At 41.9% G+C, this 254624-nt stretch overlaps 1 protein-coding gene, 1 long non-coding RNA gene and 1 other non-coding gene across 3 annotated transcripts; 2 read left to right on the top strand and 1 right to left on the bottom strand.

Annotated features, from left to right (window-relative positions):
• The first annotated feature begins 13697 nt into the window (after positions 1-13697).
• TRNAC-ACA (transfer RNA cysteine (anticodon ACA)) lies at positions 13698-13769 on the top strand. The gene has a single exon. It is a non-coding gene; the product is annotated as a tRNA-Cys (tRNA).
• A 56320-nt stretch (positions 13770-70089) lies between these two features.
• Positions 70090-240619, bottom strand: LOC132343205 (uncharacterized). Its single transcript, XR_009491914.1, has 3 exons — positions 240374-240619; positions 90958-91071; positions 70090-75282 (listed from the first exon to the last, which is right to left on the bottom strand). It is a non-coding gene; the product is annotated as an uncharacterized lncRNA (long non-coding RNA).
• Positions 230178-230657, top strand: H2BL1 (H2B.L histone variant 1). Its single transcript, NM_205774.3, is given in 1 exon segment — positions 230178-230657. A coding segment is annotated over 1 exon segment (369 nt). The 5' UTR covers positions 230178-230222; the 3' UTR covers positions 230592-230657.
• Positions 240620-254624: the final 14005 nt, after the last annotated feature.

Raw genomic sequence — 254624 nt, 5'->3', positions numbered from 1 at the left:
GAGCTTGCAGCCTGGCATCTAGTTTGCAGAAAAGACACAACGAAAGGGGAACAAATCCGTCTCGTCCACTCTGATGGAGGGAAAGTTCGGTCTGTCATGCTAACCAAGGCAAACCCGCAGCCTGTGAGGCCGGGCATGCACAGGTCAGCCCGAATGTGTGGCTCTCTCTGGGCTCTGTGAAACATCAGCATTGCTGCAAGTCTTCAGCCTGACTCTAGAGCTTTCCGTTCTTCCAGGACCAAACAATAGATGTATGCATTGGTCGCTGAGCCTCGTGCAGAGGACCAAGATTTCATCTTTGCTGATGGATGAAAAACAGCAGCAGCAACTCACCACACTGCTGCTGGACATAGTTATCTCAGAACTGTTGTTCACATCGTCATGTCCTCATGTCCTTTACTTTCCTAGCGCTCTTTGGATTTAGTCACCTCTGGAAAAACCAGAAGGTGATTTCTAATTTGTTTTCAGAATATTGTACAGGCCTTAGGTAAGTCATCCACAAAGTTTGAAAAGGAATGGGAGGTTGACTACAAGGAGCTAGATAATGGTGGGACTATTCTTTACCCAGTTAGGGGGTCCTAGGAGTGCAAAGGGAGTGCAAGCTCTGTTTAGGGTGTGTTTCACTCAGGAATAAGCCTGGTTTACAGTTCTGATTTGTGCTGTGTATCCCATGCCCTTCAATCATCTGGTTAAGATCGTTTTTTTGCCACAAGCAGGAACCAGCCGCAGATCGTTGTGGCGGCAAAAAAAAAAAACAAAACAAAACCAGCTTTAAGTGCTTCCTTATTTCAATCAATGGTGAAAAACTGGGGTGGAGCGCCACACCTGAACACAAGGAGCAGGTCAAGTGAATTCAAGGAAAGGATGAATCTGGTTCATTCTCTCTGCAAGATTTTATTGGATTCAGTGGACTATAAGATCCTTCATTTATCCAGTTTTCTCCCCCCAGTAATTATCTATCAATTTATCTCTCTATCTGAATATATGTGTGTGTGTGTGTCATAAAGAATATGACATTACTCAGTAAGTTTGTAAAAGCCAGGACAGACTTATTCTTTGCATCCTCATGGCACCAATACCGACACAACATGTGGCATTGGGTTTCTGCCCTGGGGGCACCCAACTCCGTCTGCAGATGACAACACTGGTGCCCAGACAAGAATGTACTGTTTGCCCAAAGTCATACACATCAGTGACCAAACCCACACAGCTCCTCTGTCTCCTGATTCAGCTCTGGTGCTCTTTGCCCTCTGCTGGCCTTCCTCTCTCTCCTGCCTTTGTAGACACGGGAAGGAACACAAGCAGGAGAATCTGAGAAAGCGAGAGAGGAGCATGAGAGAATGGGAGGGATAGGAACTGACTCCTGTAGAGCAGTAACAATACTGGGGAACAAACTCTGGGTGACTGTGAGGTTTAAGAAGCGCTCTGCTCTCCAATAACATGTGGAAGTAAGCGGGAGGGAGTGAGGAGCGGGTGAGTGAGGAGAAAGAGGGAAAGGCCAGGCTGGGTTTCTGAGGCTCCAGTCAGCAGAGGCCACGGGGGATGAGAAGAACAAAGGCGTTCAGGCTGCAGCTCTCTCTGGTCCCTGGAGAAGCAATGGCAGCACCACGCAGCCTCTCCAGGCTCTCTTCCCACGGCAGCCTCAGGGCTGGGCCGGGGCTGAGCCCCAGGAGCGCTGTCAGAATCCAGAGGATTTCCCTCTCAGGTCTGCAGCATGTGAGGACTGTCACGTGGAGGAGTGCTGTTTTCTCCAAGCCAGCTGACCTGCCACAGACAGCGTGGATGGGGCCTGTGCAGTCATGGTTTTTCAAGAGGATTCTCAGTCCTGCCTGTGCCAAGCTGTTCTATTCAGGTACCTCGTTGTCACCTCCTGTGAGACTGGGCCTCTCTCTCTTTCCCTGCTCTGTCAATCATATGAAGATGATCCTCGAATACTTGTAACATCACCCACTGGGTGTCTAGAAGCTGAAACTCCTAAGTCCGTCCCATCAAGTTTCACGGGAGAGATTTCTCATCAGGTCACTCAGGCTGGTGAAGCTTCCTTTCCAGCCACCTCAGGATTTATTTAGACTCAGAAGGGGAGTGAAAGGAATGGATGTTTGTATTGCAGACACCTGAGGAAAGGCATGTGTAGAAAGTGGACTATGGGCTGGCCTCTGACCCAGCAGGTGAGCTCACATTGCATTGGCTATTACAGAGATCATTCGATTAGAGAGGACTATAACATCAGGGATAAACACCAAGGTTAAAATTCAGTGAGACAAAACCAGTGACCCAAGACTCAGAACCAGCGCTGCAGAAACACAAGCTCTACTCAAAGTGGCTTCCCACTTCTGAAGCATCCTAACTGGTACTTTCCCAGCTGCTGGTTATCCAGAGCTCTAGGGCTATCTATTTACCCCAAGACTCATTCAACCCCTGGCCATAGAGGGTGGGAAAATGAAGAATGATTTGAAATATAAGAAAAGTTCAGAATGGGCTTTCCCGATGACTCATTAGGTAAAGAATCTGCCTGCAACACAGGAGGCTCAGGAGACATGGGTTCGATCCATGGGTAGGGAAGACCCCCTGGAGGATTGCATGGCAACCCACTCCAGTATTCTTGCCTGGGAAATTCCATGGACAGAGGAGCCTGGCAAAGAGTCACAAAAAGTCCATGGGGTCACAAAGAGTAGGACACAACTCAAGGGACTGAGCCCACACACGTATATTCAGAACAGTATGCAAAAAAGTAAGCATACACGTCAGTGAAATTTTATAAAACAAACGCATCTGATTAAGAGAAACCTAATATGAGATCCCTGTGATCCTCCACTCCTCTACTTCTCCTCAAGGGTCACACAGTCCTCAGTTCTCAAACCTGACATAGATACATATTACATGGTTTGCATAACAAATGGCATTGAACTGTGTCTTCTGTTTTGTATTACATTTGTGAGATTCACCCCTATTGTTGAGTGTGGCTCAGTCCCTGTCTTGCTGGAGAGTACTTCACTCTGTGACGGTGCCACACTTTATATATCCACTCTACTGAAGATGACATTTGGGTTGTTTCTATTTTGGGGCCATTACCAGCAGGCTGCCAGGAATATTCCTGTCCCTGCCAGATGTCTTTTTAAAGCCTGGTGCAGGACTCCCCTCTCTCCAGGAAGAATGTCCACTCCAGTGATTCACAGCCCTTTGTTTGGCTTCTTTATACCCACTTCCTCTCACATGGGACACATGGCATGGATTTTTCTCTTGAATTCAAGTGGACTCAGTTTGAGGACATGGTGATGTCTTTGGAGATGCTGGCAGAGCTCCGGAGGAGCTTCGGAACAGGTTGGGAGTCATGGTTCTCACTTCCTGCTACAACCTGGAGATGCTAGTTCCTGTTGCTCTGAGTCATGTTCCATGTTCTCGCCATTCCCCTCCAGATTCTATGGCCACCGAGTCTGCCCTCCCTCGTGCCGGCTTCTCACGTGTTAGATTAACGTGCAAAAGAGGGAGCCAAGGCCCGCGCCTGAAGCTGCTTTGAAACTTCCTTTGTTCCTTTGATTTATTTTCTTGGTCTTGCCAAGCCCTAATATCCTCCAAGCCCCAACTCCCCAAACTTGAGAGCATTTGTTTCTTTCTTTCTTTCTAGTTTCTCTGTAGCATGAAATGATGCTATTAAGGACTATAAACAAGCTGCTAAAAAAAAAGTCTGTGAACTGGACATGGAACAACAGACTGGTTCCAAATAGGAAAAGGAGTATGTCAAGGCTGTATACTGTCACCCTGCTTATTTAACTTATATGCAGAGTACATTATGAGAAATGCTGGGCTGGATGAAGCACAAGCTGGAATCAAGATTGCCACGAGAAATATCAATAACCTCATATATGCAGATGACACCACCCTTATGGCAGAAAGTGAAGAGAAACTAAAAAGCCTCTTGATGAAAGTGAAAGTGGAGAGTGAAAAAGTTGGCTTAAAGCTCAACATTCAGGAAATGAAGATCATGGCATCTGGTCCCATCACTTCATGGGAAATAGACAGGGAAACAGTGGAAATAGTGTCAGACTTTATTTTGGGGGGCTCCAAAATCACTGCAGATGGTGACTGCAGCCATGAAATTAAAAGACGCTTACTCCTTGGAAGGAAAGTTATGACCAACCTAGATAGCATATTGAAAAGCAGAGACATTACTTTGCCAACAAAGTTCGTCGAGTCAAGGCTATGGTTTTTCCTGTGGTCATGTATGGATATGAGAGTTGGACTGTGAAGAAGGCTGAGCGCCAAAGAATTGATGGCTTTTGAACTGTGTTGTAGGAGAAGACTCTTGAGAGTCCCTTGGACTGCAAGGAGATCCAACCAGTCCATTCTGAAGGAGATCAGCCCTGGGATTTCTTTGGAATGATGCTAAGGCTAAAACTCCAGTACCTTGGCCACCACATGCGAAGAGTTGACTTATTGGAAAAGACTCTGATGCTTGGAGGGATTGGGGGCAGGAGGAGAAGGGGACGACAGAGGATGAGATGGCTGGATGGCATCACTGACTCGATGGACGTGAGTCTGATTGAACTCCAGGAGTTGGTGATGGACAGGGAGGCCTGGCGTGCTGCGATTCATGGGGTCGCAAAGAGTTGGACACGACTGAGCGACTGAACTGAACTGAACTGATGGATCTAGTGTCCTCATTTGAGAAGTAGGGACACGGATATAACACCCGTTTTTCATAGTCTTAGGAGTGAAGAAGAGGAGCTAAAGTCTTTCCAACACATACCACGTGCCAAGTCTTTCCTAAGCAACTACGTGTCACAACTTATTTACTCATCACAACAGCCCACTGAAGTCGCTGCTGTTTTGCCCTTTATCTCCTCCTCCTGTTTAATAGATGAGGAAACTGAAGCGGGGAGACATTACACTACTTTCCAGTATCACATAATTAGTAAGATTTCAAACCCAGGGAATTCTGGCTCAGAGCCCTATTTCAACAAAAGGTAACTTACCCTGCCCTCTAAATAAACACTGCCTGTCACATAGTAAAACTTGGTCTCTCGAACTGGAGAACATGCTGTATAGTAGAAAAGGCAAAAACGTATGGCACAAAGGCGCATTCTCCACTATTTAGTGAGCCTGTCTTGTGAACCAGAGGCCCCCTGCCAGGTATGGGCAATGTACATGTGAATTTTACTTCCTGGCAGAGGAGAGACACTTTTAATTTAGTAAAACACACTTGGATATCTAAACAATTAAAATTGCAGTCCATGCTCTGAAGAGGAAATCTAAGAGCTAGGAGAACTTGTAGTCAGGTACCAAATCTGGACAAAAGGTCAGGGAAAGTTTCCCTAAGAAAATGAAAGATATATGGAGGCCTGAAGAAGGAGTAGGCGCGCGTCAGGCAAAGCTGGGGAGGCAACAGTCTTGCAAGGGACAGCCAGGGGGTCCGAGTTCAGATTCTGGACTTGATCCTCAGAGGGATGGGAAGCATGAAATATTTCACATGGGAGAGGGACATACTCAGATTGCATTTCAGAAAGCCTATGTGGGTCACTGCAAAGACTGGTTCGCGGAGGGCAAGAGTGGAAGCAGGTGGAGAGTGGTAAAGTCTAGTCTAAATGCGGCTGGGACAGAAGGGCTGTCAGGAGCTGCAGGTGGCTGTGTTAGTGTCTAGAGAGGTTTGAGAGCCACGCTGATATGCTGGGTGACAAGAGTTTATTGGGGAGTGAATACAGGCATGGCCTGGCACACGAACAGCTGGCTTATGAAAGATCCACACTTGTGAACAGCAGCACCCTCTCCCGTGCCCCACTCCACCCCTTATCTCCAGAGCCTCCGTCGCTGAGTACCTACCTGCCTTTGCTCCACCCGGCCTCCTGTCTGCTTGCCTTGGTGTCACTGTCCTCATGTGTAGCCCCGTGCCTGCGTTTCCTAATATTCGCCCAACAGAATTTCCTTTCCTCTAGCACGGGGGTCTTTAACCCTAGGCCATGGACCAGATGTCTGCTGCCCATTAGGAACCAGGCCCCACAGCAGGAGGCGAGCAGAGGGTGCGAGCGAAGCTTCACCTGCTGCTCCCAAGATCACTCCCCATCGCTTGCATTACTGCCTGAACCACCTACCCACCCCCCACCCCCCGCCCTGCCATCCATAGAAAAATCGTTTCCTACAAAACCTCTCCCTGGTGCCAAAAAGGTTGGTGACAGGCGCTCTAGCACACCCAGTGCTGCTACTGAAAAGCTGGGGGCACTCTCAAAGCTGGCCCAGGAGGGGTGACTCTGACAGATGCAGCAGAACTCAGCGTTTGAGCTACTAGGGCTGGGGGAAAATGTACTCTAGGTATTCCACGTTAGGACTCAGGCTGAAATTCCCTAAGGAAAGTCTGTGAAGCAGAGTAGATGGGTAGTGTTATGAGTTAGTTACAGGACTAAATCTTAAGAGCTGGCCTGTGGACTTAAGGAACACATGGTTTCTACAGAAAAATGAGTTCTGAGCTCCAAATGTTTGATATCAGCAAATGAGTATTTTTAAGTTGGAGCTTCCCAGGTGACTCAGTGATATCCCCCTGCCAATGCAGGAGACAAGAAACAGGGGTTCCATCCCTGGTTCAGGAAGATCCCCTGGTGTAGAAAATGGTAACCCACTCCATATTCTTGCCTGGAAAATCCCATGGTCAGAGGAGCTTGGTGGGCTACAGTCCGTGGGGTCGCAAGAGTCAGACGCGACTGTGCGTGCATACACATAATCATTTTTAAGTTGGGGAGTGGCAGTAGTTGTGTTAAAAAGCACCTGTGGTTTCTTGTTAGGCTGGAGGTAAGCAACCACCCTCCTCCAATACTCACTTCCATTGTTCAGTAGGGCTCATTTTTCCACAATCTTCCTCCAGAGTGATCATATAGGTCTATTCTTCTACTGACAGGCTCTCTCCAAGTGCCTTGAGATCCTATGTTTCAGGAGCACACAAGAGACAAGAAACAACTTCATTTTTATACATTACATTAAGCATGATTAGAGTTCCCTTTCCTTGATAAAGTTGGCTAAAGTTCTGTCATTATTTTCCATGGTCCTCACACCCTTCCTTTGGTTGTACCAGACCCAGGACTTTCACAGCCCTAAGAAAATAGCACTAAGCCCTGGTGTGTGTTGGCTGATTCATGGTCCCCTCTGATGTGCCTGGTTCTGCTGGTGCCTCTACACCCTCAGTGCCAAATGCTGTCAAAGGAAAGCCCACCCAGGCTTTTAAGACCATACTAACCAGATCTCTATGGTTATCCTTGTCATCTCTACAGCACTACATAGGTGAGACCCAAGGTTTCTGTAGCCTGTCTTCTTTCTTAATCTTCAGGGATCCAACTCACACTGGGGGTCAGGCTTCTCCCTTCTTCATCCCCATTGCCACATCTTTCAGCCTCCTTGGACCAGACCACGGATAAACTCAAATATTAAATGAACCGAACAAGTTCATTTAACCAGTACCCCATGTGTAACATAATAGGGTGTGTTGGGAATCATGGAAAAATAGTCCATGACATATAAAGTGGCTTGTGACCATGTAAGAACAGAAGCCTAATGTGACCAGATAATCTAATTTTTTAAAAATAATAAGCTGAAAATATGAATTTTAAAGTGAAATTTCTTGATTTAAACATTTTAGAACTAAAAACAGACTATTTTTAAAAGATATTAAAGAATCATCAGTCTTTGGGGTGTGACAATGGTGCGGTGGTTTACTTTTAAAATATATAGTGAAATGTGATTTATTTAAGAGTCTACATGAAAAAGTAAAATTTAAATGTGAAGGGACCTTGGCAAACGGTCATCCAGCCCAGTCAAGCCTTCAGAAGACTGAAGCCTCTGCCATGGCAACCTCATGAGAGATCCTGAGCCAAACCATCCAGCTAAGCTGTCCCTAAACTCCTGGAGAAGGAAATGGCAACCCACTCCAGTATTCTTGCCTGGAGAATCCCATAGACAGAAGAGCCTGGCAGGTTACAGTCCATGGGGTCGCAAGAGTCAGACACGACTTAGTGCACAGTCTGTCTCTCAAACTCCTGACACCATACAAACTGTGAGGTAACATTTGCTTTTTAAGCCACTAAGTTTTGGGGTGGCTGCCCTGGTGGAACTGCAGAAGATGCAGGTTTGATCCCTGGGTCAGGAAGATCCCCTGGAGAAGGAAAGGACAACCCACTCCCAATATTCTTGTCTGGGAAATCCCATCGACAGAGGAGCCTGCTGGGCTACAGTCCAAGGGGTTGCAAAAGAGTCAGACATGACTTAGCAATTAAACAGCAACAGGCTTTGGGGTAATTTGTTATACCTCAAAAGATAATTAGTAATAATACACTAGCAGGGAAGGCTGCTATTTACAACTTTAGGCCTTAACTTTTCAAACCAAAATTCCCACATGGGAATATTTGCTGGTGGCTATCCCACTTTGAAACTCATCAAAGCTGTTAACTGATTGCTATACTCACCTCCACCCACCACCAAAGTGGGCGGCGTTAAAAGACCACATGCCTATCATATGCTACATGGAATTCCTGGGAAGTGAATATACCCGTGACCCATGGTAGTCATATAATGGACTATTAGTGTTTGCCTCACCATCCATACCATCAATTTGTATCTTTATTTCTCTCTCACTTTCATCAGTGAGTGATACTCTCTGGGCAAGTTCTCTTTTTAGGAGTGTTTTCTTGGGAGATTTTAAATTGTTAGAGGCTGGAATATCAGCAGCTAATTTTTTTTATGTAGTAGCACAATCTCTACTTAATGTTGTGAGTGTCAGACGAGTCCAGTTAATGCTTCAAAAGCTAGATATTGGAAAGATTTTTATTCTATTTGAAAGAAAAAAACGGATAGAATCCTTTGACTGAAAAGTAATCTTACTTAGAAACTAACACAGAAAACAAAATGTAAGTTTCGTGAAAACCTAGACTTTGCTGGTTCCTTGCTGTATCTCCAGTGTCTGGAAGTCACTGGCGCATGGAAGCTGCTCAATAGACACTAGCTGAATGAATGAATGAGTGAATGAATGAATGAGAGCAATGAGAAGACACTCCATTGAGGAGGAGGGTGGGATTCCATCCATTAAGCATTCTCCTCCCTCCCTCCCTCCCATCTCAGATGTCACCATCGCTGAGGCACTTTGGAGGCAGGCTGACTCCTTGAGAAACACAGTTTTAAGCTCAAGGACTGGAAAGAGCCCCACGGGTCTACACACAAGCAGACCCGCCTCTCGTCCTTCCACTTAACTGGCCACAAGGCCTGGCAGTGGTTTCCCCAGCTCTCCTCTTTGGTCATGATTTTTTCTGCAAAATGAGATAGAATCTCCCAGCCTTAATTCCAGTGGTGTCATGAGTTTGTACAGGCTTCCCCTTCTTTTAACATCCAACCCAAAGGAGGCAAATTACCACGTGTGGGGCACTTTGAAGCTGTCAAACTGGAGGCCTCAGAGCTGTGTGACCAGAGGCTCACAGCTTGGCAGTTGACCTGATGTGACTGATGTTCAAAGCAACTGCCGGGGAATAGAAGGCGCCGGGCACCAAAGAGCTAGCCAAAAATAATGAGGGAGGTGAAGAGAAAAATAATAAAAGAAAGAAAGAAAAAACACGCAGGGCAGGGTTTGGGGTCACTTGGCTTTCCTCTGGTCTCATGTCTCCTCTCTCCTCCTCCACCCAGTCCTCAGACAACCGTCTTCTGTCTCCTCCAAAAGAAAAGTTAAAAGCTTTCTTTTGGGAAAAGAGCCGTTTGCTTAGACCGCTGCTGTTTACCTTTGGTAGGATAGCCATTGGTGGTGAGTTTAAACACAGGAAAAGGCCTTTTGGTTACAGGAAGAGCTGCAGACAGGTCTGGAAGACTTGCCGTGATGCAGTGGAGATGCACCTTCCCCTCCATGAGCAGCCCCGGGACCAACACTGAGTCGTTGCCTCCGCGTCAGGCAAACAGCCTTCAACTCTTTCTTGGACTTCATCGGCTCTTCCTTTCCTTAAGGATGTTGCTTCCTAAAACACGAAGATGATGAGGGATGGCTGGTATGACTGAGAAGGGAAACAAAAGGAGGAAAAGAGGCTTACATCACAAACAAAAGATCGTGACTTTGTTTCCAGTCTAATAAGGAAAATACTAGCAGCAAATGACAAGCAGCAAGCCTTGGGTTAACCTTTGGTGGTCTCATTCATTTTCAGTCATTAAAATCATCCTTCAGTAACTAAAGAGGCCCCATTTGCCCTGAAAATGGAATTCTCTATAACTACCTCCAGAACCGTGTGATTTGTTTGTAAAAGGGGAAAGAAAGAATTAGCCTTCATATTTTTCCAAGCGCTTTCTCATGAGACCTACCCACCCCAAGAAAGGTTAGACTAAATTGTGAGAGAAAGGAAGAAAATAACGGTAAGGAAATAAATGTTGTCAAATAATCAAAATCTTCTGGGTCTTTCCCATTTCCCCCAAATTTCTTTCCTCTAATTCCACTTCAAAAATCCCCCTGGCTTCAAGAAGCACTAGACTTTTTGGTCAGACCATTCTCAAGTTTACCATGAGGATCTCACTTCTCTTTCCCTGATTTCAGAGTCATTTGGGTCAAAATCTTTATGTCTTCCAGAGAGCCTGTGGCATACTTCTCCCTCCAGAAGACTTTACCCAACCATGACTGAAATGAAGGGCTGCTAATCTTTCCATCCACCAGCCTCCATCTATCTAACCCTCACGATATCAATGAGCTTCTCACATAAAGGATGTGCTATAGAGAAAAGCAGCAATTTCTTCTCCACGGAAAAGTTTCCCCCAGTACTCCAAGTCCACTAAAATTTAACTGAAGTATTTTACCCGGGGTGGAATGAGTGAGTCTATAACAAAATCATTTGGGTTCTTTCAGGAATTTTCTCCTTAACTTCAGTTTTTAGCCATTTGACTAAATGTCAAATGACATATGTCTGGGCATATGTGTGTGTGTTTTAAAATCTATTCTATGAGGGGTTTGCGCTCCTTCTTAAGTCTGTAGGCTCATCTCTTTCTCCATACTTGTAAATTTTCAATCTATTCTCTTTTTTTTCAAATATTCTTTGCTGCACCATTTTTTCCTCTTCTCCCTTAGTGACTCCAATTGCACATATACTAGGCCTTTTGATAATGTCTACAGGTCCCTACAGATCTGCTCTTTTTCTTCTTCTTTTTTTAATCTCTCTTCTCTCTGTTCTTCATATTGGATCATTTCTACTGAACTATTTTAAAGTTCACTAATTACTTTTTTTTTTCCTATTCTTTCTATTACTGTAAAGCCCAAACAGTATTTTTTTTTTTGATATGGCAATTTTCAGTTCTAGAATTCTCTCCTTTTTTGTTATTAAAATAGTTGGTTTTTTTTTTTTAGAATCACTTTCTAATCTATCACTACACTCATCTGTGAAACATACATATGATGAATGGTGGGATAATTCTCTTGGTCTGATTTTTATATCTAGAAGAATAAAAACTTGAGAGGTTAAGCAGATTTATCAAGATTGGAGGGGTAGTGAAGAATATAGCCAGGATATATAATATATAGTGTGTAAGATAGTGGACAGTGATGGAGAGAAGAGGACAGCAGGAGATTAAGAAGTATGGGAATAAGGGGGAGTTTGCAATTTCAAATAGGATCTTTAGGGAAGGCCTTGTTGACATGGTGAAGATAGAGGAAACACTTGAAAGAGACAAGAAAAGAGGGAAAGGCTTTCAGTCAGTGGGAAAAGAAATTGCCTGTAATAAGTTTATGGTATTTTGTATGTATGTTATATATAGGTCAATGGATCTTCCATTATTTTCTTATGAGTTGTTGCAGCAAGTTTATCAGACTGAATTTCAAAGACCAGAGGAAGTCATGACTTCAAATTGTCTTATGGACCATTTCATATCGTATTATATTGGGTTCTTCGAAAGGATGAGTACTACAAAGTAGTTTTGGTTCTATAGGATATAGCACATCTTTGTCATGTATAAAGTGCTTTATAGGAACTAACAAACTGATAAGTGTGAATTAGAAATAGAAGACTGAACATTTTTCTTTCCTCTGATAAATAAAAAAATATATAACTTTTACTCCCTGTAATTGATGACCAGGGAATTTGGGTCAACCCTCCCACTAAAGAAACCTTAAAAACTGTATGAAATATAAAAACATTTTCTTAAAAGCATCAAAATGTTGACAAAATAGTGAGGAGTTTAAAGTCAAAATCAAGAAGAAAAGAACCCGGAGAACAAGACTGATATTCAAATCTGATTTTTCTCTCAGAGCATTTGGAAGTCCTAAAGAAATAGCTGCAAAACTGAGCTGCACTTTTGACAAATTTCTGGGGCCAGGAAGCAAAATGTGAGACTTGCAACATAACAAGGGTAGAAATTCTAATAAACTGCCTCCACTTAAACTGGGGTCCCAAAGAATTGCAGCTTCAGGTAAGGTGAATCATGAGTAAACCAATCTCTGCACTGATTTTCCTTCTGCCTGTATGTTATCTGGGTGAGCCCTGGAAGCTCAAGCCTTGAACTTGGTTTGAGATGGATCCAGACTGGTAGGACATCAGGTGTCTGGCAGAGGCAAATGAAAATTCTCTTTGGAAGAAGATGCTATCATGCTAAGCCTCAAATTATTCTTACAAATAGTTTTTGAAATATAATGTCCAACACACTGTCAAAAATCACGAGTCATACAGGGAAACAAAACACATTGAGCATGAGCCAGCAAAAACAACAGAAATTTTAAAATAGGCTCATAAGCACTGGAGTTAATATCTGCTGAGATCATTAGCCATGAACTATAAAACCACCTTGCTATGTTTGAAGAAGAAAGCAAGAGAGAGACTCTTGTTTGAGTAAGATTTTATTTTTGAGGAAGAGAGAGAGCCAAAGGTAATAGTTTTTTAAGATATAATAGCTGAGGATATTCAGAACTAATGGAAGACATCAGTCCATAGATTCAAGAAGCCTAATTGTTTCTATACAGTATATGCACTCAGATACATAAAATCATAGTAAGTCAAAGAAACAACTCTATATATACTGTATATTAAGAGCAACCAGACTTCCGCCCTGGGTGCACCGCGGGGCTCTGGGTGCGCCGCGGGCTCAGGCTGCCCGCGCCGCCGGTGCGTCCGGGTCCTGTATCGCGGGGAGCTGGACTCAGCAAGGTTTTTGTTTTGTTTTGTTTTGTTTTTTTTTAAAAAAAAAAAGAGCAACCATAGGGAAAAGGGCATGGTACCAAAGATATAAAGTTAAATTGATAGTTGACTTCTAAAAATCAATAATGGAAATCACAAGACAGTAAAATGGTATTATCAACATGCAGAAAGAAAGCAACTGCCTGCTTAGAATTCTGTTTCTAGTCTGAGTGTGTGTGTATATATATATATATATACACATATATACAGAGAGAGAGAGAGCACTTGCTCAATAATAAAAATGAATGAATACTTTATTAAACGAGAGAGTTTGGGAGATTCTAAAAGATGTATGTCAAAATAAAGTAAAATAATCCAGATGTAAAGTTTGGGATAAAGGAAAATATGAAAAGCAAAAACCAAAGTATCTATGGAATTTTAAAATTATATAGAATTTAAAATTTTGACAACAATAGCAAATGAATTGAGATGTGGTTAAATGAGATTAAAGTGTTCTTATATTTCTGAATTGCATAGGCCAATGGCAAAGATCAATATATACAAAAAAATTTTTTATACTAGACTTAGAGAAGTTGGATTTCCCTGGTGGCTCAGATGGTAAAGCATTTGCCTACAATGCAGGAGACCCAGGTTCGATCCCTGGGTTGGGAAGATCCTCCGGAGAAGGGAAATGGCAACATACTTCAATACTCTTGCCTGGAAAATCCCATGGATGGAGGAGCATGGTAGGCTACAGTCCATGGGGTTGCAAAGAGTCAGACATGACTGAGCGACTTGACTTTCACTTTGGTCTTCCTTGGTGGCTCAGATGGTAAAGCGTCTGCCTACAGTGTGAGAGACCTGGGTTCAATCCCTGGGTCAGGAAGATCCTCTGGAGAAGGAAATGGCAACCCACTCCAGTACTCTTGCCTGGAAAATCCCATGGACGGAGGAGCGTAGTATGCTACAGTCCATGGGGTCACAAAGAGTCAGACATGACTGAGCGACTTCACTTCACTTAGAGAAGTTAATCCAAAGTTAAAAACAAAGTACTAAATATTAAGAAAATAGTTTTTAATCTAACACTGGAAGAAGAGACAGGAGAAAAAAATTATCCAAAGGAAGTCAGAAAACAAAGAATCACAGAAGATGGACTTCCTTGGTAGTCCAATGGTTAGGAATCTGCCTGCCAATGCAGGGGACGTGGGTTTGATCCCTGATCCAGGAAAATCCCACATGCTTTGGGGCAGCTGGGCCCATATGCCGCAGCTACGGAACCTGAGCTCTAGAGCCTGTGCTCTGCAGAAAGAGAAGCTACTACAATGAGAAGTCTGCACACCCCAGTGAAGAGTAGCCCCCAGTCGCAGCAACTAGAGAAAGCTGGCTCATACCTAGAGGACCAAGTGCAGCCACAAAGTTTAAAAATTAGAAAAGAATCATAGAAGAGGTTGGACATACTGAAATCATGAAATAAGATGATAGATTAAAACTCAACTATATCAATAATCACGTTATGTAAAAATGGGCTAGTGTTACTATTGCTTAACAAGCACACATCAGAGGGCTGTGAGGAATATTCGAGAGTGTACTGGACAGAGGGTGGCAGGCCTGAATTCAGGTGTGGGTTTAGTCATCAGCCAGTCATGTAGTTCTGAGCAGTTCTCTGGACTTCAGTCCCCGCAGGAAATGAATAATGAGTGAACTTCATTCAGCCCTTACAGATACACAGACTGCTCTCATGGCCTCTTTTCATAGGTCCCAGGTCTGAAGACAGCCTCTTGTTGCTAAGGGCTTGCTACAGTCCTAGAAGGAAGGGACGCCCTCTACTGAGACAAAATTGAATTCTCTTAAGCCTTTGGCAGCTACTGGGCAAGAAGATACCTGAGATGGCATACAGAAATGGTATATTTATAGGTGAAAAGGACTTAGTTAAACATCGCATAAAAACCAACTCAAAGGACGTAAGTTTCAGCAAACTCTGGGAGATAGTGAAGGACAGGAAAACCCGGTGTGCTGCAGTTCATGGGGTCGCAAAGAGTCAGACATGACTTAGCGACTGAACAACAACAAACATCCTTTAAACAACCATTCATACTCCCACCAGAATCTCCAACTTGAATTAGCAAATGAAAAAGTACAACCCACTGGTCTCTAAAGAAGGCTGGGTAGAACTTTCAAAGATATTTCTATTTATCCTCTTCCATAAGAAATGTATATTTATCAACATTTAATATACCTAATGACACTGGTGCTCTTACCTGGTCCATATATAAGATGGTCATACAGCACAGAGCTGAAATTATCCTGAGGGAAAACTGGGAATTCCACAATGGGAAGGGGTTCACCCTTACACCATCCTGCCTTCATTTTCTTTCAGTACATTGTAACATTGTACAGCTTGTATGCTGCCAACTAACAATTTAAACAATTGGCTTAAAAATATTCCTGCCAAAAAACTACAAATTAAATAGAATATTAATAGTGCAAGCTTAAGCAAAGAACAAGAAGATGGAAGAGCTGACATTTTCCCTACACTTTCATCCATATTACAAAGTAAAAACAAAATAATCAGATCTGCAAAGAAATCTGCCAAAAATACTAAAAGACTGAATCTGTATTTTTGAAATATGCTATGTCATCAATGAAAGTGAAGTCAAGTGGGCCTTAGGAAGCATCTCTATGAACAAAGCTAATGGAGGTGATGGAATTCCAGTTGAGCTATTTCAAATCCTGAAAGATGATGTTGTGAAAGTGCTGCACTCAATATGCCAGCAAATTTGGAAAACTCAGCAGTGGCCACAGGACTGGAAAAGGTCAGTTTTCATTCCAATCCCAAAGAAAGGCAATGCCACAGAATGCTCAAACTACCGCAAAATTGCACTCATCTCACACACCAGTAAAGTAATGCTCAAAATTCTCCAAGCCAGGCTTCAGCAATACGTGAACCATGAACTTCCAGATGTTCAAGCTGGTTTTAGAAAAGGCAGAGGAACCAGAGATCAAATTGCCAACATCTGCTGGATCATGGAAAAAGCAAGAGAGTTCCAGAAGAACATTTATTTCTGCTTTATTGACTATGCCAAAGCCTTTGACTGTGTGGATCACAATAAACTGTGGAAAATTCTGAAAGAGATGGGAATACCAGACCACCTGACTTGCCTCCTGAGAAACCTGTATGCAGGTCAGGAAGCAACAGTTAGAACTGGACATGGAACAACACACTGGTTCCAAATAGGAAAAGGAGTACGTCAAGGCTGTATATTGTCACCCTGCTTATTTAACTTATATGCAGAGTACATCATGAGAAATGCTGGGCTGGATGAAGCACAAGCTGGAATCAAGATTGCCGGGAGAAATATCAATAACCTCAGATATGCAGATGACACCACCCTTATGGTAGAAAGTGAAGAAGAACTAAAGAGCCTCTTGATAAAAGTGAAAAAGGAGAGTGAAAAAGTTGGCTTAAAACTCAACATTCAGAAAACAAAGATCATGGCATCTGGTCCCATCAACTTCATGGCAAATAGATGGAGAAACAGTGGAAACAGTGGCAGATTTTATTTTGGGGGGCTCCAAAATCATGGCAGATGGTGACTGCAGCCATGAAATTAAAAGACGCTCACTCCTTGGAAGGAAAGATATAACCAACCTAGACAGCATATTCAAAAGAAGAGACACTACTCTGCCAACAAAGGTCCATCTAGTCAAGGCTACGGTTTTTCCAGTAGTCATGTATGGATGTGAGAGTTGGACTATAAAGAAAGCTGAGCGCTGATGAATTGATGCTTCTGAACTGTGGTGTTGGAGAAGACTCTTGAGAGTCCATTGGACTGCAAGGAGATCCAACCAGTCCATCCTAAAGAAAATCAGTCCTGAATATTCACTGGAAGGACTGATGTTGAAGCTGAAACTCCAATATTTTGGCCACTTGATGCCAAGAACTGACTCATTTGAAAAGACCATTATGCTGGGAAAGATTGAAGGCAGGAGGAGAAGGTGAGGACAGAGGTTGAGATGGTTGGATGGCATCACCAATTCAATGGACATGAGTTTGAGTAAACTCTGGGAGTTGGTGATGACAGGGAGGCCTGGCATGCTGCAGTCCATGGGGTTGCAAAGAGTCAGACACAACTGAGCGACTGAACTGAAGTCAACATCAATGAAAACCTCAATTAATATCAGTTGATGTCTACTCATGATCAAATAGGGTCATTATATTAGCACGAAACCTTAAAGCATGGTTTATTACATTTTTCTCTATCCTTAAAAAATTTCTTTTGCATATGTTTTATAGTGAATTGATATGATTGCTTGCTTGTATAATTAGACAGACATTTTGGAGATATATGCTCAAATGGTGGGGTGGGTGTAGGGAGTGGGCACTACACAAAAAAAATCTGGAGACCCTAGGCCTACTTAAAGCCCCAAATCCCTGGGGCTGACCTTGAGAATGACATGAATCCTAGGACTACCTGGGAACTGAATGGCCACAGGTCCTTTGATCAGAATGGTTGAGTATTACCATGTAGTGGCTCTTACCTTAGACAGACTCCAGTTCTAGTCTGTGCCCCTCTGGGCAAGTGGAACCTGTCTGGCCATTGCTGGATGGTCAGCTGAGTTATTTCAGTCCCAGTTCCCTTGTGGAGGTACTGCCCCAGCACCCTGCTTAACTCAGAAAACTTGGTCCACCATGATGCACAGTTCACTTAGCCCCATTTACAAAGGAACTTTGACAGAATCTACTTTCCACGTGCCCCATAACTTCAACTTTCCAAACATTTGCTATTTTTAATTTTAGAAAGAGATTTTTCCTTTAGTTTCTGAGTATCAGTGATACTGTGCTTTGTAATAAGAAATACGTACATTTGGTCTTTCAACACTGTTTCTGACACAGAGCTCCTAAAACCATTGGAATTTCAGAAGAGATGTGAGTCAAAAGGAGTCTTTTGTTATGTTAAAGATTTGACTTTAGAGGCACCTAAGGCTGGGGGCTGGTTGCCAGTGAAGCCAACCATGTGATTAGAGGGCTGGAAATTTCAGTGCCACTCTCTAACCCACCCTCGTCCCCCAGAGGAGTGGAGACTACGGAGGTTGAATCAAGAGACTAACGTTGACATATATACACTACTCTGTGTAAAACAGATAATGCTAACCTGCGATATAACACAGGGAGCACCACTGGGTGCTCTGTGAGGACCTAGAGGGGGATATGGGGCTGGGGGATGGAGGTTCGAGGGCAGGGGGGATGTAGGCATGCCTATAGCTGATTCACATTGTTGTATAGCTGAAACTAACACAGCATTGTAAAGTAATTGCATGCATCCTAAGTCACTTCAGTTGTGTCTGACTCTTTGGGACCCCATCAACTGTAGCCCTCTAGGCTCTTCTGTCCATGGGATTCTCCAGGCAAGAATACTGGAGTGGGTTGCTATTTCCTTCTCCATTGTAAAGTAATTATCCTCCAATTTAAAAAAATTGTCTTTGTTTTTTCCTCAAAAAAAAAAAAAAGGCCAATGGCCAATGACTTAAACAATCCTACCTAGGTAATAAAGTCTTCATAAAACCCCAGAAGGCTGGGGTTCGGAGAACTCCTAGATTGAGGAACACATGGAGATTCAGGGAAGGTCCTCAGCATTTCCCCATAACTTTGCCCTATGTATCTCTTCAATCTGGCTGTTTCTGAGATTTATTTTATTATTTTGTTTTATTTTTGCCACATCAAGCAGCATGTGGGATCTTAGTTCCCCAACCAAGGATGGAACCCATGCTCTATGCAATGGGAGCTCAGAGTCTTAACCACTGGGCCACCAGGGAAGTCCCAGATCCTTTTATAATAAACCAGTAACCTAGTAAGTAAACTGGTTTCCTCCTGAATTCTGTGAGTCACTCTAGCAAATCAATTGAACCTGAATAGGGGGTCAAGGGAACCTCTGAGCCTTAAGCAGCAGCTTCCGAGCCAGACGCACAGGTGACAACTTGGACTTTCAGTTGTTATCTGACACCAATGTGGGGGCAGTCTTGTGGGACGGAGCCTGAGCCCCTAACTGGTGGGATCTGACACTATCTTCTAGTTCACAGTGTCAGAATTAAGTTGCAGGACGCTAAGCTGGTGTTCCCAAAATTGCTGCATGGTGTGGAAACCAACCTCCACCCCATTTCCCCCTCCATATTAAAATGTCCTGAACCCTTTGGTATGGCATTTTTTTTAATGTTTTGTTTTCCATTCATAGGGCTTTCCTGATAGCTCAGTTGGTAAAGAATCCACCTGCAATGCAGGAGACCCTGGTTTGATTCCTGGGTCAGGAAGATCCACTGGAGAAGGGATAGGCTAGGCTACCCACGCTAGTATTCTTGGGCTTCCCTTGTGGCTCAGCTGGTAAAAGAATCTGCCTGCCATGCAGGAGACCTAGGTTCGATCCCAGGGTTGGGAAGATCCTCTGGAGAAGGGAAAGGCTACCCACTTCAGTATTCTGACCTGGAGAATTCCACAGACTATATAGTCCATGGAGTTGCAAAGAGTTGGACACGACTGAGTGACTTTCACTTGATGAAGATACAGTGTTTTCTCCATGTCACCACATTGAGCTATGAGATTTTATTTGCTTTGTTGGTATATTTATGTAAACATACTTATTAAACTTCAGTAGCCTGAGGATACAAATAAAACAGCAGCTGTATCATGTTTCAAACTAAATCAGCTCAGCTGGAATAGCAGAATGTATAAAGACCCTTGTGAGAAATGTGCCCTCTCTCTGAATTGTCCAAGAATGTCAGGGCTTCTTATTTAGTCCAAAATAGCCATTCTTCCTGTCCTGGTCCTGGTTCTCTTTCCAACAGATGTCTCAGCCCACATTACTTCAAGCCATGAAGTATCCAGTTACTTAGCTGGTGAGTGGCTCAGCATGAACTGTGTTACCCAATTCTGGTCCATCGGACATAAGAGCGTGGCAGAGGTGGGAAGGGAGGGCACGTCTGGAGAAGACTTCCTCACGCCTAAGAAGAGAGATAAGACAAGTCACCACTCCCTCCCCTTTATTTCCTCTGGACATTAAAACTGTGTGCATGTGACTTTGGGGACCACCACAGATACATATTCTCCTTGAGCTGAGCCAGATCAAAGTAAAGTGGAAAAGTGCGAAGCCCCCAGTCCTAATGAAGCCGCTGGACCACTGTGTTAACAACCCCAGCACTTGTAGCCTCAGACTGTTTCCTCATTATTATTTACACCACTTGAGTTGAGGTTTCTCTCATAAGAACACTGAAGCATCCTAGTGGATAGTCCTTGCTTCCAAATGACTCCAGACTTGAGAATGGGAATAGAAATACAACACAATACCACATCTACTGAGCCCTCTATGTTCTAGGGGCCCACGAGCCACAACCCCTAAGCCCACATGCTGTAGCTACTGAAGTCCATGTGCCTAGAGCCTGTGCTCTGCAACAAAAGAAGCCACCACAGTGAGAAGCCCACTCACCGCAACTAGAGAAAGCCCACACGCAGCAACAAAGACCCAATGCAACCAAAAACAATTAATTAACTAAATTAAAAAATTTTTTTAAAAGAAATACAATGCAAGCTAAAAATATGGGCCATGTATGTGACTGAACATTTTTTAGTGGCCACATTAGGAAGAAATTAATTTCAATAATGTATTTTTAGGCCTTCCCTAGTAGCTCAGTGGTAAAGAATACATCTGCCAATGTGGGAGACATCGGTTTGATCCCTGATCCAGGAAGATCCCACATGACTCAGAGCAACTAAGCCCATGCACCACAACTACTGAGCCTGTGCTCTAGAGTCTGGCAGCCACAACTGCCGAGCCCACCGTGCCACGGCTGCTGAAGCCCGAGTGCCCTAGAGTCTGTGCTCCACAACAAGAGAAGCCATCACAGCGAAAAGTCCGTGTACTGCAACTAGAGAGTGGTCCTCCACTCAATGAAACTAGAGAAAAGCCCATGCAGAAGTGAAGACCCAGCACACCCAAAACTAAAAAATAAATAAATAGATAAAGTTGTGACAATAATGGCTCAGATCATGAACTCCTTATTGCCAAATTCAGACTTAAATTGAAGAAAGTGGGGAAAACCACTAGACATTCAGGTATGACCTAAATCAAATTCCTTATGATTATACAGTGGAAGTGAGAAATAGATTTAAGGGACTAGATCTGATAGACAGAGTGCCTGATGAACTATGGACAGAGGTTCATGACATTGTACAGGAGACAGGGATCAAGACCATCCCCATGGAAAAGAAATGCAAAAAAAGCAAAATGGCTGTCTGGGGAGGCCTTACAAATAGCTGTGAAAAGAAGAGAAGTGAAAAGCAAAGGAGAAAAGGAAAGATACAAGCATCTGAATGCAGAGTTCCAAAGAATAGCAAGGAGAGATAAGAAAGCCTTCCTCAGCGATCAACGCAAAGAAATAGAGGACAACAATAGACTGGGAAAGACTAGAGATCTCTTCAAGAAAATTAAGAGATACGAAGGGAACATTTCATGCAAAGATGGGCTCAATAAAGGACAGAAATGGTATAGACCAAACAGAAGCAGAAGATATTAAGAAGAGGTGGCAAGAATACACAGAAGAACTATACAAAAAAGATCTTCACAACCCAGATAATTACAATGGTGTGATCACTCACCTAGAGCCAGACATCCTGGAATATGAAGTCAAGTGGGCCTTAGGAAGCATCACTACGAACAAAGCTAGTAGAGGTGATGGAATTCCAGTTGAGCTATTTCAAATCCTGAAAGATGATGCTGTGAAAGTGCTGCACTCAATATGCCAGCAAATTTGGAAAACTCAGCAGTGGCCACAGGACTGGAAAAGGTCAGTTTTCATTCCAATCCCAAAGAAAGGCAATGCCAAAGAATGCTCAAACTACCGCACAATTGCACTCATCTCACATGCTAGTAAAGTAATGCTCAAAATTCTCCAAGCCAGGCTTCAGCAATACGTGAACCATGAACTTCCAGATGTTCAAGCTGGTTTTAGAAAAGGCAGAGGAACCAGAGGTCAAATTGCCAACACCCCTGGATCATGGGAAAAGCAAGAGAGTTCCAGAAAAGCATCTACTTCTGCTTTATTGACTATGCCAAAGCCTTTGACTGTGTGGATCACAATAAACTGTGGAAAATTCTGAAAGAGATGGGAATACCAGACCACCTGACTGCCTCTTGAGAAATCTGTATGCAGGTCAGGAAGCAACAGTTAGAACTGGACATGGAACAACAGACTAGTTCCAAATAGGAAAAGGAGTACGTCAAGGCTGTATATTGTCACCCTGCTTATTTAACTTATATGCAGAGTACATCATGAGAAATGCTGGGCTGGATGAAGCACAAGCTGGAATCAAGATTGCTGGGAGAAATATCAATAACCTCAGATATGCAGATGACACCACCCTTATGGTAGAAAGTGAAGAAGAACTAAAGAGCCTCTTGATGAAAGTGAAAGAGGAGAGTGAAAAAGTTGGCTTAAAACTCAACATTCAGAAAACAAAGATCATGGCATCCAGTCCCATCACTTCATGGGAAATAGATGGGGAAATAGTGGCTGACTTTATTTTTGGGGGCTCCAAAATCACAGCAGATGGTGATTGCAGCCATGAAATTAAAAGGTGCTTACTCCTTGGAAGGAAATCATGACCAAACTAGACAGCATATTCAAAAGCAGAGACATTACTTTGCCAACAAAGGTCCATCTAGTCAAGGCTATGGTTTTTCCAGCAGTCATGTATGGATGTGAGAGTTGGACTATAAAGAAAGCTGAGTGCCAAAGAATTGATGCTTTTGAACTGTGGTGTTGGAGAAGACTCTTGAGAGTTCCTTGGACTGCAAGGAGATCCAACCAGTCCATCCTAAAGGAGATCAGTCCTGGGAGTTCATTGGAAGGACTGATGTTGAAGCTGAAACTCCAATACTTTGGCCACATGATGCGAAGAGCTGACTCATTTGAAAAGACCATTATGCTGGGAAAGATTGAGGGCAGGAGGAGAAGGGAACGACAGAGGATGAGATGGTTGGATGGCATCACTGACTCAATGGACATGAGTTTGGGTAAACTCCAGGAGTTGGTGATGGACAGGGAGGCCTGGAGTGCTGTGGTTCATGGGGTCGCAAAGAGTCGGATGCGACTGAACTGAACCTGGTGCATGTAAAAAGTTGTCATTTCTACATGTAGTCAACATAAAAATTATTGAGATATCTCACAATCTTTTTTTTATTGTCTTCAAAGTCCAGTTTACATTTTACACTTACAGCACATATCTTGATTTAGAGCTCAAAAGCCATCATAATGGAAAAGGATATGAAAAAAGAATGTGTATATGTGTGTAACTGCATCACTTTGCTGTGCAGCAGTAATTAACACAACGTTGTAAATCAACTATACTTCAGTAGAAAACATTTTTTATTCTCTGTGTGACTACTAGCTGCTGATTTAAGTTCTCCAGCAGGCTGCTTTGGGGACTGGGTTGCCCCTCTCACGCAGGCGACACGCAGGGCTGGAAATGGGCCAACTAGGGCCCCCTGCTGGGGCTCCTAAGATAAGCATTTTGATTGAGCCTCTTACACTTGGCAAGTTGGAGATGTGTTCTAGCTACAACCGTGGGCTGACCTGAACCAGGTCTCTTCACAGGACATCCAGGCCTGTTACTCAGCCCAGATCACCAGCCAGACCCTCCTCCTTCCCCGTGGGTTTTCTTGAGAGAGCCCTCCATGTCTTTTCCTGTTGGCGCATACTTCAGTCAGAATCACACCAGACTTTAAAACATAAGAGAATTTCTATCTCTCGTCCCAGAAAGTTTCTTCATCTCCCTCCCTACAACTTTTTTTTTAAACTCTATGGACCACCTCTTCATAACAAAGGGGCTTCCCTGGTGGCTCAGATGGTAAGGAATCTGCCTGTAATGTAGATCTGGGTTCAATCCCTGGGTCGGGAAGATCCCCTGGAGAAGGGCATGGCAACCCACTTTCAGTATTCTTGCTTGGAGAATTCCATGGACAGAGGAGCCTGGTGGGCTACAGTCCATGGGGCTGCAAAGAGTCGAACATGACTGAGTGACACTACTTCATAACATGGACCACTGCGATGGGCAAAAAACTTCTTTTTTTAGGTCATAAATGTCATTCTACCTTCCAGGGCATTAAGTGTCAATTCATCTTATGCTTGGATAATTGAGAGGGGACACTTAAGTCCCAGGCAGGCAAAGATATCAGTAGCTACTTTTAAAAGGAAGCATTTCTGGCTCAAGTTCCATCTAACCAGCTAACAAAACAAAACTGAAAAAACAAACCAAAGAAAAAAGCCTTTCATGTTTTCTTTCAGTTGGAGATTTGGAAGTATAGATAAACAGACATGGCAGGTGCCTGGTGAAGTACAACTTTATTATTTTTCTAGTAAGTGAAGAGCTATTGCTGGTTGCTTCCAGCAAAGCCGTCCCTGTGGCCACAGCCCACCGTAAGTAAGGGTCATGTGTCAGTGTGGCAGGAACAGATGGAGGGCCTACCGGAGGAGGGAGTAGATTCTACACCTCTTTCTCTGTGAGATGCTTAGAAGCAGAACTGGCCCTTAGAACTGAGTAAACTGCAAGTAATTGACCTTGGACAACTCCAAGATCAAAATGAGGGGGAGGTCCGGAGAGGGATGCAGGGCTTTCTGTGAATTAGCGCTGGTTAGGTTGGGGGACTGACCGACTTCACTTTCACTTTTCACTTTCATGCACTGGAGAAGGAAATGGCAACCCACTCCAGTGTTCTTGCCTGGAGAATCCCAGGGACAGGGGACCCTGGTGGGCTGCCGTCTATGGGGTCACACAGAGTCAGACATGACTGAAGCGACTTAGCAGCAGCAGCAGCAGCAGGTTGGGGGATGGGGTGGGAGGACTCACATGATGATTCTGAACACTAAAATTGAGTTTTAACCTTGTTGGTACACATGAGAGGCCATACAATTATCACGGATAAAAAACACGAGATATTGATCATCCTGTACTTACTGACACTAGCTTTTAATAGCAACTACATATCTAGTTTTGTTTTCTATGTGGAATGTGTAAAATAATTTACTATGATGATGTTCCTCAAAGTTTCCTATTTTTAGAGCCACCTGGAGAGCTTTTAAAAGTCCCCATGTCTAAGCTGTGCCCCAGACCAATTAACCCAGAATCTCTGGAAGAAGGACCCCAACATCAACATTTTCAAAATTTCCCTTACGTGATTGCTACGTGCAGCCCCAATTCATGGAGTTTTCTGCTAGTGGGAATGTAAAATAGTACAACTACTTTGGAAAGTAGTTTAGCATTTTCTCACAAAGGCAGTGAAAGGGTTAGTCCCTCAGTTTGTCCCACTCTTTGCGACCCCATGGACTGTGGCCTGCCAGGCTCCTCAGTCCATGGGATTTTCCAGGCAAGAATTCTTGCCATTCTCTTCTCCAGGGGATCTTCCCAACCCAGGGATCTAACCTGGGTGTCCTGCATTACAGGCAGACAAAGGTAAATGTACACCTGTGAACATGAGCCAGCCACTCTAATCCTTGGTATTTACCAAAGAGAAATGAAAGCCCATGCACACACTAAGAACTGTAAACAAATGTAAAACAAAATATAAGTTTGTAATAGCTCAAAACTTAAAATAACCCCAAATATTGATTACTAGGTAAATAGATGAAAAAAGTTGGGGTTATCCAAAAGCAGAGTAAGACTCAACAATAAAAGGAACAAATTACACAATGCACAAACAAATACACACAATAACAATAAATGATTGGAAAGGAAGAGGTAAACCTGCCTTTACATTCAGCAAACATAGCTATAAACATAGAAAATGCTAAGAAGTCTACAAATGAGTAAGTGACTTTAACAAGGCCATATGGTATATGGTTTACAAAATCATCTTACTCAAATACATTACAATGAAAAAATAATTAAAACTTTAAAATTCAATATATAAGTGCATTTAAAGACATGAAATACATTGGGATACATTTAAGAACGTTTTTGCAATTCTTCTACACTGAAATCTAGAAAATATTGCTGAGAAAAATTAAAGACCTAAATATATGCAGCAATATGCTATGCTCAATATTGGGAAACTAGAAAATGTAAGATGTGAATTCTCCTCAAATTGATATATAGAGTCAATGAAATTCTTACTATTTGGCAAGAGAAGCAGACACACCCAAGTAAATAAAGAAATAATAATATAATTACAAGTAATGCTACAAAGAAAAGAAGCAATAGAGATGAATGGTGTGGAATGGAAGGCTAGATAGAGCAGTTAGCCTTTTTTTTTTTTGGATAGAAATCAACAAGCTGATTCTGTAATTTATAAGAGAATAAAAAGAACCTAGATAAGCCAAAACAATTTTGAAAAAGAAGAACACAGCTGGAGAATTTACATTGTGTATTTCAAGACTCATAATAACACTACAGTAATCAAGACTGTCTGGTGTCATTGGAACAATAGGCATATAGATCAAAGGAGAGTCCAGATATAGGCCTACATGAAGATGGTAAATAAAATTTGTTTTTTCCCCCACAGCAATTTGATGGGGAAAGGATAATCTTTTCAACAAACGTTGAAGAAACAATTAGATATTCCTAGGCAAAAGATAAACTTCAACGCTTCCCTCACATGACACACAAAAATTAACTCAAAATGGAACATAGATTTAAACATAAGAGCTAAAACCGTAAAACTTGAATAAAATACAGGAGAAAGCCTTGACAATCTTGGTGAGTAAAGACTCCTCAGGACACAAAAAGCACAAACCATAAGGGAAAATTTATCAAATTGGACTTCATCAAAATTGAAAGTTTATGTTCTTTGGAAAATACCACTAAAAAATGAAAAGAATACAGACTGGGAGAAAATATTTATAATATATATTTCTGATGAAGTACCAGAATATACAGAGAACTCTTACAATTCAATAATGAGTAATCAATGAAAAATGGGCAGATTTGGGCATTCACTTTACAAAAGACATACAAATGGCAAAAAAAAAAAAAAAACCACATGAAAAGATGCTCAACATCACTGATCATCAGAAATGCCACAGTGAGATACAACTACAAAACCTCTGTGCTATGTACTTAGTCACGCAGTTGTGTCCAACTCTCGGTGACCCCATGGACTGTAGCCCACCAGGCTTCTCTGTCCATGGGGATTCTCCAGGCAAGAATACTGGAATAGGTTGCCCCGCTCTTCTCCAGGGGATCGTCCCAACCCAGGGATCAAACTCAGGTCTCCCACTTTGCAGGCAGATTCTTTACCGTCTGAGTCACCAGGGAAGCCCACAAATAGCCAAAATGAAGAAGAGGATTGGTAAGCATATAGTGCAACTAAAACTTTGACATCTTGCTGGTGGGTGCATTTAATTATATGCAAAATTTCTCTCAAAAAATCTTAAAAAGTTTAAGCCAATAAAGTTACAAAACAATGGCAAATGATTTACAAGAAAAGCAAAAAGAAAAAATTACAAAGGAGTAATGAAGTAACTTCTAATGTCTTAAGAGGTCCTATGCTCAATCTTTGCTATATGTTTCCTCATTCAATCTTGAGAAAGAACCTATAAGGTAAGCATAATTATTCTCTCCATTTTAAACTTGGGCAAATTGAAACTTACAGAGCTTCAATGGTGAAGTCTGGATAGGCTGATGACAGTATCTAAACTCTTAAGCATTAAGCAAAATAACCTAAAATAACCACCTTGCTGGACTTCTTTAAGGATGGTCATAAAATTGAAAGGTCATAATTCTCAAGAAAATATGCTAAATTTACTTTAAGCTAGCCTCCAGTTTTATACACAGCACTGGATGTAGTAAGATCTTTACAGGATAAAAATGATTTGGAAGCCTTTTGCTCTAGTTCAGGCTCTACACACATCATAGCCTAAACACGTGGAAATTCCTTCCCCTTGGTTTCCTCAGTTGTGAAATGGGGATCTAATCCCTGCCATCTCTACTCAAAAGTCTACTGTAAGGACATAGACATCATATTTGAAGGCACTTTATAAACTATACAGCTCAGTTCAGTCACTCAGTCATGTCTGACTCTTTGAGACCTTGTGGATTGCAGCATGCCAGGCTTCCCTGTACATCACCAACTCCCGAAGCTTGCTCAAACTCATGTCCATTGAGTCGGGGATGGCATCCAACCACCTCATCCCTCTGTCATTCCCTTCTCCTCCTGCCTTCAATCTTTCCCAGCATCAGGGTCTTTTCATAAACTGTACAGCCCGTGGTGGTTGGTGGTTTAGTCACTATGTCATGTCTGACCCTTGTGACCGCATGTACTGTAACCTGCCAGGCTCCTCTGTCCATGGGATTCTCCAAGAATTCTCGCAAGAATACTGGAGTGGGTTGCCATTTCCTTCTCCAGGGGATCTTCCTGACCCAGGAATCGAACCAGGGTCTCCTGCCATTCAGGCAGATTCTTTACCCAGTGAGCCATGAGGGAAGATCCATACAGCCTGACATAGTTGCAAAAATCATCTGAATAAGTGAGAAACTTACGGTGAAGGTGACCTATGACTTAGGTTCCCTTCTTTGGGTTATTTAAATTTAAAGGACTTGCAGCAGGTATATATATATATATATGTACTTTCAGAGCTTGCATGAGTGTACCAGGCAACTGTGAAAGTGAAAGTGGAGTCGCTCAGTCGTGTCCGACTCTTTGCCACCCGATGGACTGTAGCCCACCAGGCTCCTCCGTCCATGGGATTCTCCAGGCAAGAGTACTGGAGTGGGTTGCCATTTCCTTTGCCAGGGGATCTTCCTGACCCAGGGATCGAACCCGGGTCTCCAGCATTGCACGCAGACGCTTTACCGATCTGAGCACCAGGGAAGCCAGCGTTTGTTAACTAGTATTTGTTTATTCTTACTGTGTGACCAGTGCTGAACTACGGTAATTATCAGAAGATGCCTCAGTTCTCGCCTTCAATTGCTGGCAGTATAGCTAAAGAAAAAAAGAACTAGACAACACTACAGAGGACTGAATTTCTTAACCCAAACCAGCAAGACCACACTTCCTTGCTCATCTTGCCAACTTTATCTCTCAGTGCCTAGTGCCACCTCTCGCATGAAGCCTTTTGCATCTGTTCCAGGATGGATTCCTAATAGGCCTTCATTTAATACCCATTTATTTTCACTCAGTTGAATTTCATTTACTTGTTAACTCAACATCTTCCTACATGTTGAGTTTTATACATGAAATATACTCACTTCGTTTCTGTGGCTCTAATTTCTCTCAAATTACTAACCCCTCCAAAAGGGGTTCATCTTGTTCTTTGGTATTTGCCACACCACTAGCACATGACCAGGAACAAAATGAATTAAAACTAAATTAAGGGCTTGACTGCAGCCATGGAATTAAAAGACACTTTCTCCTTGGAAGAAAAACTATGACTAACCTAGACAGCATATTGAAAAGCAGAGACATTACTTTGCCAACAAACGTCTGTCTAGTCAAAGCTATGGTTTTTCCAGTAGCCATGTATGGATGTGAGAGTTGGACTATAAAGAAAGCTGAGAGCCAAAGAATTGATGCTTTTGAACTGTGGTGTTGGAGAAGACTCTTGAGAGTCCCTTGGACTGCAAGGAGATCCAACCAGTCCATCCTAAAGAAGATCAGTCCTGAATATTCATTGGAAGGACTGATGCTAAAGCTGAAACTCCAATACTCTGGCCACCTGTGAAGAACTGACTCATTGGAAAAGACCCTGATGCTGGGAAAGATTGAGGGCAGGAGGAGAAGGGGATGGCAGAGGATAAGTTGGTTGGATGGCATCACTGCTCAATGGACATCAGTTTGGGACAGGAGTTGGTGATGGACAGGGAGGCCTGGCGTGCTGCAGTCCATGGGGTCGCAAAGTGCTGAACATGACTGAGCAACTGAACTGACTAAGGGCTTCCCTGGGCTTCTCTTGTGGCTCAGCTGGTAAACCATCCACCTGCAATGCAGGCAACCTGGGTTCGATCCCTGGGTTGGGAAGATCCCCTGGAGAAGGGAAAGGCTACACACTCCAGTATTCTGGCCTGGAGAATTCCACAGACCATATAGTCCATGGGGTCACAAAGAGTCAGACAAGACTGAGAGACTTTCACTTACATGAAGGGCTTCCCTGGTGGCTCAGTGGTAAAGAATCCACCTGCAAATGCAGGAAAATCCCTGGTCAGGGAGGATCCCACATGTCACGAAACAACTAAGCCTGCGCACCACAGCTATTGAGCCTGTGCTCTAGAGGCTGGGAACCACAACCACGGAAGCCCGTGTGCCCTAAAGCGGCGCTCCGCAGCAAGGGAAGCCACTGCAACGAGAGGCCCGCACAGCGCAACTAGAGAAAAGCCCCCACAGCAACAAAGACCCAACACGGCCAAAAATAAATAAACTAATGAATGCATTAATTTTTAAAAGCCAAATTAAATGTGGTGGGGAAAGATGGCAGAGATGTGGTTTAACAAGACCACGGAACAGTGGCTTCAGAGTGTGGGTTATAATTCTGGCTTTGGTTCTATAGCTGCTGAATATCCTCTTCATGTTTCTTCATTTGTTAAGAGAATAAAATATCTCCTTAGAGATTTATGTTCAGGATCAAATAAATTAACATATATAAAGTGCCTTGCACACAGCAGGCACTGAGATATATTTATTTTCTTCTCCTTCCTAATGCAAAGCAACATAGTTCATATTCTGATAGAAATTTAATCCTTAGGTCATACTGAAGTATTGAGTCCAGCATAAACTTCAGAGTCTTTGGCTTGTATTTTGAATATTCATACAGAAATCCCCATTTATATTCCTCCCCTCTTATCCAACAAAACCCCATCTCCATGTAAATTGTTCAGAAAGTGAGAAACATTTATTCTCACTTATCCTTGATGCTTGAAGGTAATCAAAACATGCTCACATCATTACCAGGGTGTGGGCACAAATATAAGAAGAATCTGGGTTTGCTTAATCAAAAGAAGACTGTCCCTTTGAACATAAGGGTTAGTGGGAGCTATAAGATACAAAGAAGTGGGTTAAGCGGTTTCTGCAAAAAGTCAGACATAATCCAATGCTCTTCCCTAGTACAATTCTATCTCCAGCTCTTCCAGGCTCAGCTCTGTAAACCTCTGGTTTGCTTTATCTACTTCATCTCTCTGGATTTGGCTGTCATGTTCTTGTCTACCCTGAGGTAAGGACAAAGACCATTTTCGCCACTGAGAGGATCCAGCAATTATGTGGACATCTGTGGCAGCAAAAGAAAAGCTTTGAATCGTCTCCATTTCACCAAATTTTCAAAAATAAAATGAGGTGTTAAATTATACCTGACAACAAGAAGCTACTATGATCCAGTCCCTGGGGGGGAGGGGGGGTGGTGGCACGCTTGTCAGAAAGAATGTAATGTTATTCAGTAAGTTTGTAAAAGCCAGGACAGTTTTATTCTTTGCATTCTCATGGCACCAATACCGACACAACATGTGGCATTGGGTTTCTGCCCTGGGGGCACCCAACTCCGTCTGCAGATGACAACACCGGTGCCCAGACAAGAATCTGTACTGTTTGCCCAAAGTCATACACATCAGTGACCAAACCCACACAGCTCCTCTGTCTCCTGATTCAGCTCTGGTGCTCTTTGCCCTCTGCTGGCCTTCCTCTCTCTCCTGCCTTTGTAGACACGGGAAGGAACACAGCAGGAGAATCTGAGAAAGCGAGAGAGGAGCATGAGAGAATGGGAGGGATAGGAACTGATTCCTGTAGAGCAGTAACAATACTGGGGAACAAACTCTGGGTGACTGTGAGGTTTAAGAAGCGCTCTGCTCTCCAATAACATGTGGAAGTAAGCGGGAGGGAGTGAGGAGCGGGTGAGTGAGGAGAAAGAGGGAAAGGCCAGGCTGGGTTTCTGAGGCCCCAGTCAAAGGAGGCCATGGGGGGATGAGAAGAACAAAGGCGTTCAGGCTGCAGCTCTCTCTGGTCCCTGGAGAAGCAATGGCAGCACCACGCAGCCTCTCCAGGCTCTCTTCCCACGGCAGCCTCAGGGCTGGGCTGGGGCTGGGCCCCAGGAGCGCTGTCAGAATCCAGAGGATTTCCCTCTCAGGTCTGCAGCATGTGAGGACTGTCACGTGGAGGAGTGCTGTTTTCTCCAAGCCAGCTGACCTGCCACAGACAGCCTGGACAGGGCCACGTGCCATCCGAGCTGGATGGCTTTGATGTCATGGAGCTGCACCCAGTCGGGAGTGGGCCATGTCATCTCTGGGAAAACTTGAAAGCGATTTCTAGTGTTTCCAAAGTACTGTAAAGCAGTGTCGGTCTTAGGTAAGTCAGCCTCGGTTTTTCAAGAGGGATTCTCAGCCCTGCCTGTGCCAAGCTGTTTCATTCAGATAGCTCGTTGTCACCTCCTGTGAGATTCATAGAATGGGCCTCTCTCTCTTTCCCTGCTCTGTCAATCATATGAAGATGATCCTCGAATATTTGTAACATCACCCACTGGGTGTCTAGAAGCTGAAACTCCTAAGTCCTTCCCCTCAGCTTTCACAGGAAGAGATTTCTCATCAGGTCACTCAGGCTGGTGAAGCTTCCTCTCCAGCCACCTCAGGATGTATTCAGACACAGAAGGGGAGTGAAGGGAATGGATATTTGTATTGCAGACACCTGAGGAAAGGCATGTGTAGAAAGTGGACTATGGGCTGGCCTCTGACCCAGCAGGTGAGCTCACATTGTGTAAGATTTACAGTTTAAATAAGAGCCAGAGGTCTGAGAGCCCTTGAGGTCAGGTGTGATAAAGATGAGAACTCTGGTTTACAACTGATGGGGTAGAAACAATACCACAGAACTCTGAATATCCATTCCCAAATCCTCAACTCATTCAAATCGCTTCCCACCACCTGAAACATCTTTATTCATATTTCCTACTTCAAGTCCAATTAATCAGAGTAGCAAATCTGTCCATTTGATCCCAAACTGATTTAACACCAGACTACTGTTGTCTTTGTTTTATTTATTTCATTTTTTAAGTGTAATATTTATACATAAAAATAAACAAATCATAGGTGGTCAGCTTTATACCCAGCCAGGCCCAGAAATGGAATCCAGTCTGCATCCAGAAGCCTCCTCAAGTCCCTTTCAGCAACTGCCTCCTCAGGAATAACTCTGATCCTGGCTACCTTCTGACCCGAGGATTTGCTTCTCCTGTTTCTGAACCTAGAGTCATACCCTGCGTCCTCTTCTGTGTCTTTTTTGTTACTCAACTTTATGTTTGTGAGATTCGACCGTACTGTGTGTAGCTGTAGTTTGTCGATTCTTGAGATGCTTGTAAAAGTATTCGGCTGCTTAAATGTACAGGCTGTGTGTGTCCGCGGACACTTGGCTTTGTCTGGTTTGCCATGATGTGCAGGGCGCTGCCATGAACGTCCCGCAAACGCCAGATATTGTTCTAATAGTTTGATGCTCTGATCCACTCTACCAGGAAGACAGTTCACTTGCAAGACTCACAACATTTTTGGAGTTATGATACCCTATTTTTATTTCATTAGGGCACCTACTACCTCCCTCGCCCAAAGGTGTATTGCATAGACTTTCGTTTTTTCTTTTTTTGCATAGACTTTTTAAAAATAAAAATTAACCTAGTTTAAAGACATGGAAATACCATCAGCATTCACTCACTTCTGTGGGCCCATTACACCTTGTCCTGTGCAGAGCAAGTGATTGTAACATTTGTTTGATTGCACTGAATTGTTGGAACACAATCTCCACACACACCAGCAGGAAGTCTCACCTCTCTTCATCTTCTCTAAATAAAACATCATTGCTCCCTTAACAATTTTCTTCACCAATTGTATTCTCCTCTTTGGTTCTGATATTCCCAGGGCAAAATATTTTTGGAAAACTCTATACCCATTAACACATTTTTAAGCTGGCATCGAAAAATTTTATCATCAGTGTAAATAAATGCAAAGAGTGGAATTTCCACTGTGTTTTAAATCAATACAGTACTTTAATTTTTTTAAACTTGAAAACTACAAACTTAGCTCATACAATTTATAGAAAATGGTCCACCATGTTACATAATTGTCAAAACTGTTCTCATGGAAAATATGGCTTTCTGTTTTTTTATTTTTATCACCTCAAATAAACATGTTAATACACGTGCCTTGGCAAAAATTACATCTAAACTTTAATTCCAAGCTACATATATGGATGGATGGTAGAAGGGATGGAGGGAGGATTGGAGGAAGGGATGGAGGCCTGGGTGGAGGCTTGGAAACTCACCATGACCTTTTCCCCTGAAGGAAACCAAGCGCCACACCTTCAATATTTCCTCCCAACGCTTCCTTTGCTTTGCTTTCATGTGACTCTCTCAGAAGGGATGCATTCCTGGAGTGTTTATTTGTTTGGTGCTCAGAAGTCTTTTACACTCCAGGGTAATAAGGCTCCACAGGAAGACTGGGGTGGGGGGTGGCGGGGATGAGAAGCCTATTCTTCTACATTTTAAGGTGGGACAAGGGAAAAGGGGGAAAGCTGTACTCTGAACCAATTTACTTCATATTTTCTCTCTGTAACCATACAGAGGAGAAAGCGGTGTTTTAAACATGTTGGGTCACTTTACTTTCTCCTGTTATTAGGCCAATGTGATCTCTGTTTCCAGCTGTACCTAAGAGGTAAAAGACCCATGGGACTCCAGAAACTAGACAAAGAATAGGTTTCCCAATCTCTTAAGAAAGTGGACTGTAAGAGATTTCCCGATTGGACATTCGCTTACTATGCTCAAGCATTATCTAGATAGCATTAAAATCAGCACTATCATCAGTTTTTAATTATATAACACATTTATTTTGTTCATTACCCCCTGAGGTCAATTTTTAATTCAGGTTGACTTTTTCCTGAAATTTAGCATAACAAACACCTTGGCTCATTTGCCCCCTACAGCTCAGCTAGTTTGAGCTGGTGGAATGCAAGCTAATTTTAAAATAAGCAAAAGACTCCAAAGGCAAGACTTTGCTGATAATAATAATAATAACGCACTAAAAGTCAAGTGATATTACTCAGACATCTGACACCCCTTATCCTCCACAACATCTGCAAACCTGAAAATATTCCCCAAGGCCTCTGGGAGAGAAGACTCTGGGCAGATTCAAACCCTAAAGGTTACAGAAGACATAAGGCAATCAGTTCTTCCCTCAGACAAAAGAGCACATCTGGGAGAGCAGGACCTCTGAAAGTTATAGAAGTCAGTCATGGAGATGTCAAAAACTCAGAAGCCCAGGAGGATTAAGTGGGAGAAAAACAGAAGCAGCAGAAAAAAGTGATGAAAAATGAAAAGCAAGTGGCAAGAGAAGCCAGAGCAAAGCTAGAAATGTTGATGATTTGGGAAGAAAGAGAGTCCTCAAGAGTGAAGAGAAGGGACTTAAGGGAAACCCAGAAGACAACCTAGGAAAAATAGCAGCAGGCCAGAGTGCTGAGCAGACTGGAAGCCTTCAGTGTTGGCCCCCATGCCCTGGCCACCTTAGACTTCTGGTGGTCTATATGTGGTATTCAGGTAATGGGTCCTTGCTCCATTTCTGTCCTTTGAGCATTAAGGAACAGAGATCTACTCATGAGAAAAGGGAAGTTACCGAAAGAATCCTTGTATATATCACAACAGAATTCAGAACTGGAAAGCTATCAGGATAAGATGGCTCAAGGAGTCAGCTATTCCCTCCTCCTTGTGCATCAGAGTCCCCAGAAACCCTGCCTCTCTCTGCATACAGGCTCCTCCACCTTCCCTCAGTTAACTTTTCATCTGCTCCCTCAGAACTGAGCTTGCTTACAGGCCTTCATGGAGTCTTCAGCTCCAACTTTTATGTCACTCAGTTTGCCAAAGATCAGTTTGCCAAGCATAGGTCTGTTCCCACATCTGCCTATACCAGGAGTGTTATTACTATAATTACATAACTTAATCAATTCATAGGTAAACTCAAAGCATGTAAATAGAAAAAAAGAGAACTGTTTCTATAAAAACTCATTTGAATGCTTTGAAAAGACTTATAAAGTTGAATCTCACACACACAGAAACCTCGCTGTCAAATTAGATGTGATAAAAACAACTCTAAAAGATTAGGGAGAAATAGCCCCCAAATCTAGAAGTATTCTGTACTCAGTTTACTTGAAAATTGTTTTTAGGTTGTTGATTCACTTGAAAGAAACCCGAATTGGAAATAGTTGGTGACTCACTAGGGGTGTGATTTATTCCAGAAAGGCAATACAGAACTCCCATCAGCCAAGCCATAATTAGAGCAAAAGGGTAGCCTTACATGAAAAGATGGCAAGTGAATTTACAGGTATTTGATGAATTCACGTGTGTACCTACTAATTTACATGTTTATATACAATTAAAACTAAAATTTGTGTAGTATCGTTTTTCAGTTATTCTCCACAGTAACTGCCAACATCACTGTAGTCAGATGGAGTAGGAGGTTTTCTGCTGCAGTGTTCGACCCTCCTGATGCTCCCCACTCAGGGACTTGCTTCGCACCAAGTATAAGACAGGCACTAGTGAACTCTGGTCCCTTGACAACCTCAGAGGCAGTAAACAGGTCAGACAGTGATAACAGCAACCCTGCTCCCAAATTATCTTGAGGAGGCCCAAAACTCCTCAAGCAATGAGCCAATGATAAGTTATAGTGAATTCAACCCAGTTCACTGTTCCAAGAAATAAAATAACATGGTCTCTTGCTTTGAATTCATTGTTAAAGGACTTGCATGCTTTTATTAGAGAGGCCCCTAGAGAGCAAGGAAACTGCCCTAAATATTGCCCTACACCTGGAGGTGGGGCAAGAAGGACAGTGGAGGTGATGCAACATAATGACATATGCTTTCTTTCCTCCCAGCTACTGTGACAGGTAAAGGCACAGCTCTGGAGTCCAGAGCTCCTTGGCATTTACTTGCCATAAGGTCCTGGCAACTACTAAACTTTTCTGTCTCAGTTTCCTCTTCTGTAAAATAGGTTGCTGTAAGCACTAAATGAGGTAATGGATAAATGGTAAGATATGGTTTTTTTCTCCCCCCATCCTCTCCTTTATGACCAGGTGTGTTTGCCAGATGTGCAGCTTGCCAAACATTGAGAAGCTGAGTTTTCAGACAAGAAAGTGTTTACTCACAAGGCAGCCAAGTGAGAAAATACGGGAACAGTTCTCAGATCTGCCTTCCTGAGGTTGAGAGGGTTGGGGTATTTATGGGATAAGTTGGGGGGGCTGGTTCTTGGGCACTGAGAAAGGGTGGAGATTGCTAAAAAGTGTGGCAATTGGTGAACTGTGTAAACACATCCAAGTTACATACTCATAATGATCGGAGGGTGGAGTTTTCCAGCCCTCTGACGTCAAAAGGCCATTCACGGGACACCTGCACAGGCCTAGTTGTAGGGTGGGTGGTCCCAACCAGCCTTAACCAGCTCACACTGGGCAGGAGCTGACTCCAAATTCTTTGTAAAACAACTGGGCTATTTGAAGCTGGGAGGGGATGCAGTTAGAGAAAGAAAAACAAAATAACTTGGGCGAGCTTAATCAGTGAGGCCGGTTACAAGCAGAAGGGTTTTAACAAACTATTCTTTTCTTTGTTGCTCTGTAAGACAAGCTCAAGAATTCCTGTAAGCCATCAGTTTCTGTTTCTCTAGGGGGCATGGTTTCAGTTTCATCTTTTCCTCCTCTACCCACCCATCCACCACCTGGGAGGGGAAAGTGGTAACATTGTAAGGAGAAGAAAAAGGACTCTAAGAAGGCCTGGTGTCATTGGCAGAACAGTTAGCTGTAAGAATAAAGAGGTATGTCATTATGTTTGCCACACTCTGAAGACCATAAAGGGCCTAAAACCTCCTCAACCTCTCACTGTAAGGCCTGCAGCAGGAGCACCAAGCAATCACTCATTCATGGATGGAGAGCGCCGGTCATGTGCTAGGCACTGTTCCAGGCACAGCAGCGAACAGAGCAAGTCCTCTCATGGAGCTTACCTGAAGCACCAGTAGAAGAAAAGCCAGAGTCTAAGAGGTTGATTAGGGGTGAAACCTGTGCACAATGCCATAGTAAGCACACAATGAACACCAGCTATTTTAACTACTGTTGTTATTTTTAGCCCTAATTTAGTGTTATTAAAGTATATTCTTTGACATTATGCCATATATAGCTGTTTTCTGCACTAAAGCTGGACCCATCTCACACTAACTTTCCCAGAAGAAACCTCCCACCCTTGTGCCCATCAGAACACAAAATTCCTTGCATTTTATCATCTTTCCCCTCTCCTAGCTTCCTACCTGTTTTCGAGAATCATAACCCTTTCCCCAGTTCTCCAGAGGTTAGGAATGGAAGTCAGAGCTATAATGCTTTATTTGCTCTACTAAAATATGAATTATTGATGCTTCACTTCCCATCCTATTCTAGGAAAGAAAGGTAGCCAGCCTCTTCCAGGGTCTCTCTCTATGCAAATCTGTGAACACAAAGAAGCATTCCTAAGGGACTGCCCTAGGGCAGGGGTAACTAATCTGCAGATGGTCTCATTCCTGCCTGGCACTTTCCATTGTGTGGTCCTACCCAGGTTTACCTAGGCCACTTGACTTTAAATAGGAACCCACCATGCTCTTGATTCCCCGCTTACTGTGATTTATGGTTTTAAATACCTTGGAACATGTAATTCACTTATTTATTAGATATGTCCTTTATTTTCCTTTTCTTCCCTGAGAATGTAAATTCTTTGGCTGGCAAAGATGTTAGGTTTTTTCATTGGAAGGATGCCTGGCACTCAGTAAATATTTGTGGAATGAATGAATGAAAAAAGCTTTCTATCTATACTGGAAGGACCATGCGGCCCTTAGCTAGTGCTTCAAAAGGCAAAATCAACCAAAACTTGGGCAACTGACTTAGACCCTATTTTTCTTGCAAACTATAAAGGGTGGGTTGGAGCAAGAGTGGTTCCCCCCAGTTCCTCTGGCCTTCTCCCTTGCAGAGGAGGTGGAGGCACCAGCGAAGGAAGGGCAAGGTCCCTGCCACCTTCTGGAACAGTGGCTGTGTGACCTGCTTGTCTTGCTCCCATTCTTCGGACAGTCCTATTCCTGGATTTTACAGTGTGCGCCTGTTCTTTCCACATCATGGTTACTGTGAATAAATACATTGAAGAAGCATCCAGGTACATTTTTCTTTCCCCTCTGCACCATGACTAGCAGTTAGTTGGATTCGGCAGACAGGAAACACAAATACACTGAAACAGATTTGAAAGCTGCATCTGGAGTTGCAGGATCTCATTTTTAAGAGGAGGGATTGCGGGGTGGAGGCCGTTGGGAATGCGAGCAGGGCTGCGGGGCCAGGAGTGTGGGGGAGAAGAGGGGAGCGCCGGCTCCGCCCGTGTCCCCACCCCCAGCTAGCTGGAAAAAAGCTGGGTGTGCTGCATCTTCCGCAGTGTCGTCACGGTTGAAGCGGCTGCAGGCGACCAAGGAAGCGAGTGGAGAGGCCGCGAGGAGCCAGCCTCCCGCAGCCCCGGGGATAAGGGATGGCGAAACCGCTCCCTAACCGGGCTCTCTCTGCAGAGCCGTCTCCACGGCTTTCCCCGGCGTTGCTCCGGGACCCAGAGCTGCAGGGGGCACGCGGGCTCCGGGACCCAGAGCTGCAGGGGGCACGCGGGCTCCCTTTCCTGGGCTGTGCCGCAGCGGGCCCGCCGCGTTCCGGCTGGTCTCCGCGCCCCGGCCGGCTGCCCGGCCCCTCGGCGGCCTCTCCACTCCGCCAGAAGCCTGTCTGCCCACCCCGCTCTTCGTGGCTCGCCCGCCCCTGAGTCCCTGCAGCGCTTTCACAGTTCACACGGTCACTCTTGGTGTGTTCTGTGTCTCCCCGGTTATAAAATACATAAAGATCCATATGCTCTTTTTTTCTTAAGCTTCTTCTTTTTTTTTTCCTTCGAATTATAAACGGCTTCTGTAGTTCCTGTTGTGTTCAACTCAAAGCAATGAGCCTTACAGGCCTCTAATTACACGACTTCAGGAAAATCCTTCTGGAATGGCTTTCTCACATGCAAAATGAGAGTTTTAAGGTCCTTCCAGCTTTAAATTCACGGCCTTCCCAACGAGAACTGGAGTTAGTTTGCTGGATAAAGCTGCTCTGGCTGCAGTGGTTCAGTGGTTCGTGGAATAAATGTTTTGTTTCTGGAGGTTATAGGTGGGTGGTCTCTGTGAGCGCCCACCCAGAAGGGGAGCCCACAGTGACCCCTGGTTTCTTCTCTCCTGGACACTCACTGCCTACCTAGCTCTTCTAAAACCAGGTCTCCAGGCCACAGACATGTGACCACTTTGACACTGACTGACGGGTAGGGGAAAATCCCTTCTCCTTCAAGTTCTGTGTTGAAAAGGAAGAAATTTTTCAGAAAGACTGTATTGCTAGGAAATTATGAACTACAAAAACAAAAAACCATGGAAACATCCAGTCAGAGCACACATTCTTTGAATAACTCGAAAAGAAAGCACACATTTGTTGGCAAATTTTAGGCAAACTTGAGCCCCCAGTCGTTGCCCTCAGCCGAACCATGAAGGAGAAGAATGCCCAGTCAAATGTATTCAGACTTCCCCTACACAGCCTCTGCGGCCCCTTTCCAGGCTCTGTACAGAGGAATAGGCATGGGCTCTGCGATCATTCACATGGGAACTTGACTTCAGTTTTGCCCCTTTTGTGGCTATCTGGCTTTCGTGAAACATCTTAACTTTTCTAAATCTCACTTTTTTTTTTTTATTCAGTAGGAATAATATTATCTGTCTTGTTGACTTGAATGAATCTTATATAAGATTGTTTGTGTATCATTCAGAGTTCTTTGAAACTGGACTTATTCCAATTGGCTTAATAACAACAGCAGTATATTTGGTGGCTCAGCCAGTAGAGTCTGCCTGCAATGTGGGAGACCTGGGCTCGATCCCTGAGTCCGGAAGATTCCCTGGAGAAGGAAATGGCAACCCACTCCAGTGTTCTTGCCTGGAAAATTGCACAGATGGAGAAACCTGGAGGGCTACAGTCCATAGGGTCGCAAAGAGTCGGACACGACTGAGCAACTAACACTTTCAAGAGGTGCAGAGGGGCCACAATCCCTAAGAAGGCCAGGGAAATCAGATCTGGAGGCAGTGAAACCAGGAAGTCTTCCCAACTGCCCCCTGCCACCCTGCAAGCAGCTGCACAGGCCCCAGTGGCTTACTTGACTAGTCCTAGGCCTGCAGGGCCTCAATAGGGCTTCTGCCATTGCTGCTTCTGAGAGCTGCACTTCTCAGGATACTGCCTTCGTTTGCAGCCTTGCCTTCCAAACCAAAGTCTCTGGTTCCCTCTGTTATCATCCCTGAGGATCTTTCTCTCTAGCCCTGACAAGACACACCCTTTCCAACCCATTTTCCTACGTCTTGTTTGATTTACTTGAGACAGTCATCTGCCCATTTTTAAGGCTGATTCTACCCTTGGGTTGGAGAAGGCAATGGCACCCCCCTCCCAGGGGGGTATCCTGGGAGTATCCGAGGGACGGGAGAGCCTGGTAGGCTGCAGTCCATGGGGTCGCTAGAGTCGGACAGGACTGAGCGACTTCACTTTCACTTCTCACTTTCATGCATTGGAGAAGGAAATGGCAACCCACTCCAGTGTTCTTGCCTGGAATATCCCAGGGACAGGGGAGCCTGGTGGGGTCGCACAGAGTCGGACACGACTGAAGTGACTTAGCAGCAGCAGCAGCTACCCTTGGGTGGAATTCAGCTTTTTAACTCTTCTTCAAGAATAGAACAGCGTGACCTTGGCAGGAGGCACCAATTTTCCCTACCGCCTCACCTCTTTACCTTCTCACAGCCCTGTGTTAATATTTACCTCTTCCTGCTGTAAAGCCTAGGCTATCTTTAGACTACTTGATACTTTGCCTTGTCTCATCTGAGTCAAGTTCAGCTACCAGCTGAGCCACCACCTGGATGTTTTTTGATTTCAATATCCAAATGCTTCCAAGGCCTAGACCAGTGGTTTTCAGCCCCTGGCTGCAGAATGAAGGAGGGTGGGGGGCTGAGCCTTGGAGAGTCTGACTTAATTGGTTGTGGGTGAGCTCAGATGTAGGCATTTTTAACAGCTCCCCAGTTTATTTCAGCAGGGGAACTATCTTTAAAATCTCATCAAGGTTTTGCTTAACAACACTGAAAGATTTAAGCAAGAAGTAAAAATTGCAAACATCAGATCAAACAAGAGTGAAGAGGGTAATATACTCGCAATCTTTAATAAGTATCTGCAAATATTAACTTCTGAGTTAACAATTTTGCAAGTAGGGTCAATGAATTAGCCTTTTTAGGCCATTTCAGCGTATAGGTCTGAAAGTCATGTGAATTCCTCTTGGCCATTGTGTACCTATTAATATTGAATTTAAATAGAAAGTGGGTGGGGGGAGAGAAGAAATCTTTACAGGATGTAACATAATGGCTGGTTGTCTAGTCTCTAAGATAAGTGAGGAATGGCAGATGGTAAATTCTGTTTATCTCGAATGTTTGGTTCATTCAATAATGAGTCATCTTTTGACAAAGTGCTTGAGGTAAATATATTGACAGCTATGAGGATACCAGGGTGTTCGTTATTCATCCCTGACTTCACCTGTCAGTTTTCAATGTATTTCCCTGTATATTCTCCATTCTGAACTGTCAAATATAGTGATAAGAAAGGAGCAGGAGGAGGGAATCAATATTCCTTCAATGATGGGATAGGTAAAATGCCATAGAACAATAGAAATAACATCTCAACATGGCTCACATTATGTACCTGAATCACCAGTGTTGTGAAGGTGAGGTGTAGATAACTAGTGTGGATAATTATGAGAACAGTTGTATTCTACTGCTGCTGCCATTGTGGAAAAACCATGAGAAGACTTACCCCAAACTGCTGTTTGGTACACAACGAGGCAGAAGAGCTAAAGAACAGGAGGACCCACCAGCTGTGGACACTTGTCATTCTTTTACAGCCAATTAACATTTGAAATCCATGTCCTGTGGTTGGGAGTCGCCCATCTCCCACTATAGAAATCGAGCATGTCAGGCACTTACTTTGCTTGTTTCCATTGTAACTAGAAGAGGTGTCAGGAATACACAGGAAAACTGTACAAAAAAGGTCTTAATGATCTGGATAACCACGATGGTGTGAGCACTCACCTAGAGCTAGACTTCCTGAAATGTGAAGTCAAGTGGGCCTTAGAAGCAGTACTACCAACGAAGCTAGTGGAGGTGATGGAATTCCAGCTGAGCTATCTAAAATCCTGAAAGACGATGCTGTGAAAGTGCTGCACTCAATATGCCAGCAAATTTGGAAAACTCAGCAGTGGCCACAGGACTGGAAAAGGTCAGTTTTCATTACAATCCCAAAGAACGGTAATGCCAAACTACCGCAAACTGCACTCATTTCACATGCTATTAAGGTAATGCTCAAAATCTTTTAAGATAGGCTTTAACAGTACGTGAACTGAGAACTTCCAGATGTGCAAGTTGGTTTAGAAAAAGCAGGGGAACCAGAGATCAAATTGCCAACATCTGTTGGATCACAGAAAAAGCAAGGGAATTCCAGAAAACCCTCTACTTCTGCTTTATTGACTATGCTAAAGTCTTTGACTGTGTGGATAACAACAAACTGTGGAAAATTCTTCAAGACATGAAAATACCAGACCACCTTTCATCCCTCTTGAAAAGCCTGTATGCAGGTCAAGAAGCAACACTTAGAACCAGACAGCGAAAAATGGACTAGTTCAAAATTTGGAAAGGGGTACGTCAAGGCTGTATATTCTCACCCTGCTTATTTAACTTGTATGCAGAGTGCATCATGTGAAATGCCAGGCTGGATGAAGCATAAGCTGGAATCAAGATTGCCAGGAGAAATATAAATAATCTCAGATATGCAGATGACACCACCCTAATGGCAGAATGTTGGGCTTCCCTTGTGGCTCAGCTGGTAAAGAATCCACCTGCAATGCAGGAGATGTGGGTTCAATCCCTGGGTTGGGAAGATCCCCTGGAGAAGGGAAAGGCTATCCACTCCAGTATTAACATGGAAAAAAATGTTCCAAACATGATCTGGGACAAAACTGTTTGGTGCTTCCCTTGTAGCTCAATTGGTAAAGAATCTGCCTACAATGCAGGAGACTCCGGTTTGATTCCTGGATTGGGAAGATCCCCTGGAGAAGGAAATGGCAACCCAATACAGTATTCTTGTCTGGAAAATCCCAGGGACAGACGAACCTGGCAGGCTACAGTCCATGGGGTCATAAGAGTCGGACACGACTTAGCCACTAAACTACCACCACCAATGGCAGAAATCGAAGAGGAACTTAAGAGCCTCCTGATGAAAGTGAAAGAAGAGAGTGAAAAAGCTGGCTTACAACTCAACATTCAAAATACTAAGATCGTTGGCATTCGGTCCCATGCTGCTGCTACTGCTAAGTCGCTTCAGTCGTGTCCGACTCTGCGCAAATAGACTGGCTTAAAAATGGAAACAGTACAGACTTTATTTTCTTGGGCTCCAAAATCATTGCAGACAGTGACTGCAGCCATGAAATTAAAAGGCACTTGCTCCTTGGAAGAAAACCTATGACAAACCTAGACAGCATATTAAAAAGCAGAGACATTACTTTACCAACAAAGATCCATCTGGTGAAAACTATGGTTTTTCCAGTAGTCAAGTATGGATGTGAGAATTGGACCATAAAGAAAGCTGAGTGCCAAAGAATTGATGCTTTCAAATTGTAGTGTTGGAGAAGACCCTTGACGGCCCCTTGGACAGCAAGGAGATCAAACCAGTCAACCCTCAGGAAATCAACCCTGAATATTCACTGGGAGGACTGATGCTGAAGCTGAAGCTCCAATACTTTGGCCACTTGATGGGAAGAGACAACTCTTTGGAAAAGACCCTGATGCTGGGAAAGATTGAAGGCAGGAGGAGAAGGGGACAACAGAGGATGAGATGGTTGGATGGCATCTTGGACTTAATGGATATGAGTTTGAGCAACTCTGAGAGATAGTGAAGGACAGGGAAGCCTGGCATGCTGCAGTCCATAAGGTCACAATGAGTTGGACACAACTGAGTGACTGAACAACAAATTGTAGCTAGAGCATGGGCATAGCTACCTGATCCAAGAGTAATAGCTCCAGACATAGAATCAGAAGCCCAATGATCAGAAGTGACAGAGGATGACATTAGACAGTGGTTCTAGTAGACGGGTCTGGCATCAGTGGCATCTGGAGTGCAGGCTACAGCATTCAGGGTGCAGTGCTGGCCGTGGAGGGACATCACAGGGCCACTTCTACAGTGTGACAGAGCTGGCTTTCAGACCTCTCATATTTGATGAGCTACCCAATATTATTTTAATAAAAATTTTCTTTTCTCCTTAGTCACCTTGCATCGTTGCAGTCATGCAATTGCCCCTATACTTCAGTATAGATTATACTGAAGTATAATCTATAATCTTTATAATCTATTCTCAATGGAGGAACTAGAGTGTTGTCATGAAAACGTCAGTCATAACATAACATTTCTCAGCTCTGATGGCATCCCTTGTCACTCAGAGTAAAAGCCAAAGACTTAGAGTGACCTAAAAGTCTACATGGTTCCTCTGAGTTTGCTACCAATACCATCTCTCCCCCTCAAATATGCTTGCCTCAAGACTATTTACTTGCTAAAATCTTCCCTGCAAAGTTCTTCCCCCAGAAATCCACATGACTTACTCCCTCACCTCCCTTAAGCCTTAGTTGAAATATTACTTTCTTGGTGAAGGTTTACTTGAAAACACTCTTCAAAATTGCCATTGCACTCCCTGGCATTCTTAATACCCTTTCCCTACTTTAGGATCCTCCATAGAACTTATCATCATCTAATAGATTTTATACTTGCCTTGTTTATGTTAAGCTCCAAGAGGGGAGGGATCTTTTTTTTTTTTCACTGCTGCATCCACAGTGCCTGGAAGAGTGTGTGGCACCGAATACGTCTTCAACAATTATTTTATAGATGGATGGATGGATAGATGGGGAGGATGTTAATGATTAGTGAAAAGTAAGTTTACCTAACAAAGGAAAAACAGCAGGAATGAGAAGATGAACTTGCAAATGCACAAGTAGAGCTCGAGTCGCCCCTGGAGGGTTCTGAGATGAGAAATGTTACGCCATGATTGCTATCTTGTGAGGGCTGGTCAAAGATATCTGAGGACTCTTTGCTTTTGCTTTTTACAGAGTAGGCTGATTTTTGCCAGTACAAGAGGGTCAAGAGGAAACCAGCATTATTCTTGGTTGTCATAAATTCTGATCATGGGACAATTGTCCAAATTAATTTGAGGAAGAATTGGACAGCATAATGGCATAACAGCTTTCATTCATTGAGTGTTTACTGAATGTGGGATACTTCTTTAAATACTTTATGTAGACTATCTCACTTAATCCTTACAATAAGTTTATGAGGTAGGCACTACTTTTTTCCAATTTTGCAAAGAAGATAATAAAAGGCTAAACAATTTGTCAAAGGCCAGATGTCTGGAAAGATTTCATTTAAATATCTGGCTACGCTTTGAGATGAGACAAGAAAAAAAAATCAAGATTGATCTGGCTACCCAGAATTGAAAAATGACCCTGCAGAATGACGGATACCAGGTATGATGTTGTGGAACATGAACAGACAGATGGAGTTTGAATGTCAGTTCTGCAACTCACTGTCTGCATGGCTTTAGACAAGTTACTTTTCTCTCTGCGTTGATTTCCTCATTTGTAAAATGTAAAATCATATGCTCCTTGCAGAATTATCAAGATTAAATAAAATTACATATCGAAACATCTACAGTTCAGTTCAGTCGCTCAGTCATGTCCGACTCTTTGTGACCCCATGAATCGCAGCACGCCAGGCCTCCCCGTCCATCACCAACTCCCGGAGTTCAATCAGACTCACGTCCATTGAGTCAGTGATGCCATCCAGCCATCTCATCCTCTGTCATCCCCTTCTCCTCCTGCCTCCAATCCCTCCCAGCATCAGAGTCTTTTCCAATGAGTCAACTCTTTGCATGAGGTGGCCAAAGTACTGGAGTTTCAGCCTTAGCATCATTCCTTCCAAAGAAATCCCAGGGCTGATCTCCTTCAGAATGGACTGGTTGGATCTCCTTGCAGGCCAAGGGACTCTCAAGAGTCTTCTCCAACACCACAGTTCAAAAGCATCAATTCTTTCCTCGCTCAGCCTTCTTCACAGTCCAACTCTCACATCCATATATGACCACAGGAAAAACCATAGCCTTGACTAGACGGACCTTTGTTGGCAAAGTAATGTCTCTGCTTTTTTATATTCTGTCTAGGTTGGTCATAACTTTCCTTCCAAGGAGTAAGCGTCTTTTAATTTCATGGCTGCAGTCACCATCTGCAGTGATTTTGGAGCCCAAAAAAAGAAAGTCTGACACTGTTTCCACTGTTTCCCCATCTATTTCCCATGAAGTGATGGGACCAGATGCCATGATCTTCGTTTTCTGAATGTTGAGCTTTAAGCCAACTTTTTCACTCTCCACTTTCACTTTCATCAAGAGGCTTTTTAGTTCCTCTTCACTTTCTGCCATAAGGGTGGTGTCATCTGCATATCTGAGGTTATTGATATTTCTCCCGGAAATCTTGATTCCAGCTTGTGCTTCTTCCAGTCCAGCGTTTCTCATGATGTACTCTGCATAGAAGTTAAATAAGCAGGGTGACAATATACAGCCTTGACTGTACTCCTTTTCCTATTTGGAACCAGTCTGTTGTTCCATGTCCAGTTCTAACTGTTGCTTCCTGACCTGCATACAGATTTCTCAAGAGGCAGGTCAGGTGGTCTGGTATTCCCATCTCTTTCAGAATTTTCCACAGTTTATTGTGATCCACACAGTCAAAGGCTTTGGCATAGTCAATAAAGCAGAAGTAGATGCTTTTCTGGAACTCTCTTGCTTTTCCCATGATCCAGCGGGTGTTGGCAATTTGACCTCTGATTCGTCTGCCTTTTCTAAAACCAGCTTGAACATCTGGAAGTTCATGGTTCACGTATTGCTGAAGCCTGGCTTGGAGAATTTTGAGCATTACTTTACTAGCATGTGAGATGAGTGCAATTGTGCGGTAGTTTGAGCATTCTCTGGCATTGCCTTTCTTTGGGATTGGAATGAAAACTGACCTTTTCCAGTCCTGTGGCCACTGCTGAGTTTTCCAAATTTGCTGGCATATTGAGTGCAGCACTTTCACAGCATCATCTTTCAGGATTTGAAATAGCTCAACTGGAATTCCATCACCTCCTCTGGCTTTGTTTGTAGTGATGCTTTCTAAGGCCCACTTGACTTCACATTCCAGATGTCTGGCTCTAGGTGAGTGATCACACCATCGTGATTATCTGGGTCGTGAAGATCTTTTTTGTACATTCTTCTGTGTATTCTTGCCATCTCTTCTTAATATCTTCTGCTTCTGTTAGGTCCATACCATTTCTGTCCTTTATCGAGCCCATCTTTGCATGAAATGTTCCCTTGGTATCTCTAATTTTCTTGAAGAGCTCTCTAGACTTTCCCATTCTGTTGTTTTCCTCTATTTCTTTGCATTGATTGCTGAGGAAGGCTTTCTTAACTCTTCTTGCTATTCTTTGGAACTCTGCATTCAGATGCTTATATCTCTCCTTTTCTCCTTTGCTTTTCACTTCTCTTCTTTTCACAGCTATTTGTAAGGCCTCCCCAGACAGCCATTTTGCTTTTTTGCATTTCTTTTCCATGGGGATGGTCTTGATCCCTGTCTCTTGTACAATGTCACGAACCTCATTCCATAGTTCATCAGGCACTCTATCAGATCTAGTCCCTTAAATCTATTTCTCACTTCCACTGTATAATCATAAGGGATTTGATTTAGGTCATACCTGAATGGTCTAGTGGTTTTCTCTACTTTCTTCAATTTAAGTCTGAATTTGGCAATAAGGAGTTCATGGTCTGAGCCACAGTCAGCTCCTGGTCTTGTTTTTGCTGACTGTATAGAGCTTCTCCATCTTTGGCTGCAAAGAATATAATCAATCTGATTTCAGTGTTGACCATCTGGTGATGTCCATGTGTAGAGTCTTCTCTTGTGTTGTTGGAAGAGGGTGTTTGCTATGACCAGTGCATTTTCTTGGCAAAACTCTATTAGTCTTTGCCCTGCTTCATTCCATATCCCAAGGCCAAATTTGCCTGTTACTCCAGGTGTTTCTTGACTTCCTAGTTTTGCATTCCAGTCCCCTATAATGAAAAGGACATCTTTTTGAGGTGTTAGTTCTAAAAGGTCTTGTAGGTCTTCATAGAACCATTCAACTTCAGCTTCTTCAGCATTAGTCATTGGGGCATAGACTTGGATTACTGTGATATTGAATAGTTTGCCTTGGAAACGAACAGAGATCATTCTGTCATTTTTGAGATTGCATCCAACTACTGCATTACGGACTCTTTTGTTGACCATGATGGCTACTCCATTTCTTCTGAGGGATTCCTGTCCACAGTAGTAGATATAATGGTCATCTGAGTTAAATTCACCCATTCCAGTCCATTTCAGTTCGCTGATTCCTAGAATGTCGACATTCGCTCTTGCTATCTCTTATTTGACCACTTCCAATTTGCCTTGATTCATGGACCTGACATTCCAGGTTCCTATGCAATATTGCTCTTTACAGCATCGGATCTTGCTTCTATCATCAGTCACATCCACAGCTGGGCATTGTTTTTGCTTTGGCTCCATCCCTTCATTCTTTCTGGAGTTATTTCTGCACTGATCTCCAGTAGCATATTGGGCACCTACTGACCTGGGGAGTTCCCCTTTTAGTGTCATATCATTTTGCCTTTTTATACTGTTCATGGGATTCTCAAGGCAAGAATACTGAAGTGGTTTGCCATTCCCTTCTCCAGTGGACCACATTCTGTCAGATCTCTCCACCATGACCCGCCCATCCTGGGTTGTCCCACGGGCATGGTTTAGTTTCATTGAGTTAGACAAGGCTGTGGTCCTAGTGTGATTAGATTGACTAGTTTCCTGTGAGTATGGTTTCAGTGTGTCTGCCCTCTGATGCCCTCTTGCAACACCTACTGTCTTACTTGGGTTTCTCTTACCTTGGGTGTGGGGTATCTCTTCACAAAACATCTAATATAATGTCCAAAACGACAGAATGAACTCTGTTCATTTTCAAGGAAAACCATTCAATATCACAGTAACCCAAATCTATACCCCAGCCATTAATGCTGAAGAAGTTGAAGTTGAATGGTTCCATGAAGACCTATAAAACCTAAAACTAACCCCCCAAAAGATATCCTTTTCATCACAGGGGACTGGAATGAAAAAGTAGGAAGTCAAGAGATACCTGGAGTAACAGGCAAATTTGGCCTTGGAGTACAAAATGAAGCAGGGCAAAGGCTAACAGAGTTTTGTCAAGAAAACACACTGGTCATAGCAAACACCCACTTCCAACAACACAAGAGACAACTCTACACATGGACATCACCAGATGGTCAATACCAAAATCAGATTGATTATGTTCTCTGCAGCCAAAAATGGAGAAGCTCTATACAGTCAGCAAACACAAGACCAGGAGTTGACTATGGCTCAGATCATGAACTCCTTATTGCCAAATTCAGACTTAAATTGAAGAAAGTAGGGATTTAGGTCAGATATGACCTAAATCAAATCCTGTACAATTATACAGTGGAAGTGACAAATAGATTCAAGGGATTAGATCTGATAGAGTGCCTTAATAACTATGGACAGAGGTTCGTAACTTAGTACAGGAGACAGTGATCAAGACTATCCCCAGGAAAAAGAAATGCAAAATGTCAAAATGGTTGTCTGAGGAGGCCTTACACATAGCTGAGAAAAGAAGAGAAGCTAAACGCAAAGGAGAAAAGGAAAGCTATACCCATTTGAATGCAGAGTTCCAAAGAATAGCAAGGAGAGATAAGAAAGACTTCTTCAGTGATCAGTGCAAAGAAATAAAAGAAAAAAATACAATGGGAAAGACTAGAGATCTCTTCAAGAAAATTAGAGATACCAAGGGAATATTTTATGCAAAGATGGGCACAATAAAGGACAGAAATGGTATGGACCTAATAGAAGCAGAAGATATTAAGAAGAGGTGGCAAGAATACACAGAAGAACTATACAAAAAAGGACTTAATGACCCAGATAACCACAATGGTGTGATTACTCATCTAGAGCCAGACATCCTGGAGTATGAAGTCAAGTGGGCCTTAGGAAGCATCACTATGCACAAAGCTAGTGGAAGTGATGGAATTCCAGTTGAGCTATTTCAAATCCTGAAAGATGATGCTATGAAAGTGCTTCACTCAATGTGCCAGCAAATCTGGAAAACTCAGCAGTGGCCACAGGACTGGAAAAGGTCAGTTTTCATTCCAATCCCAAAGAAAGACAATGCTGAAGAATGTTCAAACTACCACACAATTGCACTCATCTCATGGATTTTCCAGTAGTCATGTATTCATGTGAGAGTTACACCGTAAAGGAAGCTGAGCACCAAAGAATTGATGCTTTTGAACTGTGTTGTTGGGGAAGACTCTTGAGAGTCCCTTGGACAGCAAGGAGATCCAACCAGTCCATCCTAAAGGAAATCAGTCTTGAATATTCATTGGAAGGACTGATGCTGAAGCTGAAGCTCCAATACTTTGGCCACCTGATGGGAAAAGCCAACTCACTGGAAGACACCTTGATCCTAGGAAAGATTGAAGGCAGGAGAAGAAGGGGACAACAGAGGATGAGATGGTTGGATGGCTCAAACTCGATGGACATGAGTTTGTTTGAGCAAGCTCTGGGAGTTGGTGAAGGACAAGGAAGCCTGGCATGCTGCAGACCATGGGGTCGCAAAGAGTTGGACAAAACTGACCAACTGAACTGAACAGAATATAATGTCTGACCCAGAAAAGGCACTCAAGAAATGATATTGCTACTATTACTACTACTACTACTACTACTGTTATTATTGAAGGAATTCAGAGTCCATCCAGCCTCTTTGCTCCATACTTGTGAATGCCCTGTGTGTACTTTTCAAACATTAGCCAATAGCATTTAGAATCAACTAGACAACTCATGCATTGGAGAAGGAAATGGCAACCCACTCCAGTATTCTTGCCTGGAGAATCCCAGGGATGGGGGAGCCTGGTGGGCTGCCGTCTATGGGATCGCATAGAGTCGGACACAACTGAAGAGACTTAGCAGCAGCAGCAGCAGCAGACAACAATCTAAAAATGCAAATTCCTGAGTTCCACAAATCTCACCCATGGATGGAATATTGACATTTCTTAAAGAAGTCTAGAAACAGAGAAACTTCGCACCTTCTTACTAATGTTGTATAAGCTGAATTCCTTATGGGAAACTGATGCCTCAAGCAGTGTGACCTAATGGTTAAGTGAACAGGGTCTGGGGTCCTACAGCCTTGGGGTCTTAGCAGATGGACTTCTCTGTAGTTGCTTTTATGTGTAAAACTGGCATAATGATAACTCTCACCTCATAAAGATGAAGTTTAAAATAAACATGTAAAACAATTTCTCAGAGCTTGGCAAAGATTAGGTTCAATAAGGGCTAACTTATCATTCGAATTCATTTTCCGTTATTTGGGCTTCCACTGATGGAATGATGTTTGTTTTTTTTTTTTTAAAGGGGAGATTTTTCCAGTCCCAAACTTTGCAAACAAGTACACCTGTAGGTCTTCACGTGGAAAGTGACAACACAGCAAGCTCATTTCTGACAGGTCCTGGACTGAAGAGGGGCAGGCCTGTGAGCGGTTCCAGCTCGTCTTGAGAGCCTTTGCCAATGTTTCATACTAATATTGTAGACTTAGGAAGGTTTTCCTGATAGCTAAACTAAATCTTACAAATTAAAATCCCACATACGACAGTGTGTAGAAAAGAGCACATGCATTCATCTTTCCAGTTCTCTGCTGCTGCTGCTGCTGCTGCTAAGTCACTTCAGTCGTGTCCGACTCTGTGCGACCCCACAGACGGCAGCCCACCAGGCTCCCCCGTCCCTGGGATTCTCCAGGCAAGAATACTGGAGTGGGTTGCCATTTCCTTCTCCAGTGCATGAAAGTGAAAAGTCAAAGTGAAGTCGCTCAGTCGTGTCGGATCAACTCCTTTCACTGGTTACTCTTACCTGTCAGATGCCACAGCAGTTCTGCTCTGCCTAGAGTCAGGGCTGCACTCTTGGCATAGCTGCTTTGCCTGAAAAGTTTTAGAGGAAATGTGGCCACTGCAAAGACACCTCTGCCCACACACCAGAGTTCCCCTCACCTCTGCCCCACACCCAGAGGGCTTCACCTTCACCCAGTCATTTCCCCTCTCTCAGCTCTTTGTCCACTTCACAGCTCTCATCACAGTACATAACTTCATAACTTATTTTCTGCTTTCTTGTTTCAGGCTGTGCCCCTCCGTGTGCACACCTGTCCGTAGCTACCAAGAAGACAGAGATCTCATCTGTTTTGTTTTCCTCTTTGTCACCAGCGTCTGTCTCAGTGCTAGATCTCAACACACAGCGGCTCTTAACAAATATTGGATAAATAGTGAGTGACTCCAAAGAGGCATTCCCTTGGGACTCTTCTATCTGGAAGAAAAGGTGAGGGTTGGATCTGAATAAGCAATAAAGGAACAAAAACATTAGACACAACCTCTGTAATTTCCAGGAGTGTGGCCATGGGCCAGCTTCATACCACTACTTTTAAGATCATTAAATGAAGATCTTCCACCTTAAATGTGAAAACCAGCAGCTACACTGAGGCTGGTGAAGTATTGAAGTCATTGGAAGTGATTATGAGTAAAACACAGTATAATCTTTTTTTGAGAGAGAGAGAAAAAAAGAAAAAACTTTGATGAAATCAGATCTAAAATCTTCTGATATTTCTGAGAGAAGAGAAACTGGGTCCTTTCTTCTCTTTACCATTTTTGCCATTTTGATGTTTAAAGTGAAACTGTCCCCTTAGCATCCAGTTGAGCTGGTCTCCATGCCCTGGGTGCCCCCATCCCTCTACCCAACCTGTATGAATGAGTATTAGACTTGGAGGGACTTTGAAAACGATCTTGTCCCCATTTTTTCTTGAAGAGGAAAGAAAAGACCAAGCCACACTGTGAGAGGGTCTCAGGGCCCAGAAAAGGTCTCAGGCCCCTCGACTCCCCTGCTCACCCTCCCCTCCTCCATGTCAGTTTCACCTCACTTTGGACTTCTCCCCCTCTGAGTCTCCAGGGCCTGATCTACTTTTCAGCCCCAGTGCAATCATTCAGGAGGCAGGTAGTCGATATCCTGTCTGTTCTGAGGACAAGAACAACCCTGCAGATGTCATCCAGGCCTTTCTTTTCTGGGAGCACTAAATGAGCCTTCCTTTCTCCAATCAGCAAGTCCAGCCACAACATTTCCAGCCAGGAAGAATCCTGTCGCTGAAGACAGTTCTTTCACTCCTTAATCAATCTGGGCTCACTCTGTAAGTCTGAAAGGTAGTAGGAAGCCCCACATTCCACTGCATCCTAATCATCAGGAAGCTTTGATTTTCTCTCCCTCGATGCCAAGGCCAGAACATTCTCAGTTGTCCTTTGCCATATCCCCAACCCAGAGGGTGAGAGGACTCTCCCAAATACTTGGGTGAAGAAAACACCAGAAAATGCTTAGGTGTGAGTCCCGACAGACCACTGAGGACCTGAGGAAAGACAGTCCTCATCCACAGCCAGTCTGGGGAGGTGCTCAGGACTCACACAGACCCGGGAGTTTGGGGGACAGAGTTGAGTTGCTTGGTTCTGCCTTCCCCTCCTCTCCATCCACCTCTGTGGCAGAAACTGAGATGGGCTGAGAAATCCTCTGCCAGGATCCTTACTCCCTAGAAACTCTGTTCACTCAACCCGTGGGCAGTTCACTTTTTTCACATGCTTTCATATATTGCCTAGTCCCCGTCTATTCATGATTTTTTTCTTGGTTGGTTTGGGATTTCTGGCCAGTGTGTTGGGAGGAGGCAAGGAGGATTTGACGATTTTTAAGACAAAGTGGCTTACCCTCACCTCAGTCTCTGCAACTGTCTTTGAGCTCATGTTCCCTTCATCACTTGAGTCATCCATTCACCAATATCGGAATGTTGGTTGTTTTTTTATTTTATTGTTATTATTGTTTATGGGTTTTGTTTTTGCTTTGTTAATATAAGAGAGTTATTGATTTTAAAATAAGGAGACCTTGGTCATCAAAACTGTCTATGCCTGAAGTTAGAGTCTTCACAATACTCTTTATATACCTTCTCTGGCATCAATGTCATGTCCCTTCAACGTGTGAGTTAAGGTTGCCTCTATCTCTTTCTTATTTTCTCTGTTTGGTCACCTGTTATTCTTAAAAGAGTTTCTCATATGAACTTAATTTTGATAACTTCCAACCTTGTATTACACATAAATTTTAGAAATTAGTGACATGAACTCTAGTTGAGATGGTGTGGTGAACTAAAATTTGAGGCTTTGCTTTATACTAAAAGCACTGCTGTGATATACAAAAAAGAAGATAAAAAAACATGACCATGTTCAAACAAGATAAATATCCGTAAGTACTATAATCAGAAAAGAAAAAGTAGAAAGAGGAACCATAGAGGTCTGAGCCGTAAGTGAGCAGAAGTGGCCAGGAGTTCTAGCTCCTGTGGAATTATGGGAACCAAAATACTCCTGAGCGCACAGGAACATGGGGACAGAAGTGAGATGCCTGCTGGTTCCCCAGTCACAGCCCTTCTAGAGGAACAGCACTAGGAAGTCATGCATACATACACGCTAAGCTGCTTCAGTTGTGTCCAACTTTTTGCAACCCTATCGACCGTAGCCTGCCAGGCTTCTCTGTTTATGGGATTCTCCAGGCAAGAAGACTGGAGTGGTTTGCCATGCCCTACTCCAAGGGATCTTCCTGACCCAGTGATCGAATCTGTGTCTCTTGCAACTCCTGCATTAGAGACATTCTTTACCACTGACCCACCAGTGAAGCCCCTAGGAAGCCATATTTTGGACCACATCATCCTGCCCTACTCCTTCCAAAACTGCTGACTGGACCAAGGGTGAGCTCCTTACTCAAAAGCATCCAAGCCATAGGGCTCCTATGAGGGACCATAAGGCTCCTAGGAGGGCCCTGGAATAAAGAGCTTCACCAAACGAAAAAGAACTGATCTCATAAGATTCTTGTTCCAATGAAATTAGATTGGGAAATATATGAAGAAGTAAACAATTTTCAGTGTGAACTAAAGCTGAAAGATCCTGAGATGGAGAGGAGGCAAAAGGGATGGATCACAATGTCTCCTGTTCAGCTTTTCATCTTTCTTTCCACTTGTAATTAGTTTTCTTTATTAAGTTTCAGTGGGCTGCCGTCTATGGGGTCGCACAGAGTTGGACACGACTGAAGCGACTTAGCAGCAGCAGCAGCAGTAACTGACATGGCTCTGTTTTCCTGAAGGGAACCTGACTGATAGAGCAGTCACTGAGTGGCTGAGTGAAGAGTTGAGCTTTAATCCATTTGATTTCAGAACCTGCACTCTGAAGAACACATTATATTGAAAGTTAATGACAGATTTCTCAGAACTTCAAATATGAAGTAGTGAGGTTTCCTCCAGAGCAAGCCCTCATAGAAAGGGCTTCTCACTTTGTGTTTTCACTACTCACAGTCATTTGCTAACTTTACAATGCCACCGACCCAAAGATCAAAATGTGGCCAGACGAGTTCACTTCTAAGGGCTGCCTCTGGAAACTCTTGACCCTGTTCTGTTCCATCTCTGTTCCCTAAACCCTCAGGGCCAATCTAATAGTGCTGGATTTGTGCCAGAACAGGAGTTCTCACAACACCATGTGTGCACCTTTGGGGCAGGCTGAAGTCTCATGATGTTCTATAGGTCTGTGCTGCTTCAGAGCAATACAGTTTCTTTCTAACACTCTTGGTTTCTTGCCCCTCCCCTAAGCTTCAACCCTGGGAGACCCTATCCTTTCTTGATAATCCATCCTACTTACACTCCTAGGACTAAGTATTTTGTTTCTTTTCATTCTTTCTTTCTCTCTATTGCTCTCTGCTGCTGCTGCCGCTGCTGCCCAGTCGCTTCAGTCGTGTCCAACTCTGTGCGACCCAATGGACGGCAGCCCACCAGGCTCCCCCGTCCCTGGGATTCTCCAGGCAAGAACACTGAAGTGCGTTGCCATTTCCTTCTCCTAGAATCCTGGATTTCTGACCATCTAATCTCCCAGGCCAGAACATGCCTGTTAAAGTAAAATCATATATCAAAAGTCCTCCGTTGGTCTGTCATCAAGAGCCAGGTTACTCCAGACAAGCCACCACCGTCTGTTCAATGTTGCAATAAGGTCTGCCTTACTACACTGTGTTGCATTTAGGGGAGCCTTGAAGGAGGCGAATATCAAATTTCTCAAAACTAGATGCTCTGCCAGAGGGAGCAGAATGTTCAGATCATTTTCTCTGAAAATTGCAAAAAAAAAAGATCAAAGAAAGAATCCTCAACATTATGGTCTTCAAATAAACTCACAATTGCTTCCCTAATTGTGAATGCCTCCTGCATCTGGTTTCAATCCTTTAAACCCTAAATTTAGTCCATTCATTGGTGAAGGTGAATAATTTCAGCATTCAAGTAACAAGTGTCTGATGGAAAATATGCTGAACTCCTGAGGTTTGTACTACACAATATCCTCTGACTACTGATGAGTGATGATAAGTGACAGTCTCTGTTTCCCAGACCACAGTTGAACAGTCTGTACGATCATTTGTAAAAATAACGAAGTCTTATAAAAATGGGTGTTATCTTTGGCATCTCCCTCTTTTCTCTCTGCAGCTACCACCTCCCACATCCCAGCTGTCTCCTAATCCTATGAGGCTTTTTGTTTCCCCAAAAAGCTTCAGTGGCGCTTCTCTGTTCTTTCTTTTTCCCTCTCTAAGGAAATCGCAGTATTACCAGGGACGAAAATGGATGGCCATATGTCACAGAGACTGAAATATATTTTCCTAGCCCGTGTCTTCTAAGCTGACCTAGAAGCCTGGGAGCCATTTCACTGAGACAGAAGAATGGACCACATGACCTAAGGAAGGCTCCTTATGCCACCCCGCCCCCAACAGCAGGTAGCTAACTCCTACTCACTAATCAGGCCTTGAGCAAAAAAGTGACATCCTTGATAAAAATATTCTCCAACTTCCAGCCCAAGTCAGGGTCTTAAGAGTAATTATCTCAGTTTGTAAATATATCTTCATCTATATCATCTGGATAATGACTGTCTATCCTAGTGATCTGCAAGAACCATGAATATTTATGTCCCAAATTATCTTTCATGAAATTGGTATTAGTGGGAGAGTCTGTGGCAAGTAAAATTGGAAAAAGTCAAACTAAGCAAATTTCTGTACTGAAGGACTTCTTGGAGTCTTTAAAATGTTAATGTGTGTAATAATGACCAGTGTTTCACAAACCATTATTAACCATGGCCTTTGTTCATAACACATGTTAACACCTGGATGAACTAGTGTTTTGGGGAATATAGTCTGAGAAAAGCCAATACAAAATGAATTATAATTTCTGCCTTTGCTGTAACATTACGGCAGATGCCAATTGTTATGAGCGCACAGGTTTCAAATGACCTTGGAAGCTGCAGTGGAAAACTGTGGCACAACTTCAGAGTGAAATAGTCACAGAGAAAAAGATTGTTGGGCTAAAGATAAATTTGAGGAAGGTACCCACAAAAGGAAATAATGAAGTTTCAATTGAAGAAAAAATCATGTCAACGAGCTGAGTAAAAACAGAACTGACAAGATTCTCCTCATACTTGATGCTGCTGAGTGAGAACCAGTAAGGCAGCTGCTGCTGGCGCATGGCGATAGGGAAAGGTGTAGGGACCTTGGGTTTTCTGGCTGGTCTTCATATGTATGGTCAACTTGTTCATGATAGTGTAAATTTCAGGTTCCACGGGGTTACATTAGTCAGGAACACAGAAATGTACAAAGTTGAAGTTGATTGTTTTGTGTGAGTGCTTGCGTGCTAACTTGCTTCAGTCATGTCTAACGACTGTAGCCCGCCAGGCTCCTCTGCCCATGCGATTCTCCAGGCAAGAATACTGGAGGGGGTTGCCATTTCCTTCTCGACCCAGGGATTGAACCTGCATCTCCTGAATTGGCAGGTGGGTTATTTACCACTAGCTAATATAAAATATATAAAAACATATCATGTTTAAGCTTTTGACAAAATCATTTAAACACGTTAAAAAGGAAAATATATAAGTACAACTGTGAACTATTGTATGTGTAAGCTGGAGATAGATGTTTATTGATATTCCAAAGGGTTACTTCAGATCCTTTATGGAAAGAGAGGTGTAGACCAAATAAATAAATGCAGAAACAATTATTCCAAGTTTTGTGGCCAATAAAGTGATTTCTAGGAGGCTACTATGGCTCTACATTATCTTTTAGAGTTAATTCAGTGAGTAGTGATTTTCTTTTTGAATACAGTTTTATAGCAATGCACATGAACACATGTGAACCAAGGGGACTCAAAATCTTGTTTTGAAAATCAACTAACATTTACTTTTACACTTAAGCCAGTCAACTGAGATGACAGTTCTTATGATGAGGACTCAAAACAGTATCAAGTTAAATTTACTTTTTTATGTATAGATAGCACAAAGAAAGTAGAAATTAGTTGTTGGAGAGTCTGAAGACTTTCAAACATTTGCATTATTGCTGAAAACAAACAATCCATAATTTAACATAGACTATTTCTGTATATGTAAACGCACATATATAGTGCAAAGGCAAAAATGGGAAGCGGACTTTGGAAAATGATAAACAATGGGGATTAAGCTTTTCTTTGGCTGTCTTTTATGTTGACCCTGGAATCTATCTTCAGTTTAAAAGAGTACTATTAAGAGATGTCTAATTCCAAAGGATGGCTACCTTTTAAAAGGGTTCTTAGGTCTTGACACTGGGAAGCAAAAGCAGAATTTGCAGTCAGGACAAAACAATGGTTAAAAAAGATTGTTTAAAGCTCCTGTGTTCCTGAAATTATGGCCATTTCATTAAGTTCTGAAATAAGGAGACAGAATGCTGGGTGAGAGGTCAGAGAAAGGCTGTTGATGATGTGGCCAAGTCTGTATGGGGAGGAGGGATGGTTGGCTAGTAATCAAGTGCAAATTCACTGCACTTTCTCATGATGCAGTCCCCTGTCTGCTTATTCTCCATCTTCTCAGGCTCAGGGAGTTCCCTCAGCAATCCCTTTTGGGTCCAGCCACTTTTTGGGGTTGGCCAAAATGTTCATTTGGGTTTTTCCATAACATCCTATGGGAAAACCCGAGCAAACATTTTGCTTACTGACTCAGGATCTATCCTCCATCAACCCTAACCCCTCCAGAGGGCCTACCAGTTTAAATTTCCTCAAGGGGCTTGAAAACATGAAAGCTCTTTGCTTCCTATCCCAGAGGTACATCTGCATGTGCCTGTGTACGTTGGATGGGGTGGAGCAGGGGGATCTTTCAGCACAGACTGGTATGTGAGGGCTTTTCAGACTTTCGAGACATGGTGCTGGCCTCTGTTTCCTGAGGGGTGGGTAAAGAGACACGAGACTGGTAAGGCTTCTCCTCAACACCTCACTTTACTGTATGAGGAATAAGCTCTTGCTGTTTGTTTGGTCCCTAGTTTTTAACCAGACTGCCTGTCCACTTAGCTGGACTCTTGGGAACTTGCCAAGCCAGCCTGCTGTCCCAGTGCCTGCTCCAGTGCAGACGGCTCACACTTTTTCCTCTTGCCCCCTCCATCTTTTGGACATTGCCAGCCTGCTCCCTATATACCTTAGGCCTGCTTGCTCTGAATTTGTCCACATGTACTTCTCTAGCCCTACTACCAGAATTCCAACTCTAACACAGTGCCAGAGGTCTTTCAAGTGCCAGGAACAAACAGCCACCCTGGCAGATTCTGCTTCTTTTTGCAGAGGTGCCTTTTCCCTGTATCTTCAGGGAAAAAAATCTCTCCATGAGGGTGACAGATGCATGAATAATTTGATTTGTAGCCCTAGTATCAGTTCCAGAGCATCCTGAGGACTTACTACAGTCACCAAACTTAGGCCTCCTAATACACTGCCGCCTGCTTTGGAGAAAGGTAAGCTTCTCTCTTCCCTGTTAGGCTCAGCCTGACTCACTTCAGTTGCGTTCAGTCGCTCAGTCGTGTCCAACTCTTTGTGACCCCATAGACTGCAGCACGCCAGGCCTCCCTGTCCAGCCTGTCCCTCTCTGTCCCTCCCAGAGTTTACTCAAACTCATGTCCGTCGAGTCGGTGATGCCATCCAACCATCTCATCCTCTGTTGTCCCCTTCTTTTGCCTTCAATCTTTCCCAATATCAAGGTCTTTTCAAATGAGTCAGTTCTTCGAATCAGGTGGCCAAAGTATGGGAGTTTCAGTTTCAGCATCAGTCCTTCCAAAGAATATTCAGGACTGACTTCCTTTAGGATGGACTGGTTGGATCTCCTCACTGTCCTAGGGATTCTCAAGTGTCTTCTCCAACACAGTTCAAAAGCATCAATTCTTCGGCGCTCAGCCTTCTTCACAGTCCAACTCTCACATCCATACATGACTATTTGAAAAACCATAGCTTTGACTAGACAGACCTTTGTTGGCAAAGTAATGTCTCTGCTTTTTAATATGCTGTCTAGGTTGGTCATAGCTTTCCTTCCAAGGAGTAAGTGTCTTTTAATTTCATGGCTGCAGTCACCATCTGCAGTGATTTTGGAGTCCCAAAAAATAAAGTCTGTCACTGTTTCCCCATCTATTTTCCATGAAGTGATGGGACTGGATGCCATGATCTCAGTTTTCCGAATGCTGAATTTTAAGCCAACTTTTTCACTCTCCTCTTTCACTTTCATCAAGAGGCTCTTTAGTTCTTCTTCACTTTCTGCCATAAGGGTGGTGTCATCTGCATATCTGAGGTTATTGATATTTCTCCCAGCAATCTTGATTCCAACCTGTGCTGCATTTCTCATGATGTACTCTGCATATAAGTTAAATAAGCAGGGTGACAATATACAGCCTTGATGTACTCCTTTCCCGATTTAGAACTAGTCTGTTGTTCCATGTCCAGTTCTAACTTGCTTCTTGACCTCATACAGATTTCTCAGGAGGCAGATCAGGTGGTCTGGTGTTCCCATCTCTTTAAGAATTTTCCACAGTTTGTTGTGATCCACACATCAAAAGGTAATCACCCCAAAAGGGGAAACAGGGGTTGAGGCCAGAGGGCTTGAATGCAGCTAGGGGTTCTCCCTCTCATTTTCTCTTTCTCACCCAAACCAGAAGGCACCCACCAGTTGTGAACACTGCCCCAGCAGTCTCCAATATGCCTTTCTAGTCATAGCTTGGGTTCAGCATTTCTTTGTGTAGGACACATCACCATAGCAGAGTCCCTTCAGCTCAGCTGACAGTCATTTTACACACACTGGACACAAGCTCTCACTGAGGATGAAACTGGGATCTCCACCAGCCCTCCATCTAGGTCAGGGATGGGCCTGAGCACCTTCCCTGCCACGGACAGATGCCCAAGACAGGCAGGTAACCTTATGCCCCACATCAGCCCCAGGGCATTGTGAATTTCCTTACTCATCTTCTGGGCCTTTTTTTCCCTCCCAGGCTGAGCAATAGTTTTATCTGTTTGAAGTTCAGGTCAGGAAAGTTATATTAACACTATATCTTTACAACCTACATTCTATTTCATTCAAAGTGAGCTTGACTTCGTGGATTCCTGTGTGAGTGTGTACTCTTTCAACTTAGTTTATATTAATAAATAGGATAAAGCCAAAGAAAAATTGGCATGGCCTTTTAGACACCAAAGGTTAATATTCACAAGCTTGAGAAGCAGTGGTATGGAGGCAGCCTTCAGATCTTTCATTCTGAAAGGGACTGTGGGCACCATGGAATAAACAATGGGGCACTCTCTCCCTGTGTGCTGCCCACCTCTGGCCTGGCCCAGGGACGATAAAGCTAGATCTCACCTGGTTTCCAACCCCCTACTCTGGCCATGTTTTCCTTCTGTACATCTCCAATCCCTGAGGCATGTTGAGGGTGACTTTGAGAGTCAGATACAGGCCCCCCAGGACACCTGGATTTGGGGCCAGGCCTGGTTACTTCCATTATTTATGGGCCTGGAACAGAAGCAGCACAGTTGCCGTTGAAGACCAGAAAGAAATATGTTACCAGGGAGAACGTCATCCTCCCTCTGTCCCTGGAGGACCTACTGTGCACAGAATTAGGCGACCCAGTGAGCAGAGGGAATGAGTCCTCCAAAGTGAGATTGCTGCTGCTGCTGCGAAGCCGCTTCAGTCGTGTCTGACTCTGTGCAACCCCATAGACAGCAGCACACCAGGCTCCGCCATCCCTGAGATTCTCCAGGCAAGAACACTGGAGTGGGTTGCCATTTCCTTCACCAACGCATGAAAGTGAAAAGTGAAAGGGAAGTCACTCAGTCGTGTTCGACGCTTCACGACCCCATGGACTGTAGCCCACCAGGCTCCTCTGTCCGTGGGATTTGCCAGGCAAGAGTACCAGAGTGGGTTGCCATTTCCTTCTCCACAAAGTGAGATTGCTGGAGGTAATCTGACTTTTCCACTTAGTGCTAAGTGTGAAGTCACTTCAGTCATGTCCAACTCTGTACAACCCTATGGACTGTAGCCCACCAGGCTCCACTGTCCATGGGATTCTCCAGGCAAGAGTATTGGAGTGGGGTGCCATTTCCCACATAATCCTCAAACTATCTTAATAAGTTTTCCAATGTTTCAATTCATTTCATTTATCTTCTTAAGATAAGATGGAAAAAAGTTTTAAAATTACCTCAAGGCTGCATGCATCAACTAGATAAATGGTGGGGTCTGCAAGAGGTTAATGCCTTATAGCATAATCTCACTCTGGAATCCCATCAGGGCAGTTTCGACTTGTTTAACATCAACAGGATGACTACAGGTCTCCTGGAAGGAGTTATCAACTAATTTCAGAATAGAGATAAAAGCCTGTGAAATATGCAAACGCTCCTTTCTAATTAAATGATTCACTGAACAAATTTTGTTAAAATTTAGTTTCCCCATTTAGAACAAGTGCCATTCAACACCCCAAGGAGATGGGAAGGGGGGTGACGATGGAGGATTTGGTGAACAAATTTGGTGATTATCTGCTCACAGATGGTGTGGCAATCATCTGCAGGATTATTGATAGAGGACTTAATCATTTTTGATCAGTGTTTTGGTCTCTGCCCTATCCATTCCATAAGCCCTTTAAAAAGAATTGACCCTCAACCATACCAGGGTAGTAAGAGGCTCTGGCTGCTCCCACTGTGATCCAAGCTACCAGATAACCTTCCCAGATTACTGGAATAACCTTTTAAAGGGATTCCCTTCTTCTTTCCTTGTCTCCCTACAGTCTGTTCTCAACACAACAATCAAAGTAATCTTGTTAAAATAGGAGTCAGAACAGAGAATTCCTTTGCTCAAAATTCTGCATCTCACCCCAAGTAAAAGCCAAAACCTTCATGGCCCTCAGGGCCTTCCTAACCTGCATTCTGTGTGGACTCTCCATTCTCCTTCTGATGTCTATGTCAGAAGCTTTCTCTGCCCTTCTTCACTGTAATAAAACTTCTGCTGCACAAAAGCTCTGAGTGATCAAGCCTGGTCCCTGATCCTGAAGCTAAATCTTCTGCAGAGATCACGAATCTGACATCTTGGGGGCTAGTCCGGGATCTTCAAGACAAGTAGGTCAACCAGAGGCCCCTCGACATGGTGGCTACTAATGGACTCTCCCCACAGTGCTTCCTCATACCATGTGGACTCCTGCAAGGACAATGAGCATCACAACTTCCCTTGAACTTGATCTGATGGGCCTGATAATCTATGTGAGCCTGCTTCTGCTGACTCCAAAAATCCTGAGTCTGCCGTTTGATCCTCAAGAAAATGCCTTCCTGTCCTGAGCTCACCCCTATGCTGCATTCCACAATCAGTCTAACTGCTGAGACTGCGGAGTGCTCCTCTCTTCATTGTGGAAGGCTTCCCATGGTGCGCATCTCCACTTCAAGGAAAGGACTTTCTCCAAGTCTGCGAATACCTTCGACAACAACAATCATATATGATGTCTCTTCTTAGTCTGATGACATCTAACAATCCTAAAAATGGACTGGTGCAACATTTTGTACCCTAACTATGGACATAATGTGACTTTTAACTTTGCTGGTTGTTCCCTTTTTGCTGTGTGCTCCCTGCATCTGTAACTGTGTGACTGGATTTGTTTCTAGCCACATGAAGGCTTTTAAGTTACAAATGGTTGCTCAAACTCCTGCCACTGTGGCAGCTGCCTCCAACTACTACTTGGGGCCCCTGGATGAGAGACCCTTAATATGAGGGTTAGGAGAATATGTTACCTCACCAATTTAGGGACCATGCCCCTTATCAGCTCAGAAGCAGTTACAAAATGAAAACGACGCCTCTGTCCCTAGGCAACATAATTCTCCTAAAAGAAAAGGAGGGAATGAGAGGGTAACAGGCAGGAAGGCTGCTGCTGCTGCTAAGTCACTTCAGTCGTGTCCGACTCTGTGCGACCCCATAGACGCCAGCCCATCAGGCTCCCCCATCCCTGGGATTCTCCAGGCAAGAACACTGGAGTGGGTTGCCATTTTCTTCTCCAATGCATGAAGGTGAAAAGTGAAAGTGAAGCCGCTCAGTCATGTCCGACTCTTAGTGACCCCATGGAATGCAGCCTACCAGGCTGCTCCCGTCCATGAGATTTTCCAGGCAAGAGTACTGGAGTGGGGTGCCATTGCCTTTGGAAGGCTGCTGCGGCTACTGCTAAGTCGTTTCAGTCGTGTCCAACTCTGTGCGACCCCATAGATGCCAGCCCACCAGGCTCTGCCGTCCCTGGGATTCTCCAGGCAAGAACACTGGAGTGGGTTGCCATTGCCTTCTCCATTGTGTGAAAGTGAAAAGTGAAAGTGAAGTCGCTCAGTCGTGTCCGACTCTTAGCGACCCCATGGACTGCAGCCTACCAGGCTCCTCCATCCATGGGATTTTCTAGGCAATACTGGAGTGGCTTGCCATTGCCTTCTCCGCACTTTGGAAGGCTAGGGGGTCTCCAAATGTAGGAAATAGGCTGCAATTGTCAGACATTTTTTCTCTCTCTCTTAATTAAGTGGCAGGAGGAAACAAACTACAAGTGTCAGATTTTTGGCTTCCCTGGTAGCTCAGTTGGTAAAGAATCCCCCTGCAATGCAGGAGACCCTGGTTCGATTCCTGGGTCAGGAAGATCCCCTGGAAAAGGGATAGGCTACCCACCCCAATATTCTCGGGCTTCCCTTATGGCTCACCTGGTAAAGAATCTGCCTGCCATGCGGGAGACCTGGGTTCGATCCCTGGGTTGGGAAGATCCCCTGGAGAATACTCCAGTATTCTGGCTTGGAGAATTCCATGGACTGTATAGTCCATGGGGCTGCAAAGAGTCGGACACAACTGAGCGACTTTAAATGTAAAAAAATGAATGTGTGGTTAAATGGCTTTCGTCATGTCGATTCTGTGTGATGCTATGGACTGTAGCCTGGCAGGCTCCTCTGTCCATGGGATTCTTCAGGCAAGAATACTGGCGTGGGTTGCCACACCCTCCTCCAGGGCATCTTCTTGACCTCAGGGAGCAAACCCCACACGTCAGGTCTCCTTCATTGGCAGGTGCGACCTTTACCAGCAGTGCCGCCCAGGAAGCCCAGTCTGCATCCTGCCCCGCAGCAATCTGACCTCAGCCCTACCCCTCCCCAGCCACTTTTCTCTCTTTGCTCATTTCCTCCCTTTGTTCTGATTTTTCTAACCGTCATCTCAATGAGCCCCTCCTCTACCCCCTGTTCAGTATCATGTCTCTCCATTCTTCTTCCCTGTTGTAGTTCCTCTGAAACACTTTTAGCCCTGTGATGTAATATATACTCTGTATATAAATCTTATTTTATATTTTTCCCCATCCCTACCCCACACCCCCACTAGATCATAAGCTCTAGAAAGACAATCCCTTTTGTTGGTTTCTTTACTGTTTTATCCGAAGGTCCTAGATCCGTGCCTGCCAACGTGTTAGGCACTGAGGGCTACTGAATAGCAGGATGACTTGCACCATCCAGACTGGCATTGGATGAAATGCCTGGGCACCAGAGCCTAGTCAAGTGGACAAAGAAAATTATCACAGAGCCCACAGGCCCTGCACAAGTAGGGAAATAGAACTGACTCCATGGATAAAGCTGGAAGTTGAGAAAATCTTTGTCTGCAGTTCAAGGATTTGGCTCGGAAGCAAGTTCTAATCCCTGTTAGGGGCAGAAGAGTCAGCCCCAGATGGTTGTGCGTCCAGCTGTACAGCCATCCCCTTGCTCTGTGTACACACACAGAGACGCACGCAGGCACAGGGAGAGGCGCACCGAGTTGGGAAACTGGCAAAGGCCCGAGGACCCTGCCGGAGGCGATAACAGACTGGAGCTGAAAGGCTGTCTCTATGACCCAGGTATGCACACACACGTGCATGCATAGGACACTGAAGCAGGTGATTTCCACCGCACGTGAGCGGAAGCAAATAAGGAAATGCGGCTTGATCAGAGATAATCAACGGTGCAAAAATAGGAGAAATTAGACCCAGAGAACTACAAATATTAGATTACTCTGAAAGTGATCTTAAAACAAATACATTTAAAATATTCATCAAGAGGAGAAAAGAAATAGAATTCATGAAGCAAAATGGGGCATTTTGAAGAAAAGCACACAGAGATTTGAAAGGGAACCAAATAGAAAGGCAAATAATGAAAAAATATTTTTTAAAAGAGAATCTCCCCAGGCTGGCACTCTGTGATGACCTAGAAGGGGAGGAGGGAGTAGGGAAGGAGGGAAGGAATATATTATATAATTATGACTGATTCACGTTGTACAGCAGAAACCAACATGAAATTGTAAAGCCATTTTCCACCAATTTAAAGATAAATTTTAAAAAATTTTAGGAAGTAACAACAACAAAAATATAATCTCTCTGATGGAGAAAGCAACAGCAGCTAGACAGGCTCTAAGTGCCACCAAAACAATAAACTACCAATTATTGATACAACTGGACTACTGAGGAGAAAGCTCACTGAGGTATAAACATTAATTTTTTTAGTTTTCCTAATTACTCCTAAATAGGCTCTCTTGATACCCTCCTTTCCTGTTTATAGTAACTAGTCCACAAACACTCCTTTGCCAGCTTCTTTCTGTGAATACGCTTAACCACCTAAGTTGGAACCATCTCAGTTTGATATTTAAGTCTCAATCTCATTTTAAAACTTGATTCCAGTTTCAACTCTTCCCCTTCCCTTAGCTCTGGGACGAGAGTAAATGAAATGTACTCTTCACACTGTTTTCCCTTTGTTTCTACCTTTGAAACTTCTCCTTCTCCACACAACCGACTCTGAGCCAAAGTCTTGCTTACTGCTGGTGGCCTCTACTAGTGGGTATTCTACGCATGGATGGCACTCCACGTTTTCCTAGGGTGGGGTTCAGCTTCACTCCAGCCCCTCCACTATTGAACCCCTCTCCCCAAAGAGGCATCTGTATCTCCCTTGGGGCCCACACACTGTATTTTTCTGCTGAGTTGGGCATCCCATCCTGTAACTCTGAGGCCACTGGGCCGCCCCACACCACCCACCTCTCCACTGCCCTCTGAGCTCCTTATGGGCACCAGGGTCCACTTCCACATCCTCTGAGGGCCATAGATGGGGTGGAAGTGCCTTCTCTTTTCTTCCCAAGCATACTAGCTGTTCATGGAACTTCAAATGCAGAGTGCTTATGTTGACTGTGCTCTCTTTTGCTTTCTCCACAATTCTGGGACAACTGGAGAAGTCCCATGCAGCCTCCCGAGCTCCCACACTGTGCCATATCCTGCACTGGCAGAAAACCAGGGCTCAGGGAGGTTAAATAACCTGCCAAACTAGTCACCTGGGGAATGTGGATCTTTCTGACTCTAACGCCAACCCTCTCCAGTATGTTTTGCTGTAAACGAAAATATTCAAAGTCTAGAAAAAAAGGTGGGGGAAATTAAACAACTTCCTACCCTGGGAGAGTTACCACAAGACTGCAGTAGGAGTAAAGCATTAGTGGAAAAAGCAGAGGGCATTCAAGTCTTGGTCCACTGTGGTACCCAAGCTTCACACCGGAAGTCCTCTGTTCTGAGGGGTTTGGAGCAGTGAGATGATGTTAAGCTTGAGGCACCAGGGGCTCCTGGGAGAACAGGAACAGGGGAAAGAGGAGAGGACTGTCTTTTGTGCTTTTGAGGAGAGGAGGCATGGAACCCTGTCCTCCTGCTGTCTCTAAGAAACCTCCAGTTTCTTCCAGGTTGTCTGCGTAGCTCAGAGTACCAAGATTGGGAGGAGTGGGCAGCCAGGATGGTCACTCTGCCCAGGAGTAAATACTGGACCTCTGACTGGCATTTCCTTTAAACGTTCATTAGAAAGCTGAGCATGGCAAACTGGTTGCAGGAAGGCAAGGAATGACAGAGCCCTTAGCCCATGGGTAGAATGGGTGTTTCTATCCACAATTTTCAGTGGAGGGAATCCAGGCTCAGAGAGCGAGTGTGACCTGCCCAAAGACACATGGAGTGAAGACTGAATCCCGGTCTCCAGGACAAGAGTTTCACCCACTTTTCCAGGCTGGCTGCTTTCACTGCTTTACCTTCCTTCCTGAGTCCCTCTCAGGTTTTATTTCTTAGCAAAGGAGATGGGGGCATAAGGAAACAAGTGATACTCTATGGAAATAAAATATGTAAAAGCACCCTGAAAACTGTGATGCAAAGAGCCAACGCGGATGCAAGGAAGAAGCAGCACCCTGAAAACTGTGATGCAAAGAGGCAACGCGGATGCAAGGAAGAAGCATTGCTATTAAGTATGGGAATGGTTTATAACATTTTTCCTTCCCCGTGTTGACTAATAATTTTAATTCCCTATCTTCCCTGAGAACTGAACATTAAAGATAGGACAAATGTGACTTGGGCTGGACAGAGGAATGTTGAAATTGGAACATGATAAAGAAAGATTTTAGAGACCTCTGGCAAAGAAACTGGGGAAGGAGCCCATCCTTCTGGGTGACTTCTCCTGAAAGCAAAACAGGTCACAAAAACAGCTTGGGGAAGAAATTCGGATCATTCAACGACCATGCAGTGGAGCTCTCAAAAACAGTTTTCCATGAAGGCAACTGATTTTTTAAAAGAGACCTACTTGGGGGTACCACTCACCAAGCCAAGAAAGAGTAAAGATAAGGAAAAATATGAAAGCTTCAGGAAGAATGTATCTGCCCCATGAATGAACAATAGCCCTGATTTGGGGTCTTGTGTAAAAGAGAGAAAATAGCATGAACCCAAAGAGAAAGGCCTGAATCAGAGAAAGTTCCTCACTTTCCCCCAGAATCCTCAGCCCACGAGAAAGGGAAACAGCACAATGCCAACTGAGAACACTTTAAGAGATAAACGAGGCCCATCATCACCTAGCTGTGGAGAGCCACCTATTGAGGGAAACGGGCATGTTTACCAGACCCAGACAGATGTGCTTGAGTGGTTATCTAAATGTGACCCCTAGTGTCCAACTTTCATGGCACTCACAGAGGAAATAGAGGGGCTGTGATAGGCTGGAAGTCATAGATGAAATGAAACATTAGAGCTAGAAGCATTAGCGAGCATCCGATCCAGTTTCCTATTTTAAAACAGTGATTAAGGCCCAGCAGTGATTACGTGACTTTCCCAGAGTGAGACAGACTGTGGCAGAGCTGGAGTGGAGCCCAGGTCTTCTAAGTCCTGGTCCAATACTATTTCCTGTACCTTTGAGAATACTTCCCAAAAACTGCTGCTGGCTTTAAGTATTTCATTATAGGATCTATGGAAGATTATAAAAAAACTTAGTGTTTATTTCCTATGAGCTGAATTATAAAGAGGATATTGACATTATTTACTTGATCTGAAGCAGTGCTAATCAGTGACTGAATCTTAATTTGTTCATGTTAAGAATTGTTAAAAAGATTTAAACCCTTTTCCAACTTTTTTCCCATTGCACACCACACGTTTAAATGACTGATTATGCCATTTCTTCTCAGCCTAAAGGTTTATAGTGATTTGCAAAGGAAAGAAAACAACACACCGTGTAAAAGGAACAATCAGTCAGGGTGGAAATCAGATGGACCTGTTCTCCCGAGATTCTCCATCACGGCCATTTGTATCAACAGCTGTTATTTTCTATCCATGTTCTGTCCTTCTGCCCACAGCCTGCTGAGTGAAGCCAGAGGGCATCATGCCACTGTGCACGTTGGTTCTCCTAGAGACCCAAATGACCCAACCTCAGCTGGCTACTTACTACCACCCAGGAGTATTGGGGTCACTCCCTCTCAAACTCCTTCCAACAGCTCTTCCCCTTTCCAGTGTTCTTATACTTCTATCCCCTCTCCATGCCCTCAGTTTAACGAACGATCTCGTCTCAACTTCACTGAAAAACACTCAAGGCCATTCCACATGACCTAACAAAACTTCCCTTTCTGTCAGTTTATAATGCCTGTTTATCTTCCATCCTTTCTCAAAGGAAGCAATATCCCTTTTCTTTTCCAAGTCTAGTCCTCTGTTTGTGCTATGAATCCTCCCTAGGACAATGTTCCAAATTATCAAAGTTCCTATCTTTATCCATTTTCCTTTCTCTGCTTTCTGACTTCTCTCTTGCCTAGAAAATTGCCCAAATTTCCTTTAAACATAGAATGCAACATTTTGGCCATCTCTTCTTAAACTCAACCCCATCTCTACCCTTCTTTTATTGATAAATTCGATCTACTGTCATCACCTCCTTAACCCCTTATAATCTCAATTTTTTTCCAGTAGACTCCTGAAATCACTTTTCTAAATAATTAAAACAATAGAGATTTAATGATTAGGACCCAATGGCCTATTCTTAGTTTTTAGTTTTCCTTGACCTTGCTACAGGGTTTTGTTCACTCAAGAAATATTTACTAAACATCTATTTGGCAAGGCCCTGAGCTGAGCCCTGTGGGGGATCAAGATGAGTGAGGCCCTGCCAGGAACTTAAAAGCTAGTAGAAGAAATAAATACAGAAATGCATTAAGGAAATAATTTTTTCTTACAGACCCAACAATTTGATTACAAAAGTCAATGATATTTTTTTCACATTATTTTGTGTATATGTCTAATCAACTGAGTTAGAATGAAAATTCCTTGAGGAAAGAGACCTTTTTCTGCTGTCTCCAGTTGAGTCCTTCATAGAACCTTGGTCCTGAAAAGTGTTTGTGGTGGTCAGCTTCTCTGACGGCCCCAAAGATCCTCACATTCTGGTAGCCATGCCATCGTGTAGTCTCTTCCCATATTGAAGAGAGCTGGCCTACGCCACCAAAAGGATACTGAAGAAATTATGGTTTGTGACTTTTGAGACTTGGTCATGAAAGGCAGTATGGCTTTGCCTTGCTTTCTCTTGCAAGATCATTCACTCTAGGAGGAGCCTGCTGCCGTGTCATAAGAATACTCAAGCAGTCCTATGACTGAATAGCAGTGACCTGTCTTAGAAATGGATCCTCTAGTTCCAGTCAAGGCCTCGATGACTGCAGCCCTAGCTGACCTCCTGACTGCAATATTATGAGAGAACCTGAGTCATAACCTCTCAGCTGTTACCAAATCCCTACCCACAGAAACTGTGTGCAATAATCCATGGTTTTTGTTTTAAGATGTTAAGTTTTTGAGTAATTGTTATACAACAATAGATAGTTAATTCAGATTTTAGTACCCGTAGGTGTAATATTACTGCTTTAATAAAAGTCTGAAACATGGGAATGGCTTTGAAATTGGGAAGCAGGCAGAAGTTGAACAGATTTAGAAGAAAACTATTAGAAAATTTTACAGGTGCTGACAGTAGAAGCTTGATAGCCTTTGAGGAGGCTGCAGGTAAGGCTTAAAAGAAAGGAAGGAAAAAGCTATTGGAAATTAAGAAGCCAGTTGATTCTTCTTATGAGGTAACAAAATGTTCAGCAACATAGTATTTATTAGAAAATATACCTGATGAACGGACTGATCAAAGGAGATTTCCAGTTAGCGTTGAGGAAGCCACTTGGTTTCTTCTTGTTGCTTATGGTAAGATTTAAGAGGAGAGAGAGAAGCTGCAGGAAGAACTGATAAACACAGAGAGCCCAGGAAGTGTTATATTTAAATTTCCCCAGTTTGCCTTTCTAGCAGATGTTTTTGAGGATACTCTCAGAAAAATATGGTCTAAAGATGAAGCCAAGGAATTGACCATTAAATCCTTTAGGGTCTCAGAAAGATCCCAGGTTGTGCTTAGAGAGCTATTAAATCAACAGGGCAGCTAAGAAGTTTAAAGATGTTGGCCCTTTGCAGTCTAAGAAAAACTCAAGAAGAGAAGGGCTTATCTTAAAGCAGTTTGTGGATGTTGCTAATGGAGTGAACCCCAATAGAACTGCAAACCTACAAAGTTTTATCAGACCCACAGACTATGTTTTCAAAAATATAGCCAGCTAGTGTTAAAAGGGACAGAGATACTACAAAAAAGCAAAAGCAGCCTCTTGACTCAAACTCCTACAGGAAGAAACAAGCTGAGAAAACAATACAGCTACCTTTGTTGAGCTACCTTTGATGGAAAAGGAAAGATGACTCAGAGAGTGAAGCTAAGAGTCGCTGAGGACCATGCTGGGGAGGAGCGGCATGCGTGGTGAGGTCTCCTGTGAACAGTCTGTGATGAACCGAGGCCTCCTGCCAGCAGTCATGTGGAGTGAGCAATCTTGGAAGTGGACCCTTCAGCCTCTGTCAAGCCTTGGATGACTGCAGTCATCCCACTGATGTCTTGACACTCAAACATTGTGTGAGATAATAAATACTTATTTTTTTCTCAAGTTTTAAGTGTGAGGGTCTTGTGCAATGGAGTGATAGGTAACAAATTTATGTTCGATAAATATTTGTTGAGGAAATTAAATAAATAATATCTCAAGAAGGAATATACTCAAATCACCAGTATGTTTCATAATTGTCTTTAAAAATTTCCTAAAAGGTATATGACTAGGCCATCGGCAGGGAGAGAAATTGAGTCTTGGCCCTGTTTCTTCCGTGTGGACACCCAGTACAAAGCAGAGGCACACAGAGGCATCACGATCCGCTTTTCCACTTGGCCACTGTTGTCCTGCTACTTGGCTGCTCAAGGGGTGTCCCATGTGTCTGTGGAGGGGCGTGACAAAGAGATTGTGGCCTAGGAGATCATAGCATACAGGGGCGAATGCTCGCTGCCCTCTCTTTCTCCCTCTCGCCATCCTCCCTTTGTGCTCTGAATTTGTGTTTTTCCTCATTGCTCTCTTTTCTGAGATAACATAAAGAATCCAAGCGTGGCAGGTGAAAGTGATACAACCAGGAAACCCTATCTTATCTTTATACCTTTAGAAGTATTCCTTAGAGCAGGAAGGGTTTTAATACTTGATCCCAAGACAGCAAACATAGATGTATCATTACAAGAAGTCAGCAAAGAAGAAATAATCCCACTTCTCAAATCAGTTCCCTGGAATTGATGGAACGTTATCTCAGAAGAAGAGAATGATCATCAGATTGAGAGGTTGAAGGACTCAATGAGAACAGTGCTTTCACTGGGCCTGTATTCATGTGTCTAGCCCAGAGCTCTCCAGAATTCATGCCACTGTCTGAAAATTCCTAATGTAAATTGGTACCTTGAAGAATACGATGTTGTTGTTGTTTTTTACTTCTACTAAACCCAACAGTGAAAGTGAAAGTCAAGTCACTCAGTTGTGTCCAACTCTTTTCGACCCAAGGACCGTAGCCTACCAGGCTCCACAGTCCATGGGATTTTCCAGGCAAGAATACTGGAGTGGGCTGCCATTTCCTTCTCCAGGGGATCTTCCCAACCCAGGGATCGAACCAGGGTCTCTTGCATTGCAGACAGACGCTTTACCGTCTGAGCCACTAACTGTAACCCAACAGTACTGATGTGGAATTACCTTACGAGCTGAAAGATCCTAAAATTAGGCTTATATTTTGACTGAAAACAACAAAAGCCCTGCAGAAAATGGCTTAAACAGGTAGGAGCTCTCTCAAGTGAGAGCACCCAGGCCTGAGCAGCCCGGGCTCCTTTGGGCCTCCGGTTCTGCCATTCTTCAAACACGCTGCTCCAGGTGGGCGTCCCGGTCACCTTCCAAGCAGAAGAAAGGGCACAAAAGACAGAACGGGCAAGTTAGTCACACCTGTCCCTTCTGAAAAGCTTCCCCAGAACCCATATCCACAATTCCATCCACTTTTCAGTGGCTGAACTGGGTCACATGATCATTCCTACCTGTAAAGGAGTCTAAAAGGTGAAGTTTTGGTTTTCTTGCCTCTTCAACAGAGAACAGGAAGAAGGGAGTTGTGAGTCTGCCACACCTCAGGTTGAAAGAGATCTTGGGTAATTTGGTGACTCTGTCCTTCTGCCTCACACGAGATTGATTATTCCCTAAACCTAGTTCTCTCCATTAGAGTATGTAGTGAATGTTGAAATACAGAAAAGTGTCTCTTGCCCTTCACAGCAGAACAAAGCAGCAAGAGTTGTCTTTTAGAAAACAGATGCCTTGGGAGTTACCTCACTGGGGGTCAAACCTGTCCTCTCAGCAGCAAAGGTGATTATTTTTCTTAATTACCATTGCTTCACATCTTGTTATGTGAGCTGTCGGCATCTTAATTTAGCTGATGACTTTCCACAATCATTTTAGATTTATTTGGGACCTAATTTACTTAACATAGCTTTTGCTGTGAAAGTTAATCAGGGGCCCCAAAACTCTTAATTAGCTCAATATTTTACAGTGAACACTACCCTGAGGAATGCTTTACAAAAATGATGACAAGGCACAGGGTCTGTAGCTTTCAGAATCAATAAGTTCCCAACTAATGAATTAAGAAGGTCTTGAACTTACACTTCACTACCGGGTTCATGCAGCAGATGCACAAATGAGCGTTTGTAAAGGTAGCTGGTTCTTCATAGAAATTTTCCATTAACCCAGCAGCTCTCTGTAGTCTTATAAATAATGATTAAAGAATGTACACCACTCAATAATTAAATTGATCTTGTTTTTGCAACCATTTAACTATTTCTTTTGAGACAAACTGTTTTGCTTTGTTTTCATGTTTCTACCAGCCTGATATTAGTAGAAATCATTGAAGTAAACAAAAACTCTCTGTTGAAGTATCTCTGTATATACATCAACTAGAGATAAATTCAAAATGGATCAATGGAACAGAATAGAGAGCCTCGAAATAAACCCATACACCTCCGGTCAATTAATCTTCAACAAAGCAGGCAAGAATATACAATGGGGAAAAGAAAATCTCTTCAGCAAGTGGTGTGGGGAATGTTGAATAACTGCATACAAATCAATGAAGTTAGAACACTCCCTCATACCACACACAAAAATAAATTTTAAATGGCTTAAAGACTTAAGTATAAGACATAATACCATAGAACTCTGGGAAGAGAACATAGGCAAAACATTCTCTGAGATAAATTGTACCATTGTCTTCTTAGATCAGTCTTTCAAGGCAATAGAAATAAAAGCAAAAATAAACAAATGGGACCTAATCAAACTGATAAGCCTTTGCACAGCGAAAGAAACAATAAACTCAATGAAAAGACAACCTGCAGACTGGAAGAAAATATTTTCAAATGTTGAGACAGACATGGGTTTAATTTCCAAAATAAACAAGCAACTCTGACAATTCAATACAACAAAAAACCCAATTGAAAAATGGATAGAAGACCTAAATAGACTTTTCTCCAAAGAAGACATGCAGATAGCCAACAGGCATATGAAGATACTCATCATCACTAATTATTGAGACATGCAGATCAGAACTGCAATGAGGTACCATCTCACATCAGTCAGAATGGCCGTGATTAAAAAGTCTACAAATAATAAATATTGGAGAAGATGTGAAGAAAAGGGTACTCTCTTACACTGTTAGTAGGAATGTAATTGGTGCGGCCCCTATGGAATTCAGTATGGAAATTCCTCAAAAAACTAAAAATAGAACCACCATAAGGCCCAGCAATCCCACTCCTGGTCATATACCCCGAGAAAACCATAATTCAAAGAGATACATGCACCCCAAAGTTCATTACAGCACTATTTACAATAGTCAGAGCATGAAAGCAACCTAAACGTCCATCGACAGAGGTATGGATAAAGAAGATGTGGTACATATACACAATGGAATATTGCTCAGTCATAAAAAAGGATGAAATAACACCATTTGCAGCAAAATGAATGGACTAGAGACTGTCATACTGAGTGAAGTGCATCATACATAGAAAAACAAACATCGTATGACATCACTTATGTGTGGTTTCTAAAAGGGGGTGTACAATGAATTTACAAAACAGAAGGAGAGTCACAGATGTAGAAAACAACTTTATTACCAGGTGATGGAGAGGGGAGGATAAACTGGGAGATTGGGATTGACGTATACACACTGCTATATATAAAATAGATAACTAATAAGAACCTGCCATATAGCACAGGGAACTCTATTGGAATGATATCACTTATACCTGGAACCTAAAACACGACACAAATGAACATATATACAAAATAGAAACAGACTCCCAGACATAGAGAACAGACTTCTGGTTGCCGTGGGGAAAGGAGGGCGCTGAGGGAAGGATTGGGAGTTTGGGATTAGCAAAGACATACTATTATATATAGGACATATATACAAGCTATATAGGATGGATAAACACCGAAGTCCTATTGGATAGCACAGAGAACTATATTCAGTGTACTGTGATAAACCATAATGCAAAAGAATATGAAGAGTTTACATATATATATATATATAACTGAGTCACTTTGCTGTTCAGCAGAAATTGACACAACATTGTAAGTCAACTATACATCAATAAAATTTTTTTTAAATGCAAGGACCCATTCTCATGTAATTTATAATCTAAGACTGAAAATACAAATGTAGAGGAACAAGGTGAAGTCATAAAATAGATACAATACTTAAAAATGCAAATATAGTCGCCCCACCAACTATGAGCATCTTGCATGTACCTGCCACCTTCACTACTAGATATTTAAATAGTGCCCTGAAAAAGTAGAAACTCAAGGAATACTTGCTCACTAAATGATTTTCATAGTGATACAGAGTACAAAGGAAGGCAGGAAGAATGAGAGTATGCAGAATATCTGGCCTAGGGTAGGCAGGGAATATAAGCTTGCAGAAAGACTGAGATTTTTCATTTTCTCCCAGATAGAGAATTGCAGAAAACCTGAGACTTAAAGGAGCAAGAGAGAACATATGTCTTGGGCAGGGAGCGGAGTCTGAGAGATGAGGGAGATCAATCCAGGCTTCCAGGTTTTAACCTGGAAGGTGCAGAGGATGACGTGTGGACTTCAGGAGAAACAGAGAGAGAAGTTAGGGAGCAGGGAGAGGTCAAAAGAAGGGAAACATTCTTGGACTCTGATCTCAGTTCCCTTACCCCTAAAATAAGAATCATACTTTTTCTGCCTGTTTCAAAGTGGTATTATAAGGATTAAATGAAATGTTGTGTGAAAAGTGTTTTCAAAACTTAAAAACACTGTATCAATATAACGAGTCCTTTTAAAGCTATTTTTGGCACTGGAACGAGTAAGCAGGTGCCACCACAATGGGAAATGCAGTGAGTGGCATTACGAAGGGATTGCAGCCCTCAGGAATAAATGAAGTGGCTCACAGGCACTTTAAAGGGTCACAGTAGGAATCTCAGATAGCCTGTATTTTTAGGGCCCCAAACTTCCTGAAATGTTTTACATAAACTGTGTTTATCACTGGTGAGACCTTACAGGGAATAAGGAGCCTGAGACTCCAGAAATTAATGGGTTTATCAAGTACACACAACTGGTTAACAGCAAAGTTAGGACTAAGCTCAAGCTTCCTGGATCATCATTGAAAGCTCAGGCCACTTCAGGAAAACCCTCCTATATGATTTAAAAAACCATCAGCATCAGTTTCCTTTGTTTCAAGGTACAATTTAATGAGCAAGAACAAGAAGAGATGATATTACTTCCCTGGACTTCTGATATCTCATCTAAGAACAATTTTCACAGGGAAAGTAATGGGCACCATGATTTATCTAAATTGGTTTCCATTTTGCAGGGCCAAATCTATTTTCCGGGGAGGAAACTAGCTGCTTATGGCCTCCCTGTGAAGTTCTGCACATGGATTTGACAAGATGACAGCATCCTAATGGGCAGCCTGTCCAGGCTTCATAATGAAACAGCTAGACCTGTATTAGACTATAGAGGGGTTCCATCTGTTCAAGAGTTTCTCTGCTTTGAGCTCGACTTCTTTATCTTGCAACTGGGCAAAACAATGACTTAGGTTGTCAGGCTCAAGAGTTTGTCTTAATCAGTTCAGACTGCTATAAGAAAAATATCACAGACTGGGTGGCTTAAACAACAAACATTTATTTCTCTCAGTTCTGGAGGCTGGGAAGTCCAAGATCAAGACACCAAAGGGCCTGATATATTTTGAGGGTCTGCTTCCTGGCTTCTAGGTAACTTCTCCTGCATCCTCCTGTGGCTGAGAGAGGTCTTCTCTCTCCCGTCTCTTCCTATAAGCACACTAATCTCTTTCACGAGAGCTTCACTCTTATGACCTATTAATAATTACCCCCCTAAGGTCCAACTTTCAAATACCAACACACTGGAGACCAGTCTTCAGGATACGAGTTGGGGGCGTGTGTAGTGCCAGCATGCAGTTCATAATACAGGCATGCGTGGTTTTTCTTCCTTACCTTGCCTATGTGACCTGACACTGACTTTGTCTGATTTATATCCCTCCAAGAAGTATAGGCAATGGCCCGTTTTTTATTTCTATTACAGAGATCATTTTCCTTCCTACTGAGATAAGAGTAGGATGAATATGCAATAAAAATAAGTAGTTTTGTGAAGTAAGCACTCAAACTAATCAAGGCTTGTTGCCTGATAGAGGTGACCTTCTTCCTGCTTCACTGTATAAATAACTAATTTTACCCTGGCAAAACCATATTATAAACTTTTTATCAAGGAATTACACATGCATAATTAAATTGTACACATATTTGCAGATTTTTGTGAACCTTAGAAAACCAACTTGGAAAGAGATTTCATATTGCTTTTATGATCTGCATCACATAATTAAGGCCTTAATTATGCACTAGTTCTTTTCATGTCTAAGGGTTTTGAAAACCCTTAGAGTTGACGACCATAAATAGCTGATGAGGTAAGGAGAGCCCAGTTGATGAAGAGCTATAAATGTCAGGTAAAAGTAGATGATACCTGCAGGGAAATATTCTGGAAGCTGCTGAAATGGTCCAGGTGGAGAAATGTCTGAATAATGGCAAAGACAAGGATCAAGGGAAAGACAAGAATCTAGAGATACGTAAAAAAAAAATACCATCAGTGGGAATCTCACTGGAATGGAGAAGGGAAAATACAATGATTCCTAGGTTTCAGGCATGGATAGTTGCATCATTATCCAAAATGAGAAATGCAGCATGATACAGAGATTTGATGTGGGAAGAAGTAAAGAATTTCATGTCGGATATTTTGAGTTTGGGGGAATCTAGAAAAAGTGTCCAGTTAGAAGTTACAAATGTATGGGCCAGTCCACAAGAGAAGAGGGAAGTTTGGAGTAGGGGTTTAGACTTTGGGGTTGTAAGAGCACAGATGGTAGTTGAAGGCACAGATGTCATTGATAATACCCAAGAAAGGATATCGAGGGAATGAATAGAGGAGGATGTTAAGATCTAAGGCAGGCCCATGAAAGAACTTGAGAAAAAGCTACCATAAGCTTAACAGGTAAACCAGGGTGATACTCTGAGGCCTGTGGAGGTGGGAACACAAGATGGTGACTGTAGTCAGTAAAACCAATAGCCCAAAGCCTCAAAGAGATCAAAAAGTTGGGGGAGAAAAGGACATCAAAAGGATGACTGGTGATTCGGACTCAAGGAAAGCCAATGTCAAATGGGTGACGGTGTCCAGGCTGCAGCCACCGGAGACGCTTGTCCCAGTTGGATCCTGAAACCTCATTTCTGCAACATCACCTTTCACCTGAGTCTCAACTTCCTCTTTTTTAAATTCCTACCTTCTTCCGCTTCCATAATCTCATAATTCAACCACAGTTTAACTCACTGCTACATACTCTCTGTTTATCAGTTCCTAACATAGGTTCTGTTGTTTGTTTCGACTGGGCTGATGAAGCAGTCTTTATTGGCCCAAAGGAAAAAAAATGAGGCTATCTGACCAAAATATAAAGCTGGTTTTCTGCAGACCAAGCAGAAACTGTGGGGTATAGCCTGATTTTCCAGTCTTTTTGTGTTTTAATTTGATGCCATTTACAGATGATAATTGCTGTGTGAGTGATAACAAAGAAAGTTAAAAGGATACACTTCATGGAACAACATCATGCTGCACGTCAGTGTAGGGAGGACAGGATGCTGGCCACACCACATTTGCACAGGTCAGGTGATAGATGGGATGGAAACTTTACCATGCATGCTGGGAGGAATGGATATTTAGCTGGAAAAGAAAGGAAGCCAGAGGCACAAATAATTGACAAAGTACATTAATATTGCTGCAGTTAAAAAACAGTAATAATGACTGATATTGATGGAGCCTGCATCGGGCACTGAACTCTACATAAGCTTTACATGTATTATCTTGTTTAATACCTAAACACATTTAAGAGATAAATCCTTCAAGCTAGGTTTTATTAGCATACGAACTGGGAACTTCCACATGTTCAAGCTAGATTTAGAAAAGGCAGAGGAACCAAAGATCAAATTGCAACATCTGATGGATCATTGAAAAAGCAAGAGAATCCCAGAAAAACATCTACTTCTGCATCATTAACCAACTAAAGACTTTGCCTGTGTGGATCACAGCAAACTGTGGAAAATTCTTAAACAGATGGAAAAACCAGACCACTTTGTCTCCTAAGAAACCTGTATGCAGGTCAAGAAGCAACAGTTAGACCTGGACGTGGAACAACAGACTGGTTCAAAATTGGGAAAGGAGTACATCAAAGCTGTATATTGTCACCCTGCTTATTTTAACTTATATTATGTGAAATGCTGGGCTAGATGAATCACAAGCTGGAATCAAGATTTTGGGGAGAAATATCAACAACCTCAGAGATGCAGATGATACTACTCAAATGTCAGAAAGCAAAGAGGAACTAAAGAGCTTGTTGATAAGAGTGAGAGAGGAAAGGAAAAAGCTGGCTTAAAACTCAACATTCAAAAAACTAAGATCATGGTCCCATCTGGTCCCATCACTTCATGGCAAACAGACGAGGGAAAAGTGGAAATGGTGACAGATTTTCTTTTCTTGGACTCCAAACTCACTGTGAACACTGTGAAAAAAATCACTGCAGCCATGAAATTAGAAGACACTAGCTCCCTGGAAGAAAAGCTAGACAGCATATTAAAAAGCAGAGACATTACTTGCTGACAAAGGTCCATATAGTCAAAGCTATGGTTTCTCCAGTAGTCATGTACTGGATGTGAGAGTTGGACTCTAAAGAAGGCTGAGCACCAAAGAACCAATGCTTTCAAATTGTGGTGTTGGAGAAGACTCTTGAGAGTCCTTTGGACGGCAAGGAGATAAAAGCAGTCAATCCTAAAGGAAATCAGTCCTGAATATTTATTGGAAGGACTGATGCTGAAGCTGAAGCTCCAATACTTTGGCCACCTGATGCTTAGAGCAGACTCATTGGAAAAGACCCTGATGTTGGGAAAGATTGAAGGCAGGAGGAGAAGTGGACGACAGAGGATGAGATGGTTGGGTGGCATCACCAACTTGATAGACGTGAGTTTAAGCAACCTACAGGAGATGGTGAAGGACAGGGAAGCCTTTCATGTTGCAGTCCACGGGGTCACAAAGAGTCAGAAATGAATTAGCAACTGAAAACAATAACAAAGAGATAAAATAATAACTAACACAAAAGTCACTTATTAAGTGCTTCACAACAATGTTATGAGTTGGGTATTATTATCCTCACTATGCAGATCAGAAAACAGAGGTATGAGAGGAACCCGTTCCAAGTCAAGCTAGTAAATGGTAGAGCCTGAATTTGAATGATGCGGTTGAAAGGCAGAGTCCAGGTCTTATGCAGTGTTATCATAGGCACTTTACAGGTGAGGATGATAACACACAGAAACTGTGAGCCACCGAACCACAGTTAACAGAGATGAAGTGTCATTTGAAGCCATTGGAAACTAATGAGCAATTAGGAGGCAAATTGTGATTCAATATAATAGTTATGACTTGTCTAACTACCAAAGTTTCATAACAACAGGCACCTCAGTGGGGTTCTGAATCACCTGTGCCCAGGAACACCCAGGAAAAGAAGTAATAATACAATAACATCTTTGGTTTACATCCACTTTATGCTTTCCAAGGTGCTTTATAGGGAGCCTCCCTTTCTTTTGGACTTGATGGCCCTGCTGCTTGTTTCCCACCTACTCTGGTCAAGGACTTCAAACCGCAAGCAGATTATCTTGCCCTGCCCACTAATATCCACTGTCACTGACACATGAGCTGGTTTCAAATGGTTGCAAAAGGTTTTTGACAACTGAGCAGCATTTGATGAACCATTAAGCTGTATTTGTGCATATGTGCTCTTCGTTTATCCATCTGCTCATTCAACTAGTGGTTATTGAACATCCATGATGTGCCAAGCGCTGCCTGGGTGCTAAGGATACAGCAAGGAAGAAGGCACAGCCTATGTAGCCACAGTTGTCCACAGCCCACTCATAGTCTACACATCCTGGAGGTCACCTCCAGACAGGTCACATCCAGGCCAATGGCTTTCAGCCACTCTGTGCCTCAGGGTTTTCTCTGGCCCTGGCATCCTTGGCCACTGCAGAGGAGCATCCCTCAGCCCAGGGGAGGAGGAAGCTAGTGGATATGTGCCCCAGCTTCCTTGCCCTTAGGAGGGACAAGGTGATGTACGCCCTTTATAGACTATTCACGCCTCGCCCCCAACAGAACTGAGCCCTAGTTCTAGAATCCAAATCTGAAATGTCATTCATGCTCTGTCCATTGTCTCTCCATTCCCTGTCTCACTTCCTCACTTGCTCACTGTGCTTCTTAGGATCATTTCCTAAATAAACTAATTACACCCAAATCCTTGTCTCAGAATATACTTTGGTGGGGAACCTGCCCCCCAGGGACTTTTGACTTAGTGGTTAGGACATGTGTATTATTATAAGGATGCAGATTCACTTGAGTGACCACAATGAGAAAATCAGAGGTGCCTTCCTTAGGAAGGACAGATGCTGAGTAGCTGTCCCTTTCAGCACCTTTAGGTCAGAATTTAACGTGGAAATTAATGCCCAAGGACACCTGCAGGGCAAAGCCATGCTAGAGCACCCTACTGAGAAGCCATGCTCTGGCACATGGAGATGGCATGTCCAAGTGCCCTGGAGGCACCATCATCCATCACCCGCACAAGAGGAGAGAGGGAGGGGCACAGGAGCAAAAAGAGAGGTCGTGGTACATGATCTATAAAGGCCCGATTTAGCCACTGACTGTCCATGTCTTCAGTGGGAAGCACACTCTGATGCAGCTGGACACGCTGCCCCTGGACACAAGGTCACTCCTGCAGCAGCTTTGGTTGTTGGCTGCTTAAATCACTCAACCAATGGGAAAGTTAAGAAATCTGGGACTTCATGTCCCCAAAAGAGAAGCATCAGGAGAAAAGAGAAATAGCATCTGACAAGCAGCCTAGTGTCCTTTTATACCAATGTCCTTGAAATACAGATTTAAGCAGATGGAGATCACAACCATAGCCTTCTCTAAGACCAACTGGTGTCCCCTTGTCAGCTGTGATTTATACTGAGCTATTGCAGGGTAAGCTGGAGGGGCTACTCCCCACTGAATTTCAGTTAAGTTTAAGCATGTCTAGCAAACTGTTGGAGAAGGTTCAAAACGAGTCCATATCATAAGCTGATTTACATGAAGGTTTTTATTGTTATAGGGAGGAAGCTTTGAGCTCTGCTCTCCAGGTAAAAGAAAGCAGACATGGGTTGTCTGCCCCTGTCAGGCCCCCATTTAAGTACTATGGGGAGGGCTTCAGAAAGAGGCAGAAGGCACCATGGCCTGAAGCATGCAGTGGCTTGTGGAGGGCCCTGTGTTAGCAGTGGGGCAGAGTGCATGAAGGATGATCCTCTCCATTCAGCCCTGGAGCATGGCAAGGTGGTGAAGCTGGAGGAAATGTGGGACCATGAAGTCATCTCCTGGGACTTTGGGTGCAAGGAACCAGTAGCCAGACCCGCTTGGCTCGCAGACTGTGTTGGAGCAGCCGAGTCTCCTCACATGGGTGATGGCTGCGGATCACTCTGTGGGGATGGAAGAGGAGGCCCAATACAATTCTGAAGCTCCTCTAAAACACCTTCAAAGATCCCAGAAGTAGCTAGCAGATGTTTTTTTATAGAGGCAGAGAAAGAATTTGACCTCTTTTACATGGAATGAGAACTAAATTTGCAATTTTCTAAATCAAAGTTTGGGAAAACTGGCCCAAACTTGTACTGGTACATCAAGGAGAGGCTGACCCAATCGAGAGCTGCCCAGAAGCTCCTGGGAAATGACAGGCAGGTCCGCGTGGTCTTCAAGGGCCCCAGACTTCAGTCAGACCCTGACTCAGTGGAACCTGCCGCCTCTGGTGTGGACAGTGAACTTCTTTCCAAAGGCCAGTTATTCAAAATTTGACTTTAAAGATTTCCAGCTCATTTTAGGGGGTCTTAACTCTTATTATGCAGAGTACATCATGAGAAATGCTGGGCTGGATGAAGCATAAGCTGGAATCAAGATTGCCACGAGAAATATCAATAACCTCAGATATGCAGATGACACCACCATTATGGCAGAAAGTGAAGACGAACTAAAAAGCCTCTTGATGAAAGTGAAAGAGGAGAGTGAAAAAGTTGGCTTACAACTCAACATTCAGGAAACTAAGATCATGGCATCTGGTCCCATCACTTCATGGGAAATAGATGGGGAAACAGTGGAAACAGTGGCTGACTTTATTTTGGGGGGCTCCAAAATCACTGCAGATGGTGATTGCAGCCATGAAATTAAAAGACGCTTACTCCTTGGAAGGAAAGTTATGACCAACATAGACAGAATATTAAAAAGCAGAGACATTACTTTGCCAACAAAGGTCCGTCTGGTCAAGGCTATGGTTTTTCCAGCAGTCATGTATGGATGTGAGAGTTGGGCTATGAAGAAAGCTGAGCGCCGAAGAATTGATGCTTTTGAACCGTGGTGTTGGAGAAGACTCTTGAGAGTCCCTTGGACTGCAAGGAGATCCAACCAGTCCATCCTAAAGGAGATCAGTCCTGGGTGTTCAGGACTGATGCTGAGGCTGAAACTCCAGTACTTTGGCCACCTCACGCGAAGAATTGAGTCATTGGAAAAGCCCCTGATGCTGGGAGGGATTGGGGGCAGGAGGAGAAGGGACGACAGAGGATGAGATGGCTGGATGGCATTGCCAACTCGATGGACATGAGTTTGGGTAAACTCCGGGAGTTGGTGATGGACAGGGAGGCCTGGCGTGCTGCAACTCATGGGGTCACAAAGAGTCGGACACGACTGAGCAACTGAGCGACCTTTGTGGTTACCTATTCTATAACTAGCATAGGTGCAAAAATAAGGATCTTTGTTGCTCTAAACTTGAGTTTCCAGATTTAGAAGATAAAATACAGGATATCTAGGTAAATTTGAATTTCAGATACAATAAATAATATTCAGTATAAAAATTAGTATGCAATATACTAAAAATTATTCATTATTTAGAAAAAAAATTCAAGCTTCACTGAGTGCCCTGTGTTTTCTCTGGCAACCTTATTCTGAAAAGATCTTTCTCTAGAGAGCAGAGCAGCAAAACATCTGGAATAAAGGAAAAGTTCTGTGGTCCTTTTTCCTACTAAGTAAAACTGTAGTGGCCAACTAATCGGGTCTTTCTTGAAATGTACTCCCCCTTCACTTCCCAAAAGGATTAAAATGTAAAAAGCACAGACAAGCAACCCATTAAAATAGAAATAGAAATTCAAAAGAAATAGAAAGCGATGAGGAAGTTTGAACTCCAAAAGCCATATGGCTGTGGTTGATCTTTACTTTGCTTCTCAACTTCTTGGTGGCCCAAAGCCCAAAGAAAACTTGATCTGATACAAGGACCCAGGCAACCAAGGCTTTTGTTTGGTCCCAGTTCTTGGAGGCCTTTATCATAAGGGTCATTATACAAAAAACAGCCTGCTAGCCAGTGTGGTCCCAAGGGAAGGAGCTTAGGGAGCCCAAACACCCGGAACACCTGGCCTGAGGCTCAGCTTGGCCTCACCCTGTCACTTCCACTCTATCTCCTCATTTATTCATCTAGAATGTGACTTGCCACACTAAACACATTACAAATATCAGATACTACCACTAGAGCTAGGACTAAGGACACCGAGACCAGGACACCATGCATTCTGCAAGGGTTTCATGAAACACACATCAGCACTCTTCAAATGACTGTTATTACATTCCTCCTTGATTTAAAAGACTAGGACACAACATTAAAATGTTATTCAACAAAGGCCTTTTTGGCAAGGTAGGTCAAAAAACGAAAGCCATCCTGGCTGACCACCTGTCTCTTGAACTTCTCAAACACACGATGCTCGGGCTGCGGCATCACAGAACACAGGGATGTCAGTGAGTCTTGCCTTTACCGTTGCTAATAATCTCTGCAGCCTGGCGCCTGAGAATAAGTTATCTTGACCTAAAAGCAAGCCACAAGCAAATGGGAGTGCCCGTCCAAACCCAAGGCAGAACTGCAGGCCGAACTTCTTTCTTTTCTTTTTTTAAATTTTGATCTTAGTTCCCTGACCAGGGATTGGACCCACACTCACTGCAGTGGAAGCTCAGAGTCTTAATCACTGGACCGCCAGGGAAGTCGCTAAACTTCTTTCAAGGAATTGGCAATGGTTGGCCAGAGTGGTAAGAGAAGGAAAGATACGTGTCTGTGTATACCACTGGATTTGCAGATAGGCTATGGAATGCAAATGCTTAGTCACTGCGAATTGGCTGCCAGGAGCCGATGGTGTATCAGTGTAACTATCATGAGGTCCTTTCTGCATCAGCCACATTTATATGGGGCCCTCTTCCCTTTCGAAGCAGACAGTCACCTTTTGCTCACAGAGTTCCTAGAAAAAATGTTTCCTTTTAGAAATAACTACTAATAACAATTATTATCACAGATGTAATCATTACATACTGTGCTGTTTTTATATGCCTATTTCATTAAACCCTTGTAAAAAATATGCTCTATTATTACTTCCATTTTACTGTGAGAAAATCAGTTGAAGATGATCCTTTCTACCTGGTAAGTAGGGGTAAAAAGACCCTGGGACTCTGGAAAAGAACACTGTTCAATTTTCTATTCTTATTGATTTACAAATCTGGTTTACTTTAACAAGAAGAGGTACGAGGCCTGAGGACTGACTGATTATTCACAAATATAAATAGTGATTGAGTATCTGCTAAGAGAAGAGTTTTAAACTAATCACATAAGGAATGTGCAGACAGCTGCTGTCCACACAGGCTTGCAATCTAGTCTGGTCTACAAATTAACCAAGATAGCATATCTATGCCCTCAGGAAGGTGTGACCTTGGGTCACCTCCCTCTGACCAACAGCCTTTGTGGTGGTGATTTAAATATCAAAGGCAGCCCTAGGTGCCTGATGGGGGAGCTTGCATTGTACCCGATTGAGTCCCCCAGGTCCATCTAGGTCCCCAGGCCAACAAAGGTCCGTCTAATCAAAGCTATGGTCTTTCCAGTAGTCATGCATGGATGTGAGAGTTGGACTATAAAGAAAGCTGAGCTCTGAAGAATTGATGCTTTTGAACTGTGGTGTTGGAGAAGACTCTTGAGAGTCCCTTGGACTGCAAGGAGATCAAACTAGTCCATCCTAAAGGAAATTAGTCCTGAATATTCATTGGAAGGACTGATGCTGAAGTTGAAACTCCAATACTTTGGCCACCTGATGTGAAGAACTGACTCATTGGAAAAGACCCCGAGGCTGGGAAAGATTGAATGAGGGAGGAGAAGGGGATGACAGAGGGTGAAATGGTTGGATGGCATCACTGACTCAATGGACGTGAGTTTGAGTAAACTCCAGGAGTTGGTGATGGACAGGGAAGCCTGGTGTGCTGCAGTCTGTGGGGTCGCAAAGAGTCACACACAACTGAGCGACTGAACTGAACTGAACTGAGTGCCCCAGGAGAAGGAGGGTTTAGAGGCCAAATGTAACTCTCAGGGCCTCAGATAGTTTGGTCCAGCTGGCAGGCTGTTTTGCTGGCACTTTCAAATGAGGTTCCTGATCCTTCCAGCTATATGCAGGCCCTTCAGACTTCAGAAGTTCTGAGTGATCCCGTCACTGAAGGGATCACTGGCTGGCCCTATTTTGCAACAAAAACAGTGACTGTCACCACTTGGGCAGAGAACGGAGGAGCAAGTGTGAGGGTGGGCTCCGTAACTCATTCTGAAAATGGACAGCGTCAGTCAGTGGAATGAGGGTGGAGGCCGCAAAGTGGGGTGGCACTTCTGTCTTGACAGAGGGCATCCCTGAGGCAGATCTCGGAGCCAGGGATCACCACCAGGAGCCCTCTGAGGGGAAGACCAGTAGGCCCTCCCTGGGACCACAGAGCCCTACTACTGGGATTTGGGGCAACCTGAAACTTCCTCAGAGGGGACACCCTGGTTCTCCCTGTTTCCCCAGCCAGTGGCCTGCCCTCCAGAGCGTTCTCCCTTTGCTTTGTGTATGTCTTGCATTTTTAAACAGCACTTTCTCAGAACAGATGCTTCTTCCCTCCTTCCTGGTGGCCTTTCTGCACAAACAGCAGATTGCCTGCTTCTGTCATCTTAATGGAGGGAAGGAGAGAAACATGCTAATCATGTTATTTTTCTCTTCCTTCTGCCTGCAATAGCTACATGAGCCAAGGGTCCTCTCTCCTCTTCAGTCTCTCTCTGTGTTTAACTCCCCGAGTAGGAGATGTCCCTTGGGACATCCCACCAAGCCTGCTTCCACTTTGGCCAGTGGGGTTCTTTTTTAACAGATACCCTTTTACCCTAGATCTCTGCTTCCTTTGACTTCCTAAGAGTCAGGTTGCCTTGCAGTCACTGATAATGCCTTTATTTCAGATTCCCCCGTAGATTAAAGACTGAGTTGAAATGGAGGCCACCAGCACCAGAGAAGAGTGAATCACCGTAAGACAGCATCTAAAGTTAGGCTAGCGCCTCCTTCTCCCAGGGCTGCTGCAGCACACGACTCCGGGGGCATCTTTCACACAGGGATGTGTACCTATCTGATAGTCTTACAGTGTCTTGCACAGATGTCCTAGAAAACAAGCACAATACTCAGTCATAAAACAAACATAACGCAACAAAATTCTAGGGACTTTTGCTCATTGTGACGACTTTAACAGTTTTGAAATATCATATGGATTACCCTCCATTGGTCTCTGTTTGGTGCCATAAACTCACAGGTAGCCCACCCACTGAGGGATCCAGCACTGAGCAAACCTGCCAGAAGGTTACGTGCCCCCATGAGAATGAGAGCGGGCACAACCCTGAGAAACAGAAGAGGGAGAAGAGCACCGAGATCTCCCTTCTAGAAGAGCGACTCACTGGAGGACCGCATCTGAGAGAATCTGAAATGGAAACAGGATAGATTCCAACACTTCTGCCAGCCTTGCCCAGTTGTTAAGTGATGCCACACACCATGGTCATGGGGATTCTCCACCTCTTAAATACATAATTTGCCCCCCAGACCTACCTTTGTGGGGCAGTGCTGAGTATGGCCAGGCAGGTCTCCTCCCGCTTCCCGGCAAAGCAGAAAGGTGGACGACAGCAGGGGTCCTGTGTCAGAGGCAGGCGTGTCAGCTGGTGCCTAGCCAAGGAAACCAAAGCACACAAGTACTTAAAGCAGAGAGGATTCAATACAGGAAATCAGTTACACAGGTTTCTTGGCTGCGGTCCCAGGAGAGTCAGAAACAAGGATTCCAGTGCAAGCAGTTTCACAGAGAGGTGACCCCAGGGAATACAAGTGGAGAAGTAATGGGATGGGCAAGAGAAGGAAACCAGTTTGAAGCGGTTTCAATATTAACAAACATATTCCCAGTGTGGAGAGAGAGCCCAATCCCAGGGAACCCTGGAAGCCAGTGTAGCCTCAGGGTTAGCCCAGCCCCCATGGAGAGGGGGAGATGGGGTGTTTCTGCATCAAACTCCTGAATGAGTGTTGAGTTGTGGCTACTTCTGGGAATATTCATTCTCCAGCTCGCGCTAGACATAGGTTGAGCTTGTTAAAGTGGTTAGTGAGTCTCAGAAGTTCCAGTAAGTAGCCTTGGGTTACTTAGAGGATAAGTGTAGGGCGCCTTAGTGTCTGCTTTGGCAGGTGATAGAAGAGTTCAGAAGTCAAAGGAAAGACAGTGAGCAAGAGCCTAAAGGGTCTACTACTTCTAGGCTGGAAAGACAACAGTGGGAAGCCAGTTTCCTGGATCCAGGGGTTAGGATCATGGCTAGCAAATGGAACCAAGAAGAGACAGATGGTCTTGCAGGAGCAGAAAAATGCAGAAGATGCAGCAACTGCCAGAGACACTGCCCAAGACAGGAGTAGGAGGAAAATAACCTTGGCTCTTCTCTTCCTCCCTTTAGTTTCTCACCGGAGATCAAACCTAGCAGGGAGCCAGCTAACAGGGGAGCTGGAAAGTGGAGTCTGCAAGGGCTGGTGCCCACCCGCTCACCCTCCACCTTCTAAAGCCCCTCACCTCCACCTGTGATACAGAGCAAAGCAGCGGAAGAGCAAGGAAAAGAATTAAATGTAAACTGGCCTAGGATGGCACTGGAGGGCATGAAATCAGTTTCCCTTACCACCTCCTCTCTGCACGCACTCCTACACTAGCAGAATGAAGAAGAGCTCCAGATAAGGATCTATCAGTCCCCAGGGACCACAGACTCCTTGGAATGTGAGTGATCAGGCCTCCGTCCTCAGTGGGTAACAAGGTAGTAACGCCAGGGTTCATGAACGACAGGATCCATTCGGGTTGACCCCAAATCCCTAAGAGTGGGCAGAGGAGCACACGGGATCTGGAGGAGGGCAGCTTCGATTTCCACTGTAGGGACTGGGGGCCTCAGAAGTGCTGAGGGAACAGTACAAAGACTGCTGTGGTAAAGATGCAGTGTTACCACAAGTCCATCCATGGTTCGGCTGCATTTTCTAAACTATATCCTGCCGCTGCTGCTGCTGCTAAGTCGCTTCAGTCGTGTCCGACTCTGTGCGACCCCATAGACTGCAGCCTACCAGGCTCCCCCGTCCCTGGGATTCTCCAGGCAAGAACACTGGAGTGGGTTGCCATTTCCTTCTCCAATGTGTGAAAGTGAAAAGTGAAAGTGAAGTCACTCAGTCGTGTCCGACACTCAGCAACCCCATGGACTGCAGCCTTCCAGGCTCTTCTGTCCATGGGATTTTCCAGGCAGGAGTACTGGAGTGGGGTGCCATAAATATAATAACTGAATATCTGTTCTGATAGATTCAAAATGCGTGCTGGCATATTAAAACCTGAGAAGCCCTAAGACATTTCTCAAAACTTCCTTCAGTCTGCGATGCCACCCCTTCCCATTTTTCTCAATGTGGGGTACCTTTTACAATCTCAAGGGAAAAATATTCCATAGCACAAAGTTTAAGAAATACTAATGAATCCTCAGTAAGAAGAGTATTGATATGTCTAGGACAGGGACTTTATACAGTTTCTGGTAGGGTCGTGAACTAAAAAAAGTATGATAAGCAACTAAATATCAGAAAAACTGCCAGAGTGCTGAGGCCAGCCTGCACTGGCTTGTGAGAACCAGTGTTAAATTTCCTAGAATTTTAAGAGCTGGTTGATAAAAAAGCCATTATTAAAAATAAAATCATATGTGCTTATAATTAAATATGTTTTATTAAAAACAGAGGTAATAAATACTCAAAACTCATTATTGTGTAATTATTTTACTATTATCTGGTCCGTGGATGATTTATGTCCATTGTCAGTACAGAGGAAATGCTGTATAGTGGTGAGATATTGTGCTTCTCTCCCCAGCTTCCTGTTCAGTCAAGTCCCACTGGTAGCTTAAAATCAGTCAGGAGTACTTATACTACAGAAATCAGAAAATGCTATAGTTCAAGGTTTGACTTATCATTTTATCATTTGTCTAGACTGACACAAAAGATTAAATGTTAATGTAGATTAAACTTAAAAGCTGTTGTTCTATAGACAATGCTCTATGAATAACATACACACATAAAATGAGGAAATATTCTTCCAATATGCAAAAACTATAATCTGATTCGGCAAAGGAATTGCTAACATCACTGATGAGTAAGTGAGGTTCTGACATGCACAGTACCAAAGCTGAAAGAGGCTTCAGTTTACTGGATATAATCTGTACAGGGGAAAGAAATCATTTAACAATAGATTACATATCAGAGAAATGATGATAAATTGATCGGGGAAAGAGAAGACTGGATGCAGCTCCATTTGTTAAATCATGGTTCAGTTGCAACCATAGCTTGGCTGCAGATACAAGAGCTCAGCAAAAATCGACTAAAGCATTTCATGAGAATCAATTGGTTATATGGAATTTACAGTAAGGAGTATTATATATTTTATTATTATTTGTAAATTGTGTGCTGCACATCCTTTACATCAGTAACATTTATAATAAACTTACAGACATACATATTGAATGGTTCCTTTTCCCCTAGAGAGCTGGTTGTTAAACCTTTAACAGGACACTGCAGATGAAGTACATTCATTTAAAGGTGATTCTGCCCCATAGATTATACTGTATTGAGACACTGAAGATGTCATCTGATACAGATATCTCTGGGCTTCCCAGTGGTGCTGGTGGTAAAGAGTCATCTGTCAGTGCAGGAGATGTAAGAAATGTGGGTTTGATCCCTGGGTTAGGAACATCCCCAGGATGAAGGCATGGAAACCCATTCCAGTATTCATGCCTGACAGACTATGGGTCCCCAGGGTTGCAAAGCACATGACTGAAGCAGCGTAGCATGCACGCACAGATAGCTCTACATAGTAATGTACTGTCTCTCATCCAAAGAATCACATGCCAGTGTTTCTTTCAATTCAATCCATTAAGTATTTCTTGAGCATCTATTGTGTGCTAGAGAGGTTTCAGTAAATTATGAAGTCTTAGAATTTGAGCTTAACTTTCTCATTTTTCAATTTGAGCTAAAACAGAATATAAAGTTCATCATTTAAAGTGTACAATTCAGCGGGGTTTCTTTTAGTATATTCACAATGTTACGCAACTGTCACTCCTATCTAGTTTCAGAACATTTTTATCATCCTTCCAAAAGAATCCACCTGCAAAGCAGAAGACGCAGGAGACACGGCTTCTATCCCTGGATTGGGGAGGTCACCTGGAGAAGGAAATGGCAACCCACTCCAGTATTCTTAGCTGGAAAACCCCATGGACAGAGGAGCCTGGTGGGCTACAGTCCATGGGGTTGCAAAGAGTCCAGCACAACTGGGCACGCACTTAACTCAAAGAAATCCTGTACCAATTAAGTAGTTACTCCACATTTCTCCCTCCCCCTAGCCCCTGTCAAACACTCACCTACCTTGTCTCTCCATAGATTTGCCAGCTCTAGACGTTTCATGTAAATAAAAAATGTCATTTACCTTGAAATACTACAATATTGAGAGAGCCAGAACTACAATCAAATCACCTGTGTACGCTTGGTGCCCCTTTTACCAGCGGCCCACTCAAAGGCCAATACAAGATGCTCTTTCTTCTGTATAACTTAGGACAGGAAAGTAGTCATTGTAGGAAAAAACTTTTCAATATTGATGAAAACAAAAAGGATGAGTTTTCAGGTAAGCTGAGCTCACTATAAAATTAAATTAATCAGAATCCCCACCTTGTTTCCCTTACTAACACCTGCCATCTCGCTTCACCCTCACTGACCCAACTTCTCAAAGTTCTGCTCTGTAAATGTCAACTCTCCAATAACACACCAATAACTTTCCAATAACACTCAGGATCAACACCCCAAACCGTAAGATCATTGTTAGCACCCACATTTAAGGTACTTTTCTGAAAGCTAAGCCCTAAGTCTTTATCCTTCTTTTAGTCCTTGTTTTGTCATTCTGTTCCCAGGCTCTTATGAAAGCAGCTTCTCGGGTCTCGGGGCTTCCTCAGTGCTGATATCCATATCCTATCAGTCCCCAGACAACTACTCAAACAAAGACTAGTCACATGGTTCTCCAGTTGTAAATAACACCAAGCATTTCTCAGGGTTCAAACCCTTCCTGACTTAGGCTCCTCCTCCCTTTCCAGTTAATATCTACACTCAGTCACTCAGTTAGCGCTCAAGCCAGACCAAAAGAACTGAAATCTGTCAACATGTCCAGCGTCTTCATGCTTTAAAGATTCTTTAAAATCATAGTTAATCCAAAAAAACAAGTGTCAGTTCTGGTATTCAAATTAACACATTTCCTGCTTTCAAAGATCAAACTCACAGCTCTCATTGTAGGTGAAACTCTCATTAAACAGATTATAACAATAGAAGCTGATAAAGAAAACAATAGATTTGCAAAGTGCATAAGTAGAGCAAAATGGGAAATTATTAACTCTCTCTAGGAGTAGTGCATAAAAAGCTTCACAGAGGATGTAATAAAGACTTTGAAGGATGAAGAGAAGTCTACTGAGTAAGCACGGAGGAAAAACAGTCCAGGCAGAAGGAAACAGCCATTGAAAAGGCAGAGTGGCAAAAACAGAAAGACATGTGAGAGCAGTTCTGGAGAGCTGGGCAGAGAGAGACAGGCTGGAGAATAACAGGAATTGGCCCTGGTCCGTGGGTGAGGGATAAAGGCCCTGTGCGCTAACTAAAGAGTGTGCACTTGGCTTTAAGCAGAGGACGTGTAGTTGGTGTTTAGCTAGCTAGCTTGGGGATCATGTTAGAAGTGGATTTGAAGTGCCCCAAAGAATGGAGTTTTCCAAATTTGCTGGCATATTGAGTGCAGCACTTTCACAGCATTATCTTTTAGGATTTGAAATAGCTCACCTGGGATTCCATCACCTCCACTAGCTTTGTTCGTAGTGATGCTTTCTAAGGCCCACTTGACTTCACATTCCAGGATGTCTGGCTCTAGGTCAGTGATCACACCATCGTGATTAGCTGGGTTGTGAAGATCTTTTTTTGTACGTTCTTCTGTGTATTCTTGCCACCTCTTCTTAAAATCTTCTGCTTCTGTTAGATCCATACCATTTCTGTCCTTTATCGAGCCCATCTTTGCATGAAATGTTCCCTTGGTATCTCTAATTTTCTTGAAGAGATCTCTAGTCTTTCCCATTCTGTTGTTTTCCTCTATTTCTTTGCATTGATTGCTGAGGAAGGCTTTCTTATCTCTCCTTGCTATTCTTTGGAACTCTGCATTCAGATGCTTATATCTTTCCTTTTCTACTTTGCTTTTCACTTCTCTTCTTTTCACAGCTATTTGTAAGGCCTCCTCAGACAGCCATTTTGCTTTTTTGCATTTCTTTTTCTTGGGGATGGTCTTGATCCCTGTCTCCTGCACAATGTCATGAACCTCCATCCATAGTTCATCAGGCACTCTGTCTATCAGATCTAGTCCCTTAAATCTATTTCTCACTTCCACTGTATATTTATAAGGGATTTGATTTAGGTCATACCTGAATGGTCTAGTGGATTTCCCTGCTGCTGCTGCTGCTAAGTCACTTCAGTCGTGTCCAACTTTGTGCGACCCCATAGACAGCAGCCCACCAGGCTCCCCATCCCTGGGATTCTCCAGGCAAGAACACTGGAGTGGGTTGCCATTTCCTTCTCCAATGCATGAAAAAGAAAAGTGAAAGTGAAGTTGCTCAGTCGTGTCCAACCCTCAGCGACCTCATGAACTGCAGCCTTCCAGGCTCCTCCGATCATGGGATTTTCCAGGCAAGAGTACTGGAGTGGGGTGCCATTGCCTTCTCCAGTGGATTTCCCTACTTTCTTTAATTTAAGTCTGAATTTGGCAATAAGGAGTTCATGATCTGAGCCACAGTCAGCTCCTGGTCTTGTTTTTGTTGACTGTATAGAGCTTCTCCATCTTTGGCTGCAAAGAATATAATCAATCTGATTTCGGTGTTGACCATCTGGGGAATGTCCATGTGTAGAGTCTTCTCTTGTGTTGTTGGAAGAGGGTGTTTGCTATGACCAGTGCATTGTCTTGACAAAACTCTATTAGCCTTTGCCCTGCTTCATTCTGTACTCCAAGGCCAAATTTGCCTGTTACTCCAGGTGTTTCTTGACTTCCTACTTTTGCATTCCAGTCCCCATGATGAAAAGGACATCTTTTTGAGGTGTTAGTTCTAAAAGGTCTTGTAGGTCTTCATAGAACTGTTCTACTTCAGCTTCTGCAGCAGAGTACATCATGAGAAATGCTGGGCTGGAAGAAGCACAAATTGGAATCAAGATTTCCAGGAGAAATATCAATAACCACAGATATGCAGATGATACCACTGTTATGGCAGAAAGTGAAGAGAAACTAAAAAGGCTCTTGATGAAAGTGAAAGAGGAGAGTGAAAAAGTTGGTTTAAAGCTCAACATTCAGAAAATTAAGCTCATGGCATCTGGTCCCATCACTTCATAGCAAATAGATGGGGAAACAATGGAAACAGTGGCCGACTTTATTTTTGGGGGCTCCAAAATCACTGCAGATGGTGATTGCAGCCATGAAATTAAAAGACACTTACTCCTTGGAAGGAAAGTTATGACCAACCTAGATAGCATAGTAAAAAGCAGAGACATTACTTTGCCAACAAAGGTCCATCTAGTCAAGGCTATGGTTTTTCCAGTGGTCATGTATGGATGTGAGAGTTGGACTGTGAAGAAAGCTGAGTGCCGAAGAATTGATGCTTTTGAACTGTGGTGTTGGAGAAGACTCTTGAGAGTCCCTTGGACTGCAAGGAGATCCAACCAGTCCATCCTAAAGGAGATCAGTCCTGGGTGTTCATTGGAAGGACTGATGCTAAAGCTGAAACTCCAATACTTTGGCCACCTCATGCGAAGAGTTGACTCATTGGAAAAGACCCTGATGCTGGGAGGGATTGGGGGCAGGAGGAGAAGGGGATGACAGAGGATGAGATGGCTGGATGGCATCACTGACTTGATGGACATGAGTTTGAGTGAACTCCAGGAGTTGGTGATGGACAGGGAGGCCTGGTGTGCTGTGATTCATGGGGTCGCAAAGAGTCAGACATGACTGAGCGACTGAATTGAACTGAAAGAATGGAGGCAAGAAGATTCATACTGCAGTCCAAGTAAGAGATGTTAGATTAGGTTAGTGAAGTCACTCAGTTGTGTCTGACTCTTTGCGACCCCATGGACTGTAGCCTACCAGGCTACTCCATCCATGGCATTTTCCAGGCAAAAGTACTGGAGTGGGTTGCCATTTCCTTCTCCAGAGGATCTTCCCAACCCAGGGATCGAACCCAGGTATCCCAAATTGTAGGCAGACACTTTACTGTCTGAGCCACCAGGGAAGTCTAAGTAAGAGACGATGATGGGCTAAGGCAGCGGGAGATCTACTACCACTCCTCCACCTGACAAGCTCCTGGCAGAATGAACCACTGCCTCTCCTGTTACCCAGGCTTTGTACAGACCTCTCCCACAGCACTCCCCTTAAGGAAGTTCTCTGTAATGCATCATCTTCAGTCCACCTCCAAACCACAGCTCTGAGAAGGCAGCACCCAGACACCCTGTATCCCCAGCATTCACTATCCTCTCACTTCCTACAGGGCTTCTCAAACTTTCATTAGGGTGCAGAATTGGGTCAGTAGGTTCTTGCGTGGAGGTGAGTATTTGCATATCTAGTGAGCTCCCAGCTGCGTGCCAGCAAGGGCTTAGCACGCAGACTTGTTGACTGAACAAGAACTGTTCCTGGAACCTAGGCTTACAGAGCACATCCCTGCCCTGCTTCCTGGCCTTCGAAAAAGGGCTTCACACCACATGCCGCTGGATCCTCAGACAAGGGAGAAATATTCTGGTGAAACTTCTCTCTAACCAAACCCCTTATCTTTACTAGAAATGCACTCCATTGTTGAGTCAGAATGGTGGGCAAGCCCAGATCCTTTGGATGGACACAAGTAACAGGGGAAAGAACCAATTGGCCCTCAATATACTAATGAACGTCCTTGGTCGGCAGAGGGCTCTTGAATAATTGATGAAGGGGACTGTTCTGTGTTTGCTGCGGCTCTGGCTGACATTGCTCATTATGGGCGATGATTCACTCTCTTCTACGGAACAAATTGTTCCAAGGTCTCACTCCATTTCCCTTGTCTTTTTTAAAAAAATATAAAGCATGCACCTGTGGAATCCAAATGCATGCAATTGTGTCTAGAATAGGAATAAGAGAATTAATTCATGTCCTACAGCCCATAATAGAAGAGCCTCAGAGGACTCTGCCAGGGGGCTGAACTTTAGGAAAGACTTCTTCTCTCAGAGAAGAGGAAAGATATAGATGTGTCAAATTTCTGCTGGCTGCAAAGATTTCAAGAGCAGCATGAATTGAAATGAGGCCATTTTCCCCAAGAACTCTTGTTATTTACTAGGTTTGGCAAGGGGACAATTAGTATTCAAATTGTATGCCTATATTTTAGATCGTGCATCTGGAAGCTAATTCAGTGTGTCCAGTTCTTATTGGCCAAGTGTCTCTTAATGCTTAGGGTTGCCTTGTAAATTGGGACAGGGAACAGTTCAATATTGCTCTCAAAGACTGATGGTTTAGCAAGCACATATCAAGGTGCTATGTCTCCCCTATATCCCTTCTCTGTCCCCCAAGTTTGGAAATTTCTACTTTATCTTTCCAATTTACCATTTTGATGAAAATATGCCAATCTGTTTTGTAAAATTAAGTAAAACCAACAATTTCACCAGATACGCTTCTGTGGTGATTCACATGTGTGCAGATTCAGCCCTGGTGAAACCCTTAACCAGAGAAGAAGGTAATGGCCTGGTACCCTGGGGTACATGGTCTCTTCTTTATACAACCAGAAAGACATCAAAACTGAGAGGGTCAGGCGGTTCAGCAAAGCCTGACTGTGCTGTGGTCCAAGCATAAGCCCTGGAAAACATCATCCACCCCTTTCTCGTCCCAAATCCTGCTCAAATGTGCAGATGTTAATATGGCTCAACCCAGTCCCCAGAGTGTAATCTGAATCGGGTTGGGCTCAAAAGCTGGACCCAGCTGTGGCTCTCTCCTGATCGTCATGGCCTTGAACTGACCTGGGCTCTGGGACACTATACAAGAGACAGATGTCCCTGCCAAACTGGAACAAACCAACCCCAAGAATCCCAGAGACCCAGAATGACCAACACTTGGTGGAGCTGGATCGCCAGAGGAAAAAAAGCAGGCTTCTTTACTTTGATTCTGGCCACATTCTTAGGATATAATGAGTCAGTGGCCCTTTGAAGGTAGAAGATCTTTGCTTTAGAACCTTTGTCCCACTACTTTCCTATGAGATTTACAGTAGTTGACTACACATAGAAGCTAGAGACACAGTGGAAAGGCAGAGATCCTCAGTCTGTTCTCTCTCATTCTTTGGCCTCGCCATCATTTACTGTCTATTGATGACATTTGGACTGGCTGGAAAGCTCCATGAAGTTCATTTGGAAGAAGCAGTGTCTGCACAGCATTCCTTTGTCTTATGACCAATTCTAAAGCAACTGAGGATGTTGGTCCAGATTCTCACACCCTCAGTTTATCCGGGGAGCTCCTGCATTCAGCCTCCAGGGCATCTGCTTGGACATTTCAGGCCTCATCCCTAACCTAGCCTCTGGCTTCTAATTTCTTTTTGATGAGACCTTAAGGGGTCTGCTCTTCCTTCACTCCCATCTCCATTGTGGTTTTCAAGCCCAGGTTCCCTTTAACATCCAGAGGTATCCTGTGTACCACAGAGATGGCGTGGACAAGAACAAGATGAGAGCACATTCTGGGGAAGGAGGCCATGCCAGACAATGCTGCCGCCTGCTCCTCTGCAGTCCCCTCTCAGCAGCAAGGCCTGCTGCTGCTGAGGAGCCTTCCTCAGACTGAGCACTTCTGGGGACTCAGAAAAGTGGATTCCAGATGCCAGTGTTGGGGTAGAACCTACAACCTACAGGTCAGGAAGTCCCCATCTACCTGATACTTGACTCCCACTTTCACTATCCTTCCCTATAGCCATGTAGGAGGTTCCTGAATAGCTTGTATTAGATTGGATATTCTGAGAAGCAAATGTCAAGCAAGGATTAAAGCCATAAGGATTTTTATTAGTGGAGGTGCCTGAATGAAAAAAAATACGTCGGGAACCAGAGAAAGCTAGGAGAATACCAACAAAATGCAATTCTGACCCTAAATAACAGACAAAAGAAGTAGATTGGGTGAAAGCATCCTAGACTGCCATGCGATTCAAGAAGTTTCAGCAAAACCTTTGGGAGGTTCTTGGCCCCAAAGTCAGCTGGCAAAGTAGTCCCATATTTCCCTGGACTGAGTCTGCTTTAGCGCCCCCGCCACAGGTGGTCACTGGCAGGGAGCAGCCTATGGGAGGCACCCCCTCAGTGCAGACACAATGGTGGTGTCTGTTCTTCCCACCAGGTCTCTGTGAGCTCAGCAATTTAAACTACCCTGTCTCAGCCTAGCACACCCACAGAACAGGAGAGAAAGGACAACCAGACATCTGAGTGGAGCCAGGCCAGAACAGAAAGAAGCCACACCTGGAAAGCAGGAAGAAGCAGAAACTCAAACCTGCCTCCTGTGGGCACCTGGGACAGCCATTTGACCAGTGCTCCCGACTGAAGCGACTTAGCAGCAGCAGCAGCAGCAGCGGCAAGGCTCCAGCTAGTCCTAGATGAAAGGAGAGGGCTATGTGCTGTGTCTGTAGCATTTTATTTTAACCTAAAACTGTAGCTCTATTGATATTAAAAACCCAATCAATATAAGCACTCAGAAATTCTTCCCCGACAGCAAGGAGATCAAACTAGTCAATCATCTACTTCTGGTTCATTGACTACACTAAAGCCTTTGACTGTGTGGATCACAACAAACAGTGGAAAATTCTTTGAGAAATAGGAATACCAGACCACCTTACCTGCCTCCTGAGAAATTTGTATGCAGGTCAAGAAGCAACAATTAGAACCGGACATGGAACAATGGGCTGGCTCCAAATCGGGAAAGGATGTCAAGGCTGTATACTGTCATCTTGCTTATTTAATTTAATGCAGAGTACATCATGAGACATGCCGGGCTGGATGAAGCACAAGCTAGAATCAAGATTGCAGGGAGAAATATCGATAAACTCGAATATGCAGATGACACCACCTTCATGGCAGAAAGTGAAGAGGAACTAAAGAGCCTCTTGATGGAAGAGAAAGAGTGAAAAAGATGGAGGAGAGTGAAAAAGCTGGCTTAAAACTCAACATTCAAAAAACTAAGACCATGACATCCGGTCCCATCATTTCATGGCAAATAGATGAGGAAACAATGGAAACAGTGACAGACTTTATTTTCTTGGGCCTTAAAATCACTGTAGATGGTGACCACAGCCATGAAATTAAAAGATGCTTTCTCCCTGGAAGTAAAGCTAAGTCTAGGACAGCATATTAAAAAGCAGGGACATTACTTTGCTGTCAAGTCTGTCTAGTCAAAGCTATGGTTTTTCCAGTAGTCATGTATGGATGTGACAGTTGGACCATAAAGAAGGCTGAGCACCGAAGAATTGATGCTTTTGAACTGTGGTGTTGGGGAAGACTCTTGAGAGTCCCTTGGACTGCAAGGAGATCAAAGCAGTCAATCCTAAAGGAAATGAGTCCTGAATGTTCATTGGAAGGACTGAGGCTGAAGCTGAAGTTCCAATACTTTGGCCACCTGATGCGAAGAACTGACCCATTAGAAAAGACCCTGATGCAGGGAAAGATCGAAGGCAGGAGGAGAAGGGGACAACAGAGGAGGAGATGGTTGGATGGCATCACCAACTCAATGGACATGAGTTTGAGCAAACTCCAGGAGATAGTGAAGGCCAGGGTAGCCTGGCATGCTGCAGTCCATGGGATCACAAAGTCAGACATGACTTAGCAACTGAACAACAACAACATTTTCCCCTGAAATCTATTCCCAGTTTTAACTAACTCCAAGTAATACATTTAAATAAATGTTGATCAAAATTTAGGGAGGTGGCTTCCCACCAGGAACAGATGATTTGAAGTGCCCACTGGTTCAATGTCCCATTGTTTCCCTTTTTATTGGTAAAAACAGGAACAGTTCTAAGACAGTTGGAAATGACTGTTTTGGAAAGCCCCAAGGAAATGACTTAAAAATACCACATAAATGGTATAAAAGTGTCATAGAAGTTCTTAGTGACAATGTACAGCATCATGGCCACCAAACTCCTCAGTTTATCTGGGAAGTGCCTGCATTCAGCCCTGGGGCCTCTGCTTGGATAGAACAGGCCTTCATCCCTACCCTCTGGCATCTAACGTCTTTATGGTGAGACTAGGGTGTTGCCATGGAAAACACTCCCAGCTGGTGGATCAAAGTCAGGCTGCTTTGAGGTTTGAGTCTGGCTGGTACATATGACCTCATGGCCAGGCTTTGTTGTGGCCATATTCTGAGATTCACAACACACATACGCACATACACACATCAAGAAAATAGAAGTCAAATGGGGGAACGCTGTACGATGATATTCCATGATTTTTTTTTCCCACCCAATTCTCATTTTGGAAAATGTGAGATCTGAAATTTAGAAACACTTAAGAATCATAGAATCTTCTGCTTCTCTTACATCCTATGTGCCGTGTGTCCTTCTTTACATTGAGCAACTAGAGGAAGAAAATAAGAGGAGTTTTAAAGAAAGAAAACCGTTCTATTCCAGTAATGGATCAAAGATCTGTACAAGGACATAGAAAATAGATTTATAAGAAAACAATGATTTTTAAATAGTGTCTTTTGCAACAACATGGATAAAGTTCAAAAATATTAAGTTGAGCAAAAGAAGCCCCAAAGAAACAAAAGAATATTCTCTATAGCTTCATTTATATGAAGTTAAAAACTAATTTTTGGCAATAAAAGGCAGAATTGTGGGTTTTCTAGGGAAAAGCAAGTAATAGATTAACTGGAAGGGACTATGAGGGCATCTCCTGGATAAAGAAAAGTTCTGCATTTTGATGTGGGTGCTGGTTACACTGTTGAATACATCCGGCAGTGGGCTAAGTCTGGTTCTCCCTGGTGGGTTTCCCTGGTGGCTCAGATGGTAAAGAATTTGCCTGCAATGCTGGAGACCTGGGTTCGATCCCTGAGTCTGGAATATCCCCTGGAGAAGGAAACAGCAACCCACTCCGGTATTCTTGCCTGGAGAATTCCATGGGCAGAGGACCCTGGAAGTCCATGGGGTCTCAAAGAGTCAGACACGACTGAGCTACTAACACACACACGTCTGTTTCTCACACTCCTGAGAGACAATTCTTAAATAATCAGGGTGATTTTGAGAGCTGGTTGTTAAACCATTGCTAGCTTGAAATCAGTCATGATGGGATTATTTAAACCAGGAAAGTCAACAAATCTTACAAATCGGGCTTTGGCTTTTTTTTCTAGAGAGCCAGTTTACCAGCACATCTCTGGATACACTTGTCAAACTTCATCAACACAAGATTCAGAAAGTTTCCTATAGTTCTAGCAGTGATAAAGGTGGAGGATAAAATAGTGTCTTCAATTACTGATCTAGCTCAGTGATTCATCCTTGACTTCATGCCCTCATATGTCTTGGCAAGTCCTCATGAGTTCTGTTTTCCAAAACTGAGGGTCACCATAATTATAGCAAATAGTTGATTTGACATTGGGTACTCTGGAAGCTGATGCACTTATTTAGTTCCCATATCACCACTTTCAATATATTTATCCTGTTTCACCTCAGCTCATAAAATGCACATACACATGCACAACATATTGGTGCACCCACTTTTTAAAACATTTAATATGTAAAAATCTCAGCATGCAAAACAGAGCAAATATTATATAACTGAATATTAACTTAGTTCACAAAGTGTTCTCATTAATTGGGTAAATCCCCCATGATTTTCATGTCTTATTTTCCTTATCTTTTTTTGTGGGGGATTTTTTAACCATAGAAAGGGCATGATTATTGTGTTGAATTCAAACAGTACAAAAAGTTGAAAGAAAATGCCTTTCCCCACACTCCATCCTGACTGCTACTCTCTAAAAGTAGTCATGGTTAAATGTTAGGACTTAACTGTCCAATTTAGTCAAGTTAAAGCTATGGTTTTTCTAGGAGTCCTGTATGGATGTGACATTTGGACCATAAAGAAAGCTGAGCGCTAAAGAATTTATGCTTTTGAACTGGTATATTGGAGTAGACTCTTGAGAATCCCTTGGACTACAAGGAGACCCAACCAGTCCATCCTAAAGGAAATCAGTCCTGAATATTCATTGGAAGTACTGATGCTGAAGCTGAAACTCCAATACTTTGGCCACCTCATGCGAAGAACTGACTCACTGGAAAAGACCCTGATGCTGGGAAAGATGGAAGGTGGGAGGAGAAGGGGACGACAGAGTATGAGATAGTTGGATGGCATCACCAATTCAATGGACATGTGTTTGAGTAAACTCCAGGAACTGATGATGGACAGGGAAGCCTAGCATGCTGCAGGCCATGGGGTCACAAAGAATCAGACATGACTGAACGAGTGAACTGAACTATCCAATATTTTTCTATACCTACATTATACACAAATCAAAATTTGTAAATATATATACACAAATACTTTTTAAGAGTAGAAAATGGGATTATCCATAATGTCACTCAACTTGGTCTGTTTACTAATATTCCATGGTCCGTTTTCCATCTCAGTGTTTCAGATTAGCTCTACCTCATGCTTTTTAAAAGCTTCATAAGATATGTATCCTATTTCTAAGCATTTAGGCTTTTTCCAAACTGTAAACATTACAAGATGCTACGGTGAACATCCTTGTATTAGATTGACTCATTTAAATTGCTGTTTTTGTGTATCAAAATTGTTGATCACAGTAATTTCATATGATTCACGTTATACATTTATATTTTTATAGATTCACTTCTTGAAGTGGGATTGATGAGTCAGAGTATATGTGCATTTTAAAATTTTGCAGCTACTACCACACTGCTCACTTAAAAGGTTATGCCAATTTATATGCTCATTTTCTCATGCCCTTGACAACAATAAAAGTTTTTAATCTTTTTCATTTTTGCTAGAAAATTACACCTCAGTATTTTGATTTGCTTTTCTTCCATGATTATTGAGGAGGCTGAACATCTTTTTGTAGGCATCTTGCTCCCACAGTATTTAAATATCATTTGATTCTCCTACAACTCTCCAGACACACTTCTATTTTAAAAAAAGAAAATCAAACCTGTTTTTAAAAGAATTTAAAAGCATGTGCCTCATTAAAATAACCTCTTTTAGGAAGCCAGAATGGATTATTTTTCTGCCTTCAATTTTCCATTTGTTTCTGTTACGGACACACAAACACGCATTGTTGTTACTCAGAGTGGACTGCCTTGACCTCAGTCTTTGTTTTCTGAATCTGAATCACTTGGAGAGTCCAGTGGGCTTTGGCTCTGAGAAGCAGACTGTAGGCTCTCAGCAAGGTGGGGTTGGCTCTGGAGCCGTGTGGCCTGCCAGCCAGCAGGGGGCCTCTACAGCTCTGAAAGACCTCCCGGCCAGAGCTCCATTTTCTCACTCCTAAATAAACTTCATCTCTCTACAATGCTAGGCAATCTCTGGCTTCTGCTTAGGCAGACTAATTTACTGAATTAAAGTCGTTTGGCTTCCACCATGGCAATTAGTATGCAAATTACCGGTATATTACCTGCTGAGTCATAAATTACATTGACAAACTTAATATTCACAGATTCAGCTTACCAGTGTGGGTAATTTTTCTATTTTTTCAGTAGTTATAGACCAAGGCGATTCACCACCTTATTGAACCGTTACACATTAAATCAACAGTTGAAAAATTAAGCATTTTTCAAAGCATTTTGTTATACATTTATTTCTTGCATCAAGCAGTAAAGTAGAACATTAAATATGCAATGTGTCTAAGAGTACTAAATGGCTGGTGAATACATTTAAGCCTAAAACTGTTCTTTTTAACTTTAAAAAAAGAGACACAACAAAGGAAAATCTATACCATTATATAATCTATTGACTCTCCTTCACCATCTTTAGAAGCAAATATTTCCCAGTTCGGGGTCCTGTAATTGTAAAGAACCATTAATCCTCAGTATGTGGTTCAAGCTAATGCTGCTCACAACTGGAAAAGGGCTGGTCACTAGGATTCAAGCTTTACAAATTGTCACCAGGGTATTTAGGTATGGCATAGCATCAGAACTTTGGTCATTAACTCATTAAATTTATTATATTCACTTTTCTTTTTTTTTCTTCTGTCTAAATAAGGTATTGAGCCCTAAGATTGGGAAAGGGTTAGAGCGAGTCCAAGAAGGGGTGTTCAGGTCAAGTCCAAGCATGCCAGAGCAGTCCCTCCTTCATTCAGCCAGGAAACAAACTGAGCCTGCATTCTGTGCCAGGCCAGTGGGATGAATCCTTAAAGGGATTTAGGGATTGTTTACGGTCAAAGTCCCTTAGCTCTGTACCTGCTGATGGAACACCACTAGTCACTGAAGAGTCGTGGGAACCCTCCTGGCAGCAAACTCCTTCCCCCAATTCCTCTCTGCACGAACAGAGTAAAACTACCTTTCCTTAAGATTCTAACCTTGCTACTAAGGCTAAGGACATATATGGTATGAATCGATTAAGCAAGGAAATCTAAAAAAGGCTACTAGAGTTGCATAGCAGGAATATACGGAGAAAGCCATTGTGTGGGGAGGATATCCCAAATTGTAAATAAATCATGTGGCTGATATCTTATATTTAGTGCTTAATTTTTAAAAGAATTTGGTTTGCACATAGAATATTTTCTTTTAAATCAAATGAAAATGTCCTCTATGGAGATGGTGTGATGAGTACTCTTAAATGTCAACTTGACTGGGTCACAGGATACTCAGGTAGCTGGTTAAACATAATTTCTGGGTGTGCCGGTGAGGGTGTTTTCAGAAGAGATTAGTAATTTAATTGGTGGACTGAGTAAAGCAGACGGCCCTCCCCACTGTGGGTGATATCATCCAATCCATTGAGAGCATAAACAGACCAAAAGGAGAAGGAAGGAGGAATTCACTCTCTGCCTACTGCTGAGCTGGGACATCGATCTTCTGACTGGAACATCCCTGGTTCTCAGGATTTTAGACCCAGACTGAACCCTCCTCCATTCACTTTACGGCTCTCAAGCCTTCAAACCGCAATATTAGCTCTGCCGGGTCTCCAGCCTACAAATGGAAATAAGTGGGAAAGACCCTCCTGTGTGAGACGGGAGAAGTGAGGAGAATGATACAAGCAAAATAAAGATACAAATACATACATTTAACAATTTCCTTTGCCACAATCAGTCAAAACCTACAGAGCATGGAAAGAGATATAAAAAGGACAGGCTTACACCAACTGCAAATCGTACCATCCCTGCGCACAGACTGGAGGCTGAGGGCATTTGGGCGGTCACCACATCAAATCCTACCGTCAGCTGTGGTTTGTGGCCTGGCTTTACCTGAAGGTGAGAGGTAGGGAACTACCTTCTTTCCTTAGAGGAAAGAAATATCTTTGCCGCCTACACTGGCTGCTAAGGTTTTGTCTCAGCTTGGTGTAACCGTGGGGTCTTTATCAGTGCTTTAACTTCTACTTCAAGGGAAATCAGACTCCAGTCTCTCAGGAGGTTAGGTCTGTTGACAAGAGCCCTGAAAGTGACTGCAGGCCTTGCCAGTTCTAAGGTGAACTGAGAAGTTGCTGAGTTCCAGGATGGCGCTCTGTTCTCCTTGCTCACTCTCAGCTAGCACTACAATCCCAGCTTCACAGGGAGGCGGATCCAGGGGGCTACAAGTGACCCCAAGCGACAGTGACCCAGACTGCTGGAAGGAGGCAGTGATTCAAAAGAGACAAAGAGTTAATACTGGTTTGTAAATAATAGGAAAAAAAATTCCCATTTCTCTATCTTTATATGTAGACGAAGCACAAATTTTCAAAATTTAAGAGAAATAAATGAAGTATATGTTTTAAATATATATATATATATATATAGACACACACATGTGTGTGTATATGTATACATACACAGATTTTCCCAGTATTCTGTGGAGACAAATTAATTTTATCATCTAGGACTTTCTGCCCCTCAGCCTTGGCCTTGCTTGCTCGCTGTGTCATTGATGGGAGGGCATATTTTCACTTTCTCTGCTTGATACAGGAGTTAGATTACAGTCACGTGGTCCTAGAACTGTGGAAGCAGCGGATTTGTATTTTTAGAGGCAACTGGCAAAGTATATATGGAAAGAGGTCAAAAGTGATAGGGGCAAGACATAGGCAACTTGCAGTCACTTCCTTTCCTGGTATCATCTTACTTTGCAAGTGTTAACCATGTGAGCATTTCTTGTCTCTCTTTAGACACAGGGAAACAAGGCAGGCAGTGATCAAGCAATTGGCTTGAGTCAGCCCAGCAAGTGACAACCAGTGGTTGAGCTTTCAGCCCTCCTAACTTCAACTCTACCCTCCTGCCTTGACCCATAGCCATTTTCCTCTTTAATTGAATGCACGTCATTGGGGCTTAGGGAAGTGAACCTTCGGTATCCAAAATTCATTTCCCAAGAGTAGCATAGTCGTTCACTAAAAGTTTTTATGAGAGCAAAGTACACTTTCAAACATCCAAAGAAAAGATACTGAAACTTCCTGTTCCTTGTCTAACAGCAATTATTGCTGTCTATTCCTAAGTGAATGAGGGCAGATCTCCAGAAATGAAGAGGGATACAACCCAGGTGTCCCATTCATTTGGTGCCAGATACTTCATTAGATAGGCCAGAATAAGTCACAGTAAAGAAGCTTTGTGTATTCAGCCAAGGGAATAGACCTTTAAATAAGTTATAATACAGACATATATACAGATGTACAAACATACATCATATATACGCATATATACAGTATATATATATATATAACATATACATGTTAGATTAGATTAGATAAAATTAAGCAATAGGAAGATAGCTTTGAAAGTCAGGCCATTGTTTTGAGACAAAATTGTTCAAATTCTTCTGTCTCCCTCTCAGCCTATCAACAACTGAACTCTGTGAACTTAGCTCAGAGAGAAAATTACTGCTATATGGAGGAGATAATAACACCTACCATTATAGCTTAGCTGCAGCTACAAAGAACTAAGTCATAATGTTGGGAAAATCAACAGGAAAGGAATGCCAGCTCCTTTCCTGTCTTGGAAAAATTGGAAACGGAGCAGAGGAGAATTGAGAGAAGCCAGAGGGAGGAAACAGGAAGATCTGTTCCTGACTTTTCCTCTACGAGCCTTGAACTGCAGAAGCAGAGGCGTTAAAGACATTGAGGGAGCACCAAGGGCAAAGTTATCTTTGCTTAGTTCCCATGTTGGATTCTGGGAAAGAGGTCAAAATGCATGATCACACAGTGCCTGGTGCAAAGTCACTTCAGTCAAGCCCAGCTCTTTGTAACCCTGTGGACTGTAGCCCGCTCCTCTGTCCATAGGTTTCTCTAGGCAAGAATTTTGGAGTAGGTTGCCACGTCCTCCTCCAGGGAATCTTCCTGACCCAGGGATTGAACCCATATCTCCTGCAGTTCCTGCATCACAGGCAGGTTCTTTACCCCTGAGCCACCAGGGAAGCCCCATAGTCCCACAAACAGAAGCCTAATTGGCACTCAGGAGCTAACCCCAGCTCCTACATGGGATGAATATTTAATGGAGTGCAAGCTATGAGGTCAAAAGGTGGGACAAACTGACCTAGATGCAGAGGATGGGATGAACCATCAGTTCAGGGTGTTGGATAGAGAATTCACAGAAATCCTGGAGTTTGTCTCCTGTGAGAGCTGGAAAAAAGTTGTGTCATCCAGAGAAATGGCTTATCTTTCTTAGGAACACATACAAATCAAAAGAATGGTCATTATAGCAAATTTGGAGGCTACCAGAGCACCCAGAAAGCCAAGTGTTCCCAGACCATCACATTAGAGGCCAATCAAGGAGGAGACAATGTAAACAGAGAACCATTATCAGGCCAGTCGTTGCATCTTTGCACAGGCTGTCATGACATATAAGTTCCCATCCCATTTGAATGTCACCTTGGGGGAAGAATCAAGAAAAGGTGAAAGCAACCTTTAGACACTGATGGTTTTTATTCCAATGACATTATTTCCTAGAGAAACAATTTAAATTTTCATATCAGACTCAAGTTAGTATAAGAGTTTGGCATTTAATTAAACAAAAAACTGAAGAAGTCCTATCCTCTCCATCCAGCAGAGTTTTACTGTATGCTAAAGTTTGCAAATATCTAGGCAACCCACTCCAGTATTCTTGCCTGGAGAATCCCAGGGACGGCGGAGCCTGGTGGGCTGCCGTCTATGGGATCGTGCAGAGTCGGACACGACTAAAGTGACTTAGCAGCAGCAGCAGCAGTATAGTATGAGTTCTATCTCCTAACCTATTACTTTCCCAGGATACTGATACATCCTATATTATTATCTTCATTTCACATCAGAAGGGTGGGTACATACCTTGGAACACCAGTTTTTAAAATCAGATCCAAAACTGAGAAATTATGATGTTAATTAAGCTCTACTGATAGGACCAAATGCATCTCAAGCACGCAGAAGGATAAAATGCAGATCATTGAGTGGAAGACCCTAAAAACCACTTGGCTGTCATTTTACTTCTGTCTGCTTTGTAAAACGGGCTTCCCCATGGCTCAGTGGTGAAGAATCCACCCACAATGCAGGAGACACAGGAGTCTTGGGTTCCATCCCTGGGTGGGGAAGATCTCCTGGAGGAGGAAATGGCAACCCACTCCAGTATTCTTGCTGGGAAAATCCTATGGACAGGGAGGCCTAGGGGCTACAGTCCATAGGGTCACAGTTAGACATGACTGAGCATGCACGCATGTGCCTTTGTAAAATAAAATTATATTCAGTCTGAAAACGATTCAACAAATATGGTAAGGTGTCATGTGTGCATGCTCGGTTGCTTCAGTTGTGTCTGACTCTTTGCAATCCTATGGACTGTAGCCCACCAGGCTACCCTGTCCATGGGATTTTCTAGGCAAGAATACTAGAGTGGGTTGTCATGCCCTCCTCCAGGGGATCTTCCCAACCCAGGGATCAAACCTGTGTCTCCTGCGGCTCCTGCACTGCAGGTGGATTCTTTACCACCAAGCCACTGGGGAAGCCCAAGATGTCATAAATATGTTCAAATCTACTTGCCAGGGAAAAATGCCTTCCAAGATATGAAAGGAACCTGTACACCCAACCATAGTCACATTTCTTTTTAAAAATAGTAAAATTAAATGTGGTCACATGTAGAACAAGTTTTCAAAGAGAAGACTGATGCTGTAAACTAGAAAGTGGTGATCTGTATCAGTCACCAGATATCAGTCCTAAACCAGAGGCTAGAACGGAGAGCTAGGACTGGACCATACCTCCTTACCACAGGAAATGGTGATCAGTTAAGAATAACACGGATTCACAATGAACAAATCTTGCCAGACTACTCCTTGTTGCCTTCTGTGTCACTAAGTCATGTCCGACTCTGCAACCCCATGGACTGTAGCACGTCAGGCTTCTCTATCCTTTACTATCTTCTGGAATTTGCTCATGTTCATTGAGTCTGTGATGCCATCTAACCATCTTATCCTCTGCTACCCGCTTCTCCTTTTGCCTTTAATCTTTTCCAGCGTCAGGGTCTTTTCCAATGAGTCGCTTGCCACATCTTCTTAATCTCTCTTGCTTCTGTTAGGTCCTTACTGTTTCTGTCCTTTATCATGGCCATCTTTGTATGAAATGTTCCCTGATATCTTCATTTTTCTTGAAGAGATCTCGGGTCTTTCCCATTCTACTGTTTTCCTCTATTTCTTTGCATTTTTCATTTAAGAAGGCCTTCTTGGGGCTTCCCTAGTGGTCCAGTGGTTAAGACTTCACCTTCCAATGCAAGGGGTGTGGGTCTGATCCCTCATCAGGGAGCTGAGATCCTACATGTCTCATGGCCCCAAAACCAAAACATAAAACTGAAACAATATTGTAATAAATTCAATAAAGTCTTGGAGGGGGAAAAAAAAAGGCCTTCTTAGGTCTCCTTGCTGTTCTCTGAAATTCTGCATTCAGTTGGGTGCATCTTTCCCTTTCTCCCTTGGCTTTCACTTCTCTTCTTTCCTCAGCTATTTGTGAAGTCTCCTCAGACAACCACTTTGTCTTCTTGCATTTCTTTTTCTTTAGGATGGTTTTAGTCACTGCCTCCTGTACAATGTTATGAAACTTCACCCATAGTTCTTCAGGCACTCTGTCTACCAGATCCAATCCCTTGAATCTATTCATCACCTCCACTGTATAATCATAAGGATTTCACTTAGGTCATACCTGAATAGCCTAGCAGTTTTCTCTACTTTCAATTTAAGCCTGAAGTTTGCAATAAGAAACTGATGATCTGAGCCACAGTCAGCTCCAGGTCTTGTTTTTGCCGACTAAATAGAGCTTCTCCATCTTTGGCTACAAAGAATACAATCAATTTGATCTCAGTATTGACCATCTGGTTATGTCCATATGTAGAGTTGTCTCTTGGAGGATTTTTGTTGTGACCAGCGTGTTCTCTTGACAAAACTCTGTTATCCTTTGCCTTGCTTCATTTTGTACTCCAAGGCCAAAAGCTTGTTATTCCAGGTATCTCTTGACTTCCTACTTTTTCGTTCCAATCCCCTATAATGAAAATGACATCTTTTTTTGGTGCTAGTTCTAGAAGGTCTTTTAGTCTTCATTCTCCAGGGGATCTTCCTGACCCAGGTCTCCCACATTGCAGGCAGATGCTTTAACCTCTGAGCCACCAGGGAAGCCCATTAGTCTTCATAGAATTGGTCAACTTCAACTTCTTCAACATTAGTGGTTGAACATAGACTTGGATCACTTTGATGTTCAACAGTTTGCCTTGGAAATGAAGATAGATCATTTTCGAGGTCGCACCCCAGTACTGTATTTCAGACTCTTTTGTTGACTATGAGGTCTACTCCATTTCTTCTAAGGGATTCTTGCCCACAATAGTAGATATAACGATCACCTGACTTAAATTCACTCATTCCTGTCCATTTTAGTTCACTGATTCCTAAGATGTCGATCTTCATTCTTGCCATCTCCTACTTGACCAGCCCAATTTACTTTGATTCCTGGACCTAATATTCCAGGTTTCTCTGCAATATTGTTCTTTACAGCATTGGACTTTACTTTCACCACCAAACACATCCACAACTGGGCATTGTTTCTGCTTTGGTCCAGCCGCTTCATTCTTTCTGGAGCTATTAGTAATTGCCCTCGGCTCTTCCCTATCAGCATATTGGACACCTTCTGACCTGGGGGCACTCATCTGCAGTGTCATATCTTTTTGCCTTTTCATACTGTTCATGAGGTTCTCCGGGCTTCTCTGGTGGCACAGTGGTAAAGAACCCACCTGAGAATACAGGAGATGCAAAAGACACAGATTCGATCCCTGGGTCAGAAAGATCCCCTGGAGTAGGAAATGGCAACCCTCCAGTTTTCTTGCCTGAAAAATTTCATGAACAAAGGAGCCTGGTGGGTTACAGATCATGGGTTCGCAAGGAGTTGGACACGACTAAGCAACAGAGCATATGCACATGGTGTTCTCTTGGCAAGAATACTGAAATGGGTTGCCCTTTCCACCACTAGTGGGCTGTGTTTCATCAGAACACTTCACTGTGACCCATCCATCTTGGGTGCCCCTTCATGGATGACTCATGGCATGACTTCATTGGGTTATGCAAGCCCCTTCACCACCACAAAGCTGTGACCCATGAAGGTGTTGGGGACAAGACCATGGTCCAAAAAGATCTCAGCTGGCTGAAAGGAAAGGCAGGTCTAACCCGATTTACATTTAATGGTTCTGCTCTTTTATGCTGGGTCCTCTGCATTCTCCTTCCAAGAAAGTTTAGCAACAAAAATTATCATGCCATTTCAGAAGACCAAAGAGCATCAAGTTCAAGAGTAACTGCTTCGGAGTCAGACCTCCTTAGGCAAGTCTCTACTCCTATGAGCCTCAGCCTACCCACAACATAGGCTAAGGATACTTACTACATCCCTGGGTTCTTGTGAGATTAAATGAGATGCAGAAGATGCAAAGTATTTAGCACATTGCCTTGCCCAAAATAAGCGCTCAACAGATAATAACTATATATAGCTATACGTACACACAGTGGCTTAGCAGGAGCATGTGTGAAAAAGACCTGTGGTTTTAATTGACTCCAAGTTCAACATGAGCCAATGATATGACGTGACCTCCAAAAATAACTGATTCAACTTCAGCTGTCTTTAGAGAGCCATGGTAGGCTGCATATGCGAAGCAACCATTCTTGTCGGATTCTACATGGACAGACCACAACTGAACCCTGTGTTCTGCCCCAATATCTCACCATTAAAAAATGAACTTTGTAAACTTAACCTCATCCAGCTGGGAGAACCTAAGACAACAAGAAAACTTAAAACCATGGTCTATGAAGAACTGGACTTGTTTAGCCTAGAGAGAATACTTAAGGGCATCATGACAGCTGTTTCAAATATTTTTAGGACAGTCACATGGGAGAGGAATAAGAGTTGTTCACTGTGAAGCCAAACTGGCTTTAAAAAATCTTTCTACAGGGGTTTGGAAGAGGTACTAATTGACTGAAAATATAAACAATAATAATGAAATAAGAGGTTTCATATTACTTCGAAGAAAGTCTAGTTCAGCCTTCAGCCACTTTTTAATGATCATTAGGCATGGAAGACCATCTCTCAGAAAAAGCCCTTTCCAGAGATTTTGACCATCCTTGTGATTAGGTATACACATCACCACCCCATCTTTAGGGGATGACAATTAAGTAAAGGAAAGGCACTCCAGCAATTTTCTCAGGCTTGAATGGAGACTAGAACTCACCACTCCATTTTTCTCACTCTTCACACCTCTGCTGAAATCAATGGGCTTTGATGCCCCTTATCTCAGCTAGTCATCTCATGACAGTCATGAATATGGTGATGGTTTTGGATAACATCCCAGCACCCTGCCTCTGTGTAAGCTGTATTTATTTGTGTACACTTGATTTTCAAAATTCAATGCCCTAGAAGAGTGTTAAGAGAACATTTTAGGAGAGATATGCTCTTAGCTACCATGAAACACAGCTCAAATGTGCATGGTTTCTTGAACACCATCTCAAATTCTCATTTGTGCATTGCCCCAAATATTCTCTGTTTTAAAGTAAGCTATATTTCTTAAGGAACCAGAATCAAGTGATTTGTATTCTGGTCACAATACAGAACTTTGATGAAACAGGTTCAGATTTCTCTCACCTGATCACTGAATCTAAATGAGAAAAGTTGGAATTCCATTCACAATGCAAATATTGCAGAAAATCAGAAATCATTCTGCCCTATAATCAAAACCAGAAAACTGTTATTGTAGCTCTGCACCATTTCCAGAGACTATTAATTCACTGCAGAAACCCTGTCCTAAAATGAAAGTCTGGGCAGAATGACATTGTTTCTACTAAAGTACCAATCTGTCTTGTGGCATCATTTCCAAAGATATGGATGAAATTGACTAACAATAGCTGATTAATTTGGGTACCTTGTACTGGTCACATACTTGTTTCAGAATAAAAAATTAACTTCAATCAAAGCCAGGCAGAAGTGAAGTAATTAGGACAATGACTGCCCTGGTGACATGTATTAGAGATGGGAAATTAGAGTGCTTTCCTGAGTTAACATTATATTTTATAATCACTCTGAACTTCTTGAAGTAAGTCTAACATTGTGACTGTTGATTCTGAAGTATTTAAAATGTTTCCCTCAGGATTTTATAAATAAATATATATATATATATATATGTATATATATAGTCTTCCACAAAATGTTATTTGGCAGCAAACTTCAAAGGATCCAACAGTGACTTTCAATTATATTTATTATTAGCTCCACAATCAGCCGACATATTAAAAAGAGCAAAGGCGTTAGCTTGGACCACTTGAGCATTGGCATCAAGTTTCAAAGTTACAGCCGGCTCTTAGAGAGGGAAACAGATTTGGTGAAGTTCTGATCCCAATTCTGTTTTGGGTTGTTTTGTTTCATTTCAGTTTTCTACCACTGGTTTCCCAAGTCTCAGACAGCATTATTGCCTTTACAGAAGGGTAAAAATAAAAATAGTTTAGGTGTTTTTCTTTAAAAAACGTTCCCTGGGTCTTTATGATACCAATCTATCTCTCTTTGTTAATTTCCCTTGGATTTTTTTCTTGGGCTTCAGGATTCATTTTAATATATTATGACATCACTTCTAAAATTATAAGAAATTATATTGTCTTAAATTTCTGTACTGTTGATTGCTACTGATATAGTAAAACACAAAAAGTATTTTGATAATTATAGGTAGATTATATTACCCTGAATTACAAGTCCTAAGGAAATAAGATTAGTGAGTCAGTAGGTAAGGCCCCCCCTTTTTTTTTTCAGGGTTTCAAATAATAATTTCTAAACATCAACTCCAGTTTTAACTGGAGACACCACTTTTCACCTCCAGTTCTTTCACTTCTGTGCCAGAACCCCGATATGAGTCAGTTTCTAAAAGGGAGACCGAGAAGACCTCTTCGCTATTATTCCTCAGAAAAGAGGATATTGTTATACCAACAGCCACCTCAATCAAATGCTCTGAAATTCAAAACAACCTTAGTAGCTTTAGTCACAGCAGCAGAATGTTGTGCTCTTTAAAAACCAAGGCAGTATCATCATGGGATAGGAACATAGACTAGCACACCGGAAAAAAGCAACAGAGAGAGGAATAGGGTGCCCTCCTCTGAATAGGACAGATTCAGCTACAGGTATCTGTCTCTCTGTGGTCTCCAAAGAGTCTCAAGTTGCTGTCTCTGATAGGGCTCTTTCACAACTTCCTCATAATTTATAACTGCAGTTAGAGTGGTTATCACTGGACGAGAACCAGCCGCCACTCTTAAAGCTGGCCAAAGGCTAGTTACAAAGTTCATGCAGCATGGGTGATCATCCAGGGGCTTAGTGTAAGTTGAGTATATTGAAAAGTATAGACAGTGCTTCAGTTTTCATCTGCCCCAAGGAAAATGCTCAGAGATTCCCCAAGGTCAGGACAACCTCCCACCAAGGTGGCTCCCACTGACCATGACTTTACAGACAAGTTTGCAGATTTCTTGGGAGCTTGTCAGGTCCCAATCTTCCCCTGGCTTCTTCATAATATTGGAACGAGGCCTTAGCTCTTTCATCTGATTTAATTCTTGGAATGTGATACTCAGTGTACACTAACGTTGAAATGAGAACATCTTGAACATTCTCAATTATAAAATGGTAGGGGTAAGACCTTAATCAGCAAAATAAAGGTTAGCATTTTTTCTCCTACTAAAATTATGACATTATAAAGTGTGCTGGCAGACAATTCACAGCACTTTATAAGAGCTACAGGTTACATTTTTCAAAGTGTATATCTCCTGCTTCATTGTCATTACTGACAATGATTTTATTTACTGTAGACATCTACAGGTTGAATCAAGAGGGCAACATTCCATTAAAAATGAAGATGCAGAAACTCAGGTTAGCCCAAAGCCAGTGATTTTCCAGTCATGAATCAAGCCCAATAGAACATGGAGAAACCAACCACCTTCCAGTTCTTCACTCTCTTATTTCATTCATGTTGATGAGGGTTAAGAGCTTTGGTTTATCATGAAAGCAGACGTGAAAGAGAAGAGCAAATGAAGGCTCTAGTGGTTCACGTAACTTATTGTCATACAGAAATATACTTTTGGAAAAGACTGTCATGAGTTTAGATCAATAGAAGTAGAAGTTCATGCCAGTAAATCTCTAGTCTTTGCTCCACTAAAAAACTCAATGTGACTTGCAGGAAGAAGGATCCTTTGAACCTGAGTTCCATCCCAACTGATGAACAGATCCAATAGTGAAGCAGTGTCCCCTTCACCACCACCTCCTCCATCCACATCCAAAAACGGAGAGAAAATGAAAAAGTCTATGGAGTGAATGAATTTAAAGATGTAAGGACTAAGAAATTGGTGAATGCTTAATATTTTGGTTCACTGAGTTCTCTGGATAAAAGGTATCTTTATAAAGTAAACATTGAAACTCTTGATACTAATTGCCATGAAATTCAGCTACTAAGTTTCTCACTTAAAAATACTGCTTTCAGTAGACAAAGAACAAGGTCTTACTGTAAAGCACAAGGAACTATATCCAGTATCCTACAATAAACTGTAATGGAAAAGGATATAAGTACATAACATATATTCCATGTTATATATAACATTCCACATATATATTCCATATATATAACAAATATATAACATATATTCCATAACATATGTATATTCTTATATATATATATATATATATACACACATATACCATTGAATCACTTTATTGCACACCAGAAACTAACAGAACATTGTAAATCAACTATACTTGAATATATAAAATTTTGAATTAAAAAAAAAAAGATTTAAAAAAATATTCTTGGGAAACATTTCTAAGCCTTCGCTGATTTTGGACGTCACAAGAAAACCTGAGGGTCCTTTTTACATTGAAACACAATAGGTCACCTTTACATTTAGTCTGTTGTTTAATTTCAATGGCTTTAGCTTCCAAGGTTAGCAATGCAATTTTAGGGCAAGGCCAGCGGGAAGCTTACTCAATGTTTTAATTGTCTATTGCACTTGAAAGCCATACTGAGTGAGCTTGGCCTAGTACTGTGGAGTTGGAATTCGATGATTTCCTTGTAGTGGAAGGGAAAACAATATATATATATATATATATATATATATATATTTTTTTTTTTTTTTTGCATGCAAAGACTGTGACCAGTTCCATAATGACCACTGCAGAGCAGTGATCTTTCCCTACATAGAGACTGTCCCTTTAATTCAAGGGGATTTTCATGTAAAAATGACTGTTTTAAAAAGAAAAAACTAAAGATTTCTTTCTCCCAAAGAATCTCATCCAAAAACAAATCAAAACAAAATCTTAAAATAGTTCTTGAAAATATTTTTTAAGATCAGATAAAGGATTGGTCAGACTGGGAAGATGTAAAGGAAAATATTTTAAATCATCATGGGACTTTCTAGGAATAGAAAAGCAATGTTGGACTTCCCTAGTGGTACAGTAGATGGGAATCCGCCTGTCAGTACAGGGGACCTGTGTTCAATCCCTGGTCCGGGAAGAGTCCACTTGCCACAGAGCAACTAAAGCTGGTGTGTCACAGCTCCTGAGCCCGCATGCTGCAGCTGCTGAAGCCCCCATGCTCTCGGGTCTTTGCTCCACAACAAGAGAAGACATTGCAATGAGCACCCATGAACCACAACAAAGGGTAGCCCCCACGGGCTGCCACTAGAGAAAATCCATGTCATCGAGGAAGACCTAGTGTAGCCAAAAATAAACAAATTATTTTTTAAAAAAAGAAAAGAAAGAAAAGCAATGTTGAGCCCTCTTTAACAGTCTTCTCTTCTAGCATGGGCTTTAACTCTTGGGGCTTTGTCACAGGCCCAACTGTCTCTCTGAAGACTAATGTGACACCCACCACAGGGCAAAGTTTAACTGAGGTCTAATTTCTGCAGTTGTAGATTTCCAGTCTACAGGGCAATATAGATTGGCTGATGTGTCCACCCTGTCATAAACATTGCAGGCAATTTCTCTCCTCTGACATGCTTACATCTAATTTACCCTAAGAGCAAACAAAAGGAAAATTTCAGTGAAACTTCAAACCCACACAAGAAAGAAATGCTTGCCTCATGTTAACTTACATACATTCACCTGCAAGATGTGTTCCATCCTGGAAGCATTGTGCTTTATAGTTTGCAAAAACCTTTCATTCCCATCTTAACAACAGTAACATAGATGGGATGCTAGTGGAGAAGGCAGCTACGATTGCTTCCATTTTTTCCCCAGGTAAACCTAAGGCTCAGACAAGTAATGGTGATTGTTTCTAGGCTCTCTGAGCTAATAAATGATAGAGTCAGGGTTTTAACTTGGATCACCAGGCCCCCACTCCAATTGCCTTAAACCTACAATTCACTTTGTCTCTAATTTTTACTTTCTCTACAACCTCTGGAATTTTCTCCCTATCAGTTCAGTTCAGTTCAGTCACTCGGTCATGTATGACTCTTTGCGACCCCATTGGCTGCAGCACACCAGGCTTCCCTGTCCATCACCAACTCCTAGAGCTTATTCAAATGTATATCCATTGAGTCGGTGATGCCATCCAACCATCTCAGCCTTTGTCATTCCCGTTTCCCCCTGCCTTCAATCTTTCCCAGCATCAGGGTCTTGTCCAGTGAGTCAGTTCTTCATATCAGGTGGCCAAAGTATTGAAGCTTCAGTATTAGCATCAGTCCTTCCAGTGAATATTCAGGATTGATTTCCCTTAGGATTGACTGGTTGGATCTCCTTGCAGTCCAAGGGACTCTCAAGAGTCTTCTCCAACACCACAGTTCAAAAGCATCAATTCTTCAGCACTCAGCTTTCTTTATGGTCCAACTGTCACATCCATACATGACTACTGGAAAAACCATAGCTTTCACTAAATAGACCTTTTGTCAGCAAAGTAATGTCTCTGCTTTTTAATATGCTGCCAAGTTTGTCAAAGCTTTTCTTCCAAGGAGCAAGCATCTTTTAATTTCACAGCTGCATTCACCATCTGCAGTGATTTTTGGAGCCCCCAAAAATAAAGTCTGTCACTGTTTCCATTGTTTCCCCATCTATTTGCCATGACGTGATGGGACCAGATGCCATGATCTTTGTTTTCTGAATGTTGAGTTTTAAGCTGGCTTTTTCACTCTCCTCTTTCACTTTCATCAAGAGACTCTTTAGTTCCTCTTTGCTTTCTGCCATTAAGGTGGTGTCATCTACATATCTGAGGTTATTGACATTTTTCCTGGCAATCTTGATTCCAGCTTGTGCTTCATCCAATCCAGCATTTCACATGATGTACTCTGCATATAAGTTAAATAATCAGGGTGACAATATACAGCCTTGACGTACTCCTTTCGCAATTTTGAACCAGTCCATTGTTCCATGTCCAGTTCTAACTGTTGCTTCTTGACTTGCATACAGATTTCTCAGGAGGCAGGTAAGGTGGTCTGGTATTTCTATGTCTTTAAGAATTTTTCACAGTTTGTAGTGATCCACATAGTCAAAGGCTTTAGTGTAGTCAATGAAGCAGAAGTAGATGTTTTTCTAGAATTCTCTTACTTTTTCTATGATCCAAAGGATGTTGGCAATTTGATCTCTGGTTCCTCTGCCTTTTCTGAATTAAATAAACAGATTTGAAGGAATCCAGGCTCCTAGAATCTGAGAGAACCCACATCACAAAATGATGTGAATCAGAAAAGACTTGCATTTTACTTCTTAGGCCTAAATCCATGGCAAGGTCATGGAATTCCCCCTTCTCTCCAAATTTAGTTTAGCTGTCCTCTTGTGGGCTGCAAATTCCATCTTCTTCCTCCAGCATAAAAACTGAAGCAATTCTGCTGGATGCTGAAAAGCTTGAGGAAAGAATCTCTTCGCCACCAAATGTCAATGCATGCTCAGTCACTTCGGTCATGTCCTACTCTTTGTAACACTGTAGCCTGCCAGACTCCTTTGTCTATGGGATTCTCCAGGCAAGAATACTGGAGTGGGTTTTCATGCCCTCCTCCAGGGGATCTTCCCTGACCTAGGGATGGAGCTGGTATCTCTTACATCTCCTGTGTTGTCAGGTGGGTTCTTTACTACTATCGTCATGTGGGAAGCCCTACCAAATGTCAATACACCCAACCCAACTCTGGTATATTGATGTAGTCAGTCTCTGGAAGTTCTTCAACCCCTATGGTGAATTTTTCATGTACAGGGCAGCATGACTCTTCCCCACAAGAGGAATTTTGAGGACAGAGGAGATATTCAGGTACAAGAAGAGAAGCATTTCTGAAAGAGTTAAGTGCATTCTGAGAGCAGAGAGCACCATGATGCTCGTGATGGTGTTTCTGAGAGCAGCAACCTAATGCATGAATTTCTGAGGCTCAGCCAAGAGCTAGTATCTAACTCCTTCAGTTTTAAATGCCACACACAGAAAGTTGCTAAAATGGATGTGGGAGCTGGGGCCCCCTCCTTCTTCACCACCTGCTCCTTGAGCTCATTTGTAGGAGTTACCCCTGCCAGCAGGACTCTCTATTTGGACCCCGCTATAGCAGAGGGCAGAGAATGGGCATCCCCCGGGCATTTTTCACACTGTGTTTTTCAAGCTGGCACTCCTAGGGGATGATGAAAAATTGATTAGCTTTTCTAAAGCATAGCTGGAAATGAGTGATGCCAAAGAGCCAAGGTGTGGCACACCTTCGAGAGTCAACTTGTTGTGAGGAATCTCCTGGCCTGCTTAGCATGACAGCCCCAGATGCTGAACTCTATGTTAGTGCACCCCAAGGCAATCGCTCGAAAGCTTGCATGAGCCTCATTTGTCAGATTTACCTCTTGATGACTTCCCTCTTAACAAGGAAAAGCAGCTAGCATGGCTGTGCTGCTCTGTACTTTCAAAAGCAAAGGGAGCCAACCACCAATATCCCCCTTAGAAGCTACATGCCTGCCTATCATATAGGAGAAGCATACTGAAATCAGGTAATTCATAGCTAATATGTAAAATACATTTACATTTGTATAAAGCTGTGCACATTCCCAAGCATTTACATTCATTGTGCAAGTTTCATTAGCTTCATTTGACAATGGAAGATGCTGAAGTCCCAGGGAGGTTAAAAAACCTGCCCGGGGAATTCCCTGGCAGTCCAGTTGTTAAGACTTCATGCTTCCAACACAGGGGGCATGGGTTCAGTCCCTCATTGGGGAACCAAGATCCCACATACTGCACAGCCAAAACTTACTCCCGATCACATGAGACCAGCTGATGGCAAGGCCAGCACTAGAATCCTGCTCTTCTGATTCGTGATCAGAGGCGACTGCCCATATACGGCATGTGCAATTATTTCTTAACAATATTCAGCTCACGTCTTTATTATCCTGCTAAAGGGATTTTTCTCATCACTGTTCTCTCTCACCAGTTGTGTTGCTCCCAGACTCCCACGCATGAAGCGTACAGCAAAACCAAAGGACACCTCCTAGACAGGGCAGGTGGGTGGGCTCAGAGGCTATCACGTGTTCTGCTGGCTACCTTGAGGGAACCCTGCTGGGCCTCCTCCCCCATTTCACATTGGCAAGTCCTCAACATACCAAATGAATAGCTTTGGCCTTTTCTGAGCTTTGTTCTTCTGGCCCCCAGAGTGTGCTGGATGTTTTAAGTGGATTGCATGGGAGTGAATGACTCATATGTGGGATGGTAATGAAATTTTGGAAATGAATACCTACGGAAAAGCAGAAAAACTACAGGCCCTCTGCAGCACTCAAAGATGCTGAGAGCTTATCTGCTGATGCAAGAGAATTACAAGAACTCTCAATTTAGACGTATTAAGTAAAGAGGATAGGACATGATACAAAATGGTACAGTAATTTGCTTTTTAAAGAGACTCTCTTCTCTTTCCTCTTCTCTCCCTGTCTCCCTCTCTCTGACTAGCTACACACACACACACGCACACACACACACACACACACAAACGAAGGTACATGCTCAGTAATTCTATTACCAATACAAGGTGAGCTCCTCTCCACCTTACTGCAGCCCAAGGGGATTTTAGCATAATGAGTAAGGTAACAATTTTTGAATAACAGTTCTTCAGATTTGAAGAGGGTCTTGTTTCCAGATTATAGACTCAAAGCTTGGGCAAACATTATGCCATTCTGAAATCCTCTCGGCAGCTCCCTGGGAGTGAGTAGCGCCCACAGTTTCCCCCTGCTGCAGTGAGAGGAACCATGGGGAGAGAGGTAGGAGCAGACTTGTGTCAAGGAAAAGTACTAGCCTGGGAGTCCAGAGGACTAGGGGCTGGCTCCAGCCCTGCCGTCAACCAGACGTGCAATCTCCAGCGAGTCCTCTAACCTCACTGGGACTCTGTGGATCATCTGGCTGCTGAAGAACTCGCCAAGATGATCACCCAGCTCTCCTCCAGCTCTGACGAGTGTAACAAGACATCCGAACTGTACAGCACAATTTACAAAGCCCTGTCACATCTATCCACCCAGTCTTCACCACAACTCATCTAATGAGCTGAGGAAACTGGGACCCAGAGACAATAAAGGATTTGCTTGGGGATCACAGAGCTGATAGAAGAGCCAGACTAGAGAACCAGGTTTCTGACTCCAAAGCCATGTTCACGTCATAACCCCAGGCTACCTCTGAAGGAAAGACACCTCTGTGCTTTCATTTCCTATGACAGAAAAGTGATTTTTTAAAAAGAATAGTTAAAACCAAAAAAAGTGAGTTTTCAAGTTTTCCAATCTAAAAGCAGTGACTGTCCACAGGCCAGATCTTGAGCTACCTCTGGAGGAGAGTATGGTTTGACCACTGGAAACTAAGGTCCCCTAGAGAAGACCTCTGTGAAATGTGCACAATCCATATTCAATTCCTGTGCATCCAGCATTATGTAATGGGGGTGTTCCTGGGAACACTCTCTTTATGAAAATATGTTAGTAAAGCAACTTATATTTTGAACAAAAGAACCTCACCTGCACTTTAAGATGGTCCTCTTAGAAATTTCTTGCAGAGTTTGAAAAGAAAGAGAATATTTTCTAATCCAATAGCTTTCTACTTGTTCACATTCATAGCTAAGTACCGGAGCAGCTAGGCAGGGCAAGGGAGACTGTGACCAAGGAGAACAATTGGGAGCAGCTCCCAGCATCATGCCATTCACCACCCTTGAGGATGGAAGCACTCAGTCCTGCAGCTGCTGCAAGTATTGATTGTTGGGTGTTGCTAGCTCATAGCTGAGCCCTCACGTCAGGGACTGTCTAAACTGAAGACAGCTGCCTAACCCAAGGCCAAGACTCAATTCCCTGGAGCTGCCTAGGAAGTAGCATTTCTCATCAGTACACAACAGTATAAAAGCCTGGCCTTTTTGCTCCAACTGCAGATGACGCTGCAAGGTCAGACGCGCTCCAGAGCATCACCGTGGGACTGGCTGCAGCATCTGTACTGGCTGCATCACAGCCCAACTTATCCCTCTGCAGATCCACTTCCCTCACTCCCTCTTAAATACACTGCACCCCAATCTCCATCTCAGAGTCTGCTTCACAGAAACCTGACCTGCCACACATCTTCCTTTCTATCACTCTTGAGCTGACAGAATCTCTAAAATCCCCATTTCTTTTTTGTTAATTGTTAAGAGCAACAGTCCTGGTAAGGACTCCACCGGTAGAACCCAACATTGAGGAGGATGGAACATGGCTGTGTGTGAATACTAATTCACAAACAAAATCACAAATGATTTTGGAAATTGGGAACAGACTTTAAAAATGAGGCCATACAAAGAACAGGTGATTTGGCAGAAGAAACAGCATATAGAGAAACTGATATTACATAATAAAGAGGAAATTCTACCATGTACACAGGACATCAACCAGGAAAAAATAAAGCTCTCTCTGACTCCTGAAGGCTCATGTTCTCAAGCCAGGCAGTGCTTGCTGCAGTCTGATCAAGCATCGCCTCAGTGATGACTTCACAAACAGTGTATTTTCTGCTTGAACTCTCTACCCTATATTTCAGGGCATTTGTGTTCATGATTCAATCAACTTACTCTACCCCCAATAAAGAAAGTAAATCATTCAGTTATAAAATCTGAATCAGTTCAGTTCAGTATCTCAGTCGTGTCCGACTCTTTGCAACCCCATGAATCGCAGCACGCCAGGCCTCCCTGTCCATCACCAACTCCTGGAGTTCACTCAGACTCATGTCCATCGAGTCAGTGATACCATCCAGCCATCTCATCCTCTGCCGTCCCCTTCTCCTCCTGCCCACAATCCCTCCCAGCATCAGGGTCTTTTCCAATGAGTCAACTCTTCACATGAGGTGGCCAAAGTACTGGAGTTTCAGCTTTAGCATCATTCCTTCCAAAGAAATACCAGGGCTGATCTCCTTCAGAATGGACTGGTTGGATCTTCTTGCAGTCCAAGGGACTCTCAAGAGTCTTCTCCAACACCACAGTCCAAAAGCATCAATTCTTTCCTCGCTCAGCCTTCTTCACAGTCCAACTCTCATATCCATACATACCACAGAAAAAACCATAGCCTTGACTAGATGGACCTTTGTTGGCAAAGTAATGTCTCTGCTTTTCAATATGGTATCTAGGTTAGTCATAACTTTCCTTCCAAGGAGTAAGCGTCTTTTAATTTCATGGCTGCAGTCACCATCTGCAGTGATTTTGGAGTCCCAAAAAATAAAGTCTGACACTGTTTCCACTCTTTCCCCATCTATTTCCCATGAAGTGATGGGACCAGAAGCCATGATCTTCGTTTTCTGAATGTTGAGCTTTAAGCCCACTTTTTCACTCTCCACTTTCACTTTCATCAAGAGGCTTTTGAGTTCCTCTTCACTTTCTGCCATAAGGGTGGTGTCATCCGCATATCTGAGGTTATTGATATTTCTCCCGGCGATCTTGATTCCAGCTTGTGCTTCTTCCAGTCCAGCGTTTCTCATGATGTACTCTGCATAGAAGTTAAATAAGCAGGGTGACAATATATAGCCTTGACATACTCCTTTTCCTATTTGGAAGCAGTCTGTTGTTCCATGTCCAGTTCTAACTGTTGCTTCCTGACCTGCATACAGATTTCTCAAGAGGCAGGTCAGGTGGTCTGGTATTCCCATCTCTTTCAGAATTTTCCACAGTTTATCGTGATCCACACAGTCAAAGGCTTTGGCATAGTCAATAAAGCATAAATAGATGTTTTTCTGGAACTCTCTTGCTCTTTCCATGATCCAGCGGATGTTGGCAATTTGATCTCTGGTTCCTCTGCCTTTTCCAAAACCAGCTTGAACATCAGGAAGTTCACAGTTCATGTTTTGCTGAAGCCTGGCTTGGAGAATGTTGAGCATTACTTTACTAGCATGTGAGATGAGTGCAATGGTGCGGTAGTTTGAGCAAAGCAAAAAGCAAAAGCAAAAAAAAAATCTGAATAAGTCTGCATAAAGCTAGCTATATTCTAAATCACAGTCAAATCATCATAAGCATGTCCCATGTGTGCAGGTATGCATGCCCAGTCACTTCAGCTCTATGTCGGGAATGGAGTCAAAGACAGATACGAGAACAAAAGAAATTCATAGTGTCCTTCTTGTTGTTCAGTCGCTCAGTCGTGTAACCCCATGGAGTATAGCCCACCAGGCTCCTCTGTCCATGGGATTCTCCAGGCAAGAATACTGGATTGGGTTGCCATGGCCTCCTCCAGGGATCTTCCTGACCCAGGGATCAAACTCACGTCTCCTGCATTGCAGGCAGAGTCTTTACCACTGAGCCACCAGAGAAGGTCCATAATCAACAGCATTTATCAGAATCTAATGTTCATGGACAACCAAACCATCCCTGAGTCATCGTGCACAGGATTTTACCATTGGATGATGCTGTCTGACCTCTGAGACGCCATAGTTTTAACTATAAGTTGGCAAGTATGGGGAAAAAACTGGAAGAAAAAATGCCGTGCTAGTTTCTAACAATCAGGTCATTTCTAATTTGATTGTAAAAATGTTAGGTACAAATTGTGACATATAATCTGGAGAGAGCTCTGAGATGGAAGTCTGATTTTGTCCTCAAATTTGAGGGTTGTGCATATTTTTTCAGGTAGCCTGAGGAATTCATACTGAACTGAATTTTCAAAGCAAACAGTATAAGTGCTTGTCCAAAAAAGCATCAACATCCACAGTCCCTCCAGCTTTTCTGTACAGAGACATGTGGATAGCCCCTGAAAATACACACAGCAATAATATTAAAGGGGCAGGAGAGGGGAGGGAATATAATGAATGATTTCTGTAAGTCAGATCCACTGCCAATGCTGTCTTCTCTCTAAATGTGACCTTATGACTTCTGGTTGGCTTAATGCAGTATATATCTACAGAGTGATTGTCTGTTGAATAACAGGTTTAATGGTTAGTTTTGAATGACTGGAGTTCCCCACAGAGGACTGATCACAGAAAAATAGGGTTGCATGTCAATGAAAATGCAAGACAACAGAGCACAAGACCGACTAATTAGGAGAAGCACTTGGAATTAGTATCGTTCAGGACACCAGCAGGAAACGAAGGTACCCTCCATAAGGCTGATCCAAGGAGGCACTGGTTCTGGAAGCAGACAGGACACAGGAGACCATAAGGAGTAGTGCAGAAGCCGCAAGCAAGGAACCGTGGAGCTGCTGCCACTCCTAGAGCCGAATAGACAGAGGAAGGAGCTCTTACTGGAACCCAAAATGAGAAGTGCTGAGGAGAAACATAATGTACGAGAAGAAATGACCTTTAGTCCAGAGCAACAGCCAGCCTGAGGTGACTCCACAGGGAGAAGGCAGGGAATAATACCCCATCTCCATTTCCTTCCTCTCTGTAATTTACTGCTCATCCTCTCTCATTGGCCAAGACCAAATAAAGCCCCCTTCTGTGGTCCAAACAGGTCAGCCTCCTGGCAAGAGAGAGGTAGAAAAGGAAATCCTGGCGAGGCAAAGGAGGATACACCCCACTCCAAAAAAGGGAAGATACCTGGGATACAATGTTATCAAGATTTGAGCATGAGCATCCTTTTTCTCCTTTCATTCCAACCTCTGATAAAAATTTTTAAAGCATGGGATAAGATAAATTAAGAAAATTTTCCTGGAAGTAGGTCTTCAGCTACATTCCAAGAAAGATGGGGACATGGCTAGGGGATAGTCAAGAAAATCATAGGAGGAGGTTATTGATGGAAGAGGTTATTGGTATTGTGGTCATCTTCATCTGCTCTATCAAATATAGCACAAACACATCACTGTTAATCTATCAAATACAGAAAAAAATCATCTGCTATCATCTTCCACATGGGTTTTGCTATATTTGCAGGCAAACACCCCAGTGACAGGGAGGCCACATTTTACTGACTCCAATAATGCGGCATTCATAACCATGGCTATCTGGAGGCAATCTGTTGATCTTCTAGAGAACAGAGGATGGAAAAATGCTGCTTCACCACTTGTAGGACCAGATATTTTCCCAAAGTCCTGGCTCTAGAATCACATAGGCCTAGTTTGGTCTGCATCCTGGCTCAGCCACAAAAATAGCTGGATGGTCTTCAGTCAAATTCTGTCTTCTCACTAAGCCTTAATGTTTTTATTTAAACACCAGCTCCTCCTTGCACCGTGTCACAGTGAAAGAGAATAATGTATCTGTATTAAGAGAAGTCCTTTCATTGCAAATCTGATTCTGATTTGCATCTGATTCTGACTGGGAAGGTAGGAGGGAAGAAGAAAAAGAAAAGAGAAGTAGAGAATTTATTGAATACCTCGATGGTCAAGGAAGAAGGGAGGAAAGAGTGGGTTAAAATGCTCATATCACACACAGACCTCCCCATAGTTCTTATGGTTTCAAGCTCTGTAGATCTCTGAGAGAACAGTAAGTAGCACCATTCTGGGATCCCAGCAATAGCTGGGGTGCCCATTCTTTCTGGAACACATGACTATGTGGCTCCATTTCGATGGTTACAGTCCCCAGCCTCCTCATTGCCAATACAAATTCCAGGGGGAGAGAAATTTCATTGGCTCAGCAGGGATCAAGTCAATCAACTGGGTAAACCAACCATGGGATGGGGAGAGGCCCCAGCAGTCGTGGGGGGCACATGGCACTGTAAGTCCACGCTCGTGTGTCTAGAGGGAGGTCCTGGGGAAGGAGGAATCTGGATGAAGCATGCGGCCTCCACTATCTAGAGAAAGGCCACAGTATCGGGGACCCATCACATAGAAGTCCTCATGAGCTGTCAGCTATTATTATTTCAATGATTATGATAGAGATAGCATTTAGAAATTTCAGTTTCTTTCCCCTAGAGAGCTGTGGTACACCATTAGCTGTTGCTGCTAATATCTATAATTTTTCAATTTTGGATTATCCTATATTTCTTATTAGATTATAAATTCATGGAGAGAAGAGACCATTATATTTCCCACTTTCTCTATATATCCTTATTTTCTAATGCTTAAAAAACAGTAGGTGCCCAAATAAATGTGCTCTACTCCCTAAATCTCACTGATCTATACTTATATTAGAGCTACTGTGACCAAAATATGTCCCCATCTGCCTTTCCTTAAAACCCAAGACATAAAATCAATGTCCACACAGTGAACTGAAAGTTTAGAGTCACACTCAAAGAAAATTCTTCATATTTCAATTTGAAGAAAAAATTAACTTATCATATTCAAACCTGTCCAACATTTTCAGTTATTGAAAGTGGCTTACAATAAATATATCTGCTGGCAATTCTGAGCCAATAGTAGGAGCTGTCTGGCACCATGTTGAAAAGGTTCATGAGAAAAAGGCTGAAACAAAAAAATGCCATAATTATTAATGTCTGGCACGGACACAGGATTGATTAAGTTTGTCCTCAATTTTTAGATAACTTGAGAACTGATTTAAGATAGATGATGTGAAAGTAATATTTATTTACATAAATATTACCTTACTATTAGACATTATTATCATCTTTGTGATTATTTAAATACTAGAACAAGAGATGATTATCAAGAATACAGTTAACTGATTTGTTACTTATCCTTTAAATTCATGATTTCCAAATCTAGCATTTAAGTGATGATTGTGTATGGATAGCTATACTGTGTATCATTTAAACTTGGCCAAGTACATAAACAGAAAACTCAACTCAAAAAAATTTGAATGAGATAGAGATTTACTGTATTTTTCTCTCCCATAGAAGTCCCAAGATAGGCAATCCAAGGCTGATATAGAGACTCCAAAGTCATTAGCAACCTGGTTGTCTTCTATCTTTGCATTCTACCTTCCTCAACCAGAGGCTTCTGTCTCAAAGCTGCCTCATTGCCCATGACAGCTGCTGGATCTCCAACCATTATATTTGTATTCTAACCAGGAAGGAAAAAGAAAAGAGAAAATTGCTAGTGGAAGTGTTTTCCCAGTGAGTCAGCCCTATTTTAAATAGATTTCCCAGAAGCCCCACTTGATGAATTTCAATTACCTCCCATTCACCATCTCAAGCAGTAAGGGAATGTGGGAACTTCTCTTTTCAGCAGAACACATTGTAATTTGGGAGAATGGGTATTTTGGTAGGCAACTAAAAAGCAAGAAAGTTCCAAAAAAACCATCTATTTCTGCTTTATTGACTATGCCAAACCCTTTGACTGTGTGGATCACAATAAACTGTGGAAAATTCTGAAAGAGATGGGAATACCAGACCACCGGACCTGCCTCTTGAGAAATCTGTATGCAGGTCGGGAAGCAACAGTTAGAACTGGACATGGAACAACAAACTGGTTCCAAATAGGAAAAGGAGTATGTCAAGGCTGTATATTGTCACCCTGCTTATTTAACTTCTATGCAGAGTACATCATGAGAAACGCTGGACTGGAAGAAACACAAGCTGGAATCAAGATTCGCCGGGAGAAATATCAATAACCTCAGATATGCAGATGACACCACCCTTATGGCAGAAAGTGAAGAGGAACTCAAAAGCCTCTTGATGAAAGTGAAAGTGGAGAGTGAAAAAGTTGGCTTAAAGCTCAACATTCAGGAAATGAAGATCATGGCATCTGGTCCCATCACTTCACGGGAAATAGATGGGGAAAGAGTGGAAACAGTGTCAGACTTTATTTTTTGGGACTCCAAAATCACTGCAGATGGTGACTGTAGCCATGAAATTAAAAGACACTCCTTGGAAGGAAAGTTATGACCAACCTACATAGCATATTGAAAAGCAGAGACATTACTTTGCCAACAAAGGTCCGTCTAGTCAAGGCTATGGTTTTTCCAGTGGTCATGTATGGATGTGAGAGTTGGACTGTGAAGAAGGCTGAGCGCCGAAGAATTGATGCTTTTTGAACTGTGGTGTTGGAGAAGGCTCTTGAGAGTCCCTTGGACTGCAAGGAGATCCAACCAGTCCATTCTGACGGAGATCAGCCCTGGGATTTCTTTGGAAGGAATGATGCTAAAGCTGAAACTCCAGTACTTTGGCCACCTCATGCGAAGAGTTGACTCATTGGAGAAGACCCTGATGCTGGGAGGGATTGGGGACAGGAGGAGAAGGGGACGACAGAGGATGAGATGGCTGGATGGCATCACTGACTCGATGGACGTGAGTCTGAGTGAACTCTGGGAGTTGGTGATGGACAGGGAGGCCTGGCGTGCTGCGATTCATGGGGTTGCAAAGAGTCAGACATGACTGAGCAACTGAACTGAACTGAATGATCTCTGACACAATTTCTTTATTAGAAACATGCTGTTCTAAGTCCTTAGTGATTCCACTGGACAATACATTCCATGGAAGCAGGGACCTGGTCTATTTTGTTCACTATACCCCCTCATCCCACCCTACCTCCAACCCCCCAGCACCCAGAACATGGCATAAACAGTTAATCGGTGAATAAGAGATCAAGTCACAATGAAAACCCTAACTTTCCCCAAAGCCCAAATACCTCCCCAAACCTCCATGCTTTGAGGTTCTGTACAAAGAGGTAAATGGTAGAGCTTTGAAAGAAGCTAGAAAGATAGATTAGAGGTTAAATAGTTACAGTCCTGGGCTTCTCTGGTGGCTCAGACGGTAAAGAATATTCCTGCAATGTGGGAGACCTGGGTTCGATACCTGGGTCAGGAAGATCCCCTGGAGAAGGAAATGGCAATCCACTCCAGTTTTCTTGCCTGGGGAATTCCATGGACAGAGGAGCCTGGTGGGCTACAGTCCATGGGGTTGCAAAGAATTGGACACGACTGAGCCACCAACACTAGCTGACAGTCCTGGAAGTCTTTTCACACTAGAGCTTTTAAACACAGATCCCACAAGGGGCCGTGTACAGAGAGCAAGGAGTGGAAGAGACTCAGTAGAACAGTACACAGTTCAGTTCAGTCGCTCGTTCCTTGCTGCCCCACGGACTGCAGCACGCCAGGCTTCCCTGTCCATCACCAACTCCCGGAGTTTAGTCAGACTCACGTCCTTGGAGTCGGTGATGCCATCCAACCATCTCATCCTCTGTCATCCCCTACTCCTCCCGCCTTCAATCTTTCCCAGCATCAGGGTCTTTGCAAATGAGTCAGTTCTTCGCATCAGGTGGCCAAAGTATTGGAGTTTCAGCTTCAACATCAGTCACTCCAGTGAATATTCAGGATTTATTTCCTTTGGGATGGACTGGTTGGATCTCCTTGCAGTCCAAGAGACTCTCAAGAGTCTTCTCCAACACCACAGTTCAAAAGCTCAGCTTTCTGTATAGTCCAACTCTCACATCCATACATGTCTACTGGAAAAAGCTATAGCTTTGACTAGATAGACCTTTGTTGGTAAAGTAATATCTCTGCTTTCTAATATGCTGTCTAGGTTTGTCATAGCTTTTCTTCTAAGGAGCAAGTGTCTTTTAACTGCATGGCTGCAGTCATCATCTGCAGTGATTTTGGAACCCAAAAAAATAAAGTCTCTCACTGTTTCCACTGTTTCCCCATCTATTTGCCATGAAGTGATGGGACCAGATGCCATAATCTTAGTTTTCTTAATGTTTAGTTTTAAGCCAACTTTTTCACTCTCCTCTTTCACCTTCATCAAGAAGCTCTTTAGTTCTTCGATTCCATAAGGGTGGTGTCATCTTCTTATCTGAGGTTATTGATAATTCTCCTGGCAATCTTGATTTCAGTTTGTGCTTCATCCAACCTGGCATTTCGCATGATGTACTCTGCATAGAATTTAAATAAGCAGGGTGACAATATACAGCCTTGACAATATACTCCTTTCCCGATTTGGAACCAGTCTGTTGTTCCATGTCCAGTTCTAATTGTTGCTTCTTGATCTGCATACAGATTTTTCAGGAGGCAGGTCAGGTGGTCTGGTATTCCCATCTCTTTAAGAATTTTCCACAGTTTGTTGTGATCCACACAGTCAAAGGCTTTGGCATAATCAATAAAGCAAAAGTAGATGTTTTTCTGGAACTCTCTTGCTTTTTAGATGATCCAGCAGATGTTGGCAATTTTATCTCTGGTTCCCATAGAAAAACCACAAAAGGACAGCTAAGGGGCCCAGTAAAATAAGCTAAATCCGCCAACAGATTGGAGGAATAAGCCTGTTTTTAACCTCTTCGAGTTATCACACACATTATCCTTGATTGTTTTGTAAAGGTTTTCACTTTTTGTTTTGTTGTTGTTATTTAATATTACAAGCTGAGCTACTAGAAAAGAAGAATTCATGTGAACAAACCATGGTGGACAAACTCACTATTCTCTGAATACTCACTAAAGGGGGAACCACCAGCATTAGCAGCAGCTCTGCACAGTAAGTGTTACAGGCTGAGGAATCATCTTAGAACAAGTCTTCTTAGAAAATGAAAGTCAATATAATACTGCTAAATGTGGCTTTTTAAAACCTGAGAGCTTAAAACTTTGTACTCCTCCCTTCTGGTTATAATTATCAGGTTTTTTCTCTTGAACTCCACAAGGCTGCAGAGGAGGACTGCATAGTCAGCTCCCCGTATCCATGGGCTCCACATGGGCCAACATGGAGGGCAGTCTCTCCTACACCATTTTATATAAGGGACATGAGTGTCAGCAAATTCTGGTATCCAGAGGGGATCTTAGAACCAACACCCCACAGATACCAAGAGATAACTGTCCTTAGGACAGGACATGCTGGTTGCCCACTTAATCCAGAAGTCATGCAAAGTTAAAGATGGGCAAAGCATCGGGAAATATTGATACCATTGGCCCAAATTGTTCCACAAGTCTAATGTCCTTGTGGCCAAAGCACTGGCCCCAGCTCTCTGGGATTATCTGAACAATTTGATATTCACCAGATTTTATTTTGCTAACAATAATTTGGCCAGAATTCTCTTTCCAATTACAGCTTTATAGATGTTTTGCAAGGTTCTTGAAATAGGAACAAATGTGATTTATGTAGTGGAACGTAACATCGGCAGTTGATTTAATTATGGCGCAGAAATGCATATGGAAATGTTTAAAAGAAATTTCCATTGTCAATTAGTTTTTGAAAACAAAGAAAACTCAAAATTTTAATTATAAAGAGATGCACAGTAAACTATGAAAGGATACTTTGGGTTCAGCAATATATAATTTATTTCCTTCATTTATTGGTACTCCCTCCCCCACCCCCTAAGAAATATTACTATTAAAATGTGTCCAAAATATTTTATTGTCTATTTATTTCCCAAATTGAATTATAACCTGATGGATTAGTTTCATTAAAAAGTTACAAAGAATTGAGAAAATAATTCAGTAATATTAGAAATAATAAATATACCAATGCAAATAAAATAATAAAGTGAAAAGGAAGCAAAATACCCAGAATACCATAATCTGCTTGCTTCTTAATGTCCCTAAACCAAGTGATTCATAACCAATTTCAAGAAGAGTATTTTATATTTAATCAACTCATTATCAATTAGCTTTCGGTTTCTTTTAGTTTCCTTAGAAGTTAAGGGTCAAATTTTCAAGCATAGCAATTCCTGACTTCTGTCTTTGCGATTTAAGATAGCCATTACTTAGTACCGCTTTCTCTAAAGAATCCTTAAACACTTGATGGTACAGTTGTCCGCACGTCATTCATTTCCTAATGAGAAAAGTATGTGTGTGTGTCAGTCAGTCATGTTAGACTCTTTGTGACCGCATGAACTGTAGCCTGCCAGCCTCCTTTGTCCGTGAGTCTTCTCCAGGCAAGAACGCTGGAAAGGGTTGCTTTACCCTCCTCCAGGGGATCTTCCCAACCCAGGGATTGAACCCAAGTTTCCCGTGTTGCAGGCAGTTTCTTTACTGTCTGAGCCACCAGGGAAGCCTTAAAGTATAATTCTAAATATTCTGAGATTTCTAAGCACTTTTTTGTTTAAGAATTTCCAGTTGTGCCTTGCATGCTCTGCCCATTCCCAATCCAACCTCCAGGGCATGAGGACTCTGGCAGAAATGGTTTTAGATGCCATTATTAATATTTGTCAGGTCATGAAATCCATGCATTTTAGAGCTTGAAGGAAACTGATAGGTTTGAAGATCTATTTGGTATTCTGAGATCTCCAGCCTGATTCTCTTTGATGTTTCTCTGGGTATCATTGAATATTTAATCCTATTCATTACCTGGAACATATCATTTCATAAACATTCCAAATGAATATTTTCTGATCTACCCAGTGTTCCATTTTACTTCACCTTTTGAAAGGTAGATTTATGACAGAGAACTATACACTGTTTTAGAAAATTTGGTCTGAATTTCCCAGCACATTTTTAAGCACTCCAAGGTTATAGTCCAAATATGACCATATGCCTCTCCCCAACCCCATGAAACCCTAGAAGCATCCAATACTCTGTTGCTATACTAACAAACTACCTCCAGCACTCATCCAGGAAACCAAATCTAAATCATCATAATTCCTGGACTGACAAAAAATGACATTTAAGTCAATAGCTCTCTAAAGAACTTCTGCTCTCTTACTGTTTATGGACTTATTTTCAAAATACACTCTTAAGCTATAGCCTACTGTGAGCTCCCACTGAAGGCCTAGACATAATTTTCAGCAAATCTATTACTTAGACTGAAAGTCAACTTTGTTACAATGGTGCTATTCTAATTCAAACCACAAATCCTTCTCTAAAATAAAATCCTCTCTCTTATGTCTGCAGGAAAAGAAAGTGCATTCTGTACAGGTTAAAATCCCATTGATTTCTGAGCATCTGACAACTCAATTCTCTTTCAAACACCTACCAAAACCCTAGCCCCTCCATAAAAGATCCCATATCTTGGAGGCAGTGATGTCCAAGGCTATACCAAATTGGATGGCTACCAATCCAGAGAGGCTGGCACCACACTGTGCAAAATAACACACTTCAAGGAAAAACTATCATTTTGCTTAATAATTTATCTCATTTTTGCTTCATGAGAATTTACCTTGATTCTGTAGCACATAACATATAAAGATGCTGTATTTATTTTGTTTTTCTTTACACTGGGTTCTGTGTTCCCCACTAATTACAGCAGTTCCAACTCTTAAAGAACCCTCAAAGCATTACTTTATGAGGTTTCTCACATAGAAGGATATTTTCAAAGATTAACTTTAAATCTCCTTGTTCTTTAACTTGGGAAAATCAAAGCACATTGATAAATACCCACAAGTAACTATTGCTTACTCACTTACAACTCCTTGGCCCTCTCTATTTCTCTAAATGAACCAAATGTAACTGACAGGGAAGGGTCAGGGCTCTCATTTAATGGGAGTGGACTGTTGCTAACAGATTATTTCAATAATCTGAGTGATCAAGAAATATAAGGATATGACATACATGCTCCACTGGAAGGATATCATTATTTTTGTCAAAGGATCTTGATGACTGTGTCTCTAGTACCTGGGAAAGACTCAGGTTCTGGAGTCTAACTGCATGAGCTCAGATCTCAGCTCCACCACTTCTATGAAGACCTGGATTTTCTGACTGGTGAAATTGGTACCATCATCACAGTAACATAATGAGAGAAGATCACAGTTTGGGCGGAGGAGGTGGGACAGGAGGGTGAACAGGGACCTCTCTATTTACTTCCTTTTTCACACTCTGACTTCTGAGTATCTCTCACTGTTATTGTTGCTTTCCTGCTGCTCTCTCAATTCAGGGTCTAACTGCAAACATCACAGCGCAGAGAATTGCCCTGTCGTACAAGCATTTACTCCCTGTACAGTCAGTGGGCCATAAGGTGAACTCGCATGATTTGGAAGATCCTATCCATTTTATTTCATCCGAAGCTTGAAATTTTTTGTAAAATATTGGGTTCCACACAGGCTAGGGCTCTTACTGGATGAGGCCTTCCAAGGCTCCATGTTGGAATCTTACTTAGTTTTATATTTCTAGCCCAAGGCTATTGACAGTCATATTCATAACTACAACTTTACAGACAACTTATAATTCTAGCTGGATCGTGGAAAAAGCAAGAGAGTTCCAGAAAAACATCTATTTCTGCTTTATTGACTATGCCAAAGCCTTTGACTGTGTGGATCACAATAAACTGTGGAAAATTCTGAAAGAGGTGGGAATACCAGACCACCTTACCTGCCTCTTGAGAAACCTATATGCAGGTCAGGAAGCAACAGTTAGAACTGGACAGGGAACAACAGACTGCTTCCAAATAGGAAAAGGAGTACGTCAAGGCTGTATATTGTCACCCTGCTTATTTAACTTCTATGCAGAGTACATCATGAGAAACACTGGGCTGGAAGAAACACAAGCTGGAATCAAGATGGCCGGGAGAAATATCAATAACCTCAGATATGCAGATGACACCACCCTTATGGCAGAAAGTGAAGAGGAACTAAAAAGCCTCTTGATGAAAGTGAAAGTGGAGAGTGAAAAAGTGGGCTTAAAGCTCAACATTCAGAAAACGAAGATCATGGCATCTGGTCCCATCACTTCATGGGAAATAGATGGGGAAACAGTGGAAATAGTGTCAGACTTTATTTGGGGGGGGCTCCAAAATCACTGCAGACGGTGACTGCAGCCATGAAATTAAAAGACGCTTGCTCCTTGGAAGGAAAGTTATGACCAACCTAGATAGCATATTAAAGCAGAGACATTACTTTGCCAACAAAGGTCCGTCTAGTCAAGGCTATGGTTTTTCCTGTGGTCATGTATGGATGTGAGAGTTGGACTGTGAAGAAGGCTGAGCGCCGAAGAATTGATGCTTTTGAACTGTGGTGTTGGAGAAGACTCTTGAGAGTCCCTTGGACTGCAAGGAGATCCAACCAGTCCATTCTGAAGGAGATCAGCCCTGGGATTTCTTTGGAGGGAATGATGCTGAAGCTGAAACTCCAGTACTTTGGCCACCTCATGCGAAGAGTTAACTCATTGGAAAAGACTCTGATGCTGGGAGGGATTGGGGGCAGGAGGAGAAGGGGACGACAGAGGATGAGATGGCTGGATGGCATCACTGACTCAATGGATGTGAGTCTGAGTGAACTCTGGGAGTTGGTGATGGACAGGGAGGTCTGGCATGCTGCGATTCATGGGGTTGCGAAGAGTCGGACACGACTGAGCGACTGAACTGAACTGAACTGATAATTCTAGCTACCATTACGAAGGGCCTTCTATGTGCCTGATATTCCATTTGTCACTTGCCTTACATAATACTACAATTTGGACATTTGTTCTGCTTTTTGTTTAACTTGCAGGGAACTGAGACTTGGGAACTTAAATAAATAACTTGCCCAAGACCACACAGCTAGGGATGGGCCAAGCTGGCACTCAAAGTAAGGTCTGAGTACAAACAGGGCAGAGAAGGCAGACAGATTCCAACTTACGTGCCCAAGACAATGCACTGGCGTCGGGTCAGAGCTGTGTTAAGAAGCGTTTTGGGTTTGGGCCCAGGCTCAGGGGAGAGAGGGCAGTTAACAACAGATGACGTCTTCCAAGGGCTCTTGCAGGGAGAAAGGTAGAGGGTGGTAGATGCTATGCTGCCTCCTGAATGCCTGGCAACCCTTAACCACCTAGTTTCTACACACAGAGAAAAGGGGTGAATTTGCCTCCTTGGAATACCTTCTAGTGCTTTTCTGTCCCTTTTCATCAAAGAAAAACATCTCATTTTTGAAACCTTTAACCCCCACAGAAGCCTTTCCAGAGCAGTTCCCTTTGTTGAGTGCAGATTTTTCATCTCCTGGACTTCAGGGAGACCAGCAGTAGCTTGACTTCACAATCTCTTCTCAACCGGGGTATCTTCCTTCCCCTGACCATTTTGATCTCCAATTTTCTGACATTGGAGCCTACCTCGGATTGCTTAATCTCTCTACAATGTAATTTCCTTGCCTATCTTTTTGTTTTTATATCTTTAAGTGTTATTGACTTTGTCACAATATTGCTTCTGTGTTTACATTTTGGTTTTTCTGCCGCGAGGCATGTGCAAACTAGCTGCCCAGCCAGGGATCAAATCCACCCCCCCTGCATTGGAAGGCGAAATCCCAACCAGTGGACTGCTAGGGAAGTCCCTACCTATCATTTTAAAAAGTTTGTGGGGCAGAGCGGGGGAGGGGGAGGGTACAGAGGTGGACAGTGATTCTCAGTACTCCCTGCTACCAGAGTCACCTAAGCAGCTTTGTAAACATGCCCGTGTCTGGGCCCCAGGCCAGATCAGTTGGATCATCTCTGGAGCTGGGGCCGAGAGATCAGCTTTATTAAAAGCTCCCAAATAATTCTAATATACATCCATCCAGAGTAGAGAATCACTCAAGTACTAGTAAATAATAACATGCATGATATCAATTAATATCATCAGGTAAATAAACTTGCTAGGCTTAGGTTCACTTTCATGCCTCTTGTAGAGGCTAACTAGTTCCTTTAAATACTTATCTGCAAGTGTTTTAAAACACAAATTTCAGACAACTTTTAAATACTTTGGCTTTCTTATGAAATTGTTAGGTAACTATACTGTTGGGTTTATTAGCCTTCCTCCTTCACAATGTGTAGCGCTCTGATTTGGTTTATAACTTATTATGTTTGCTAAATTAAGTGTTTGTCAAAGTGCAGTCTTTGGACCATCTATATCAGAGCCACCTGAGGTGACACTTTTTAAGGCAAATGAAGATTCCCAGAGCTATTTGAGGCCTACTGGATCAGAGCCTCTGGAGGTGATGCCTGAGAGTCAGTGTTTTTAAGCAGCATCTACAGCAGTTTGTTAGCATGCTAAAATGGAAGAGAAGGACTCCCTTCTTCTTAGGTTGATTTGTACAACAGGTACCGTGGCACCATAGCACCAGGCACACACGGGCGTTTAATAAACACTCTCTGATAACTGTCATGGTGAGGCATACAAAATACTGACTGTAGCATTTGCACACAGGTCTTACATTGCTTTTTTTTTTAAAGCGTACTCTTCCATTTTTACTTACGTCTAAGCAAACTACTCTTTAGTTGAAGATACTGTTAGGTTTGTGTTTTTATTTGGTTTTGAGTGCTGCCTTCCTTTTTCATCAGTTTTGTTGAACTCATACAGATCTTAAAATTAGGAACAACAGTTGCTCTCTGCTGAGCTTCTCTGTAAACAGGTTTATCCTCAAGGACTTCTTCCCTGCTGCAGAAACCAATTACCTAGGAATTGGGTAGACAAATCATGTGGCCCTGACCCCAGGTTGAAAAACAGAAGTCTCAATCTGATGTGCAACTCTCCACTGAGCTACTCAGAGCTTAGCCCTGGTCCCTGGATTCCTCAGTCCTGATTTTCTCCTTACAAAAATCATCTAGTATTTGGTTCATAAAGCCCAGTCATCATTAATGAATCAATGGATATAAAATCTTTTTAATATCTGATGTAAAAGCCCCATTTCATGTACAAAACAACCCTTCTTATTGCATTAGTACTAGAGTGATTTGTGTTGGTAAATCTAAAATTCAATTATGATATTTTATAACAGGTAGATTTTACCATAGAGGCTTTTGGAAATTGAAATTCATGTGCAGCTGAATAAGTGATGACCAGATATGGTTTTCATAAAGCATGTTTTCTTCAAGGAGGAAAGTTGTCCTCCTTGGGTTTTATGATCGTTCTAAACTAGGGAGGATTTGTAATGATGTCAAAGGGTGGCTTTCTCTAGAAGATGAATAGCCACCCGTAGCTGACTCCGTGAGGTCATATTTTCCTGTTCCTAATGATTCCCAGGATGATTTTGAGTCACTTTTGTAGCCTTGAACAAAATATAGTTTTCTGAATGACCATTTCTACTTTATATTATATAAATCGAAGAGACGAGATCTTTAATATTACGATCTACATGTGCATCCGAACGCAATGCCAGTAGCCACCAGATTCACCCATTCAGAGGCCCTCGGTTCAGCTCATGTACACTTGGGACAAACAGGAGCTGGTTTAGGACAAAATGAGCTCATTCTCCTGGACAGAGAAAAAGTTCAGTCACTCATGCATGGTTGGTTCTTCAGTACAACCATGAAAGCTTTATCTACTTTAGAATTCAAATGTCAACTCTGGAATGCTTTAGAGGTAATAATAATTTCATAGTCCTCCCTCCTAGAAAATTCCGGTGAGACTGTCCGTCATCTGTATCACAAACAACAGCAAACATTTTGCAGCATTGGGTACCAGGCATTTCGCAAGTGCTTTACATGCATTATTTCATTCAGTCCCTCCAGCAAGTCGTAGAGTCAGTACTCTTTGTGATCCTATTTCATAGAAGAAATTAAAGTGTACAGCTGTGCCACAGGTAGCCTCAGTTAAAGTGTAGTTCAAGCAGGTCTGTCTGATACCAGAGCCTGTGCTCTTTACCACCCCTGAATTATACTGGTAACAACTAATATTAACTGAATGCTAGCTATGTGCCAGATGAGTTAGAGGTACTTTACCTGTCATTGGTCACTTTTTCAGGTAACTATTATTATCACTGTTTTGCAGAGGAGGAAACTGAGGCTGAGAGAGTAAATTGACCAAAGTCTCACAATCAGGAGGCAGAACCAGGTTCATAGGCTGGGCCTGCATTGACTGGTCAGTGCCTATCTCCCAGTCTTCCATGCTCTTATGGTTATAGAATGTCTCTGTGACTGTGGCACAGAGAAAGTCAAATGGTCACTGATGTCCAGCCATCTCTCCTGTGCATGCAGGAGCAGGGCTCTGACCTGGGCGGGGAGGGCTCTGGCAGCTGAAACTGGACATGGGAGAGGAGCTAGGGTACATGCAAAGCTGCAGTGCAGGGACCCGAGGAACGGACAGTGTCGAATGCAGGAATGGAGGCAACAGATAAATGTGGGGAGGGGACGATAGACAGACTCACAGTGGTTGGGCAGAGAGGAACCACTAGGTCCAAGACAAAAGAACTTGAATGAGCAGAATTTACAGAATAGGCAGTTTAGGGAGACAGCCAGAGGAGAGACCCTGAGGCCTGGGAGAGCAGCAGCAGAACCCACACGTGATTTGGAGAAAGGTGGTCAGAAAGTCAGTGGATGAGGGGGAGGGATGAGATCCTGCCAGTGACCTCATCAGACTCCTGATAAACTGAGTTAACCCATCCCCATCTGAATAAAAAGCACGGTCATCATGAACTTTATTTGTAATCTCTGCCCTCCAGAGACAGATAAAGAAGTCTGTCATTCTCCCTCCCAGAACTTGCTGACATTCCCGTTTCCCATTTACCCAATTCACTTTGACTAGAACAGCCATCCACTGAATTCATTAAGGGTTTTTGTTGTGAAAGTGTCTTGACTCTGGTTAGTGTCTTCAATAAAACATGTCTCACTTTGTTCTCTCTCAGTCAATCTCCCTGGACACCCCACGTAATCATCCTTTTGTAAACAAAGCAGGCTTTGAAGCCACTAGGAGTCCTGCAAGGCTGAGAGAGATGAGAATGAGCTACAGGCTCCCTGGTGGAAACCGGAGACTGGAAATCTTTCATAACCTTCACTGTTTTTCCTGATTACGAAAGTAGCAAGTGTTCATTGTAGAAAATATATGAAAGCACCAAGAAAAAAACTATTATCCAACAGAGATAAGCAAATATAACATCTGGTTTAGAGTAGTTCGGTTTTTAGAGCAGTACATATATGTAAAACATTTTTAATGTTTAAGTATTGTTATGTGAAATTTTATTTCCTTTTTTTTCTTTCACTTAATGTAGACCAAATATATTTCCCCATGTCAAATCAATATTTAGCATATGAATTTATAATGACTACATATTAGACCATCCTATTGAATTTCTGGTGTTTATATTTCAGGATTTCTTTTTTGCCTTTTTATATCAGGCTGTTATGCTTGCTCTTTGGTTATATATTCAAACCCTGCCTTATTGTTTCCTTTTTATGCTTTCTTTATTTTCTAAAGTGTATAACTTGATTTAATACATGTATACATTGTGAAATGATAACCACAGTTGAGCTAATTAACACATTTATCATCTCACATAGTAACCACTTTAACAACAAATGTCATTGTCTTCTTTTTTTTAGAGTGACATAATGAAATTGACCACTTTATGCTTTCAGAAATTTATAACACTGGTTCTGAGACCCAAAAAAAGCCCTGCTAAATAAGCACTAGAAAATAGAAATTCTGTTTTGTCTTGAGCTCTGCCATCAATTCCCTAAACGGCTGCAGCCAAATCCCTCTCCTCTGAGTGTCATATTCCACATCTGTCACGCACTGTCTAATTTAAACACACCACACGTTAGTAAATGAGAGGATTGTACCTGGCTGCCACGGCACTGAGCCACAGAGGAGCTGGTGTCTCCTGCAGAGAAGCGACTGCAGTGGCAGGGGCCCTTTTTCATTTAATCTTCCCAACACCCCACTGAGGTTAAGAACTATCATTATTCACATGCAGTAGAAGAGGAAACTGAGGCTTAGGGAGGCTAGGTAACTTGGTGGGGACCTAGCAAGTAACAAGTTGGGGTTCAAGCCCAGCTTGAGCTCATAATCACCGGCAGCGTCTATTGCTATTACTGGAGTAAAGCACTCCACCCCAAAGAGTCCAAGCTCTGTGACCACATCCTGTGAGGGAGCATAATGACCAACTGCTTTTCAAAGATAACACATCTGCACATTTTAGAAGCCAATGGGAGACTGTCCATGAGGCAGATTTTCTTAAATGTCCAAATGAAGTAGGAAGTACTGAAAACAGATGTGTGACACAGGAAACAAAAATGGCTCTTCAGACCCTGGAAAATTGAGACAACTCAAGGATCCAAATTTTAAAGACAGTCCCCAGATCCTGACATTTCCGAGGGCCCTGGTCTTCATTATCTTTCCTGAGTATTTTAATCACAAAAGCATGTAGCTCTTTAACATCTCCCTCATCCTGCCCCTCCCCTGCAGAAGGAAATGGTATTTTGAGTTTTTGAAAGCAGCCCACAGATACAGGTCTATTTTTGTGAATCCAGACACATCCCTCCAATATTCCCTCATCGTCCCATCCTCCACTGTGTGGGTCCCTCCCTTCCACCCTCACACACACAAAGGCCCTCAAGGAGGCCTTGAAATAGGGAGGACCTCGCCTACCATGCCTGCCAGCCTCCCTGCCCCACGATGACTCACACACATTTCACAGAGCCACCAAGACCGAAGAGAACGGATCACACAGAACAAGCCAGTTGCCATCCTTCAGTCTGAGATTTCTTCAGCTAAGCCTCTGCCTGCTGGGCCTGGTACTATCTCTGTTCAGCAACCAAGTGACACATTATTCTGGAAGAGGAAGAAAATGGAGAAGAGATGAAGGACAACTTTGGCCTGCTGGGACTAAAGCTGTGCTGACCAATTCAGCCACTAGCCCCGTGTGACTAGATAGTACTTGAAATACGGCTAGTCCAAATTGAGATGTGCTGCCACTGTAAAATAGACACCAGATTTCAAAGATCTCATATGGAGAAAAGAATGCAGACTATCTCAGTAATAATTTTTATGCTTATATATTTTTTCTATTTTTCATCTAAATTTTTACAATGTTGTGTTGGTTTCTGCCATACAACAATGCAAATCAGTCAAAATTACACATCCCCTCCTTCTGTAGCCTCCTTCCCCTCCCCACACTGGCAACTTTGACTTTCTTAGAAATGCAGGTCCCTAGGCCTTGCTGAAATTTTTCTGAATTACAATCTTCAAATGTGAGTCCCAGGAACCAATGTCTAAGAAGATTCCCAGATGACTTGTATGCACATGAGAATCCGAATGATACTACTAGAACTGAAATCTACTTTTTTGCCTGATCAGCATCCGCTTACTCTTGTTCCAGTAACATCCCCTCCTGTGCCTCAGGAAACCCCTTCTCGGGATATAGAGCAGGGCTAGGGTGTTCCTTTAATTCCAAAAAGTACATAAGATCTAGGCCCAGCCAACTAGAGCCTTAGGAGCACCTGGAATCTGCTACAGGTGATCTCTGGGGTAGGGTGAGGGGGATATATTCAGGGTATCCGACCAGCACCTGCTTCAGCCTCTCTACTGTAAGACTCTGGATAGTTTCTTCTGCTTAAAACACATATGAAAAATCACAGCTCTCGATACTCTCTGAAGTCTCTTCCAGCCCAATGGCCCTGTGGTCCAGCCTCACGAGCTCCCTCATGGACACGCCTCTGAGGGAGCAGGCATAGGAGCTGCTTCTGTGTCCTTGGAAAGGAAGAGAGGGCATCACTGTCTGAGAGAACGTGGTATTCTCCTTAGACTTCTCTCTGTTTAGCTGGGGAAGCTTTCTGATACAGGCAGATTTATCTCAGCTCTAATCCCTTTAGGTGTGACACGGTGAACGGGCAGCGGAGGTAACTCCTTTGATGATTATTCTTCTGGAAGTCCAACCCTCGAAATACAGCTTCAAATAATACCAAAAGGTTCACCGATGCCCGGTTTTGGGGGCTCCCTTTATAAACGATGTGAATCCTAGGGTCTTTCATGTTACTGTTGACCCCTCAAGCATCTCACCAGTGTTGGGGCATGATGGGTATGGGTGGGGACTCAATTCACAGAAGACACACAGGGATTGTTGATAGTTGAGCAATCCAGGGGGTCTAAGCTGTATGTGGGAGACTCTGTTTCCTGACCTGGCCTCTCTAAGAGCAAGTCAGACAGGTCCAGAAAGCCAATCAAGGAGAAAATGGAAGACAGATCCACAAAGAAAAGGTCACTTAGGTTGATAGATTCAAAGTCTCAGAAGAGTCCTATGACTTGGGGAACCAGCAGAGAGGAGGGCTTCCCTGGCTCAGTGATAAAGAAGTATCTGCCTGTAAGGCAGGAGACAGAGGAGATGCAGGTTTGATTTTGGGATCAGGAAGATCCTCTGGAGGAGAAAATGGCAACCCACTCCAGTATTCTTGCCTGGGAAATCTCAAGGGCAGAGGAGCTTGGCAGGCTACAGTCCATGGGGTCTCAAAGAGTCAGATATGATTGAGCATGCCTGAAGCAGAGAGGACATTTGCTCAGCTCAAGAGACTAACTACATGGAGCCTAAGAATATGAATTCTGTCTGTAAAGAGGATATTTTTCAAGAACTTAATTACTTGCAGAGATTTTCAGAAGAATCATCTCCTAAACTGACCAAAGTGAAATTTTCCATGTCCGGCATGCACCTGTTACCTCCTGCCCACGTGGTGCAGGTCCTCATGACAGGCTGACTTCTGACTGAAGCTTGTGTTTATTATACTGGAGACAACTAGCCTGAGACTGTCTGTCCTCCGAACTTCAGAGAAGGCCCTGCAGGGCACAGGAAAGAAACTTCCAAGTTACGCAGCTAGCTCTGCTCTTTTTTAATGCTGTGGCCTAGGGCAGGTCATTTCACATGTCCAACTTGATTAAACTTCTATAAAATGACTGGCTTCAGCCAGATGATCTCTAGGGCCCCTTTCAGCTCTAACAGAGAATCTAAGTACAGACTCTGAGGAGGGGCTAGCCTGTACAGCCATGGGAGTCCTCATTATCCCGAGTCAAAGATGCAGCTGAGATGCACAGCCTCTGGGTGCACACCTCTGGGACAGGCCTGTTTCACTTGGCCCATAGGAGAATGCCAACTAGAACCTCCCTGAGTGCAGAGTGGGGACAAAGAGCACCAAGGCCTCCCCTGTGGGCTCTCTACACAAAAATATTGCACACTGAGCTGGCTTCCACTGCCTTCTGCTTCACTCCCATCTCCCTGGGGCCAGTCACAGCCTGGCACTTGCAGCTCAGAGCCTTTGAAGAGACAGCCTCTGCTAGAGAGATGAGGCATGCTCACCTCGTGCTGAGGGCTATCCTTCTTCCTCCAGGACCAGGTCCCTTTAAGGCACATGGAAACATCCTACAGCCCTTCACCCTCTCCCAGAAGAGGGGGGGGGCATACAGTCTCAAATAAAGGCCATCTGCCATGCATCTATCCCTAAACAGCAAGGCCAGAGCACACCACACCATGCAGCTTGCCCTGCGAGCTCAGACGGTGTGCAGTCGGACTCTGGCAATAGGCTGAGCCTTTCTTTCCACAGCTAAGGAGACAGGAAAATCTCTTTCAAGATTCTTGACTCTTGTCTGGGGTCTTTGGAGCAGAGCTAAAAGTAGCTGGTTGTTATGACTTGGACCTAGGATTTCCTATCCAGATTCAAGCCTTTATGAGAACAAATTCCAAATACTGCCCAGTTGAATGCAGGACCTAAAGCAACGACCCAACAGTGGTGCCAAAGTTCGTGAGGGAAATAGATACGGTGGTTCCAGCTTCAAGAATTGTCTGCTGCCCAACATTCGTGGCTTAGAAATTTTCTTTGAAACTGCTTAGTATGGCTACAGATTCCTTTCCTCCCTTGGTTGGGCTGTCACACTGCCTTTAGGGCTTTTTAAGAAGTCATCTGTGAAGTTTTACTTTTATGTGTGTAGTTTTTTTCTGTCTTTCCCCTAGACTGTGGCCACTGGACATAACATACAATGGCCTTTACACCCAAAAGAATTGAAACCAGGATCTCAGAGATATTTGCTCACCCATATTCATAGCCATATTATTCACAGTAACCAAGAGTTAGCAGAAACCCAAGCGTTCATGACCAGATACATGGACAAACAAAATGTGATGTGTACATATAATGGAATACTATTCACCCTTAAAAGGGAAGGAGATTTGGATACATGCTACAACATTTGAGGACATTATGCTAAGTGAAATAAGCTGGTCAGAAAGACAAATATTGTATGATTCCATTTATAGGAGGTATCTAAAATGATCAAATTCACAGAGACAGAAAATAGAATGATGGTTGCCAGGGAGCTGGGGGAATAGAGAATGAGAAATTGTTTAATAGGTACAGAGTTTCAGTTTTGCAAAATGAAGCAAGTTCTGGAGATTGGTTACACAACACTGTGAAGGTACCTAACACTACTATCAGTTCAGTTCAGTCGCTCAGTCGTGTCTGACTCTTCGAGACCCCATGAATCGCAGCACGCCAGGCCTCCCTGTCCATCACCAGCTCCTGGAGTTCACTCAGACTCATGTCCATCGAGTCAGTGATACCATCCAGCCATCTCATCCTCTGCCGTCCCCTTCTCCTCCTGCCCACAATCCCTCCCAGCATCAGGGTCTTTTCCAATGAGTCAACTCTTCACATGAGGTGGCCAAGTACTGGAGCTTCAGCTTTAGCATCAGTCCTTCCAATGAACACCCAGGACTGATCTCCTTTAGGATGGACTGGTTGGATCTCCTTGCAGTCCAAGGGACTCTCAAGAGTCTTCTCCAACACCACAGTCAATTCTTCGGTGCTTGGCCTTCTTCACAGTCCAACTCTCACATCCATACACTACTACTGGAAAAACCATAGCCTTGACTAGACAGACATTTGTTGGCAAAGTAATGTCTCTGCTTTTTAATATGCTATCTAGGTTGGTCATAACTTTCCTTCCAAGGAGTAATCGTCTTTTAATTTCATGGCTGCAATCACCATCTGCAGTGATTTTGGAGCCCCCCAAAATAAATTCTGACACTGTTTCCACTGTTTCTCCATCTATTTGCCATGAAGTGATGGGACCAGATGCCATGATCTTCGTTTTCTGAATGTTGAGCTTTAAGCCAACTTTTTCACTCTCCTCTTTCACTTTCATCAAAAGGCTTTTGAGTTCCTCTTCACTTTCTGCCATAAGGGTGGTGTCCTCTGCATATCTGAGGTTATTGATATTTCTCCCGGTAATCTTGATTCCAGCTTGTGCTTCTTCCAGCCCAGCGTTTCTCATGATGTACACACTACTATACTCCAGTCCTAAAACAGCTAAGGTGATCAATTTATGTTATACATACTTTACAGCAATTAAAATTTTTTTAAAGAAAGAAGCAACAGTGGCAGTAGATGAGGTACGAGGAAAAGCAAGGCCTATGTGGATTCCATCTTCACGTGCCTCAGTGAATCTGGTGGCAAGGCCACGATGCTGCAAGAGTACTTGACACTTGGTGTGTCTCAAGGAGAGCCCTTGTAAAGAGGGGGCCCAGTTCTGTTCCACAGCCCAGTGCTGCACTCATGTCAACCAGAATTTAGCCTACTTCCCTGTAAGGTTTTGCTTGGGTCACTGAAGCCTTCTCTGCACAAGATGCCTGAGCCCATGCCTGAAGAACTCACTGCCAGCACTCAGATGTGAATGCCTGAGTGTTACACGCTGAATGAAAAGAACACAGATAGCTACTGCTTCCACTCTGTCTCAGACTTACAGTCTGAAACACACCACCAAGGAAACAGTGGATGGAATCTCATCCCAACAGCCAAGGCCAAGATCATTGCAGAAACATTTTTTTCTAACTTTCCTGCATACTGCTCCCCCCCAAAATAGCATAGCAGCAGAACAGTTCAAATGTCTGCTTAGCAGATTGCCTGAATCTGACTTTGGCTCTGCCTCTTATTCATTGTTTTGATATAACCAAATTATTTAACCTTTCTTAAATTCATCTTTAAAATAGGAATAATGATGCAGTGCTTAGTGAGTTAGTGGGTTTAGTTAGTGTTAGTCACACAGTCGTGTCCGACTCTTTGCAATCCCATGAACTATAGCCCGCCAGGCTCCTCTGTCCACGGAATTCTCCAGGCTACCTACTGGAGTGGGTAGCCACTCCCTCTTCCAGTGAATCTTCCTGATCCAGGCATCAAACCTGGGTCTCCTGCATTGCAGGCAGATTCTTTACCAACTGAGCCACAGGGAAGCCCCTGTTTGGGTTTGGGGAGGATTAAGTGAATTCTGCTTGAGAGCCCTTACCCCAGAATCTGCACACAGTAAGTACTTGATAAGAAAGGACTTGTTACTATTCTCTCCACCCAGCCAAATCCTATCCGTGTTCCAAGAACCAGTTCAAGCCCCTTCTCTTCACAAAGTTCTCCAACAGCCCACCATGAACCAAAAGCCACCATGAACTCTCCTGTAACAATGATTATTTGCATCCTTCATCCTTGTGGCAACTCATCAGTGACCGAGGCTCATCAGGCTCCTCAGCAAGTCAGGATGGAAGGGGTTAAGAACTGTCATTCTTAGAACTCCTATATGTACCAGAATCACAAGCAAAAGCTCATAGGTTGCACATAATTGATAATATAGGATTGATTCTGTCCCATTTCCACACTGATTCAGTAAGCATTTCTTGAACAGCCACCATATGGCAGGCACTGCCCCTGCAAGGATAACTGCTGGGAAAGCCCTCTTTAAGATTCTGAAAAGGGAATTCTCTAGTCTTTCCAATGCTGCTTTGGCAGTCAGTGTATTAAATATCTCTGCCTGGTGATATGCAAAACATAAAGCCATTCAATGGAGCAACTTTAGTTCACGGGCAGTGATTTAATTCTTTCTTATCCTGAGTACCTCGTATATTTCCCGGCTTGTATAGGCTAGTAAGGGCATATGGACGGATGGGTGGATGGGTAGGTAGATGAGTGGATGGATAGGTGGGTGGGTGGATATTGTAGATAACATGACTACTCTGAGTTCCCTAGCAGACCTCAAGACAAAGATTTGAATGCAAGTCATTTACTTGGGCGGTGATTCAAGGAAGCTGATAAGGGAGGAGGGGAGTGAGGCAGGTAAGAGAAGGAAGTCAATAAGTGGGGTGTTATCAAACAAGTTACCACCTGACAAGCATCTCGTTACTTACTATGCACTGAATACTGAACGTCTTCCCTGCCACCCTACCCTACGTAACTGAAAGGTTATGGAATTCAGATGTTCTAAATGAGGATGTAAATACACAAATATTGTAGGTGCTGTTACCTGCTTTCAAATAAAGGAGTATCTTTTTTTTTTTTTTACCATCCCTTAACACCAGAGGCTTCCTAGAGATTGCACAAGAATTTGGGTAAATTCAATATCTCCTTGGGCAAATTTAAGTAAAGTTTATAGGAAAAATATTTCTTTTTTGATATGTAAAGAAATAGCTTTGTTCAAAGTCACTTATGTATCTCAGGATAGGATACTTTAAAGACTAGCTCAGTTCATATCCCATCATCACTTCTTAGCTGTGTGACCCTGGGCAGGACATTTAGATGCCCTTTGTCTCAGTTTCCCCATCTGCAAAATGGCAATAATAAAAGCATCTATTTTCTAGGAATGTTGAGGTGATTAAATGAGACTGTTTGGCAAAGACTAAGTACTCAGTATATACAAGGTATTTTTATTATTGCTTGAAATGAGTTAAAATGTGTACTAGATGAATTTAAAATTCGAATTCCACTAACATTATTAAAAATACAACCATAATGGGGGGGGGGTGCTGTATGCAGATAGGTTAAAAATACAGACTTCTGGTAAAAAAAATTTAGCATTTATGAACACTCTACTAATAAAAAAGATGAATTGGACTAATCATCTAATACCAAAGATAAAATAAAACAGTTTTATGAATTTAATTCTTTGAAGTCAAATCTTAGAGGGAGATTTAAGGGTACAAGTACACGTATCCGCCACTTTTCCAGAGTTTATGCCAATTTGCTTTTACAAAAGAACTACATTAGTACCTGTATTCACTAACTGAAAGAAATCAGAAGAGGGTTTTAGCTTTTATGAAGAAAGGTTGAAAGTGAAAGTAATGTTCAGAGTTTGTTTTGCAGGCATCATGGAGACAGTGAGGACGTCAAGCAGAGCAGTGAGAATGAGACCACCAGGCTCCTTCCCCAGGATCTACACTCAGCACCTCAGCATCAAGCCACTACAGCTCTGAACTGCATCTGTGAGCATCTGTGCTTTATTTTGATCTATTTTGTGTATCTATTAGCAAAATGCGTCCTCATCTTGCTTCTTCAGTTTATGCCATTTCAACTTAGGGAAGCTTTCCATACTTTCCGATTGCAGGAAAGGGAAAGTCGCTCAGTCTGTCCAACTCTTTTGTGACCCCATGAACTGTAGCCCGCCAGGCTCCTCTGTCCATGGAATTTCCTGGACAAGAAAACTGGAGTGGGTTGCCATTCCCTTTTCCAGGGTATCCTCCTGACCCAGGGATCAAACCCGGGTCTCCTGCATTACAGACAGACTCTTTACTGTCTGAGCCACCAGGGAAGCTCAGATTGTGGGGGAAACCATATATCAAATATCATTCCTATGGAGGATAATAAAGCTTTTTCCAGTAGTCATGTATGGATGTGAGAGTTGGACTGTGAAGAAAGCTGAGCACCAAAGAATTGATGCTTTTGAACTGTGGTGTTGGAGAAGACTCTTGAGAGTTCCTTGGACTGCAAGGAGATCCAACCAGTCCATCCTAAAGGAAATCAGTCCTGAATATTCATTGGAAGGACTGATGCTGAAGCCAAGCAGAAAAGTTTCTTGTAGATGAAAGCAATAATCCTCACCACGCCTCTTGGAGGATCCTATGGCTCTTCCACTCACAGAGAGGAATCTGAGGCACAGGAAGGTTAAGGAATGTGCCCAAAGTTAAAGAGTAGGAAGGTGGCAGAGCAGGGTCGGACTGTCAGAGGGACCCAGAGTCCATGTACTCCCTTTTTCTTTGCACTGCCTCACAGAGGGGAGGTGGAAGCTCCTCTTTGCTCAAGAAACTGATTGCCTGGGATGCAGGACAAGTTTGTTGTTCAGTCACTAAGTCGTCTCAGACTCTGCAACCCCGGCCTCTCCTCAGCCTCCACATAAAATGTCTAATTTAAATCCGCATTACCTAGAGTTGGTATTACTAATCTCCATTTTACAGAGGATCAGACTGTGGCTTAGAGAGGTCAAGAATCTTACCCAGAGTCTCTTGTGAAATGGTGGACAGAGATGCAAATGCAGAAATCTCATCCCAAGACAGGGGAGAGCTGTGCAGTAGTTAGGAACTCGGGTGGTTACCCGTGAGCAGGCTAAGTAACAGCCAGGTGATACTACAAACTGAGCGCCCTGGACATTAGCCAACCCTGTGTCTTCCGTTCTTTGTGCTGAGCGTAGGACTCCAGTCTTGAGCCCTGGGCTGCGTTCAGATAGCCATGCCAGAGCTGGTGGTGGCTGCCATTGTCCTGCAAAGGCCAGCCTGGAGCATCATGGTGCAACACAAAACTTTCAGTCCTGCCACCGTGGCCTTTTCCTTCAGGATAAATGCCACAGCATGGCGCTATTCTGGGAAACGGCTTTCCACACCCACCCCTATGCTGCCCCTCCACGGTAGCTGTTTGCTTCCGCTCCAGAGAAGACACATTATCTACCTACACACAACCGTGGTAGGGAGGACGCCTTGTCAGGCTCTCCTGCCAGGCTCGGGCTATTATCATGGCATAACCAAAAGGCATTACTAGTATGGATGTATTCCAGAAGAGACTTGTTTAAAAATCATTCAAGGGGGCAAATGCCTGAAGGCCCTGCTGCTGTTGTGCCCACAGAGCCCTCCTCGGGAGCAGTGAGTCCTGGGCACTTGACCTCCCACTGGAGAAACACAGGCGGGCCTGCAGGGCACAGGAAAGCTTCCCGAGAGAATCCCTACTTCCTTCCCAGCTGTGCTGAGCGAGAGCGAAGTGGGGACTCCCAGGCAGCAGAGTTGCCTGCAAAGGGGCCACAGCATCCTGCTGTCAAAACAGGACTAGACTGGGGCTGATGAGTTGGCTCTTTAGAAAGCTGCTGCTTCTCCCATGGTCAAAAGGGAAACAGGGCCTCAAAACAGAGGGGCTCATGCTATTTCTCCACAAAGAAATACTGCACCCTCTTAGTGCTAAGCTCATGAAGGATCCTAACCTAGTGTGTATTGGAGCTGGGGAGTCTGGTGGAAAATCAGCAATAACTGCCTTAATCAAGCTGAGGAACTTGAGGTTCATGTGGTAATGATGATAATGATTAGAAACAAAAGCCATCATGATTCACCACGTGCCAGCACTGATCTAACCACTTTACGTGTGCACTCAGTATCTGTGGCCACTCTATGCTGCCTGCTCTGGGTGTGCTCAGCCGTGTTCGACTCTTTGAGACCCTTTGGACTGTAGCCCGCCAGGCTGCTCTGCCCATAGGATTTTTCAGGCAAGAATATTGGAGTGGGTTGCCATTTCCTCCTCCAAGGCAACTCTATGAGATAAGTATTATTATCATTTCTGTCTACAGATGTGGAAAGCAAGGCACAGATAGGTTAGGTTGCTTACCCCAGATCACACAGCTAGAAAATGACAGAGCTAGCATTTGAATTCAGGAGGCCCAGGGAAACCTATGGGAGCATGTGTGTGGGATAGTATTAGGAGTGACTATTTCGAAGCTGGGAAGTGTTGTGGGGCTCTGGGTGACTACTTGTCTGTTGCAGAATATGGATATTGATTTTCCTTTCTTGTAACAAAGCTGCCTTCCAGGCCCTGTACCTGGGTGCCCACAGGCCCAAGGGAAGCTCAGTGGAGAGAACTCCACAGGTTTCTAGCCAGGAGCTGGAAATCTCTGATGTAAAAGCGTCTGACACCAGGTCACCTGTAAATGTACTATGTCACCTGCTCCATGAACTGGATCAAACAACTCTCATTCATGTCCCCAAACCAAAGGTTTTTCTTCAGCTCTGAGAAGGAGGTGAGAGAGCAGGAGTCACCTGCCCAGGCTGAATTCCAAGAGTCCTATAGCCCTTGAAAGAATCAGGTTTTTCCTATTTGTTTCTCCTGAGCCTTCTCCTCACTGGCTACTGCCCAGATCAAGTCCAGAGTTGCCAGGGCACCTCTTCAGGGAGTGGCTAGTTTTCTCCTGGGTGGTCAATCTGAGTTACACCCACTGCTGAGGAAGAGATCCATTTGGCTGAAGAACCCCATAGTCAGAAGCAATGTTCATCATATATTGTTGCATTTAAAAACCAATTTACAAAAGAATAAGTAGGTGATGATGGTATTTTGGGAGAAAAAAATAGCAATAATAATAGCTAATTTTGTTGAATGCCCACTGTGTGCCATGCACTGTGCCACCTATTTCATTAATCCTCGGAGCAGTACAGTGGTGCATGTGTGCTATAGGGCAGGTATGAGCACCCTGAGACCGAAAAGATTAAAGAAATCAGCCCCAGGTACAAGTGGTGGAGTCAGGAACTCAACCCGAGCTGACTGACCACACACCCTGTTCACACCACCATGCACCTTCTGGCCTCTGTATACACTAAGACGTTAGCTGAGGAAAACTCTGGGGTCAAATCTTTTTAACCTCCTGTATGTCCCAAATTTGACCTACTGAAACATTATTGTTTTTGCATTTAGGGGGTAAATGTTAGGCCTGTCCCCTGCACCCCTTACCCCACACTGAGATCATCACAGTAGCCAGAAGCCTCTCCTCCTGCCCTTCTTGGCCCACACGCCTCACTCCTCATGACCCCCATGACCTCTGCAACCACACAGCCCCTCGGGGAGCAGCCTCTCCCATCAGACTGGAGAAGCAAGACCATCCCTGCCTGCTTCAAACAAGATCCCAGCTGAGTCCTCCAGGACACGGGTGTCTATATTAATAGAACCAGTGCAAACAGATTTTCCAGGTGGTCACCTCTTGGAGAGGGTTTGTCTGGACTCCGGGCCAGAATACTAGGAAGCCACTGGAAAGTATCCTGAAAATGCTAGCACTTCACAGTCCTCAGCCCTGAGGAGACCTAGTAGAGCTGTCTTCCAAACTCTAAAGAAAAAGCAATCCTTCAATTCCTACACAGTCCTGAGCATTGTCAATCACCTCTGCGCTCTTCTGTGAGAGATATATAGATTCATACGGGGAGTTTGCAGGCCAGTTGAAGAGGTAAGAGAGGCATCAGGTAGGTAGAAAAGAGCACACCTCTTTCAGCACAGCCCATTTGTCACACATAGATTATATTAATTCACTCTGGTGCTGAATAGTGTGTTAGTGTGTGATTCTTTCACTGATGGCCAGTCCATGCAGTGAACAGCATGCTATTGCATGTTCTTAGTGCTGGGAGACAAATCTCTGTGGGTCTCTTGTGTTCCTGCAGGTCTTACAAGTAAGGCACTGACTGCCCTTTGTTCCTGACCATCTTTTCACGAATGTTTGTATAATGAAACACCTTGGAATACCGAGCTAGTGTCTCCTTCTAGAGCAAAGGGTCGCCTTGCTGACTGCCCATTGTAAAAGACCTGGGTTCTTAATGGCTCTCCGTAATGCAACTCTCTGCCTGTGCAGGCAGCATCTAGCCCTAGTAGCCGCACACTGTGAGAACTGGGGCTCAAGGAACCCACTCAACATTGCTAATACTCTATCTAGCTGCTGCTACTGCTCTGAGTAATGAACCGTTCTTTGACCCTAACCTGGGAGTCCCACATCTTCTACCAGCATCCATGAAACTGTAGCAGGCTAACTTGCTGCTTTGCAGGGAGGGTAGAATTTCAGACCCTTCACAGTTTGTGACACATGGTTAGTGGGTTCTATTAATAACATGACATAGTTTAATTTTCTCAATCTGAGGGCCACCATCCACTCCTTTCACTCAGATGATATCAGTCCTCCAGCCATTATTTTGTTTTCTATGGATAGTTTTGATGATTAATGACTGAAGAAAGGGCTTACAAGTAACCATGCTTCATCTGCTGAAAATAAACAAAGGGATAATCCCACTGGCCATAAAGGATAATAAAGGTAGCTCAAGTCTCCTTCCTGAAAATGGTTTGAAAATCAAGGGTATAGATCAACAAGAAATAAGGGATTGGTTGAAATTCTTCAACATCAAAAGAGCATTAACACGCCACTGTAGTTTGGGAGGGTTGATCAATAGTTGCAGAAAGAACTGGAGAATGGAGGAGCAATGCCTACATATGCCACTGAGAAGGCATCGTCTCAGGGATATACCAGGAAGACCAAATATTGCAGATTTTCTTTCTATCCCCAGAAAAACATTTTCTAAATAGGATATGCCTTAATTCCATCATACAGCACAGAGAAGTACCGTAGAAATTTGTAAACTGAGTCCATTTCTGATCCTAGCGCTGCCATGGGATGTGTGCGTGTGTGCTAAGTCACTTCAGTCATGTCCAACTCTGTAACCCCATGAACTGTAGCCCACCAGGCTTCTCTGTCCATGGGATTCTCCAGGCAAGAATCCTGGAGTGGGTCACCATGTCCTCCTCCAGGGGATCTTCCTGACCCAGGGATCTGTGTCTCTTAACCTCCTGCGTTGGCTGGCGGGTTCTTTCCACTGGGAAAGTGACCTCTTTCCCACCTCTCAGTGCCACCTGGGAAGCTGCATGTATAAATGTGACCACATTGAGACTTTTTTTTTGTCTTGAAACACAACTGGAGAAAAAAGTTAATTATTAGGTTTAGTCGAAAACATTTCACACAAATGTTCCCTTTAATTTTGTTTTCAGCTATGGGAACTCATGACCATGTTACAAATAATAAACTCTGAAAATAGAGCATTCAAGGAAAGAATTTAGTAATCAAAATGCACGATAAAATCAATCTGACTCAAGTTTTCCAGTACAAACAATCATTGTGCTACCTGGTAACCAGGCATAAACAAATCATGTAAATGAATATAATTAGTATTACTTTGATACAAAAACCGAGCTTCTGAAAGTCTTTCCTTTTTTCTTTTTGTCAGGATCCTTTAACTTTATGCATCAAGGACACTGAAGGACACACTGTGGAGCATTCAAATTACAGGACCAAGCTTTTAATGGCTGGATAGCTCAGTTCAGTTCAGTTCAGTTCAGTCACTCAGCCGTGTGCGACTCTGCAATCCCATGGACTGCAGCACGCCAGGCCTCCCTGTCCATCACCAACTCCTGGAGTTTACTCAAACTCTTGTCCATTGAGTCGGTGATGCCAATGGCTGGATAAATTAAGTTCCTTCTCTTAGCTTCCTCCCTTTGGATTGGAGAGTGGGAGTGTGCTTCTGAAGCACCCCTTTTGCCCTCAAGGAGTAAAGAATGTTAGAAGTAGCACAGTCCTGTGAGAAGAAATGAGGCTCACACATGTTCAGCTCAATTTAGCAAAGTAGAGGAACAGGAGCCAAAACTGGGAATAAAGGGTCTGCATGACAATTGTCCTTGATGTTTATAGAGGAATTCACAGCAGAGACAGATACTTGAAAGATAGAAATCCAGGGTAGGAGAGGTGGGAAACTCTTAGTCCTGCTTTGATCCGTGCTAATAGTTTCCCCACTTACCATTTTAAGGCAAATTATCTATTTTTCTCCTTTCCTCTCCCTCTTCCTCCTCTTCCTCTTCTTCTGTCTACTCCCCTCCCCAGTACACATTCAGACTTTCCTTCTTATGAAAGCACATGGCCCTGAACCTATCTCTGGCCCCAATCTCCATACACATGCATCTTGCTGATTGTCAATATCTGCTTTGGAAGGTCAGTAAACACTTCTCAAGGGGACTACCTATTTCACACAGTCCACTCAGTTCCCTGAGAACTCAGAAGATTTGCCTCACTAGATTGAAACACTCATGTAAGGGATTTCCTGACAGTCCAGTGGTTAGGACCGATGGTTCTCACTGCCGGGGCCTCAGGTTCAGTCCTTGATAGGGGAACTAAGATCCCTCAAGGGGATCGAAACAGACAAACAACAAAAACACATGTATTCACACAATGACTTTCTAAGAACTTACTGTCACACCTCCATTCCTCCTATTTTAGGAGAGCCCACCTAGCCATCTCATTTTTTTTATGAGGCTTATAAATTCACATACCAAACAATTCACCCATTAAATGTACAATTAAATGGTTTATAGTATATTTAAGAGTTGTGAAACCATCACTGCAATCAATTTTAACCACCCTAAAAAGGAACTTGGAGCAGTCACTCCCAATTTTCCTCTAAATTGCCACCCTCGCACTCCCATCCCAGTCCTTGGCACTCATTAATCTACTATCTATCTATGAATTTGCCTATTCTGTACATTTGCATAAATGAAATCATACAACATGTGATGTTTTATAAACTAGCTTCTTTCACTTAGCATAATGCTTTCAGGGTCCCCCCACTCTGTTGCATATTGCAGTACTCCATTCTTTTTGTTGGTAATATTCCATTGTATGGCTATATCACATTCTACTTATCTACTCATCAGTTGATCGACATTTGGGTTGTTTCCGGTCTTTGGCTATTATGAACAATGCTGCTATGAATACTTATGTATAAGTTTTTCTGAGGATGTATGTTTTCGTTTTTCTTGGTTATTACCTAGGAGTGAAACTACTGAGTCATATGGCAAGTCTATGTTTAACCTTTCAAGAAACTGCCAGATTGTTCTTTCGAGTAGCCATACTATTTTACATTCTCAGTAGCAATTGTCTGAGGGCTCTAGTCTCTCTGTATCCTTGTCAATATATGTTACTTTTTAAAATTATAGCTATTCTAATGGATGTGAAGTGGTATCGCAATGTGATTTTTATTTGCATTTTCCTGACAGCTAATGATGATGAACATCCTGTTATGTACTCATTCACCATTTTTGTGTCTTCTTTGAAAATATATCTATTAAAATATTTGCCCACTTTTAATAAGATTGTTTTTTTATTAAGTTGTAAAAGTCCTTTATATACTCTATCTACAAATCTTTTATCAATATTTATGAGTTGTCTTTTTGCTTTCTTGATGATGTGTTATTTGAAGCAAAAAAAAAAACTTACTAATTTTGATGACAGCCAATGTAACTATTTTTTTCTGTTGTGACTTGTACTTTTAGTATTATGTTGAAAAATACATTGTCTAGTCTAAAGCCACAAAGATTTATATCTGTCTTCTAAGAGTTGTATAGTTTTAGCTCTTACTTTTATGTCCTTGATCCATTTTGAATTAATTTTTGTACACTGTGTGAAGCAGGGATTTAACTTCATTCTTTGCATGTGGATATCTTTAGCTGTCCCAGTATTATTTGTTGAATGATTTTTGCTTTTAATAAACTTCCCCCAAGAGATCCCTATGAATTTCTAGTGTTGCAATTCTGTCTCCAAAGTCTGTTTTCAGGTGGCTTCTTCTGGTCACAGAGCTGATGTCATGTTTTAATGTATGGCAGTTGAGAGGAGTTTGTCAGTGACCCCCCAGTACCCCAGATTATTCCCATTGCACCCCGAATCTTCCTTACTGGGTTTCTTCAGCTCAGCCCAAGTGGCATTACTGAAATCAAGTCTTTTGTAAAGAATGGGAATACATGTTCTACCTGGATTTTCAGGTAACCAAAGTTATTTTATAAAATTGAAACCTTTTTAACTAGGGCTTCCCTTGTGGCTCAGCTGGTAAAGAATCCACCTGCAGTGTGGGAGACCTGGGTTTGATCCCAGGGCTGGGAGGATCCCCTGGAGAAGGGAAAGGCTACCTAATCCAGTATTCTGGCCTAGGGAATTTCATGGACTGTATAGTCCATGGGGTCACAAATAGTCATACACAACTGATCGACTTTCACTTTCTCTAATTTGGGAAGAGAAGTTATGAGGATGGAATGTAGGAGCCTTATGAGTCTAATACTTCTCTTTAAAAAGATTACAGTATCTATCACTGGGCTGGGCCCAAGATTAACTATTTTCCTGCTGGGGATCTGCCACCTCCTGAGCTCTGGCTTGGCTATCAGCAGCCTCCATGCAAAGCTGATGTTCAAGGAGGCCAGTACCAAGCCAGGAAAGCAGCTGTACAGCAAACTGGGAAACTCTTGACTTCAAAATTCCAGAAAGAGCTTTTATTTTTCCTGGTATCATTTTCAAGTTAGATGATGAGGATAGGCCATTGGATAAAGAAGTTGTTGTTACTCAGAAGAGTTTCCTGGGTTCCTTTACTTACCCTAGGATAAACAGTTAGGACTGTTCTGAATTATTTCCATCACCAATGCCTCTATTTTAATCTTTACTTAGGATCAGAATCATCTGGGGTGCTTATTAAAAATCTATCAAGGGACTTCCCTGGTGGTCCAGTGGTTGGGACTCTGTGCTTCCAATGCAGGGGTTATAGGTACAATTCCTGGTTGGGAAACAAAGATTCTACATGCTGCATGGCCAAAAAATTTTAAAAACTTAAAAAAATTTTAATCTATCAGGACTGCCCAGGATTCCACGTATCGCAACTAAGAGTTCACATGCCACAACAGAAGATCCCACGTGCCCCATCTAAGGCCCAGTGCAGCCAAATAAATATTTCCTTTAAAAAAATAAGAAAGATCTATCTTCCTTGGTCTCACCTCAGAATAGAAATTGCATTTTTAACGGGTAGCCTAGGTGATTCCAATGTAGTCCATTCCTGGACCCACTGTGGCAACACTGTGCTGAAGCTGACCTAATGACTTGGAGTTATACTTAACCCTGCCCCTTGGTGTGGCTGTCTCACACTAGGGTTTCACCCAAGACCAGGGAGAGGGCGTGAGGGTGCTAGAGGCTGCGGAAGGGGAGAGGAGACTGTTAGCACACGCAAGATGGGAGAAAACGTCTGCCAAAGAATAGCCCAGAGGTCTTCTGAGGATGTTCAGACATTTCAGACAGAAGGTGGAGAAAATCTGTCTTATATGAATATCACCTGTATTATTATTATTATTTAACCAATATATTTTTCTCTATATCAATGCCTCTAATATTGCCACCGCCTTTAGACTTGTCTTGAGAAATAATATACAAATGAATTGTTTTCAAATACACATTACAAAAAATGTATGACTATTGACATTTTAAAAATGCCTATGTACTACTGAAAGTCTTTACAGCACTACCAGCAACCAAAATACCATCCTTGGGAAGACATCCCTTTACTATGCAAGCTTCTAGAGGAAATGTGTTTCCTTCCTTGGCAATTCTTCGTGATGGTCTAGGACCAAGAAAGTTTCAAAAGAAAAGCCTGTTTTCCAGAGTCAAGATTAACCTCTTGTCCACCTTCTAAATAGGTCATAACATCAGAGGTTGAGGGTTTTGAACAGCTTGATCTCCAGATTATGTACATATAGGATTGCCACTGTAATGTACAAAAGCCGGCAAATTTAAAGTGAATAGAGGGTTTCAGAATTACTATGACTACAATACTCTTTATTTCTTTCCTTTAAGAGTTCAGTCTTTTTAGGAAAGGCTTTGGAAGCTTATATATTTAGTTACATAAACTAAAAAATTAAAAGGGAGTTTCTTTGAAATGGTTAAAAAGAGGCAAAAGTAATTTTTTTCCAAGTTTAAGTTCTGTTAAACACATACAAAAGAATGTGTTCAGATGAATTTCAAATATGACTTTATCTGTGGCTATTTCTCCTCCTTCAACACTCCTGAATAAAGGAGGCTTTAAAGAAGCTGTCTGTATATGCAATGGTAAGTTCATATGCCAGTCTGCTAGGGATATAATGCAATCATAGTTTGCAAATGAAAATTCAGGGTAGACATCAGACTTAGTGAATAGAGATTTATGAGATTGTCTCATTAATATTTCTTGGAAACCAGGTATTGCACAAAAAGGGCAAAATGAAATTCTGTATAGCATTTCAAGCATTCTATTCATAATGAGATATGTAAATGTTGCAAATTGGGAAGAATATAATAATGTTTTACATACAAATAGGAAAATTTAGTCCTGCTTATTATATATTTGGTTCAATTTGGTACATAAGTGCTGTATTTATGCCAGTCACCACTTTGAAAGACATAAAATGGAAGCATAAATGTGTTCTTTTTCTGGTTTAATGTCTTCATCATGCCGACTGAGTAAACATCTGCAGGGAAGATGTATATGCTCTAGGCAGAGCAGAAATCCTGTATTTCCATCAAAGCTCTAGACTTCTTTTGTTTGTGTAGCCAAAAGAAAAAAGTATCTCTGTGCTAAAAATACACTGGAGTGAAAAACCCAGAAGAGCATGCTTTCCTTTCTTTAAAAGGTTTTATTATGCTTTGCAATACATATGTGTCTCCCACTTGGAGTGAATTCTGCAGGCTTGGACTGGGACTATTGCATGGCCAGTTGATAGGATAAAGAACAGAGGCCTTTTCCCAAATTTCCTCGATGTCTTAAATCCCCAAATTTCGCTATCCCCTAGATTTTGCAAGGCCCATGGAAGGGACACAGGCTATCCCCAAATTACATATGTATTCCTTGACTCAAATAACTATTTGTCCAAACTGAAATAAATTTGACTTTTTTTAAAAAGTGATGTGCCATTTCTTGTGCCCAAGTGTTATGACACAAATTCATATCTCTTTAATATCTATGTCTTCCGTGAGACTGTAAGATTCCTAAAGTTTGGGCTTCCCAGGGGGCTCAGTGGTAAAGAAACCACGAGCAATGCAGGAGATGTGGGTTTAATCCCTGGGTTGGGAAGATACCCTGAAGAAGGAAATGGCAACCCACTTCGTATTCTTGCCTGGAAAATCCCATGGACAGAGGAGCCTGGTGGGCTGCAGTCCATGGGGTCACAAAGAGTCGGACATGACAGAGCGACTGAACAACAAGAACACTACAAGTTTCTTTTGTTCTAATATCTGTCTTTGACTCCATTCCTAACACAGGGCTCCTAAATGATTATAGATTCCTAAATGATGAGAGCACTAGAAGCATCTTTCATTCTAATGAGGTGACACTGGGTGATCAAGCCATGATTAGAAGCTTGGCATTTTCAGCTTCACCCTTTATCCTACAGAGAGGGGAGGGGTGCTAGAAATGGAGTTGAAAATTAATCATCCCTACATGAAGAAACTGCCATAAAATCCCAGTAGTAGAGAGTTCAGAGAGCTTCTGGATTGGTGGACACATCTTCCCTACCAGGAGGGTGGGGACAGCTCCACAGGGACAGAAGCTCCTGTTCTAGGGACTCTCCCAGACTTTGCCCTGTGTGCCTCTTCATCTGGCTGTTATCTGTATCCTCTATCACATACTTCACTACACTGGTAAAAGTAAGCATGTGTATCTCTAAGTGTGCTCTAGCAACCTAATCAAATCTGAGGAGGAGGTCATTGGAACCTCCAACTACAGCCTGTTGATCAGAAGCACAGGTGATGACCTAAGCTTATGACTGGCTTTTGAAGGTGGGGTGTGGGAAGAGGATGGGGTGCAGGGGTGCACAGACTTATGAAACTGAGCCCTTACCTCTGAGATCTGACAATATCCCAGTAGACAGTGTCAGAATTGAGCTCAATCACAGGACATCCAGCTGGTACAGGAGACTTGCTTGTGGTGAAAATCCACCACACATTTGACCAGAAGCATCAACATGAAGTGTCTTGTATGAGTAATACATTTACAGGAGAGAAATGGTAGCAAAGAACTTGGTTTTTCCCTACATAAAACAGGAAGCTGAGTTTTTCCTTTATAGGCAGGGAAGAAGGTAAAGTGTTAAAATAGCAGCTTGAAAACCAAGGCCTCCTTGTCTAGTGCACCTCCCTATCCAACCCCCAGGGCTCCACACTGTCTTTCTCCAGTATGTCACAGACTCAGAACAGGCTTAGCAACATCTCCAAGGCTAGGCAAGGTACTAAGACAGGCCGACACAAGAGTCCTGTCCAGTCAAGCTAAAATAAATTTCTGTGTTTAAAAATACTCAGAAGGACAAATAGTGTGCTGAACTATAAATCAAGAGCCGACAGCCACAGGGGCCAGGCTCATGAAGGAATTCATGGTCTGTAGCAAATGCTGAGGCTAGAAGGAGGCTGTGAGATCTCTGGAACAATACTCTGTGTTCTTTCTAGATCAGAACATCAGAGGTACAGGGAGGTTAATGAGTCTCAACTGGCACAGCCAGGAAAGCAATTGATGACTTTTGACACATAATATCATCACTTTGAACTAGTCTTCATTCTTCTCACTAAAAGAAGTTTGTGATGGATTTCTACAGAAAACTAGGAGAAAGAAAAAGGCTAAGCTAAAAGATTTTAAGCATGGCAAATATAACTATGAAAACTGACTGAAGAGCATGGGACATGGTGATACTGAAACCTCAATTAAATATAAATAAAGCATAGATGGATGGCATATAGACAGATAAGTGTTTAATTGAATATCTGAGGCTACAAGAAGGTGAGAGTATTCTGCCAAAGCTGAGAACACGAGTCTAGGAAAGTAAGCAAGCTTGAAAGCCACTGGATAACTGTGTCTATACCACGACTTGTAAACAGAGGTGACAGTGTGAGACCCAGAAATGGATACCCTCTCAGGGAAAGAGAAATAAGAAAGAAAAAGAAGACCCACAGAAAATGCAAGAAAAACAAAGAGCATCTGTCTCTATCCTGGCTCTAGAAGTCAGGAATAAAAAAGTTTCCTCTGGTAACTTGTACCTTCTGATTAGTCCTTAAGTGGATTTAAGGCCCAAATCTGCATGACTTCTATGTGGTCCTTAAACAACTATAATGTAAGAATTGTAGTTAGTGACCCCAAGTCTGTGGTACCTCCTAACAGCTGAATAAAGCAGACACACATCTTCCTTGGAAAAGCATTCTGACACAACCCAGGGCTGTAAGAATTTCAAGCAAAATTTTTTCATCATGAAGACACACACATACACACACACAATCACAAAGCCCAAAAGCCACCATGTACACAAAGCACACAAGCACAGTACATAACAGAACCAGATCTGAACACACATGAGGTATCTTAATGTTTCACATATTAAAATGACCAGACACAGAATTTGAGATAAGTATTATAATTTGATTAGAGAGATAAAAGAAAAAATTTAAAACAATAAATAAGGAGCAACAAACTATCAAGATTTGAAGTAAAACCAAATAGAACATTTAGAAATAAAAGTAAAACAACAGAATTTAAAAGCCAATGAAACAGGTTTAGGAAGAGGGAGAGATGAATAGGTGGAGCACAGAGAGATTGTAGAGCAGTGAAACTACCCTGTACGCTACTAGAAAGGGGGGTTCATGTCATTACACGTTTGTCAAAACTCACAGAAATACAACACAAGAAGTGAACCCTAATGTGTAGACTTTGGTTGATAACGATGTGTCAATGCTGGCTTATTGATTGTTTAACAAATGTACCACAGTGGTGTGGGATATTGATGATGGTAGAGGCTGAGGGTGTGTGGTAAGCAGATATATGTATACTTTTCTCTCAATTTTGCTGTAAAACTAAGACTTCTCTAAAAAGTAAGGGCTGTTAATTTTTTTAAAAAGAGAAACCATGAAAAAAAACTTGATGGATGTATTAAACAACAGATTAAACATAGATGAAGAGAGACCTAATAAACCATAAAGAAATTATATACAATGCAGCATACAAAGAACCAACACATACACACACTTTTCACATATATAGAAATAAAGTTCAGAAAGTAAAAGTGAAAGTCACTCAGTCATGTTGACTCTTTGTGATCTCATGGACTATACAGTCCATGGAATTCTCCAGGCCAGAATACTGGAGTGGGTAGACTTTCCTTTCTCCAGGGGATCTTCCTAACCCAGGGATCGAACCCAGGTTCAGAGGTACAGAGGATAAAAACCAACACATGTCTAGTTGGAATTTCAGAAGGAACAGAGGGGATTATAGAAATAATAAAGGAAAGGCAACATTTGGAGAGATGTGTGAAAAATATTCTAAGCATTTTCAAATCAAGAATCACAATGAATCCCAAACAGGATAAATAAATGTAAAGTGAAGTGAAGTCACTCAATTATGTCCGATTCTTTGCGACCCCATCGATTGCAGCCTAACAGGCTCCTCCATTCGTGGGATTTTCCAGGCAAGAATACTGGAATGGGTTGCCATTTCCTTCTTTGTGTGTAAGGGGACACCCAAAACATTATAGTAAAGTAGAATACAACCTAAGATAGAGAGACTATTTTAAAAGTAGCTAGAGACACTACATGGCGAAGGCAATGGCACCCCACTCCAGTACTCTTGCCTGGAAAATCCCATGGATGGAGGAGCCTGGTGGGCTGCAGTCCATGGGGTCTCAAAGAGTCGGACACGACTGAGCTACTTTACTTTCACTTTTATGCACTGGAGAAGGAAATGGCAACCCACTCCAGTGTTCTTGCCTGGAGAATCCCAGGGGCAGGGAGCCTGGTGGGCTGTAGTCCATGGGGTCGCACAGAGTCGGACACGACTGAAGTGACTTAGCAGCAGCAGCAGCAGCAGCAGCAGCAGCAGAGACACTACAAATTATCTACAAAGGAGAGGCAAGTAGACTCATAGCTGACTTTCCAACAACAGTGGAAACCACTGTAGAATAGTTTCTTCAATATGCTAAGTAAAATAAGTAAAAGTGAATTGAGAATTTTATGTTCAGAAAAAGAACAAAACCCTGCCATTCAATAATTAACAAGCATGAAATAAAAATATTTTCAGAAGAACTAAATCTGAGATTCTCAACAAAGAATTTCTAAATCATGTACTCAAAAAAAAAAAGGAAAAATTTCCAGAAGAAAGTCTGAGATACTAAAAGAAATGACCAAAATTAAAAACATGAAATGATATCAGTCATTCCGTTCAGTCGCTTAGTCGTGTCCGACTCTGCGACCCCATGAATCGCAGCATGCCAGGCCTCCCTGTCCATCACCAACTCCTGGAGTCTACTCAAACTCATGTCCATTGAGTCGGTGATGCCATCCAGCCATCTCATCCTCTGCCGTCCCCTTCTCCTCCTGCCCCCAATCCCTCCCAGCATCAGAGTCTTTTCCAATGAGTCAACTCTTCACATGAGGTGGCCAAAGTATTGGAGTTTCAGCTTCAGCATCAGTCCTTCCAATGAACACCCAGGACTGATCTCCTTTAGGATGGACTGGTTGGACCTCCTTGCGGTCCAAGGGACTCTCAAGAGTCTTCTCCAACACTACAGTTCAAAAGCATCAGTTCTTCGGCGCTCAGCTTTCTTCACAGTCCATATAGACAACTCTAAATTAACACTGATGAATTAAAACAATTATCAAACTGGCGCAATTGGTACACTGAAGTAAACATTTTCTGTGTATGATGTTTGCTTAATAAACCAACTTGGTATTTTTCGTTAATATCTAATTACTTTCATAAAAAAACACCATATTCTATTCCATCATGCTACATTTTAAAATAATGAGCACTATAAACAAAATCATTTGCATTTTTTGGCATTTTAAAATATGGCAATAAATGCATAATTTTGAAATAGGAAGCATTTATAGCAACAACAGCCAACTGTTACTGAATGTGTACTATGTGGAAACCCTTATTATTAACTCATTTAATTATCAAAACAAGTCATTAAAGTAAGTACAAAACTGAAAAAGAGAAAGTGTTAATCACTCAGTTGTGTCTGACTCTCTGTGACCCCATGGACTGTGGCCCACCAGTCTCTTCTGTCCATGGAAATCTCCAGGCAGGAATACTGCAGTAGGTGGACATTCTGGCCATTCCCTTCTCCAGGGGATCTTCCCAACCCTGGGATCAAACCCTGGTCCCCTGCATGGCAGGCAGATTTTTTACTGTCTGAGCCACCAGGTACCATCATCATTTTATAGACGAAGTATAAGGAAAAATTAAGTTATTTGCTTAAGGTCACAAACTTAGAAAGAAAAAGAGGCAGAATTTGAAAAAAAGACAATCTGTTTCCAAAAACCTTATGTTCATCAGATGGTTCTACATAGTCTCCCAAGGAGATTGCTTATCAGTTTATCCTGACTAAAGTTTCTCACTCAGAAAATAGAGTAAACACAATAGTTTGAGGCCCCATTTTAAATGTCCATAAAATTGAAAAATAGATTCAAAAATGTAATATTTTGAATGAATTCTCTAGTTGTGAATTTTGGCTGATTTGCCACTTATATGAAAACGATATGACCTACAGTATTTGGTATCTACTTTCAAATAAATGACATATATATATGAAAATTAAAAAAAACCAATAATCAAACAATAATTTGTAATTTGTGGACTAAAAATAATGAAGCAAAAATACCAATGAAAGAAAAAAATGCTTCAATTCAGAAAGGAAGGATGACTGTGGCTTTCCATTTTGTAAGTTCCTTTTATTGTTCTGGAAGAGGAAAAACATATTTACTAACATATAGGTTATTTTATTAAAATTTCAAGGATAAATACTAAAATTTGTAGAGGCTTATGAGAGCCAGAGTTGCTTCAGGCAAGAAATTATTGAAAAATAAAAAAATATTAAGAATAAACTATAGATTTAAAAAAAGATTTAAAAGACAGTAAAAATAATAACATGCATAATTTTGAAAATATGGACAAAATGAAAAACTCTCAGAAAAAAAACCTCAGCAAAATAGGATTGTCACCCCATTTACTTAATTTATATGCAGAGTACATCATGTGAAATGCCGAGCTGGATGAATCACAAGCTGGAATCAATATTGCCAGGAAAGTATCAACAACCTCAGATATACAGATGACACCACTCTAATGGCAGAAAGTGAAAAGGAACTAAAGAGTCTCTTGATGAGGGTTAAAGAGGAAAGTGAAAAAACTGGCTTAAAACTCAACATTCAAAAAACTAAGATCATAGAATCCAGCCCCATCACTTCACAGTAAATAGAAGGGGAAAAAGTGGGAGCAGTGATGTACTTGATTCTCTTGGGCTCCCAAATCTCTGCAGATGGTGACTGCAGCCATGAAATGAAAAGATGCTTGCTCCTTGGAAGGAAAGCTATGACAAACCTAGACAGCATATTAAAAAGCAAAAACATCACTTTGCCAACAAAGGTCTGTATAGTCAAAGCTATGGTTTCTCCAGTAGTCATATATGGACGTGAGAGCTGGATGTAAAAACGTCTGCGTGCCGAAGAATTGACGCTTTCGAATTCTGGTGCTGGAGAAGGTTCTTGAGAGTCCTTTGGACAGCAAGGAGATCAAACCAGTCAATATCAACCATGAATATTCACTGGAATGACTGATGCTGAAGCTGAAGCTCCAACACTTTGGCCACCTGATATGAAGAGCCAACTCATTGGAAAAGACCCTGATGCTGGGAAAGATTGAAGGCAAAAGGAGAAGAGGGTGACAGAGGATGAAATTACTAGACAGCATCATCGACTCTATGGACATGGATTTGAGCAAACTCCAGGAGACAGTAAAGGACAGGGAAGCCTGGCCTGCCGCAGTCCATGAAGTCACAGAGTCGGGCACGACGTAGCAACTGAACAATACCAACTAGTCTTCTAACACTAAAGAAGTCAAATTCCTTTAACAGAGGCATCTTCCTAATAATCAAGAAGAAGAAAAAATAGAAGCACTCTTTTTGTAATCAGAAACAAGAAATATATGTCTACTATTTCACCACTTTTGTTCAATATTATCCTTGACCTCTGCAATAAGACAAATGTATATATATAAAGTATAAGAAGTGAAGAGGGAGAGACAAAACTGTCATTATTTGTCAATGTTTTTATCTTCTACATAGGAAAAACTACACTAATTTTTAGAATTAATAGAAGAGTCTCACCAGAAAATTACATAAAAGGTCAAAAAATCATATTTCTATATATTAAGAGAAAGCACCTAGTAAATATAAAATTTTAAAGTTATTATTGTTTGTTGTACTATTCTATGTATTTTAAATTTTTTTAAATAAATAAAAAGGAAGTATAGGACAAATTATCAAAAGAAAACAGAGATACAACATTTACTAGTGGTCACACCAAAAAATAAGATATCTAGGAATAAATACCAGAGAAGGCAATGGCAACCCACTCCAGTACTCTTGCCGGGAAAATCCCATGGACGGAGGAGCCTGGTAGGCTGCAGCCCATGGGGTTGCTAAGAGTTGGACAAACTGAGCGACTTCACTTTCACTTTTCACTTTCATGCATTGAAGGAGGAAATGGCAACCCACTCCAGTATTCTTGCCTGGAGAATCCCAGGGACGGGGGAGCCTGGTGGGCTACCGTCTATGGGGTCGCACAGAGTCAGACACGACTGAAACGACTTAGCAGCAGCAGCAGCAGCAGCAGGAATAAATACAACATAAGCAGAAAATAACCTGAATGAAGGAAATTGTAAAACTTTACTTTGAAAACTCATTAAGGAATACTAAGATAAAACAGAAATCCATGCTCATGGATATAAGACTCAGTATCATAATGCCAGTTATTCACCAACTGGTCTAATTCGATAGTGATCAGAATCACCTGTTCCAATAACCTAAGCCCAGATACAGCAATGTAATTAAGGTCAGTTCCTTACACAGAAGACAAGGGACCACATCTGTGACCCTCCCTACTCTCCAGGGAAATTTTATCATATCTCTCTGGGTGCTATCATTACACATGCTTCTATTATGCTGGTGGTAACCATTCTTTCTAAACCGAAAGCCCAGATGTAACACTGAGTGCAGAGTTTCTCAACCCTGGCACTTTTGACATTTTGGACCAGATAATTCTTTGTTGTAGGCGGCTTTCCTGTGCATGGTAGGATGTTTAGCATCTACTTAACATCTCTGACCTCTACTCACTAGATTCTGGAAGCACCTGCACACACACACCAGTTGTGACCATCATAAATGTCTCCAAACATTGCCAAATATCCCTGCAGGACATAATCATCCCCTACAGGCTAGGTGTACAGTATGACAATGGAGTACATTTCCTGTGGACTTTTCTCCCTCATTCATCTGTTTTTCCACTGGACTTTTCATCAATCAATAATTATATGAGACAACCTAGAAGCAAAGAATTAGAAATCATGATTGTATCAGACTACCATTCTAAAGGAGATCAGTCCTGGGTGTTCTTTGGAAGGAATGATGCTAAAGCTGAAACTCCAGTACTCTGGCCACCTCATGCGAAGAGTTGACTCATTGGAAAAGACTCAGATGCTGGGAGGGATTGGGGGCAGGAGGAGAAGGGGACGACAGAGGATAAGATGGCTGGATGGCATCACCGACTCCATGGATATAAGTTTGAATAAACTCTGGGAGTTGGTGATGGACAGGGAGGCCTGGCGTGCTGCGATTCATGGAGTTGCAAAGAGTCGGACACGACTGAGCGACTGAACTGAACTGGTTCAGTAGTAACACGGGAAGCCAAAGTAACAAAGCCAAGTAACAAAACAAGAATGCCTTTAAAATTATAAGGGGAAGTGTTTTCCCAGCTGCCTTTTCACTTAAGCAGTCCACATAATTGAGTTTTAACCAATGCAGCATGCGTGAAAATGAAACCAATTTCAAGGGCAGACCTCTAAAATCTTCCACAGGATCCTTTATGGACTCTTCCCCTGTCATCTGAAGGGATGCAGAAGACCTATTGAGGACTCCAAGACCCTGGTAAAGCCTCCAGGTAGATGAAACCTGAGTCCTTAAAAAACACCATGTAGAAATCTACCTACCGAACAACTGCACTTAAAATGAAGTGAGTGAAACTTTTTTTGTGTTAAGACCCTGAGATATGAGAGCTGTTTGGTACAACAGTTAGCCTATTCTGACTAATGCAGCAGTGTCAAATTCTGTACCCATACAAACCACCCATTAAATGGCCAAATAGGGAAAAAAAAAATCCAGATTTCAAAAATGTACCTCCTCTGTATCTTTTCTTGAAAAAGCAAGTAGAGAATGCACTCTATCAAAATGAGGGGGTAAAATAAAGAAAGAAGTTGTTAAACCCAATCAGATGAAAAGAATTCTCAGGATGATAGTGAAAAATCTCAGGAGAATGGCTAGGCAGCAGGCTTAAAAAAAAACAACCGAAAAAGATCAGAGCAGAGGTCAGGAGCTTTAGAAGGGCATTCAAGAAAAAAAAAAGTGGAATTAATAGATTAGCTGAAGTCTTTGGTTATACTGAACAGCTTTATACAGCTTTACCAGCTAGTCTGGGCTACATTAGTGATAAAACACAAAAAACGGAGGCAATCAACTGCAATGGGGGGAAACAAGTTGAACAAGAAATCATAATACACTTTGAGATTTAGCTGTTACAGTATACATGCAGTTGTGACTATGTACATCCTGAATATTGACTTATCCCAAAATTATTATACCAATACATCTGTATTGGGAGAATAATAGAAGGAAAAGCAGGGGGAGGTGTGAGGAGATAAGAATTGGGAATACATAGAACAAGAAGTTCTCCTCTTCTATAGGAGGAAGTCCATTGATAATATCTAAAGTTTACAAATCAAGTGATAGCAGTGTAAGCATATTATTTAGAAACAGTGAGACAAATTTCTCCTTCCCCCAAAAAGAAATGACAGCTGAAAGAAATGGCAATGGTTTTATTGCGAGAGGACTCAGGGATAGAAAAGTTAGAGAAGGGCAGCTGTTCTTTCTTTATAGCCATTTTATTATCTGAATTTTAAATAGTATACATCAAAATTAAATTTTAGGAAAGGAAGGAAGGAAGGAAAAAGAAAAGAAAGAAGAAGGGAGAAGGGAAAGGGGAAGGAAGAAATGCAGGAAAAAGAAAATGGACAACTCACAAAGAAAACTCAGTAACAGTATGAAAAATTACCTCCAAATCAAAAAACTAGAAAACAAAATAATTGATCTTAACCCATAAAACTAGAAAAGTCTTTTAAAAAAAAAGATTGATAATATTCAACACTGGGTGTGGGAAAAATCCACTCCTGCCGTATAAACTTGGATAACTTCTCAGGAGATCAATTTGGCTCATGCATTCTAATTCTCTGCCAAACCCAACATGCACTGCAGATATTGCTTATAAATCATAACTCTCTTTCCAGCTGAAATTAGAATAGAGCTTCAGAATCATTCTCAATACAACCCTCAAGATAGCCACAACCCATACACTGGTTTGAACTGGGTTTGATAAAAGTATGATCTCATTTTTGCACAACTTCAAAAAGTCTATGTATAATATAGGGCATCGGAATTAATGTGTAAGATTATGCAGACCTATTTGCATCCTGGGATAAAAATTCAAAAATAATGTTGGCCTTACCAAAATTCTCTCATCGAACATGAGGCTAAAGCTTTCATGCTAATGCTTTATTGGAGCTGCAATCTTAGAGATGCATTAGGGAAGGGAAAAGGGAAGTGGTCAAGGAAAGAGGGAGAGCAAATACATTCTGGTGTCTTATTAAGGAGTAAGGCTGATGGCTCAAATGAAACACCCCCGGAGAGGTGACATGGAACACTGCTCTTAGAACAATCCATTGAGTGAAGAAAGGATGAACAATTTCTCTGTTGGTTCCTTCCTACCTTCCTGTCACTAGTCAAAGTCAAGGGCATTAGCCCTTTCCTCCTTGGCCTCTCCAGAGAGCCAATGGGAGTGACACAGCCTCTGCAGTTCCAATCCAGCCAAAGGATAGGCACAGTGTCCCTTCTTTTAGGTGGCAAGGACAACGGTAGCAGGTGAAACTTGCCAAGACAGTCTCATTAGGGACACAAGGCAAAGCAGGGCCAAAGAGCTTCAGGTTGTACATAATTTGCATTTGATACAAATATGATCCCATTTTTGCTCAACTTTTTAATACATACATTTATATGTGTGTGCTGCTGCTGTAATATGTATTATATTTGCATATATGTACTTTCAGTCCTTTGGACTGCAAGTAGATAAATCAATCCTAAAGGAAATCAACCCTGAGTATTCACTGGAAGGACAGATGCTGAAGCTGAAGCTCCAATACTTTGGCCACGTGATGAGAAGAACTGACTCACTGGAAAAGACCCTGATGCTGGATTGAAGGCAGGAAGAGAAGGGAACGACAGAGGATAGGATGGTTAGATGGCATCACCGACTCGATGGACATGAGTTTGAGCAAGCTCCAGGAGATGGTGAAGGACAGGGAAGCCTGGTGTGCTGCAGTCCATGGGGTTACAAAGAGTCAGACATGACTAAGTGATTGAACAACAAATATGTATTTGGATAGGAACGTTTGGAGGAAAATACACATAAACATTTTCTGAGGTTACATCTAGTGATTTTTTTTTCTTTTTTGCTTATCAAAATATATTTTTAGGTTTGCTTTAATAAACTTTTACTTCCTGCATGAAATAAAAATGGGGATTCATTTTGATATTTGGCAAAACTAATATAATTATGTAAAGTTTAAAAATAAAATAAAATTTAAAAAAAAGGGGGGGGAGATAAATGCTGGTAATTAAAAATTATTTTTAAGGTATAATAGTATCTAACAAGTAGATCACAACAAAATTAAAAAGATAATTCTCTTGAACAGAATTTAAAAGTAAAAGCGACCTTTAAAATATTTTTATGTTGCTATTGTTCAGTCACTAAGTTGTGTCCGACTCTTTGTGATCCCGTGGACTACAGCCCACCCCACCAGGCTCCTCTGTCCACAGAGTTTTTCAGGCAAGAATATTGGAGTGAGTTGCCATTTCCTTCCCTAGGGGATCTTCCCAGACCAGGAATCAAACCTGTGTCTCCTACATTGGCAAGCAGATTCTTTACCTCTGAGCCACCTAGGAAGTTCACCATTTTTTTACAACGTATGACAAAAACTGTACCTGCCCATATACGTACTGAATAAAGAATGTGCTTAGTTGCTTCAGTTGTGTCTGACTCTTTGTGACCCTATGACCTGAGGCCTGCCAGGCTCCTCTGTCCATGGGATTCTCCAGGCAAGAATACTAGAGTGGATTGCCATTCCCTTCTCCAGAGGATCTTCCCAAGCCAGGGAATGAACTCACATCTCTTACACCTCCTGCATTGGCAGGCAGGTTTTTGTTTTTTTTTTTTACCACTAGTGTCACCTGGGAAGCCCACTGAATAATGAATACCAAATTTAAAAATGGAATAAATCAGAAATCCATAAAACAAAAATATATGCATGTGTGAAAAACTATTACAATTAGAACCACAAAAGACCATTTTTTACCACATCAAACTGACAAATATTTTTAAATGGTAATGCCCAGTGTTGGATACAGGGTACACAAGGATACAGGGGGAAACTCTTCATGAGTTGCTGGTAGGCACATAAACTTTACATGTCTCTGGATAATATTTTGAAATACAAAGTACTCTGGATTGAATTGTGTCCCTCTCATCCCCTTCAAAAATATCCATATGTTGAAGCCCTAACAGCCAATGTGACTATATCTGAAAATAGAACCTTTAAAGTCTCACTAAGATTAAATGAGAACATAAGGGTGGGTCCCTAATCCAATAGGATTAGTGTCCTTATAAGAGGAAGGAAGTATCCCCTGGAGGAGGGCATGGAAACCCACTCCAGTATTCTTGCTTGGAGAATCCCATGGATACAGGAGCCTAGTGGGCTACAGACCATAGGGTCGCAAAGAGTCAGACACAACTAAGCTGACTTAGCATGTACACATGCAAGCAGGGGAAGAAAGAGATCAGAACTCACTTTCTGTGTGCACAGAGAAAGGACAATGTGAGGACACAGCAAGATGGTGGCTACCTGCAAGCTAGGGAGAGAAACCTTCCCAGAAATCCAACCTCTGCTGCATCTTTTATCTTGGATTTCAAGCCTCCAGAACCGCAAAAAAATACATTTCTGTTGTTGAAGCCACTGAGTCTGTAGCCATTTATGTATGGCTTTGGGCAACTTCCTAATGAGTAATTTGTGCCTCAACTTCTCCATCTGTAAAGAGGAAATGATACTATCGACCTCACAAGACTGCTGTGTAGATTTAGATAATGAGGCCATAATCAAGGGCTACTATAAGTAGCGGCATCACAGTGAGTACTGAGGACTCAAAGAGTCAGAGCATTCCATGCATGGGTTCAGCCTGCCATAACTGTGTGACCTGGGGTGAGTCATTTCACCTCTCCTAGCTTCAGGGTCTTCGTCTTTAAAATGAAGACTCTGACTGGCTGATCTTGAGGATCCCTGTGGCTCAGTCCTCATAAGAGGAAAACCTGCATCGTTATCAACAATGGGAAATATTACAAGTTTAGGCAGTATGAAAAAGAATGTAAGAAACTGCCTTCTGACGCTGTGCTCCTCTGCAGGTAAACAGTCACTTCTGGCCTTTCTGTATAACAGCCATTCTCCACACAATAGTGTCAGCAGTTTTCACAGCCATTGCTTACAAACATACACCGTGACAAAACGGTACTAGGCGTTCGGCACTGCTCTTAAATTAATTTTTATTTTAATTAAGTCCAACAGCAACCTCATTTACTTGAAAAATAGTAACACTTCCATGGGAGACACTTCATTTATCTCATTCACAGGCCATGCTTAGTCCCCCTTAACTTCTTGCAGACCACTCCAAGACCACTCAAAGGGCAATTTGAGAACCACTATCAAAGACATCTTCTCAAGGCTTCTGCAGGGAGGTGCAGAAGAAAGACCTTTTCTTTCCAAGCCTGTCTTCCAGTTTGAAACTGAACCGAAAGGTGCAAGGTGCTTGTAGCCTCCAGGAAGATTGCTCCCGGTCAGAATGTCAGGCAGTGTTTAGATACCTATGCAAACCATGGGCTTTCATGGGGACTGCCTATGAAGTGAGTAATCTTTCCTGGAACCAAAAGTCATTCCCCTCAGTAGAGCCAGAAGCTCAAAAAGTAGTAAACCAGATGCTTTCCTCTTTGGGTAACCTTTATCATCAAAGAGAGACCTTACCATTGATTCATGAGAGGATCAGCCCTTAAACTGAAATCATTGTTTTTTATGATTGCTGAGTATGCAAGGCAAAGATTTTGCTACAGAATACACTGGAACCTGTGCTTGAAAAATAGTTTTCAGTCACTCTCTTAATCTCAATTTCCTTATCTAAGAAATGAAAGTGAAAATAATACCAAATTCAGTGAAGTGTTGTTAATAAAATAATTAAAAGCTCTTAATAAATTTCAAAGCACTATGAAAATAGAAGCTATTAATACTAGTAGCATCATGGAAATTTTCAAGTTAAATGATACTTGTTTATCTCTCTCTGTGGAAATCTGGCAACCCAGATAGAAAACCTTTTAACAACATATAACCAATTTAATCCCTCAGCAAAACCTGTGTGTGAGCGTCAGCCTGTCAAAGCTGCCTTCTGTGCATAAGAATGATCCATAGAAGCCCGAAGGTTGATTATAAAACCTCAAGTGTCTGCTTGCCTCGAGCCATTTTAGATGAGCTATTCAAAACACATCTAAGTAATCAGTTTGCTCTGATAGACAGGAGTAACAAGGAGAAAAGCTTGATTTCCCCTGGTGGAAAGGAGGCACACCCATTGTTGTCTACCTTTCCATAGATCATATTTCTAGCTCTTTGTTCTTACTTAACAATATGGCTTCAAGCTTAAAATTTGTTATCAAATGTGTATGCTAGGGAAGACCATGTTAGTTACTTTACAAAAATGTCCAAAAACTCAGGCAGAAATGAAACCAATTAGGTCAGTTGGTATGTAATCTTTTCTAAATTTAAGGGTGTATTTATCATTTCAGAGGAGAATAATTATTTTTTATTGTATATTTGGCATTAAGTTCTTAAAAGTAGAATCTTATTAAATGTATCATCAAATATTTACCTCAGTCTTGCCCGTTCTGTCTTGATAAGAGAATACTTCCAATCCAAATTGTTAATTAATACCTAATTAAAATTCCAAAGCATCTTCTTGGATGCTGATGGAGCACAGGATTCAGACCTAGACTCACACTGTTTTGTGTCAATTTAAGGAAGTCTTGTCATTTCTCTGAGCCTTCTTTTCTCATCTACAAAAATGCTTCCTAATGAAATAAGAAATGAATGAAATGAGAAAATGAGAGTGAAAAGGTTGTAATCATTATATAAACATTAGTGACTGCTGTTTCCATTACCAGAAAGGTATTAGAATAAGAAATGTTCAATTATTCTCTGTGACCCAAATGCAACAATTGATACAACATTATCGTCACTTTTCCTCACCATCTCAGTGCAGTATGAACACCCATAGGAAAAAGATATATGTATTCTAAAATACAGAGGAAATGATATGATGCCTGAGATTTGCTTAACAAATTTTAAAAAAGCAAGTTGTAAAATAATACAAGCTATGCACTTCCTTGTAGAGAGATATAGATATGGAAACATGGATATAGACACCGAGCTAAATAGAGAGCAACAGAGGCAGAGACATGGAGAGTGATACAGATATAAGGTCTAATAATATCAAAGTGGAGGCAGAGATCAAGATGGCAGAAAAGAAGGACATGGAACTTACTCCTCCCACAAATACATTAAAAGTAACTATACATGTGAAACAATTCTCACAGAATACCTATTGAATACTAGGAAAACTTATACAAGCAAAGTTGCAAGAAAGATCATCATGTAGCTGGGTAGGATGAAAGAAAATAGGAATCGGGATGGAAGGAGGGAGCTGTCAAAGAGGAAATTTTGCCTCACCCTAGGAACTCCCTTCATTGGCTGGGAGATCAGCTGGGACAGATGGGAAGCTTCAGGATCTCAGAGGAGAATGCGGCAACTGGGCTCCAGCAGGCAGAACAGAGAGACCAGCACAGAGGGTCCTGCCCACCTCCCTGGACTCCCCAGTCCAGGACATGCATCCACTGGTGTGCATGGGGGCTGAGTGCTGGAAACTTGGGCTTCAGTGGACAGACCTGGGGAGAGGACTGGGCTTTGCTGCACAGAGACAGTCTGAAGGCACTGGAGTGTGCTTTGAGCTGCAATCAGAAGCGGACGTAGGACAGACCCGGGGTCTGCCATAGGAGCCACATGGCTAATGGGTGCAAAGAGAGGTGGGGCCCTGCATAGCAGCCTTGTTCTCAGCATGTCCTTAGCAGGCACACCCCCACCTCTGTGGGTTCTGGCAGCGTGCAAGCACCAGCGGATTGTCCCCACACAAAGGTGGGGCTGAAATCTGAGCCCATCCTAGGCCGCAACCCTCCCCTCCCCCGCCCCTTAACAACTTCAGAAGCAGGGCTGAAATCTGAGTCATCTCCCAGTGGCTCTGCTACCCCATGGATTTATACACTGCCAATGGCTTTGTAAGCTCAGTGCCTGCAGGACATTTGAGCAAATTACTGGTGCTCTCAAGGTTAGGGCAGGTCCAACGTTAACAGCTACAGGCTTTATGGGCGCATGTGCAGGTGGGGCTGGGGTCTGAGATGATTGCATAGCTCCTACAGCAGGAGCAGGTGCATGACTATAGCTGTCCTGGGGCCTGACTTCAGCAAATCTGTGCCAATGAATCTGCACTGGTGACTTTGGGAACACAGTGCCTAAGGAGCACCTAGACCTTCATTCTCATGTTTGAGGTGGGGCTGGGGGCACTGCCAACAGTATACTTTGTGAGCCCACACAACAAACAGGTGGCAGGTGACACCATGGAGTGCACCTCCCAGCAGACATCTCCTGTAGAGGAACACACAGTGGCTCCTCTCCCAGTAGAAGTACTCCAGTCTCATCTACCTCACACCACAGCTCAGAAATGGATTTGGGGGTTCCTACTCCAACAACTAGGGAGCAGACCCCGTACCAGACAGGGCTCTGACAACCACAGAGCAAACAGGAGGCCCTGCTCAATATCCAGGGCAGGCTCTGGTCACCACAATACCAATCACACCGACAATCAAGGGGATAATAGCCAGCACACTCTGAGGAAAGACATGCCAGGCACCCATATTAAAAACAGCCCTCCCACCAAAAATATTAGATTCATGCAACCAACACAGGGATGTTTTTTGTGGGATATTCCCACATTAAAAATAGATCATCAAGACCACAGTAGATAACAGTTTCTCCTAACCTCATAGAGTCAGAGAAATATAAGTAAAATGAAAAAGAAGAGGAACCACTCTCAGCTAAAAGATCAAGAAAATTCTTCTGAAAGAACAAACAATAAAACAGAAGCTGAAGCTCCAGTACTTTGGCCACCTGATGCAAAGAGTTGACTCACTGAAAAAGACCCTGGAGCTGAGTAAGATTGAAGGAGAAGGAGAAGGGGGTGGCAGAGGATGAGATAGTTAGATAGTATCACCAACTCAATGGACATGAATTTGAGTAAATTCCAGGAGACAGTGGAGGACAGAGGAACCTGGTGTGCAGCAGTCTATGGGGTTGCAAAGAGCTGGACGTGACTTAGCAACTGAACAACTACTCTAGTCTACTAGATCCCAAATTCAAAAAGGAGGGCATAAAATACTGAAAGAATTAAGGAAAACTATCACTAGAAATGCAGATTACTGTAAAATGTAACTAGAAGGTGTAGAGAAGAGCCAACTAAAATTTAAAAACTTATTTGCCAAGACAAAAGCCAAGCTAAAGGCAATAAGTAGCAAACTGAATACTGCAAAAGAACAAATAAATGGAAGACAGAATAAGGGAAATCACCCAATCAGAACAGCAGACAAAAAGACAAATGAAAAAATGAAAGCAATATATGAGACCTATGGAATAATATAAAGGATGCCAATCTACACACACAAGGAATGCCAGAAGGTGAAGAAAAGAAAAAAGAGGATTGAAACCAAATTTAAAGAAATGATGGCTAAAAACTTCCCAAACCTAAAAAGGAAAGAGATATCCAAGTACAGGAAGCACAGTGAGTCCCAAACAAGATGAACCCAAACAAACCTACACTAAGACATATTATAATTAAAATGGCAAAAGTTAAGGGTAAAGAGAGGATTCTAAAGTCAGAGAGAGAAAAACAAAGAGTTAGTTACAAAGAAACCCCCACAAGGATACCAACTCACTTCTCTACAGAAACATCACAGGCCAAAAGGGAGTGGCATGATATACCCAAAGCCCTGAAAGGGAAAAAATTTTCAAGCTAGGATATTCTACCCAAGATTATCTTGTTGCTTAGCCAAAAAAAAAAATTATTCTAGTTTTAGCAAAAAACTAAAAAAACACAGCAATATTAACCTATTCTAAAAGAAATATTGAAAGGTCTTTTCTAAGTAGAAAAGAAGCAAGGAACTATAGAAAATAGAAAATCACAATTGGAAAGTAAATCACTTAAATAAGCCAGTAGACAGATTAAAAAAAATAATTCCCAGGAGAGTGATGGAACCTACAATGAACAGAAGAAGGATAAGCATGAAAATATAAAAGAAGACATCAAAATAATAAAATGTGGAGGAAGTGAGTGAGAAACTATAGATTTATTTTTTAGAATGTGTTTAAGCCTATATGATTATCAGTCTAAAGAAAATAGCAGGTATCCCTGGTGGCTCAGTGGTGAAGAATTCACCTGCCAATGCAGGAGACATTGATTTGATCCCTGATCCAGGAAGATCCCACAAGCCACACAGCAACGAAGCCGCAACTATTAAGCCTGTGCCGTCCCTGGGGTCGCACAGAGTTGGACACGACTGAAGCGACTTAGCAGCAGCAGCAGCAGCAGCAGCAGCAGCATAGAGCTCAGAAACTGCAACCACTGAGTCTACCTGCTACAACTACTGAAGCCCATGCGCCCTGGAGCCCATGCTCCACAAGAGAAGCCACGACAACGAGAGGCCTGCATGCTGCAACTAGAGTCACCCCTACTCGCCACAGCTAGAGGAAAGTCCATGCAGGAACGAACACCCAGCACAACCAAAAATGAGTAAGTAAATAAAACTCCTGAAAAAAAGAAAATAGGTAGAGTCATGGGTTAACATACTTGAAAAACTGGGTAACCACAAATCAAAAACACACAATAGATTCACAAAAGCCTAAAGAAAAGAACATGAGTACAAGAGAAAACCATCAAACTACAAAAGGAAAAACAAAAAGAAAAAGAAAGGAACAAAGAAGAAATACAAAATCAACTGGAAAACAAGGTTTAAAATAGCAATAAATACATATTTATCAATAATTACTTTAAATGTCAATGGACAAAATGCTGTGATCAAAATACATGGAGTGACAGACTGGACGATGAAACCAGAACATATGATGTGCTGCCTACATCAGATCCACTTCAGGGCAAAGGACACACATAGATTGAAAGCGAGTGGATGGAAAAAGATATTTCTTGCAAATAGAAATTACAAGACAGTGGGGGTAGCAATACTCATATCAGATGAAACAGACTTTAAAACAAAGGCTATAAAGAAATATAAAGAGGGACAGTACGTAATCATAAAGGGATTGATATGAAAAGAAAATATTATACCTGTTACTATATATGCATCCCAATATAGGAGCACCACATGACTGAGCAACTGAACTGAACTGAACTGAAATACATAAATACTAACACAGCCATGCTATAGTCCATGGGGTTGCAGAGTTGGACACAACTGAGCAACTGAACAACACAGACATAAAGGGAGAAATTAAAGGGAATACAAAAAAAGTAAGACTCTTTAACACCCCACTACACCTGCTACAATGGAAAAGGTATCAATGGACAGATCTTCCAGAGAATCAATAACATAACAGAGACCCTAAATGGCACAATAGAATAGTTCGATTTAACTGGTATTTTCAGAACATTGCATCCAAAGAAAAAGAAACCAAAGCAAAAACACATTCTTTTCAAGTGCACATACAACACTCCCTAGAACAGATCTCATACTAGGACACAAAACAAGCCTCATCACATTTAAAATCATAGAAATTATTTCAAGCATCTCTTCTGGTCACAACTGCATGAAACCATTTACAGTAATCAACAAGAGAAAGAGAAATGAGAAAAAAATTACATGGAGAATAAACAGCATGCTACTAAAAACCCAATTGGTCAACAATAAAATTAAAAAGGAAATTAAAAAATACCTTATGCCAAATGACAATGAAAACACAACCATACAACATCTATATGAGGTAGCAAAAGCAGTGCTTAGATGGAAGTTCATAATGATATAAGCCTTCCTTACAAAACAAGAAAACCCCCAAATAAACAATCTAACCTACCACCTAAAAGAATTAGAAAAATAAGCACAACAAAACCTAAAGTTGGCAGATGGAAGTAACTCATAAAGATTAGAGAGGAAAAAAACAAAATAGAGATTTTCAAAAATAGAAAAAAAGTCAATGAAACCAAAAGCTGGTTCTTTGAATGGGGAAAAAAAAAGATCAACAAACCTGTGGCCAGGCACACCAAGTAAAAAAGAGACAGGGCCCAAATGAAAAAAAAAGAAATGGAAGAGGAGAAGTAACAACTCTTATCACAGAAATACAAAAAAGACATGAGAGAATACTATGAACAATTCAGTTCAGTTCAGTTCAGTCGCTCAGTTGTGTCCGACTCTTTGCGACCCCATGAATCACAACACGCCAGGCCTCCCTGTCCATCACCAACTCCCAGAGTTCACTCAGACTCACGTCCATCGAGTCAGTGATGCCATCCAGCCCTCTCATCCTCTGTCGTCCCCTTCTCCTCCTGCCCCCAATCCCTCCCAGCATCAGGGTCTTTTCCAATGAGTCAGCTCTTCGCATGAGGTGGCCAAAGTACTGGAGTTTCAGCTTTAGCATCAGTCCTTCCAAAGAACACCCAGGACTGATCTCCTTTAGAATGGACTGGTTGGATCTCCTTGCAGTCCAAGGGACTCTCAAGACTCTTCTCCATCACCACAGTTCAAAAGCATCATGGTGAAGATCGCTCAGTCATGTCCGACTCTTTGCGACCCCAGAGACTGTAGCCTACCAGGCTCCTCTGTCCATGGGATTTTCCAGGCAATAGTGCTGGAGTGGATTGCCATTTCCTTCTCCAGGGAACTTCCCGACCCAGGGATCGAACCCGGGTCTCCCACATTGTAGACAGACGCTTAACCGTCTGAGCCACCAGGGAAGTCCAAAAGCATCATACAGCCCACCAAAACTGAATCAAGAATAAATAGATAATTTGAACAAACTAATCACTGGAAGTAAAATAGAATCTGTAATTTAAAAAACTCCCTGCAAACAAAAGTCCAGGACCATTTAGCTTCACTGGAGAATTCTACCAAACATACAGAGAAGAATTTATACTGATTCTTCTCAAATACGTCCAAAAGATTGAAGAGGAGGGAACACTCTCAAAGTTATTCTACGAAGCCATCATTCAGTTCAGTTCATGATTCAGTCATGTCGAACTCTTTGTGACCCCATGGACAGCAGTACCCCAGGCTTCCCTGTCCATCACCAACTCCCAGAGCTTACTCAAATTCATCTCCATAGAGTTCATGATGCCATCCAACTATCTCATCCTCTGTCATCTCCTTCTCCTCCTACCTTTCCCAGCATCAGGGTCTTTTCCAATGAGTCAGTTATTCGAATCATGTGGCCAAAGTATTGGAGTTTCAGCTTCAGCATCAGTCCTTCCAATGAATATTCAGTACTGATTTCCTTTAGGATTGACTAGTTGGATCTCCTTGCTGTCCAGGGGACTCTCAAGGGTCTTCTCCAACACCACAGTTCAAAAGCATCAGTTCTTCAGTGCTCAGATTTTTTTATAGTCCAACTCTCACATCCATGACTACTGGAAAAACCAAAGCTTTGACTAGATGGACCTTTGTTGACAAAGTAATATCTCTGCTTTTTAATATACTATCTAGGTTGGTCACAGCTTTTCTTCCAAGGAGCAAGTGTCTTTTAATTTCACTACTGCAGTTACCATCTGCAGTGATTTTGGAGCCCCCCAAAATAAAGTCTCTCACTGTTCTCATTGTTCCCCCTATTTGCCATGAAGTGATGGGACTGGATGCCATGATCTTAGTTTTCTGAATGTTGAGTTTTAGGCCAATGTTTTCACTCTCCTCCTTCACTTACATTAAGAGGCTCTTCACCTAGAGCCAGACATCCTGGAATGTGAAGTCAAGTGAGCCTTAGAAAGCATCACTACGAACAAAGCTAGTGGAGGTGAAGGAATTCCAGTTGAGCTCTTTCAAATCCTGAAAGATGATGCTGTGAAAGTGCTGCACTCAATATGCCAGCAAATTTGGAAAACTCAGCAGTGGCCACAGGACTGGAAAAGGTCAGTTTTCATTCCAATCCCAAAGAAAGGCAATGCCAAAGAATGCTCGAACTACCGCACAATTGCACTCATCTCACATGCTAGTAAAGTAATGCTCAACATTCTCCAAGCCAGGCTTTAGCAATATGTGAACGGTGAACTTCCAGATGTTCAAGCTGGTTTTAGGAAAGGCAGAGGAACCAGAGATCAAATTGCCAACATCTGCTGGATCATCGAAAAAGCAAGAGAGTTCCAGAAAAACATCTATTTCTGCTTTATTGACTATGCCAAAGCCTTTGACTGTGTGGATCACAATAAACTGTGGAAAATTCTGAAAGAGATGGGAATACCAGACCACCTGACCTGTATGCAGGTCAGGAAGCAACAGTTAGAACTGGACATGGAACAACAGACTGGTTCCCAATAGGAAAAGGAGTACATCAAGGCTATATATTGTCACCCTGTTTATTTAACTTCTATGCAGAGTACATCATGAGAAACGCTGGCCTGGATGAAGCACAAGCTGGAATCAAGATTGCCGGGAGAATTATCAATAACCTCAGATATGCAGATGACACCACCCTTATGGCAGAAAGTGAAGAGGTACTAAAAAGCCTCTTGATGAAAGTGAAAGAGGAGAGTGAAAAAGCTGGCTTAAAGCTCAACATTCAGAAAACGAAGATCATGGCATCTGGTCCCATCACTTCATGGGAAATAGATGGGGAAAGAGTGGAAACAGTGTCAGACTTTATGTTTTTGGGCTCCGAAATCACTGCAGATGGTGATTGCAGTCATGAAATTAAAAGACTTACTCCTTGGAAGGAGGGTTATGACCAACCTAGATAGCATATTAGAAAGCAGAGACATTACTTTGCCAACAAAGATCCATCTAGTCAAGGCTATGGTTTTTCCAGTAGTCATGTATAGATGTGAGAGTTGGACTGTGAAGAAAGCTGAGCACTGAAGAATTGATGCTTTTGGACTGTGGTGTTGGACAAGACTCTTGAGAGTCCCTTGGACTGCAAGGAGATCCAACCAGTCCATCCTAAAGGAGATCAGCCCTGGGATTTCTTTGGAAGGACTGATGCTAAAGCTGAAACTCCAGTACTTTGGCTACCTCATGCGAAGAGCTGACTCATTGGAAAAGACCCTGATGTGGGGAGGGATTGGGGGCAGGAGGGGAAGGGGACAACAGAGGATGAGAGGGCTGGATGGCATCACTGACTCGATGGACGTGAGTTTGAATAGACTCTGGGAGTTGGTGATGGACAGGGAGGCCTGGCATACTGCAGTTCATGGGGTCACAAAGAGTCGGACACAACTGAGCGACTGAACTGAACTGAACCGAACCGAACTAGTTCTTCTTCACATTATGCCGTAAAGGTGGTGTCATCTGCATATCTGAGGTTATTGATATTTTTCCCAGCAGTCTTGATTCCAGCTTGTTCTTTATCCAGCCCAGCATTTCACATGATGTGCTCTGCATATAAGTTAAATAATCAGGGTGACAATATATAGCCTTGATGTACTCCTTTCCTGATTTGGAACCAGTCTTTGTTCCATGTCCAGTTCCAATTGTTGCTTCTTGACCTGCATACAGATTTCTCAGGAGGCAGGTAAGGTGGTCTGGTATTCCACCTCTTTAAGAATTTTCCACAGTTTGTTGTGATCCACACAGTCAAAGACTGCGGTGTAGTCAATAAAGCAGAAGTAGATGTTTTTCTGGAACTCTCTTGCTTTTTCTATGATCCAATGGATGTCAGCAATGAAAACCAGTCACAGAAAACTAATCAAACTGATCACACTGACCACAGCTTTGTCTAATTCAATGAAACCATGAGCCATGCTCATCCATATAGTGCCACCCAAAGCAGACGGGTCATGGTGGAGAATTCTGTCAAAACGTGGTCCACTGGAGAAGAGAATAGCAAACCACTTCAGTATTCTTGCCTTGAGACCCCATGAACAGTATGAAGCCATCATTACCCTGATACCAAAATCGGACAAAGATAGTACTACCCTCCCAAAATTATAGGCCAATGTCTTTGATGAATATAAATGCAAAAATTCTCAACAAAATATTGGGAAACTAAATCCAATAACACATAAAAAACATCATACACCACAACCAAGTTGGATTCATCCCAGGGTCACCAGGATGGTTCAACATATGCAAATAAAATAATGTGATATACCACATCAACAAAAGAAAAGGCAAACCACAAGATCATCTCAGCAGATGCAGAAAAATTATTTTATAAAATTCAACATCTATTCATGATTTTTTTTTTTAAATAAAAGCTCTTACCAAATGATTAGAGGGAACATATCTCAACATAACCTACAGCCAACATAATACTCAATGGTGGAAAATGTCTCACTAAAATCTAGAACAACACAAGGATTCCCACTCTCATCATCTCTATTCAACATAGTATTCAAAGTCCTAGCCATAGCAATCAGACAAGACAAAGAAATTAAAGGTATCAAGTTGGAAGGGAAAAGGTAAAATTGTCATTATATAACTATGACATGATATTCTATATAGAAAACACTGAAGATTCCACACTAAAGTACTAGAACTGATAAATTCAGCAAGGAAACAGGATACAAAATTAATATATAGAAGTCAGTTTCATTTATTCACACTAACAATGAAATATGAGGAAGGGAAAGTTTAAAAAAAAATCCCTTTAAAAATTGTACCAAAAAATAAAATACTTAGGAATAAACCTGATCAAAGAGATGAAAGATTCATATAGCTGAGAACTCTAAAATATTGATAAAGGAAATGAAGATGATACAAAGATGGAAAGATAGCCCATGCTCTTAGAGTGGAAGAATTAATGACCATACTATTGAAAGCAATCTACATATTTAATGCAACTCTATCAAATTGCCCATAACAGTTTTCACAGAACCAGAACAAATAATTCTGAAATTTGTATGGAACCATAAAAGACCAAAGCAATTGCCAAAGCAATCCTAAGGAAAAGAACGAAGTTGGAGGCATAAGTCTCCCAGAGTCCAGACGATACCATTATAAAGCTACAGTAATCAAAACAGAGTGGTATTGAAAAAAAAAAAAAAGACATGGATCAATGAAACAGAATAGAGAGTCCAGAAATAAACCCACACATGTACAGTCAGTTAATCTTTGACAAAGGAGGCAAAAATATGCAATGGTGAAAAGTCTTTAGCAAGTGGTGATCAGAAAGCTGGACCGCTGCATGTAAATCAATGAAGCTAAAACTCTCTCTCACACTATACACAAAAATAAACTAAAACTGGCTTAAAGATTTAAATATAAGGCTCACCACCATAAAGCTCCTAGAAGAGAACATAGACAAAACATATTTCTTAGCTCAGTCTCCCAAGGCAATAGAAATAAACAAATGGGACCTAATCAAACTTACAAGCTCTTGCACAACAAAAGGAAACACTATAAACAAAACCAAAAGACAACTTACAGAATGGGAGGAAATATTTGCAAATGAAGCTACCAACAAGGGATTAATTTCCAAAATATGCAAACAACTCATACAACTCAATAAAATAAAACATCAAACAACCCAATAAAAAAATGCACAGAAGACCTAAATAGACATTTTTCCAAAGAAGACAATCAGATGGCCAATGGACACATGAAAAGATGCTCAATATCAAAAATTATTAGAGATATGCAAATCAAAATTATAATGAGGTTTCACCTCACATTGGTCAGAATGGCCATCTTTAAAATGTCAGGAAATAATACATGTTGGAGAAGGTGCAGGAAAAAAGGAATCCTCCTACACTATAAGAGGAAGTATAAATTGGTGCAGCCACTAGGTAAAACAATATGGAGGTTCTTTAAAAAACTAAAAATAAGGGTTGTCATATGATCCACCAATCCCATTTCTGGGCATATAATCAGAGGAAATCCTAATTCCAAAAGATACATGCACCCCAATGTTCATTGCTGCACTATTTACAATAGCCAAGACGTAAAAGCAATCTAAATATCCATCAACAATGAATGGATAAAGAGGATGTGGTATATTTATACAATGGAATATTACTCAGCCATAAAAAGAATGAAACAATGCCATTTACAGCAACATGAGATTGTCATACTAAGTGAAGTAAGCCAGACAGGGAAAGGCAAATATCACATGATATTGCTTGCATGTGAAATCTAAAAAAAAAAAAAAGAAATGATATAAAAGGACTTATATACAAAATAGAAATAGACCCACAGACATAGAAAACAAGCTTATGGTTACCAAAGGGGACAGGACAAAGGCACAAATCCGGAGTTTGGGATTAAAATATACACACTTTTTTATATAGTATATATATAGTATATATGTTTATAAATAGTCGGACACGACTGAGTGACTGAACTGAACTGAACTGATATATAAAACAGATAACCAACAAGGACCTTCTGTATAGCAGAGGTAACTATACTCAATACCTTATAATAAACTGTAAGGGAAAAGAATCTGAAAAAGATATAGTTATATACATATATATATAACTGAATCACATTGCTTAAACCTAAAACTAAAACAGCACTGTAAATCAAGTATACTTCAATTTTAAAAATACTGCAATAAATGTGCAAAAAAATAAAAGATGATACAAATGAATTTCTTTACAAAACAGAAATAGACTCACTAACATAGAAAACAAATTTATGATTACCAAAGGGGAAGGGGTCTGGGGAAGGGATAAATCAGGAATTTAGGATTAGCAGATACAACCTACTACATATAAAGGAGACAAATGACAAGGTCCTACTGTATAGCAGAGGGAACCAAATTCAATATCTTATAATAAACTATAATGGAAAAGAATATTAAAAAGAAAATATATAATTTAAAATATATATTAAACTAAATCACTTCTCTATACACAAGGAACTAACATAATATTGTAAATCAACTATACTTTAATAAGAAGAAATTTTTTAAATATCAAAGTAATCATATCTGGATATAATAAGAGGAGGTTTATTTCCCCATGACATCTGTATTTTCCAGCTTTTTTATAATCAATACACTTATTTCTATAATTTTTTAATGTTTTTCTTATTTGGGTTTTTTTTTTCAAAAAGATATTAGAAAAACGTTTTAAGTTGCTATATTTATGATAAGAACATGAAACACCAACTCTAACAAGAACTGTTGGTAATTGTAGCTCTGTACAGGGTAGTCCCTTCACTTGGATCATTCTCCCAGCTCCATCAACTCTTCAAATGGCTGATTCTTTCTTACATGAGTGATTAAATGCATCTCCTCAGAAATCTCTTAGCTTGCCTATCATCAGATCAGATCAGATCAGATCAGTTGCTCAGTCGTGTCTGACTCTTTGCGACCCCATGAATCTCAGCATGCCAGGCCTCCCTGTCCATCACCAACTCCCGGAGTTCACTGAGACTCACATCCATCGAGTCAGCGATGTCATCCAGCCATCTCATCCTCTGTCGGCCCCTTCTCCTCCTGCCCCCAATCCCTCCCAGCATCAGAGTCTTTTCCAATGAGTCAACTCTTCGCATGAGGTGGCCAAAGTACCAGCCTATCATAATTGTTGCTTTTTAGTCATTATGTCATGTCTGACTCTTGAGACCCCGCGGCTCCTCTGTCTATGGGATTTTCCCAGGCAAGGATACTGGAGTGGGTTGCCATTTCCTTCTCCAAGGGATCTTCCTGACCCAGGGATCAAACCCCGAATTACAGGGTGTCTGTAGTGTAGTGTTTCCTGCATTGCACCGATTCTTTACTGCTGAGCCACCAGGGAAGCCCCGCCTATCATAATATGCCTGACATAATTTTATAATTATATATTCTTTTATTAATATTTCTTTACTTCAGTGGTTCTCAAGCTTTTTGGCACCAGGGGCTGGTTTCGGGGAAGACCATTTTCCACAAACTGGGGAGGAGTGGATGGTTTCAGGATGATTCAAGCACACTACATTTTCTATACATTTTTATTTCTATTACTATAATATCAGCTCCACCTCAGATTGTAAGGCATTAGATCTGGAGGTTGGGGACTCCTGCTGTATTTGTTCATTGGCTGTCTCACATACCCATGAGACTCACTGTGCCAGGAGGCATAGACTGTGACTGCTTTGTTCATCACTGTATATCCAGAGTCTAGCCTAGAGCATGGCACATAAATACAATATAAATATGTATTGGACAAGTGAATGCACCAGAATCCATTCAGGAAGGCAGACATCTTCACCCAGATAGATCCAAGTGCATCAGACTCTAAAGGTGAGGGCAAGATCTGAATAAACTGTCATCAGAGGGCTGGCATATGAACAAATATCTGCTTGCTGTGTTAGAAATGAAAACTGAAGTGGTCATGAATGATTTCCACTTAAATTCAAAGAACTTTTCAAGGCAAGGCTTACTTGAAAATTCTAGAGCCACAGCAGTCCTTTAAAATCAAACCCTCTTTTGCAGATGGGAAAACTGAAAGCAGAAATATCACACAACCAGGAACCTTGGTCCCCAGCTACCAGGCCAACATCCACTCATTGGTCCCTCTCTGACCTCAGTTGACAGCAGTGTTACCCAGGCTCTCACAGACAGATAGCCCCAGAGGTTATTCTTGCTTCTGCTAGCACAAGGAGTCTGTACATAAACGAATAAACTCCTTTTCAGTGCTCTTCTTATAGCTTGCTTATTCTATAAAACACCGATTCATGACTAGTTTGACACTGAAAATAAAAAGTAAAAGTGTTAAACACTCATTGTGTCCGACTCTTTGTGACCCCAAGGACTATAGCCCACCTGGCTCCTCTGTCCATTGGATTCTCCAAGCAAGAACACTGGAATGGGTGGCCATTTCCTTCTCCAGGGGATCTTCCCGATCCAGGAATCAAACCTGCATTTCCTACATGGGCAGGCTGATTCTTTACCACCGAGACACAGACAACTTTAAATAACCTGCCTAATTAGCAAGCAGTGGAGCTGGACTTGGACACAGAAATCTGGCTCCAGCAAACACATTCATAACTGCTCATGGGATATTTTTGTTGTTGTTGGGGGAGGGGTTGGGATTTGTTTTGTTTGTTTGAATTAGATAGATGTTTGTTTCTGGGTTGTGCCTTATAGCCCAAAGACACAGGATCCGGGTCTGCAGGGAAGAATCTGGTTTCCTCAACATGTGGCTTTTATCTCTATATGAAAGTCTGTCCCTGGGCTAATTGCTATTTTCTAGTCAGTGGGAAGAGGAAGAGGAGGAGAAGCAGCTTCCCTCTCTCCCAATAAATCTTCAAACCTACAGAAGAAAAAACAGATGTTTAAAAAGTAGAGCCCAAGAACATCTCACCCAGATGTATCGATTGTGAATATATTATACAGCGTTTGTCCTGTCTTTCTTCATATACCTAGGAAAATACTGAAAGTTACATAAAGGAGTACTTCTCACAGGATGAAGGGAAGATCAACATGCCAGTTAGAAACATTATGAATAATAACAGTTGACTTGGTGAAATGAAATATTGTGGATGGCTTCCTTTTTTATTCTATTAGAAAGTTTGTCCCACAAAAAAACTAAAAAAAAAAAACAAAACCACAAAACTTTAAAAAAAAAAACATCAAAGCTGCAACAACATAAACATTGCCAGTTTAGCCTCTCTATACAAAGAGCGAATGAAACGACACCTGGTTGGGTGGAAACAGAATGGACCTCAGAGCCTGCGAAACAACTCCAGCTGAGGTTTGTGCTGAACTTTGTGATGACTAGGCGAGTTTTACCATCTGAGCCACCAGGGAAGCCCAACTAATCCTCTGCGTGTAGCCTAGGAAACAGGCCTTCCTGAGCCTCAATTTCCTCATACGTAAAATATGTAGAGTCACTACAAATCTACATTTCCAACAATTTCTGGATAAAACCCAGAAGTCTGCCTAAGTCCAATGTAGGTGGTTTACAGAACATATTCCAAGAAACACTACGTAGGAGGGAAGCTAACTAAGGAATTTGTGAAAGGGAGGAAGGGGTCCCAAACCTGTTACACTGTTTCCTCAGCTCCCCTCCTTCCCTGTTCCTGCTGCCTGTACCCTTATCCTCTCACACATTACAAGATGCTCAAAAATTTGCCTCTCTGACTCCAGTTTGATCTTCTCCAAGTGAAGTCCTCCTACACCCTCTTCTCCACCCTGTATCCTAACCCCAGTACAGACATGTTTTCCCACCAATCTCCAACATAAAGCTTCTGCTTCAGATAGCTCAGTCTGTCTGGACAGCATTATGACCTACACCATTCTGACCACCTCCCACTTGGCCTCACTCTCTGCTTCTTGTTCAGAGCCCACCTTAGGGGCCTGTTCTTCAGAGAAACCCTCTTCTCCAGCTACGCTGAGTTCTCCCCTCCTTAAATAATTAGCGTTTAAATATACCTTGCTTTATTCTCTACCCAACCCACATGTTTAATTCTGTGCATTTCTAAATGTGATCTGAGCTCCTTGAAAATATAAGCAGTGATTCTCCTTCCTCATGTTTTTTGTGACACTTAGCACAGTGCTAGACACAGAAGGTATACACCTTAGCCTATACTGATTGGTTGAGTACTTAGCTGATTTATTGAGGGAAATGAGACGAGATTAAGGGATGAGATTTTATGAAGGTAAGCACAAGCGCGGAGCTTGTTGTAGGCTGATGAACGAGGGCTGAACCAATCTTCAAGGGTGTTTTAAATAACAAACTATAAGTGGCAGAATAAAAGCAGAGTTTAAGATAAAATCTCAAATAAATGAAGAGCAATAAGCATGCAGCTGCTGTCACATGCTCTCTTGTGTTTTTGATGAGTTTCAATTAAAAATAGCCCTAATACATCAAAAACAACCTGGTGGATTCCCTTTATTGTCCCTTCAATCTGTTACTAAGGAGTTATTGGTATCATTTCATGACTCCGGCACAAACGCCTCTAGGATTTATTGCTGGGTTCACATCTCTGCTCTTTTATGGATTTCTTCCAAGAGGGGCTTGAATACAGGGCTCCCATTATGTGTCCCTTGTGGGAGGTTGGCTAGAGCAAGCAGCATCAGCGATGGCAATAAAGCTCACCAAGGCAACAACTGTTACTCACCATTGTAGTCTGATTTAGAGCAGAGTGTTTCCAGATGGGTTCCGATCTAACCCTTTTTCTTCCATCTCCCAACAACATTGAAATTGAAACATCAATTACAGGAGCCAGGTTTTATATGTTGCTGAGTTTTGCTGGGAGTGGTTAAACACACACACACACATATATATTTATATGTATACATACAAAAGCATATTTTGTAAATAACTGGAAAAAAAATGAGAGCATCCAGGAATGTGGTAGGTGTATTTAATCAAGACAACCTAGACAATAGTAAAATAAGTACTATTAGGAAAAAATCTTATTTATTTAAGGGCTTAGAAAAGCTTAAATCACAAACTCTTAGTTTGTTATGTCAACAGGTTGTCAATAAAAATCTGTTTACTGGGGTCAGTAGAGTCACTAGCGCACTCATCAGTCCTGCTTCTTCAACCAGAGGCAGTCATCACATCTCATTAGCTTGCTCTGTCTCCAGGAGAAGGGAGATCATCTATCAGTTACCCTTACTCCGTGACAAACCATATGAAAAAGAGCTTTTAATCCACTGGTGCTCTAATCAAGGAAGGAGAGGATAAATGTCCTTGGATACCAGCTTTAACAGAAAGAGTCTGGAGAAGTAACAGGAGGATCGTATGTGGGTCGCGCTGTGTGGTTGTTTTATTTTAAATTAGCCAACGACTGCAGATGTCATACAGCAGACCTGAGTTGCTCTTTTTGGATATTTCTAAATTTCACTCTCTATAAAGGACTGAAAAATGAATACTGTGAAATTAGCACAAGCTTAGTGACACGGTAATTAGATAACTTTCTCTCATGAAAATCCAACTCCTATATCACTAACTGGATGTGATGGGCTCTTCAGTGTGCATCTGGCTATAAAAGCAGACAACAGATGCAATACGTTTCTAATTAAGTAAATGACAGGACAGGAAGGGGCATGGTACACAATGATCAGACTGTCTTTCTTCATTTTAATATCCTCAGGCGACCTTCTTTTTATAAAAATCAACATGCCATTTGAGCAACATTTTTTTTTCCACCTTATCCAGCTTAATCTAAGTGACCACCAGTCTAAACTGTGTCATGGACTACTCGACCTACCAGATGTTCAGCAAAAGTCTCAGGTCATTCAGTTATCCAAATACAGAGAACAGCACTTCCCAAACTTGAGTGCATTTACAAACTACCCAGAGATCTGAGTGAAATGTAGATTTTGACTCAAGAGGTCTAGGTGTGGCCTGAGCATCTGCATTTCTAACAAGCTCCCAAATAATGCTGATGTTACTGGTCTGAGATTCTAACATTGGCCATAGATCACCTTAATAACATTCTGTAAAATTTCCAGCAGAAAATAAAAACACAATTACATAATTTCATGTGGTTTGTTTCCCGGAAGAGAAGAATGATTGTGTTTAAAGAGAAGTCAATTTTAGACGTGAATTTCAAAATACAATTGTAGTCTTTCTAAATGTTATCTCCATAGATAGACATCTTTTTAGAGCTCAAAGAGGTCCTTTAAGGTCGATGAGTATTGACTTCAGGAAGTGATCCAAAACAGAACACAAACAGATTCATTTAAAGCAAAGCTTAAATCCAATACTTTCCTCCAGCTGTACTATTGATGATGGCTTGACTTTTTCTTTGCAGTTAATGTACACAAACAAATTGAAAAACACTCCCCTTAAGTTCAAAACACTCTTCCTGAAAATAGGACTCAAGTTCATACGCTCTTCTGCTGTGCAAAGTGTATTTATGACATACTTAAATAAGGATTTCTGTTATTCAAATTAATTCTCTTTGAAATTGATTAGCCTAATACAGATTCAACTGTGGAGATCAATGTCAAAGGTCAGAATATTCTAGTTCACCATTAATGATATTAAGGCCCTGTATTTAATAACTACTTTATTCTGGGGAGCTTGTAACACTCCTATTCATCTTCCCACTTCTGAGTTTGATAAGGAAATGGGTATAGATCTGGATTTGCAATAGTAATAGGAAAAACAATTTAATTTGTCTGTTCTTTGAGTAAGTAGATACTAAGTATAACATATTTGATGTGTATGTGACTCTTACTGAGTATAACTTCACTTTTCAAAAGCATGGTTAATGGATTCACAGATACTAGCATAATTTCCTATGCACAAAAGAAACATTGTAATAAAACAGCTAAATATGTTCACTCCACAAATATTTATTAGCTCTATAATAATAATACTAACACAATATATTATTATATATCATATAATAAAATAACTGATACTAAAGACAAGGATAATAACTAATGTTTATAACAAACCAGGGACTATCTAAGTGTTTTACAAAAAGTCATTATTTTTACAATTTTATGCTGTAAATATAATTATTGGCCCCATGGAGCATATAAATAAAGTGAAATACTGACAGGCTAAATAATTTACCTAAGGTTATACAGCTTCTATGTGACTGCTATGGTCTGAACATCTGAATCCCCACCACCCCCAAAGTCTTATGTGGAAATCCAACCCCCAAAGATGGTGGTATGGTGGAGCCTTTAGGAGGTGTTGGGTCATATGGGTGGATCTCATGAATGGGATTATGGCCCCAGAGAAGAGACCCCAGAGAACTCCCTATCACTTTCTACCGTATAGTGACACATGAGAAGGCTCAAAAGCAGTGGACCAGGAAGTGGGCTCTCACCAGAACTCAACCATGCTGGCACTTGACCTTGGACTTCCCAGCCTCCAGAAATGTGAGAAAGAAATTTCTGTTGTTTATAAGCCACCCAGTGTGTGGTATTTTGTTATAGCCCCAACAGCCTAGCTTCTGTATTCAAGCTCTGTCATACGTCAGATGCCACCCTGGGAAACGATGATCATGACAAAAGGTGCTTACGGGGATAGGCAAGCGTGTTGCATTTACACCTCCATCCCATTTCTAACCATCAGTAGTCACTACAGGCCCTTCTTTCCAACTGAGCTCAGATTTAGGCTCAGACATATGCACCTTGGGCTCAGAATCCTTCATACCCAGTGTTCTAGGTCAGTCAGTTGGAGCTGACACATGAATCAAAATGTATTTGCCGTAGGAGTTGCTTGTATATTTTTGAGATTAGTTGTTTGTCAGTTGCTTCATTTGCTATTATTTTCTCCCATTCTGAAGGCTGTCTTTTCACCTTGCTAATAGTTTCCTTTGATGTGCAGAAGCTTTTAAGGTTAATTAGGTCCCATTTGTTTATTTTTGCTTTTATTTCCAATATTCTGGGAGGTGGGTCATAGAGGATCCTGCTGTGATGTATGTCGGAGAGTGTTTTGCCTATGTTCTCCTCTAGGAGTTTTATAGTTTCTGGTCTTACGTTTAGATCTTTAATCCATTTTGAGTTTATTTTTGTGTATGGTGTTAGAAAGTGTTCTAGTTTCATTCTTTTACAAGTGGTTGACCAGATTTCCCAGCACCACTTGTTAAAGAGATTGTCTTTAATCCATTGTATATTCTTGCCTCCTTTGTCAAAGATAAGGTGTCCATATGTGCGTGGATTTATCTCTGGGCTTTCTATTTTATTCCATTGATCAATATTTCTGTCTTTGTGCCAGTACCATACTGTCTTGATAACTGTGGCTTTGTAGTAGAGCCTGAAGTCAGGTAGGTTGATTCCTCCAGTTCCATTCTTCTTTCTCAAGATCGCTTTGGCTATTCGAGGTTTTTTGTATTTCCATACAAATTGTGAAATTATTTGTTCTAGCTCTGTGAAGAATACTGTTGGTAGCTTGATAGGGATTGCGTTGAATCCATAAACGACCCAATCCAAAAATGGGCCAAAGAACTAAATAGACATTTCTCCAAAGAAGACATACAGATGGCTAACAAACACATGAAAAGATGCTCAACATCACTCATTATCAGAGAAATGCAAATCAAAACCACTATGAGGTACCATTTCACACCAGTCAGAATGGCTGCGATCCAAAAGTCTACAAATAATAAATGCTGGAGAGGGTGTGGAGAAAAGGGAACCCTCTTACACTGTTGGTGGGAATGCAAACTAGTACAGCCACTATGGAGAACAGTGTGGAGATTCCTTAAAAAACTGGAAATAGAACTGCCTTATGATCCAGCAATCCCACTGCTGGGCATACACACTGAGGAAACCAGAAGGGAAAGAGACATGTGTACCCCAATGTTCATCGCAGCACTGTTTATAATAGCCAGGACATGGAAGCAACCTAGATGTCCATCAGCAGATGAATGGATAAGAAAGCTGTGGTACATATACACAATGGAGTATTACTCAGCCATTAAAAAGAATACATTTGAATCAGTTCTAATGAGGTGGATGAAACTGGAGTCTATTATATAGAGTGAAGTAAGCCAGAAGGAAAAACATAAATACAGTATACTAACGCATATATATGGAATTTAGAAAGATGGTAACAATAACCCTGTGTACGAGACAGCAAAAGAGACACTGATGTATAGAACAGTCTTATGGACTCTGTGGGAGAGGGAGTGGGTGGGAAGATTTGGGAGAATGGCATTGAAACATGTAAAATATCATGTAAGAAACGAGTTGCCAGTCCAGGTTCGATGCACGATACTGGATGCTTGGGGCTAGTGCACTGGGACGACCCAGAGGGATGGTATGGGGAGGGAGGAGGGAGGAGGGTTCAGGATGGGGAACACATGTATACCTGTGGCGGATTCATTTTGATATTTGGCAAAACTAATACAATTATGTAAAGTTTAAAAATAAAATAAAATTAGAAAAAAAGAAAAATGTATTTGCCATTCCTGACTGAGTGCATAAAGCACATCATTTACTAGTCTTTAAATACTTGAAAAAGTTTGTATAGGTTGCAAATACTTATGTGAAAAGGAGTATATTTCTAATTAATATTGATCTCAACCTGTTTCCATCATCAACTCAGAGGACATGAGTTTGAGCAAACTCTGGGAGATAGAGAAGGACAGGGAAGCCTGGTGTGCTGCAGTCCATGGGTCACAAAGAGCTGGACATGACTGAGTGACGGAGCAAGAGCAACAACCCATTTAATAAACTTTGATTCAGTCATGGATCCCATGCTTTGGTTCCTGCCTTCAAGGCATTGTCACATTGGAATCCTTTACACATTCCCTATATAGGCTTTAATATTTCTTTAGCCTAAGAATTTAGGAAGGATCCATAACACCCCTGAAAGAATACATTATTTTATATTATGTAACTAGTTATTTTAATAATTACAGGAAAAATTAAAGTTAAGATTCCTATCTCCCACAACCAAGGTGCATTCAGATTTAAGTTTTTTATTATTAAAAAATTATACTGGGGACTTCCCTGGTGGTCCAGTGGCTAAGACTCCATGCTCCCAATGCAGGGGCCTGGGTTTAATCCCTGGTCAGGGAACTAGATCCCACATGCTGTGAACTAAGAGTTCACATGCCACAACTGACACCCAGCACAGCCAAATAAATAAAAATAAAATATTTTTTAAAATATATACTGGGAAAAATGTTAAATTACAGCTTTACAGTTGTGGAGAGAGGAAAACTTTCTCAAGCATAACAGAAGCCCATACACAGTAAAGAAAGATCTCATTGCATAAAATTGCAAAATCTCTGTACTGCAATGATGCTATAAGCAAAGTTAAAAGATGGAACACGTGTACACCCGTGGCGGATTCATGTTGATGTATGGCAAAACCAATACAATATTGTAAAGTAATTAGCCTCCAATTAAAATAAATAAATTTAAATTAAAAAAAGATAATGATATCATTTCTGGATTGCTGAGGTAACAGTGGCCAACTAAATCTGAATCTCTATACACATCTTCCAAAAAACTATACAGATCAATAAGAAGGAAAAATGCACACACATAAATCCGACAACTCGTCATAATTAAAAAACAACACTACTACCAACTTTAAATTATCTGTAATTAGGGGAAAGACGATAGCAGCACTAGAACTCCCGTCATAAGACTTCGCAGAGATCTAAGGAAGGGCTTCTGACTTCCCAGATGACTCGGTGGTAAAGAATCCACCCACCAAGCAGGAGACCTGGGTTCAATCCTTGAGTAGGAAAGATCCCCTGGAGAAGGAAATGGCAACCCACTCCAGTATTCTTGCCTGGGCAATCCCATGGATAGAGGAGACTGGCAGGCTATATAGCCCATGGAGTTGCAAAGAGTCAGATACAACTGAGCAACTAAACAACATTAACAATGACAAACAAGGGAGAGTTTCCAGAAAATCTGCATAGAAGAGAAAAGGGAATTAAGCAAAAATAGCTCCCAGAAAGAGAAAGGCCATCTTAAGTGTCAAAATATTGAAACCGTTCTAGTCATAAGAGTATGGGATACAGGGAAGACACAGAAAAGTGATGAGATTCAATGAAGCAGTTCTGGAAGGACTGGAGAAGAAGAGGATTTAAAAAATCAGAAGCAATCTTTGGGCACTACACAAGGAAGAGAAAAAGAAACATGGGAGAAAGATTTATGGTCCTGCAAGACAAGAGAAAACCGAAAGCTCAAAGGACACACAAATATTACTTGGGCCAAATCATCCTGGGCCCAATTATACCTATTCTGTACACTGTAGAATGTTTGACAATATCCTTGGCCTCTACCTAGAAGATGTTTTTAGCACACCACCCCCCAGATATGACAACCAAAAATGTCTCCAGACATTGCAAAATGTCCCCTAGGATATGAAATCACATCCAGGTGAGAACCACTGACCTAGAACAAAGATTTGTTGAATTGCTGATTGGTTTGTTTGTTACTCGTCCTTAAATGTATGCCTTTTTTGTAGTAAATCATTAAGAGGAAAAATAAAATTAAGGGAGGAAAAGAAACTACTCACTCACTCATTTATTCATTCATCAAATTTCTATTGAATGCCTACTAAGAAATAGGCATTGTATAAAAGATTAATAGGTAAATCAACAAATGAATGGATAAAGAAGCTGTGGTACATATATACAGTGGATTATTACTCGGCTATAAAAAGGAATGCATTTGAATCAGTGATAATGAGATGGATGAACCTAGACACGATTATGCAGAGTAAAGTAAGTGATAAGGAGGAAAACAAATATCATATATTAACACGTATATATGGAACTTAGAAAGATGGTACTGATGAACTCATTTGCAGGGCAGCAAGGGAGACACAGGCATAGAGAACAGACTCATGGCCACAGAGGTGGGCAGGAGGGAGATGGTAGGATAAATAGAGAGAGTAGCATGGCAACATATATACTACCATATGTAAAATAGACCAGTTCAGTTCAGTATCTCAGTCGTGTCCGACTCTTTGTGACCCCATGAATTGCAGCACGCCAGGCCTCCCTGTCCATCACCAACTCCTGGGGTTTACTCAAACTCACATCTATCGAGTCAGTGATGCCATCCAGCCATCTCATCCTCTGTCGTCCCCTTCTCCTCCTGCCCCCAGTCCCTCCCAGCATCAGGGTCTTTTCCAATGAGTCAACTCTTCGCATGAGGTGGCCAAAGTATTGGAGTTTCAGCTTTAGCATCAGTCCTTCCAGTGAACACCCAGGACTGATCTCCTTTAGAATGGACTGGTTGGATCTCCTTGCAGTCCAAGGGACTCTCAAGAGCCTTCTCCAACACCACAGTTCAAAAGCATCAATTCTTCGGCACTCAGCTTTCTTCACAGTCCAACTCTCACATCCGTATATGACCAGTGGCAAAGCCATAGCCTTGACTAGACAGACTTTTGTTGGCAAAGTAATGTCTCTGCTTTTGAATATGCTATCTAGGTTGGTCATACCTTTCCTTCCAAGGAGTAAGCGTCTTTTAATTTCATGGCTGCAATCACCATCTGCAGTGATTTCGGAGCCCCCACAAAATAAAGTCTGACACTGTTTCCATTGTTTCCCCATCTATTTGCCATGAAGTGATGGGACCAGAAGCCATGATCTTCGTTTTCTGAATGTTGAGCTTTAAGCCAACTTTTTCACTCTCCTCTTTCACTTTCATCAAGAGGCCTTTTAGTTTCTCTTCACTCTCTGCCATAAGGATGGTGTCATCTGCATATCTGAGGTGATTGATATTTCTCCCGGAAATCTTGATTCCAGCTTGTGCTTCTTCCAGCCCAGCGTTTCTCATGATGTACTCTGCATAGAAGTTAAATAAGCAGGGTGACAATATACAGCCTTGACGTACTCCTATTCCTATTTGGAACCAGTCTGTTGTTCCATGTCCAATTCTAACTGTTGCTTCCTGACCTGCACACAGGTTTCTCAAGAGGCAGGTCAGGTGGTCTGGTATTTCCATCTCTATCAGAATTTTCCACAGTTTATTGTGATCCACACAGTCAAAGGCTTTGGCATAGTCAGTAAAGCAGAAATAGATGTTTTTCTGGACCTCTCTTGCCTTTACAATGATCCAGCGGATGTTGGCAATTTGATCTCTGGTGCCTCTGCTTTTTCTAAAACCAGCTTGAACATCTAGAAGTTCACAGTTCACATCGCTGAAGCCTGGCTTGGAGAATTTTGAGCATTACTTTACTAGCATGTGAGATGAGTGCAATTGTGCAGTTGTTTGAGCATTCTTTGGCATTGCCTTTCTTTGGGACTGGAATGAAAACTGACCTTCTCCAGTCCTGTGGCCACTGCTGAGTTTTCCAAATTTGCTGGCATATTGAGTGCAGCACTTTCACAACATCATCTTTTCAGTTCAGTTCAGTTCATTTCAGTCGCTCAGTCGTGTCCAACTCTTTGCGACCCCATGAATCGCAGCACGCCAGGCCTCCCTGTCCATCACCAACTCCCGGAGTTCACCCAGACTCACGTCCATCGAGTCAGTGATGCCATCCAGCCATCTCATCCTCTGTCGTCCCCTTCTCCTCCTGCCCCCATCCCTCCTAGCATCAGAGTCTTTTCCAATGAGTCAACTCTTCACATGAGGTGGCCAAAGTACTGGAGTTTCAGCTTTAGCATCAGTCCTTCCAAAGAAATCCCAGGGCTGATCTCCTTTAGGATGGACTGGTTGGATCTCCTTGCAGTCCAAGGGACGCTCAAGAGTCTTCTCCAACACCACAGTTCAAAAGCATCAATTCTTCGGCATTCAGCTTTCTTCACAGTCCAACTCTCACATCCATATATGACTACTGGAAAAACCATAGCCTTGACTAGATGGACCTTTGTTGGCAAAGTAACGTCTCTGCTTTTGAATATGCTATCTAGGTTGGTCATAACTTTCCTTCCAAGGAGTAAGTGTCTTTTAATTTTATGGCTGCAATCACCATCTGCAGTGATTTTGCACCATCTGCATCATCTTTTAGGATTTGAAATAGCTCACCTGGGATTCCATCACCTCCACTAGCTTTGTTCGTAGTGATGCTTTCTAAGGCCCACTTGACTTCACATTCCAGGATGTCTGGCTCTAGGTCAGTGATCACACCATCGTGATTATCTGGGTCGTGTAGATCTTTTTTGTACAGTTCTTCTGTGTATTCTTGCCACCTCTTCTTAATATCTTCTGCTTCTGTTAGGTCCATACCATTTCTGTCCTTTATCGAGCCCATCTTTGCATGAAATATTCCCTTGGTATCTCTAATTTTCTTGAAGAGCTCTCTAGTCTTTCCCATTCTGTTGTTTTCCTCTTTTTCTTTGCACTGATCACTGAGGAAGGCTTTCTTATCTCTCCTTGCTGTTCTTTGGAACTCTTTATTCAAATGGTTATATCTTTCCTTTCCTCCTTTGGTTTTCACTTCTCTTCTTTTCACAGCTATTTGTAAGGCCTCCTCAGACAGCTTTTTGCTTTTTTGCATTTCTTTTCCATGGGGATGGTCTTGATCCCTGTCCTCTGTACAATGTCACAAACCTCCATCCATAGTTCATCAGGCACTCTGTCTATCAGATCTAGTCCCTTAAATCTATTTCTCACTTCCACTGTATAATCATAAGGGATTTGATTTAGGTCATGCTTGAATGGTCTAGTGGTTTTCCCCACTTTCTTCCATTTAAGTCTGAATTTGGCAATAAGGAGTTCATGATCTGAGCCACAGTCAACTCCCAGTCTTATTTTGCTGACTGTATAGAGCTTCTCTATCTTTGGCTGCAAAGAATATAATCAGTCTGATAATGGTGTTGATCATCTGGTGATGTCCATGTGTAGAGTCTTCTCTTGTGTTGCTGGAAGAAGTTGTTTGCTATGACCAGTGTGTTCTCTTGGCAAAACTCTATTAGCCTTTGCCCTGCTTCATTCCATACTCCAAGGCCAAATTTGCCTGTTACTCCAGGTGTTTCTTTACTTCCTGCTTTTGCATTCCAGTCCCCTATAATGAAAAGGACATCTGTTTTGGGTGTTAGTTCTAAAAGGTCTTGTAGGTCTTCATAGAACCGTTCAACTTCAGCTTCTTCAGCATTAGTGGTTGGGGCATACGCTTGGATTACCGTGATATTGAATGGTTTGCCTTGGAAATGAACAGAGATCATTCTGTCGTTTTTGAGATTGCATCCAAGTACTGCATTTCGGACTCTTCTGTTGACCATGATGGCTACTCCATTTCTCCTAAGGGATTCCTGCCCACAGTAGTAGATACAATGTTCATCTGAGTTAAATTCACCCATTCCAGTCCATTTTAGTTCGCTGATTCCTAGAATGTCGATGTTCACTCTTGCCATCTCCTGTTTGACCACTTCCAATTTGTCTTGATTCATGGACCTAACATTCCAAGCTCTTATGCAATATTGCTCTTTACAGCATCGGACCTTGCTTCTATCACCAGTCACATCCATAGCTGGGTACTGTTTTTGCTTTGGCTCCATGCCTTCATTCTTTCTGGAGTTATTTCTCCACTGATCTCCAGTAGCCTATTGGGCACCTATCGACCTGGGGAGTTCCTCTTTCAGTATCCTATCATTTTGCCTTTTCATACTGTTCATGGGGTTCTCAAGGCAAGAATACTGAAGTGGTTTGCCATTCCCTTCTCCAGTGGACCACATTCTGTCAGACCTCTCCACCATGACCCACCCGTCTTGGGTGTCCCACAGGGCATGGCTTAGTTTCATTGAGTTGCTGCTGCTAAGTTGCTTCAGTCATGTCCAACTCTGTGTGACCCCATAGACAGCAGCCCACCAGGCTCCCCCGTCCCTGGGATTCTCCAGGCAAGAACACTGGAGTGGGTTGCCATTTCCTTCTCCAATGAATGAAAGGAAAAGTGAAAGTGAAGTCACTCAGTCGTGTCCGACTCTTAGCAACCCCATGGACTGCAGCCTTCCAGGCTCCTCTGTCCATGGGATTTTCCAGGCGAGAGTACTGGAGTGGGTTGCCATTGCCTTCTCCTTCATTGAGTTAGACAAGGTAAAATAGATAACCAGTGGGAATTTGCTCTATAACCTAGGGAACTCAAACCAGAGCTCTGTGACAACCTACAAGAGTGGGATGGGGTGGGATGTGGGAGGGAGGTTCCAGAGGGAGGGGACATATGTATGCTGCTGCTGCTGCTGCTAAGTCGCTTCAGTCATGTCCGACTCTGTGTGACCCCATAGATGGCAGCCCACCAGGCTCCCCCGTCCCTGGGATTCTCCAGGCAAGAACACTGGAGTGGGTTGCCATTTCCTTCTATGGCCAATTCCTGTTGATGTACAACAAAAACAAACACAATACTGTAAAGCAATTATCCGCAATTAAAATTAAATAATTTTTTAAGAAGATCAATAGGTAAAGTCACAACCCAAGTTTTAAGCTTTCCATGTCACTGATTTAATTTAATATTATCATGGTTTGATTTAACTTTTATCTGTCCAAGAAATTGATGTCATGATTATTTCTAATCTTTCTTAACAACACAAGCAAAACATTACATATCATTTTACTACAAATGTTTAGAAAACTCACTGAGGATAACTATTAATATATTTATCCACTATATTTATTTGGCATTGGCATTGAAATTTTCTTTATCTATGGATTTATCAGTTAGCTCTTGCTTCAATAACATATGTAATAAAAAATATAAAACCTCAGTGGCATATAGCAATAGCATTTACTTAACTTGCATGTCTGTGATCAGCTGATCCAGCCCGGGCTCAGCTCATATGGCTCTACTCCATGCGTCCCTCATCCTCGTCCTACTACCCACAGACTAGCTAGACGCGTTCTTCTCATAGCCATGGCAGAGGCACAAGGGAAGCAGAATCATGTAAGACCTAAGCTCAAAACTGGCACACTATCACCTCTGCTCCATTCTCCTCAAAAACGATATTATAGTGAAGTCGTTCAGTCACGTCCAATTCTTTGCGACCCCATGGACTGTAGCCTACAAGGCTTCTCCGTCCATGGGATTTTCCAGGCAAGAGTACCAGAGTGGGTTGCCATTTCCTTCTCCAGGGGATATTCCCCGCCCAGGGATCGAACCCAGGTCTCCCACATTGCAGGCAGACGCTTTATCCTCTGAGCCACCAGGGAAGCCCAATATTATAGGCCTGATAAAATATACCCCACCTATGGGACTGAGTAAAACTACAGTTTCATGCAACAGAGAACATGAACACAGGGAGGGTTGAAGAACTATGGCCAATGTTGCAATTTAACATGGTGGGGAAAAAAAAAAAATTAGTTTTGTTTTATTATCTCAAACTTAAGATTTCTGAACACAGATTAAGTTTAATTAATGGTGACTACAATAGCAGAATAATAGAAGAAGACTAAATAAACCATCAACCTCACAGGGGTTATTATTTAGTATAATTTTATTATAACAGCATGCAATACCAAATTCATCTACATTAAAGCAATTCATTTGTAAAGACCAACAGTTCAGTGGTAAATGCCAATAAATGACTTTTTAGTATCATATATGTTACACCATTTGTAGCTATTTTTAGTAAGAAACTTTTCTGATGTCTTTATTTATATTCTACATCTGGTCTCAAAAGGAATTTTCCTGAAACATAATATTTCTTAAAATCAAGTACTGATCCAATAGATTTAAATTTCTACATTCTGTATACTACATGGGAGAAAATATTTGGATTCAGCTTTCTCATTCATGACTATTTAAATATTCAGTTTCTGAGGTTACATTTTAGTGTGTTTTTATGTTTTATTCAGGACACAATGTTCCAGCAAATATCACACACTCAAATCAATGGCTTATCCTGGCATTAAATATGCCATTAACATGCTTGTTCTCAGAAAAGTCCAATGAAAAGCTGTCAACAAACCTGCAGAGAGAACCTTGTTGCATTCAAAATAAATGATTAAAAGAGGGACCAGAAATAACTTAAAACCTTTAGAATGATGAAGAGAAGAAAAAGTAATATGAAAATATCGAACTCTCCACTTGGCAAACAAAATTTATGCCAATCTTCCTATGCATAGAGCTGACAGTAAAACCAAGTTCATGCCATTTCCACAGCATTCATGAGGCTGTTCCTTTCATCTCTGTGACTTAGATGCTTATAATGTAATGTTACTAACACCTTAGAGCTCTGGTCTTTAATGTCCCATCACCATGAGGAACAGTGGGATCTCAAAGAGCAGCACTTTAAAAAAAAAAAAAGAAAAGAGAAAACAGCATTGAAAGGTCAGCAACTCAAATACAGGGACAAAAAAGAAGATAGCATATTTCAGGTAATAGAATTATTTAACAGTGTTTAATCCATTCATTTACTAAACAGAGAATACTTACTGGCCAAGCCTTTGAAAAGCAATAAGTGTCTTACCAGCTGGGACTGATTTTTAAAATGAATGAGAGAAGGCTGGGCACAGCCTAGGAAAGCAGAGTGAGAACTTCTTAGTACTGGGAAGTAAAGAAGGAGAACAACTGCTATATGGCATGTGAGCTTTACTCTGTATAAATTTGGTAACACATTTGAGGCCAATAGTGCAAGAAATAGAGTTTCAGGTTAGAGGACATGCTGTTGGCAGAAGGTCATGAAGCTAACAGCAGAGAGATGGGCCAGAAGAACTTGAAGAGCAGATCAAATCCAAGGTATAGGCTGAATCACATGGTTGTCTGAGTTCATTTTTGAGGCTGTCTAGTAATAATTCATATTAATAATGATGACCCTAGAGCCCCTCAGAAGGTATTAACCGTGTTCATTTGGCTCTTTTAAGAAATAAAAAAAAAAGGAAATTATTTTTTGAAAGATTTTTATGAAAAAAATTGTTATGCATGTTTAACAACTTTGTGCTCAGATGCTAGCTGTGCCCAACTCTTTGTGACCCCATAGACTGTAGCCTGCCAGGCTCCTCTGTCCATGGGATTCTCCAGGCAAGAATACTGGAGTGGGCAGCCATTGCTTTCTCCAGGGGATCTTCCCTACCCAGGGATCTAATCCACCTCTCTTATGTCTCCTGCATTGGCAGGCAGTTTCTTTACTATTGTGCCACCTGGGAAGCCCCATCACTATAAATTAGCTCACATTTCTACAGTTTTATATAGATGGATCACACATTATGTGCTCTATTTTGTTTAGCTTCTTTTACTCGGCATAATTATTTTGAAGTTTATCTATATCATTATATGTATCAATAGTTCATTCTTTCAAAGTTGCTGAATAGAATTTCATTACATGAATATATCACAACTGTATTGTCCACTCACCTGCTGATGGATATTTGAGTTATATCGAGTTTGGGGCTATAAAAAATAAAGCTCTTAAGACCATTCATGTATAAGTCTTTGTATATGCATATGCTTTCACTTCTTTTGGATTAATACCTAGTATTGGGATACAGTAGGTATAAGTTTAACATTTTGAGAAAATGTCAAGCTGTTTTCCAAAGTGGTTGTACCATTTTACAGTTCAGCTAGCAGTGGATGAGAGTTATAGTTGCACCACATCCATACTCTCACATAGTAAAGTCAGTCATTTTCAATTAAGGATGTGAAAGTATCTCAATGCACTTTTAATTTGGATTTTCGTAATTGTGGTGCTGGAGAAGACTCTTTTTTTTTTTTTTTAAACTTTACAATATCGTATTAGTTTTGCCAAATATCGAAATGAATCCGCCACAGGTATACATGTGTTCCCCATCCTGAACCCTCTTCCCTTCTCCCTCCCCATACCATCCCTCTGGGTCATCCCAGGGCACTAGCCCCAAAGATCCAGTATCGTGCATCGAACCTGGACTGGCAACTCGTTTCATACATGATATTATACATGTTTCAATGCCATTCTCCCAAATCTTTCCACCCTCTCCCTCTCCAACAGAGTCCATAAGACTGATCTATACATCAGTGTCTCTTTTGCTGTCTCGTACACAGGGTTATTGTTACCATCTTTCTAAATTCCATATATATGCGTTAGTATACTGTATTGGTGTTTTTCTTTCTGGCTTACTTCACTCTGTATAATAGGCTCCAGTTTCATCCACCTCATTGGAACTGATTCAAATGTATTCTTTTTAATGGCTGAGTAATACTCCATTGTGTATATGTACCACAGCTTTCTTATGCATTCATTTGCTGATGGACATCTAGGTTGCTTCCATGTCCTGGCTATTATAAACAGTGCTGCAATGAACATTGGGGTACACGTGTCTCTTTCCCTTCTGGTTTCCTCAGTGTGTATGCCCAGCAGTGGGATTGCTGGATCATAAGGCAGTTCTATTTCCAGTTTTTTAAGGAATGGAGAAGACTCTTGAGAGTCCCTTGGACTGCAACTAGATTCAACCAGTCAATCCTAAAGGAAATCAGTCCTGAATATTCTTTGGAAGGACTGATGCTGAAGCTGAAACTCTAATACTTTGGCCACCTGATGGGAAGAGCCAACTCATTGGAAAAGACCCTGATGCTCAGAAAGATTGAGGGCAGGAGGAGAAGGGGGTGAGAGTGGATGAAATGGTTGGATGGCATCACTAACTCAATGGACATGAGTCTCTGCAAACTTGGAGATAGTAGACAGGGAAGCCTGGTGAGCTGCAGTCCATGGGGTTGCAAAGAGTCAGACATGACTTACTGACTAAACAACAATAACTAACGATGATGATGTGTTTATTTGCCATCCACATTTTTTAGCAAAGCATTTGTGCTGATCTTTTGCCTATATTTAATTGGTTTTTTAATTTTATTATTACATTTTTCTTATTTTTAAATTTGGAGAGTTCACTAGTATTTTCTTCTGTAATATCTAATCTGCCAATAATACAGTCGAGTATGTTTTTCACCCCCCAGAATTTCAGTTTGGGTCTTTTTTTTTTTATTTTTGACATCTTTACTTAACATATTTAATCCTTCCTTTAGTTTCTTGAATATATAGCATAGTGTTATCACTGTTTTAATGTTCTTGTCTATTAATATTATCATTTGTGTCATTTTTTGTCAGCTTCTATTAATAAACTTTTAAATCTTATTAGGAGTTTTTAATCTTCTTATTGTTTATATTTCCCTGCTTATTTGCTGGTAACATTCTAGTGGATGCCAGATATTTATTATTGTTGAGTTTTGCTCTGGGATGTGGTCAAGTTACTTGCAAACTTCAGGTCTTGCTTTTAAACTTTGTTAGGCAGGACAGAAAAACATTTAGAAAAAAAATTAATTTCAGTCTACTAAGAGAACATACCTCCAAGAACTTTACCTGACACCCCATGAATATGACATTTCCCATCTCTGCTGGCAGGAGCAGGCGCTGCACCCTGTGCCGTGTGAGCCGGAGAGATCGCTCCCTCTGAGAGTTTTGAGTGGTTTTTCCCTCCAACACAGCTGAGTTGTACACATGTGTGAGCTGATCAGCACTCAGTTGAATATTCAAAGGGATTCTGTGCAGGTCTCTGGAATTCTCTGTGTGTGTCTCTTGCTTTTCTATTCTGTTTTGTGAACTCTTGATCATTTGACCTACCTGAACTTCTAGCTTCAGTCTCTTAAACTTGGGGAGACTGCTGGACATCTGTCCTAAGTTCCCCTCACTACACCACAACCTATAGAAAATGCCTCAAAACAGTAAATTTGGGCAACTGTAAGACTCACATGCTTTGTTTTTCACTATTTTTCTTATCTTGTATTCAATATGTTGAGAACCATTGTTTCATATATTTTTCCCTGCTTTTAACTTATTTCAGGCAAGAGGGTAAATCTAAACATTATTACTCCACTATGTGCAGAAGTGAAGCTCCAAAATACTTGTTAACCATTTTAATCTCAGCCAAATAGGGATTTTTTTTTAGTATAAGGATATATAAAAACCTTACACTAAAATCTACCTTTTCCTTTTGATGGCAGATAAATCAGGTTTTACTATAAGCAGTCATTCATCATGAGGCTGCCCAGCTGAAAACACCATAATGAACTCTGAACTAAGAGTTTTATAGATCTGGATGCACATTTTCAAGGAGCAAGAAGAAGAGATCAATAAACAGTTAACTCATTTGAGGAGTCAACATTTTAGATGTTATCAGACTGCTGAATTTTGAATGTCTTTAATGCCTAACAAAGACTAAAAAAGCCTCTGCATGTAGGCACACTTCCCTTTGGAGAGCCTTTCTCAGTTTAATTCACCCATTCAGCGAATATTTATTAAGCTCCTATCTGCCAGTGATCATTCAAAACTTACAGAGATACAGCAGGGAATGAAGCAAAGGCCTCAACCTTCATGGAACTGAGTGGGTAAAACAGAAAATAAGCCAACATAAAATAATTCTATTGAGAAAAACTGAATCAGAAAGGGGGTAGAGACCTTCAAGGAGTAATATTTTTATATGAAGTTGTCTGGGAAGGCCTCTCTGAGGAGATTACGTCGGATTCGAATGAAGTGAAGGAAGAAACAATGGAAAACTCTAGAAAAAAGTTCTTGTTTTCTAGAAAAAACTTGTTCCTAAGAAAAAGGAACAAGTGCAAATACCCTGAGGCATAAATGAGTAGAACTGATTTAAGGAGTCTGGTAGGAACCTAGCCTAAAGTTAGCAAAAACTAGAAACCACTTATTTTTGTTTACCTACATTCATTCATTCATTTATTCATATAATAAACTACACATCAAGCAATCATTGTATGTGTGAATGTAAGAACATGTTGCCTAAAATATATCACAAGCATAATTTAATGGAAGAGGATCCAATATGTAAATAACAAGCAATGGTCATAATAATAAGGGTAATGGGGCTTCAAGTTTAAGGGTCCAAAGGTATGCTAATTCTAAAAGATCTGATTCACTTGGCTGTATGTCACTGGCCCACTGGCCTTTATTTGCATAAAAGTCAAAGGCGTGTGCTGCTAAGAGATGGGAGATTGGAGGGACAACTTGATTTGTGTAAAGATGTGAAGTAGCTGTTGAAAAAGAAGAGGAATTCAGAGCAGAGCATAGGGCATACAGTTAAGGCCCTTTGGCTCTGCCTCTCTGGGTTCATGCCCAAGGTCTTCAGAAGAGAGATAAAGAGCTTTACTGTTGAAATCTCTATAAGTAGCCAGAGCATCAGGCAATGCTGCTTGGGACATAGTTCGTACCGGGCCCTCCCACACTGGCTGACTGCTGGAGCACACTGGAGCAAGGCACAGTAACGAGGTCACGGGTGGAGTAGTCAGAGCCGCCGTGGACAGAAACCCCACGCCTGCCAAGGCCAGGAGTCAGGGCAGCCCCATGGGGCCACTACCCGAGAGAAGACAAAATGCTACTGTGGTCAGTAAGACTGTGTTTACTGAGCACAAGAGGACATCCCTGGGGACTGCTTAAGTTACCCCCTGAATTTTTCCTGCTGGAAATATGTGACTTCAGAATTATATATACTTCAGTTATAATCTTACATCAGGCACTTAATAGCTGTGTTATCTTGGGCAAAGTACTAAACCTCTCTGGACCTCGTTTTTTTCATCTGCTAAACAAGGATGAAAAGATCACTGTTAGGTATTAGGTTTGCTGTGAGGTTTAAACAGCATGTGGTAAGTGCTTAAACAATAGTGGCTATATTTTTTATTATAATTACTGTTATCCATATCATTATTTTCATCACTGAATTTCAGGAGATCTGAAATTCTCTAAAGTTGGTGAGTAAAGGTTAATGCTTATAAACTATCATGAGGATCCAGTTCTACCCACAATCTCTTATGCCCTGGGAAGCCTGGTACAACATTAAAACCACGTATATGACTTTGGGCAGTTTAAGTTCCTCGAGCCTCAGTTTCTTCATCTATGCAACAAAGTGTTAATGATATCACTGCTGTGCTCCTCACAGGGTTGTTACAAGGTTCCCGTCCAACAGTGGGCATGGAAAGTACTTTCCAAAGAGCTATTCATATATCCCTGATGTCCAGCTGTCATGTCCCTCACCAGCCCTGCTTTGTGCAACTCTTAGGACTGAGAAAACTCATTTTCAAGCTATTTTCAGGTCTGTAAAATGCAGCTGCTCAGAGTCAACTGCTATATGGCTAGTAAGGCTCTACAAGCCACCTGTTAGGGCTGCCCCCTTCAGAAGCCTTGGGACAGTCTTTCCCCAGCTCCCTGCTGCTCAAAGGACCAAAGGTAAATTATCTTATTCCTACTGTTTTGCTGTGTTTACTTCCTGTTGCCTGACTACCTGCCTCCAGCCTCAGAAATAGCCTCTGAGCCCTCAAGTATATTTATTTTTCATCTGTTGCTTGCCTGCCAGCAACAGCATTAATGTACCCCTAAAGATCCAATTCCTGGAAATTACAGCCCAGGAAGTATTCAGTGTAGTAGAAGGATAATTTTCTCTCTTGGATTTTCACACGTTAGAGTGTGACTCCAGACCTCATGACCCAGCAAAGCATAATTTAAACCAGTGGGCTCCCCTTACCTCAGCCAGTACACATGCACGAAAGGGACAATACTGATTCCCCAAGAAGGAAAATTAAATCCAACTAAAAGGTACAAAGATTTAGACTTTAAATAAAATTAAAATTTAGGACTTTTGGAAGGACAAATTCAAGGGGGAAAAAAAAAGCAAGAAGGGCAAATGAAAGACAGTAAGAGAGGAGACAATAAACCAAAAGAAATTCATGTTTATATAGCTAGAAGGAAACATTAAAGGTGATGTGTAATTATTGGCAGGGGGAGGTAAAAAATGAGAAGAAAAAAATGAATGATACAGTTCATGACCAGAGTGGCTGAAAATAGTAGAATTTGGAATAGGATCTAGACATAGATTTGAAGATGGAGAGGGCAAACTCAGAAGTTCTTTCTAATCATTCATGATATTGAAAGAAACAGCAGACAGCTCTTCTGTAAAAGAGGATGGGTTAACTTTCAATATAACTTTTCAATAACTTTTCAATTGATGCTTTTGAACTGTGGTGTTGGAGAAGACTCTTGAGAGTCCCTTGGACTGCAAGATCAAACCAGTCAATCCTGACTGCAAGATCAAAACAGACAATCCTGAAGGAAATCAACCCTGAATTTTCATTGGAAGGACTGATGCTGAAGCTGAAGTTCCAATACTTTGGCCACCTGATGCTAAGAACTGACTCATTAGAAAAGACCCTGATGCTGGGAAAGATTAACGGCAGGAGGAGAAGGGGACAACAAAAGATGAGATGGTTTGATGGCGTCACTGACTAGATGGACATGAGCCTGAGCAAGCTCCAGGAGTTGGTGATGGACAGAGAAGCCTGGCATGCTGCAATCCACGGGAGTGCAAAGAGTCGGACAGGACTGAGCAACTGAACTGAACTTTCAATAATAGGGATTTAGGATAGACATTTGAGAGTCAGACACGACTGAGCGGCTTTCACTTTCACTTCACTTTTGCAGGAGACTCGAGTTCAATCCCTGGGTCAGGAAGATCCCCTGGAATAGGAAATGGCATCCCACTCCAGTATTCTTGCCTGGAAAATTCCATTGGCAGAGAAGTCTGGCAGCTACAATCCCTGGGGCCACAAAGAGTCGGACACAACCGAGCGACTGAGAACACACACACACACACACACACACACACACACAGGACAGACATTAGAAAATATCTTAGGTATGAGTATTGCAAGAAAAATGTGGAAACCCCATCCCTAAAGATACTAAGGAATCCTAAGGGTAGCCACTATCTTTTACTAATGGCTTAAGGCCAAACCTGGACACCTAAAGTTTCAAGGATATAGCCATACGTATGTGACTATGATCCTCTGTTTTCTCACTCCATTCCCATCACAGTATATTATATAGAGGTTTTCTTAGAAATCTTCATTATTTTCTAAGTTTGTCTGTCCTGAATTGGCTTCTTAATCTAGTCCATCTCCCTGACCAGTGTGTGGCATTCTTAAAAAAGTTCTCCACAGATCTTCAAGGGCAACAGCCTGTTATTTCTCTCTGTATCCCTGGTCAGCACTGTACCAGGCACACTGGTATTTGATAAACAGTCCCTGAACAACTTTCAACTCTGAGAAGTAAAGAAAACCACTTCAATTAAAAACAAAAAGAGCATCTTGGAAAACTCAGCAATATCAAAGAAAAACATTACTTCCTGCCTTTTCCACAGAAAGCTGGTTGAAGAGCCGTTGACTTTCACTCAGAAAAAGACCCTAAGGCAGAGAGCCCACTCATTCTGAGTATTTATGACTACAATACTTAAGGGGGAGAACTGACACTTCCAGGGTCCTGGTTGTCTGACTCAGTTTCAACTTTATTCCATTCTTGAACATTCCCATCTGGAGTAACTAAAGTCACAAAAAGATTCCTAGGGCTCTGGAAGGTGAATGAATGCTGATTCAACAAAAACTGATGTACACCAGCTCTTACCTCTGGCCTGAGCTCCAGACCTCAGGCCAGGAAGAGACTTTTTTTTCCCAAATGCCAGTCACTCACATATTATCTTCAAGATTTTTTTATATCTTCATAATACCTGTTCATATTCATTAGTTAACATTTACATTCATTATTTAATATTTGTCTTTACTTTGTTTTTAAGTAAATCATCCCTGGTTTCTTGCTCACACTGGTCCTAAGTAATAAAACCTGAGAAATTATGGTGCTATATGCTGGCAACATTTTTTATATGCACCTTAAACAGATAACTTTTTCATAAAAAATTCAAGTATAGTTGCTTTACAATGTTGTATTGGTTTCTGCTGTAGAGCAATTTGAATCAGTTTTATGTATACATATATGCACTCTTTTTTAGATTTCCTTCCCATTTAGGTCATCACAGATCACTGAGTAGAGTTCTCTATGGTATACAGTTGGTTATCTACTTTATACATGTGTGTGTGTTAAGTCTCTGCAGTCATGTCTGAGTCTTTGCAACCGTATGGACTGTAGTCCACCAGGCTCCTCTGTCCATAGGATTCTCCAGGCAAGAATACTGGAGCGGGTTGCCATGCCCTCCTCCAGGGGATCTTCCCGACTCAGGGATGGAACTCGCATCTTGTACACCTCCTGCATTGGTAGGCGGGCTCTTTACCACTAGCGCCACCTGGGAAGCCCATTTTATTCATGGTAGTGTATATATGTCAATCCCAATCTCCCAAGTTGTCCCACCTCCCTTGGTAACCATAAGTTTGTTCTCTATATCTGTGATTCTATTTCTGCTTTGCAAATAAGTTCATCTGTGCCTCTTTTCTAGATTCCACATATAAGTGATATTATGGTTTTTTCTTCTTTCTTATTTCACTCTGTATGACAATCTCTAGGTCCATCCATGTCTCTGCAAATGGCACTATTTTTTCCGTTTCATGACTGAGTGGTAATCCATTCTTTATATGTTCTAGATCTTCTTTATCCATTCCTCTGTCAAAGGACCTTTAGGTTGCTTCCATGTCCTGGCTGTTGTAAATAGTGCTGTAATGAACACTGGAGTGCATGCATACTTTCAAATGATGGTTTTCTGCAGATATACGCCCAGGAGTGGGATTGCAGGGTCAACTGGTAGCTCTATTTTTAGCTTTTTAAGGAACCTCCATACTGTTCTCCACAGTGGCTGTACCAATTTACATTACCATCCGCCGTGTAAAAGGTTTCCCTTTTCTCCACACTCTATCCAGCATTTATTTAAACACATACTTTTAAAAGTAAAAATATGTATAAATATGCTACCCAATATTTCTCCTGCTGCTGCTGCTGCTGCTAAGTCACTTCAGTCGTGTCCGACTCTGTGTGACCACATAGACGGCAGCCCACCAGGCTCCCCCTCCCTGGGATTCTCCAGGCAAGAATACTGGAGTGGGTTGCCATTTCCTTCTCCAATGCATGAAAGTGAAAAGTGAAAGTGAAGTCGCTCAGTCGTGTCCTACTCTTAGCGACCCCATGGGCTGCAGCCTACCAGGCTCCTCCATCCATGGGATTTTCCAGGCAAGAGTACTGGAGTAGGGTACCATTGCCTTCTCCATATTTCCCCTAGAGGTGAGAAATTCTACACGGGATTACATTTCAAGCTAAAGCCTAGCCATTCTCATTTTTTCCCACTAAGATATACATGGATGCCATTCATATGATTACCATACTCCCACATGAATATCTGAATTTCTGGACAGCTTCCAACAGAAAATCTAGAACCCACTCAATTTTTTCTCATTGAAGGAAATACATCAGAATGCAAGTGAGTGAACATAAATATAAGGGTAACTATGAACTCACAATTTGAGGATAATAATATCTTCCTCACAGAGCTGTTGAGAGGCTAAAATGAAGCAGTTAGCATGGTGCTTAGCACATGCATGAATGCATGCTCAGTCATGTTCAACTCTTCACGACCTTCTGGACTGTAGCCTGCCAGGCTCCTCTGTCCATGGGATTCTCCAGGTGAGAATACTGGAGTGGGTTGCCATTTCCTCCTCTTCTCTATCCAGAGACTGAACCTTGTCTCCTGAGTCTCCTAAATTGCAGGCAGAACCACTTGAGTCATTGAGGAAGTCCACTTAGCACATAATATGTAGTTAATAATTTGTTCCTAGTTTGTTTACATTAGCCACTCATCTTGAAAGTTGATTTTTAAAAATCAACTTTGGTCATATTTCTTCAGTCAAAATAAGTTGGCATGACCTCTGTACTGAGGGTTGTTGTGTCTGAGGAACCTTGTCACCACTCACACCAATGAGAGCTGCTCCACAAAGATAGTGGCCAACTCCTACAAAACGTACTTTGTCCTGGTCTCCAGGAAATTGTTTTCTATTAATTCATGGGCACTGAGTCCATACTTATTTTTTACTTCCTGTTTTATACTTGACATACAGCACTATATACATTTAAGGTATACAGCATAATGATCTGCCTTACATATATCATGAAATGATTATCATAATTTTTAGGGAATTCTCCCCATCATCTCACTGGGGAGAACCTCTGCAAACATAATTTTCATTTGTGGGTCACCTACCCAGGGATATGAGTCTTGACTATACCATGACTCCATCCCTTCTACCTGTCTGGTTGTGGTACATTCTTTATATCTCAGTTAATGAAGGTCTTTTCTGGTAGGTTTTGATCTTTCTCATCAATAGTTTCTCCATAAGTCATTTTAAATTTTCCATGCTTATGAGGAGGTATGTTTAGGGTTTTCCTACTATACTATCTTGAGAACTCTTCCGACAGTACTCTTCTTTTAATAAACTCCTAATACTTTGGAAGGTAGGAAGTACTCTGCAGGTGTTAATCAGGTATTGTGATTTCAGGACACAGCAGAATGGAGAGATCATATCTTCAGATGGCAGCTTCCAGCATATTCCAGAATGTTAGTGTTGCTGCTGCTGCTGCTAAGTCGCTTCAGTCGTGTTCGACTCTGCGACCCCATAGACGGCAGCCCAACAGGCTCCCCTGTCCCTGGGATCCATCGCTCCTCTAAGAAAACTGTAGTGATACAGCCTTACCCAAAGAGATTAGTACTTAGACTTCACTGCTTCAGAAGCTGGTCCTAAGATAAAGCTCAACAAGAAAATTGGAAATTGGCCTTTGTTGTGAATGTCTTCAGTCTGAACTGCCAAAAGACTTATATTCTTTTATTGGGCCCTGGAGAGACATTAGATTTAGGTATTTGGATTTTATTAAATTCAAGAACACTGGGTGTTTTTTTTTTTTCCTTTTAGTGTAACCAGGGCAAGACTTTATTATATCACCTAGAATGGGAAAAAAAAAAAAAAAAATTGATGTACTTAAAGAAAGACACTTGACAGCTCCTGGTTTCAGTTTAGCTGTTTAAAAATGAAAATAATTTTCTTATTATGATTATCAGCCTCTAATTTTATTATGTTAACATATCTGTCTTGTTTCTTTGTGTATAACCAGCTTAAAGGGGCATCTCAGGACAAGTGAAGAAGAGATGTTGTTATAAAACCTTATTAGGATTCTCTTAGTATAGACTCCCTTCCTTAAATCCTTTCTCCTAATTTAGAATCAATCATCCTTTCCCCCTAGGTAAAGGTGTTTATTTTTTTTTCCTCTCTGACCTGTCTAGAATATAAAGCTATATGATGGCTGTCAGAATCTTCTCTCTTGTGGAATAAAGAAATGATTTTTCCTTTATATATACCATAGCCTTAGGGACTCTATTGCATGTAAAGTGAGAGAAACAACTTCCTGAGGGTCTAAATTCTAACATCACATCCTTTCCATTGCTCCAGCTGTCCTTTGCTTAATGAACTTTCCCTTCCCCTCCTCCTCTCCCCACAGTAATCTCTATAGAGCATGAGGCTTTGGCCAGAGTGCTGGGGATGGAGTTAGAAGATCAGGGTTCAAGTCTTCGTTCATCCACTTACTTGCTGGCAATAGCCAAATTTACAGCTGTGAGACAGGAAGAACTACTGGTTCCACCTACTTCCTCAGACTCTAGTGAAGATGAAATGAGATGCAATGGTCAAACAAATACATGCAGCAGGTAGAGCACCATACACATTAGGATTACAAGAGAAACGGGATGTTTGAGGTCAAAGAGCAGGGGACTTGCAGCCAGAAACCTGAGCTTGAATCCCAGCTGTACTGCTAACCACCTGTATAATCTGAGGCAAGTTATGCAACTGTTCTGTGTCTTAGTTTCCACACCCATGCAAAGATGCTGATAATGGTAGTATCTGTATCATCGGCTTTTGTGAACACTAATTGAGTTAATACCTGGGAAGTACTTAGCACAGTGTCTAGACACCTAGTCAGTACTCAGTAAAAGTTAGCATTATATTAGACTCTTACTTCTCCTTTGCCACAGATAGTAAATCAATCATCAGTTCAGCTCAGTTCAGTCACTCAGTTGTGTCAGACTCTTTGTGACCCCATGGCCTGCAGCACGCCAGGCCTCCCTGTCCTTCACCAACCACCAGAGTTGACTCAAGCTCATGTCCATTGAATCATAGATGCCATCCAACCATCTCATCCTCTGTCATCCCCTTCTCCTTTCACCTTCAATCTTTCCCAGCATCAGGGTCTTTTCAAATGAGTCAGTTCTTCAAATCAGGTGGCCAAAGTATTGGAGTTTCAGTCTTAGCATCATTCCTTCCAAAGAAATCCCAGGGCTGATCTCCTTCAGAATGGACTGGTTGGATCTCCTTGCAGTCCAAGGGACTCTCAGAAGTCTTCTCCAACACCACAGTTCAAAAGCATCAATTCTTTGGCACTCAGCTTTCTTTATAGTCCAACTTTCACATCCATACATGACCACTGGAAAAACCATAGCTTTGACTAGACAGACCTTTGTTGGCAAAGTAATGTCTCTGCTTTTTAACATGCTGTCTAGGTTTAATCATCAGATCTCACCAATTCTCTCAGACAGTTCATTGTTCCCCTTCAGTTCAGGTCTCTATTGTCCCACTCCTGGGCCACCAATGACATCGCTCGGTTCTCTGATCTTGTTTCTCCCTCTATTTGTTTCTGTGCATGTGTGCTAAGTTACTTGAGTCATGTCTGACTCTTTGTGACCCTGTAGCCTGCCAGGCTCCACTGTCCATGGGATTCTCCAGGCAAGAATACTGGAATGGGTTGCCATGCCCTCCTCCAAGGGATCTTCGCAACCCACGGACTGAGCCCATGTCTCATTATGTCTCCTGCCCTGGCAGGCGGGTTCTTTACCACCAGAGCCACCTGGGAAGCCCATTTGTTCCTGTACTTGGCACCAAGTCCATTCTCTCAAAACATTACTTTGAGCCAATCACATGAATACTTAAAATTCTCAGTGACTCACAAATACTTATAGAATAATTTTAACTCTTAGACTCCAGTTTAAAATGTGTTATAAACTAAACGCACCATTACATCTTTCTCAGACATAATCCCTCTACTCTAGGAAGAGTTTTCCCTCATTCTAGAAAACAGCTTGTCATTTTATGCCTCCATGCTGTTAATCATTCCCTTCCTCCTACTTGGAAGGTCCTCCCTTCTTGGCCAGCTAATGAGAGGCAGTATATCCAGTGGTTAAGAGTTCCAGCTTGGATGCCTAACAGGCTTCCACTATCGACTGGCTCAACAACTTCCTGGCCAGGTGACCTTGGGCAACTTTTATTCCTGTTCTGTGTGCTTAGCAAGAGCACTCTTATTATAGTTATAGGAAAATCCATTTTACGGTGATAATCTATTGATTTGGGGGGGTACTTACTTTTTAGTTAATTGATGTTTTATTATAATATGTGAATCAGAACTGAAAACAAAATTAAAAGTTTTCTTCTCTCTATTGTCCCAATACATTTTCTGTTTTCTGCTAAAGAACATCAAATCCATCAGGAACTGACAACCTTCTACTTACTTTCCAGGCTAATTCCTTTATTACATTCTTACTCTGCACAGAGCTAATCTAATTACTCTCTTCCAGGTCACCTAAGAATAATGACCTAGCTTTCAGATTAGCCAAAGCAGGACACAGGTGACTCTGCAGTGGGAGGGAGAGAGCTTGGTACTGGTGAGGTTAGGAGTGTCAGCCTCAGAAACCCAGCAAAAGAAGATCAGATGAAGACAAAGAGAAATGACCTACACCACAGAACTGTCAACAAAGCAGGAAAAAGGAACATGAAGAGTTTGCTTGTTTGACTCCTCCTAAAACATGGAAATATAAAACAGTAAGACTCCACAACAAAGTGGGCTCCAGCCTGGCTCCACCTTCCTCTGTTATCTCTCCTCATTTCTCCTAGATTTGTTTCTTGTCTAGCACTGAAAGAGCTTTTTGGCAATATTCAGTTCAGTTCAGTTGCTCAGTCATGTCCGACTCTTTGCGACCCCATGAATCGCAGCACGCCAGGCCTCCCTGTCCAGCACCAACTCCAGGAGTTCACTTAAATTCACGTCCATTGAGTCAGTGATGCCATCCAGCCATCTCATCCTCTGTCATCCCATTCTCCTCCTGCCCCCAATCCCTCCCAGCATCAGAGTCTTTTCCAATGAGTCAACTCTTCACATGAGGTGGCCAAAGTACTGGAGTTTCAGCTTTAGCATCATTCCTTCCAAAGAAATCCCATGGCTGATCTCCTTTAGAATGGACTGGTTGGATCTCCTTGCAGTCCAAGGGACTCTCAAGAGTCTTCTCCAACACCACAGTTTAAAAGCATCAATTCTTCGGCTCTCAGCTTTCTTCACACTCCAACTCTCACATCCATACATGACCACTGGAAAAACCATAGCCTTGACTTTAATTAGCCTGATTAAATGCACAGAAACAAACAAATGAACAAAAGAATTCCCTGGCAGTCCAGTGGTTAGGACTCTGCATTCTCTGCCAAGGACCCAGATTCTATCCCTAGTCAGGAACTAAGATCCCACAAGCCTAGCAGTGTGGCCATAAATGAATAACTGTACAGAAACAAATTTACGTCAATCTGCATCTCTTCAAGTCTCTGAACCTGGAGTCCTATAACCAGAGAACATGTGTCACCCTCAAGAGCCACTTTCCCCATCATCAGCCCCTCATCTACTCATTCTATCACTCCACCTTTCTCCTCCTAGCTCCCCTTCTTACCTCTCTGCCTCTTAACCCTTTCCCTTACTACTCCCATTCCAGTGTCTACAAAGAACTCTCCAACACTTTCAAATATTTCTCTATTTTAGCTCAACTAGTGATTCTCAAACCTGACTTCACATTAAAAGAAGTCAAAAGAAAAAATACCTGAGCCTCCCTCCCTGCAGAATCTGACAGTCTGGGGTCTAGCCCTGGCATGGGCTTATTTGTTTAATCTTCCTAGGTGACTTCAAGATATATACAATCTTGAGAACCACAGCCTAAACTAAGACTGGATTCTCCCCTGGCAAACAGGCTCCCTTTACCTCCTTCTGGAGACTACACTTTCTCCCACACCTGAATACCACCAGACAAGAAAGGGCAATCAAGCTCAGGCTCTTTCAGACCATGGGTCTTCCATTTTCATACAAAAGCAAACAACAAAAAATGTCTTTCTTGGAGGTATTTTATTTATACAACTCTGTTTCCTCTACCCCTACCACCAACCTTATCTACCTGAATAACTTTTATATCCGTCAAGATTCAACTAAAACATCACATCTTCTGAGAAGCCTGGTCTGGTAGGCTGAGTGATCTAGGGCCAACCCTATGTTCTTGCTATATTCAGTGGATGCCATGACATAGCCTTTAGGTCCCTGTTCATAGTTATTATCACTTTCCTGTCTGCCTACCTCAACAAACTGAGTTCCTTGAAAGTAAGAAGTAGACCTTCTTCATCTCTGTGTCTCCACATGTAACCTATGCCATGTCTGGCACATGATTGGCATTCAATAAATACTGGTGAGAGAGTAAGTTGGAAAAAAGAGAAGAGAAGGAAATTTGAAAATGAGGAAGAGTAAAGAAAAATATCTCTTCTATGTCATCTTCTGGCCTTCCAAGGATAAAACTGATTATACTTAGCATATTTTTGGAGCCATAATATAGAGGCACAGCACAGAAAGTAGGAATCCAAAACAACTCTTCATTTTTAGAAAAAATATACAAATTACAAGAAAGTTAGCCTATATATAGAAAGCACTTTTTGAACATATTTCTAGTTATCAGCTAAGGACAGTACTAGTCATCTCCCACGTCTATACTATTGGTAACCCAAATTTTCCCTGACAATCTCATTCTGTTCATAGTGGCCATGGGGGGAAGAATAATGTCCCTCAAAGATGCTCATATCCCAAACCCCCAGTTATGTGACTACTACCTCACATGGCAAAATGTAATTTTCAGATGTGACTAAGATGTGAATTTTGAGATGTGGAGCTTATCTGGGTGGGTCCAATGTAATCACAAGGGTCCTCTTACATGGAAGAGGGAGGCAGGAAGCTCATTGTCAGAATGATGCAGTGTGAGAAAAACTATCCATTACTGGCTTTGAAGATGGAGGAGAAGCCAAGGAACATAGGCAGCCTCTAGAAGCTAGAAAAGGCAAGGAAACAGGTTCTCCCCTAGAGCCTCCAGAAGGAACAGCCTAGTTGACACCTTGATTTTAGCCCCGCGAAACCCATTTGGATTTCTGACCACCAGAATTCTAAAGTAATACATTTGTGTTGTTTTCAGAGGTCACTAAATTTGTGGTGTTGTTTTCTTTTTTTTTTTTCCACAGCAGCCACAGGAAACTTAAGTGTTCACTGGGCACACTCTCATCAGAACATGTTTTCTTTGAATTGATATCACTTCTGCCACAGTTATTGTTGAATAATCACTGTGAGTCTTGATGATGACCTTAAAAAAAAAAAGAAGTGCCTGGAAAAATGTATGAAATAGTTCTTAACTTTAGACTCTGGCTATACTTGAAAAGCTCAGAGATTCCAGAACTCTAGCACACTGGATATCAGTGTGCTCTGTTATGACTCTGTTATGTCCCCTACTGAAGGTCATCAGGCTCTGCTCTAAGGCTAGGACCTTGAGAGTGGGGGCAGGGGAGAAAGGGGAGAGGGCTTCACGGTGCCCATTCTCAGGTTATCATAGATGCGAAATAATTAAACTTGCTGCACTGCCCAGACTGATAATAGCAGGCATCTCCTAAAGGACATTATGCTAAGAAGTGTCTATCCCTGTTCCAGACTGTCTGGAGGAGGAGGAAGGGAGAAGGAAAAGGAAAACAGCATATCAGTGGTGAATTCATACATATTTTAGAACGATTCATTAAAATTTAAAAGAAAATTCAGCTTAACTCTAAAGTATCCAGAAATTTTACAGAATCAGTATCTCTCATTTTCTGAACTTTCTGATCAGTCAGTATTTTAGCATAGAGCTTATCATTTTGGCTTTAAAGACTTTTTTAACTACTGTAATATATTGTACCCTTCCTTCTTCCCACTCAGCACAGAACCAATTGAGAGAGTCATAGGGATCAGAAATACAGGAATAAAATGTCAGCTTCATTACTGACAAACTAAAGAACAGCCATTAGGTGTAGGGCAACTATAGGTGTAGGGCAACACGCAGCACCTCCATGTTAAGCAGAATGACCTACTCAGTCCATCAGGAGCAGAGCTGCCCAGAGTTAAATCCCAGCAAGAGTCCAGAAGGCACCAAAATAGGCGTGCCCATTGTCTCCCAACCTCCCTTCCTGGGAAGATTGTCCCAGGGAGGAGTAAGCAAGGAAGAGAGAGGCCGGAAGTGTTACACTAGTAAAAGGTCAGGAGTAAGAAGGAAGAGAGAGGCCGGAAGTGTTACACTAGTAAAAGGTCAGGAGTAAGAAGGAAGAGAGAGGCCGGAAGTGTTACACTAGTAAAAGGTCAGGAGTAAGAAGGAAGAGAGAGGCCGGAAGTGTTACACTAGTAAAAGGTCTTCACCATGGGTACAGAAGAATAGGGGATGAATGGTTTTCACCTGACAGCTGCTTCTAAACAACAGCAAATAAAGCTATGCTGCTGCTGCTGCTGCTGCTAAGTCGCTTCAGTCTGACTCTGTGCGACCCCATAGACTCCAGCCTACCAGGCTCCCCCGTCCCTGGGATTCTCCAGGCAAGAACACTGGAGTGGGTTCCCATTTCCTTTTCCAATGCATGGAAGTGAAAAGTGAAAGTGAAGTCGCTCAGTCGTGTCCGACTCGGCTCTTCGAGACCCCATGGACTGCAGCCTACCAGGCTCCTCCGTCCATGGGATTTTCTAGGCAAGAGTACTGGAGTGGGGTGCCATCGCCTTCTCCGATGCTATAATTAAGCTAAGTAATTGTATCTTGAGTAATCTGAATGCAGTATTAGCAAGATCTGACTAAAGATCCATCACCCCAAAGCATACATGGAAGCAACAGCCTCCATACTCAGTGATGAGGAGCAGTCTGAGGTATGTTACTAGCAATAAAGCATAGACATTTACAAATGATGCCTCTTGGCTTCAAAAATTAGAGCTTGTTCAAAGGTGTCTCTATAATAACATTACTCTTTCTTGCCTTCTTTCAGATTTACTGTCTTGAGTGGGAGTAAAAGGAAAGGGCTTATAGATAGCATTCCAGAAATTACACATAACCCAGACTCCCTTAGCTGTGAAGCAGCTCAAAGTGAAAGACATTTCTTGGCAGCATTAATAGTTATGGCAACCATGAGTTACTGAAATGCTTGTGAGTTGGGATTTTTATAGTTACTTCTATTTCTTTTTTATTTTATCCAGGGATGAATTTGATTAAGAAAGCAAATGGAGATTTTTTTTTTTAAGCATGAGTATCAACATGACACATGATCAAGAATGACCCTACAAATTCTTTTGGTTAATAATGACAGAAGAACTACAATAACTTGTAAAAAGCAGACCATGTAATAAAATTTGTGAAATTTTCAAGGCCTACATTAATACCATTATAAAAAATTAATGAACACAGTTCATATATCTTAATTTAAACAATAAAATAGGAGAGTTTTGTTTTATTCTCTAGTTTTATTGAGTTACTCCTAAAGAGTTGTGGTGCAAAAAATAAATTAGAATTCATTTTTTAAATAAGTCACAATTTTTAAAAGCAGATTAGTTTACATATTTATTTTTATTATAACATCATTATGAGATTTTTAATAGTTTATTCATTTGCTTATAAAATGAATTTTTATATACTTCTATAAACAGATATTCCACCTATTAAAAGATTTATGGCATTTTTTTCTTTTACTTTCCTACAACCAACCTCTCAAGTTGATGAGGTGTGCCAACTCTGAAAATAGTATATATTATGCACACAAATTGCTAAAAAATCAAGTATGAAAAATGAGCACTCTTCTGCTATAAAGTCCTCCTCAATCCTTCTGCAACACTATCTTCTTAGGAGAGTTTTAAGTTGCCCAGAAACAAGATTTCCCCTTAACAACAAACCAGTGTTGTTGCTAGGGGATTATGACATAGGAAGAGTGACCTCCAATCAGAGAGGAGCCCCAGAAGTCTGACTGTGACATGCCAGTATAAATATGAGCACTCCCACCACCTGTAGGCCCTTCTCCTCTCCACTTGTAACTGATAAGAACAACATCTGCAATGGCCAGAAACGTCACCAAGAGGAACAAGCGCTGCAGAGGACACCAAAAAGCAATCTACAAAAAGAAATCACATTCCAGCTCTGAATCTGGCCTTAGGAATTACTCACTCTACATAAACAGGGTCCTAAAAGAAGTGGTTCCCCAGAAGGGCATATCATCTCGCACCATTGACATCATAAACACCATGATCAATGACATGTTTGAGCGCATTTCCACTGAAGCCTGCAACCTAATGTATTACAGGAAACGCTGTACCCTCACCCCTGAAGACATCGAGAAGGCAGTGTATTTGCTGCTGCCTGAGAAACTGGCTAAGTATGCAGTGGCTTTCGGAAAAGAAGCTGTCCAACGATATGTCCGCTCCTAAACTCCATGTTCGAACTTCATTAAATCTTGGGGAAAGTAACTCTTACTTCCCAAATGATCACTTCAATATTGAATTCATTCTTCTTTTTTATAACATAGTCATATTTCCCTGTATTTTTCCTATTTGTCTTATGTGTAGAGAAGAATTACTCTCTTGCTATTTTATGTTTTAATGATTTGCCTACTATTTAGGTTTTCCAACACCTGCTGCCCATGTGACTCCCTCCCAGAACTCATGATTTTCCTATGAATGTGTAAATCTCATTATATAAATTCAATGCTAATTGTATTGTTAAGGTATTGTTAACTATGTAAATGATTATTTAATCCAGCTATTTTGACTCCCAGGGCACAATGACTTTGAATTTATGAACACAAACATTTTAATCAGAAGCATACCAACACTGATAAATTTTCATCAAAAAAGTATTTTCTACAGCAAACTACATTCAACCACTTAGTTCTTTAGTGGAGTCCCTTTAGAACATGTAAACTATTTCTTTCAATAAGCTCAGCTCTTAACCATGTAATTTTTATCTTTGCGTGTGCGTCTTTTTAATAAGGTGGTGTACATCTGTTAATCTTTTATTCCAATCTATCCCTTTATTCCAGTCATTCCCCTTTGGTAACCATGAGTCAATTTTCTATGTCTATTTTGTAAATAAGTTCATTTGTCTTATTTTTCAGATTCCACATATAATCGATATCATATAATATTTCTCTTTCTCTGTTGGACTTGCTTCACTTAGTGTGATCATCTCTAGGTCCATCTATGTTGCTGCTTATGGCATTATTTCTTACGTTTTATGGCTGAGTAGGCACCCCACTCCAGTACTCTTGCCTGGAAAATCCCATGGACGGAGGAGCCTGGTGGGCTGCAGTCCATGGGGTCGCTAAGAGTCGGACAGGACTGAGCGACTTCACTTTCACTTTTCACTTTCACGCATTGGAGAAGGAAATGGCAACCCACTCCAGTGTTCTTGCCTGGAGAATCCCAGGAACGGGGGAGCCTGGTTGGCTGCCGTCTATGGGGTCACACAGAGTCGGACACGACTGAAGCGACTCAGCAGCAGCAGCAGCAGCAGTGTTCCATTATATACATATACCACATCTTTTTTATCCCTTTTTTATCCCGTCATCTGCTGATGGACACTTGGGTTGCTTCCCATGCCTTAGCTTTTGTGAACAGTGTTGCTATGAACACCGGGGTGCAAGTAACTTTTCAAATTACAGCTTTTTTTCCCAGATATATGTCCTGGATTGGGATTCCTGAATCATATGATAACTCTATTTTTAGTTTTTTAAGGCGCCTCCATACTGCTTTTCATAGTGGCTGAAGCAATTTTTAATCTACCTTTATATTTAATTCACTGGAATGTATTATTCCATATTTATAGCATAATAAGGCCACCACACAGGAACCTACCACTCAATGTATAAACTTTGAACTTTATAGATGTCACTGGAGATATTTCCCAGTCCTATCTCCCTGTCTACTATACTGAATTTTGTTTCCCATTGCCTTGCTTTTCTTTGTACTTTTGCTACCTATGTATACATCTCTACAGAATATGTTTAATTTTCCTAATTTATAATTTAGGGGCCATACTACCTAGATCTTTTTGTGCCTGCCTTTTTCTTTTAAAACTGTTTCTAAGATTTAAATAGTTCTAATTCATTCTTTTCACTCCTGCACTCTATAGTATTCCATAATGTGAATATACAAGTTTATGTATGCTTACTCTGTTTATGGAGATTTGGGTTGTTTTCATTTTTTGTTATTATGACCAATGCTCCTATAATGAACTATAACAACAGCTACGACTTATGTAGCATTTGCTATGTGCCTTCATCTTACATAAATTATTTAATAGGGATGACCTTGTGAGGATTAAGTAATTTTTCCCTCCTACAGATGAGAAAAATGGGGCACAGAGAAATAAGTAGCTGACTGAGGTCACATACCTATGTAGTGGCAGAGCTGGGATCTGACCAGGTTAACAGTTGCTGTTCAGTCGCTAAGTCACGTCCGACTCTTTGTTACTCCATGGACTGCAGCACCCCAGGCTTCCCTGTCCACTATCTCCCACAGTTTACTCTGACTCACAACAAAACATGGTCCAGACTCTGACAAAACATGGTTCACTGGAGAATGGAATGGCAAACCTCTTCAGTATTCTTGCCATGGGAGCCCCGTGAACAGGGTAAGAGAGGCCACTGTGAACACATGAGGCACGCTGTGAACATTCTTGTACATACACCTTCTCACACAAATGTACAAGAATTTTTCTAGTTACAAAACCTAACAGTGGAAATGCTGGGTAATTAATATGCCCATACTCAACTTTCTAGATATTAACAGACTGTCTTCCAAAGTGTTTTACCAATTTACATTTGCAGGAGATGAGAGGAATTTAGATTCTTCTGGTTACAAGTAACATCACTTAAGTTTCCTCAAGAAAAGGGGGTTTCCTGTATATACTGAGATTGGAACTGAGGCTATTCTGTCTCTTGTTTTTATATGCATGCATTTGAGTTAGACTCAAAACCATCCAATTTGAGTTAGGCCCAGATAGAAGTTGTTTGCCATCTGAAAGATCTACTTAATCATTATTCGATGCCCACACCTGCCATTCTGCTGGGGGTTGGCATTAGAAGGGCTTCCAAGTTCTATCTGGGGTCAATAAATTACAGCCCTTGGGCCAAATCTGGAAGCATCCCTCTTTTGTTTGAACCCCCTACAAGTTAAGAAAGATTATTACATTTTTATAGGGATATTTAAAAGGAAAAAGAATATTCAACAGGCATAATGTGACCCACAAAGCCTAAAATATTTGCTATGGCTCTTTACAGAAAGAGTATCTCATCTACACAATGCTGCTCTTTCTTGCAGGGTCTGCGATACAGCAGGTTTTCTAAGGCTTTGCCGGGGACACCTATATCTCTACAAAATAAAGTTGAAAATGATGAAAAATTTATAGTTGGCTTTCAAATCACTGTAGTAGAGAGAGTACATAAATGGGGCAATGACCTAATTATTCAGAAAAATGTTTTACTATATATTGAGGTGTTAAAGTGGGCCTTACTTGAAGGGAACTAGGGGGCTCCTTGTGTATTATTCTCTCTTTGTATATGTTTTGAAACATTTTAATAGAATCTCAAAATAAGATTAAGATTTTTGGAAAAAACTCTGGAGTCGGTTTCAAGTCTGATTATATAAATGCATGTGGGTATAAAAAACACATTTAAAAAATTTTAAACAATTTTTTAGTGTGGTAAAAATACATATAACATAAAACATCATTTTACTCAGTTTTAAATGTACAATTACATTAAGTACATTCACATAGTCATGGAACCATCATCACCATCCATTTTTAGAATTTTTCATCTTCTCAAACTAAAACTCCATAAACATTAAATAACAATTTCATATGTCCCCCTTCTCCAACCTCTGGCAATAACCATTCTGCCTTCTGTCTCCATGAATTTCGCTCCTCTGGATACTTCATATAAGCGGAATCCAGCAACATTTGTCTTTTTGTAACAGAAGTATTTCGCTTAGCACAATGTTTTCAAGATTCATCCAATGTAACATATGTCAGAATTTCCATTCTTTTTAAGGCTGAATAATATTTGATGGTTCAGCAAGTAAAGAATCTGCCTGAAATGTACGAGATAGGGAGATGTGGGTTCAATCCCTGGGTCAGGAAGATCCCCTGGAGAAGGAAATTGTAGCAACCTACTCCAGTATTCTGGCCTAAAAAAGTAATCCCATGGACAGAGTAGCCTGACGGGCTACAGTCCAAAGGTTATCAAAGAGTCAGACACAACTGAGCAACTAAGCAATATTCCATTGTATGTATATAATACATTTTATTTATCCATTCATCCACTAATGATCACTTGGGGTCCTTCCAACTTCTGACTCTTGAGAATAATGCCACTCTGAGCATATACAAATATCCCACATTAGGTGTATACCCAGAAGTGAATTGCTAGGTCACATGATAGTTCCATTTTTAATTTTTTGAGGAACCACCATACCGTTTTCCACACAGCTGTTTCATTTTACATTGCCACCAGCACTGCATAAGGGTTCCAATTTCTCCACATCCTCATCAACCTTTATTACTTGATTTTTACATTTAATAGCTATCCTAATGGATATGACGGAGAAGGCAATGGAACCCCACTCCAGTACTCTTGCCTGGAAAATCCCATGGATGGAGGAGCCTGGTAGGCTGCAGCCCATGGGGTCACTAAGAGTCAGACATGACTGAGCAACTTCACTATCACTTTTCACTTTCATGCATTGGAGAAGGAAATGGCAACTCACTCCAGTGTTCTTGCCTGGAGAATCCCAGGGATGGGGGAGTCTGGTGGGCTGGCGTCTATGGGGTTGCACAGAGTCAGACACGACTGAAGTGACTTAGCAGTAGCAATGAATATAAAGTGTTTTTATTTTCACTTCCTTACTGATTTGTGATAGTGATGATCTTTTCATGTGCTTATTAGCCATTTGTATGTTTTATTTAGAGAAATGTCTATTCAGGTCTTTTGCCCATTTTTAAATTATTGTTGTTAAGTTGTAGAAATTCTTTATATATTCTGAATATTAATCCTCTCTCAGATAGTTCTCCTATTCCATGGATTGCCTCTTCACTTTGTTGATAGTGTCCTCTGATACACAAAAGTTATTCATCTTGATAACATTCAATTTGCCTATTTTTCCTTTAGTTATCCAGGCCTTTGGTGTAATATGCCACTTTAATTTTGTATTGCTCCTTTATGAGAAAGTTACATACAATACTATTAATATACTTTTTAACTTGGAATCAATTCATAAAGTCAACATACTTCTAAAATTAGCTTCTATTTTTAATTTTTTTAATGTGTCATACTAGCTAACACATTAAGGGTCAAAATTATTTCAATGCATAATTTTGACATTAACAGGGCCAATTTACCAACTTTTTAAAGTCTTGAACTCCAGGAACCTGAGACAGTTAAATGAAAGACAAAATGTAGCACTCCGCACCAGTCTTCTACTATGCATTCACCCCCATCTTCTCAGAAATAGAACCCTCAATTTTAGCTAAATTCATTGTCACACAGGATAAAGATCACATTTCCAAATCTTCCTTTGACTAGGTACCTAAGGGACCAAATTGTGCCGAATTGTAAGGAACATGCAACTTCCAGGAAGTATCCTTAAAAAACAAGAGTGCTCTTTTCCCTTCTCCTCTTTCCTGCTGGCTGACTTGGGGATGCAAAGACTAGAGCTGAAGCAGCCATCTTAAACTAGGAGTAGAAACCTATATATTAAGGATGGTAGAGCAGAAAAATAAAAAAGCTTTGGTCTCTGATGATTGAACTGCCATCCAGCCTGAGACTGCCTATATTTACACGAGAGAGGGATTTCTAGCTTGTTTAAGCCACTGTTATTTTGGGTTTCTATCATTCATAGTCAAATTTTGTTCTAATACAAACATCCAGAAGATTATTGACTGCTAAACAATGCAGTTAGTTTCAAAATGATTGTATACTTATTAAATAAAAACGTATTAATCTAGAGATGGAGGATGGCAAATGTCTTGTTTATTTACCAGAGGATGTTGCTGCTAAAATGAAATCTCATGCTATTTAACAATTTGTTGTCAGAGATATGTAATGCAGATGGCAAAATTCTATTGTTATTAGTCTATCGGACACATGAAGTGATTTTAAAACATTATTTAAAATACAAAAATATGTGAGAGTCAAAGATGATGGGAAAGACAACTTCTGACTAACTCAACAACATGATCAATATGTGGATTCCGTGGTAATTTGAAGATAGTGGCATACAACATAATAAAAGATATCTCATACCAACAAGAAAGAATACAGCTGATTTTATAATACAAATCACCCAAGCAATAAAATTCCAGCAAACTTAGATTATCCTTCTCTGAGCTTAGAAGTCTTATTTTAGAAATGAAAAATGTAATATCATATAAATATATGCTGTCACTTACTATGACTTTTTCAAGTCCTGATATGTACACTGCTAGCTTGCTCCTGTGTGAATTAAACGCGTCAAAGTACTAGGAAATAGGAGAGTACCACAGAGTATAATACCTTACATATGGTACTTATAGTTTACTATGGATTCACAGAAATGAGTTCTTTGTGTTAGGCACTGAGAAAACAAAGTCCATCCCTTTAAAAGCATAGAACTTTTTGATTTGCATTTCTCTGATAATGAGTGATGTTGAGCATCTTTTCATGTGTGTGTTAGCCATCTGTATGTCTTCTTTGGAGAAATGTCTATTTAGTTCTTTGGCCCATTTTTTGATTGGGTCATTTACTTTTCTGGAGTTGAGCTGTAGGATTTGCTTGTATATTTTTGAGATTAGTTGTTTGTCAGTTGCTTCATTTGTTATTATTTTCTCCCATTCTGAAGGCTGCCTTTTCACCTTGCTAATAGTTTCCTTTGTTGTGCAGAAGCTTTTAAGTTTAATTAGGTCCCATTTGTTTATTTTTGCTTTTATTTCCAATATTCTGGGAGGTGGGTCATAGAGGATCCTGCTGTGATGTATGTCAGAGAGTGTTTTGCCTATGTTCTCCTCTAGGAGTTTTATAGTTTCTGGTCTTACATTGAGATTTTTAATCCATTTTGAGTTTATTTTTGTGTATGGTGTTAGAAAGTGTTCTAGTTTCATTGTTTTACAAGTGGTTGACCAGTTTTCCCAGCACCACTTGTTAAAGAGATTGTCTTTAATCCATTGTATATTCTTGCCTCCTTTGTCAAAGATAAGGTGTCCATATGTACGTGGATTTATCTCTGGGCTTTCTATTTTGTTCCATTGATCAATATTTCTGTCTTTGTGCCAGTACCATACTGTCTTGATAACTGTGGCTTTGTAATAGAGCCTGAAGTCAGGCAGGTTGATTCCTCCAGTTCCCTTCTTCTTTCTCAAGATAGCTTTGGCTATTCGAGGTTTTCATTATCAGAGAAATGCAAATCAAAACCACTATGAGGTACCATTTCACGCCAGTCAGAATGGCTGCGATCCAAAAGTCTACAAGGAATAAATGCTGGAGAGGGTGTGGAGAAAAGGGAACCCTCTTTCACTGTTGGTGGGAATGCAAACTAGTACAGCCACTATGGAGAACAGTGTGGAGATTCTTTTAAAAACTGGAAATAGAACTGCCTTATGATCCAGCAATCCCACTGCTGGGCATACACACTGAGGAAACCAGAAGGGAAAGAGACACGTGTACCCCAATGTTCATCGCAGCACTGTTTATAATAGCCAGGACATGGAAGCAACCTAGATGCCCATCAGCAGATGAATGGATAAGAAAGCTGTGGTACATATACACAATGGAGTATTACTCAGCCATTAAAAAGAATACATTTGAATCAGTTCTAATAAGGTGGATGAAACTGGAACCTATTATACAGAGTGAAGTAAGCCAGAAAGAAAAACACCAATACAGTATACTAACACATATATATGGAATTTAGAAAGATGGTAACAATAACCTTGTGTACGAGACAGCAAAAGAGACACTGATGTATAGATCAGTCTTATGGACTCTGTGGGAGAGGGAGAGGGTGGGAAGATTTGGGAGAATGGCATTGAAACATGTATAATATCATGTATGAAACGAGTCGCCAGTCCAGGTTCGATGCATGATACTGGATGCTTGGGGCTGGTGCACTGGGACGACCCAGAGGGATGGTATGGGGAGGGAGGAGGGAGGAGGGTTCAAGATGGGAAGCACGGGCATACATGTGGCGGATTCATTTTGATGTTTGGCAAAACTAATACAATATTGTAAAGTTTAAAAATAAAATAAAATTTAAAAAAATAAATAAAAAATAAAAATAAAAGCATAGAACTTTTTGGAACAACAAACTGAAAAGAAATTATTGTGAACAGCTGACATACAGAGAGTCTAGGCTCTGAGCTAGACATTATTCTAGGTACTCCATATGTATCAACTCAATATAAAGCCCAAGACCACCACTTGAGAAGAGTACTAATATCATTTACCATCAGGGGAACCGTGGCATAAAAAAAGGCTAAGAAACATGCCAGAGGTCACACAACTAGTAATAAAAGAACCGTGGTTAAAGCCGTGTACTCCAGCTCCAGAGCCCATCGCTTAAAGTACGGTGCCTGCTTTACCTCTCATGGAGAGAGACATGTTAGAAGATACTGTGGAACATGCAAGGTGCATCTAACCCAGAATAAAAAGGTGTCTAACAGGAAATGACACCTGATCTAGATCTTGAAAACCAGTAGGATATGCACATAGGTAGAAGGAATAACATTTGCAAAAGTTTAGGACATTAATGGTATCAGTTTGAGATAACTGCAAATTACATAGCTGAAAACAAGCACAGAAGAAAGAATGGGGAAATAAGGTTGGCTGCTGCTGCTGCTGCTAAGTCGCTTCAGTCGTGTCCAACTCTGTGCAACCGCATAGACTGCAGCCCACCAGACTCCTCCGTCCGTGGGATTTTCCAGGCAAGAGTACTGGAGTGGGGTGCCGTTGCCTTCTCCCAATAAGGTCGGAGAGGAAGGCAAAAATCTGTGGGCTGACCTACAACTTGAATTTGATCCAGTACCCTTGGGGAGACTCATGGAGGGACATTAGGTAGGAGAAATATGTGATTTCATTCACTGTGAGAAAGATTATTCCAGGAGCAGAAGTGAGGAGGGTGAATTAAAACAGAAAGAGGCCAGTTTGCATATGACTGGAGTGATCCATGCAAGTCTTAATGAGGGCCTGAACCAAGTCATTGGCAGTAGAAATAAAGGAGGAAGTGATAGATGTGGAAGAGGCTTAGGAGCCAGAATCCCCAAGAGACATGTGCAATGTGTACCATAACACAGAAATAGCCAACAAGGGATTCCCAGGGCTCTGGCTCAGGAGACTTGATGGATGGAGCCAAGCCACGTGGCTCAGCTTGCTGAACACTTCCACGTAAAATATCTAGACAGTATGCAAGAGACCGTTGTAAATGATGCCATGTGTGGGGTATCATAAGAGTGCTTAACATGCCAAGGATCTGGCAAAAGTCAACCAACCTTAGGGCAGATGATTAGCACTTGTTTAATGCTTAAACAGAAGAGGACAGCTTGAATTTTTAATGCTCAAAATCAGTTTTTATCACAACCCTGTGCTAGGCCACACATCATGTGTTGACAGATTTTGTTAGCTCTGACAGCTGATTGTTTTGAAAGACATTTGGCAGGATGGGGAGAAACCAGCAGACTATGTAAATATATGGGAGAAAGTAGCAGCCTGTAAATATAAGTTAAGGTGAAAGGTAAGTCAGTTACATTCAAAATGAGAGTCCCGAAAACCAAAAATGCTTGTCTTTTTTTCTGTTCTTGGTGGAGAGTTACTCAGAGGCAAAAGGGGCCTCTTTTCCTGAAAAACTTTGTGCTGGCCCAGGCACAGGCAGTGCAGCTCCATTCAGGGCCCTGGAAAGGCACTGGGACCAGAAAGTTGAGGAAAGGGTTGTTTTCTCTCTGCCCTGGGATTAGAATTCCAAAGTAGAGGCGCAGATAGGGATTCCTGTCTGAAGATGGTAGGGAAAAGGAAGCTCAAAGCAATGTCCTAGGATGTTCCTGGCCAGTTGACCTGTGGGCACATGGATGCCAGGCCCCTCTGGGATAAGCACAGAAATGTCTGTGGGGAACTTTGCCAGGAGGGTGAGTTACAGGAACCTTGAGTTACTAAGATTTCAGCTGAAAAGAACACGAAGTTTTACCCTACCTTTGAGTGGTCCTCACTTCCTCTTGTGGATTCTCCAGCAAAGGAGACAGAAAAGTCACTTAAAATCAAATTAATCTCTACAGAGAGTTGCATGCAGATCCCCAGTCAAGTCAGATTTTTAGAACATTATTATTAAACAAACTATCCCTTATTTTGGCTTCCCTGGTGGCTCAGACGGTAAACAGTCTGCCTGCAATGCGGGAGACCCAGGTTCAGTCCCTGGGTCAGAAAGATCCCCTGGAGAAGGAAATGGCAACCACTCCAGTATTCTTGTGTGGGAAGTCCCTAGACAGAGGAGCCTAGGGGGCTACAGTCCACGGGGTCGCAAAGAGTCGGGACACAACTGAGCAACTTTCACTTTCATCCCTTATTTTAGTCTGATACATTTGCATTTGGATTACCGCACAGTTAAAAAAAAAAAAGAGCTTTTAAGAACATTAAACAGGGACTCCCCTGGTGGTCCGGTGGCTAAGACTGTGTGCTCCCAATACAGGGGGCCTGGGTTAGATTTCTGGTCAGGGAACTAGATCCCACATGCTGCAATGAAGATCCCACAACTAAGACCTAGTGCAGCCAAAACACACACACACACACACACACGCACGCACACACAACAGTACTATTTAATTGGCAGTCAGTCTCTAAGATGACTCCCTTATGATTTTCTTACCCTATGATTCAAGTCTTTGTGTGGCTCCTCCCACAACATATCAGCATTGGTCAGTGTAACCAAGAGAATACACTTGGAAGTGACAGTGTGTGACTTTTAAGGCTATGTCAAAACAAAAACAAAAAAACACGGCCACTTCCTCCTGGTTTTCTCTTGCATTACTCACTCTGGGGAAACCAGCTACCCTGCCTTGGGGATATCAAAGCAGCCTATGGAAATATTCAAGTGGTGAAGAACTCAGGTCTCCTGCCAACAGTCAGAATTAGCTTACGTGCTGGCCATATGAGTGAAACACCCTGCAAGTGGATATTCCAGCCCAAGTCATGGGTTCTGAAGACAGCTCTGGCCAATATCTTAACTGCAAACTCATGAAAGACTCCAAACCAGAGCACCCAGCCCAGCTGCTCTTACATTCCTCGCCCTCAAAAATGTCAAGACAAATGCAACAAATTAGCATTATTGTTGCAAGTTTGGAGAGTCGTTAAGCAGCAATATTTAACCTATATTCTTAATTTATATCCACATGAATAAGACAATTTACCGAAGTAATCTTCTCAAAACAAAGAGATTGGTGCCACAATAAGCTTTATATTCCATCTTGCTGCTGCTGCTGCTGCTAAGTCGCTTCAGTCGTGTCCAACTCTGTGCGACCCCATAGACGGCAGCCCAACAGGCTCCCCCGTTCCTGGGATTCTCCAGGCAAGGACACTGGAGTGGGTTCCCATTTCCTTCTCCAATGCATGAAAGTGAAAAGTGAAAGTGAAGTCGCTTAGTCGTGCCTGACTCTTAGCGACCCCATGGACTGCAGCCTGCCAGGCTCCTCCATCCATGGAATTTTCCAGGCAAGAGTACTGGAGTGGGTTGCCATTGCCTTCTCCGATATTCCATCTTAGGTCAAAAGAAATCTCTGGCACTAAAGCAAATTTCTGGCACATTTCAAATTCAGTCACAATTTTGACTCCCCTTAGAGATAGTAGTGTTCAGAAATATTAAAATCTAAGTCCAAAGCACTCATTTACGCTATAGTACCATACAGGTAGCTAGCTAGGCTGCAAAGTCTGCTAACTTAATTTTTTAAAACAGGAAAAAATTAGTCTAGACAGCATCTACAGATAAACATCATTGCATTCAATGATCTGGCTCAAGAGAGAAAGCAAAAAAAAAATCTGAGAGTAATTTGATTTTAGGAAAGAAAAGCATAATAAACTGCTACTATTATGAAAAAATGATGTATGTTCCAAAGCAAAATATCTGCAGCAACAAGAACACATTCAAAATATCTTATTGAAATGCCAAGGAAAATGCTGGCCTCTAAAATAAAGTGAGGAGCTTGAATAAATCTCAGAGGACTATATGCAATGTTATAAGCAAATCAAGATGTTTCAATTATCACACACATTAAAATAATAACCAGAACTAGAGACAACTACCCACATTTTGGAAGACTTCAGAGATGAGACTGTGAGTTGTCCTCATGCATAACCTTGTATTATGACAGGTTATGCTTCACATACCTGTCTTTTGGCCTAAATTGTAAGTTCTTAGAAAGCAGGGACTTCAGTACCTAGCTCAATTCACTGCTGATAGTGAGTTAATCTGAATTCTCCAGGGGAAAAAAAATGAATCTGAATCCAGAGCTTATTGGCAGGTGCAATCCCAGGGCAGCAAAAATGAAGGAAAAGATAAATGGAAGAAGATAGATAGTCAGAAGATGGAAGAAAATACAAGGTAATGCACTGACCACACTGGCTACTAGTCTGTAACAAATAATCGCTTTACTGGGGTTCCCTTCTTAGCCATGCAGGACATGTCTGGACAGACTATTAGGGAAAACCATGCCTTGAAACAGTCTATTGTAGGAAAAAAATGGAGAGGGAATTTGTCTGCTAGCTCCATCCTGCTTTCTGTTCCCCACTGGTCACAGTTTGTTCTATGAGGATTTAATACCCCTAAGCACCCAGACTGTGGCCTCTTCAGCAACCGCTAGGGAAAATACATCATACTTCATACAAATCTGGAATTGGTAAGAGGGGCCAGAGACTTGAAGCATCATTCTCAAGTATCGTAAATTCATGGCCCTCCCCCACATAGCCCTTTACCACAGTAGCTATGGCAAAGCCATAAAAACCCAAGGTTTAGGGACCAGGAGAGGCTGAAAGAATGCATCCAGTATAGCCAGTGTTGGTAGATACCTTAGATATCTGTGGTCAGAACCTTCTTATAGTCTGGATGACAAACAGGAGACTGACAAGCACTCAGCACAGCTACAAAGTCCAGCTTTATCCATCTTTATACATAAATCTAACTTACCTAGTTAACTCCAGCCCTTTTTCCCTGACACCAGTAAGATATTTTTGTCTCAGAGATGGGGATAAAAGATGAAAGATTTTTATTTTCAATGCTCTTATAAGCTGATCTTTTTAGGAACAATCATCAGGTTTTGGTCAAATTACTCATCTCAAGTCTTCCCAATGACTCAAGCTGGCCTCAAAATCTCTAAAATGAAGCTTTCTCCTGGGTAGCAGACCAGATTAATTCACTTGCTTTCATTTTATGCAAATCTTAAGTACCTGAATTTGAAATATAAGTAAAGGCACATTTTGTGCATAAAATTTGAAACAGTTCAAATTCACTAATTTTTAAGAAATTGTCAATAATTATATACTTTTGAAGCTGGTGAACTATGCTTTTACTATTGTCACTTATTGGGACTAGTTTAGATGGTAACAAGCATACCCATTATCATTTTTCAGAGTTAAGTCATGAATTATATGATATCTTTAAGATACCATATCATATTATGTGGTATCTTTAAGAACAGATGCTCATAAAATGCACCTGCCTCCTATTCTTGCTAGTGTTATAATTTTGCAGATGAGGAAACTGAGTCATCACATGACTGAATTTTGGGACTCAAGCCCAAGTCTTCAATCATCAATACCTGTGTCCTTTTCATTATATCATGTTCATGGTTCCATCTATCTCAACTTTGTGTTATCATCAAACTTTACCTTCAGGCATAGCATCAATAAAAATATTGACTGAGGCTGCAGTATTCTACCTAATATGTAACTTTAGGCAGACATAAAGCTATTAATAGATACTCTATTTATAGTATGATTCAACAACCCAGCTACTTACCTACTTTAAGAGTCAATAAGCCATAGTTCACCATTAATCACCAAGAAAATTAAAGAGAGTTAAGAACCACAAGAATACTATTATCTATCATTTGGGGGAGTGGGGCACCAGGTACTATCTTATAATCTTCACATACATTATTGCATTTAACACTCACAACAGCCCTGTAAGGCAATATTATTTTTCTCATTTTGCAGACAAGAAGGGGCTCAAAAACATTAACTAATTTGGCCAAAATTACCCTGCTAGCAAATACCTAAAATATCCTGCTAAGTGCTGGACCTAGATATTTTCCATTGACCCAAACTGCCAGATATTTGCAAAGGTTTGTGCAAGAATGTTTATTTTCACATGTGCATTAGCTCTTTTTAATATTTATCACAATTTATTTTATATTCAAAGAAATTGAGGCTCATGAAGTTTAGGTGTTTTTTCCAAATTCTTATAGCTATTAAGTATCAGAACTGGGATTCAAGCTTGGAATTCTTTCTATCCACTGCTTCTCACCAAATACTATCAGTTGAATCAAGACTGCCTATGTTCAAGTCAGTGTCTGCTAATCTATCATCACAGAAACAGTATCTAAAATCGATTTCTACAAAAAATCACTTAGAACAATGGTTTCCACAGTTTGTACCTTCTGAATTAATGAGAAACCTCTAAGTCCACTGATGTAACTGTAATTTTATGTTGGAAACTCCCAGGGATTTTGGTGAAGAGAGAGATGAGAACTTAGGAAATTATAACAGCCTTATACAGATATTGAAGATAGAGGAATAGCAATAAAGACTTCCCCGGTGGCTCAGATGGTAAAGAATCCGCCTGCAATGTAAGAGATCCAGGTTCAATCCCTGGATCGGGAAGATTCCCCTGGAGAAGAGCATGGCTACCCACTCCAGTATTCTTGCCTGGAGAATTCCATGGACAGAGGAGCCTGGCAGGCGACAGTCCACGAGGTTGCAAAGAGTCAGACATGACTGAGCGACTAACACGTGTAATAAGAATCCTCAAAACAGCTGACATCTTAATGGTAAGCCTAAAATATTACTGAAGGAAGGAAGATAGGACTAACAAGCTAGAGGTGAACAGAAACAAAACATCCTACCATGGAAGTACTTTAATACACTGATACAGACAACTTCTCTTAAAGTTTCTCTCATTTCCCCAGAACATGTATTAGGAATAGGTTTGGCTGCATATAACAGAGCAATCCAAAGTGATGGTGGAAATAAGAAAGTTTGTACCTCTTTCGTATGTGTGTGTGCTCACTCAGTCATGTCCAACTCTTTGCGTCCCTATTGACTGTAGCCTGCCAGGCTTCACTGTCCGTGGGATTTTCCAGGCAAGAGTACTGGAGCTGGTTGCCATTTCTCCAGGGATCTTTTCTAACCAGGGATCGAATCCAGGTCTCTGCAGATTCTTTACCATCTGAGCTACCTCTTTCGTATAACGGCCAGAAATTGGCAGTTCTTGGCCAGTATGGAGTCTCCAAGTGTTAGAGAGCCAAGATCTTTCTTCACTGTTCTTTGCCATTCTTGGCTGCCATTCGACAGGTCACTTCCTGGTTCAAGCTAGTTTCTGGAGCTCCATCCACTATATTCACGTTTCAGAGAATAAAGAGTCTACTCTTTCCCTTTTAAGGAGAATTTCCAGATATAAATCACAGTTTTCCCATTTATATATCACTAACAGAATTTCATACCATAATCACATTCACACTTTGTTGCAAGGGAGGCTGTCCTGTAGCTGGATGTATTATCCCCACATAAATACAGGATTATATTACTCCAGAAGAAACAGTATGGATATCGTGATGTGTAATAAGCAGACTCTACCACAAATGGATAAAGGATAAAAATAACAAGAAAAACAACAACAGTAATAATATAATTCATTCCATCTACCTACCTCCTCAAAGATATCCGCATCAGGATATTTCAATGCCATAAGTAAATTGGCACCATAGTACAGTATTCCAGTTACAAAATTTTAAATCAATTTAAATACTTTTTCAGTAAGAATAAGGGGAATGGATTGACTATGAAGCCAAAAAACGAGAAAACTTGAGTTTTGTATTATACAAAAATCACAATATTCTTCTAATCTGACAGTTGGCTTTTGTCCTCAGGCTGTGATGGCTGGAAGCATATGATAAGAAACTCTTTCACATTTAATGTCATCTATATTCTCACACTGTAGATTGTTTAAATTGAACTTGCAGCAGCTGTCTTTTCTACTCAACTATATTCACATTTTTAAAAAAACACAGCTCAAATTTCAAAGGAAAAACTCTATCAAAAATTATATTTAACTCCTGTGTATTCAAAATACTGCATAGAAATTAAATGTTCACTACTTTCTAAAATTGGATAGAAATATGCAATTAAAGAAAAATTTGAAAAAAAATAAGGTATATGATGCACAGCTGTTCTTTTAAATGTATTTTTATTTCCCAAAACTATAATAATCGCTAACATTTATTAAGTAATTATTATATGCCAAGAGCTTCAGTGTGTAATTTTGCTCCTTAGGGTCTGTCATCCATTCAACCTTTCCATAAATATCTGCCAAACATTTCTTACATACCTAGCACTAGACAGGGGTACACAGACAAAAAACAGATACAATTCTAAGAAAATGGATAGTATTTTTTTAAGTGAACAGAGAAATTAAATAAGTACATTCTAATTCCTGAATACACAAGTTCTGAGACACACCACTGAGGCTCAAATGCTACTCCATGAATTCCTAGCTGTGGGATGTGATGCAAATCCACATAACTTCTCCAGATTTCAGTTTCCTCATCTGAAAAATGGGGATAACAAAGTCCTGAATGAGAAAAAGTGTGTAAAGCACTTAACTCACTGTTTGGCACAATGTAAGAATTCAATAAGTGTTACTTATTATTATTTGCATAAATAATAGCACCCAGGGTGCTAAAGGACCACTAAGAAGGATGCTAAACTCATCTGAGTTGGTAACTGAAGGCTGTACAACTCTAATATTCCTCTAGGTTCTCCACTTTTCAGAAGTCAGCCTTCTTTTCCATATCCAAATAACCCTGACCCACATCCCTGTAAAAGCAGAAAGTCTCGTCTTTCATTGGGCTTCCCTCTCAAGGGCAGCAGTAAAAACTCTAATGATGGCAGGTTCCACAAACCCTGGGACTCCCCAAGCCAGATGCTCTCTCTGGATAATGGCTCTACTTTGTGTACAGCATGTTTGCCCACACCTAACCAGCTGTCCCCGGAGAAGGCAATGGCACCCCACTCCAGTACTTTTGCCTGGAGAATCCAATGGATGGAGGAGCCTGGTGGGCTGTGGTCCATGGGGTCGCTGAGAGTCAGACACGACTGAGCAACTTCACTTTCACTTTTCACTTTCATGCATTGGAGAAGGAAATGGCAATCCACTCCAGTATTCTTGCCTGGAGAATCCCAGGGACAGGGGAGCCTGGTGGGCTGCTGTCTATGGGGTCACACAGTCGGACATGACTGAAGCAACTTAGCAGCAGCAACCAGCTGTCCCAAGCTGTTTTTGCCCAGTTACTGTTCAACCTCAAGATGGACACAGAGCCCTCTACAATGCCCCAAGACAATCTAAGAAGGAGCCATCCCTTTAAATAAGGTTTCATTGAAAGATTAGGAGAACAGAAATACACCAGGAAGGTAGCCCACAACTATGACTAAAGATGGTTACTCTGAGAGTCACAGTCAAAACATAAGTTCACTATCTTCTCTTAGCTCTCACAGGTCCTTTCCTGATGCGGGTAGGAGCTAGCTGTGTATACTCTACCCACAGGAATCCTTAGATACTTCCACATTTCAGACTCCAAGCTCAATTCCCTCTTTGCCCCCAAGAAAGAAGGAAAACCTCTTCCCAGCCCAAGGCCCTTCCCTTTCCCATCCCTGGATGTCAGGTGCATGAGCACCCATTTCCTTCGTGGCAATACTTTCCTTATATCAAAGATACCTAGGACAAGCATGTCAGTCTTCAAACACTGCCCCAAATCAAGGTTGCACCATCTTAACTCTGGGGTAGAACACCAATCGCCCAGGCCATCTACTGCTGCTTCAAGCTTGTCTATCTCCATATTACAGACCCCACTCCTTTGGTCTTGAGGTAAAAGGAGGTCCAGGCCTGCATGACCTTCCTGCTGTGGTTCCTGGATTTTTACGGACACTTCTTGGGGGGAAAAAAGACACCTAACTCCACTGACACATCATTTTCAGGCAAAGGACAGTCTAAATCCAGATACAGAAGCTTTTTTTTTTCATTAGCTTTTTGAAATACTACACTTACATTATCAAACAGAACATTTAATATGTTATTCTGAAGCTTTTGCATTTGGAGCTATTACCGTACTTTATTTTGAGCAAACTCCAGGAGATAGTAGAGGACAGGGGCACCTGGCGGGTTGCAGTCCAGGGACAGGGTTACAAAGAGTCAGACACATCTTAGCGACTGAAAAACAACAACAAACCCTACTTTATGGGCTTCCTTGAGAAAAATGGTTTAATGTTTTCTTTACAAATACATTACTAAAACGATTCATCCAAGTGGTCCACCCTCAAACAAAGAGAAGTCTCACCTTAAAGACAAGTGTTTCACTGTTGAGTATCTCATTTCCTCAGAGTTCTGCTCTCAGCCAGATTATGTGTTAGATATGCATTGCTTTTCCCTAAGTGTATCCTCAGTTGTTTAGAAATAGCCAAGAGCATTTTAAAAACATTAAAGAACTATTTTATTAGAAGGTATTTTAGCGTTCTATTACTACTGAATACATAATACCTCTTGGCAGAAACTCTATCAAGGATATTAGACATATAAGCAGGGCTTCCCTGAGCAGCAAGTAAAGAGTCCACTTGCAATGCAGGACACACAGTTTCGATTCCTGAGCTGGGAAGATCCCCTGGAGGAGGATATGGCAACCCACTCTAGTACTCTTGCCTCAAAAATCCCATGGACAGAAGAGCCTGATGGGTGACAGTCCATAGGGTCACAAAGAGTTGGACACAACTGAGCCCGAGCACCAGAGAAGGCAATGGCACCCCACTCCAGTACTCTTGCCTGGAAAATCCCATGGACCGAGGAGCCTGGTGGGCTGCAGTCCATGGGGTCGAGAAGAGTCAGACACGACTGAGCGACTTCACTTTCACTTTTCACTTTCATGCATTGCAGAAGGAAATGGCAACCCACTCCAGTGTTCTTGCCTGAAGAATCCCAGGGACGGGGGAGCCGGGTGGGCTGCTGTCTATGGGGTCGCACAGAGTCGGACACAACTGAAGCGAGCACACAAGATACACACCCAAGACTTATGAGCTAAAGATCCTATCTAAACACCAAGGAAACCACTTTTTGGACAGTCAAGAACCATTTGGCATTCATATGTGTACCCCCAGAGATTTTTATTTATATTACTCAAGCAATAATTTACAAGTTCAGGGACACTTACATTTTTAGTATAATAGTACTCAGGGTATAACTCAAACTATCTTCAATCATCTATTCACTGACGTCTCTCCTCTGCTTCAGACAAGCAAGTTTAGACGAGTTTAGACTTTCCACCAATGTATCAAGTTTTTTCTTTACTCTTTGCAATAGAAAACTTTAAAAAATATTTTTATTACTATTGTTAGGTGCTTAGTCATGTCCAACTCTTTGAGACTCTGTGTACTGTAGCATGCCTGGCTCCTCTGTCCATGGAATTCTCCAGGCAAGAATACTGGAGTGGGCTGCCATTCTCTTCTCCAGGGGATCTTCCTAACCCAGGGCTCGAGCATGCTCTCCTGAATTTCAGGCAGATTCCTTACCATCTGAGGCACCAGGGAAGCCCAATGACTATTACTGTTACTATTAAATGTTACTATTTAACTGAAATTTTCAAAGAGAATATTTTGCTAGCCACTTCAATGGATTGTTGGAAAATCAGCTGAGATAGTAGGGTAAGGATAGAACAACTTTTAGGAAACTATGTATAAATTATTATCATTACTATCTTGTTAAGGTGGGAGACCGGTAGATAATGGTACAAATGGCATTTAATATATGGCCTGTGAGAATGGAAGGAAGAAGAACTAATGTGTATTGAGACTAATTTGGCAATCAGTATATCTTAATCCTCACAACCAATGTATGATATTTATATTTTAAAATACTTAACTGAAGATAACAGAGGTTAAATTACTTGCCTTATAGCAACGAAGTTAATAAAAACCTGAGCGGGACTTCAACACAAAAGAGAGGGCTTAGGAAAGGAAACATAAGCAGAAAAGTAGCAAAAAAAAAAGACTGTCCAACCTACATTCCACAGTTGCCTGTCTAACTTTGCCTGGTTCTCTCTTAAGTGAAGAATGTGAGAGATGTCCTTCTCTAGCCCTTGCAGTTCAGCCTCAGCCCCAGAGACCACCCAAGCACTGTGGACTCTGGCAACTCGACTGTGAGAGTGAGAGCTGGCACTTGGAGTTGGTATGCTGTTGCAGGTCAAATGTCTGGTGAATCTGCTCTCAAGCCCTGAGGATCCACAAACCCACCAGCTACAGCTTCCTCCAGCCTCCACCATTCTGCCCAGGTGATAAAACTGAGGTTCTAACTGTGCTTTCCCATCTGAGTTCGGGCAGGATGAGGTTTTGCCTCACATGAAGGTCTGATAAGGGTCTGCCGTAAATGAAAAGTGCCCAAGGTGAAAACAGGCCACGTGCTGCAAATACCCAAGAGGGCCACACTTTATCAGCGGAGGTGCCTGGTGGGCTGCAGTTCATGGGGTCGAGAAGAGTCGGACACGACTGAGCGAATTCACTTTCACTTTTCACTTTCATGCATTGGAGAAGGAAATGGCAACCACTCCAGTGTTCTTGCCTGGAGAATCCCAGGGACGGGGGAGCCTGGTGGGCTGCCGTCTATGGGGTCGCACAGAGTCGGACATGACTGAAGCGACTTAGCAGCAGCAGCAGCTTGACTGGAGTCACAGAGCAAGAACAGAAGTCTGAGAAGAGGAAGGTACGATGAACTTGTTCCAGCTGCTGACTCTGTGATTGTTAGCTGATGTTTTTAGCTTCTTTGGACTTTACTTTCCTCATCTCTAAAATGAAGGTAAGGATACCCATATGACTAGGTTTTTTGTAATAATTAATTTAGATAATCTTTGTCAAGGATCAGGAACAGAACTTGTTCTATAAAAGGCATAAATAAATGCCATATACCATGGATTCTAAAATGCACATTCATTTTCACATTTTAACATCTCTGAAATTGGAATGAATTTTATGTTGCATTACAGTTTAGTCAACAGGATTTCCCCCCCCCCCACCTTTTTAATGGTACGTAGTGGTACAGTCAATGGCATCTTAAGTTTGATTAAATATCAAAATATCAAAAAAAAAAATATCTTTCTCTTACCACAGACTTCAAGAACATGTTTTATTCCCTCCCAAACCTGACAAGTCATATAGCAAAAATAAAGCAGAAGTAAAATAATGGACAGTGCCTTATAACCATTTAGAACAATTGAGAGTAATTTCCCCCCTATTTTATGCCATAATTCCACTTTTAGGGTTGTGAAAAGAGCAACTGAGATTTTTGTGAAAGGGTAAGATCTTTAAAGAGGCTCTCTTTTGCCTTTTCCACAGACAGCCTTGGTTTAAAAAAAAATGCTAACTCTAGATAATGCAGTTCTGTGAGAGGAAATATGTCCACCTTGTCTAAAACAATGTTCCAGTTAGATTATACTGGTTGATTCTGCCAAATCATCACACAGGATAAATTGTTTTGGTCCGAGTCCTGGTTTTAAAACTGATTCATGTGAGAAGAGCCAAGGGCAAATGAGTCCTGCAAACATACCTATACTCTCACTGGTCACTTGTCCCTTTGCTTCTGGGATGCCCTTTCTGCAATCCTCTCAAAATTGTTATCCCCAAACCGCCTAATAAAACAAGAGAGACAAATTTAAATAATAACTATATTATAATGCTAATAACTATTGTTAAATTTGAGGTGAAATAATGGTGAAAGTGAAAGTGAAAATGTTAGTCACTCAGTCATGTCCGACTCTTTGAGACCCGACGGACAGCAGCCCTCCAGGCTCCTCTGTCCATGGAATTCTCCAGGCAAGAATACTACAGTGGGCAGCCATTCCCTTCTCCAGGGCATCTTCCTGACCCAGGGATCCAACCCAGGTCTCCTGCATTGCAGGCAGATTCTTTATCATCTGAGCCACCAGGGAAGCCAGAAATAATGGTACCTAATTCTTTAAAGGTACATATTGTAATTTTTGTAGATAAAATGATATGTCTGGGAATAATCTAGAATTGAGGAAAATGTGTGAAGGTACAGATAAAAAACTCAGTCATGAAATTACGGAAGGTAGATGTGGGTACATAAGGGGTTCATTATACTGTTCTCTCTGGTTTTGCATATATTTGAAATTTTACATAATGAAAAGTATTTTTAATGTGCCACTGTGAAAAGTACTGCAACATATTTTATACCTAAGATGAATGAATCTTGTAGAATCTTCAAGAAGTACTAGAATGGCACACATGCATATAAATAAACTCCCATTCTTTCAAAGTGGTCAAATATTTCAAGATAAAGAAATATCATAGTCTGGAGGAAGTACATATTTAAGTCAACACAAAATTACTTCTCTCTAGTTTTCATCCAAAAATGCACCTTTGGATAGATTTGGCTCCAAACTCACCAATCTTCCTGCATCATTACTTCCGGAAGAGTCTCAGTCACCTATAACATTAATTATATTGTTAGAATATCTTGGAAACAATTGTGTGCATTCTCATGGGTCCCCTAGCACTGTTAAGGGTTCCCATTGGCACCAGGAGCTCTGTGTCTGCCATCCCATGATTTTACACCTCCTCGTGCTAGCAAGTGATTCTATAAAGTTATTCATCCTGGGCTCCTCTTCTGCAGTATTTGGCTCAACTCACCTAAAGACCTTAGGTGCAAAAAACCATTATATTTTCCTAAACAAATCTGCCAGGACAGAACCTAGGCCGAAACTGGCAGCAATGATGGCAACTTCAGTGCAAAAGCAGCAGCCACAGCAGCAGTGACCACAGCCATGTGACAAAGGAAGGTTCTGCACACAGGTACCTCTGGGACCCATGGTGGGAGGCTCTCACCCCTTCGTCTTTAGAGCCCGACTGGGGCATCTGCACAAATATTAACTCTGGCCTGAGGCTGGGACAGGAACCGCCAGCACATAGGCAGTAAACTTTGTCAGTAAATTATTACAAAATAAAACTGTACACATGAACACTGCAAGAAAGCATGTCAGGGAGTCATTATAATCTTTTGAAGTGTTTAGAACCCCAGGTTTTCCCTGCAGAAGGAAATAGCAACCCACTCCAGTATTCTTGCCTGGAAAATTCCACAGACAGTGGAGCCTGGCAGACAGCAGCCCCTGGGTTCAGGAAGAGTGGAGGCTACTGAGCATACACACCCACACAGAGAGAATAGAAAGGGCCTTGTTAATGCAGAAGAGGCTGCCACTTGCTTAAATATTTCTCGAATGTTAACTCTTAAGAAGTTGAAGTTATCTTGAAAGGATAAGAGCATTCTAAGTATTATTGGGGGAACACGGATAATAAGATTTTGGTGACTTCATCAGACTTTTTCCAAGACAAAGATACTTTTATTTTGATAGTACAAGACTCTGGGACTCTAGGAATAAAATTGGCCCTGTGCACACAACTCTGTGGAACTAGGTTCCTTTCATTTTGTGACAGCTGCTACTCTACAGAAAGATTTTGATTTAGTATCTTGTTTTTAATCCCCATTTTTACTTATTTGTGTTTGGTAAGACCTAAGTGTGACAAAAGCTATTCTTCTGCAAATATGAGGTGGTACTGTGTTCTTTTAGAATCTGAATTCATTCATTGAAACATTTATTTTCAGGTTTACCAACTGTTTATTTTCACTAACATTTGAGCATGTTATTTTATAAATGACAGGATTCCAGGGTGGAATGGAGTGCTTTTTCTCCTTTTAATTTCTATTTAAAAAAAATGATGTCAGTTAAACTCCACTTCAGTGTTGTGGTTTAGCAAACTTGTTTTGCTTTACCGAAGAAGGAGTGTTAAATTTTATATTTTAAAACATGTTTCTTTATGGTTAAACATGATTTCTCAATGTTATTTTTACTTGTATTTTGCTTTTGGTATGGCCAAATAGTCAACTTGTTTTTCATAGCTCCTGATTTTCAGAAAAATCAGAATAAATTAGTTCCCTAAAAAAAAAGAATCTCGGGTTTTGAAAACAGCTTCAATACTGCAAAGCACATACCCACAGACTTAGAAAATAAATTTAAAGATCAAGACATTTGATGGGAAGGTATAGTACTTACTATGAAGCTTCAGATGAACAAATTATTAATGAGGAGGCTATTTAAAAATTATTTTCTTATAGTTGAGCATGCATGGATAG

Source organism: Bos taurus, chromosome 20, assembly GCF_002263795.3.
Source record: "Bos taurus isolate L1 Dominette 01449 registration number 42190680 breed Hereford chromosome 20, ARS-UCD2.0, whole genome shotgun sequence".
Lineage (NCBI taxonomy): Eukaryota > Metazoa > Chordata > Mammalia > Artiodactyla > Bovidae > Bos > Bos taurus.
The sequence above is the reverse complement of the archived record's forward strand: the minus strand, read 5'-3'. Positions and strand labels throughout refer to the sequence as shown.